Here is a 281,467-nt window from a genome sequence, read left to right on the forward strand (position 1 = left end):
TTCATTTAATATTCATTTATTTTAAAGTCGCTTGGGTCATTTGCAGCGGGAGAAGCCGCAGTTTTGGGACAAGGGAAGGGCCGGGATGCGTGCAGCACCCTCCCGGACCTGTCACCTGGCTCTGGGCCATGCTGCGGGGCTGGGATGTGGTCCCCTCGCCCCAACAACAGCACAGCCCTTGTGAGGGGGACATAAAGAGCGGGACCTGCAGGGCAGCCCCACCTCCAGGCCATCCACCTATTCTCAATTAGCGCTGGCCCAGCTGGTGCCCATCAGTGCCGTGGGCTCTTGTCCCCCCGGCTGCCAGCCCTACAGGATTTGTGGCAGTGCTGGGGGGGAGAAATGCTCTGCCTGAGGCTCCTAAACGTGCAGGTAAGAGCTGGGGGTGAGGGCTGTCCTGGGGAGGGGGGCTCTTGGTTTGCTTGCGTCTGTCTGGGACGTGGAGGTGGGAGCGCTGCCGAGTGTCCCTGGCTGCTGTGGTTTTTCTGCAGGGGGAGCTGGGGGTGCTTTTCTGGAGCTGTCAGGGAGGGCTGTAGGTGGCTGTGGGTGTGCTGTTCGCAAGGTTCCTCTTTCCCTGCGAACCCACATGTGCTGAGCAAGGCCTTTGTGCCCTGGTCCCTCCTGAGCTGAGGTCTGAGCCCTGCAGCCCGTCCCCTGCTGCTGCGCTGCGGCCTCCCGGTACCTCACAGCTCGCGTTGGCACTTCTGCGCTTTATTCCCTACCTCTCCAGGGTTACCCTGAGCCGTGGCGGTGCCTTTGGAGTTCAGGGAGATCTTGGAAGCGCTTCCAGCGCTGCTGGGGCCTGAGGCCGGTGTGCTCGGGATCGCTGCTAACGGGCACCGCAGCGCTCGGGGCCGTGGGGCTCGGCAGCAAGCTCCTCATTTCCCTCTTGTCTCCTCCTGTCAGACAAGATTTGAAGATTCAATTACAGTGGGAGCTGCTGATAGAAGCGGTGCTGGCGTGCTGCTGGCTCCCAGCACCCGCGCTGCATGGGAACCAGATGAAAGGCGAGAGCAACGCGAGGGGGTGGGGAGAGGAGGCACTGGGAACGGCGGCTCTTGATGGCTGACAAAGATCCTGGGAGGAAAAGGCGAGAAATGAGGGCTTGGGGTGGTTGGGGAAGGTTCAGGGGTGTGATACTGAAGCTGCAAACCCACATCTGCTGGGGTCACCATCCCGTGCGTGCCCGGTGGGGCCAGTTTGGGTGTCCCGATGGGCACCACGCTGCAGCCTGCCTGAATGTGGCTGATAGAGGTTTTTTGCCTAAAATCTGGCCTAACAGAACCAGATCTCTGCAGCAGCAGTGACGCACACGTGGCAGGGCCGGACCTCGTCGTGCACAGGGCTCAGTGGTGGCACGGTGCTGCGGGGTGCAGGGCAAGCGCTCCGCAAAGGATTGATGCGCGCACCGTGCGGGGAGCTGTCTCTGGCAAGTGGCACAGCAGAAGGCTGGATTTCAGCCAAGGTTTTTTTTTTCCCCCCTTTCTGAAGACTGCTTCTTCCTTGAAAGCCGTGCTTTGTTTGCGCACTAACACTTCAGAGCGATGTGGGGACAGTCTGGAGCGCCGCGGCTGCCGGTGCGCAGCACCGGGGCTTCTCAGCAGGGCACAGCGACGGGGACAGCCCCGACTGAGTTCACAGTGAATGCTGGAAAATATTCAATAGGGCCAGCATCCAGCATGGTGCTGGGCGTGCTCAGCTCCCGCCCAGGCTCTGCAGTGGGGTCCCTGGGAGAAAAGCACGTGGTCTCGGTGGAGCAGCAGGAATAACCCTCCTGGGTCTGAGCGACCTTTCCAATGGACCCCGTTGTGTTCTGGTGTTCGGGCTCTCAGCCCCAAAGACTGTCCTGGGTGTGAGGATTAGTCCCTGAATCCCATATGAGGGGGCTGTCTTTGTGGGGCTGATGGCCCTCTGATCTTTTTGAGGACCAGAGATGAGATCTGGCCACTAAAATGCCCACCCCACCTCCCCAGGGAGCCTTTACAGAACGATCCCCTCCCTTCCTGGTGTTTCCTGGATGTAATGGCAGTTGTTAAGGAAAATGAGGCTTTTTAAGGATAAGGGAAGGGGGGTGGACTGGAAAGCTGGGTTCCACTCTAAGTTATATTGTGGTCCCATCTGCATCCCAGTGCTGGAAGCTGGACAGAGCTCGGCTCTCGCTGTGCCCAGGCTCTCAGCTGTGTCGGTGCCGCGGCCCCGTGCTTGCAGGTGTAGCAGTTGCCAAACCTCAGCCCTACTCAGGCATGGATTGATGGTGCACCAAACAGTCGAGGTGCAAACATTGATCACGCGGGAAAGTGCTGGTCATCAGCCAAAAATAAGTGGTCCCCAGCTGGAATTATTAATTCTGCTCTGCACACCGAATGTATCGTGCAGGTGGCTTCTGTCCCCCCTGCGCAGCGGTTGTGCTTCGTGCCATAGTATATTTCCCCTCCAAGTACTTGTCTGGCTATTCGGTTAATAAAGATAGAGAGAGACAATAAAGATATTCATTAAAAGAAAAAAAAATAAAAGATGGAGCCCTGCCTGTAGCCTCTAGCAGCCGGGAGAAGCAATTGCTAAATGAAACGGAGACCTCCGGGGTGGCTGCTGGTGCCTGGGGCTGGGATTTGGGAATGCAGGATTTGGGATTTGGGTGCCTGGTGGGGCCGTGGGATGCTCGGGGCGAAGGCCACAGCTGTGGCACTGGAGGGATGGCTGCCGCTGCGGGGCGGAGGGAGGAGGGCAAGGGAGTGGTGATTGAAAAAGGGAATTAGCAATATAAGCTCTGGGAAAAAGCAGCTGTCGGGATGGGGTTATGCGGGGTTAAGCCGTTATCTCGGACTGTATCAAACGTGGGGCTGGGCTCTCGCTCCTCCCAGGTCATTAGGCGCTGTCCTGAGGAGTGAATGTGCTAAAACCCTCAGGCTGGGGGCTCTGGGCATGGGCACTGATGGATGTGAGCACCACGGGGCTGCTGCCATGGATGGAGCCAGGGCTGGGAGGGGATGGGCTCGGTGGGAAGGGTGAAGGGCAGGAGGGGTGGGCAGGATGCTCTGTGCTGTCCCTATGCTGTTGTCACACCAGCTGAGATGCGGCAAGTGGTGTTTCTCGTGAGGTTAACACACTGATGGGACGGCCCCGCAGCGTGTGGTGCGTCGATGCTGGCACAGGGGATTGGGGTCAGCCCCGGCTTGCTGCCATCAAAGCACTTCAATAACGCCCGTCTCTGTGAGTTGGTGGTGGGAGGCCTGCCCTGCCCCAACCCGTGGCATCCGAGCCGAAACGTGTGTTTCCTCCCCGGTCCCGAGGCGTGAGAAGAGCTCTGCGCCTTGTTGCGATTTATCGCCCGGCCCCGAGCCAGCTGCCTGTATGGGTTCAATCTGCAGCTCCCAGAGCTGATAGAAATATCATCCCGTCACATTAACATCACCCACAGCTACCGCAGCTGCGTGTCAGCAGCGAAACAAATGGCGACCCGTTCTCACAGGGCTGGAGCCCCTCGGTTGAGGCCGGCTTCAGCGCGCCTCCTCCTCCTCAAAGGGCTGCAGCGGGGGGCTCTTCCCCTGCAGCTCCCGTGCGGCTGGCTCCAAGCCCCCCCACCGCACCACAGTCGTCTTGGGTGAGCACCCACCCGCCTCCAGCTCCCCCACTGATGCTCGTGACGCGTTTCCTAGAAGTACCAGCGAAATGCAGAGTTTTTTTTTTTTTTCTGAAAAAGCAGGGAAATGGCAGCGGGAGCACAGCGGGAGGGCCGGGCTGATGGTGAGGCTGCCGCCTCCCTTCCCTCCTTGGGCATCGGGGGCAGAGCGGGGTGCTCAGCTCCTGTCCCAGCGGGTGCCCTGTGTAACTTGGGGGGCATCGTGTTAGCTACCAAGCTGTTGGAGGTACGGCTGGTGTTGTGGCGTGATTTGCAGCCCCTCCAGAGCCACCCAGTCCTAAAACTCCTGCTGCCGCCCGCCCTGTCCCTGCCTCACCCCCATCCCTCTCCCCTGTGCTATCTTTGGTCTAATTAGGAGGCCAGGGCTGCGCGTGTGAGGCGAATGTGACCTCATTAGTTTCTTAGGCTGTATTGAAATTCCTTCTCATTTACATCCCAAATCCCTCAGCGCACATCTCTGCTCTCCGGGGTCGCTTACTGCTGCTGCTTTCCAGCCCTCTCACCAGGGCTCTGGGCCGCAGCCGCGTGCCCTCTCCCTGATCGCTCGCTCCACTTCTGCCTCGAAGCCGAACCCCTCGTGGGTTTGTGGAGGGCGAATTCCTGCTTCACAACGGGGGCGGGGAGAAGGGCTCGTGGGGGAGATGCCCTGGGCTGGGCACTGTCCTGTACCCATGGGGACGGGGTGCGGGGAGAGCAGCGAGCACCCCTGCCCTTCGGCGCCTCTATTCGCTGCAGCACGTGGATGCCAAAATCCCTCTGGCTTCATCCTCCTGATGTTCAGAGGCTTCCTTTCAAGCTCCGAGGATGTACAGCTCCGTGGAGCCCTTCTTTTTCCATCCTAGTTGGAAGGAGAGTGCTCTTTGCGACGGGAAAGTTTGCATGCTGTCTCGTGTGTGGCGTTGGATCCCTTTATAGGGCAGGTACCTCCGAAAGCAAGATGTTTCCAGCTCTCGCGACGAGCATAATTCTTGAAAATGTACGCAATAAACAAAACGAGCCAAATGTAATTAAAATGGAGACAGCATATAATCTGGTAACCCACTTAGAGGCTCAAAGCTTCGGCTTTTAAAAAAATGTTTGCTCCCAATCCATTTAAATAAACAGAACGACACACAAAGGCTCTCTGTACATTATCAGGACACAAAGAGAAGCGGATCAAAAGCAGCTGTGGCCGGGCTGTACATATGTAGCGAGGAAATTGCTTGATCTCACATTGCACCTTGCACATGCAAATGTGTCTGCGGCCCTCGCTGTGCGCCGCCGCCGAGCTGCTGCTGCTGCTCCCCCCTGTGCTCTGCGAGGGGTGGCGGCAGGACCACCGCTGGGCTCCCCCCCGCTGTCCCACCCCTTGGAGTGCAGGGAGATGGGTACGGTGAGGTGGGACCCCTGGGTGGCCCCGTGTCACCCCTTGTGCTCGTGTAGGGTGCAGTGGGACCCATGGGTGGCCCCGTGTTACCCCCTGTGCTTGTGTAGGGTGCACTGGGACATCCCTCTGTGTGACCTGGAGGGGTCCTGGGGTGCAGTTGATGTCTCCCCTACACAATGAGCCTGTGCTGGGGGGCTCTGCGGTGTCCGTGTGTCCTGGATGCCGTGGTGGGTGTGGGGAGAGGCCAAAGCTGGCTGAGCTGTGCCCTCCCCGTGGGTGCGCACACCGGTGTCTGGAGGGGTGAATAGCTCAGAAACACGGGAAATCGATGGGAATCCTCTTCCTTAATGCCCGTGCCATGGGTTCTCTGCTTGGCTGGTGTCATGCAGGCCTTGTGCTGCCACGTTGTGTCCCCCTGGGCTTGCTGGGGACCATCCTGGTGCTGCACTGTGGGGTTTGCATCTCCCCTCCCCGAACGCCGTCTCGCGGTTCTGCAGCAGAGCCCGGCTGCCCTTGAAGCTTTGCCAACAAATGCGATTTGTCTCGGGCCGGGCAGCCCGGGCTGTGAATCCAAGATCAAGCACGCTCCTAGGGCAGCAGAAGGCATTTGGGGTCAGACGAGCACCTTGCCATCACTCTTGCGGGCGGTCGGGGGGTGGCGGGGGGAGGCTCGCGGTGGCGGGACGTGGGGCGAGGTGACGGCGGGAAGGGCGGGGAAGCTCTGTTTTAATTTTCCGGATGTCTTCAGCGTTAGGAAACGGAGCCTGGGCTCAGGGTGGGGGGGTGGCTTCTCGCCCCCACCCTTCTTGGCACCGCTCCCCCGGGGGATGCTCGAGGCTCGGTGCCCGCCGTCGGGGCCGGCTCCCGCAGCGGCCGGCGTCGCACCGGCAGGGGGAGCTCCGGCAGCGTGCTCCGCGCGGGGGGAGCGGGGGCGGCGGGGCCGGGACCCCCCCGTTCCGCGGCCGTGGGCCGTGCCCGACGGGGGTGGCTCTGCCCCGGAGCTGGGGGTCCCTGCTCCGCCTGGGGGGGGGGGGGGGGGGGCCGGGTCTGGGTGTGGGGGCGGTGCGGGTGGGGGCACAGCGCCGGCAGCCCCCCCCCCCCGCCCCGCGGCCATCCCGGCGGTGATGGGTGGTGCGGGATAACGGGGGGGGGAGGGACCGATGGAGGGAGGCTCAGGGTTTTGAAGCGGGGGGGGGATGCTCGGCAGGGAGCCCCTGGAGCAGCGCAGGGAGCCCGAGCCGCGGCAGCAGCAGGGCGGTGACCCCCCCCCCCCCCCTCGCCCCCCCAGGGGCTGCAAACCGTGCGCGGCTCGCACCCGGGGGGGGCACCTCCCGCTGCCAGCAGCCCCACTGCGTCTGCAGGCCTCCACCTCGGGGCTCCCGGCCTCCAGCACGGGCATGTCGCCCTCCCACGGCGCGGGGGGGGGCTCCCCGTGCCCCATTCCCCCCCCCCCCCCCCCAGCACGCCGTGTGCGCCCCGTCCAGCCGCGCCGGGGGGGGGGGGGGGGGCGCTGCCCGTCCAGCTGTGCAGCCCTGACTGACGGCCTCGGCGTCCAATGGGGGGGCTCGGAGGGGCCGGGGGGGGGCCCCCATTGGCCGCGGGGGGGAGGAGGAGCCGGGACTTGAAGTTGGAGTGAGGGCTCCAGCGGTGCCCAGCGCTCCGCTCGCCGCCCGCCCGAGCATCCTCGGCGGCTGCACCCCCGGGGGCCGATGGTGGGGCGCGGGGGGGGCCGCCGGAGCCCTTAGGGAGCCTCCCCCGGGGGTCGGCCCCGGCTACTGGAAGGGGAGAAGGGGTTGGGGGGGGGGGAAGCTGGGGGGGGGGGCAAAGCTCGCCGCCTCCCCTCCCGCGGCTCGGGCCCCCCCGGAGGCACGGCGAGGAGGAGCTACGGAGCCCGCAGCCGGCAGGGCAGGGCGAGGGGGGCGGCCCGGGCCCGGCCCCGGCTCCCCCGGCCATGCAGCCCCGCCGCTGAAGCCCCCCGGCCCCGGCATGGGCTCCCCCCTTTAGGCTTCCCCCCCCACCCCCCCCCCCACCCCGGCTTTCCCCGGCTCCCCCCGGGGGTCGCGGCCGGAGGATGGACGAGGCTGGAGAGCGAGCGGCCGACGAGGAGCCGGAGCCGGGCAGAGCCAAGACTTTCATCCGCCTCAACGACCTGTCCGGGGCCGGGGGTCGCCAGGGGCAGGGGGCCGGGGCCGGGGGGGGGGGGCGGCGGCGGCGGCGGCGACTCGGAGGCGGAGGCGCTGCCCTACCCGGCGCTGGCCCCCGTCGTCTTCTTCTACCTGAGCCAGGAGAGCCGGCCGCGGAGCTGGTGCCTCCGCCTGGTCTGTAACCCGTATCCTTTGCAGGTGCCGGCGGCGAGGTAAGCCAGCACCCCCCCCCCCCCCTTTTTTTGCCCGCACCCCCTTTTTGCCTCCCCCCCCCCCCCCCCCGGCTGGGCTTTGGAGTGGGGGGGAAGGACCCGGCTCGCCCCCTCCCCGGTGCCCTCTCGGGAAGTTTTCTGGGTTGTTGCGGGGGGCTCGGCTCGCCCCGTCCCGTTTGGGGGGGTCCCTCCGCCGTGCCCCCCCCCTCCCCGGGCTCCCCCAGGCTCCGCCGGGGATGGGGAACGGGGGCAGGGGCAGCGGGAGCCCTCCCGCTCCTCGTCCTCTCTCCCCGGCACGCCGAGGGACCCCAAACCCCAGCCTCCCCCCCCGTTGCAGAGCCCTCCTTCCTCCCTGACCCCGTTTCTCACCCGTTTTAGGCTACCCGGTCCCTTCCCTGAGGGTTTTAAGGAAGCCGGGGGGGGGAGGCGGTGGTGCAGGGGGGATGGAGGGGGGCTGGTTTGCTGCTTGCCCGCGGGGTCCCTAAATAATTCACAGCGTGTGGGGCCGGCTGGAGGGCCCGCTGTCCCCAAACCCTCCCGGGCTGCTGCGGCCCAGGGGATGCTCCTGGCTTGGAGGGGTCCAGGCAAGGCCAGGGAGTGGGGTCCCATGGGGTGCCCGTCAGCTGAGGGCTGCTCCCCGCCGGGTCCCGGGGTGAGCCGTGACCCCGCAGAAGCTCCTGGTCTCCTCCCAACTCCCCGTCTGCTCTGCACAGGTTCCGCGTCCAAGCCGCTTTAGTCAAGTTTAAGCTCTCAAAAGAGAAGGGGGGGGGGAAAGACAATAGAAAAGCCACTTCTTGCTGCAGTCTTGGTGCCTTTAAAGCCTCCCTTGGAGTTGAGTCGCAACCAGCACACGGTTCCTCGCAGCGCAAGTGGTTTGCCGTCCCCGAACTCCAGCTCCGCGTATTATCTGCAGAAACAAAAAAAAAACCCTACGAGGAATAAAAGCAGGCGATGTGGCTTCCAGCAGGGGACGGTGCCTGCGAGCAGCCTGTGCCCGGGTGAGCGGGACGTTCCCGGGGCCGCGCTCCCTGCGCAAAAGCCAGCCGAGCACGGGCGGGCAGAAACCCCACATCTGGAGTGGGAGAGGCTGTGCGGTAGCAGGGAGGACATGTTACACGGCACGGAGGGCCAGCGTGTGCTGAGCGAGAGCTCCCAGTTCGTGTGAACTGGGAGTAAATCCATCGGGGCTGAGGTCGGTGTGCCCGGGTGAGGGTCTGCGGGAGCCGCGGATATTGTTTTACTTAAGCTTCGGCAATAATTCATCTGATAAACGGTCTGCCTTCTTTCCTAAAATGTCCCCCGGGAGGGGAAAAAAGGCAAGATTTCTCTTCCCAGTCATGAATGCTCCCTGCAGTTCCCCCCCGAATCTCTCTCACACCAGCCAAGCAATCCAAGGCTGCGTTTATTTGAGCATCTTAGGAAATCTCGAAACTTTGTGAAGCGTTCTGCTGTGGGGAGGAATATTAGCTGCAAGTCCGGGTGCTCTCAGTGCCTTCCGTGGATAATGCAATTTACGACAGCTGATTTATAGACTTTTTTTCAAACCCCCACCTCTCCCTGGCGGTGTTGTTTTGAAGCAGGTGTCGACACCTGAACATTTTCGGTTGGTTTGGGTAAAATCCCCTCCACCCCGCTCCCTCCAGCAATGGCTGGAAATGCGTCTTGTCCTCCGTGGCTACGAGCGGGTTCGCTCTCATCCCTGGGAGAGGAGCGTTGTCGTCAAAGCCTCCCCTGGGCACCTGCAAGCCCTGCTGCGTGCAGGGCCGAGCGCTGGGCACAGCCCCAGGGGCTGGCGTTTTCCTCCTCTCTGCTTCCTCACCTGCTTCCAACGGGGAAATCGAAATGCTGGGAGCCTTGGGAACGATGCTGCAGGGCTGCGGGCTGTGAGCAGCTAGTTGTTTTCTGGGTCGCTGACCCACAACTGGGGGAGTTTATTTAGAAAAAGAAAGGAAAAAGTGGCCTTTAACCAGATTAACCAGAGTGGTCTTGCTCGTGGGTTTGTCTCTCTGCAGCCCGAGCCCTTTGCTTTTTTATATGTTGCACTTTTATTTTGCTTATCGTGGTGGGCCAGAAAAGTGAAAAAAGTGACTCTTCCTGCACTGTAATCTCCTAGGAATCGTGCCCTGGTGCCACAAACCTATAATCGCATCCTCGGAAAGTCCTTGCTGCCACCAGCTGCTCGGGGAGGAGTGACAGTGCTCAGCCACGTGGCTGTCAGGAGCCTGCCCTGCCCGCTGCCTTTGGCAGCCGACGGAGGGGCTCTCGAGGGCTTCTTCTGTGCTCTCATCCCGTTTTTACCTCTCCCCGGGTGAGGCTGGCTGTGTGGATATCCATCTCCTCGTCTGCCTGCTCCCTGATGTCCCTCTGCCCTCTGTGGTGGTCCCTGCGGGCAGGATGGGTGCTGCGGGTGTTGGCGGTGGGTGCTGGAGCTGCTGCTGCACCCAGAGCCCTCTCGCTGCCCCGGGAAGGGCAGCTGGTGTCCCCAGGGCTGGCCGTGTCCCTGGGGCTTGTCGCATCCCGGTGCCACTGGGACACTGCTCTCCATCCCTCCGGGCAGGTTGTGTGACCGTGACGGCCGAGGCAGGGCGAAGGTTGATGTGCTGGGTGTCAGCGAGGATGCCCGGTCCTGTCGAGACGATTTGTCAGGCTCTTCTACCCTGTTCCAGCTCAAAGCATCCTCTGCTTTGGGGATGTCTCTGCCTCGGTCTGAAGCGGGGATGGGGGAACCTGTGCTGGGCTCTCGTTCTGCTCCCTTAGGGCTAGAAAGAGGTCGTGGAGTTTGTCCTGATCCAGAAAATGAACGCTCCAGGGCCTGAAACGCTGGGTTTTTAACCTTAAAACTCTCAGTCCTGCAAAGCTCTCCTTCCCCTCCGCCCCACTGTGGTCTTTGAAGGGAAGCCTGGTCGGGGCCAGGCCCCCAAAGGGGAGGGAGGCGATGGGACGTGCCGCGGGGTCACCGCGCGGGGCCCGCGGGCACCGGGGCTGGGGAAGGCTGGGGTGGCGGGCAGGGAGGAACGGGTGTCCCCGGGGGGAAGGAGGAGGGAAGCCGGTTACTTGACTTTCCCTTATAAAATAAAAGCACCACGAAGGCTGGGAGGATGAAAGGCTGCAGCGGGGTCTGTGCCAGGCTGCTCCTCTGATCAGAGGCAAGAAACGAGGCTACGGCTCGAGAGCTGCGCGCTGATTGAAGAGCAGGGATGGAGAAAGCGGGGAGGATGCTACCGCGTGGCGTTCAGGGCTCTGAATAGGAAAATACCGGTGTAACTGGGAGGCCTGTGATCTCTGTGGTGCTCCAACCTGCCTCTTCCCCGCGTGGCGGCTGCGTGCGGAGCCGGAGAGCAGCGCACCGGGAGCGGGTTTGGCTGTACGGAGGTGCTGCTCCGCAGGATGCCTGGCACGGCCCCGGCTCGTCCTCCCGGGGCAGAGCTCACGGCCTCTGGACCCCGGCTTTTAAATCTCTTTTCCGGCTGAGGGTCGTGTGGGGCTGGCTGGCGCTGAGCCCCCCGCTCCATGCCCGCGTCCATGTGTCCAACGTGCCGGAGTGGAGATCCTGCGTGGTGGGACGGGGCGCGAGCCCACCGAGCTCTGCCGTGGTTTGGGCTTCCCCAGCCGGGTGCGCTCTGTGCCACGGGGGCACACGAGGTCCTTGTCCCCTCCTCGGGCTGGGTGCCGCTTGAAGGGCTCAGCTGTAGGATGGTTAAAAATGGTTGTTTTTTTTTTATCAAAAGGGTGTGTTTTGAGGGGGGAGCGTGTTAGTGTTCTTTGAACGCTGGTACGTTTGTGAAGCAAATCACTTCTGGATGTAACGAGCCGAGGTACTTTGTTTTGGGAGGTTGAAACTGAAAGATTTCTTTTTGTTTTGTTTTGTTTAAAAACCCACCAAGGACTAATTCGGTGGCTTCACCTGACCCGTGCTCAGTCCCGGCACTCGCTTCCCTCCCGCAGGCACTGGGTCACCGGCGAGCGCCTCCTGCTCACGGGGGATGCAGAAGCCCCATTCCCTGCAGCTCATGGGGGATCGGGGGCTGGGGGGGTCCCCATGTCCCCTCCCTGCCTGTGGGGACACGGAGAGCTGGGGATGGGGCACGGCTGGCTGGGGATGGGCTGCTCTGCCTCCCATGCAGCGATATCAGGAGAAAAAGCAGGACCCGCTGCCTTCTAGCAAGGGCAGCACGAGTGTGGTGTCTTTCTTTTTTTTTTTTTTTCCTTTTATTCCCCCTTTCCCAAGGGACAAATAACTGCGAAGCCTCTTCCCCGCCACTCAGAGCCCTGCGGGAGCGAATTTGGGCTCAGCGCGGCGGCTGGCATCCCCCTCACTGCTGCCTCCCGAGCGAAACCAGGAGCTGCTTGATCCTAATCTCGGTAACGCACCGATCCCAATCCTAACGCACCGATCCCAATCCTAACGCCCCGCCGCTCGGTGGGGATCTCTGGATCCATCCAGCGCCGGGAGCCGCCGCTCCCTCCGTTCGCTGCTCCATGTGTGTGTCTTTTAAGGGAGATTCTCTTCGGCGAATTCCCTCTCCCAAGGCTGTTGTGTCACATCTGGAAGTTTGTGTAGGAGTTTATCCAAGCGCTGGAGCACGGGGCAGCTTTTTCTCATTTAAAAATCATAGGCTGGCATTTTGAGCCGGGCTGGGGGGGGGAGGGCTGGGGGAGCCGTCTGCCAAAAAGGAGACTGGAGCAGAGGAATTGTAATGACTTCCAGAAGTTTTCTTTTCTTTCTTCCTTTCTTTCTCTCCCTCCCTCTCGGCGCGCAGACAAAGGGCTGAGCCCATGCTGGTTATGTCATCCCAGCCCGGGGACCCGGCTTCCCCCGGGGGACGGGGGCTGCTGCGGCTCCGAGCCCCCCCGGCAGGAAATCCGCAAGGAGGATTCCTGCGAGGAGCAGCGAGGACGCCGCCAGCCTGCCTTTAATTTGGGGAGGGGGCGGCTCGCCCCAGCCGCCTGCGTCTCCTGGGGCTTGGACTGGAGGGGGCCAGACCCCCGGGCACCTCTCATCGCCGGGTCCCCCCCCCCCCCGTGCTGGTGACACCTCTCGGCCGCTCGCTGCCCTCGAGTCCATCGCCTTTTGTGCTCCCCCCCCCCCAGGTTCGGTAGCACTGGGTGGTGTTGGAGTCGCTCTAGAAATGCCCAGGATTTTATGATGCATACAAAATTTTCTGCTTTCTTCTCCCCCCCGCGCACCCCCTGCAGATGTTTTGGCACCGGGCTGAAAAAATGCCTCTCTCCCATTTTTCCTTTAAACTCCGCTTCGCTCTTTTTTTAATTTCCTTGCAGAAAAGATCAGGTTTTTGTTTGCCTGGGCTTCTCAAACCCAGGTCTCTCTTAGCCCTCCGTTTTTACCGTATTTTGCTGGGAGGGAGAGAGAAAAACCTCTGGCCCAAAGGAGCCCCCACGCTGGCTTTGTGTGCGGATCCCGCAAGTCGCTTTCCCTTGCGGGAGGCGCTGGGCAGCCTCAGCCCCCGTCCCGTGCGCGGGGACCCGGGGAAGGAGCATCCGCGGCCGGGCTGGGAGGGCTTTGAAGCCTTGCTGTGGTTTGGAGGGCTTGAAATTTTCTAGTTAATTAGGAGGCCTGAGTGTTTCTGGGTTTGTTCCGGGGCCAGACCGTGGCTTTTTCTTCCCCTGGCGGAGGCTGCGGAGCGCCTTGGCTTTCCGCTGAGCGACCTAGATGGGAAATTTTTTCCCTTCGGTTGGTGATGCACGCGGAGGTTTCCCCCAACCTGGCTTGGCCGCGCTCGCGAGCCTCGGCCTCTCAGCCAGGAATCCGGCCTGGCGCTAAGAAAAAAAAAAAAAAAAAAGAGGAGGAAATTCTCATGGTTTTATATAACCGAGTGAGTAACAATTGATCGTGCTTTGGGATGCTTTCACATCTGCTTCCTACCAAAGCCTCGGCAAAGAGGCTTTGAGCGGATGGAAAAAAAAAAAAAAGCACATTTTTCACCCTGACTATTCTGCCGAGAGAAAGTTTCGGGCTCGCTCTCTGCCCGCGGTGCCGAGGGGTGGCGTGGTGCTGGTCGCTGCCCCGCCGCGAGCGGGGCTGTGGGGACACACACACGGGCACGGCGCGGGGACGCTGCCACCAAACGTCCCAGGGTCACCCGGCAGCCACAAGTGGATGGGGCTCGGCTTGGCCCCGGCGTCTGGAGCGTGGTTGTGTTGGAACTTCTCATGCGCCTCCCAGGAGGAAGGGCTGGAGGTGGTTTGGGGGTCCATGTGTTGCTCTCGCCCTCCTTGTTTCTCCCTCTGCTGGGATGCGCGCCCTGGGCATGAGGGCAGGGATGGGGGCGCCCCCCTGGGGGGCTGTACAAAATCAAACCCAAATGCTGAAGCCCATCGGGCAGGTGATGGGAGAGAGCTGGGAACTTGGCAGGGACGAGCTCAGAAAAAAAAGGGGATTTATGTGCTGTAATCCACACTCCAGCCCCACACTCGCAGGGTTCCAGTAGCAAAGCAGCCTTAGACTTCCCTCTCATTTGGGTCTCTTCCAAGAGATTTTCCCCTCGTGCATCCTCCGAACCCATCTCGGGATGCTGCTGACATGTGTCTGGGGCTGGAGGGGGCTTCACCCATCCGTGCGGCCCCGGGCTTTGTGCCCCCCCCGGGCTTCAGATCTGACACAGGCCGGGTTTGGAGCTTCTCCTGCCTGGCACTGACGGTCTCCGAGGGGCTGGTGGCCACAGCAGCAGCCCAAGGCAGAGCCCTCCCCTGCCCAGATGGCGGATAGGACTTGTTAATGATTTGTTAATTCAATTACGAAGCGATCGTTAACCCCTTGCAAGGATGCAGCTCCCTTCTGCAGGGCAGGGCTCGCCCCCACGCCTGCGGCTCCGGCTCCGTGTGCTGAAACATTTATTTGGCGTTAAGCTGACAGCCACGCTATGCAAGCGGAGATGTTAATCGGGAACTTGTTTTTAGCACTGGGCTGAGACCGGGCTCGGGAGGCTCCTGGGGGGAACGTCTTGGCTCCGTCCCCACCCCAGGGGCCGTAGGAAGCAAATGTTCCCTTTGCTGAGCCCTGAATGAGGCTTTGAAACGCATTCGATGCGCTGTGCTGTAACCAGCCTCCCCTTCAGCCTTATCCACTCTTAGCATGTAAAACCCTCATCTGGTCGGGCTGGCGGCACCCGGCACGGCGGTGCAGGTGTGGGGTGGCTTGGTTTTGGGGGTGTCCTGATTTTTGGGAGCCTTCCTCTCCTGGCAGGCTGGCTGCAGCAACGCTACCTTAACTGGAGAGGAGGGAAAGCCCGGTGAGAATGATGAATAACGGGGCCCTCGTGCTCCGCTGAATTAATGCTTATTTGGGCAGGCAGGGAGGAGAGGAATTAAATTAATATCTGACTTGTAACTGCTACTGTATGTGGTTATTGACTTATCTGGCTTTGGAGGAACATAAATATGTCTCAGGATATGCCCCCGAGACCGTAATCTGTTGGGGTCACGGCGCAGGTCTGTCTCTGATGCTCCTTTGGAGACTCGTCGTGACTTCTGAGGTCACAACTCCTAATTCCTCTGACAGAGGACCCAGCCGCTCGCAGATGGGAACGTGTTTGCGCTGCACCACGAGTGAATGTCATAAATCTGGAAGGCCTGCGCCTCGCATAAATCGCGTTTCTGTCTGACCCCATGGACCGCTCGGGGCTGGGGGCGGCTTGGCCTCGGGGGAGCGAGCGGCGTGGGCGAAGACCTTCGGCCCCGGGGCCGCCCGGATCGCAGCTGCAGCCCCTTTCCTCGTGCTCCCAACCATTCCCTGAGCTTTTACCCGCTTTGAGCAGTTGTTGGTGGGCTGGGGACGCCTCGGTGAGGTAGGCTGGGGGTCTCGGCCAGCCCTGCTGCCCTAGCCAAGGGGGCACGAACCCACGGATCCGTGGAGAGGAGCAAGGGCTTCCCTGTGCGCTGTGGGTGCTCTGGTTCGGATATCCCAGGGGGTGTAACACCAAACCCCGGGGTGCTGTGGGTGCTGGGGTGGGCACTGCTGCCCCCTCCCCGTGTGCACAAGGAAGGGGAAGGGGCATTTCCTTCTCCCAGCTGCTCGCCCCGTCCTGCAGGGACGTGTCGCTTCGGAAGCCTCCCCCTTTGATGGTGTCGCTGCGGTGGTGGCACCTGGGAGGATGCTCCTGCTCTATCCCACCACCCCAGCCTCTATGGAGCAGTGCATCCCGTCCTGTCCCCCTCCCTGTGTCCCCAGGCTCTGCCTCCCCGCGCCACCCCAGCCACCAGCGCAGCTCCCTTGGGAGCCCCATGGCGAGGAGCTGGGGCTGGCCTGGGGAATCCTGCCTGGTACCAGGCTGGAAACCAGCTGAGGAGCCCGGCACCAGCATGGGCACCCATGGCAGGGGTGGGGACGCTGCCCTCCCTTGTCTCAGTAAATGGGATTTGTCTCCTCCAGCAGCGGACGTTCAAATCTCACAGCTGGGCTCAGCGCTTGGCTTTTTGCTCTGTTTTGTTCTCTCCTTTCTTGTAGCCCCATGGAGCTGGGTTGTCTCCTCTCCAGAAGCTCGGGGGGCCAGGCAAGTTGCGGTCAAGCTGCAAATCCGGCGGTGAATCCCCTTAGCGACAAAAGGATGCTCCGAAAACGTGGCTCTGTGCCTCGTCCCCTCCCCAAACGCCTCCTTTTACCTTCCCAACACCTTGACTTCCCACCTCGCAGTTTTACTATTGCCTTGGCTTCCCGTTGGGGGCAGGCTGGAGGTTGGGGTGTGTGTGTGTGTGTGTGTGTGTGTGTGTGAGGAATCTATTCAAGGAGTTGTGATCTCTGCATTTCATTTTGCAGTTCAGCTGGAAAGATCTCGTTTCCAAATACACCCACACACAGGCACGGCGAGAGAAAGCAGGCGAGGGAGCTGCTCAGGGGGATGGGGCGGCCGCGGGGACCGCGCCGAGGAGGGGACCGGGGCGGGCAGGGCTCGGTGCCAGGCAAGGAGCAGCCCCGAGGCTTTCCCTGCTTTCCGTGAATCCTATCTGGAGTGATTTTTAGGCTTTATTTAGGGACTGGAGGTGCTACCCTGCGCCCCGAGGCTGCGTCTCGAGGCGATGCAGGTGCTGGGCTGTGCCTGTGGGTGGCCGGCTGCCCTGCTGCTGAGCGAAGGGGGAGCGGGGGCATCCAGAGAGAGGGGTTCTGGGGACAAAGGTCTTGCTCTGGGCATGGAGAGCCAAAACCGTGCCCAGGATTGGTCTGGGGAGCCAGGGGCGGGTGTGGGACCCTGCGGTGTGCGGGCACGTGAGCGTGTCCGTACGCACTGCACGCTGAGCAGGGCACGGCAGCATGGGAGGAATGCGGAGGTGCAGAGAGGAGTCGTGAAACTCCTCTTCCAGTGACCTTCAGCCCAAGCCACCTTGTTCCCAAAGCTCAGCCGGTGCTGCAGTAACCCGGCTGTAAGTCCCCGTCTGCGCCCTCTGTCCAGCACCATCCTGACCAGCCCAGGTCCTGCCTCTGCCTCTGGGCTGTGCGGGGAGCTGCTGGCGGGGTGGGCGCATCCAAGGAGGGCTGGGATTAGCAGAAAGCACGAGGGTCTTCATGCTGGTGGCACCTCGGTGCGCACAAAATAGGGTGCCTGTGTCCCCCCTACCCCCGGGTCCGTGTCCAGCAGGGCCGGTGGCAGCGGCCACCCCCTGCTCGTGCACCGTGCTCGGCCCCCACGTGCCGTATGCTCCTGCCGAGGCTTCTGCGTGATTTTTTCCATCCGTCCGAAGCGGCTGAGCTCATACAACAATATTCCCCGAGCCAACGCTGCTCCTTTTTGAAGTCCCTTGTTTTGGTATCCCTCAAACTTCGCCTTCCCAGGCACGAAACACAACACCCTCGGCACCGCCGCCTTCCCCTTAGCACCACGGCTCTGGTCGTGCCCCGCGCCTCGCCGGGGCCACCCTGCGAAACCACTGCCCCGTCCCCGCAGGGTCACCCGCACCACAAATTTTAAGTGGTGGGGAAATGGGGATGTTCTGGACACCGCAGCCTGCGGTGTTTGTCTTAGCGGGGCGCCGGGGATGCCGGGGCAGTGAGTTATCCCGCCCTGCGGTCACGGTGGAAGTCGGGGCAGGAGGGAGCGGGGAGGATGTGGCAGCGAGGAGCGATGGCGAGACACTCCCAGACACCGCTCGTGGCCGCGAGTTGGGTTCTGCTGGGGTTTTGCTCTATTATTTGTATTTTTTTTTTTTTTTCCTGTCGCTCGCCGCTGGCTGCACTGGCTGAGAGGTGAAGCCTGTGGGATAAGCAGCGGAGGTTCCGGGAAATATTTTGCCTCGCTCGTGGTGTTGGGTTTTGTGTTGCTCCTCTGGCAGCGGATGAAGGCGGCGGAGCGCAGGCAGCTTGGCGCGGGGCTGTCGTTCCCCAGCTCCGCCTGGCCACGAGCGGCGAGAGAAAACACCAGCGAGCCGCCTGCCTCTCCGGGGCCACTTTGAACTTTTCTCTCTCTTTTTTTCCCCCTTTTTCTTCAAGCCAGGACCTTGCCGAGGGGCCGGCATCCCCAGGCAGAGCCCGCATCCGTGGTGGCGTGCTGCCGGCCCTCTCCGGGCTGGGGCTTTTCTGGGATTTGCCTTTCCCACTGATTTTCTTTCCGTGGCTTTCGCCCCTCAGCTGGCTCCTGTGCCTGCCGCAGGGCACGGGGCAACCACGGCCGAGGGCAGAAACTGGTGAGGCGAGGATGCGAACTGCTGCTCGTGGCCTCCTGTGTCTTCTCGCTGATTAAAACCTTAAATTCTGCCATTTTTGACAAGATTTGGGTTTTCCGCGCTGAGCCGCAGAGTCTCTATGGCAACAGCTAGAGGCAACTTTCCTCCCGAACCCGTTTTATTTCGCAGAGGGGGAGAGGACGGGTGCGGGCACGTGCCCTGAGAACTGTTTGAACCCCCCAGCAGCTGGGGCAGGGAGGGGGAAGAGGGGCAGCCCTTGGTCAGGGGGAAATGCAGAATTGCATCAACCAAGGGACACAGTGAGCTGTCCCCCCCCTGCCCCCCCTGCCCCTCTCCCCTGGCTGTAGGGGAGAGCACTGCCGCGTCCACCCCGCTGTCCGTCCGTCTGTCCCGGGGCCGCTTTGGGGTTTTCTGCTCGGGTTCGCTGTGCCCCGAGGAGCGCAGCGAGGTGGTGGCAGAGTTTGGAGACGTGATTAAAACCCTAACCGTTCAGGAAAAGCCTCGCAGAACGGAATGGAAAGGGAGCCAGCTGGGCTAGATTGAAACTTAATAGGTTTTTGGAGTAATTTTGAGAGTCCTATACTGGAGGTCTTTCTAGAAAGATACTATACAACTTAATAACGTGTTATATTCCTATATATTATATTTAAATCATCCTATAGTATTGTGTAGGAGGAATCTAATTTTCCACTACAGGGTAATATACCTTCCTATAGGTTTTTGCTTGTGGGTTTTTTGTCCAAGGGAGTTAAATAAAAAATTATATCCTTCCTAGAAAACCTAACGAGATGACGAGAAAATAATACCTTTAATTTATTTAATAAAGCATATAAGTATTTTTCCTGGGGGTTTATATGGCCACATTAAAAAAAAAAAAAAACTCACTTTGAGCTTGTCGGGAAGTGGTTTGTGAGCGGATGGAGAGGGGTCCTGGGGCCATCGGGCCGGTCCCCAGGGGTTTATTGCCAGGAATAATGTCCCTGGGAGCAAAGAGCGGGTCCCCCATCGCCTGGGGGGTCCTGCATGGGGCGGCAGGGGTCTCACCACGTTGTGGGTTATATCCTTGGGGTGCAGGAGGTGCTTGTGTTTATCCCGAGGTGCTGTGGGGGATGTGTTTCTGCCTGGTGATGCCGGGTTTGGGGCCGGAGCCCTCTCCAAAGCGGTGCTGCGCTAAGGGGAGGGCTGCATCCATGGGCTCGCCTTGCTCCCTGGGTTTTGGGGTCTCCATCAATTGCACCGTGGCCAACAAACCCCCGTTGCTGTGCGCCCTGCTCGGGTAGGGGGAGGCTCCCCGGGGGCTGCGCTGTGGGGCCGGGCCCCTCCATCCCACCGGGCAGCCGCCCGTCACCGCGGCCTCGGGGGACCTGGGGCCCCGCCGGGCACCCAGCGCCTCGGTGGCTTCCCGCAGAGGGGCTCGGGGGAAGCCGGTGGCCCTGGTCCTTGGAGGTCCCCGGAGGACAAGCGCCTTTTGATAGCCATGGCAACTAATAAGCCCCGCGCGGTGACATCCCGCCGTCACCTTGGTGACGGGCCGCACATCACATAGCAACATGTGCCTCACGTCCCCATGGAAACGGGAGGGTTTTTAGCATCGCCCCGGTACGTCTCCGCTCGGGGAAGGTGCCGGGGTTTATCCCCGGGTGACCCCGCTGCGGGCAGGGCCGGCCCCAGGGGCCGCGTGGCCGAAATCCCGAATGGGAATTGGGATGGCGAGGAGACCCCCAGCGCGGGGAGGGAGCGGGGTTTGGTGGGGACCAGGCAGGAGCACGATGCTCGGGGCTTTGTCGTAAGGGCAGCAGGTCTGGGGGGGAGATTATTAGAGTTAATCATCCGATGGGCTCGCTGAATGGGGGAAAATAATAAAAGGTGCCCTAGGATGGAGGCTGGAAACCTGCCTTGCTGCGGGCAAAGCTGTGTCACAGCGGGATTTTCAGAGGCTGGTTTTCCCCAAGATCACCTCCTCCTCCTCAGGCTCCCACCTTGGGTTTTTCCCGGTGGGATGCAGAGGCAGGGCAGTGCTGCTCCTCCGGGGGCAGCACAAATCCCGGGGGGGTTTGTGGCCCCGACACGTGGCTGCGCGGGATGGGGCTGCGCGACCCCACGGTGGGGCAGGTGCTGGGTGCAGCACTCGCACCGCGGCGCTTCACATTGAGCGTTTTTCCTGAGATTTGCCAGTAACAAGCTGGAAGATTTAGGAGCTGGTTCGTTTGTAGCTGCTGAAGTGCTTCTTGCACGCACATGCAGCCCTTCTTTCCCTGTTTTTACAGACTTGCCATTACACCCACATTGCACGGGCACTTCAGGAGAGCAAAAGAGCCGGTGGCCGTGGCCCAGGGCCGGTGTGCAGGTGGCTCTGCGGGGCGGTTGGGGCTGCCCCTGCAGATTTGTGGGTCCATCTTTCTCAGGAACTTGGTGCTGTCATGGATGGGCTTTAAAAATGTTGGAAATCTGCGCCAAGAGCTCTGCTGGCCCCTGAGGCTGGCAGCAGGGCCACTTCTGCGCTTGCGATGTGCCTCTGCCCACCCGTCAAGGCTCTGGGGGCTGCTGGCCCGTGCCGGTGGGAAATCCCTTCCCTTGCCCCCACATCTCACCGAATATCTCACCCCGTGCCCCAGGGGCGGTTGGACGCCGAACGGGTTTAGTGTTCAGAATAAAATCAGTTGGGAAGCCACGACAAATGGCCAGAGGAAGGAGCGCCACGGTGTCCCGGGGCCGTGCCATCCCCGAGGAACCCCCTTGTGCGGCTGGGCTGCTGGCTCTGGGGTCCACACACCCCATCTCATCTCCCGCAGCAGGAGTGTTGGCATTGCTGGGGCTCGGGGGGGCTGCCTCGGGGGGTGTCCGTGCCGCTGGCCTTGTCCAGGTCTGAGGCCTGGTGGAGAAGCTGCTGCCCGTACCCGCAGCCGTGGGTCTGCCTGCAGGTTCGCTCCTCCCAGCGTGCTGCGGGTGCTGCAGCACGTCGTTTGTGCATTTGACAAATCTTTGCATTTATTCCCCCCCCCGACTTGGGGAGCGCAGCCAGCCTCTCCCCGGCCCTGCCCTAACGAATCAGCTCGCGATTCCCAGTGTGTTTTTGGCACCGGGCTGGAAATCCCAGGGCTCCGTTCAACCAGCAGCCAGCCAGTAAAAATAAATAAAAAAAAAAAAAATAGGGAAGGAGGGGGGTAAAACTCAACCACTGGGCTTCTCGCCATGACTAGGATGTGGTGCTTTGGGGGATGCACCCCAGCCTTGGTCATCAGCGGGGTGTGCAGGACCCTGGAGGAGCAGGGTTGGGGTCCCCATGAGCTCGTCCAGCCCAGCTGCGGGGCTCGGGGGTAACGGAGGCAGCGCTGGCCGCAAAGGAGGGCTGCAGCCAGCTCGGCGAGGCTTAATTAAATGTGAAATCCTGGCCGTTGTCTCCCGGGCTTTGGCTTGGGATGCCGCGAGTAGGAAATCACTAGAAGGAAATAATGAGAATTAGAGCAACTTCAAGGGCTGCTGCGTTCCCGGCTGGCACGAGGCGAGCAAAGCGCGGGGCAGCAGAGCCGCGGTGCAGCAGGACGCGGCCGTGGTTCTCCTTGGGGGTATGTGGGGCATGGATGGGGTCGTGTCCGGGGCTGTGGGGCAGCTTTTTGGGGAGGCTGTGCCACCCCTCATCGCTCCAGCTGTGTGCTGCCCGGAGCTGGGACTCGCTCGGGGTGGGAGCTGGCTGGCCCCGATCCCCCCGACGCTCAGTGACCGAGCCTGGCAGCACGCATCTCCTGCAGTAGGTGTCCTTTATTATTATTATTTTTTTTTTGTGTCTCCTTTTCTTTAGAGGCGTGCTCATTAGGGCTGCAAAGAGCCTTACTGTAAATTGGATACAAATGTACAGTTAACACCGAGTCTCCCCAAGGCTAGTGTAGGTATTCTGGTATTTAACGGAGACGAGGGGAGAGATCCAGGGGAAAAAAAAAAAAAAAAAAAGAAAAAAAAAGGAAAAGTGGCTCTAATTGAGGCCGGTATTTGAACAGTGAAGACCAATTAATGCTCCTGAATCAATAGGGCTGCGTGACTGAACTAATACATCCCTGCTGAGGGTTTGGGAGCACGCAGCTCCTGGGATGCTTTTGCCTGGAGCCCGCCCGGGGCGAGCTGTGGCCCTGCAGGGACTGTGGGGTTTGCAGAGCTCTCGGGGTCTGCAGCCCTGAAGGGCTGTGGAGGCTGCTCGTACAGAGGGCAGATTAGATGATTTGCCCCCAAGACGTGCAGGAAAAGTGATGGGAGGCAGGATTTTTGTGCTGGCAACCCTGGGCATCATCGGGAGACGAGCCCTGCCCCGGGCTGCCCGTGGCTCGCCCCGGTGCCCTTCCCCTCCCTCCCTGCTGCTCCTCCCAGCCCCTCGCTCCCTTTGCAGGTTAGAAATCCAGGACGCTCCCGGCTGCGCTGGAGGAAGGTGGGGGAAAGGGAGCCAAACCTGGCGGGCTCGGGAGGTTATTTCTGGCCGGGCTCGGTGCCGCGCTCGCTACCTTTCGCTGCCTTCTTCCCACCTCCCACGGCCCCGCTGCAGCTGGGGCGGAGGAGCCAGCGCCAGCCCCGCGGCGATGGGGGCAGGAGGGAGAGCTGATGGCAGCTCCTGGGGGCTGCGTGCCAGCACGGGGGGGTTAGTTGGTTGGAAAAATGTGGCCAGGAGCGTCGGTGGGACCTTCCTCCCCCTCGGTGCTTCACCCCACGCCCTGGCCCTTGAGATGGGAGAGGGTCTTGGCGAACCGAGCGCATCCCCATCACCTCCAGGCAGGCTCTGCGGTGTGAACGGAGAGCCTGGGTTCTGCTTTTTACGCTTTTCTCCTGATTTCTGCTGTGTTCCCATGACTCCAGCTGCCGGGACAACCGGGGGAGCGCTAGCTGGCAGCACGCTCAGCCCCAGTGCCACTTGCCCAAGCAAAAGCTGCGAGCGAAGGGAGCCGGCGGTGTGGGGGCTGTTCCAACAAACTATTTCCCGAGTGGGCTGAGGCTCGCTCCCCGAGGGGGAAATCTTGGTGCCGTGCAGGCCGATGCTCTCCTCGCGTCCCCATCACTTCCCAGAGAGGATTTGGGCTCAGCATCCTCCGCGGCGAGGGGCCGGGGGGCTCGGGGGGCCTCCGGTGCGGCGCGGCCGGCGCCGGGCGGGCTGTGGGGCTGGAGGCACGCGTGTTTGCGGCGGGCGGAAAGTAAACGCTGTCACTTCGCATTACAAAGTAAACGCTGTCACTTCGCATTACGGCCCCGCTCGCCCGCGCTCGGGCGCTGGCAGCCGCAGCCCGGCCCCGGCCTCCCTGCAACCCGAGCCCCGGCCGCACGGCCAAGAGTGGCGCCGGCCAAACCGAGCAGCCCAGGCTTGGCTGGGAAGGTTCTTGCACAACCTCCATCCAGGCCCCTCTCCTCGCCGCTTCGCAGCCGATTTTTCCCCTCCGAGGGGGATCCGGAGGGGTTTCTGCTGGGTTTGGCGTCGAACGGGGGCTGCTGAGCAGATAACGGGGCCGGGGCTGCGGTGCGCAGCCTGATTTTTGTTTTCTTTGTTATTTTTTTGGAAAGCTGGGTCGGCATTACAAAATACAGGGCAGCACCTTGCGCACGTGCTGGTGCCCCGGGTGTCACCGCTGCCTTCGGTGGGAGCAGGACGAGGCTGCTGCTGCCCCAGCACTGGGGCAGGATGGTGCCCGAGCTGCTAGCACACGGGTTGCCGAGCGCTGCGAGGAGGAAAGAGCCGAAATATTTATCTTGGAGACACGAGAGAAGCCATGAGGAGGGAGCCAGGAAGGGGAGGGCGGGTGGGGAAGGCTCGCAGCGTGCTGGCTTTCTCCTGCTGCTCCCTCCCCACACGCCCTTCTTCCCCAGCCCCGGCTCTCCTCTTCCTCCTGGGGGGAGCAGCCGGTGCTGGCAGCATCTCCTGGCCCCAAAGCGGGGCAAACATCCCTCGAGCCCCGTGCCCCCATGGGGAGGGGGAGATGTGGGATGGAGACCCCTGTCCAGGAGGCTGCCAGCCTTGCTGCCACCTCCCGGGGGGTGAGCAGGGCTCTGGGGGGGGCACGGAGGGGTGGTGCTGAGCCCCCCGGGGTGCTCCTGCCTGGGGAGGTGGCGGAGGTGGGGGATGTCCCTGGGGGGGTCCCTGTGGGGCTGGCACTAGGGGCTGGGGGTGGCCAGTGGCTCCGTGGATCCATCCCTCCAGCAGCAGCTCCCTGCTGGGCTGGGGGTCCCGGGGGGGTCAGGAAGTCCCCCCAGGTCTGTCCTGCCTCAGCGTCAGCCCCGTGGGTATTGCGGGGAGCGCGTCCTCCCCAGCGGGTGATGTGAGACGAGGATTTGTAATTGGCGGCTCGCTGGCTTCAGTCCCACCGCTCGTGACCTTCCTGCTGCTCCCACTATTTTGTGTTTTGCTTCTTAAAATATTTACGTACGTCTATATAATGTGATCTTGGCAGCTGCCATGCCTCAACACCTGCTATTTCCCCGGGCGGGGGTTTGCTAACGTAACAGCCTCCCCGGTCCCCGGGGCCTCGTAAAACCACGCGGAGCTGGTGGAAAGCCTGGGCCGGGGCTCTGCGGTGCCGCTGTGGGGTGGGGATGGGGATGGAGTCGGTCCCGGCTCGCTCCTGGTGCATCCCATCTGCTTGGCCGGGCACCTGGGAAGCGTGTTCCCACGCACGGGGCTGCCGCTTCGCCTTTTTATTTAAACCTCTCGCTCACTTCTAACAATAACCCCGGGGAATGGGTTCACGCTCTGCACGGATGAGCTGCCAAGGGCACGGCTGGTTTGTAGGAACGGCCGAGCACCCATCTGTTATCCCTCGGTGCCATGGGGTCTGGCTGCGTGGGACAAGCTCCGCATCCATCCCACTCCGGTCCCCAAAGCCGTCCGCGCTCTGCCCCCGGCCCTGGCTGCGGTTTTTATAAGCCTGAGAATGGATCCCAGGGACAGCCGAGGCTCTCCGGGGAGCGGGGTCACGGCAATGCAGAGGAAATCGCTCCCTGGGAGCGACGGCCATCCAGAGGGAAAGAGGCCGGCCGCGCCGCGTTCACACGGGGCCGGGAGCGGGGCCGGGGCGCGGGAAGAGTGCTGGCACGCTGGGCGCGCTGCCCGCGGGGTCACGGCGTGCTCGAGGCTCCCTGCCCCGGTGAGGTGCTTCGGAGGAGGTTTTAGCACACGGAGGTGCCTGGGGGGCAGCATCACTGCTTGTATGGCCCAGGTTTTGGGTCTGCTCCCGTGGGTTGGGGGAGCCCCAGAAGTGACAAAGCCAGGGGGCAGCGGGCACCGCAGCAATTCTCTGCAGCCCTCTCCAAGGGAAGGCCGTGATTTTTGGGGGAAGGAAGGCCTGCCCTCAAGTCCTGCATGCCACAAGTGTTTTCTTTCCCCCCCACCCCCCATTTCAGCTCCGTCTGATGGCATTTCCAGCCCTCGCAGCTGCAAAGGGCAGCTGGCACACCCACACCTGGTGGGCTCTCCATGTTTAAGGGCCCCCGGCCGCCTTCCCGCAGCGCAGGGAGCTGCGCCCGGGGCTGCAGGAGCAGCACCGATACCCAGGGGTGGCGTGGGGCACCCAGGGGCCCCCGTGGCTCTCAGCTGCTGCTTTAGCTGGGGCTGCTTGCTGTGTTTGCTGGAAATAACTCAGCTGGGGCTCTGGGGAGAGGTTGGCCCCCAGTGCCAAGGGTTTGTTGTCTGCATCTCAGTGCGCTCGCTCGGAGCTGCGTGCTGTCGTGTCCCATTGCACCGCGCCCGTCACCTCGCGCCTCGCATGTGGCTAAAATTTGGGTGGTCCCAGGGTTGGGTGTCGGGGTGAGGATGGGGACGGTGTGGGACAGCCTGCAGAGGGTGATGGGGACAGCAGGTGTGGCCTCGGGGCAGGGACAAGGTGGCAGTGCATGTGGGATGCTGTCCCTGGACGTCCCCACTGTGGCACCGTGACCCGGTGGAGCCGTGCCTCCCGCGGGCAGGCGTGGGCCCCGCCAGGGCACGTTTCCCTGCGGGACATCCCCAGCCCCCATTGTTCCTCCCCTGCTCCCTCCCCGGGGCGAGCACGGAGCAAGGCTTCCCGTGAGCATCCCACCCAAAGCCCGGGTTTCCTCGGGGTCTGGAGCCTTCAGCTCCTGCTGAGCCCTCGGCGCTGCTTCCCCTGCATCTCTCCCATGCGTAGAGCGGGGCAAATAATTAGCCATGAATAATTTATCTAATCTATTAGCTTGACGAACGTCACCGCATTCCTTCCCCGGCCTGCCCAGATCACAACCTCCTTACAGCGCAGAGAATTCCTTCCCCCCGCCGCTTCCGCTGGTGATTTTTGGCTCGCTCTGTTTATTTGCAGACAGTCTGCCCGCCTGTGTTACTTGGATGGCTCCGATCGCGGCCGCCTTTGATTCGGACACGTAGCTCGCTCCGCGGGTTTCTGACCCCTCAAGGGGTGAGATGCGGCTCTGAGAACCAGGTTTTTGCCCTGAGCAGCTGCAGCTTTTAATTCCGAGCTTGCTTTCTGCAGCCCAAAGATCCCCAAATTTCTCAGCAGTGCCGTTCCCGTGGGCCCAGAGGCTCCCGTGGGAAGCAGGGCAGGGGGGCACTCGCCCCTTCCTCAGCCCCATCTGCCCGCAGTGCCCTGGGGCTGGGGCTGCTCTCCCGGGGTGAGCACCTCACAAATGTGCAGCGTGGTCAGGGGGTGCTGCGGGGGGACACGAGCTGCCCCTGGGTCCCCCGTCCTTGAGGTCTTTTCCTGGGTTTGGGTCCGGGTGTGTCCTTGCCGGTGCTTGGGGGATTGATTTGGTTGTGAGCCTCCCTGGAGGAAAAACGAGGCCAGCTATAGGGCTCCTTTCCTCAAGGGATGCAAAGCCACGTCAGCGCAGGAGGCTCAGATGTTTTTTTGTGGGGTGTTTTGGTCCTTGCTGCAGTTCTTGGTGCGATGGGGGCTGCAAACCGGGCAAGAACGCAGCAGGAGCACCAATCCAAGAGGATGCCCTGTGCCAAGCCTCGGGCTGGGGCTCACCCCTTAAAACACCCCCCAAAAGCTCAGGTTGTCACAGGGAAGAGCAGGCTCCGAGGTCCCACGGGAGGCGCCCAGCGGTCCCGGCCCCTCCGCAGCCATCCCCAGGCTGGGGACAGGGCAGGGAGAGCGCCTGGTGGAGGCAGGGGGGACCCTGCAGAGGGGAGCAAAAGAGCTGCCCTCCTTGCCCAGCCCTGCAGCTGCGGTAATTAAATATCAAGATCCACCCCCCCCCTTTCTAGCAGCCTGTTTCCACTTATCCTTTATGGGCGATTAATCAGGGACGGGGAGCTGACGGCGCTCAGAGACACGTCTGAGCGATGGGAGGGACGGGGACGGGGATGGTGGTGGTCAAAGGCAGCTGCTGGGGGCTGAATCTCCCCGTGGCGAGGGAGGCTCGGGGGGCAGAGGGGCTCGGGGAGGATCATTTCTCCTGGCTCGGCGGTGCGAGCCTGCCTGGCCCCGGAGGGCTTTGTCCCCTTGCAGGTGCCTCCCCCGTGCCCGGTGGTGTCCCGGTGCCGCCGCGCCGGGTTGGTGAGTGGCAGCCGTGCTAATTGCGTCTGAATCCCAATTAGCCACGAGGGAAATTTGCAGAAGTATGGGAAGTAAACAGCTCGGGGCAGAAATTCCCCCTGCTTTGGGGAACCTTCTGCTAGGACAGGTTTTCTGCCCCCCTGTTCCCTCTACGGGCTGCTCCCCCCGGCACACGGGGCACTTTTTGGGGTGCTGATCCCCCCCCACCTCAGGACGGTGCTGTCACCTCCCGCCCTGCGGGTGCCCCCGCAGCCACAGGGCTCGGAGGATTTAATTCCCTCGGCCTTTCGCCACGGGTCAGCCCTTTCTCTGGCTCCCCTCCAGCTTTTTGGGTCGTCTCTCAGAGAAGTCGAGCCATAAAGCTTGCCCCAGCTGGAGCGCGGACCCACAGCTTCGCAGGCAAGCGTCCTGCCCGGTAGATATTTATAATGCAGCAGAAATGTTAAAAATAACAAAAATATCAGAGCAGGAAGTTAGTTTTGGGGATGAAAAAACTTCTGCTCCGGCGTTGAGCTGCGGCGGCTGGTGCGTGCCAGACGTGCCCGTCCTCTGCCACCTCCGTCCCTGCTCCGGGTCCCCTCCTCTCGGCGGGTCCTTGTCCCATGTGTTTGGGGCACGAAACCTCCCTGAATGCCTGCAGGCACAGTTCTCAGCCCTGACGTCTTATTTGGGCTCAGCTCAGACCTTTTCCCTGTTGACACAGCTTTGCCTGAGCTCGCAGGGCCGGAGCACGGGTGACCTTTCCCGTGTTTGCCGTCCGTGCTCAGGATCGGCCGTGCCGTGGCAGCGCGGCTCTGCGCCAGAACCGGGGGGCAAAGCCCCTGGCGAGGGTGAGCACCTTGCAAAAACGTTTGTGTGCTCACCAAGCTGCTCAGGCTGGCACCCCGTGGCTCTGCTGCTGCCTCCCCCTTTGCCTTTCACTCCCCCTGGCTTTTAGCCCCTTCCCTTGCACCCGATGACATTTCATCCCTCTTAATATGGGGCTGGGCTCTCCCCACTGCCAGCGCAGGACAGCAGCCTGTCCCTGGGCAGCAGGGACCACATTTCCCAGCCGAGGGCAGCTCCATCCCTTCCCCACGTAGCTCCTGGCACCGTAACCCCCGCACCTGGCAAACATTTCCCCCTTTAGGAGGGCTCTCCAAGGGTTAAGCGCGTGCTGCAGCCCTGCCCAGCTTGGCGCTGGCTCCCTCTCCCCAGCGTGCGACCGCGCTCGCCCTTTCCCAGGCAGCGACCGGAGCTGCCCGCGTGGGTGCGGGACCCACAGGAGGGGACTGGGGCCGGGTGCGGGACCCATGGGAGGGGACCGGAGCCGGGTGTGGGACCCACAGGTGGTGACCGGGGCCCCCACACCCGCTGCTGGCCCCGCACCACAACCAGGACCCAGGGCATGGACCCAGCGGTGGCTGCGGGGCTTCCTAGCAGAGCGCAGGGAGGAAGGGGTGGAAATTGGAGAATTGGAGATGATGCTGCGTGGAAATTGGAGACGATGCTGGGAACCCAGCCGTGGGATTTGTGGGGGCTCGCCTGGCTGGGGCTGGATAGCCACAGTGATGGGTAAGCCCTCCAGGGGCTGTCCCGGAGCATCCCCAGCCCGGCTCTTCCCAGGCAGTCTGAGCAGCACACGTCCCCAGACTTTGCCATTTATTATTATTTGTTTGCCATTCTATTACTTATTTTATTACCCGTGACGATGGGAGCTCACTAACGTTACTTCTTGGCCAAGTCTTGCTCGCAAGCACTCGAGGGTGAAACGAATTGGGGTCACAGGAGGGTTTAATTCAGAGCGTTGTCCTTCAAGGGAAGGAGAAGTCAGACAAGAAGTTTTAAACATTTTATAAAAATATCCACATGTGCTCAGCGCAAAACTCACCGTCTTTACCTAATTTAGAAAATGACTTTATATGGGGAAAGATTTAACGCTGCTCTGTGGAGGGGAAGAATAATGAAGACGTCTGCACCAAAGTGCACTGTCACCCGAAGATCTCCAAGTGAAAGGCTGGGAGAGAAATGATTTTTCTTCACTGGTTTTAGAAACTGAGGCATGGGATGAGAAAGCCATAAAAGTGCAACTTCCCGGGCTAATTTTAGCCGTTTAAGTCCATATCTCAGCACCTAAATAAATGGCCTGGTTTTAATAGACCGCAGGTCAGGTCCCTGGGGTAAAACCTGGAAGGAGCCCGGCACCGTCGGCCTGCGGAGGTGGCGTGGGGCGGGAGCTGCCTTCGCTTGGCGCTGCCACGAGTCTCGCTGGGACACCAGGAGATGAAGCTAATGAGAGCAAAGTCATCCGAATTCCTTTGAACTTAAGTGGGGATGAAGGATTTCTGTGCAGGAGCAGCCGTGTTTCGCCCAGGCAAGGTCAGTGCCCTTTGATTTCCCTGGAGTCAGGGCAGCTGGTCGCTCCAGGCTTGGAAGGTGAAAGTTGATCCAATTTTTTAAGCCCCTTTATCACACCCCAACCTTTGAAAGTTATTTAACAAATATATAGTCATTTAGCAGTAAAAATAAAGTTATTTAGCGTGCTCCTTAAAGGAAAATGCAATCTGGCTCGCTCAGCTGAGCAGACGGAAAGGTTTCCAGGGTCAGTCTCAGCAGGAATAAATGCTGACGCGTGCACAAGTCAAGCTTTGCATTTGGTGATCTTCCTGGGAATCCCAAATCTGAACAAGTGTGACCTGGGGACAAGCCTGGGAGGGGGAGCTGTTCCCGAAATGCCGGCTCAGGCCGGGCAGTTGCATCCCTGAGCCCTGCAGCGGGCAGAGCCTGGGGCCCTGCGGGATGCTCTCCTCCTGGGAAATGGTGCTGCTTCGGGCAGGACCTGGTGGGCTGGGGGTGTTTACAGATGTCACCTGCCTGGGATGTCCCCAAGGTCGGGCTGGGCCAAGGCACACTCCCTGCCCACTGCTGCTGTCCTGCCTGCCTCCAGCTTGGCTGTTTTTTTCCCTGCTCACCGTGCCTGGGGAGCACGAAGGCAGTGCCAGCAGGCCCGGGCTCCTTGCAGCCGCAGCGTGATGGGATGTGCAAGGCCAGATCAGGGACAATCAATTAGTGCTCAGAGAAATACCTGTGATCGGGACGGCAACCTTTAATCCGGCCCTGCCCTCCCTGCTTACCGCCGCAGAGAAGGAAGGCAGGAGCGAAGCAGCCTGGCAAGGCGCACAAAGCCGACCTCCTTCCCCCAGCTGCTCTGCTCCCGCTAATGTGTTTGCTGGCAGCGCTCGGCTCCCCGGAGCATTTACACGCAGCCGGAGCGACTGCTCGCAGCCAGAGGCACGGGGTGGGAGCCGTGCGGGGCTGGGAAGGGACGGGGGTGGTGGCAGCCCCCAGCCCCTGTGCTCGGGATGTGCACGGCTGCACCTGCAGCGCTGCGGAGATGGATCCCAGCCTGGATGATCCTAAACCATCTCGTGCGACTGAAAGAAAGGGGGCATGGTATGGACGGTGGCACACCTGGTGGTACACCTGCTGCGGTGGTACACCTGGTGGTACACCCAGTTGTATGCCTGTTGTGGTGCTGGTTGCAGCAGGCACTTGCCTCCTGCGCCCCCATCGCGTCCCGGACCAGCTCTGCCCGTGCTGCGCCCCGGCAGCGGCGCTTGAGGTTGCTGCAGACTGCGATGGTATTTTTAATGAGGGATGCTGCGGTCACTGCACTTGTTACAGGCAAAGGCAATGAGAATTTTATGAGGTGCAAATGGATCGCGAGCGCTCGGAAGCTCCGGGTCCCCCCGCCCCGTGCTCGCACACCCTCCTCTCGGCAGCCGACAGGGCGCGGGGAACAGATGGGTATCAGCGCGGCGAGATGCTCTGAGCCTGGTTTCCATCAGAGGTGCTGCTGTGGGGGTTAAAACCCCCGCTTCTGGCTGTGGGATTCATTCGGGCCCCATCTCCAGGGTTCGGAGGGAAAGCGGAGCAGCTGCTAATGCTGGGGCCGTAACACCTAGGCCTCCTTCAGAGCAGTAATGGAGTTAGGAAGAAGACAAAAACCGAGGAGCCCCATGCATGGTGGCTTTATTTTCTGCTTCCTTCTTGCCTTTCACTTTATTAGAAGGGGAACACACATTTTGCATTAGAGGGCAGGTGATTAAACCACCTGGGACTGGGAGAGGTACCGGTGATCAGCTGGAGTGGAGAGGCTGGAGCTTTCTCAGCTGTTTCTAAGAGCTTCAGCCGCAGATAACAGAAGTGAGAAGTGGATGGGGAGCAGGAGGGGAGGTGAGGCTGTGACAGAGCAGGGGGCAGGACAGCGAAGGGCACGAGCTGGAGCCTGCAGCCGTTTCAGCAGGGCTTGTAATAGGTTATTAATGGAGAAGAAACTGCAGGTCTTTATTTTGTGGAAATTTTCTAGTTCCACGTAGGTTTGTGTGCAGGGAGCAATGAGGTGCTGGACCAAGTGTGCAGGAGGGAGCCTTGCCCTAGCCCCCAGCTGGCTCTTGCAGGCACCCCCTGTGCTGTGTCCACAGGCAGCAAGTTTTGGGAAGCGAGCTTTCTGCACTGCCTCGTCCCGCGTGAGCCCAATCCCAAGCCGGCATTTAGTCATGTTTAGTCACCATGGTATTTTGACATGCCGTCAGGATATTTCAGCTCACGCACGTGGATGTCGCCTGCAGACACCTGGAGGAGTGACTCAGGTACCTGGGCGCTGCTGCTCGCACAGCGGCTGGGGAGCAGTGTGTGGTGTGCTCCTGCCCGCTTGTATGGCCGTGCAAGCACCCGCTGCTTCAAACTCTGCATCCCCTCGGTGCTGGGGAAATTCGGTATGTTGCTGCTGCTGGGGGGGGGACCAGCTCTGCCCCCAGCCGGTGTGAGAGGTGCTCGCCGCCTCTGTCACCACCCGCAGGGCGATGCTCTCAATGCTCACCCGGGTGTGGAAGCTTGCGCTGAGAAGCGCTCTTTATTTTTGGTCTTAGGCTTTAAAATCTGAAGCGTGCAAGATGGTCTCTGTCTAATTAAGTACTTAACCTGCAATGAAATATTGTATTTTGTGTTGGTGTTTTTTTAGAAAGGAAATGTTGGCTCCGTTTCCAAGTGAAACACTGAAGCAGTCCAGTTGGAAACCTGTCGTCATTCAGACTTTGTAAATACCATTTTTTTTTAAAAGCCAGGTCAGAAAACGTAGCCAAAACTTTGTGGGTACCTTGAGTTGCCCCAAAGCTTTTCCATGCAAACACCTTTGCATGGAAAGCCATACCAGCATTAATTGATGCAAGCCGTTAAGTGGGAAGGGCTTGGTAACCGGTGGCTGGATACAGCTCCCATGGGCTCCCGGAGGAGGCTGTCACCTTGGTTATCGTCACTGTTGTGGCAAATGAGGATCCCCAGGGATTGTCCCATGGAGCGTCCCCAAATGGTGTCCCCAGGGCAGGGCACTGGTGACAGTGAAGGGAATGGGGGGGGGGGGGGGGACGGACGACGGGGTCTGCGGCCCCCGCTCTGCTTTGTGTGTCACCTGCGTCCCTTGGAAGCAGCGATGCTGGTTCCTACAGTGTCTGCCCTGCCTCGGTCCGTAGGGTTAAAATGATGCTGGGTTTGTCCTTGGGTTTGTCCTCTGAGCTTTTTGCAGAGCTTGGCTGGGTTTCCCCGGGGGCTTTGAGCTCATGCCCTTCTGCGATTAAAATACCAGGGTGGGGAAGAGGAGGGAGCTGCCGCAGCAGATGTGGCCGGCAGCCGGGCGCTCCCAGCTCGTGCTGGAGCCGGCGCAGCGGGGAAGGTCGCTGTGGCACCGCTGCCATGCCTGCCCTGCCTGGGGCTGTTCCTCTGCTCGTTCCCAAGCTGGTTTTCACCCTGTCTGTGGAGAGCAAATGGACAAAAACCCCAGGGTGTGAGCTCCATCACTTCCAGAAAGGAGGGAGCGCGTGGAGCCTGTCTTTCCGAGGCCTGGAGGATGCTCTTTGGAGGGCAGGTGGTGGTGAGAGGCAAGCCTGAGCCGTGCCCTCTTGGTGGAAGGGGTGAAAATGAATAGAAATGCCCTCTTGGAAATGCCCCGGAGCTGCTCGCCTCTCTGGAGGTCCTGGCAAGGAACTTGCTTATGGGTCTGGCATCTGACAAAGCTGCTGGCTGGGCTCCAGGGGCAGCACCTTCTCCTCCCAGCTGTGCCACTGCAGGAGGCTCAGCCCTGAGCACCCCTCGTGCCCGGTGCCTCTGTTCCCCATCGCATATCCCACCTGCGAGCATCCCTCACCCAGGCGCCTGCAGAGGGATGGTGGCTTGGGAGGGCTGGGAGTAGAAGCCGGTCGTGCGTCCCCGATGGATATGGAGATGATTTGTTCAGCGTGCTCGACTCCCAGCTCCTTGCCTACCAGCTCTTCCCTATGAGGCTTTCCCCAGCCCTCACTCAGCGGAGGGAATTCCCTCTCTGCCGGAGCTGCCTTCCCTGCTCCGGCTGCAGCAGCATTGCCCGGGAGGGTTTGTGGTCCTCGGCCCGATACCTCGCTGTATTGACTTCCTGCTACCCCCTTGTTAGGGCAATTAGGGAATCGCCGCATTAATCAGCGGCTGCTGTTGACCCTGCTGAGCTGTGCAGCTCCTGTGTGCCCTGCTGCAGCTGCCGGCACCTCCTGCCCCGCATGAATCTTTCATGCGCTCGCCTCGTGTATTTTTAATAGGCTGGGGCTTGGTGAGAGTGCGTGCGGGCTGCTGGCAGGGCTTGGGGTGGCGCGGGGCACCCCAGGGATGCAGGGGTGAAGGGAGAGGTGTTTGGGCTCTGGATGGGTCCGCGGGCAGTGAGGGACTCGAGGTGGTGCTGGGCATGGCAGCACCTCGCTTTGGGAGCTTCCTCCTCGGGCACCGCTGGAGGAGGAGGAGGAGGAGAGACATCCCCTCCATCTGTGTGCTGCCCTGGGAAGGGGCGTAAATCACCGGCTGGTGAAAACAGGAAATGTGAAAATAGGAAATGTGCTGGTTTTGCTTAGGCTTTGAAGCCTGCGGGAGCATCCCGTGGCTGTTCCCTGCCTGCTTTCGGGGGCTGCAGGGGTTTCCCTCCTTGCCTGCCGCCCCGAACCCTGCTCTGCCCTCCGCTCCAGCAGCGAAGGGCAGGGGATGCTCTCCAAGCAAATATACTAAACACAAATGTATTTATCCATGCTTTATCCTGTTCTGCCATCCCATGTGTTTGGGATCTCCTCCGCTCTGCCCTGCCCTCTCCTTCCTTCCCACTTCGGTCTGAGCCTGGCTGACCGCTGCGGAGTCCCCGGCACGGGACCGCTCATGCCACACGTGTGGCCGCGCAGAGGCATCGCTGCCACTCCTGTGCTCCACGAAGGTTACATAAAGCCGCCTTTATACCCAACTCGTGGACGTCACTGAAGCTCTGTCCATACCCATAACATCATTGTTTCCATGGGAACCAGCGTACTTCCAAGGGGGAAAAAGTAGAAGGAGACTAAAAAAAGGACAAAGAAGGAACAAAATAAGACAAATATGTGACATATCCCAACGACGTGTCGGTGTAGGATGTTGTAAAGATTTCGCCGCAACTTGTTTAGGAAGCCTTGCATAACGGTTTTGTCTTGGGCAATGCAGCAAGCTGAATCGGGGACGGTGAAAACCTGATAGTATCCCAAATATCCTGAGCATCCTCACGAGGCGGAGGCTGTAGGGTACGGGCACTGCCCACTGCAGCAGGAAGCACGACTGATTTTTGGGCTCCTCGGGGCACCCTTGTCCTGCTGCCAGCCAGTGCCCGGAGCTGTGCGGGAGGCTCTGTGCACGGGAGCTTTGCTTTGCAGAGCACCAGGTTGCTGTGCTTGTTTGCTGGAGCCCGAGGAAAAGCTGTGTTGCAGCAAGCTCTTGGATTTCCTCGGTTTACCCCCCAGACCACGAGCGTGCGTGGCCGGGAGGTGACGGTGCGTTGTGCCGGGAATATTTCCCGGGTGAGCAGCCAGCACCGCTGCTCTGCCATATCCATCACCAGCGAGCTTTAAGGGCGGGCTTTTCTAAGGGACGCTTTGCAGCCAGTGCGTTTAAAAGCTATATATTTGGGGGTTAAGTGTGTATCCACTCCACACTTAAGGCGTGGTGGGAGAAGAAGCCTTAAATATATTATCAAGCACCGGTGATGGCTTCAGCATACTTAGCGAGTTTTAAATTGCGACCCCCAGGTCCCTCCTGCAGCGGGGGAGTCCATTAGGGAGGATTTTGCTGCTCACGACAGCATCTCGTCGAATGTCACGCATGAGCTGCTGGGGAGGGCGCTGCTCCTTGGGGGCTCCCAAATGGGCTGGGCTGGGAGCCACAAGGGACGGGGCGGTGGGGACAGGAGCCTGACCCCATGGCCCCGAAATGTCAGCAGAAGGTGCTGGAACAGCGATGGGAACGGAGAGGGTGAGAGGTCGGGGTTTTGCTGTGAGTGGTGTTAGGGCAGCGTGTTGGGAATGGCGTGGGAAGCCGGACCCAGGGCTCCCTGCGGTTCCTAACGGGTGTCACCAAGCCTCCGCCGTGCCTCTCCCGCACCCCTCCGTGGGACAGGTGTGAGCAGGACAGCAATGGGAATCCGGGCTAAATTCTCACCGAAGTGCTCTGACTTGGGATTTTATTGTGTTATTTAATTTCCTAATTTCCTAACAAAAACAGCTCCCCCCCCCCCCCCAGTGCCGTTCCGCGGCCGGGTGCTGGCGGCCGTGCCAGCCCTCCCAGCTCAGGAGCTAATTGCGAGCGATATGCAGGGCTTCGCTTAAAAGCTCCAGCTCCTGAAGTTTGGGGATTATGCAAGGCACTCAGCTCGCAGGGTTCTTTTTATCTGCATTTTTTTTCTCTTTAAGCAGTAAGATTTTAAACCCTTTTGGTTGCTGGAAAAAAAAAAAAAAAAAGCTTGAAGTATGAATCTAAAAGGCAAAGGGGAAACAATTCTGAAACAGTCAGGCAAACAAGAGCCTTGTCAGGATTTTTTTTTTCTTTTTCTGACAAAACATCTCTTTTATCAAGCTTCAGCCCCTCTAAATACAGCATCCCTTTTCACTCCATCACCTGAGCAGGTGCCACGCTGCCCTGGAGCAGTGGCTGCGTCCCCCAGGCAGGGGGAAGGCTCCCCTGAGCACCTCTGGCAGCACAATTTTGAAATCTTTAGGAGAAAATGAAAAGGCGATTAAGATGAGTAATCCCAGAAGTTCCTATTTTCCTCTATTAAAGAGTTTTGCTTCCCCGCCGAGCGGCGATGAACGCCCCCCTGCGCTCTGATGGGTGCCAGTGGCGTTTTGGGGCACTTTGCGGGATTTTGGCTGCCTTGGGGACTCGGTGTGGCTGTGGTGCAGGGGGTGCCGCGGGTGCAGCACCTGCGACGGCTGCAAGGGAAAATAAATAAAATGAAATTTCAAACCCTGTGGCATGAATAATTGCCCTGTTTGGGTTTCCCAGGTCTAATTGCGAAGCTGCATGAATTAAAACAAGCTCACAGGGCCAGCCGTGCCGCAAGGGAAGTGTCTGAAAGAGCTCCAGAGCAAGGGGGGAGCACGGGAGGCTGGACAATGTCCCCAGAGGCCACCCCTGCCACCACTTCATGTGTCCTTGCCTGTCCCCAGGCCGTGGCCATGCTTTTGGGGTGGCACTGCAGCGTTTGGAGAGCTCCCAGGGGTTGCGGTGTCTCTTGCACGTGCTGGAAGCACGAAGTGGCTGCTGGCCTCAATTTTGAAGGAATATTGTTAAAAAATGAAATAAACCCCAATTAATTGTGCCGGTTGGGGTAGGATTGCGGCAGGAATCCTACAACCTTTCCACCGGGCGTGACATTTGGAGCCTTCTCCTGGTGGCCCGGGTGGTCGGCAGCGGAGCTGGGAAGGGGTTTTTATTTCCATCCTCAGATTAATTCCGAGGGCTTTTCACTTCCCTCGTGAGCGGCCTGAATTAATGTTTTAGGATTTTGGTGGCTGCCGCCTCCCTCTCCCCCAAAGGCCAGACCCTGGAAGTCCCATTATGCTCTTGTCAAAGGGGCTATTTCTGGAATTGATGATAGGAACGTAGCCTAAAACTCCGTTCTCATTAACGTCTGCGGCTTATCCCGGCGTCGCTCCTAAGCTGGTGGGACTCGGTGGCACTGCAGGGGAAGGCTGTCATTTCAACCCAATTTTCGCATACATTTGCACAAAAATTTCCAGGCCTCGCCAGCACTTTCTGCAGGTTTGTCGAACAGCAGCAGCCGTCCCAGAGAGCAAAAACTTTGCAGGGCACGAGGGAAATGCCCAGGAAATGTCCTGGTGTTGCATCCCCGAGCCAAAGAGCGCGCCTGCGGCTGCCGCTGCCCTCCAGCAGCATCGTCCCTTTTAATTCCCTTGCTGGCGAATTTGATCCAAACTTCTGCAACCGAATCATAGCAAGCATAATGCAATATCTTTCTCTTTTGATTATATTAAGCTGGGTAGCGCTGGCTAATTGAATCCCAGGTTCTTGCCTCTTAATTATGGGAGGTCGTGCTCAGCCGTGCGCACGCAGGTGGCGCCGGGGGGAGGCGTTTGAGGGCGTTCGTTCAGGGCGAAGGCTCCTTTCCTAGCTCAGCTTCTGTTTTTTTCTTTTTTTTTTGTCTTGTGCTTTTCATTATTTAAATTTTAAGAGAGAGGTCATAGCGAAAGTCTTGCTGGATCTTTCTGGAAACGGAGCACCTGTGTGCGTTTCAGCTCTGACCAGGCCGGTGGTAAAATTGTGGGGTTTTAAGAATGGCTTGGGGTGAGCAGGCGACCCCGAAAGTGGGGACTCTCCAGGATCCCGTGGCATGGAGAGGGCCATTCTGAGCGTTGGTTGTGCACGTGTGGCACGGGTTCCCTGCACCAGGAGGGCATGGCCACCGCAGGGCCAGCTCGGCACCAGCAGTGCCTTGGGGCAGGATGCGGTGCCACACGGCGTGGCGAGGAGCGGTGGGGTCTGTGCGGGGCTTCCCAAGCCCTGTGCTCCCCGCTCGGCTTTGCCCCTTCGCTGCCAAGGCAGCAGCAGAAAGCAATATTCAATAAAGCACCTTCTGCTGCTGCTAATTGAAGTTCTCCTTTGTCAGCCTCTCCCTCAAACAACAGTAGGTACAAAGCCGTAGCCATCAGCACTTTGTGTGGCTCTGAAAATCCCATTAGCAGAAGAAAGAGCTTGAAGTTTCATTCAGCTGGAAGAAAAAAAAAAAGGAAAAAAATAAAATAACCCCCAACCTTCTGATCTATGAGCTGCACATTAACATATCCCCCTGTGCACCAGCGGGCTCCTGTGCCGGCCCTGCCCCGGGGATATTTAATCAGGGAGAAGCGTTATATTGGACTGAAAACGTGTTTGCCTGAGGGAGCGATGTGCTGATAAGTGGGTCTGCGGTCAGAGCCAGGCAAAGAAAAATGCCAGCAGCGGATCAAATCCCATCCTGCTCCCGGCCCCTCTCTCCCCAGGCTGTTTTTCCACCCGAGGGGTGCTTGTTCCCAGCGCCGGGGCACCCATCGTGGCAGCGAACAAGGGGACCGGGCGCGCACCCAGGTCGTGTTCTCATTTCGGCCACGCGGGGAGAACCGGGCCCATCTTCTGCCGCTGTGAAAGAATTTATTTGCAAGGATTTGCCTGGCTGGGGAAGCTTCCATCTGTCCGTCTGTCTCGTCGGGTTCCCATCCGACCAAGTGGGCTCCTTCTGAGCTTCCTCGCTCCCGCCTTGAATATTTCGCGCAGCCCTTGTCAGACGCACACTCATTCTGTCACCAATTTGGGATCTTACAGGCTTTTTTTTTTTTTTTAATTCCTTATTTTCTCGAGGGCTTTGCAGTTCATCACTGGCAGAGCTGTGGATGCTTTCCAAGCCCCCCCAGGCCGGGGAACGCCCGCGGATCTGGCGCGGCTGCTGCCGGAGCCTCCTGCCCCCTCCTGCAGCGTGCCCTCTGCGCGTGCCCCCGCAGGGCTATATTTGGGATAAATATTCCAGCCCGTAGCCGCGACCTGACAGTCGGAATTTCTATTCCGATATCTTGTAAACACTTCTTCAGATTAAAGGATCCAGATTGCCAGGGACCGGGCGGTGACTCAGCCCTGTGTGATTTTGCAGGAAGCGGAGCGGGGTCGTCCTGCGGCGCCGCGTGCTCCGGCCCCGCGCCCCGGCGGGCAGGCACCTGCTGATTCCCCTGCACCTTTTCCTTCTCCAGCCTGATAAAGCGTCAGCACGGGCTCCAAAACACCGCCCGGCTCCGCGTCGCAGTGAAAGCTCTCGTCTGGCGGGGGCTGCGCTCGTTTGGGTGCAGGCGCCGAGCTGCTGGCGGCTCCCCGAACGCTGCTTGCCTCATGCCAGGGCTGCTCGGCCTTGCAGGACATGTGTCCCAGGGTCACCTCCGGGTCTTTGTGCCCAGCACGGCCACCAGCTGCAGCGTGGCATCCTTGTTACCCCCCAAATGAGACGCAAACCTCTAATTACAAGGTGGAGAAGGTGCAGAGAGGAGCTGCCTAAAGGGCGGCTCGATCCAGCCCAAAGGCAAGCACAGAGCAGGGGCCAGGAGCTTACAGCCCAGCGTTTCCCCTCCGAATTTACTTTTCCAGGCTTCAGCCCTGTAGAAGACCCTGCAGCCACCGGGCAAGGACGTCCCCAACACCGGGCCTGGGTTGGGGCACCTGCTCGAGGTGCTCTGCCTTTCCCCTTGAGGCTGGAGGTCAAGGCTTAAAATATTCCTGAATGCAACCAGACCCAAAGCGTCCTGCCCAAAGCTGGAAGCCCTCGTGCTGGCGGATAACCCCGGTGGTGACAGCTCCTTGGTTTCGTGTCCTTGTGCCCTTGGCAGCCAGGAGTTGGCTGGAAGAAGGATGCGGAGATTCAGTACCAGGCTCGAAGCTTCCCTGGGAGGATTTGCTGCAGCAACGCACTTTGTTCCATCCAAGCAAGTGCTCAAAGCCTGTCCCGGCAGCCCAGCTCTTCAGCGTTGCTCTGAGAGGCAGCGTTTGGGCAGGGGATGGGCTCTGCGGGGTCTCACGGCGGCCCTAAGCCTTTTAGGCGGCCGGTTAATGTTTTTGACAGTCTTAATTTGGAGTGGGAATGAAAAGTTCAATCACTGGCTTCAGGGAAACGCCCCTGGGATAAGCTGTGACATAGTTAATAGAAAATTGTAATGTTGTTAAAGTGCTTTTCTGTGAAATGCCAGGAGAGGAAATTAATGATGTGTTTTTTTCTAAAAGTTTATATCATTCTTTTAATTTAATTTTTTAATCCATCATATCAGCACTCAGCAGTCTCGCCATGCAACTTTAATTTTATAGCGTTTTTCACATTAGCCATGGCCACTGATGTCACCATGGGGAAAACACACCACCTGTTTGCCACTCGGGTACCGAACAGTCGGCAGGGTCTCTGTGCAAAACCCCAAAATCTGACCCATAGGAAGCAGCTCTTGGCGTGCGCCTTGCTGGAAAGACAAGGATTATCTTTTGGGTTCAGTGGTGACTGCCGGTGTACTGCGTTTGGGTGTTTCTTTGTGCTCGGTGCCAAATGAAGGTGAGGGAAGAAGGGTTGAGGAAGGGATATTTAAAAGTTTGAGAGTAATTTTATGGAAAACTTGTGGTATTTAAGTGCACGAACCTGGGGAGCAGCAGGGCGAGGAGAGGCAGCTGTAAGATGACAGCACGTGGGGTGTCCCGGATGGGACAAAGCACCCTGGGGTCCTGCTGGCATCGCCCCCCTCCTTTTCCCTATCCATTAAATTGGGGACACTGGACCGGGGTGCAGAAGCCCTGGGGGTGAGGGGATGCGGGGGGCTTGTGCTTGGCACCGTTGCTTCCTTGACCGCGCTCCTTGCAGCTGGTTTGAGCGGGTGAGCATGCTGGTGATCCTGCTCAACTGCGTGACGCTGGGCATGTTCCACCCCTGCGAGGACATCGCCTGCGACTCGCCGCGCTGCCGCATCCTGCAGGTACGGCCGGGTACACGTGGCTTTGGGGTGGGAGGGCTGCGGGACCCTTCCCTGCCCAGCAACAAACTGCAGTGGCCGGCAGCGGGGGCATGTGCCCTTCGTCCCGCTCCCTTTTCATCCCGCTCCCTTTCCTTTGGCAGAGCTTCGACGATTTCATCTTTGCCTTTTTTGCCGTGGAAATGATAGTCAAGATGATCGCGCTGGGGATTTTCGGGAAGAAATGCTACCTGGGAGACACGTGGAACCGCCTGGACTTCTTCATCGTCATCGCGGGGTGAGTCGGGCGCGCCGGGTGCCCCCTGTCCGCGTGGGCTTCGTGTCTCTTGCGCCTGGGCTGGGGAAGGGGAGCTCTGGGTGGAGAGTGCCGGGGTCCTGCAGGCTCTTGTGCATCAGGGCTGTCAGCGCCACCTATCCTAGAGCCCTACAATCTCTTAGGTTGGACAATACCATTAAAATCACCGAGTCCAACCATTGACCTAACACTACCAAGTCCACTACTAAACCATGTCCCTAAGCCACGTCCACACATCTCAAATACCTCCAGGGATGGCGACACCACCGCTCTCCTGGGCAACCCCTTCCCAACCACCCTCTCCGTGAAGAAATCCTCCCTGATATCCCCTCCAAACCTCCCCCGGTGCAACGTGAGGCCGTTACCCTCTCCTGTAGCAGGGATACCAGCCTGGAGGGGGACCTCTTGGTTATCTCCATCACCCATGACAGAGATTTCCAGTGCCTGGTGGTGGTGATGACGGTGTACTGGTGATGTTTGGCTCACAAGCACTACTGGGGATGCAGCAGGAGCTGCATGCTGCAGTTTTTGGCCAGCCCATGCGTGTCCCGTGCCGCACGGCCACCCCGCCTGGCGCTGGGCTCGGCTCCGCAGCGCCGGGGGCTTGGGTTTCATGCGGGCTGCCCGACAGGGGGGGGTGGTTCAGCAGATCGTTTGAAGCGTGGAGAGCTGCCTTCCAGGGAGGATATTTCAGTGAAATGTGCGTGATTGCCCTCTTTGTTGTTTTTGAGGGAAAGCAACCAAGTTTGCCTTTTTGAGCGTTTTCCTTTCCGAGGCACCTGGTTTGAGTTAAGGCTCCTCCAGCACCCGAGAATCTCCTGGCTGGGGCTGCAAATCCACATGAAAAGTGCCTGGCCCCCGGCCAGGGCGCTGAGTTTCTTTGGCACGGGATTTGCTCACCGGCCCTCGCCTCCCCTCCCTCCTCTGAGAGCCCGGAGACCTTTTGGGAAAACGGCGCTTTTTCTTCCCCCCCCCCCCCCCTCCCGCTTTTGATAGAGCTGCAGATCAAATTTACTGGATTTTCCTGGAAAGGAGCGGGGCCCCTCCAGGCTGGGCCGTTTCCCAGGCGAGGGTGTCAGCGGGGCGCCTGCCGTCTGCCGTACGGGGCGACGTGTCTGCGGGCTTCCCTTACAGCCCCTGGTACGCGCCCCCGCGGGGAGCTGGGGGCACCGCAAAGGTGGCCCAGTACAACCAGTAAGGAGGCGGCAGGTCGCCCAGTGCGCCCCTAGGAACTCGTTGCTGCAGGGGCCGAAAGATCCCAGATTCTTCTTTGTTTCTTTGTTATTTCTTGTAGCAGAATTGAGCGTGATGAGGAAGGGGACCTGAGTGTGATGTGCTTTGGGGGTGGTGTGTTTCGGGGTGCTGGGCTGCCTCCAGCTCTGCTGAGCAGGGGGGGTGCTGCACTGCCCCCCCAGCCTCTCCCATCCTGTTTAGCTTGTCTGGTGTTTGGAGCCAGGGTTATATATCGATGCCCGTGATGGGGCCCCCATCATGGGGGGTGTCTGCTGGTGTTCCTACAGGCTGCCCTAATTCCTACCTAGCTGCAATGTGCTTCAGCAAGTGTCAAACTGCCCACCTGCCTTCTGCACCTGAATGGCTGTCTGGATTTAGCCCCTTTCCCCCATGGAGCCCTGGGTGTGAGTACGGGCACCCGCATCCCCCGGGGTGCGGCGGCTTCATTGGCTCCAGCGGTTGTGCGGCCTCGCAGCCTGCCCGCCTTGGTGCCTCCTGCCAGGTCAGCTTTGCCTCCCGCTAAATGATCGGTCTTTCCTTTGTGTGCTCGAGCTGTTCCCATCTGGGCCCCGTCACAAGCAATTCAGCTGACAAAGGATCGAACTGGCTGTACAGGCGAAGGCAGAGCCTCTCCTCCGGTGGCACGTGTTGTTTTTCTGCGGCCGCTCGTCCCGCTGCTCTCCCCCAGCCTCTCCATTCTTCCTGGCCCCTCTGTCTCCTTCTCCAGCAGCGCTGCTGTCCCGGGGGACCCCTCGCTGTCCGCCTGCGGTGCTGAGTGCCGGGGACGGCCACGGGACCGGGCCACTGCCATAGCAGGGGACATCAGGGGACCAGAGCCCGGACTGAAGGTGTAGGTAGAAAACACCTTAAGGACAAAACCAAAAGGCACGCCGGGGGCAGGTCCCAGCCCAGTAAGGCGAAGGGGAGCACAGTGCAGGTGATGTGCTTGGGGCATCCCAGGATACGGGCTTGGGGGGAAATTGGGGAATTTTTCAGAGCCAAGCTGTGGAGGAGAGCGACTGCCAGGGCAATGCTCCAATCCGCTCTGGATTTGTTAGGTACCCCATAAAGCGAGTGGGGTTTTAACATGGGTCTCATGTCAGGGCTTCACGCAGCCTTTCGCCCCTCGGAGCCTGCCCCAAATCTCCCCCAGCCCCTGAACCTCCTTGCAGAGGAGGAGGCAAAGCGCCGGCAGCACAACAGCTCCGCTTCTGCCTGCCCACTGCCTTCCTCCCTGCGGGCAGACCTCCTGCGGAAACCCTTCATAACCGCGACCAGCCTAGGAGAGGCTTGCTTCCAGAAAAAGGAAAAAAAAAATGGCATTTCAACCATTTCACCCTCCCTCCTCCTCGAGAAATTTCTGGCCCTGCCGGGGGCTGTGGTCGCAGAGGAACCAATTTCTTGCGTATTTGCCCCAAAGGCAGTGCCGCTGGGCGGTGCTGGGCTGGCCACTTGCGCGGTGTGCCGTTAAGTACTTCTCAGCTCTGTTAAACTGTCCAGACCAATCTCATGAGCTCATGGAGAATAAATGACTTCTTTGTGACAATGTAATGCAATTAGCACTAATTGTAGAGAGTGTAATGTCTGCAACACATCTCTGTAATTACAGCAAAACTTGCTGCAGATGAGGGGAGCGCTACACAGACAAAACTCCGCTTGGTGAAGCGTAGCTTTGGCTGTAGGTTACGGAGCTGCGTGGGGAAAAGGAAAAAAAAAAAGTGACGAATAGCATAATTAAGTTCCTTTATTTTGAAGGAGAGGATTTGGGGAGTTTGCTTTTTCAAGGAGCACTTGAAGGTTACCAGGCGCTGCGTGCCGGCTCGCTCCCTCTGAGGGCGGCTCGATGGGATTTCGACCTCTTGCGGCATAAGACGCGGAGGTGCCAAGGACGGATGCTTGTTTACGCCCAGAAATATGCAGGATCTCTTGCAAGCTCAGCTGGCAAAGTGTGGCCGTGGGGTGCTGATGCTCCTGGCCCCCTGGGGACCCACGGCTGTGCTCTGCCCTGAGCAGGGCACCGGGAGCTGAGGAAAGCCGAGGAGCACAAGGCACTGATTGTGCTGCCTGCTCCCTGGCCGGACCCCCAGCCTGCAGGGTTTGGCTTTGGCCAGACAAGGGCTTCCCTGTGCCTCTGCAGCCCCGCAGATCGAGCTGTGCTGTAAGCCAGCCTCATCAAACCAAACAAAAAGCAGCAAAACCCCGCGGGTTGGTCGTTTTCTCAGGAGTGGGGCTTGCATCAGGTGAGGATTTGGTGCCTCCAGGGCTCGTCTCTGCCTTCTCCAGGCAGGGTCGGGCAGGGCTCCTCTGGGGCTCTGGGTCGGCGTCTGCCTTCCTGCCCCCCCGCGAGCAGGGCTGTGCATCATCCTGTGTTTGAGTTGTGCGGCTCTGCTGTTCCTCCGGGCTCAGTCAGTTGTTTGGCCAAGTGTCCCGTTTGTGCCTTGCTCCTTGGAGCGGTGACGGGCCTCCTAGAGGACTTTCTGACAAAGTTAAACACTTCTGGAATATTTTGCTTACAGTTCAGGAGGAGCTGGGGCTGGAGGTGGCTGGCAGCCCGCTTGCTTTTGAAGCAGACATACCATTTCTTTTTCCCTTTGCTTCCTGAACACTTCTTGTAATGTTTGTTGGTTTTTTTTTTTGTTCTCCCTGTGCTGAAGGCAGTATTAAAGGGTTAGCTCCACTGAAGCTTTCATAAACAACTCTTAAGGATGTCTTGCTCCCTCCTGTTTTCCAAGTGCTGAGTTTCAGGGCTGAGATATGCTGCAGAAAGCCTTGGCATGTTCGTGGATAGCAGAGAGCAAGACACACCACCTTCCCTCGCTCCACCTAAAACAAAAGCACAGGACAGTTTCTGAAAAGCTCTTTAGCCAGAAATTGGGCACGGAGACAATTCTGCCAGGTGGGTCGCTGCAGGGAGCATCAATCCCATGTCCATGGTACCCACAGCAGCGCTCTGGCTGCGTGCTGTGGGTGATGTTCCCAGCCCGTGGCCTCCATCTCTCGGTGCCTCTGTGCTTCAGAGGCAGGCAGGGCTTCTCCGAACCGCGCTGCAGCCGCACGAGGCACCCAGGGCTGCGTCAGCAAACAGGCTGGGCACGGGGAGGAAAGGCAAGGCACGGGGTGTGGGATCCCCTGCTGCAGCCTCCCGGTGTGACACTGGGCAAAGGCTCCTCTTTCCCCTTCATCCCTTAAAAAAAAATAATAGAAAGGTGCGGGTGAAATCTACTTTTTCGTGCCCCCTCTGTTTGCTCATAGCGGTCTCCAGCGCCTTGGGGCACCTTGAAGCAGCACCCCGGGACTGTGGCTGCGCATTGCTGGCGGTCGGGTAATTGTGCGTGTGAGCGGTCGGGTAATTGTGCGTGTGAGCGGTCAGGTAATTGTGCGTGTGAGCGGGCGATTTGCACACGCAATTACCCGATGTGCAGCCGCCCTCCCCGCCGACTGCAGCAGAGGCCGTGCCCGGCCCTCAGCAACACCGGTGCTGCTGGCCAGCCGCGGGGAGCCTCCTGCCTCGTCCCCGGGGGGCAGCGGTGACAGAGCCAAGCCAAGCCACCAGCCGTGACCCCAAACCTCCGGCTGTCCCCACGGGGGTCCCAGCTTGGCCATGGGGTGCTTTCGGTGAACGCCTCGGGCACCGCTCCCTGCCAGCCTCCCGCAGCCTCCCAGGCAGAGCAGCCTCGGCGCAGGGAGGCTGCTGTTTGCAGCAAGCCCTCAGCAGCCGCCCTCACAGCCCAGCTGACTCAAACCTACCTGCAAAAAGGGGTATTTTTGGGAAGTTTTAGGACTTTTTTTTTTTTGAGAGAGAAATCTCATTTCTCCCAGTTTTTCAGCTTCAGCTGAACTTGCTGCTGCTCCAAAAGCCCCGTTTTTCAGGTGTCCTGGCTGGGACTCACGGTGCCTCTGCACAGCCGGATCCAGGGGCTCACACTACCTCCACCACTTTTATTTTTATTCCGTCGGGCTGGAATAAAATGGAAATTTTTCAAATTAACAACGCCCACGGATGCGGTGAGACTCGCGAGGCTCAGAAAGCAACGCCTGAGCGAAAAGCAGAGCACGGCGAAGCCTGCGAGGGCCGGGAGGAAATTTCATCCCGGCTTTCTACAGATACGGCACCGCCTAAATAATTCGCCTTTGTCTTTCCCAGCGCTGATGGCTTAATATCATCCACCGATTGCTGCGCTTTGTAGATAAGGGGCGTCTGTGTGCCTGGGGTTGGAGAGCTCCTAGCGCTGCGTAAATCTGCGTGCCGGCAGCTCCATGGCAGGGGGGGCAGCTCTTGGGACATGGCTCCGGTGCAGGTGGGGGCTGTCACCACGCTGCTTTGGTCACTTCGGTCACGTCCCTGCCTGCGTCGCGTCCCCAGGTCCTCGGCTGTCCCCGCGCTGTGGGTGGCGGGGAGGCAGGATGCGGCCACCCAGGGCACTGCGGGCGCTCCCTGCAGAGAGCTCACGGCCGCGGGCACGGCTCCATCTCATTTAGATCAGACACGGCCCAGCGAGCTGCCAGGCCATCCCCAGGCAGGACGGGGACAGGCTCCTGCTGCCTGCTCTGTCCGGAGCCGTCCCTCGTGTGCCCCGTCTGTCTGTCTGTCTGTCTGTCCTGCTGCGAGCCCCAGGACCTTTCCCTCTGGGAGGAGTGCTTGCCAAAGGCTTCATCAGCCCTTTTCATGCATCCCCCCAGCAGCTCGTCGAACGTCTGGCTTTGCAGATGCTCTGCTTGTATTCTTAGAAAGTCCAAAATGTTTCCGAAATGTTTCCTCTTTCTTTCTGAATAACTCCGGCGACCGGCGGCTGCCGAGCGCTCTGATGAGTCTCAGCGTCTGATGCGGATCCACCCTACTTAATGCCGAGCATTTTTCTGAACTTTTAACTTCGCTGGGCACTCGGGACCACAGCAGAGGCTTTGACAGGCGTCGTGCTTTCACATTTGAGCAGAAATGACGTTTGGGCTGAAGCTTTGTCGTGGGCTTTTTACGCCATGGATTCTCAGTGCGCCGATGCGATACGGGCTGGTAAATGCTCCTGTCACCTCCCTGGTGCTCAGCACCCTGACGCTTGCTCTCCCTGGGGAGCTTTGCTGGCCAGGGACTGGATTGATCCCTCCTGCGCATGGGAGGAGACCTCTGAGCTGGTGGGTGCTCGCTGGTGATGCCCTTCAGTGACTGTTCCCCCCGCACCCACCTGCTCCTGGTCCTGGTATTGAGCTCTTTGCTCAAGGTAGTGGGATCCTTTTTTTTTTTTTTAATTTGACATTATAATTGTTTTTTAGTACGTTAAATCAAACCGCGTTCTACAACATGCCCTTTGCAGATTACAAGCACGCTCATCTCTGGGAGTGAGTCTGGAGCTGTCGTTAATCAGAAAACGATTTGTCTTGGTGCAAATAATCATGTGCTGCTCTGAATTTTGCTGTTCGCCTCTGTTTTAATTATGGATGAAAGAAAAGCAGTATGTTCGACATGGGCTTTTTACCAGAATCCTGCAAACCATATGAAAATCTTATTTCCAAACACCGAGGGGTATTTTAGAGCTGTTAGAGACTGGGGAAGCTTTGGTGGCTCTCCCTGGTGGGGACACAGCTCCAGAATAGGGTCAGTGCCGTGCCCTGCAGAGGGGGGCTGACCTTGCATGAGCTCAGACGTGCCCCCGTGGCCCTGCCACTGTCTCGCCTAGCCAGAGGATGAGGACAAACCCGTGGTGGCTGCATGTGGTGCTCCTGGCTAGGACGCAGAAGAATTTATTGAGGCTTTGGTCTTAGCTATGGTTTGGTAGTCATCGTTGTTGGAGCCTACAAAGAGAAATGGGGTTAGGTATCACTGCGTCAGGCGTGGAGCCATAGGGTTTGGGGATCACACCAAGAGCTCATCTCCAGCAGGGAGGGATGGGGCAGCACCACATACCTTTGAGCAAGGCACCAGCAACGCCTCTTCCAGCAGCCGGTGTCTGAGCAGGTGAGGGTAATTCGGGCTGGGACAGGCGTGGAGACGGCTGGGAGCAGAGAGCCTGTCTGTGAGACGGGGCTGGGAGAGCTCGCTTTGTTTGGCTTTGCAGAATCAAGGCTGGGAGATGTGCTTTGTGCTCTGTCAATACGTTGGGTGGGTAAACACCGGCGACACAGAACGGCTCCAGGAGCAACTTAAAAGGCAGCGCTGGCGTAAGAGCAAATGCATGTGAGCTCGCCCTGAATAAATTGAGGCTGGAAATTAGGCTGCTAACCATCAAAGCTGGAGGGAGGGAACCACCCAACTCGCTTCAAGATGGAACTTGATAATTTTCGGAAGAGATTAATATCCTGTGGTTGCCTGCAGCAGCAGGAGCCCGGCTGTGCAGGGAGCCTCGCGGTTCTGTCGTCGCGTTTGCCTGGCTCTGCCTCTTCAGAGATGCTTTTCGGCAGGTCTCTCGTGCTTTCCTCCAGGACGAGGGCCAAATCCCAGCAGTGACATAGCTGGTGGCCCCGCTGTGCTTGAGCAAAGGTGTTGTGAGCAGGATGAGATGGTGCTGGGCAGCCCCAGGGTCTCTCACAGGAGAACTGCAGCCTTGGGCGAAGTCAGGTGAAGGTGGCGCCTCGTTGTGCTGAGCTGTAAAATGGGAGCAATCAGTCATTATAAACAGGGCTGTGTCTGGCAATTTCCCTCCTGCAGTGAGCAGGGACTTTGAGAAGCTTCTGCCCTGGATCCTGTGCAGAAGCAGTAACCAGAGCAGATGAGAGAGAGGTGAGAGATCTGGCTGCGTGCGCTCATTGACTTTATTCTGATCTGCAAACAACCCTTAATGAATTCCTCTGGTAAACCTTTCGGAGGGGAGAGACACAGTCAAATGCCTTCAGTGAGCAGTTGGCATACAGTTTGATTTGCAGCGTTTGATAATCCTGAAGACCCTTGACACTCGTCCCTGTCTGCCTTGCAGGATGCTGGAGTACTCGCTGGACCTGCAGAACGTCAGCTTCTCGGCCGTGCGCACCGTGCGCGTCCTGCGGCCGCTCAGGGCCATTAACAGAGTCCCCAGTAAGTTGGATTTTTGCTCTTCCCTTATAATTTTTTTATATCCGTACCCCAAAGGTGGGAGAACAAACACTGATGCTTCCCATCTTCCATCAAACGTTCGCCCAGGCCCTGGTGGTTCTAGGTCCTACCACCGTTCCTGGGTTTCCAGTGCCTGGCACTTTCCTATTTCAAACAATATTCCTGTCCGTGCCCTTGGGTGCCACCAGACAAGATGTCTGTCCCAGGGCTGTGTTCAGACTCCTTTCTTTCTCATCTGAAGAGGGCCTTAGGAGGCTGCGAAGGTGAAGGGATGCAGGTGGTGGGGAGCCAGCAGCCTTTCCCATGCAGCGTGGGCAGAGGGATCCAAGCCCTCCCTGCACTCCCCAATCCTTCCCTGGAGAAGCTGGGACACAGAAATCGTGTCATGCCTGGAGGCAGCCCCTGGGAGGCACCGAGGAGCCTCCTCGAGCAGCATCTCTTGCTCCACTCCCCACAGCTGGTCTGTGCAGCAAACCTTGCCTGCAGAGCTGCCTGGGTGCCCATCCGAGTACTCCAACCACAGCACAAAAGAGCCCCCCTTTTTGTAAATTTAGCATAGCCCACTCTCAAACTGATGGCCACGTGCAGTTCTGCCTGCTGGTTTCACCCTAGAGAAGATCCCTCACCTGCCCTAAGAATCGAGGTACTGGTTTTAATGCGAAATAATTCATCCAAGCCTTTTTCTCCCTGGGAAGCAAAGTGAGTCCTGCTGCTGGGGGATTCACAGCCTCATGTGAGTGCAGTGATGCTCTGAGGCTTGTGAAGTACCCAGGGAGCACCAGGAAACATTGCAAGATCTTCCTCTCGGAGAGAGAATTGCCAGCTCCAGCATTGCAGCAGGCAGCCCAGCCCGCTGCTCGGAGCTGCCTTGGCCATTGCAAACCCCCAAACCCCGTCCTATTCCCAGATTTCCTGCTGTGCTGTGGGAGAGAGCCAGTGAGCCCTGTCCCCCACCCGAGGCTGCAAGGATGGGGTGTGCTAGGTGTGGGTATGGCTGTTAGAGGTGTCCTCCTCCTGCTCCTGCAGCCCTGGGTGCTGGATGCAGCGTTGTTTTAGCCAAATTGCCTCCCGGCGTGAACCCTTGTGCCTCCATGAGCACGGGTCAGCTCCAGCTCTGTGCTGGGAGTGCCTGGGCTCTGTTTATTTTTCTGGTCCCGACTCTGAACCTGGCTTGCTGCTGCTGGTTCAGACGTTACTGTGCCCTCCGAATCCTCTCTGTGATGGGTTTTTTTCCCCGCTGCTGAACTGACGGATGGCTGAATTTATCTGCCACCATCTGACTGGGGATGTAACTCACTTAATGCGTTTTCAAATCCCGGGTAATTCATCTTGGCTCCTGTGCAACGTAGTTATGATGGGATAGAAATATAAGGTGGGGAAAGAAGGTGGAGAGTTTTGTATGATGATAAATGCAGCAACCACGGAAAGTCACTCCAGTTAATTAGGAGTTGACTCATGGTGGTTGCTCCCCAGCAGAGGAGTAAAAGGAAAAACCTGATGGAGGAGACGACAGCATCAGAAAGCTTCTTGAAGTATCGAAGTAAAGGAAGCAATAGTAAGGGTTCCTTTAAATGAAAATCAATGTAAGCGAGTGAGAGAATGCAGAAGATGGGGAAGGAAGGAGAGAGAGAGAGAGATGAGCAGAATATTACAGAGATGTCAGATAAAATCAATTTTTTTGTGTGTAAATGTCAAGTTGAAGTCACCATCAATTTGTCTTTGTTACAGAACTGGCTGTTCCTGAGCTCGTGAGAATAAACTGCCAGAGAAAATCCAGTGTTTGAAGGAAAAGAGGGGATTTAGGGTTGACGAGAGGAGTTAGGAAGGGAAGGGAATTTTAATACAGCCTGAGTGGGGAAAGCAATAGGGCTGAGCAAGGGAGGTGTCAGAGTCGGATCTTGGGGAAGGAAAGGGGCTGGTAATTGGCAGAAAACTTTGAGAGGAAAAGAGGAATCGGGACGGGGAGTGGAGGAAGGGAGAGGAGAGGGGAAGGTGGGCTGTGTGCCCGGGAGTGGGGCCGGGCTGGGCGGGGGTACCCGGGGTGGGTGGTGGGGCCGGGGGGGGCCTGCAGCATGTGGGGGATGAGGGGAGCAGAGGGGAAGGAAGGGTATAGATGGAGGGGAAAAGGTCAGGAGGCCGTGGATGGAAGGAGAAAACTCAGAGCAGATTTTCCCTCTTCGGTGAGTGCTTCCTCCTCCCCCCAGGTATGCGCATCCTGGTGACGCTGCTCCTGGACACGCTGCCCATGCTGGGGAACGTCCTCCTCCTCTGCTTCTTCGTCTTCTTCATCTTCGGCATCGTGGGAGTCCAGCTCTGGGCGGGTTTGCTCAGGAATCGCTGCTTCCTCCCCGAGAACTTCAGCATGTGAGTCCTGTGGCCGTGTCCATGGCTGGAGCGTGGGGGAGCGTTGGGGCTGTCCAGCAGAAAGCCCCGGTCCTCTGTGCACGGTCCCAGCTCCGAAATGCCACCACGGCTCCTGCCTTGGTGCACGTGGATGGAGCTGGGCCAGCTGCAGCAATTTGCCATTCGCATCCCGCAGTGCTGCCCTTAGCCCTCGGCCGGCGCTGGGAAGCCTCTGTGATTGATAAGAGCCTCCAAGAAAACAACCAGGCTTAAGAGCTGAGGCTTTCTAAATTCAGCATATCGTTAACGTGTGACCTTTTCTGCATTCGTCAGGATGCTGAGACCTGAATCCCGTTTGGCAGCTGGGAGTGCTTACTGGTATGGCATTTGTGGTCCCACCTGAACTGCAGGGGAGGCTGAGGGAGCTGGGCACACACTTCATGATGCTAGACACTTCTTAGTCTCGGAGCAGGAGACAGTCCCTGCCTAAAAGTGCTAATTTTTCACAGATCCCAGCCCCCAGATTTGCGCTCGGTGATTTGGTTGTCTTCACATACAGCAACCGTGCTGCAAATAGTGCCGGGAGCCCAGCACTGCGAGGAGCATCCCAGCCTGGCAGCCTTTGGGGCTGTAATTAGGGCTTCTCAGATGCAAAACAGCTCCAAAAATGTCACCTCTTGGTGCTTCGCCTCCAAACGCAGCCTCCCTGGTGCTGATCCAGCTGGATCCACACTGGGATGCACGAGTGTGTAAAGCAGAGGCTCTCCCTTTGCACACCCGACGATAATGATGGGCTCTCAAGCCCGGAGCTGGCACGAGGCACCTCTTAGCCTCTCCCACATATCCCCCAACCGTCTGCCACCCCCTGCAGGCTGTGCCCCCCAGGGGAAATCAGGGGAGCCATTACCAGGGCAGGACCCCGCTAAGTAAATGGCATTAGGGCAGGGGGACTCCTTCACCCTTGGGTAAATCCAACCGAGCTACAGGTTTGGGTGCCGCTTAATTGAGCCAGAATTCCAGGGGTTTTGATAAGCCCTGAAGGGTATTAGAGGCAATTCTGCAGGATTTAACCGGGCTGAACTAGGCTTAAAAGTATCTTTGTGAGCTTTAGTGGGAGTACTGGCGGCATTAAGGAGGCAGCTTCTTGCTCTGGAAGCAGCCAGTTTCTGGCTGGCCATGGCTTCTTTCATCTCTCTGAGTGTTTTTGCCGTGCTTGCTGTGGTAAGGCCACCCTCAGAGGGAATTTATAGCTTATCTATGGGCTGAACAGGCACTGAATTGTAGATGGAGGCCGCGCCTCTGGTTTTAGGAAGGCCTGGGAGGTCCTTGTTCATAGAGTCTCCCTAAGCCGTGCTCAGCATCACTAGGACAGGAGATACAGGAGCTTAAAGTGGCCAATTTCCGTCTTAGTGCAGCAAAGAGGGTTCAGAGAAGTGCTGCTAGGCTAAACCCTGCTCTTAGTGCCCCAGGTCAAAGCCGTTGGTCTTCCAGATGGAGAGACTCTTCGTAATGCCATCAGAGGGGTCGCTCCAAAGCCACGACACAGCAGTGCTTCACCAGTCTGACCAACCTCTTCCACTTCTTGTCTGATTTCTTTTTCTATTCCTCTATTTCCATCTGTTTCCCCCTCCTTCTATTGATGAAGAGTTTGTACGGGGCAGGGATCAGGGGTCCCAGCCCCGCCAGCGACACACTGAGTGCACTGCCTCAGTTTCCCTAAGCCCCAACAGGGACATCACTACCCCCAGGGGGGCTGCAGGAAGCCCAAGGGGATTTAAGCAAACAATCAATCAAAAATCCCTTTACGATGCAGAATAAAAGATGTCACTTCGTTGTCGCCACGTTTGTTACCACGCCAGACTGCCTGCAGTCCCTGTGCAAACCCCAGCCCTGTCTGGCCCCTTTCAGCCCCTACGCGGTGGATTTGGAGCGGTACTACCAGACAGAGAACGAGGACGAGAACCCCTTCATCTGCTCCCAGCCCCGCGAGAACGGGATGCGCTACTGCCGCAGCATCCCGACGCGCAGGGAGGAGGGCCTCGAGTGCACCCTGGATTACTACTCCTACAACGACACCACCAACACGTCCTGTGTCAACTGGAACCAGTATTACACCAACTGCTCAGCCGGGGAGCACAACCCCTTCAAGGGTGCCATCAACTTCGACAACATCGGCTACGCCTGGATCGCCATCTTTCAGGTGAGCCTGGCGTGCAAACCGTCACGGGGCAGGGGTGGGACGGCTGGTGGTGCCTCCCCAGATGTTGTGGGGCTGTGCAACCCCATTCCCAGGGCTGTGGTGCACCAGCAAGCACTTCTGTAGTAGCACAAGGATGCTCGAAATGGCAGGGAGACAGCTTAATGCCTGCTTTGATGATGGTTCCGTGGACAAAAGCCTGGTCCCAAATGCTGTGTAGGTGCAGGAGGACCGTGCTGATGTAGAGCAGAGCCTAGAGCCTGCTGTTGTCTCTGCAAAGTGTAGAGTTGGCCTTACATCCAGCTGGAAAAGAAGGGCTGGATCCAGCCCTCGCTGTGGGCCACCAGCACTGTGGCTATCAGCATTGGTGGGAGCCGGATTTGCTTCCTCGGTGTCCCGTACTGCACCCAGACCGGCTATGGGGTGTCGGAATTGGCCCAGGCAGGAGAAATGTTGCTTGTTCTCTTGGTGCTGTAACGGAGCCTCGCCGGATTGGTTTTCCCTTCCTGCCTCCGCCAGGTCATCACGCTGGAAGGCTGGGTGGACATCATGTACTTCGTCATGGACGCGCACTCCTTCTACAACTTCATCTACTTCATCCTCCTGATCATCGTGAGTGGCCTCGCGGGGACGGGGGGGTCTCCAGGTGTTGTGGAGGGGTGGAGTGGCCGAGAGGAGCAGGCGGATAGCACGGGGTGTGAGGCTGGTCCCACGTAGCAGAAACCAGCCTGCCGCAGGACATGCAGCTTCGGCACGGCACTGCGTTGTGCTGCAAAGGGGAGGTGCGCGTAAGCTATGGTAGATACACTGCTGTTGCTTCTCCTACTTCTCTCCTTGTCCTCCGAGGTCCTCTCCCTTAGCTGCCTCCTTGAGTTCAGGTTTAAAAGCAGGGAAATTTCCCCGATCAGGTCTTGAGCCGTGGAAGGGAGGAAGCTACCCAGAGGTTCCCCCGTACCGAAGAGCCCAGCTGGCTGGGCCTCGGTGCAGAGGGGACGTTTAGGGAAACAGCCCCAAACTTCAGAGAGCAGAGGAAGAAAGGAGGGAAGGGATGACTGCCCACAGCCCACCCACGCTTTCCAGCGTCAGCCGAGACCACCCACAAAGGAGCCAACAAAGAGTTTCGGAGGGGTGGGCTCCACCATGGGCTTCATCTACGCGAGCGGCGGTGTCTCCCGCGAGTGGAGGAGCTCATTGTCTAGACTCCCTTTATCGTCAAGGGAGAAAAATAGGTGCTTTAAGGGGCTGATTCATCTGCTCCTGAGGTAGACATTCAAAATAAATTAGATGCATTGCAGACTTGATGTGCCTATTCCTCTCCTGACTCTAAAGGATCATTAGGTGCCTCACTCAGATGTAGCTGAGATAAGTGAGATGAATCCCTTTCTTCCTGTCTAATTGGACTCAATCCAGCAAAATAGCTGCACATCCTCCATTAGACCATTGTGGGGATTTCTGGTCCTCATCAAACCAGGACTCAAACCCTGATGAGAAGGTAGGAGGCTGTTTAGCCCATGATGCTTTTTCTGGTTCATCTATTAGCTTTCCCCAAAAAAAGAAGCAGTCCCTTGCTCTCTGCGTCCCCAAAACCGCAGAGAGGAAGGACAAACAGTGCTTTCCCGGGTGCCGTGCGGGCACTGCTAGCGCTTTGTGGCAGCCCATTAGCATATCAGAAATTCCTTGTGATCCAGGCTGGCATCTGCGGAAAGCAGGACCTTGTGAAAACCCTGGTTGGAAATAAAATCTCAAAGCTGTGGATGCAGACTGCTGCTGCCCTTGCGTAACGGTAACCCGCAAATCCCGTTAGCAGGGGAAAGGGATCTGCTCGCAAGCTACCCACACACTGCCAGAAAAATCGCTGCTATCAGGAGGGCTCAGCGCATTCATCGTAATGCCACTAATTGCGATAATTACAACTGCTGTCTGCGGAGAGAGAAAAACACGGTCTTAAAAGAGCAAAAGCTTTTTGTCAAAATAATCTCCTCCTGCCTTTGATCTCTGACGTCCTCTGTGGAGCCCTGGCGTGGGAGTCCCCGGGGTAGGGACATGGGGGGGCTTGTCTTGGAGGATGAGTCAGGCGTGCTGTGGTCCTGGCTGGTGGTCCTTGATGGGGGACGCCAGGGCTGGCTGGTGGACCTCAATGGGTGACACCAGGGCCAGATGGGGTTTGCCCCCTGCTCCTTGCATGGTGGTGTAGGGCGAGGAAGGGCCGTGGGGTGGGCAGAGCTGAGGACATGGGGCTCTGATGGCTCCCGTCCCCTTAGGTGGGCTCCTTCTTCATGATCAACCTCTGCCTCGTGGTGATAGCGACGCAGTTCTCGGAGACGAAGCAGCGCGAGAGCCAGCTGATGAAGGAGCAGCGGGTGCGCTACCTGTCCAACGCCAGCACCCTGGCCAGCTTTTCGGAGCCGGGCAGCTGCTACGACGAGCTCCTCAAGTACCTGGTTTACATTGCCCGTAAAGGCAGCAAGCAGCTCGTGGAGGTCTACAGGGTGGCGGGCGTGAGGATGGGCTTCCTTGCCAGCCCCACCAGCAAGGCGAGGGCTGACCGGCACGCCGGCAAGCGCCGGGCCAGGAAAAGGTCCTCGGTGCACCACCTCATCCACCACCACCACCACCACCACCACCACTACCACCTGGGCAACGGCAACCTGCGGGCGCCCCGTGCCAGCCCGGAGATCAGCGACGTGGACACCAGCTCCCTCCACAACGGCACCAACCGGCTGATGCTGCCCCCGTCGGCACCAAACCCCGGCGCCGCCCCCGGCACCACCGAGTCCGTGCACAGCATCTACCACGCCGACTGCCACGTGGAGCCGCTGCGCTGCCGGCCATCCCTCCCACAGCCGGCTCTTGGCTTGCCGAGCCCAGAAGGTGTCCCCAGGGGCATGGGGGGCGGCAAGGTGTACCCCACGGTGCACCCCAGCACCTCCCATGAGGTGCTGAAGGAGAAGAGCCTGGGGGAGGCGGCGGTGGGGGCCGGCAGCAGCACGCTGACCAGCCTGAACATCCCGCCCGGGCCGTACAGCACCATGCACAAGCTGCTGGAGACGCAGAGCACGGGTGAGTGCTGGGGCTGGGCATTGGCATGGGGCTTCCTTGCACAAACGTGAGCTCTTTTCTGATTGCCTTCTCTTTCGTCCACGTCTTTCCAGGGTTCTTTTCGGTCCACGTTACGGATAAAGGTGATGGATTTGCAGGTGAGGCCAGCAGGAATCTTCCAACCTACCTAAAGCATCTCAGCCACAACAGAGAGAGAGATTTCAAACATCCAGGCTTTGTACTTGGGGGGGGGGGGGGGGGGGGGGGGGAAACAAGGGAAATGAATGGTTTCAATGAACCCATTTTCTTCCCCTTCAAAATCTCCCCCCAAAATACAATTTATTTTGTGATTAGAGGGAGCACTCCCCAGATCCCCGCACTCCCCAAATCATCTCAGGCTTGGCTCAAGGACACTGCACAGAGCTGGAGCCCAGCCTGGCTGCTTCAAAATAGCCAAGTCCTTTCCTCAGTAAAAGTCAAGGGCTGGTGGGGGCTGCTTGCCCCCCGCTCGGTGCCAACCTTGGGTGCAGATGCCTCTGGACCGAGGAGAGCTGAGGCTCAGCACACCCCGCAGCGCCCCAGGGCCCCAGGCTGGGGGCGAGGGGGTGTCTGTGTTTCATGACTTCTCAATGGCATTCGCAGATGCCGAGCATTAAAAATCCGCCCTGAGCGATTTGCTCAGGAAGTCTGCAGCAGCGCCAGGAACTGAACGCAGCTCTCCCCAGGCGAGGGTTTCATACCTTCACCGCAAGGCGCTCTTTCCCCTTCCACATCCTGAGGTTTGGGAGCTCGGGCCAACCTCGTTCAAACCCTCTTGGCCTCCAGGCAGCATTTCCAGGCCAGGCTTTCCCAGGCAGTAGATGGCATCCCCATCCTGCCACGGTGGCCTTCAACACTGCAGGTTTCGACCTTTCCAGGTGGGAACTGCACAGGGAAGAGCCGAAATCCCCCAGCCCCTGGAGCAGGGCTCTGAGCTGTGCGGTGCTGGGCTTGTGCTCGTGGTGCTGTGCAGGAGTCGGGAGCTTTGCAGCTCGCCTCCCCCCTAGCAGCCAGCTGGTGATGGGGGGAATATCCCGCTGCTGCTGTCCCCCGGGGAGCCACCTGGCAGCTGGGAGCTGCCGTGGGGGGAAGCTGGGGATTTTGGAGCATCAGCAAACAGCAGGAGCGGGAAAGGAGGCTGCTGGCGGCGGTGCTCCCGCTAATTGCAGCTCAGAGAGTGCCAGGGCTGGAGGAGCTGCTTGATTTCTCCTGGCCTTCACGGCCAAGGGTGCAAGGAGATGGGTGCTGGGCTGGGGGGGGTGCTGGGGGCAGCGAGGAGGGGAGTGAGCGGGGAGCTGGTGCTCAGGGAGCAGGAGCTTTGCTTGGGGATCTTTAACCCTTTGGGAAATGCTCTGTGAGGAGTGAGAAAAGGGCTGGATGTGCAGGTGACTATGGCTCCTTGCATTAACCGAGGGCTGGGGTGCGCTTCGGCCAGGCAGGTTCATGTTAACACGTGCTGATGGCACCAGAGCTGCCTCTGCTCGGGAGCCCTTTTCCCCTTCACAAATACCTGTCGTGTTGAGGACAATTTTTTGCTGCTATCAGGGACAGGGGACCGCTCTCACCACCTCCCACCCTGCCTAACAGCCCACCCTCCCCTGCCCCGTTGGCGTTTCAGGTCCCTGCCCGAGCTCCTGCAAGATCTCCAGCCCCTGCACCAAGCTGGACAGCGGCTCCTGCAACCCCGAGGGCTGCCCCTACTGCCTGAAGGCGCTGGCGAGCGAGGCCGAGCAGACGGACAACGAGATGGCGGACTCGGACAGCGAGGAGGGGGTCTACGAGTTCACGCAGGACGCCCACTACAGCGACCAGCGGGACCCCCAGCGCGGCAGGGCCCGGGCCAGGAGCGCTGGCAGGGTGCTGGCCTTCTGGCGCGTGGTGTGCGAGACCTTCCGGAAGATCGTGGACAGCAAATATTTCGGGCGCGGGATCATGGTGGCCATCCTCATCAACACGCTCAGCATGGGCATCGAGTACCACGAGCAGGTGAGCCGGCTCGGCGCTTCCAGCTCGCGGGCAGCGACCTCCCGCAGTCCCTGGGGATGGGACGAGGTGATCATCTCTCAAGGTCCCTTCCCATCCCTAATTTTTGTGATCCTGGCCATGCCAGGGCTGCTCGGCTCCATGCCGAGCCCCCCGCCACGTGGCAGCCGCCGGGGTCGGTGCAGCCGCAGGCAGGAGCGTCTGTTGAATGCGCGGTCCCCGGGGAGGATGTAACAAATGCCTTCGCCTCCCTGGTGAACGCTCCAGCAGCAGCATGCTGAATCCAAAATAGACTCAGCGCCAGCTATTCCTCCTCTCTATTATCTCGGTCCTTGCAGGCAAGAGGCTGCCTCTGCTCCAGCCTCTCATCCGCTTGTCAGCTAGGCGAGCTTTTCCCTGTATGTAGTCATTAAGGAAAGAAGTTGCCACCCTGGAAACGTCTCTATAAGGATGACAAGAGCTCTGCTTTCAGAAGCCGCGGTCTGGTCTCTCGCTCGGGTTTTGTGGCTGCATGCCTGGGTGCTGCCCTGCTGCTGCACCGCGTCGTGCCCCGAGCCCCACAGACGCTGCATGGGCACGGGACGGGCTGTTTCCTGGGTTCCTGCAGGTGCATGGTTCGTTGGGGGGAAGAGTTTATTAGCCTGGATGCCGAGATGCTGCAAAACCTTGCTACGTGCCCTCCGGTGCTCGACGGCAGCCGGCACGGTGCTGCTCGCGGGGCGCCGGGGCTCTCCCTCCCAGCCACAGCCAGCCCTGTCCCTGCGCCAGCCTCTTCTGGGAACTCCCTTGCTTCTGGAGTCGTCCTTGTTTACTTCTCCCCCATCCTGGCACGTTTTCTGTTTGCACAGTCACTCGCCGCTGCGTGCGGAGGCGTTCCTCCGCTGCCCGCAGCGCCCCGTGCCAGACCAGCTCCAAGTCCCCGTGTCCTCCCGTGCCGTTAATGCCTCAGTGACTGAGCGGCGGGGGCGCTCGGGTGTGCTAAATGTGTCCCTTCCAACCAGCGCCTTCTCCCTGACGGCCTAATGCAGGCTGGCTGCCAGCCTCGGTTTTCAGCCCGCGTTAAGCGGCAGTGCTCTCTGCGGTGCTGCCGGTGGGATCGCCCGCCCCGCCTCGCCTTCGTGCGCTGCCCCTTGTTGGGAGCTCGTGGAGCCGTGCGAGGAAGTGTCCGTGCGTCTGCCTAATTATAAAGCTCTTCTCCTTTATATTTCTCCTTTGAGTGGCTGGAAGGTGACAGCGGAGCCGCGGTGGCTCTGTTGCCCACCGCCTTGCTGGGGTTGCCCGAGGGTGGTCAAAGCTCCTTGCCATCACCAGGAGCGCCTCCAGGAGATGCTGGTGCAGGCTCCGGCTGTGCGTGCACCAGGGACCATCCCGCCTGGATGGATGGCAGGGCAAGCTCCTGACATCAAACACCACAAAGGCATCAGCTCCTTAATTCTTGGGATCGGGGGAAATCTGGCAGCGGGCTCCTGGCCTCTGCCCCCCCAGCAGGCGGGTGGAAGAAGAGGCGGATTTGGGTGGTGGGTACCAAGGGGAAGGGAGCAGATAGGCATGAGGGGACTCCAGACACTGTGGGTGGTTGCTTCCTCTGATGGTATTTTGAAGCTACTACCGTTCCAGATTCCTTTCTCCCAGGCATGTGGAGTGAACAGCGGAGCTGTTTTTATTAGTTCGTCTGCTTAAAGTGGCAGCGGAGAGCAGAGAGGTGTTTTTCTGTGAACTCGGAAGGCTTACAGTCTGCAGTTTCATAATCTGACAGTTACGAGAGCAGGAATTAGAGTGGAGAGATGGTGGACCAGGCCTTTCTGCGGGGATGATAAACACTGAAACATGTGATTTCTCTTTTACAAGAGCCTTGCCTGGAAGTGCAAGTGATCAGCCTCACCAAATTTATCTTCATTGGCCGATTGTTTGCAAAGAAGTGAGGGGGCTTGAAGAGTACTCGACTCCCTGAATTTCTATATTAAGCTCTCTGCTTATTTAATGAATATTTACCTTGTGGGCTTTTTCACACGAGGCTGGCCGGGGCACACCAGGCTATATTAGGATAAATACTTTCGGGACACGTTTTATGGTGCCACTGCTTACCAGCACCTTGCCAGGGGGAGAGGCCACAGCAGCAGCTCTGGTGCTCCAGGAGGGATGGGATGGTTGGGGTGGGAGGAAAAGGGTGTCCCGTGTCCCCAGCAGGATGGGGTGGGATTCAGCAGTCCTGGGACCACCCTGGGCTTCAGAACAGAGCTGCTCACCGCTGTAGCCAGGGGAGAGTGGTAAAACCATGGCAGGGGCCTCAGGGTTTCCTCTAAGTTCGTTCAGACAGGGAGCTCACTGACTTTTGCTCAGCATCAGGTTGCTTCCACGAGGCTCCTGCGTGCTCTGAGTGCCTGGCCAGGCTCGGCTGTGCACCCTGGGGTGCTGCCTGTCCTCCCCGGGCCCCCCAGCTCTGCCCCTGAGGGGTGCAGAGGGAGGCAAGCAGAGGCACGAGGTGCACGCAGCACTCAGCGCGTGGCCGCTGCCGCTGCTGGGCAGCACTGTGAAATTTTCCATCAGGGAGACGACAACCAGATTGCTGCGGATTATTAATGTGACTGCTAAAGAGCTTGTTTTTCTACGGAGATGAAGCAAAATGCAGGTAGAAACTATTAGCTTTGGGTAGAGAAATATAAAGGTGATTTAAGGGTAGGCTCCGGGGGATTCTAAATACACTGCTGAACCAATTGACTGATTCGCCTTAGGGAAGCTGAGACTCTGCAACGCTGCGGGTTCAAACGGCTAGGGCTTTGCAAAAGCTTGTTCTGCCACAGAGCGGGAGGGAAATGTGCTGCTAAAGCAGAGGGTTTGTGTGCTGCTTTCCCCCCCAGCCCTGGCTGCGAGCCAGGCTGTGCTCCATAATGTGCTGCTTTCTGTTTCTTAAAGTCCTTCCTCGGAGTGAAAAGCGAAGGCTTAGCACAAGGCGTGATGTTGGACTCCTGAGCAGGGGAAAGAATTCGGTGAGGGCTTCCTTAAGGAAGGGCTTGGGGTTTTGTTTTTGTTTTTAAAATCTGGTTCGCATTGAGCTGCCTGGCTGTGCCGATTTTCCTTGTCTGAACTCGCGTGGTATGAACTATACCCTACATATTCGTTTGTTTAAATAGCGCTTGAGTTTCAGCCACCGTCTCTGTGGTGTTGCACCATTGTTAGCGAGACAGAGGCAAGATCCCAGCCAGAGGGTCTTCCAAAGCCACAATGGCTGGAGCTCGTGGGGACTTGGATCTAGGCTGGGCCAAAACTCTGGGGTCTGTAAAGGAAGAGGAAATTGGTTCACGCCTCTAGGACCCTTTTGTTCATTTGGGGAAAGCAACTTGGAGAGGTGACGAGGGCGAATGGCTTTTTGGGACAGCACCCAAGGAGAGAAGCACATAACCCACGGGAGGCTGTTCTGCGTGGGGGAAGGGGCCGTGCTGACGTTCAGGAGCTCACGGTGGTATCTGAGGCTTAATTCCTCGTGGGTCGTGCTGCAGGCGCCACGGTACAGTTGACGTACAGTTGTCACCAGGAACTTCAAGATCTAATAGCTGCTGCGCCATGAAAATACCAGCCATCTGTGCCAGAGGAAAGCCTGCTGGCAAAATGGATTAAAGCACCTATTTATGTAAACAGGAGAGGCTGGAGAACGTGGCAGCCTCCCTAATTGGCGGCGGCGGGCGTTAAATTCTCAGGTCTCCAGGATGATGGGGAGAGGAAGGGGCAGAAAGGTCAGTACCTGCAGCTGCGCTGGAAAACCTGCCAGCGTGGAGGAGCTACGGGTTCAAGCATCTGTAATGGTCACCCAAACAGCATTTACGTGCTTGTGCTTCTGCCTGAATTCGGCGTGAAGGAAAGACGGGAGCTGAAAGTTATTACCTGCCTGGAAGCCTGGGGACCTCAGGATTTGCTTTGGGTCTTAAGCCAAGGCTGAGTGAAGGAATGCATAAAATGCTTGTAGCAGGGCAGAGACTCAAGACTGAGCTTGGCTCAGCCACTGGGGTTATTTTGTAGAGGTCTGAGCAGCCTCAGCAGCATCCTCAGCCCCTGCACGGGGCGGGAGGGCGAGAGCCCCCAGCCTGGGGGTCTGTGCCTCCTGGCATGGCTGGGAGAGATGGAGCTGCCAGCATGGGGACAGTGCTGTGCCTGCTCCCGTCCCCTTTTTATTGCATTCCCTGTGCTCTGCCCCTGCCCCAGACTCATTAACTGCTGCTCCAGATAACCAGTCGGAGATCAGGGATAAAAGTCAGTTCCCGAGTGACTTGCTGGTTCTGTTTTGTGTGTGCTGCCTGGAGGAACGAGGGTGCTCTGGGCATCAGAGGCACTTTTCTCCCAGGGCTGGGTGCTCAGGAGCACCCAAGCCAAGCCAAACATGCTGCAGCTGGACGCGGGAGTGGTGGCAGAGGGCAGCTGCAGATTTGTTGGGCACAGGGAGGCGGCTCCTTGGACATCTGTGCGTGCCGAAATGAGATTTTAACAAGTGCTCGTCCACCTCCTTAGCCCTGTGCTTTGGCTGGTCTGCACCCACTTAATAGCTAGCCTGACTTTCTTACTTTGAAGTTTGTAGTTTGACGATTCCTCCTATAAATCTGATTCGTTAGGCTTTGATGTAGGAAGGCCCGTGTGCATGTGCACGCATCCCTCTAAATCAAGGAGAAATCAAGGAGCCCTTCCCCGGATGGCCTCTGCCTGCTCCAAGGAGCCGAGGGGGTCCCACGTTCAGGCACGTTTTCCTTCCTCGAGATAGCTCCGCTTCCCCTTTGGTGCATATCCCATTTCTCTATTTAACTCCATTACACATCTCTCCAGCCCCGTGCCAGCTCATCTCAGCCAAGCGATCGGCGCCTTGGCAGCGCAGCGAGGCTTTCCCTCCCTCGGAGCCCGCTGTCTCTGCCCAGGGCTGGGCTTGCAGCTAGCCTCAACTCAATTTTTCAGCGCTACAGCTGCACAGGGCACTCAGACTGTAGGAAAACAAGGTGCCCTATAGATTTGCACGTGTTATATTCAATTAGCTCCCGCTTCAGCAGAAATTACTCTTATTAACGGTTTGTCGTTGGAGACTGGGGGAGTCAAATCAATGCTAATGGAAGTCATCAGAGCTGTTAATCACCAGGATCACTGACTTCAAAACCGGCTCTCCGTTTGTTATTGGGGGTAATTCTTTTTGCGGACCTCAGGGGTTCTTCCGCTCCTTGGCATTTTGAAGGGTTTATGAGGTCTTGTAGGAACTTGTGTCTGTTAATTGACTGGCTCACCAAGCTCCTTCAGGGCACCGTGCGAAACGCGGTGGTGCCACAGTCCTCACATCTGCTAAAAACGGGGCCCTGCCCATAAAGCAGGCTTCATCCTGGTTTTGGAGATTGCATCCTTTGAAAATTAAAGGAGCTCTCGTGCAGTGGGAAAATGATTATTATTTTTTTTTATCAGGCAATTCAGCTCTCCGCATGCTTTAGGGATAAACCTATGTGGATTCCTTGACATCCACTGAAGTTTTCTTGAGCTCTGCGGATGGGGAGCTCGAAGTGTCAATCCTCTCCGGTTAATTTTGCTCAGAGGCTGGGAACGCTCGGGCTGCCTTAGATCGTATCGTTACAGCTGTTGTTTCAGCTGCCAGCGGCACCCTCGTCTTATCTCTGCTCCGGCAGCGCTGGGGAGAAGCTGCGGCTCGGCGAAACGGCAAAATGATGTGTGCTCCAGAGACCCGCTTGGTGCCCGTGCCGATGACAAGTCGCTGCTCCCCGCAGATAGTCGGGCCTTTCTCTCTGCTCCGACTTTGATTATTGAGGTTGTTCCCCAAGCCGGAAAAAAAAAAACAGGGGGGGGGGGGTGGAAACAGTGCCCCACGGCTGCCCGTGTCCTCGCAGAGCCCCTCGTGCCCGCTCGGCCCCCGCTCCTGTCTCCCCACCAGGTTTCAGCTCTTTGTTACAGCGGGGTTTCTGCTGATGTTAGGACTCTACCAGCTTTCCCCCGTGGACGCCTGTCAGCATTAGAGATAGCGTTACCGGCACCAGAAACCCGGTTTCAGCAGAACTGGGCAGGAGCTGTACAGACAGCCTTTTCCTTTCTTTTCCTTTATTTTTCTTTTTCCCCCCTCTCCCCTTGGTACCTCTCAAGTACTAATGGGGAGATAAGTTTGGAACTTGGTTTAGATTAACGAGAAATAGAGGGCTTTAAATCTCAAGTACTTACAAGGTGTGACCAAGTGGAAATGCAGCTTTTGTTCAGCTTAAGCTCCTTCGAAACCTGGGCGGAGGGATGAGCCGGTTCATGTTTTTCTTGCATTTTCTGGGATAATATTCATCCGGAAATCTCAAGCTGGGAGAGATAAGGAGTTCAAGCGAGAATATCTGCTGTGTCTCCAGAGAAGGGTGTGGAGAGCACAGCCTGGGGTGTGCAGGGGGAGAGCCGGGTCTGCGGCCCTGTCAGGCTCCTGGGCAGGGCACGGGCTTTGTGGGGTCCCCACCGCACCCCTGTGATGGGTGCAAGGGGACACGGCCCCACGTGGGGACATGGCCATGACACCCAGCCCCTGCTTGCCCTGGGTCGGGTGGGAAGGGGCACTGTGAGCTGCAGGGGAGGGACAAGGAGGAGGTGAGGTGGTGCAGGGGGTCCCTGTGGTGCAGGCAGCTCGGATTTCCTCAGAATGGAAGCTGCCTGCTTCCTTTTCGTACGGTATTCCTTGCTGTGGCGTGAAATATTCAGTCCCCATTCAGCCTCCAACAGAATCCTCCTTTCCCATGCTGTGATGGGATGAAGCTGGGCTTGTTTGATTGCCTGTCAGTCGTCCCCATGTAACAAACATCTCTAAATCCTGGACATCATCCGTTCCCTGGAGCCGGGGGCTGGAGCTGGAAGGGATGGGGACAAGCAGGAGAGGTCCGCGGCCACGAGCAGTGACAAACCCAGGGGCTGAGGCTGTGCTGAGGAGCTGAGCAAAAGCTCTGCCATCCTGCTTTCTGAGTCATTTTCCAGGGGGAACTTTTCCATTTAGACCGGTTTGGCACAGAATGTGTAGCGAAAGCATCGCGGCACAGCGGGCTCTGGTTGAGCGCGGCGCAGGTTGGCGCGGCCGGACCAGGACAACAGCTAAAGCCCAAATCCTTCCAGGGAGCCTCAAAGGCAATGAATGTCATGGCTGAAAATATCCACGGATCCAGCTTCTATTTATAAAATAGCAAGCGGGCCTGCAGCTGAGAGGAGCGGCGCTTACTGGGGGGCCTTGAAGTGGATTTAGGGCGGCCGGAGCTCAGCAGGGGCTGCCAGCTCCAAATGCTGGGGAATCGGGCACGGCAGAGGGCAAGGGAAGGGTGCCTCAGGCTGCTAGTTATCTCTGCTTCTCTTCATCTGAATTCCTTGCATTTTGCCCCAGGAATTAGGGTCTTGCTCCTGCCTGGAAGTGGACTCAGTGTGTAGGTCCGTGCCCGCGCGGAGGGTGGAGAGGATCCTGATGGGAGGCGTCAGGCTGAGAAGCGGGGAGAGTCGCGTGTTTGCGTGACCAGTGTGATTTTTCTTGTGTGTATATATATATATATATTAAAAATCTGCAAGTGATGAGTCAGGAAAATGTTGTCGGTGTTTCCTGGGAAATAGCTGAGGTCGTTATTTTCTTTCTGTGGTATTTTGCTTTAGTTGCCATGGAAATGCTTTCAGAAGGGTTTTATTCTGCAGTCCTTTGAATGGCTTCGAAGTTTTCCTGCTGGTCTGGATCCGCTCACAGCAGCAGAGCCTCGGGCTCAGAGGGGACCTGCCCCCTGCCTGGTCACCCCACGCAGCCCTTTGTGCTGTGGCAGGACAGAAGGCTTTTTGTCTCCTGTTTGTGGTACAGGGGAAAGGCCTCTGTTACCTAGGTGGAAATCCAGCCCATCCCTTCTGCCATTGGAAACCTTGCTCAAGAACTTCTATTTGGTTTAAAAAAGGAAAAAAAAAAAAAAAAAGTAAAACACCAAAGTAATGCATTGTAGCTTATATCTGAGTGCTGAAAAAGGGGAAGGTGCTGGCTGAGCTCTGAGACACCCCTTGAGGTGTGTCATTCAGCACCTGGAAGCATTGTCCCTCGCCTCCCCTTAGCTCAGCCGTGCCCTGCGGAGCCGGGGCACCCTCGAGCCACCGTGAATTACTCACTGGCTCTGCTGCTTGTGGAAAGGGGGGGCTCGGGGGGGGCTCTGGGTGCTCCCCGCAGCCTGCATGGGGGCGGAGAGGTGAACGGGATAAATGCCTTCCGCTGGTGGAGCTGAAATGTGGGTAAGCCCTCCAAGTCCCCAGGTCTCCAGCCCTTCTCGCCCCTCCTGCACCCCAGCCTCCTCCCCGCCGCGCTCGTCTGCTACGCGGCGCTTATGAGAGGTGCCACGCTGTCCTCTCCCACGGTGTGTGCTGCCAGAGCTCGTCAGTGTGCTCTTGGGTACATCAACAAATCGACACTGCACAGGCACAGGGCTAACAGGGGATGATTTATCCAGGGCACCACGTCTGTGTGTCCAGCGGGGTGAGGTGTCCTGGGGATGAAATTCAGTGTTTATGGGGAGGACTCGTGGGAAGAGCTGGTGTTCCGCACCATGCCTGAGGTGTGCTTGGATCTTGTTCTTTCTGGGTGCTGTTCATTTAATCATAGGATGCTTTCCTTTTAATTAGTCACTGCTGCTACTGATGAGGAAATTAGCAGGCTCTTCTCTTAATGGAAAGTGTGACTCCAGCAGATGCGCTGTGATGGAGCGGTGTGCGGGAGGCTTTCTGCGGCACGAAGCTGGGCGATTTGCACCTTGAGTGTGCGGACACACATGGGGCCGTGGTTTCCTGCAACACATAACAAACCCAGACGGGTTCCTTCTTCCAAATACATCACTTAGTGAAAGGATCGATGCTGCTTACCTCCCTGCCTGGTGGATCCTGCAGGGAAGATGCTGCAGGCTGCTTGCTCCAGCCCCCGGAGCTATCCGTGCCGGGTGTCCCTGGCTCGCTCAGGTGTGTTGCATCCAGAGCTGGTCAGTCCTGGTTTGATGAGACAGCTAGTGCCAGAGAAGGGGAAGTTATCAAAACTGAAGCTGGTTGTAGGAGGGGAGCCCTTTCAATGAACTCGCTTCCAAAAAAAAAAAAAATCTATTGAAATATGTTGTCTGAGATATTTGAAACATCCATTTGAACGTTTGGGGAACAAAAAGCTCGTGTTCTTCAAGCTGACTTATTTCTATTTTTTAATTTCAGATGATTTACAGTACAGAGCAAATGGATAAGGGAATAGGGACTGAAACGGGGGGAAGGCTTGCAGAAATTTGGAGACGCAGTGTTTCAGTTCGGAGATGCAGGGTTTCAGTTCCCCACATCTGAAACTCCTCTGTCTTGGTTTGGATCGGGTGACAGTTTTAACTCCCACGGGATGAAGAAGCCACTTCCCTGCAGTATTTTAATGATGTCTAAGGAAAGATGCCTGAGACGCATTTTTGATTTCTCTAAGGCAGAAGCATCTCCTTAACAGCCTTGTTATCTGTGTGTGTCTGCAGCTCCCCGGGAATCCCGCAGCGGGGGCTCTCGGAAGCGCCCCCGGGGCCCGAAGCCCTGCTGCCAGCGGGGACGCGCGTCCCCTGCGGCAGGTCCGCAGCCTCAGCCCGCTTCCATCTGCAGAAATAATTCCCATGCGTGTGAAAGCAGCACTTGCGGCCAGGGCCTGGGCGAGCGCCCCAAGGGCTGGCAGCGGTGACGTGTCCCTGGGAAGGGACCCAGAGCCGAACAGGGACCCGGGAGCTGTGTGCTGGGGACTCCCCTGCTGGGAACCACCACGAAACCCCTCGAGTAACTCATGTCATCCCCGCCCACTGCTCAGGGACCTGCTGCTTCCCAGGAAAAAATAATTCCACGGCCCCAGAGCGCTTGGAGCAGCCGCTCCCCCCTCGCCTCCCTCCATGGCAGCACCGGGCTGCCCTGGGGCTGCGCCTTGTCTCCGGCCCCAGGGGAGAAGTCTTCCCTTCCCGTTCCAACCTCTCTTGGCCATTAATCTCGGATTTTGGCTATTCTCAGCTCTGTTTCAGGAGATCCCACTCCTCGTTTTTGTTGTGTGCACCCAATGTCTCCAGCGTTAATATCCTTTTCCTGCAAGGGCAGTAGGAGCGCATGGAGGAGGAGCAGGGTTCAGGTGTTTTTTTGGGGGAAAATGCAACAGGAGATGGGGCTGACAGGGGGCAGGATGCTGATCAGTAGCGGGGCACTGTGGGGGCCTGTCCCCTCTGTGGATGGCACTGCGGGGACATCCATGACCCCATAGTGGGACTCAGTGCTGCGGGCCTGGCTGTGGCCACCAGCTGATTTTGGCCCCCTCTGGTTTCCAAAACGGTCGGGAGAAACTGTGCTTCCAGCCCTGGCAAGGCGCTGCCTGTGCTTTCCCTGGGCACAAAGGACAACGTCTCCGCTTCTGGGGAAAGCAGAGCCCTCTCTGTCCTCGAGCTGTGCTGGTCCCTGAGGAGACCACGCGATTCCCACCCACGGCTTCCCAGAACTCGTCCCCTTTCACCTCTCCGAGCGGAGGCTGAGGTCCTGACCCTGCTGGGAGGGCGGCAGCCGGCAGCGGTGCCCCCGATGGCTGCGGGCACCGCGATGCCACGAGCTGCAAGCTCCGCGCTCCCTGCTCCGACACTGATGGGTTCGGAGGCCGGGCCAGGAGCTCCGTGGTGCCCCGGGTGGCACCAGCCTCCGTGCCTGGTTAGCGGTGCCAAAGGGTGAGAAGGAAAGCCTCCAGGAACCCGCTGCTTTTCCCAACGGCGTTGCTGCAGTAATGAGAGCAGCACCGGGGCGCTTCTGAATGAGTTGGCTTTTTTTCTGTGTGACTAATGTAGACTTTTAGCTGTTTGGAATTGTCCTGAGGGGCGACTCGACCTACAGGTTCTTGGCCTATTTGTGACTTTGTGTCTGAGTGCTCCCAGAGGTATACGCTGTTAAAGCAGCGCTGTGTTTAATGTCAAGAGCATTTGTGCTTCAGCTCTAGATCACGTCAGGTGTGTGCTTGGAAAGCTCTGGCCAAGGGATCTGCTCCTCCACAAGCGTGTATGAGACACAGGAAGCATTCCAGTTCTCCCCTCACTGTCCCCCCCTTTTTTTTTTCCAGTTACTTTTTCTTTTTGATGCTGCCATTTCCCGCTTTGCTACCTTGGCACCACTGCTTTGTCATCACAGGCTCCCACCGGAATCAGCGCAGGTCCCTGGGGTTACACCGGCGTGCTGAGACAGCAGCAGTCTGGTTTGGGTCTCCATCTTCCATCACACTGGGCTTGGAGGAATTGAGCTAAAAGGGCTTGGCCTCGGTGCTGAGACATTGACGTGCAGAAACAAAGAAAGGGAGTTAAAAGCCCATGTGGGTTTTACTGTCTATTTGCCAGTAAAGCTTTGGTTACTGGGGTTTCTCAGGCCTCCGAACCGTGGCTGATGATGCTGTGAGCAAGGTGGTGACCCTGCCCCCAGCCACCCCCTGCTGCTCCCACGCTGCTGGGTTGGGGTTGGGTTTGGGACAGCTCGTGCCGCCCCGTGGCCAGGTGTTGGCAGCTCCTGGCATGCTGTAGGAAGTTTTTGTTGCTGCTGTTGGCCATAAAAGTGTTTCATGGAAGTGGTGGGTGCAGTCAGCATCCCACCCATGTACATCATGCCTTGGCTTCTGCGCCTGGTGCAGCCGCCCTAAACCCGTGCGTCATGAAATTGGGGCTGTGCATTGGGGTTACACGGGGAGAAGGGCTCTGCTGCTGCTGCAGGTTCTGCTCCGGCCTTTCCTGTCGATGAAGATTCTGATTGTGAACAGACTACACCGTCGGTTTTTGTCTTTTGCCATATGTTTTCCAATAATGCTCGCCCACCCGCCGGGGAAAGCGCAGCGCTCGGTGTCTGCAGGCATTGTTGGGAACCCTCTGCGAAATATGCTAGAAAAACATGAAAGGTATTAATTTAGGTCTAAGATTACGAGAAGCCTGTTTGTTGTGGTTTTTGTTGTTTGTGTTTTTTCATACCTCTATTTTTAGATTGCCATTCTGAAATGCCAGGTTTGTGCCCTTTTTGCAGGAGAGGAATTCAGGGCTTGCTGGTAATGAGGTTTTATTGAGACGTTTCAGGTATAACACCTAAAGTTTCTGCTCTTGAAAATTTGAGCTCAAATCTTTTGATGAGACACTAAATAAAAAGGCAGGCTTGAAATGCTGTTTACGTGAGAACCATCCAAGTTTCCTTTCTGTTTAAGGAGACTTGGAGGATATGAAAACGTTGAGGCTCGGTGCGTGATGCTCTGATGTAAACCTCCCGTGGTGGTGCTAAAGCTGTGCTTAACGTGAAGTCCACGTCTGGATTTACTTCCCCAGCTTACAGCAGACATATAAAACTTAAATACTTGAATGGCATTTTTTTTCTCTCTCCTGGGCTTTCAGCGAGCTGTTGCCACGTCCTCCTTATACTGTTTCCACCAGTGTCCCTACCCCTTCCGTGGGCTGATGTATTTCAGGTGTAAGTGCATGTGCCTAACAAACAGAGCGGTCGGAGCTGCTGATCTTGTCCCTTTCCTCCCCTTCCTTCCCTAGCCGGAGGAGCTTACCAATGCCCTGGAGATCAGCAACATCGTCTTCACGAGCCTCTTTGCCCTGGAGATGCTGCTGAAAGTCCTCGTTTACGGTCCCTTCGGCTACATTAAGAATCCATACAACATCTTTGATGGGATCATCGTGGTGATTAGGTACACAACCAGAGCTTGCTTTATGTGTGTTTCCCCTCGTTTGACTGGTTCATTAAAACAGAAAATAATGAAGAGTGGGCATAAATACCTTCCTATGTCAATTCTGTAAATTACTGCACTAAGATACAATTACTAATATACGTCTTGGGGTTATTTTATGGCCATTTTAGAGAGAAGCCTGCACAGAAAGCTATCCGTCCTGATGTCCTGGGAAGTCTAGCATCCAAGTGGCACAACCAGTGCCCAATTAAGTAGCTGTCTGGCTGTTGGCACGAGCAAAGGCTGTAATTGCACCTGCAGCTGCAGCCGCTGATTTGCAGGCGTGATTTTGACACTCTGGTGGGGCTCTGCTCCTTGCGAGCCTGGACGGCGTCCAGCCCGCAGGAGGCATTGGCAGCTCCTCTCTGCCCAGGGCCAGCTTCCCGCTTCCCATCCTTCTTCCCTCTGAGTTTCTCCCTCTCCTTTGCTTCCTCTCCTCTGTGCCTTTGCGTTGGGCATTGCCTTCTCATCCCACATTGGCCTCTTTTTCCCCTCTCAGCGTGTGGGAGATCGTGGGCCAGCAGGGCGGGGGCCTCTCTGTCCTGCGGACCTTTCGGCTCATGCGAGTGCTGAAGCTGGTCCGCTTCATGCCCGCCCTCCAGCGCCAGCTCGTCGTCCTCATGAAGACCATGGACAACGTGGCCACCTTCTGCATGTTGCTGATGCTCTTCATCTTCATATTTAGGTGGGTGTTGGGTGAGAGACGTGGATCCCTGGTCCTGTGGTTGCTCTCGGTGCTCAGGGGTCCCTACCAGGGCTTGTCTGAGCGAGCGGCCCCATTTCAGTCCAGTGCTGGCAGCGGCTTGCTGGCTGATTCCTCTTAACTCTGGCCAATTGAGACGTCTGTCTTTGCAAGATGATTTGCAAGGAAAAATCTTTGGGCTGGAGGATTCCTTGACATCCCCCCAAGACAGCAGTCCTGTTACTTACAGATGAGCAGAAAGCCAGGTGCTAAAAATACTGCCAAGGAGAAGGGCAGCGTTCCTAAAACACAGCCAGCTGTGCTGGTGCTCGTGCTCTGGCCTGGCCTCTGTGCAGAAGTGAGGATCTGCAGTGGGGATGTTAGAAAAAAAGCTTGGTGTGACCCTGAATTTTTGGGTTTTGGTCTAGATTTCACAAAGAGCCTGGCCCTTGTAGCAGCTGCTTCTCCTGCAACCCGAGGGCTGACAAAAGCCTGTCCTTTCATGGAGCAATGTTCCTTTCCCCAGTGAGACACTTTGCTCGAAACACCGTTTGCCGCCGTGGTGCTGAGCAGAGCTGTGAATAATTTGATTATTCAGGTTACCGGCCGAGAGCAGGGGAAAACAAATCATTCTTTTAGCATCAGTCTGAAATGAAAGGTATTCTGTTTTCTTGTCAAAATCAGGAAAGATGTTGTGGGTCCCTTGATAGGGTTCATTGAGGCATTTCACAGGAACCCTTTTTGTCTTCCTAATTCAATTTAAGCCTGTTTTGCTGAAAATGTGTCATTGCAAAACAGAAAGTCAAAACATTTTGTTTAGAAAATGTTGAAACAGAATGTTTTGACTTACAAAAAAAAAAAAAAAAAACAACAAAGGAGAAGAAAAAGAAGTATCAGGCATGCTTTTTGGCTGAAACCGTGTGACAGGTCTGACCCAAATTCACAGTCCGTTTGCGTGATCTTGAGGTATGTTTTTCAGTGAATGAATGATTCATCTTAAAAAAAAAAAAAAAAAATCAATAAAATGTTGCCTGGCTGAAGTCAGGAGGCACAGTCAGCCCTGCCGTGTGGCTGCTCCTCACCGCCAGCCCCCGTTCAGCCCGTGCGCTCTGCCTTGCAGCATCCTGGGGATGCACCTCTTCGGCTGCAAGTTCGCCTCCGAGCGAGACGGCGACACGCTGCCCGACAGGAAGAACTTCGACTCCCTGCTCTGGGCCATCGTCACCGTTTTCCAGGTACAAACCAGAAAGCACCCAGCTCGTGTGCGTTTTGGGGCTGCGGGGGCCGGGGGTGCTTTCCATGGCATCTGACAGAGCTTAGCGAAACTCCTTGCCACGGGAGGGAGAGGACCTTACACCACGAGGGAGGGGACAGAGGGGGTTCCAGGCCGTATTAGCAAATAAATCAGAAGGCTAAAGAAGAGAAACCCCAGGGCAGGAGTTGCACGGATATGCCCCTTGGTGCAGGGGGGAGCCAAGGAGCGTGGGGGACGGTAGCTCCTCCAGCTCAGGAGATGGCTTGGGGCACGTCTGTCCTCCAGAGGACTTCTGGGCAAGCAGAAGTGTGAGCCCTCTTACTGAAGAAGCACTGAGCTGTGCTGAAATAACGACTGTGGTTATAGCTGTGGGTGGCAGCCCAGAAGTGGGGTGCCTGTCTGTGTCAGCAGACACCCAGCGCGCTGTTCTCTGGTGCCTCCATTTTCCTGATACGTTTTCTCTGCAGATTTTGACCCAGGAAGACTGGAACAAGGTCCTCTACAACGGCATGGCATCTACCTCCTCCTGGGCTGCTCTCTACTTCATTGCTCTCATGACGTTTGGGAATTATGTTCTCTTTAACCTGCTGGTGGCCATCCTGGTAGAGGGTTTCCAGACAGAGGTAATGTCCTCATGCTCGTGCCTTCGCTGTCTTTTTTAAAGTTTTCAGGGCCTCCAGACCAGACCCAGGAATTCTGATTTCTGAAATGGGCAGCAATACATCTACAGCAGTGGCACATGAAAAGAAGTGGGGAAAATATAAGGTCTTTTCTTTTTTTCCCTTCTTTTTCCTTAGTTAGGGTGCAATTTAATACAGCAAGCCCTTTAAGTGAAGGGCTTAAATGAAAGGCATTGTTAGCGTTAATGCGGGAGGGAGAATTCAGCGGTGAGTCAGGCACTGCGGATGGGATAACTGCTATGACAGTGTCTCTGAAATGCTTCTTGCCGTGCTTGTGAGCTAGATTAAAACCCCTCCTGAAAACTTACGCAGGCTGCCGGGAGATTAGTCTGATTGCCTATTTGATGGTCTGCGCTGATGGAGCATCTCATCCCCAGCACTGCAGTGCTCTCCCCAGTTTAACTTGAGTGGGTTTTCATCCCTGCCAGCTGGGAACCTCCACGAGGCAGCTGTGGGCTTCCATGAAGGGCAGGGGGGGTGGTGGCTTTGAGCTGCACATTTTTCCCCCAAACTGTTCAGCTGGGAACGAGCGAGCATGTCGGCCAGTCCCCAGCGTGGGGACCTGCCATGCCCACTGCCCTGCAGGGGTTGTCCGACTGCTGAGATGGTCGGTGGGAGCAAGGAGATTTTGCACCCTACCTGGGGTTTAGGGAGGGATATATACCCTAAAACCATCCACTGGGATCTGCTTGTATGGGCTGTGCTTCTACGCATTATCTTTGCTTTTTATTAAGCGTGCTGGGGTGACTGAATATTATTTAAGGTTTGTTGCTTATCATCCTATCCTACCAGCTTATGAAGGGCTATGCACAGAACCGTATTTATTTTTATTAGTATTAATTTTTTTTTGCAGTGCAGTTTAGAGTTACGTTAATGGGGTCATACCAGGAGAAGATAGCTAGAAGATTTTTTTTCTCTTTTTCTGTATCGTCTCTCTCTGTGTTGGTGCTTTCCTGTTTAATTGTTATTGCTGTAGCTGTTGCTCTCTGTAACTCCCCCCCTCCCATTCAGCCGAAGGGAAAGTCACTGCCAGGTTCTCCTCAATAGCTCGATGTTCCCTTGCCCGAGTGAGAAGAGGTAAAATCTCCTTGTCTGCTTGCGGAGTGGTGACGGCTTTGAAACCCACCCTTTGCTCAGGCTAGCAAATTGATTCTTCAAAGGTCGCCCAAGTGGAGGAGCCCCCTCAGCCCCCACGTCTCGCTGGCCAGGGCTCAGCCTTGCAGTGCGGCATCCCCTTTTCTGCCCCCCAAGTCCTCAAGGGCGGTGACACCCTTGGCCAGCGCCAGCTCTGCAGCCTGGCCCCACGCTACGAGCACCCCGAGCTCGCCCGCAGCACGTTCCCACCCGCACACCCTGCACGCCCGTGGTGCTGGGCAGCAATTTCTCACGCTTGCTTTGCGGCCAGCTGGTCCCGCGGCACGGCTCGCTGTAAGGTCATGCCCTGCCTTAATGCTCTGCGATTTTATTCCTCCAGCCATGTCCTTAAGGTTATGTCTTCCTCACGCTGCTACCAAGAGGCGAGCACAGGTCGCTGGGACCAGGACCCAGCGCAGCCTCCGAAGCCCAGACCCCTCTCTGCCTTTCGGGGCTAATTCTGCCCAACCACGGCAATTTCGATGGGCTCGCACCCGATTTGTGTAATCTGCGACTCTGCTTACAGTGCTGTTTGATGTCTCAGCCTTTAGGATGGCGTTTTAGTAATCACCTTCCTTCCACGTCCTTGTTATCCTGAGCTCTCAGCGCTCCCCCAGTAAATGGAAACGTGATAAAGACAAACCTCGGCCGAAGCCGAGCTCTCCGCAGCAGACGGGGAGCGAGCACATGCCGAGGCCAGGAGCCTGAGGTCACCGCGGTGGGAGCCAGCACTGCCGCAGCAGACGGACCCTTGCCCGCCAGCTCCAGCCTCACAGCTTTGTGTTTATTCAGCTTTGCTCCTCCAACACATCTCATTCTGGTTTTTGCTAGCAAGCGCACAAAGGCTCCTCTCCGAAGCAAAATTAATAGAGAGATCATCACTCGCTGTAAACAAACCCCTGCATCTCTCTCCAGTGGTTGCACTCAGCCCTTCTCCTGAGTTAGGTGTTTTTCCATTCTCCTTCAGCTGTCTGGGCTGAAACTCAATCCCAGGGCTGCTGCCTTTATCTTCCCGGTCCTTGACTGCCTTCCCTCAATCTGCGAGCACCTCGTTAATTTTAGTGCATGGCTTTGCAGCCCCAGTTGCTAGGCAGCAGATGTATATAAGCAGTTGGGAAACAAAAAGGACCTGTTCCAAACTTTGAATATGGAGCAATATATTTTGCAGGGTTGAGTTTCTTTCCCTTTCTTTTCTCTCCTTTTTTTTTTTTTTTTGATAACCTGCTTCTCTCGTGCAAGAGGCACACGCAGCACTTTATGCAACGCGGTTATTTTTGGACGCGCGCTCTCTGATTTAACTTGGGTCTGGCGTTCGTGCGGGGAAGGTGAGCAGGGGACTCCGTCTGATGGAGCTGCTAATTTGAAATCGCTGCCTGAACTCTCAGGTCCCTGCCCTTGGGATTTCTCTCTTCGAAGCAAACAATGACTCCTCTTTGTCAGACATAAAGCTCCTCTCCTGAGGGACTTCCTGACAATATTATCTCCAAAGCGTGTTCTTCCATTGGCGATCCTCCCACTCTCGTGTTCCCTTGTCCTCCCTCACTCCTGGCTCTGGCTCTCCCCCTGCCTTGTGCCCCCCCCGGGGCCACCCCCGGCATGCCCACTGGCCCCTGCCAGGAAAGATGCTGCCTGCACTCCGGGTGTAGCAGCAGGAAACAGGGCTTTGACTTCTGAAGAAGACGACAACTTCTTCATTTTCCCTTTGTAGAGATTTTTGGATGGTGTTTTTGTTGCATCCTTTTGCATTCCTATCAGCTTTGTCGGGATTGTCCTTGTGAAAGAAAAGTGTCTCCGTGTGTTCTTTCGATGGCTAGTCCACACCTGTCTCTTTCTTACAACCACAGACTTTACATTAAGTGTCTGTTGCGTGGCTTGCAAGACACTGTTCTCCCACCCAGACCCCCAAATTGATCAGTCTTAAACTCTTCATCCCGGCCTGGAGCAGGGCAAAATGGCATTGGCACGTAGAGGAGCAGTTAAGGAGGGGGTACCCTGTGCCTCCTGGTGCCCCACACCATGCGCCCAGGGCCATGCCTGCTTCCCCAAGTGCTGCTGGGGCCGACGGCAAGCAGAATGGTGCAAATATCTCCGAGTGGGCCAGGAAATACTGATTTCTGGCACTGTGAAGAGGTGCTGGAGGTATTTTACCTGGCTGTAAGAGGACTGATATTGTGTTAATCAAACATTCATTAAAAGCCTCCACTGCTGCTTAATGACAGCATAATAAATAGAGATCCCATTATGCAGCTGCAAAAAGGAAAAAAAAATCGTGTTTTCAATAATTAGCTGGTGTTTCATTAGCACAATTATCACTTAGGAGCTGAATCAAGCTCTCTGTTTGAAACACTTAATTTAAAGGTAAGGCTGGCCTCTTTGGAGGGCTGTGCTCCACCTGAGGTCTTCCACCCTCTCCCCGCGGAGCTGGCTCTCCATCGTGGCCGCACGCTGCCTTTCTCCTTCCCCGCCTCTCCTTGTTTTTATCCCGATTGATTGATTGATTTTTTTTGACTCCCCGCTCCGTTCTGCTGTTGAAAGTGTGAAAATTGAACCCCCCCTTCCCCTTCCTTCCCCCCCCCCTCCCTGCCCCCGTTTCTCCTTCAGGAGATCTCCAAGCGAGAAGACGCGAGCGGGCAGCTGAGCTGTATTCAGCTGCCTGTCGACCCGGCGGCGGTACGTACGCCCGCGCATGAGCCCACCCGTGCCCCCCGTGGTTGTGTCCCTCGTGGCGCCTGGTCACCCTTCCCATCGTAGTAGCTGTCGTGCTTTTGGGGGTTGTCGGGCTGGTGTCGTTCCTTTCTTTTTGTCGTCCTCATTGTCAAGTCAGCCTTGGTTTTGAGTCCTGTCCTTCTCTGGGGGAGCCGCAGGAACGAAGGTGGGTGCTTTGGGGTGGCTGATGGGGCTCCAGCCCCAGCTCTCGCCGACCCCTTTGTGCAGCCCTAAAATGGGGTAGGCTCTCCCATGGGGCTTGCATCAGCTTGCTCCGAAGTGTGCTCGCAGCCCGGTCACAGCCGTGGAGGTGTGGGTGGTGATGCTGGGAGCAGCTCCTGGCACCCAAGGGACCTGGAATCCATCCCCTGAGTGCACGGCTGTGGGTGCAGGAGCCCCACGCTCTGCAGGATGAGGTGGGACAGAGGCAGGCACCCCTGGAAGATGCTCTGGGGTGTCCAGGGAAGGTCGGCTGTGATGTGGGGTCCCGGCGAGACTCCCCCACACATGGAGCAGGTCAGGATGAGCGGGTGGCAAAGGGCCACAGCAAGCCGCACATCTCCCAAGTGCCGCGTGCCCCGAGCCTGGCTCGTCTGCCGACCTCATCTTTCTCTTCACCACCCCCTTCCCTTTCTGCCCTCTCTAAGACATCTGGCTTTAACTTCAGAACAAAAGCCCTTTTCCATCATACCCAAATGCGCTCTGTCACCGCGGGTACACGCTGCCTTAGCCGCGGTGCCGCGGGGTCCTTCTTGACGTACCCTTGTTTTCCCGAAAGGCTTGTAACTCCCTCTTCTCTCCTAACCCCTTTTCTATCCAGAAAGGCAAACTGGGAGTGCAAGAACAGGTAATGGGCAGCAGCCCCGGGCGCGGTGCTTGCCGCAGCGTGCTGGGGCTGGCGCTTGCTGGTTCGCAGGGGACGCTTCTGCGCCCCCGCTGTGGGGTTTGGTGCTGGGGGGAGTCCCCTGTGGCTCCGCTTCCCCCCCTCGGCGCACATCTCGTTGTGCACCCTAAAACTTTCCTCCGGGCTGTCGAAGAGCACTCCAGGAATATGAATTACGTTGGATTTTTTTCCCATTATTTATTCGTCTTTAATAACCCATTAGGGAGAAGTGAGTAATTCCTGGCAGGCCCCCGGAGCTGCGGAGCCGGCGGCGGGAGCGTCCCTGCAGCCAGCTGGAGCCCGCGCTCGCTGGAGGCAGACAGCCCTGAATCCAGGGAGGTTCGGGCCAGCCTGGCTTCACGGCCCCTTCTCGCAAGGTGCATTCCTGACCTTTCCTGCTTCCTGCAGGGCGGGCTTCCCTGAATAGCACAGAAGTCCTGAGTGCTCAGGAGGGGAAGAGAAGAGCCAGCTCTTCGCATCACACTCTCTTTTGCTTTAAGACTGTGTCTGAGAGTGTCCAGCCTGCCTGGAAAAGAAACAAAAAGAAAACAAAGCAAAAAAAAACACCCTAACTGTTTAGCAAACCATCTGGGGAGCAGCAGAGCTTACCCCTCCGGAGTCTGCCCTAACCAAGAGGTGCACAGCACTGGACCTGGTGTCGGAGGCCATTCCCCCTCCGGCCCCATGCTGCTGTGCTTTCCTCCAGGCTGGAGCCCCTCTGCCTTTCTCTCACCAGGAACCCGAGCACCAAACCTCCACAGGGGCTCCCGGGGTGCAGCTTGGCCTTGGGGTGGGGTTTCTGGGGCTCCTGGTTTCTCCCAGCTGAAGTGAGGGTCTGCTTGGCTTCTCATCCCGGCACCCTGCCTCCCTTCCCTGCCCTCCTCCCTCCTGATGTGCCTCACGCCGGGGTCTGGTGCCCTTTGCCAGAATGTCTGAGCGTTTTCAGCCCCAAATCCCTCTCTGTTGGATGGGCATCATTCTGGCAAGCACCTTTTCCTGCCGGATGGGTCCTGACTATACCACACCCTAAGCACCTTTCTGCAGTGCCAATGGACAGAACCGTGCAGGGAGGTCCCTAAGCGGGTCCGAGCCACGAGACTGAGCAAGAGCCCAGGCACCACGCTGCGAGAAATGGTAAACCTCGTCCCTCCCCTCCTGAGGACGGGCCCGTGTCCTCGGCAGCTCTCAGGATTTGAAAAGAGGCAGTGGAATTTGTGTAAATCCCCCAAACTTCTGCTTCTGCTGTGTTGCAGCTGGAGGGTGCGTGGCCACCCAGGGGCAGCTGTTATCAGGTACCTCTTGGAGCCTCTTCCATCAGCTGCGTGGGACAGTCAGGGTCCCTCGTGTCCCTTCTGAATCTTCACTTGTTTTGTCGAAGCATTGCTAGAAAGAGCCACGTGAATGCCCATGCACAAGGAGCTTTAAGCTACGCTACAGAAACTGAGAGAGATGAGTAGGGTCAATTTTTGTCCCAAAGTTGCTTGTCAGATTCCTTCCCTCATATCCACCCAGTGTATGATTCCAGCAGCACAAAAATAAGCAATGCTTTCTGGAGGTGTTTTTTTATTTTTATTATTTTTTATTTTTTTCCCCTGATCCTTTTCTGGGACTGCGTTTGGAATCAGAGGCAGTCTGTCTTCCTGGTAGGAGGTTAATTAGTCTGTGGTATAAATATGTGCATGCCTCATTTTGTGAAAGGTGGTGTTGCATCGTGGTACAAAATGCGGTGGATCCGTAGGTGTGTTGTTGGCAGTGGGAATCCATTTGTCGGAGGGGTGTCCGTGTGGTGCAGCCCTCCATCCTCCCTGCTGAAGCGCTCTGCTTTGCTCCAGGGTGACGCTTCCAAGTCCGACTCGGAGGGCGATCTCTTCCCCCGCAGCCTGGAAGAGGAGGCCGGACTGAAGAAGAACTTGTCAAACCCAGCCTGTGAGTAGCAGCCCCGGGACACCCGTCCCTGCTGCAGAAACCCCGCTCTGCTGCGAAAACCATGTGTCCTGGATGGGGAAGAGCCCTCCTGGGGAGGATGCGTTCATCCCGGCCCGCAGGAGGCTTGTGCTGTGGGGTTGGAGGGCAAGCTGCAAAGGGAGATGCGATGGCATTCAGGCACATGTTCTCATTGCCGGGCACGAGGTCTGGGTGTTTGGAGCATCCCTGCAGGGGCACAAGTGGAGGAGCCCCCCAGGGGGAGCGAGGAAGGAGGAGGATGGAGAGGAGAGAGGGAGCCCAGCGTGGGCACGGGTCTCCAGGGGAGGAGCTCGCAGGGCTCAGTTGAAGGGTTAAGGGGCAGCAGATAACAGATTTGCTCCCCTTTCTCATCAGTGCCATTCCTAACTTACACCCTGCTCTTTCCCTGCCATGTTGGAGGAAGGCTCTCGGCTCTCCAGATGGCTTTTTGGCCCCCATCCTCCTGACACTTGGAGGAGAAACACCTCCCATGCAGCTGCTCCGCCTGCCCGAGAGGAGGCTGTGAGCATGCCCCAGGATCAGGGGGGCACCTAAACACCACTTGTGTCTTCCAGTGATGGCCCTGAGCGACCACCCGGAGCTGAAGAAGAGCCTCACCCCGCCGCTCATCATCCACACCGCCGCCACGCCGATGCCCATGCCCAAGAGCGCCGTGTTCGGCGAGGCCGCGCAGGGCTACGAGTCGCGCCGGGCCAGCGGCGTCTCCGTGGACCCCGCCGCCTACGAGCTCAAGTCCCCGGTAGGGACCTGAGCACCCTGTGGATGCTCCACGGGCACCCGCCGGGCTCACGGGGCTGTTTCGTGTGCCCGAGCCGTGTGGGGACAGCCCGACACAGGTGGGTGGCATGGTGCTGATGCTGTCCCCGTCCCTCCTGCAGCCCAGCGCCCGCAGCTCCCCGCACAGCCCCTGGAGCGCCGGCAGCAGCTGGACCAGCCGCCGCTCCAGCTGGAACAGCATCGGCCGGGCGCCCAGCCTCAAGCGGCGGGGCCAGAGCGGCGAGCGCAGATCCCTGCTCTCTGGAGAGGGGAAGGAGAGCTCGGAGGACGGGGAGAGCTCGGATGAGGAGCGCTCCAGCCGGGCCGGCAGCTTCAACGGGTCCTTACCTCATCGCATGGAGTCGCTGGAGACAAAAGGCTCCTTCGACCTCCAGGACACCCTGCAGGTGCCTTCCCTGTACCGGACCAGCAGCATGCACAGCAGTCGCACCTCCGCCTCCGAGCACCAGGACTGCAACGGGAAAACCTCTCCAGGCCTGCTGGTACACCAGCTCCACCTGGACGACCCCCGGCAGGACTGCGATGACGGCGATGATGAAGGCAACATGGTAAGGAAGTGCCAAGTGTTTGCTTTTGGCTTTTTTTGCTCGACCGAGTGCTATCTGTACCTGTCTTAAGAGCACGCTGGTGGGTACAAAACTATGGCCACTGCAAGAGCTGGGTGTCACCACCAGCCCAGGCTGAGGGGCACGAGCAGAGCACCAGGAGCAATGCAGGCTGTGAATGGTGCCAGAAGAAGGGCAGGCGTTATGTTCAGTGTTTCAGTCCTGTATCAGATAGCTCTGGATGGAGATATCAGGTTCCAGGAAAAGGTGCGGATCAAAGGCTAGCGTGACAGTACATGCCCCCATCATGGCAGTGTGTGCCCCCGTCCCTGCAGGTATTTAAGAGACATGTGGATGTGGCCCTGAGGGACATGGTTTAGTGACTGCACTCAGCATGCCAGGCTGGTGGCTGGACTTGGTGACCTCGAAGGTCTTTTCCAACCTAGATGATTCTAAAATTTTATTCTAAGATTGTATGCTTTTCTGTTCTTATTTTTTTTTTTATTATATTCAATAAGTAAATTTCCCTGCTCCCCAGCCATTGTTTGGCTTTCAGCTCCCACACACAGGAGCAGACAATTTCTGTTGACATCAACAGGCAATGCAAGGGCAGGGCTTGGCCCACAAGTCCCACGGAGGCATTAGTCCCGTAGAGACAGTGGTAATTTCAAAGGCTTTGCATTAATTTCAATATGAAGAGGCATTAGTCCAATAAGCGTCTCTTTTTCAGCGGCCTGAAAAGTGCCATTTAGGAAACGTTAGCTAAAAGCATGGCAGCGGGAGAAGAAAAATCAGCTGTAATTTTGAGCTGATTAGAGCGCCAGATAGTAGAGAGGCATCTCCAGCTTTGCATATTCTCCGCATCTGCACTTCCAAATCAAGGCACGTAATTTGCCACGTGCTGCTGCTGCCCAAAATCGTGTAAATGCCACCGGGACTGGGGGGTTTCAGAAACTCCAGCAGCGGGAGGGGAAGAGTGGGGCAGCACAGATGGAGGACACCCACAGTCCTGGCCCCAGCACGTGCATGGGGATGTCCTCAGGACAGGGGCATTTTGGGGTGTTTTCAGTTGTTTCCGGGTTCTCTCATTGTTTCAGCTCACCTTGTTGTTGGCTTTAAAGACGTGCTGGTCTGGTGGGTCATTTGGGGGATTGCTCGGTTTGTGCCGGGTGAAGCTGAGGGGTTTTAGGTACAGCCATGAAATGGTAATTGGGGCGGTGCTGAGAACATAAGAGCTGTAGCTTGTGGGCATGATTTTACTATATTTCACTGAGTTTGTTGAATGAAAAAGGGATTTGGAGCATGTGAAGGGATGCGAAAGGCCGCGGTGACTCCAGAGAGCGAACAGGAGAAGAAGGAGAGTTTGTGCTGGCAGAATGGAGTCACTCAGCCGTAAATCGCCTTTAAAACAAGCCATTATCCCATTACATCTCCAGCATGGATCCTCAGCCTGGGATTTTTACTGATTGTCTTAACCTGGTTTTTAACCTCCATAAAATAAATTGAATTTTTAAGAATAGGAGAGGTAATTATTTTCTGAAAAAGCACGACTGGAAGTGATCAGGAGACCGTGCTCTTTATAGCTGGCTAGGGATGGTTTTTATGTCCAACGTGTGCTGCTTTTTCCAGCTCACCTGGCACAAAGATCCTACAGGTACCTTCCTTCCCCTCAGCAGCTCCCCTTGCGTTGGACACCTTGTGACGGGACACGTCCCTCCTGTCCCCCTCCCATCCCACCCGGCCCCGCAGCTCCAGCCAGCACTGACAAGCTGTTGAATAAGATGCGTGCTTTTAATTTTTATTATGGCGACGGTGGCTGCATTTAGGGGAAATTAAATGTCTTCTTTCTGCGTGCTGATGTCTGGCCACGCAGGGTTAGACCAAAGGTCCCTGCCCTTTCCGTGGAGCTCTCAGAAGCAAATGCCTAGGGAAAGAATAGACAAAACAGGGTAAATAAAGCGTGCCCCTGCCAATGATGCTTCCACACTCGGCAGCTGGGACATCCTCAGCTGGCGGTTGCCTTTCCCTGTGCTCCGAAATGTGCACTTACTGCAAATTGCTAAACCAGACGGATCGGAAAATATTGCTTAGATTAGAGAAATGAGTCCCCAGGTTGCGGAGCTTCCCTTTGCGATTGCCTCCTGACGTTCTGGGGGTTTCTTTGCCCCTACGTGAGCTTTGACAAAGTCAGAAAAAATGTCATTATTTTTTAAATGAAAAAAAAATATTCAAAACTCCCCTACCACCAGAAGAAGAAAAGAACTCAACTGTTACTCAGATCAAAGCAATCCTAAATATGCCCTTCTGCAACAAAGCTTAACAAGCTCTCCTTGCTGGATGGTTTTGATTGCCTCTGCACAGAAATAAAAGGCGGTGCAAAGGCTTCGTTTGGATCTCCCAGACTCCCATTATATTAGTGCAGCTCCACTGCCTTCAGAGAGTTTATTCTGAATTTACATTGCTCAGAGGGCCCCGAATTGGGCCCCTCATCTCCCTTCTCCCCAAAAGTACAAAATCAGGGAGGGCAAAATCTGTTCTTCAGAGTGTGAACGTAAATAAGGAGAAGCTTCACCGAGATAGTGATCTGCTGCCTGCTTGGGTTTGTGTGGCTGTACCTGAGGTCGGGGATCTGCTGGGGGACCTTTGCTGGCCGGATCTCTGATCCAGGCTGTGTTACAGGTCGCTGCACATGCCAGCTGCAAAATTTCTGTGCTCTGCAGAGAGAAGAAAAACTCAAACGCTGAGTGCTCAGAGTAGAAAGCGAGGGCAGAGCCAAGTGTCCCCTCCTCCCAGGGGCAAAATCCCCGTTGCATGTTGCAATCACAGCTCGGATTCACTCCAGCTATTGCATTTTTTCCTGTGATGTGCAGTCCAGCTGTTCCCCCAAACCATCCTAGCCTGCCCCTGCTGCATATTTAAAATCAAATAATCAGGTCCCGAGTGCCTCTGTGCAGCTTCGAGCTTGCCTGGAGGTCTGTTGCTGCTCGTAGCGCGTTTTTCAGCGGTTCCCCCCCATCCTTATAATAAATCTTTTATAAATCCAACCCTTTCCCTGACTCGGAGGAGTGCATCAGTCATCTTTTAATGCCAGCTGCCTTTCACCCTCAGAAGTACATTAATATCTAGAAGTCCTAAAAAAAGAAGCTATTTAGCAGCAGCTCTCCTTCACACGGGCCGGGGGGGCCCTGCTTGAAGGTGTGGGGTGAAGACAACATCACAGCTCATCAACAAGCATTGCTGCCCCTGGCCCCGTGGGCCCCCGCATCCGTCCCCATATCAGCAGGGGGGTGGCTGCTGGGAGCGACTGGGTTTTGGTGAAGCCACCAGCACCCAAATTAAGGAGTAGTTTTCTTCTCTTCCCCCCCACGCCCCATCCCAGTCTTTATTCATCCTGCCCAGGTGTGTTTTATGAACAAATAGATGTGATTTAAACAACATAATTGATATATTGCTTCAAACATAATGCGGGCTTAAGCAGCAATCAGGCTGATTGTGCGCGGCTGATGTGTGTCTGGACCTTGCAGAGAAAGCGTTTGATGGGACTTGGGCTGGAAGAGCTCGCTTTTTATTTCACAAAAATCTTACATTTGGCTCAAATTACCCAACTGGGCTGTTTCACTAGTGGAAATCTGGAGTAATTCCTTTGACTTTAGATTTATGCGGATGTACCGGAGGACAGCACTCAGCCCCGGACAAAGCAGCCAAGCTGCAGCCACGGCTGCCCTCGCGTTGACACGCTGAACAGGGACGCGATGGAAGATCGCCTTCTGCCTTTGTTATCTGATTTAGCCTATGAACTCAGAGCTGCAACAATTAGACAAACCCCAAAATATCTTTGGCATTAAAATTGGACAAAAGGAATATAAAGAAGCATTCTGTGCTGCTGACGCATTACCATTCACTACAAATCCCCGTGATAAATACCAGAACTGCTTTGAATAATAGATACTTCTGGAAACCTTCCAGCTCGCAAAATGAACTGGACCGAGCCGCAGCTATTACTCCACGTCCAGAGGCTGGGGTAGCAATCACTGCTTTTGCTGCAACTTTGAACAGACACACGATTTTATCCTTTTATTTTTTATTTTTTTTTCTACCTTTGTTAACTCTTGGATAATTTAACAGTCTAGGCTGCTAGGAAGGATAACACATCCCCAGGATGCATGCTCTATTAAATACAGCTTAGAGTGAAGGGAGCAGTTCTGACTCCTTGCCTGGAGTTGGGAAAGGAATGTGAGAACAGCCAAGATGTGGCCAAAACCTACTGGTGTGCCATGGCCTGGGGCGTTTGCGTAGAAGGGGAGGGAAGGACGGACAACCAAAGGAGAGGGGTAGAAAAACCCAGCTTTTTTGTTAGGCAGGCTTCTCTTGTAATTTTCACAAGGTTGTTTTCATTTTCTGAAGGGTTCAGGTTGTCACCAAGTGCTTTCATTAAGATGGGCACTACACTAGCTATTACCCATCGCTAATGAGACCCCTGGCTGAGTACATGTAGGAGCAGAAAGCATTTCCTCCATTCCACTCAATTACCCTAACAAATCCCATTTTTACAGTCCAGAGTACCTCAAATTGCTAACAGTTTGGCTCAAAATGAGCACAGAATCCCCCCTTCCCCGTTTCGAAGATGAAATGCATACAAGTGCCTGAGCCCTGCGGTTCACCCTGCTCCTTGGGCGCCAGCGGCGGTTCCTGCACTGTGCTTCATGGCGCCGTTTCCAAACACCTGCAAAATAATCTTCCAGGAGCCCTGCAGCCGCGTTCCCACACCTGTGCAGATTCAGGCCCACGTGGCGGTGGGGAAATAAGGGTAATGAGTGAGTGAGAATTCATTTTTATTTGTCTGCAAATGTGAAGCATTGAGGTGATGTTGCACGCACCGGTCTGCGGGTTTGCCTCCCGGTGCTTTGATTTGCAAGGGCTGAGGAAGCCCCGGCGTGGTGGGTGAGGAGTTCGGCTGGGGAGCCGGGTTCTGGGTGGCTTCCGCTGGTGGTGCGTGAGTTCACAGCACTGTCAGGGCAATTTTCTTAAAGATCCCGGCCTCCCTTTGGAGACTCGTGGCTGAGAAGTCGAGAAGACCTAATCCAGAGGCTGTCGTAGCTGGGACAAGGCTTCCCCTTGGCACTGATGTTTTCGTGTCTTTACTTGACCTGTTGGCCATGGCATTACAATCTGCCCTCCTGGCCTCAAATAACCTGGTAGTCTAACATATATGTGTGCATGGCTAAGGATATGCTGTGGTTTCAAGTAGGAATTAATTCGGGGGAGTTGGAAGGCCCGTGCTCATCCAGGAGGTCAGACTGGCCACGATGTTCCCTTCTGGCTTCGTAATCTGCTGTCTAATCTGTTCATGCCGAATGAGAGACAGATGCTTGCCATCGTGTTCCTGGACTGAAACACAGGTCCCAAATGGCTTCTTTGGCTTTCCAGTGGTGCACAGCCACAGGGTTTGACCCAGCAAGCAGCAGGAATCCCTCCCTCTGTTCCTTTTATAGCCTTTGACATAAGCACTATACATAATTTAAAAAACAAACAAACAAAAAACAACTCAGAAGATTCAGGTAAGCATCTCCCGAGAATCTGGAGGGTCTGTGGCTGATCTGAGCAGGTTATCAGTCCTCTGGGACAAGGGATTTACTTACCAAGTCCATCCCCTTGGCTAGCCACGTGCTGAAGGCAGGTACTGTGAGCAAGGTGAGGCCCCGTGAGCTCTCAGCACCAGCACAGCCCTCACCTGGCCTCTGGAGCTCTGTCCCCTGAAGGCCTTTTGGGACAGATCATTTTCCTTTGGCTTTACTGAGCACTTGGGGATATTTGTTTAGTGAAAAATTGCCCTGAATCCTTTGCTTGGGAGCTCTGGGGGTTTTAACTGTTCTCTCTGCTTTTCCCTCCTGGTCCGCCTCCGCTGTACGTTTTCCTCGTAGAGCAAAAGGGACCGTGTGAAGGCTTGGATCCGGGCACGTCTTCCTGCCTGCTGCCGAGAGAGAGACTCCTGGTCCATCTACATCTTTGCTCCTCACTCAAGGTAGGGCCGCTCACGCAGCAGCGGGATGCCTGGCGCGGATGTCCCCTCTGCGATGGCTCACTGCCCGTGTCCCCCCCGTGGTCCCTACACCACAGGGTGCTCTGGTGCAGGCACAGCCCTGGCATGGGAGCATTTTGTGGTGGTCCACAGCCCGGGCATGGCTAGGGCTTCATCGAGGTCATTGTCAGCTTTGTCGCTGATGCCAGTGCTCCGCAAGTTTTCTATTCAATGGAGCAAAGAGACTTGGAAGCAAGGGGGAAAGGAGCTGCATTAAGCAGAAAAATCTAATTTTGCACTTGGTGCACATTTACAACACAGCAAAGGGCCCTACTTCACCTGCTAAACCGCCTCTCAGCCCTGTCTTCTCTGTCCTCCCCCTCCCTTTGTCCCTCTCCCACCAGCCCCAGAAATCTGCCCTCTCCTTACCCCAGCGCTGCCCTTCCCAAAGCCCGGCCATGAGGCAACCGGGCTCCAGGCTCCTGTTCTCCTTCCTCTGGACATTAACCCACGCTTAACGAGGGTTTCCCACCTTTGAGCTGGTGGGCTCTGGACAGCATTTGAGTTCATTCATAGCAAGATTAGAGAGATTTTCAGAAACAGACTTAGGGGAATGTAATACGGCATTATAAATCCCGGGTCAGTGTACAGCCATCTGTCACAATAAATAGCTTCTGTCTCTTTGTTCCGTGTGCACTCAACCCTTACACGCTTGCTGGAGGTATTTCTTCCTTTATTTAAGTTAAACCTGAACTCTGCGGACCAGGCAGGGGTCAGATGCACACCTGGCTGCCTGTCCAAGCTGGGGAAGTAGCTGCTCCACTCCAAGAGAGCCAAAGTGCTTTATGGCTTTAACTGGGTCTTGAAGTTTGTGGCCCAAATTTGACATCGAACTTTGTAGCTCAGGTCCTTTTTTATTCGTAGCCAGATCTGCCTGCAGCATGGGGCTCTGCCAGGGAGGGGGTTGCAAGACTGTGGCTCATCTGCTGTGCAAACAGGGTGCTCGATTCCCCGGCCGTGCTTCGGCTGCTGCGCAGGCGGGAGCGTTTTCGTCCCCAACCAGCCGAGCATTAACAGCTAGTCTGTGTGTTGTCTTTTTTTTTTCTCTCTTCCTTGGCAGATTCCGTCTGATGTGCAATAAAATCATCACGCACAAGATGTTTGATCATATCGTCCTGGTGATCATCTTCCTCAACTGCATTACCATTGCCATGGAACGACCCAAAATTGAGCCTCACAGCGCTGTGAGTTTGAGGTTAATGTTTTCTGTGCTCCAGGCTGTCGTGTTCCTCGTGCAGCCAGCTCATGTGGCTTGCACCCCACCGCCGTGCATTTGGGCTCTCTCTTTTCCTTTTTTAAATGGGAGGCTGCCAGCATATGTGTTGAATTAAGTACAGCGTTTACCGGGGTAATGCTGTCCCAGGAAAGGCTTTTCACCATCTCCTGCTCTGTGCACTGGGGCTGCTGCTCCCAGCTCTCTTGGTCCCTCTCCAGAGTCCCTTCAAAGAACGAGAGCAGAGATCATGGTCTGCCACTTACCGAGGCTCCCCTAATAATATCCCATTTCTGCAAGTATGATCAAGGTCTTAATCCGTGGCATAAGCATGGCATCTGTCTCAGTTTCCTTCTCTGATCAACCTTCAAACACTTTTCCTCTCTCAGCACAATGTTCGTTTCATCCATCTGTTGTTCACGGGCACGTATGTATGGTGCGAAGGGAATGGGGGAAACTGTTCATTTCATACTTTTCTCTCCCTTTTGTCTATGATCTTTGTTGTGACACAAGCAAAACTGAATTGATATGTGCACTGTAATTCCATTTCCCCGAACCATTTTGCTTTAATTGACTGCGTAACGATTTTTCAAACCAGACCCTCACAGCACCAACTTCCATCAATCAGAGGGGCAGAATCATCCGGTTGCTCTTTTATTTTAGCATAGGTTGCGGCTGAGATATATGCTGGGTTCTTGCTGATGTATTGCAAAAGACTGCTCATATCGCAATCGTATAGGATCCTGTTTTGTTGTCGTAGGCGTGTCAGGCTGTTCATTTTCGTGGATCTTCAATGTTAGACCTTAAAACTGGAGTCGTGGCTGCTCTGTGCCTATTTTAAGCTTTCCCTAGTAGTCCTCCTTACTGAATTAGTTTGCCCGGAGGTTCTTCCCCTAAATCCACTTTTTTTTTTTTTTTTCCTCTTTTAATTATTGTGCAGCCATGGAGCACCAACTCACAGCTGTGAGACAAGAGCAGGACTCCCTGCCAGCCAATCTAGCAGGAGGAAATCACCCTGCTGTTCCCCAAATGGGACACCCTTGAGATCCTAAATGCTTCCTTGGAGCCCCTTGCTGTGTCCTTTGAGAGCCACCATTCACCAAGGCTGGCTCTGAAAGGAACGGTAGCTGCATGGAGATGGAGGGAGCGGTATGACATGCAGAGTCAGAGGAGCCCACAGCACGTAGCACAAAACAGCACTGCTGCCAGTATAAGAGAGGGTGGACGAGATGTGGTGTCCCCAGGCACTGGCAGAGTGCACAGAGGAAAGGAGACAGGGACCAGTGTGAGGCTCCTCAGCATCAGGTTGTATCCAAGGGACCCGAACTGGGTCACTCAGGGCAGGAGCTGAGCTGAGCCGTGGTCTAGGAGCAGGGGGATGCTGAGCAGTGGTAGCGAGCAGGGCAGCCAGAAGGAGTGCCCAGCCCCTGCTCGCACTGATGGAGCTTTCATCTGGAAATGGAGAGAGTTAGTTTAGCTTGAGTTGTTTAAAATAATTGTACTTTGCTTCCCCGAGCTGTGGATTTTCTAGCTTGTTCAAGCGAGTTCTCTTTCCCTGCCCCAGTTTCAGCTGGCTTATCGGAACAGAGGATGCAGTTGCTAGCCAACACGCGCTTCCCATTTCAGAGAGCGCGACATGGGCCGTGGAGATTATCCTTCAAAATAGCCACACGCTTGCCAGAGAGGAATGTAATATCCTCAGTCTCCTCCATGCTATTGCTGTTTTATCTCCAGCACCACAAGCAGGTCCCTACCCTCTTCCTCCCGCACGCCGCCTCGCCCTCGCAGCAGTCTTTTGTGTGGCAGTCAGCGGGCGGCCGGAGATGTTCCCTATCACAGCTCGCGCAATCACAGTGCAGGCCTAGGACCTAATTAATTATGGGCCCAGGATGGAAACAAGCTACTCTGTGGTTCCTGAGTCACTTTCAGTAAATCATGATCTGACAAGCGAGAGAGTTGCCAAGGTGTTTTGTCTTGTTTAAATTGCATCTCATTTTGAGTGAGAGATCTGCATCTCTTACAGGACTGCTCTGTAGAGAGCAGCAGAAATAAATCCAAAATCGTTATTAGCAGAACCGGGGCCAGTTCAATTGTATGCACACATGTATACATGCACAATCCCCACCTTTTCTCCAGCTTCCACCTTCTACCATCCATTTCTCAGCACAGGCAATCAGAGATTGCTTAGGGATTAGGGAAAAGTGTAATTTATTTAATGGTCATCATTAAAAAAGAAAGGTTTCTGCTAACTACAGATAGGGAACCGGTCCATGGTCTCATCTGTAATCGCTAGCTGCTGTTGCAGAACAGTGGCAGCGAGGACTGCATGGTCTGGTGGATAGCACAGGGGACGGGGAGATGAGACCGCTGGGCTTCGTGCCCGGGTCTCGCCTGTGGCTTTGGGCGAGTGATTCACCCTTGTGGGGACAGGTCTCAGCTGGCACCAACCCCCGGAGCTTCTCGGCTTCGGTGGAGCTGTGACAGCTCATGCCAGCCGCGCTCTGGCCTCCCATGTGTCCCGCTCACCTGGCAGCACAGCCACTCCAATATTGACTTAATTTACCGGGGAATTGGGAGCTCGGTGATATTTGCGCTGCACGGCGACAGCCGCAGGTGAGGGGTAGGGAGAGATGTGCCAAGTATGCGAGATGGCCAGGTGTCTCCTGGGGGGCAGCCAGGGGCCTGGGGGACATCCAGAGGCCTAGGGGGCATCCAGGGGCCTGGGGGTGGTCAGGGGCCTGGGGGGGCAGCCAGGGGCTTGAGGGCTGCCGCGGTGCTGGCGGAGGGGCCGGTGCTGCGCTGCTGCCCCTCTCCATGGTGCTGACACGGCCCGGCCGCCCGCAGCGAGGTTGTCTAAATATTTGGATTTCCCCACTCCGCGAGCAAACAGTCCGAGGCCTGCTTCAGCACAGAAGCTGCAGAGCAGTCAGCAGCCGCACAAATGTGCGCGGGGAGGTGTAGAGCTGTGGAAAGCGAGCCATAAAATGTTGTCTCTTGTTTTTCTTTCTTTTTTTTTTTAAATAGGAACGGATTTTCCTAACGCTCTCTAACTACATCTTCACGGTTATCTTCCTGACTGAGATGACAGTTAAGGTAAATGAAGCTGGAGGATAAGTGTGTCTGTATTATATCAGTGATGTTTTATTGCATTGGACTTGCAAAACTCCTAGGTCTACCGGTGACGAGCGAGGTGAATATTTTCCCCCTCTTGAATCATATTCGAATACCCACCACACGCCTTATTCTGAGCACGTTTTACATCAGAACAATTTCACTGAAGTTGCTCTTGATTTACACCATTATACGAGCAATGGAATGCTTCAATTCAGCAATCCTTCCCTATTCAGCAAAGCTCTTGAGCATATGCTTAACTTCAGCCATGCATGTTAAGTCCCATTGTCTTCAACAGCCCATTGTCCTCAACAACCTAAGCAGCTATGTGCTTTCCTGAGGAGGAAGATACTTAAGCACATTGAAATTCTTTGCTGGGTTTGAGGCAGGAGGCTCAGAAACCCACTGCTGTAAATCTCTCTTGTGTAATTCATAATGATCTCACAGAACAATTGCTCTTTCTATGGAAAGTTTCTCTAGTTTCTGTATTTGCAAAGCTTGTAACTGATTGCTGTGGGTCAGCCACCCTGAACCTTTCCTCCAGGAGTCTATAGAAATAAAACACAATCAAACTTTTTCTGCCAGATCTAAACATGTTAGAAACACTTCTGTGCAGCTAGGCTTAGTTGCATTAAAAATACATCTGTGAGGGACAATCTGGGATGTATCTGCAGAGTTATTTTACAGTCCTTGCAATATAACACTTTGCTGATTTGTCTCATTAGGCTTCTATACTGGGAAGCAAATGGACTCACAGACTTGTATCTGTAAATAATGCACTCCCAGCAGGTTGCTAACTGGAGAAAACATATTGGATGCAATAGTCCTAATTTGTTGCAACTTGTTGTCCGGGCAGGTGGTGGCACTAGGCTTGTGTTTTGGGGAGAAAGCCTACTTGAAAAGCAGCTGGAACGTGCTGGATGGGGTGCTGGTTCTCATCTCGGTCATTGACATCCTGGTCTCGATGGTGTCAGACAGCGGCACGAAAATCCTGGGGATGCTGAGGGTTCTGAGACTGCTGAGGACGTTGCGGCCCTTAAGGTAAGCAGAGGATGGGGAAGACCTAAAAGCACGTAGGGTGTGCGTGCCGAAGGGGTAGCTGAGCTGCTGCTGCAATGCAGCAGCACTTGTGCAAGGGAAGGGGCAGGCGAGATAAGGGCACGGCGTGTTGTGCCCAGCCTCCTGCTGCTCCCCAGACAATGAGCGGCCGCGGGTCCTGCCGAGCCGCAAGGGGCTCCGGGCACTCGCTGCGTTTTGGGACTGGTCCCAAGTGCAGTAGTAAACTGATCAATGCCTCTTTTGCTCATTAAAACACACATCCCCTGCTATTTGTGTTCTCATTTGCTCTGCGTAAAGTGCAGCTTAACAGCTTCTTCTCCCCCTTTCCTTCAGGCAGTCAATGGCTTTCGTAACAAAGAAGGAAATTAGTAGCAGGTGGCAGATCATTTTTAAGGAAGCAGAGACTAAACTCTTGCTTAACCTAGAATGCGAAGAAGCCTTTTCCCCTCAATTCCCTGTTAATTTTAAGAAGATGTTTATTTTGAATATTGCCCCAACAAACTGCAAGCAGTTGTCCTTCTGACTCACTCCCCCACCCCTGGCAGCAGGCACTATCCCATGCTCCGGGGCAGGCACCCCTCCAACAAGAACTTGCCCCAGGAGCAGCACCCGTTTGGCCCTGTACCCCAAGGCATGAAGGTTTCTCCCCATGCTAAATGCAGTCCCTCTTTAATGCCATTGTTGCTGCTCTTGTTATGCAGCAGCTAATAAACCTTCCTGCTCAAAGCATCTTTGTGTGGCTGTCATATCTTACTGCTGCTTCCTTCATAAAAGGTTCTCTTTGAGTCAGGATTTTCTCTTTCAGGACAACAACAAAAAAAAAAGGACCCTGCTTCTGACAGAAGATGTTGTTTTACTACCCTTGTGTGAATAATAAGTCTAAATAACAATGGCCATGACCATACATTATATATCTTTCAAATATTCTTAACAGCTATGAAAGAGTTTCTGTTAAATTGGGCTATGTGTATGTTGTGCTTGAAGAGTTTTAGGACATGAGCTGCTTTAATCATTTTTATCCGGACAGATGTCCTGTTGGTGTGGTTCGTCTCTCTGGCCACACGACTGGACTGTCTTCCTACGTGACTCCAGTTCAGAATTTTTTCTCTTCAAGTGTCCCCCAGAACCTCCATGTCAACTGTTGTTTCTGGGGGGAATTTCTGCCAGGTTTGTGGTTTGTTGGATCTGTTCTGCTCTTCTGTTTAGACTGATTTTTGACCCACGTTAAGAAAACCTGCAAAATAATCAGGCTATCTCAGGGTAAAAGAAGGATCAGTTTCCTGTCTCTGAGCTGCAGAATGCAAGTTTCTCTCTGGAGGTGGTGTGGTTAAATCAGATGTAGAGTGAGATTTTTGGGTTGTGCTGAGCCCTGCTAGGGTCGCTGTCTGACCCTGCCACCTGTGTGCTTCTTCGTGGATCTGTAGATCTGCCTTGCCAGAACTCGAGGCTTCATTTGCTGGTCTTTCCCTGCAGTCACCTATGTGCATGAGTAGTGTGCAGTTATGGGGAATAATCCATGGAGTAGCTGCAGGGCGGAGGAAGACCTGCCATCTGGAGCATGTGCAGGATTAGGTCCTTCCATTGCTATTCCATTCCTGTTGGCATTCAATATGTTTTCTCAAGAGTGTCTGAATGTTTTCAGCCGACACACTGCTTTATACTACAAAGGAAATGTAAAAAGACAGCAACAGGCCCATTCCCTAAATATGTTCACAATCAGTTCTATTCCCCTGTAATTAGATTTGTAGGAAATGAAAAAGCAGCCATCAAACCGGGGACTTTTCACTAAGTCGTAAATCTCCGCCTGTGGAAACCCATCTGCCTCGGCGACGTGCATCCGGGCTGCCCCGCTCTGCTGCGGGTCTCCGTGTCCCTGCCGCGATCCCCAGCTGGATCAGTGCAGGACGGCAGCAGGATTGTGCATGCCATGGCCCTAGTCCCCATATCCAGGTCGAGTCCCCCATGGAGACCAAACCACTGGTTTTCCTTTCTGAAGTGACAGCTTGTGCCCCCACTGGGGGATGGAGCCGGCCGCCCGCTGCCCTCCCATTGTGCAGGCACCTGGGGACAGGGCAGCAGGGACGGCACCATCAGCAAGCAGCCACAGCTCTCACCCTGAGCTCGAGGGCAGGGACAGCCCTCGTCGCCTCTGTGTTGGCTTTTCTGGTTGATGACTGGAAGGGGTTCTCGCAGAAAGACCTCCCTTGTTCTGTCGCTTGTTTTATCCCGTGCAAACAGCCCCGCTGCTTTATGCAGCACACAGAGCCACACATGCTTGTGCCATTTGCACAGGCATAAAAAAACTCTGGCCTGCGTGCCAATCACTGGCTTTTGATTGCATGATTGATTATCAGCCTCCAAATTGAATCCATGAGGATTCAAGCCCAGCTTTATGACCAAAATTCCAAAAATATATTTACAAAGGAGTGACATTTAAAGATGTTTCCATGACCCTCTGATGTTTCAGCCAGTAGAGGGATTGCTTATACAATAACATTCCTTCCTAATGCGTTCAACCTGCTCTTGTTGGGATCAAGTGTTGTAGCTTAAGATACAAGAGAAATCAAGATTGAAAATGTATTCAGAATTACTTTGGTTGGACTTCAGTGCTGTTTTACTCTTTACAGCGCCTGGGCTTTGCCTTTCAAAACAGATGGATAAATTATTCACTCTTCATACCATTGCAGTATGAAATAGTCATTTCATAGACTCTCTTCTCCCTATCATATTATCACCTTTGCTTTTTTTTTTTTTAATCTGTGGAGGAAGGCCTTCATTAATGTTGATCTGCTACTTCATCTAAGTGCTCCTTCTTCATCTGAGTGCTCTAATCAGACCAGCAGGCTTAACGTTAGGAAATGTGATCCAGCTGGGGTGAGGCTGGCAGTGGTTTCGGAGTGTCTCACACAAGGGGTTTGACAGCATTGTGAACGCTGAGACCAGCAGAACCAGGAGGAGCTCGAGGGATTAGCATTTCTTCACAACGAACAAAAAACAGTCTAACTTCAATTTCCCTATTTGTCATACGCTTAATGCAGATGGGAATTGCCCTGAATGCAACATCAGCGAGTCTCCGGCTCTGGCACGTCTGGAGGGCTCCAAATCAGCTGGATCCTTCAGCAACAAATTGCAGGAGTGGTGGGTCAGACAGTACGAGTCTGCAAGCCTGATACCAGCAGGATCTCGGGCAATATTGATGAGGCACAGGGATGCTGTATGTTGACATATTGGAGCTGACACTAATAATCTGGAAATGCTGAGGATTTCATTGGCACTTCTGAGAGAGTTATCAGACTCTCAAGAGAGACAGCAGGAGTCTTTGCATGGACTTGCCTCGACATTGGATCAGGCCCTCAGTTTGAGGCAGCTCCAAGGTCTGAAGGTTTTCATTAGTAAGAACTATCATTTTTCAAAATCTTTTCAAAGTCTTCTCTCTCCGTAGGGCTGGAAACAGCACTGGCATGGAGCTAGACTGGTGGCAGCTTATACCCTCATGCATCCTCATTTGAGGAATTCCCTGGTTGATCAAATCTCTGAAAGCAGCCAAATGCTGCAGTTCTTCAGCCTTTTTTTCCTCAGTACATGCGACTTTGCTAAGTCAGATGAGAAACCTCCTATTTTCTATCTCTGTTGGATACCAAATAGTATACCACAAGGGAAATCACTTTATTATTTCTAGGATAGGTTTCGTTAATAACCGTTGGAGAAAATTATCAGCTTTAGACACTGGAGGCTAATTTCTTCCTTGTTCTCCCAAATTTAAGGATGCTCCAGTAGTTAGACCACAGGCCTTCAATTTACAAGGCCTGACTTCCGTTCCATCTTGCAATGTGGGCAAAATACCTAAGCCAAGATCCCAATGTACCTAATTTCTATTGAAATCGTTGGACGCGAAGTGCCCACAGAGCTCTGGGAACATAACCATGATCCTCCTGTGCCTCAATTTCCCATCTGTAGTTTGGCAGTTGTGATAGTGCAAGGATAGTGCAAGGGTAATATGTGAAGGACACTGAAAATCCTTAGACCATCTGAGGATCCAGAAGTTTGGGATTCAACCTCAGACTGCCTGGCCCTGTATGCTGACGTGGACTGGGAGGAGTCCTCGACCTGCAGACACTGCCTGCTGGGCTGGATGAGCCACCCCGTTGAATCAGGCACAGCTCTCAGCCTCGGTGCGGGTACGAGTGACAGCAGCAGCCTGCCTGCCCCAGCAGGGACCTCAGCCCGGAGCAGTTCTTGTAGGCAGCGCTGGCAGCGCACACCGACTGGTCTCCGCACTGCCACGGCTGCGTGGGGTCCACACCATCCCCTGGAGCACCTCAGCCTCGAGCTGCTTCTCTCTCTGAGCCTTCTATAAGCCCTCCTCCCCCAGCTCAATTCCTAAAATAGCCCAGGTCTGAGCATCAGGAAAGCTGAGGTGTCCGAAATAAGGAGCCACACCAGCTACCTGGAAGAGACACCCAGCGAGAGTAATAGAAGCATCTGCCTTTTGTGTTTCACCGGTAAGGGAGTGGATAAAAATATCACCATCTGTTTCTTTTTTAAAAGGATAATTGATGATTTACCCTTGACATTTCAAGTAAATATTTAACCAGAAAAAAGGGAAATAATTTTTAGGTTTTCAGGATACTGTTTAAAGCCAAGAGGCTTTGAAAGAACTGGTGCCTGTGCGCTGAGCACCACAGTTTGCTCGAGCTGTGGGCTCTGGGGCAGGAGAGGGCTCGTGCAGGCTTAGCCATGGTCCCAGCCCGGGTCAGGCAAGCACACGCTCAGGCCATGCATGTCAGGCACATGGACGTGTCCATGGGGACCTCTGCTGGGAGCACCAGAGACCAGAAAGGGGGAGAGACGAGAAGAAATTGGATTTTCTCCAGACAACAGAACTCCAAGCTGTGCTTCAGGCGGGGCAGCTGGGTTTGGGGCCAAACGGCAGAGGCGGTGAGAAGACTTGATGGCAAAAGAGAGAACCAGGCAGAAACAAGAAGGTGGGGAAGTTTGTGGCACTTTTGAGTGCCAAGTGTTCGGAGGAGCCACCAGCCTGTACCCAGAAGCACGCGGGCGCTTCCCCCCTTCAGGCTGACGCAGCAGACAGCTATTTCTGCTCTGGGAGAGCACAGCTTCTGTGGCATCAGTACAAGCTGATTTACAGAGCTAGCGAAATGCTTAACTCCAGTTGGCATCAAGAGGGGGGAGGCGTGCAACCTCTTCAGATGCCTTTGTCAGTCCCCCAGCTCTCCACCTTCATGTCTGTGATCCTGAATACGGTGTTCATCCTGCCCAGCATGGTGAGATGGCTTCTCTAACGCTCGCAAGCTTTGTCCTTTCATCATAATATTGTCTTTGAGAGTATAGTACAGTTTCTCCTCTTTTATACATATATTCTAGCAAGCTTCTCTGGTGATGTGCTCATTATTCTCCACCAACCTTTCCATATAAGCTAATCCTCTGTTAAGAAATCCTGTGCAGTACCAGTCAGAGAGGAACTACAGAAATGAGGTTAGATTCCTGCGGTCCCACTGGTGAAGTTCCACCTGGATGGCAGCACTGGTTCTGTAGCTGAGGCTGTACAGCGGGTATAAAGCTGAGACTGGTGGAACCGAGGGGCAGCTCAGGTCTCTGTACACAGCAGCACTGTGGGTGCGTGTACAGACACCTGCAGGCAGCTGTGTAAGAGTGGCTGCTTCATTTCTCCAGGCTGAAGCAGGGAAATCAAGAGCCTTGCCTAAAACCACACAGGAGTGCACTCTGGGAGGACTCTGCAGTCCTGGACATGCTGTAGACATAAAGGTGTGTGTTTGTGGATGAACCAAAACAAGAGGCTGCATCCCAGGGAAGCTGTGATCAAGTATGGAAACTAGAGAGCCTTTTTGGGCCAAACAATAGGAATAGGAAAATGCCAAGCTCTGAATATATTGTAATGTGTGGCAACTAGAAGAAGCTGATCAGGAGGTGGATCAAGGGTAGACAGCGGGTTAGATCAAAGCCATCATTCTGAGTTTAAAAAACATGGGGCTAGCCTATCTATCTTCCTTCCTAGGTCCTCCTCCACTGACCTTTCTGGTCTGGCTCTTCTCACGTGGTTGCTTCCCCTCTCTTCTTCCATGCAAGGCTGTATGCATAGGCAGAGATCCCTTTCCCTCAAATACTTCAACAATCTCTCAGGTTCTCCCATCATGTTTTTTTGAGTTATTTGCCATTGTTAAAAAAATCTCTAATGCTGTCTTTTCCACAGGTCTTCTATTCAGGGAGGAGGCAGAACTGGGCAGATCAGGACTAACATAGGTTTTGTGCTTACTTGCCCTCGCAGAGTCATTAGTCGAGCCCAAGGACTGAAGCTGGTGGTGGAGACTCTCATGTCATCCCTAAAGCCCATTGGGAACATCGTGGTCATCTGCTGCGCCTTTTTCATAATCTTTGGGATCCTGGGAGTTCAGGTGAGTCCCTGTATGCCTCGGCACCAAGACAGAAAGTGTAGCGGGCCCCGAGTGGCTCCACAGCTGGGTATCTGTAGCAGCATGTGCCCTTTCTGAAGCCAAACCCAAGGGGCTGTTCAGTCTTCCTGGGGAATTCTTCCTCCCAGCGAGGAGGAGGCAGATTTCCCATTACTGGTCAGCCATTAAAAACTCTTCTTACAGCCTAACAGCAGTGACCAGCTACGTGCATCACTAGCTGTAGCTGAAGTAGCAGTGGTTACAGCCAGTTAGTGGGGTTGGCTTTGCCTCTTTCTGGCTTTGTCAAGGTCTTGCAGCCAGCTCTAGAAACGTGTGTTGGTTTTGAATGCCTCACTCTGCTGCAGCTAACAGCCCCGAATGACTCAGACCCAAGGGCTTATGCAGCTCTCAGTCCACACCTCAGCAGGACAGCGTGGCCTTTCCAGTGCTCTCAAAACACGATTATTCCTGACTTTCCAGTCTTGGCTATGTGTCACTTGATGTGTTGAACTTTCTTGAAGCTTCCCTATTGCATGCGGTGGTACAAAAGCCGATGTGACGACCCCCTTGGAGGCACAGAATGGGCTTTCTTCATCCTTTCCCCACCACAAGGACTTTTGCTCTGCCTCCAGCAGGACATAAATCAAGCTATTTCGCCACTTTCTTCCCCTGGCCACACCACAGAAGGGTCAGGCCTGAGGCACTGCATGTACTGCCAGAAAAACTCTGCTCGGGAAACTGTTAAATCCCATTCCTGTTCAGTCTGTGAGATAATGTGGGGACGTCTCCCCTCCACCTTTCTTCTAGGTTTAAAGCAATAGGGAGACAGAAACTCTCAAGGCTGAAATTGTAGGTTTGTAAACTCCAGAGAGACCTTGACCTGGAGATTCATTCAAGTTCTGACAGTTTGTATAACTGAAAGCTTGCAGAAATAGAAATTTCTGAGTCTGCTTCCTGCTGGCACTGCTAGCAATATCCTCAGTCCCAGGAGTGCAGGAACCCAGGGGAAAAAGTGGCGGAGTTTCCAATGCAATTGGTTTCTCATTACCTGAGAAGAAGAGATTGTTTCATATAAATATTCTGACATAACACTTATTTCTCTCTGAAGTTTATCTGATCTGTCATGACCAGCTTTGGAAAGCAGTTCTGTTTTGCTTTGTTTTTGGAAGGGTGTCTTATATAATATTTTATACTAATATACAGTTTAAATAATAAATACAGCATTGAAAATAAACAGAGGAGAAAATCGTGCCATCCATAACCATCACAGCAGCTAGATTGGCTGAGTGTTACAGCACAACATCATCCATCCATTATACTAAACAGATTCATAAACCTAAGCATATCCCATGAAACAGTATAAAACTCAGACACAGGAAAATTTATGCCAAACAACAAAACTTGCAGTATGCTCTCTGAATTTCCTCCCTGCTAATTGCGACTGCTTCCCCTAGTGACTTGCAGTCTTCTGTTAAATTGTCGTGACTATCGATGTGCTTAAGTGGTAGACACAAGCAAGACTGAGCCTGCATTCAGGAAGCAAAATTCTCCGTTAATATTTATGTCTAATTAGGTGTAAGATGAAGGATGTAACTATTTCTATAAAAAGACGATCTCTCAAAATTACAGTTGGTTTTCCCATGTAAATATAAGCAGAAGATAAAACTACAGTTAATTTAGTTCTTATGCTACAAAAATCTAGACTTCCAAGCTTCTAATGGTGTTTCCTCTTAGCAAGACTTTGTTGTGCCGCTTGTCCACATGTGGCTAGGCATCATCGGACACAAGTAACAGACTGATAAACAAGCACACTGCAAAAACACTTGGTCTTTCACTTTCAGAAATGCTGGAATCCGTAGCTCCAGCTGAAGCACAGCCAGCAAGCAGCACTTTTACAAATTGGGCTTTCTGTTTCCAAACCCAGTTAGTAGCTGTGTTACTGCTCCCATCTGACGGGCATTACAGTCCAGCTCCAGGAGAAATTGTATTTATAGACAATATATTAAAACAGTTGTTTACCTTCCTGCTTAATTAAAACTTTTTGATCTGTGCAGGCTATATCTCCCTCGCCTGCCTTACAAACAGATAGTGTTTCTCCATGGAAAGATCAGGGAATGCTTCTCTTCTTACATCCAGAGTTTTATGATTGCATTGAGTGGTGATTAACTTTGCATGCCTCGAGAACATCCTTCTGCCGCTGCTGATTTCTGAAGGAAACCCATGGAGTAATGTGTGGGCTTGTCTTGTTCGCTATTATTTCTACTGATACTTGAAATGAACAACAGATCAAAAACCATCAGCGTCTTTTCTCTGTATACCCAAGCAGTGTTTTAAGGAGCCTGGAGAGCAGGTTGCCACTTTCCCCAAAATCAGTGATAGTAATGCCAATAGCTTCTGTCAGCAAATAAAATCAGGTTTGTTGGATGTCTTGCAGGCTCCGAGCCCACCCATTCTGCTAGCATCCATCACCCTGTCTGGAGCAGTCCTCCCCTGCCACTTTCTGTTCTGGCTGTGAGAAGCACCAGCTCTAGAATTAAGTACACGGAGGCTTGTGTTCCTTGTGCGGGTGTACAGCAGGAGTTTACTCCCCAGGAGCTGCATCTCTCCTGGTTTACACCAAAGGAAGCAAGGTCAGGATCAGGTACCCAGCCCCAGCTGGGCTCGACTCTTTGGGCACTGCGTGAGGAATATTTTCAGTCCCCTGCAGGGCTGCAGAGCCCAGTGGTGGCTGGAGAACAGCATTCAAATCAGAGAGAGAGTGCTGCCAGCCCTGCACACAGCAAGAGCCCAACATCAGCTGCAGCAAGTCGGCTTCTCTCCAGCGTGTCCCCTTCCGACCTGTACAAAGCGGAGCAGAGCTCAGCGCTGCGCCTCTTTAGTGCCACCTGCGTGCGGCTGGCAGGGCCCCCGTTACGCCTCATTTCCCGGTGACTTTTGCAGCCAGCATCGCTGGCTGGGCTGAGCCGTCGGAGGCATCCCACGTGTCGCGAGCAGCCGCGGAGTGGTCCCGGCCATTAGCCCGGGCTGTGCCAGAGTTGGCGACCCAGCGGCAACGGGCTTTCGGCTGGTCTCAGACCACTGAACCACACAACCTAACGCACCAGGTGGGTGTCCCAAATGGTGTGAAGTCATGCGTTTGCTCATTAGGTACATATTATACAGGCTGCTCACACTCAACAACCCGCACGAACAAGGCCATTTCCTTTAAATCGTCTGGTCTGCATGGGCTGTACAGAATTCCCCATGAGAAATGCCCATCCTCTGCAGAGAAATCCTGTGGTCCGAGCCATTACCTTTCCTCTCTTCTTTATGTGTTTTGCAGCTTTTCAAAGGCAAGTTTTTTGTCTGCCAGGGGGAGGACACCAGAAACATCACAAATAAATCGGATTGTGCAGAAGCAAGCTACAAATGGGTCCGGCACAAGTATAATTTTGATAATCTCGGCCAGGTATTAATAGAACGGTAATCTGCTTCTTTGCTCCTTTACCTCCTTGACTTAAAACCTGTGCATTATTATCCCATGGGATTTTCTTACAGGGCACTACCAGTCACAGTAAATATTCAGTTCACATACACAGCATTCTGTCTCTGTAAATCCCAAAGGTGGTGTTTCCAAGCAGGCATACACTTCTTTTCAGAACAGAACAAGCACATGTGGCTTCTTGGAGTACTTAATTGCTTCACTGCTACATAAAAAACCAAATATATCTTGCAGAAGGGCTTGTCTAATAGAGCCGGACACTTTCAACCATCTCTGCGACACTGCCTTATTTTAGCTGTGTGGCAGGGACTAATTAGTAGGGAGCAGTAGAAACCTGGAGGGTGGAAGTGAAGGTGCTTTTGTGTTTGGCTTTGTGGTTTCCGAATTAGCGCTCATTGCTGAACCGGGTGCTGACATTGATTGGGTTTTGCTGCCGGGAGAAACCTTGGTCATCAAAGTGTTCCATTATCAGCCAGGTAATGACAATCCCCAGACAGGAAAGGGCAAAGAAGAGTAAAATTTTACAGGTAAAAAAAGCTTTACTGTAACTGCGTGTAACTTTTTTTCTGTGCGTTTCTAGGCCCTGATGTCTCTCTTTGTTCTGGCCTCCAAGGACGGGTGGGTGGATATCATGTACGATGGCCTGGATGCCGTGGGAGTTGACCAGCAGGTACGTGGTTGCCAGAGGTCACAAGCTTCAGCTCTTTTTTTGCAGAATGCTGTGCTCTGGGGGGCTTGCGGGCTGCCAGGAAGGCAGCCAAGTCCTGGGGTGTGCTGTGGAGCCCTGGGAAAAATCTGGATTTGTATCCAGTCTTTTTGCTGCAGATTTTGCCACACTATCGGTGTAGCTAGGCCACTGCAGGAGAACTACACCCGTTGAAGAATGAAGGCTGGCCTTCTAAAGCAATTTGGGCATTTTGGGAGAAAAGAACTGCTTTGTGTAGGTACAAGTTTTCAGTGAGGGAGACGATAGCTGCAAAAGATGCGACTGTCCTGCTGCTGGCAGAACAAACGTGGTTCTGTCCTCTGTGTGCTTTGTGTTTGAGCAATATTCTGTCAAAACATCTCAGAAGGCTCTAGTTTTCACGAGGAGCAGAGCACACTGACCTACCTCAAAGGGGCACCCACTTTCAAGGCTGTGGATGTAGTAGCTGTAGACATTGGCTCCCATTTTTTTGAGGTTCAGTTGATATTTGCCCTCTTCCCGTGCACAGCCAGTCATGAACTACAACCCGTGGATGCTCCTCTACTTCATCTCCTTCCTGCTGATCGTGGCCTTCTTCGTCCTCAACATGTTCGTGGGGGTCGTGGTGGAGAATTTCCACAAGTGTCGGCAGCACCAAGAGGAGGAAGAAGCCAAGAGGCGGGAGGAGAAGAGGCTTCGCCGGCTGGAGAAAAAGAGAAGGAGTAAGGAGAAACAGATGGCTGGTCGGTAGTCTTTCCACATCTTTCTGAGTCCTGCTTGACCTTCCACACAATCCCCTCCTCCCTCCCCTCCCTGCCTCGCGTCTGGTGATCATTCTTCTCCTAAAAGCATGTCCAGCTATGAAATTTGCATGAAGGAAATAGTGCTGTTTTAGGCTGAGCTAGGAGCCACGGAAGCCTTTTTAATAGCTGTGTGATTTGCAATGACCTTTCCATTGGAGGTTATTTAAATTTAAAAAATAATAATAATCAGACCTGGAGCTTCTTGGATAGCAGAGCTCAGTGTTACACAAATAGTGACAACTGCAAAGATCAGCAGTGCTGGATGGCACCGTAAATCTTCTGAATCACGAGCACTGTTGCTGATAACTGGATTCACTATTTGGTTTATTACAGCCTTGTAATGTCACAGTGATGCTACCTGTCCCATTTATCAAACAGGTTTATTTATTGGTAGAGTAGCACCACTGCTATTCAAGAGTGTAATAAAATAATGGAGCCATCTCATTCTAGTAATGCTTAAAAACCCCTTAGAGAAACATATCAATGCATTTGCTTGAGAAATACAGATTAGAAAAAAAAAAAAGCGATTGAGGAGAGTAACTAACTAGGCAAAATGGCATTGATGCAAACTGATCCAAACGCCAAGCTCAGTGTGCAAGCTTGCAGCCCTGCCTAGAGGAGGCTTTAAACGTGAAAGGATGCTCAACCTCCACTCTGTCAAAAGTCTATCTATCTTTGTTGTTTGGTCTTTTTTTTTTTCTTTAAATTTGATTGAAAAAGGAAGGAATATGTCAGCCAGAGGTCAAGGTCAGAGGTACTTTTCTTCTCGCATGCTCTCTTGTGACTGAACTTTCTCCTTTGCCCTCCGTGTCCATGGCCTCACTTTTTCCCTCCCCGGTCCGTCCGCCTGCTGCTCACTCCGTGTCCCCTTTCACATCTCTTCTCTATCTTTGACAGACTTCAGTACTGTTTAAGAGACTGTCTGATCAAGTGCTTGTTCTCAATGCTGGTAATATTAAGTCTGTTTTATTTTATTTTTATTATTTTTTTGAATAACCTAAGGGGTGTTTAATAGCTGTGACAGGCTTAATTGTGCAACCATGAAACACAAGCATGTCTCAGCCTTTCTCGGTTCAGCACTCACGCAGCGCTTTCCCATGTCTTTAAGTCCCATTAGCTTCACAGGTTTTGTAACCGATAGGATTATTCACACCAGCCTCTGGACATCAAACTTTGCTTTATGCCGAGAGCCTGGCTTCCTCGACACTCAGTGGAAAGACGAAGGCTTCCCTCAAGAGCGCTGGAGGACACTTTAGACTGTTCTCAGTTAAGTGGGATCCAGGTAGAAGGAATTGGTTTTCACACCAAGGAAATGCCTAGAAAGCACTTTTGGTTAGTCCAAGTTCCCAAACACGGTTTCAGGCTGATGGTTTAGAAAATGCTTTTAAATGGTGAATAGAAAAATCCCTATTTAAAGTTGCAGTTTTGAAAGGCAGACGTAGAAGAAAAATAGATGTTTAGTTATTATTAATGACCTTATTTATAATGCTAGAGGAACTAGATGAAAAGATGTAAGTCTGGGCAATTTCCCAGCGGGAAGGAATCACAAACTATCCTTTGAGATGTAGTTATTCATTCAGTCCTATGAAATGTCTAATTAAAGAGGCAATAAACAGCTATTTTACTGAGGATCAAATATTGCTGAGTATTCAATCGCCATAAAAACCTTTGAAGAGCAAAGTCTAAAGCCCTCCAAATCGCTTCAGAACAGTTTTCCCAATTCAGGTCCAGCAAAATGCTGTTTTTAATTGACCGTGTCCGGCTTTGCCCTCGAAGACAGCAGATGTCACAGCTTAGCTTCGTTCTGCATGGTGGGAACTTACAGCAGATACCGAGATGAGGCTTTGGTTGTGCCAGCAACTGCATGGGGGCTCCTCCTGGCAGGGCTTCCTGAGTGTCCCCGAATCTACCTACAGATGTCTATTTTTCATGTAGCCAGATGTAGACATCTAACAGTTGTTTTTCTTCATAGACTTTTCAAATGCAGTTACCCAGTCTGAAAAGCAGAGGAGCGTGTGGGATCCTGGTTGGTGAGGTGTAGGCAAGTGCAGGAGTGGTTGCTGTAAGGTGCGCTGGCCCAGCAGGACGCGTGCCCCACCTCAGGTACAAAGTCTGTCCTCCAGGAGCGTCTCCTCCTCCACCACCATCAAGCCAGGGCGTTCTCAGGGATCTCTTGGGCTTCCACCTGTGTACACGGGAAAAGCACAAGAGCCCTTCAGTGTTCATGACGAGCCTGTGTGCCCGAGCCCACCCTCCATGGGACGCGAGGAGAGGATCCGCAAGGAGATGCTCACGGTAGAGGCAGTGGAGAGCACGAGAGCCGTAGGAACCTCTCAAGGGGAAGGGAAGTCTTGCCGCGTGTCCTGCCGGATGATTAATGCCGTTTCGTTCTTTTAGATCTAATGCTGGATGATGTATTAATGGAGAGCACAGCCAGTGCAGTGCAAGGTACTGGGAAGTCGTCACGTCTCGTCCCACTTGAATGGCAGTGCTGTGTAACTAACGGCTGGCCACGCTGCTGTGAGGCATCCCACTAAACTGTGTGTGTGGTGCAAAGCTCGTTTGCTTACTTCATGGCACACGCGTCTCATTCTGACCTGCGGGTCTGCAGACCTGGCTCAGGACTGACACTTGCAAATCCTTAATTTATCCCTTGATCACGTTATGTTTTTCAGTCATTTTTTTTTTCTGGTTTTCGTTAAAGCACTGTCAGACTTTTCATAGCTCTTTTTTTTTTTTAATTTTTGTTTTGTTTTGTTTCGGAGAATAATGTCTGGACTATGAAAGGGGTCCTTTATTGTTTACGCTAGCTTTCCAACCACAGACTGAGGAGTCTCTGAATAACTTGCAGGAGTGTCTCTGGAAGGCGGGCAGTCTCACTTAGGGAGATCATTTCATTATTTCGCCAGCCCTCGCTCCTTGCTCCACAAAAGCTGTGCAGCAGGGAGGCACTGTATTTTTCAGCGGGGTAAAATCCAGGATAGTGCAGATCTGCCCCACACCAGCCCTCAGCAGGGACATGGGTTTATCTGTAGTGCTGCCAAACTGGTAAATTCTTCATCCTGATAGAGAGCTGCTCCACCCATGAGGCTTCTTGTAAGTTAAAAGAAATAAAGATGCCACCTCATATCCTCTCCAGGCCCTGCAGGGATGGGGCAGCTGTGCTGGAATCCGCTCAGGGTCTGTGCTAACCACCCTGACCCGCTGCTCGCTGGCGTCAACCTGTCCCCTTTTATTTTTAGAAGAAGCTTTGATCTGGCAAGCATTTTGTTTAATTCATAACTTAAGAATATTAGCCTGAATAATTAAAGAGGCGCCAACGTAGAAACAAATATAGCTGTAATTTTCGACAAAAATAATACGCTGGGAAAATTGTGCTGTTAAAACTCTCACCTGTGAAAAGTCTCCCACTGCCTGAGCTGGGAGCAGGGCTCCATCCATCTGTCACACGCTGCAGGGAGTTTTGATTAAATAGAAATTGCAGGTGAGGGCGATTGGCTTTGGCTGTGGAGGGTAACTCAGGGGGACAGAGGTTCCCATCCTTATATTTCTGAGCCCTTTGGAAGTTATCACAACATGCTTTCATAAACCCTGAATCTCCTTTCCATTGCCATTTCTGGTACTTTTATTTCTTTGCCTTCATTCTTGCTTTTCTTGTTGGTCTCCTCTCTTCTGCAAAACTGGCCACCAGCCCTCAGGGCAGCACCGGGGGTTGCCCTGGGCTTGGGGGCTTCTTTGTTTGTTCTTTTTGTCTGGTTGTGACTCCTCTTCTGGTTGTACAGAGTTACGTCAAGCATGTTTTATGGTATTTTATTTTATTTTTAAGGCATTGAATTCATTCCAAACCCCTCTGTTATCCTGTGCAGACTCAGAAAGAGTTCTGGAGTCTGCCTTTAAAAAGCGTGCGATTGTCAGGTCTGTGCTTTGTGTTGCCTTTTGTTGCCCTTTCTTTGGATCCCATCTCGGTGAATACGCCACGCTGCTCTTCAGGCGCTGGCGTGAGCGCGCGGAAAGATTTCTTTCTGAACCCAACTGCTGGAGACGTTAGGGAATCGATCCTGGGTGCCGTAGATGAACCTCCTGGGGTTCAGTGGGAAACCTGAAGTTGTGACGCCAGCACTTCCACACATCTCTGCAGTTACAAAGGGCTGCCTTTCTCTTTATGTGAAGATAAGATGGGGAATTGTGTGCGTGCGCTGCTGCCTGGTGCGTAGTGAGAGATTACAGGTTTTTTTTTTTTTTTTCCCAAAGTCTACATTCTATCACAACTGGAAACTTCACGGTGGAAATAATTTATCATTTTCCATTTTTCTTTTCATTTTTTCTTTTTTTTTTTTATAAATCCATTCAGTACAATAAAAGCCAAGTAAAATGCTGTGTTTAAATAAAAAAAAAAGTTCCTTCAGTGCAAACTACTTTTTAACCTAATAATGTTCTTGATACAGTTTGTAAATCCAGCTGCGTCATGGGCTCATTGCTCACGGCCTTGCTGCCGTCCTCCAGATATACTCAGAGCTGCAAAGGAGTTAATTCCCTTATTATAGAAGGAGGAAAAAGCCAGAGGAGACTGTAATGGAATTGTCCCACTCTCGTGAATTCCAATTTCCCGTGCCCACGCAGCTCCGGCTGCAAAGCCACTTCGGGGAAAGTGGCAATTTCTCTCTTGACAGAGCTATATTGGGAGGCAGCCCCGCTCCAGCAGTGGCACCATCCATTTTGGAGCCACGCGCTCAGCTTGGAGAGGGCAGAGCAGGGGTAGGAATGGGGAAGGTTTGTTGTGCAGCAGCAATAGTCACTGCCTTAGCTGACAGGCTAGCGGCAGGGGGCATCAGCCCCGGGTTTTGCTGGGGAGCGAGGGAGCAGCACGGCGAGATGCTCAGGTAGCCCAGGATCCAGGCTGGCGCTGCTGTGGGCTGCTGCCTTCTGCTCGCCAGCCCTCGGCAGGCATCGCCCGCAGTCATAATCCCATGGGATGATGCAAAGAGGAACAGGGAAAGTCTGCTTGGGAAACAAGGCAAGCTGAGAACCCATAAAAACAATTAGCTAACAGTGAGTGCCACCGTGGCAGGCATCTGCCCCGTAGAGCCCATTTCCCAGGACAGAGGGACAGGAAGGGTTCTCTGGACCAAACATCTCTCTGCAAAATCACCTTTCTACCTGGGCTAGGACAAAATTACTTGGGATCCACTCTCTGAGCTGGTTTTCTCCAGTGTAACTCCATCTAAATCCGAGACACTCCTCTCGCCCCCACTCCTGGCCTCCAGCCACAGTGAAGCAGCTTGATTTACATCCTGTTTACCAGCCTGATGTTTCGTAGTGGGCTTTTGCTGCATTTCCCCATCTTCTCACATTCTCATTCTGCCAATTCTTCTTTCTTTTGTTTGTTTGCTCTCCTACTCTTTTCTTTAATGCCATGTGTGCCGGGAAGCCAGTTAACCTTTCCAGTAATAACCGAGACTAACCCAGAGCTCTTGTTGTTCTTGACACAGTGTATTGTAACAGTACAGTAATGTGGTGTTGTGTTAGTTGTGAAGTTCACCACCTGGAGTTTAACAGATGTCTGTATTTCCCAAGATGTTGGTATTGTTTAGATCTTTATTGCAATAATTATAAAGGATACTGTGTGATAGGGGGCAGGGGCTTTGCACCTGGATAATTACAGATGAACAATATCCAGTTTAAGTGCAGAAATGCACAGGTCATCTTAAATAAATGGTGTTTATACAACAGCAAGAAAAGCAGTTCATCTGTCCAGAAAGTTCCCTGCCTACCTAGGCACAGTAGCTGTTTGTCCGCGGTGCTCGGACAGCATGCTCTTTTGTGTGTGCATCATCTCGAGGTAATTTCTGTACTGCACTAATATGCATGGCCAGCATGCGGGGAACAGTGAAGTGAGTGGCGGTATGATTTATAAACAGGGTTGACAAATCCCCTCCTAACAAAGTTAATGGTGAAGGACAAAGCATTTACCGACGGTAATTTTCGAAGGCTGCATCCACCACAGCAGCAGCCAGAGACGTTTGGCTCAGGAAACCTTGGGGATGCGCTGGGAAAGGTGACAAGGAGCTTTGGTGTTTGGGAGAGGGGAGAAGCCTTTGCAGATAGATGAGCAATTAGCAACCCTGCTTATAAGGTCACGCACTAACTAATCCAGGTGCAGGATCCCTGCACAGGAGACATTTTAGAAACTCTCTCTAAATCCTCTCTCTGTTCTAACAGCGTCGGTGCTATTCTGTAGGATTTGGAATTACCTGTCAATCAAAGCTAAGAAAAATCTGAATTCCAGTGTAATTATTCATAAGTAAATCCACTGCAAGAAAAGCCAGAAACATTGACATTTTTCTCTTTGAATGTGAATTATACATAAATGTAGAAGAAGTAAGTGATCCAATTACTATGGTGTTTCTTTCTGCGATGATAAGTTGGTTCATAAAAATAGGTCCTGTTCCTAACTTAATTGTATTCAAACATTTTAGTTAATTTGCTACTCATAATTTAGCATAATGTGATCGAGATATCTTGACTTTATGGAGATTTATGCAGATTCTGAGATATCTGACAAAGTCTTATGAGTGAGTCAGCAGCTACCAGTCTGCTTTTTTGTAAGCACTCAATAGATTCAGCATGAAAATTCATTTTACAGACCTTTTCATCGATATCGTGCTTTAGCACTCCGGTACAGATCACCTAAAGCACAGTGCAGATCAGAAAGTGAATATTAATACTGCCTTTTATGTGATGACACTGAGGCAGAATTTTGGACGTTCCAAACCCCTACAGAATAAAACTGCTAAAGGATTTGTCTCTCTGGTCCCTGGGCTGTAGGGGAAAAGCCTGTCTCTACAGAAGAAAACAAAACTTCTCTGATTCTCAGGATTGTGTTATGAAGCAGGGAGTGCATGAAACCATTAAATCTATGGTTTTGATTGCAATGTTATTGACTATTGACAAAGTAAATTCTATTTCCAGGCAAAACTTAATCTTCTAAAATCAGTTTTCCCTGAGGGCAACCCAAACCTGGGCTTCACGGCTTCCTTTGGCCTGACTTTTTGCTCGGAGTAATGTATCAAACTGTACATTTGCTCAGCAGCACAAAATATCAAGCCGTGTAATTCTTACAGCTCAATAATTTTCATAACCAGTTGATCATCTAATTAGAAGAGTAATATTACACTCTGACATATTCAAGACAGTCCTTTCCACTTCAATCTGCATTATAATGCCTTCTTGAAAATTGTACTGAATTATATACTCAGCCTTGGCATTTCTTCATTAGAGATTAGGTGAGTAAATGAGTTTATCTCTAGGAACATTCGAGGTCTAAAGAGCATGTCATCCCTGCAGCAGCCCAACCTGGGAAATAGTTGAACAGTGAAATCTGTACTTCGATAATCTTGTATAAATGGAGGATCGCTATTATCTAATCACTAAGGCTGACTGATCAGTTTTCCTTGGTATTTTTATGGACCATTTTTCAGCCCTCTGACAGCCAAAGTGTCGAATTTTGTTCTCTCCACAGTTTATTGCAAAGAACATAATAGGACTGAATTACTTCTCTTTCAAAGACCACCGCTGAATGCCCTGTATTTTTAAGCCATTGTTACTAAAATCTTTCCCCAAAATCTGACCGCTAATTGGGCTTTCAGATACTTTGGGGACTTTCTAAGCTCAGTAGCTAGAAAAATGTTGTTTTAATTTAAATTTTGTTGAAATTTCCCTACGGTGAAAGCATTCCTTAGCACCACAGTAATCCCAGCTCACCTCATCCCTGATGCCATAAGGCTGAGTATAGCGCATGTCCCGCTGAAGACATTTAATGGATGTAAGATGATGGGAGCCCTGCTGTGTATTAAAAATGGTAACACGCCAGCAAGGGAGGGCGAAAAAAGGAAAAAGACAGCATGTTGCTGTAATCGGTGTAGAATTTATCATCTTTGGATTCTGGAAAGTGAGGGCGCATTGAATTGAGCAAGACACAGAGAAATGACTTGACGTGCCTCTCCGCTCTCCTCCTCCCGCTGCAGAAGCACAGTGCAAGCCCTACTATTCGGATTACTCCCGCTTCCGCCTCCTGATCCACCAGATGTGCACCAGCCATTATCTGGATCTGTTCATCACAGGCGTCATCGGCCTCAACGTGATCACCATGGCCATGGAGCACTACCAGCAGCCAAAGGTACCGGGCCAGAGGGGGACAAAGCAGGGGGAAACACGCTCAGCCGCCGCGGTGGGATGAGGTCGGTGGGCACAGTTACGGCCACTTTTGCTGTTTGACCTCAGGGCCCCATTCACTAAGCCCAAATCATCCCTTGGCACCACTGCACATACCCATCCTACATCTGGCTTCCAGCTCAGACCATGGCTATCAGTACCAGGAGCCTGTTGCACCTCTTCATTCTAGTTAAGTGCAAGATGACTGCTCTGAAAATGAGGACGGGAGCATGGTTGTATCGTTAGCTAGAAGAGATCATCACTGAAGTCTTCCATTTGACTTAACATTCCCACAAATGAAGGAGAAAAAAAAAATTGTACTTGTGAAATCTTTTTGAAATGTTTCCCCCAAATCCCCAAAGTCCTGTAGGGCCTAATTTTCACAGGCACTCAGTTCCATGCTGGTCCTTAAAATACATTTTAATATATTAGTGTGCTAAGCTCCTGAGTCGGTTATATTCTGAAAATAAAAACAGCCTGTCCTGGGATGTCAAGTCTCTTGTGCGTAAGAATGAAATGGAAATAGATGCCTTTGCCATATAATGTGTACTTATTTTTATTAGCCACTTTCAGAATGAATAAATACAGCATACAATAGGAAGAAATATTCTTTAAGACTAGACAGAGCTTGAATAGTCAATGTGAAAAAAAAAAAAGACCTTCAAGCAAGGGGAAAAATATCCTCCAACCTATCATAAAGAAGCCAAAAAGTGAAAGGGCACAAGCCCAATTTATTTCTTCTGTTCAGGTCACCTTTAAATACCCTGGAAGGCTCATTGCATGATTCAGTCATTTGGTGATGAAAAAGGTTGTTGGCTAAGGAGCTTGTATTGGAATCGCTGGAGGGCGTGCATCTTACCGCAGTAGTTTTGCAGCTACGTTTTCTCTTGTATTATAAAAATGTTGGGCAGGCTTTTGTTTTTAATTTTCTTTAGGAAAATAACATTTTGTCTCTAAGCCTCTGGTATGCAGCATCTGGGTAATAACTCCAAACTTGGTCTGCGCTGAGATGACAGCACGGCTAGGGCCATGCATATGTTTGAGGGCCTTGCTGAATCAGGGCCCCACAGTCGTTCCGGGCTGGGTAACTGGTGGTGGGGATCCCACAGATATTTAAGAGGTTAAGTGTACCAAAGAGCTTTGTACCCAAACTAATGATTTCTTGGCATGTTGGTGATGAGATACTTAAGAGGCCGTGCAGGATGCTGCTACTGCAGTGCTCCTTTGCAGGCGTGGTTTTTGGGATGAAATCAGCTCCGATGGAGCTCCTGGTGGTGCAAGAGCTGCCCCAGCCAGGAGGCACCTGTAGTTATGGGCCAGACTGGGACACCTGCAGAGGGAAGGGTGGCAGAGGAAAACCCAGGCCGCTCAGTCCTGCTGGCTTGCTGTCCCGATGCCCTGCTCCTTGCCAAAAGCGCAAGGTGAGGAGGAAAGGAGAGGCTGTCACCAAGCAGCCATTTGGCCAAGGGCTCATGCAAACCCAGCCAGCCCTCAGCTCCCGCAGCAGCGCACAAACAAGCACGTGGGATGAAATTCAGCTTTCTGCAGAGAGCAAGAGGATTTTGCGCTGCTGACAGCTGCAAATGCAGCAGTTCCTATCACTTACCCAAGTGATCTCAGCCAGGGCTGCGTTCCTGCCAGCAGCAGCCAGGTCCCTGTGGGCTTTGAGTCATGCCTTGGGTTGTTAATGTCACCCCGTCCCGCAAATTGTGTTGGGTGGGCCAGGGCCAGGCAGAAATGCCATCTGTGCACTCCCTGGAGTACTGGGACTTTTCCTTGGGACATTTCTCATCCTGCGAGAGGCCACAGTTGGAGCCTTTTGTCTGTAGTTAGGAATTGAGGAGCTGTGGTGAAAGCAGGAGAGCAGGTTTGAGGGCAGCACAGCCCCTCTGCAGAGCTGGCATCTGACCTCCGTGCTGTGTCCACATCCCAGGTTCTCGATGAAGCCCTGAAGATTTGCAATTACATCTTCACCGTTATCTTTGTCCTGGAGTCTGTCTTCAAGCTTATTGCCTTTGGGTTTCGTCGCTTCTTCCAAGACAGGTAACTAAAGCAGTGTGTTGACCGTGAGGGCAGCTGCAGGTTTTTAGAGTCAGCTGCCCAAATTCAGCATCTTAGACCCCAGCACTCTCCCCGGTGATAGCATCTAACACGTGGGAATGCTTTTTGGTGTGGCTGGTGGAAACTAGGGTAGGCGGACAATTAGGAAGTGAGCTGGAGACAGGAGCGTGCTTGTGAAGGAGAGTGACTTGCACCGATTTGGTGGGTGGACAAAATTGGAGCAAGTCACTCACCGACTGTCTGGTTCCCTTCTCACACTGGCTGCATGTCCACAGAATCGTGAGGACTGAGTGAAGTGGCAGAATTTGTGCCAAGGGAGAGACTCTGCTCCTGAGCAGAAATCAAAGAGCAAAAGGACCTCTTTTTTTGTGCAGATGCTGAGCAGCAGATGAAATGGCTGCTTTCTCTAAATTTCCACTCTCGTATCTCACAAATAAATATTTTATGCCATTGGTAAATCTTTCTCCTCCCATTTTCACCTCCTTCAAGGTCAATACCAAGAGCCCTGGCACTGAGCCGGACGTGACGTGAATCATTCAGCAGCCAGGGGCATGGTTTCACACGTCTCCCCCCATTTCAGCTTTCTGTGCTGGGATTACGTCTCTGTCTGACCCGGCAGGAATCCGTGGTGTCTTTCCTTCACCTGGTGTGATTTTTGTTCCAAGGACTGGGCACGGGTTTCACCTCTTTCTGGGGTAAAGCTCACGCCAAGGTCCACGAGTGCCGTGTCTGGAAGGGGCTGACAGAGGCTGCAGCATCTCCCCCGAGCTCTGCAGCCTCTGGGTAGAAAACTGCCCTGCTTTGTTTCTGTTTCCCTTCAGTCGAGAATAACGTTGGCTGTTAGCTGATTTTATAACAAGCTGCATTAGTTATAATGATTTCATAACATAACTGCTTTTGTATAATACCCTCAGAAAAATGCTGCAGATTCATTTGAGTGCGAGAACCATTGAAATGACTGGAATTCATGTGAAACAAGCTGCCTCCTGTTGCCAGCTTCTTAGTAGATGTTAAACTTCATTTTGTGTTGTCTCCAGATGGAACCAATTAGATCTGGCAATTGTACTGCTGTCTATCATGGGTATCACTTTGGAAGAGATTGAGGTGAATGCTTCGCTACCAATTAACCCCACTATTATCCGAATCATGAGGGTTCTCAGGATTGCTCGAGGTGAGACAAATTAAGCAGAACTGGCTTGTGTTTGAGGTTGCAGGGTCCCCTCCAGGAGAGAGTTAAACATTGGGAAACAGTTCTGGGGCACATCGCCATCGCAGTGTGCATAGCTCTGGCATCAACAGTCTGTAAACAAATAAAAGAACAATGGGGGAAAATACTTGCGAGGAGCCAAAAAGCTGAGCCAACTGACCATGTGTTTCTATCTTAAGAGGACTTGAAGACGGAGAGCTTAGAAATAAAGGACAAATAGCTGTGGTTGTAACTCCCAGAGATGTACCTGGGAAATTATGCCAGTCAAATCAAACTCGTCTCTGACGGGGATTACAGAACACAAGCTTGAGTACATTGGCTTTAAAAGACAAGCATCTAATAAATTTAATTTCCCGTGGGACTTTACATCTCACCACATTGTGACAAAACATGCCTCATCACTCTGCATCCATCTGTCCCCTCAGAACTGTAATGACACGTACCCAAGTTGTGAAGCCAGCTTCCTTAGGGCCGGATTTTTCACAACAGGGACGTCTCTGGTCCAAACGATGGAGATGCAAAATGTGAATGCTCAGGCCCTTAATAAAGTGCTCCCAGGCTTTCCTGAAGGGCAATGTTGTGCTCTGAGGCATAATTGCTATGATTGCAGTCCTCGTCTAAGCAACGAAAGAAGAAATGAAATGCTGTTGTGTCTCAAGGGAGAAAAAAGTATTTTTCCTGAGCATTGGATCCCTTTCAGAATTAAAAATATAAACAGTTTCCAACTGGATATGCAGCCTTCTGGAAAAGATGTGTAAATCAGTTCCTCAGTGAATCATATATGAAAGTGGGTAGCCTATGGAAGTGGGAAAGTAGCCCCAGAGCTGGGAAAGCAATTGCTCACAGTGCAGGGGAAGAAAGAGTTGGGTCCAACAGAGATGACGTGGAGAAAGGATATTCTCTGTCATGTATTTTGTTAGATTCAAAACCCAAGCTGGAAGTACACCTGGTGTGCAAAGTGGTATAAGAGGCCAGCGAAGGATGCAGCTCCCCCCAGCTGTTAGCTTTAAAGCAGAATTGGAAGGGAACATGTGCGTACCTTTTAAACCTCATTATTTCGCTCGGTCGCTGGAGCCACTATCAGGTGAAACGGCTGCTCCTGCCTTCCTGCTTAGGTGTCAAATTGTCCGTCTCAGTGAGAGGGAAAGGAAAAGCCAGGCAGAATGACAGTGCTTTCTCCAGGTCTCAGGATAGGTGATGCTGCTGATCGTGGGAGTTCAATAGTATCCAAGCAACCAGGAGCGATGCCAAAGGGCCAGGAGCTGTAGTGGCTAATGGAGAACACTTGCCATCATTTCACATTTCTCCTCCTATAAACCTGTGGCTCCTGTGAGGGGGGCTGAGTTTGTGCCTCCGTACTAATGCTGCCGTTACCATATTACGACCGTGTTTTCTGCAGTGTTGAAGTTGCTGAAGATGGCTGTAGGGATGAGAGCCCTGCTGGACACCGTGATGCAAGCGCTGCCTCAGGTAACCCACTGCCACAGCACACCAGATCTCCTCTGGCCCACAGCTGATTTCTTATTGCGGAGGAATGCTAATCATTTTATCTCTACTGTCATTAGAGACTCACATTTCCCTTCCGAAGCACAGTCTGAGATACAGTCCTCACATTGAGGTCATTTTTCCCCCGAAGCAATTTAAGTTTTGGATTAAAGAATACAGCAAGAAACAGGTCTGGAACAAAAAAATCAATGAATGTTCTTTTTTGTGTTTTTTTTTCCCCCCCATTTCTTTTTCTCTTTCCAGGTGGGGAATCTGGGTCTTCTCTTCATGTTGTTGTTTTTCATATTTGCAGCTCTTGGAGTGGAGCTCTTTGGAGACCTCGGTGAGTGCTGCCCTGCGCTGCGCTGGCAGAAGCGGGTGGGCGCGGGGGTGAGCGGGGGTCTCACTGCCGCTCTTGGTCCCGCAGAGTGCGACGACACGCACCCCTGCGAGGGGCTGGGGAGGCACGCCACCTTCCGAAACTTCGGGATGGCCTTTCTCACTCTCTTCCGGGTATCCACGGGGGACAACTGGAACGGGATAATGAAGGTAAGAGACCCACGGCAAGCGGCATTGCCTGTTGCTGCTCTCGCGTCCCGCAGCCAGCTGGTCCATTCGGTTCGGCCCTGGGCAAGGTCTCCAATGGTCCTGATCCCTGCTGCCCAGCAGTGCGATGCCTGTGGTTATGCCATGGTTGCAGGCTTCTGAACACTCCATATGTTCCCTTTTTTAACCCTGAGAGAGCACCTTGGAAAGACGAGGAAAAAATAAAGGGACACATCTCTCAAGTAGCATGAGTTCAGTTCAGTAACATGGATTAGTTTTGATTTTTTTTCCTTGAGTCTCCAATTACTATTGCTTTTTTGTGGTTTTTGGTTTTGTGTGTTGGTTTTATTGTTGTTTTCTGAGAAAACCCATGTTTCTGGGAGAGAGTCTGTCTTAGGGGACAGCCCTAAAGTCAAGTCACTGTGAAGAAACCTGCTCTGTGAACACCCGGAGTGCCAGCTGGTCCAAGGGAATTGCTGCTCTGTCTGTCTGTAGCCCATGGTGAATGTAAGCTGGCTAAACTCCACCAGAGAACTGTGAGCTTGAGGAAGGGGTGTCTGCAAGCCCTGCTACTGTGGGGTAGCCAATGGGTTGTAGTGCACCCTGCTTTGCCCTAAGTCTGTGCACCACATTCTTGTATTTGGTCTCCAACCTTGTAAAACCGGCTTTCCAAAGCGAGGCACTGGAACAAGCGAGGCCATTACAGCACCAGCATGTCAGTGTCCATTGCTGAGCTCCCCAGGGACAATTTCCTTTGAGCCTGCTTATGGTGACTAACACAGGAGAAGCGAGGTTTTACTGACAAGTATTTTGCCTCTCTAGACATGAAACTTGTCCAAACTTCTTTGTTTTCTGCATGGAGGGAGAACCCACTGCAGCCAGATGGCAGGCAGAGGTCCGTGCTGGCCAGCTGGAACCTCCTCACACCCCTCAGCCATTCTCCCCTTGTTTCTAGGACACCCTGCGAGACTGTGACCAGGAGTCCACCTGCTACAACACCGTCATTTCGCCCATCTACTTCGTCTCCTTCGTGTTGACAGCCCAGTTCGTCCTGGTGAACGTGGTGATCGCCGTGCTCATGAAGCACTTGGAGGAGAGCAACAAAGAGGCTAAAGAGGAGGCAGAGCTCGAGGCAGAGCTGGAGATGGAGATGAAGACAATCAGCCCTGGCCAGCGCAGCCCCTCGGACATCTTTGCTTGGACAGGCAGTGTCAGTGGCGAGAGACCCGAGAGCCCCCGAGGATGTACCAATCCCATGCAAATCAAGGTGGATTCTCAGCTCTCATTAGTTTACCCTATGGTGAGAATCTCAGTTGGAGGGTGAAGAGGGGTTGGCCTGCATATCTGCTAGGGGAAGACATGCACGAGTCGGTAATGAAGGAGCAGGTGTACCATACGCCAGGGGCTTGGATTCCTCGCTGTCTGCTGAACGGATCGCTGCACGGTGTCGGAGCCAGTGCTCCAGGGAGGAGACCCTGGGCAGGTCTCCAGCCCACCTTGATGCATCTGTTCGGAGGTACAGAGCTTTGCAATTTGTTCTGGAGATGTGCCCAAGCCACCAAGTTCAGAGCTATCTCTAAATTTTCTCTAATCCAAAGTTTGGGCTAGGCTCTTTGCAAGAGCAAAATTATGAGCATAATAGTGCTACCATGAACTGCAACATAAAAGAGGAATAAAACTTGGCTAATCTTTGCTTAAGTATTAAATTTGTTTTATAGAGCCTCAACTTAAAATCCATCCCCACAATTAGGTGTGTAAGAAAAGATTCTATTGTTAAAATAATAATCCGGGGGGATGCAAACCTGAGCTCACCAGTACTGGTGGCAAAACTCCCGTTAGCAGGAGCAGGGCCCCGACGTGGTAGTTGCTACAGCTGCAGCAAGTCTCTGCAAAACAGAGCTTCTGGATGAAGACTCCGTTTGAGGAATGAGTGAGGTGAGGTCAAGACCCAGACAGGTCCTTTGGGAGGGAACTGCACTGGAAGTATACTAGAAAAATGGTCCAGCCTTTTTTTAGTCTTAGCTGATTGCAAATTGGGTTAAACTCTACACAGACCTCATTAGCTTTTATTACATCATGATTTCACAACCGCATATCTTGGCCTCTGCCTGGGGCGGACTAATGAGTATTCTAATGCATGAAAAACTCATTTATGATCTTTAGTCCAAGAGTGAAAAAGAGTAAATCCCTACTTAAGCTTTGTTTCAGTTCCTAAGCTACCGGCGATTTCTGGTTCCATTAGGAGTCACTGATGTCTGAGATGGAGTCCAAAGCTGCTCTTTGGCACAAGAAAAAGGAGTTCAGGGCAATATGGGGAAATCCAGGCTCATTACAGCCTCTAGGAAGAAACAGCGTGTCCCAACTGCTGTTGTACACGTTGAGCGGAGTGCTGGCAAACTGTCCTCAGCTCTATTGCCCTGCATCAGTACTCATATTGGCAAAAAGAGAAGTTGTAGAATTGCAGGAGAAATCAATGAGAAGGACGCTTTCAGCTCTTCAACCTGTTAAACTTGTCCTTTGTGAAGGTGGCTTTGGGAAGGGCTTATTCTAGTCAAAATCTCCAGAGCATCTTTCTTGCTCTTCCACCCAAACAGAGGCTTTGAGAACCTCCAGGAGACTTTATTCCAACTATTTAAGGTCCCAGCCAAAAATCTTCAGGACGAATCTGATGCTTGAGCATGACAGTAGAGGAATACAATTCCCAGGACATGACCCTGCAAGGACATGTGGTTAGCATGCTCTTCTGCTTGCCTCGTCCCCAGAATTTTTGCACTGTGTGCTGTTTGACTGTAACGATGGTCCTCATTTCATTGTACACATTAGGCATTCCCTACATGAAAGGTGCTTAAACTGCTGCCACACTGTGTGTGAGGGGTCCTGCTCTGTACACCCTCCCGCTGTCTGTGCTGTGGCCAGATGTTTTGAAGTTGGCCAGGACAACAGAGGCACCTCAGCCCATGTCTGGCACACGAATGAGAGACCTGACGTGCGGCCGTCCTGGGCTTCTGCAGCTTTCATGGACAGGATGCTCAGCATCTCTTCCAGTCGGGTTATTTTAGTTTATGTGACCAAGGATATGGATTTAGGTGTTAAATATTAGGCCCTCTTCGCTCAAAAGCATGGACTGTGGGCACATGAACCTTACAGCGGTAGCGTCCTGTACAAAAAAGCCCTGTTACACAGCTCAGACACCAGCAGGATCTGGCCATGCGTGCTGAGGGGTCCAGGGCGCAGCAGCCCCTCCGGTCCCATCTCTCGTGATTTTGGAGAAAGCTTTCACTGCTCACTGTGATATTACTGCACTGTTCTCTCTCCTCTCCTGCCTCACCTTGCCTGTCCTGTTTTTTCTGTTACTGCTGTTCTCCATTAATGTTTGTCTTTTTTTTTTCCCCCGTCTATTCTGTTCTTTTTTCCTCTTTTGTTTCTGTTTTGTTTTGTTTTTACACTGTACTTTTTTCTCTCTGTCCCTGTCCCTCGAATTTTCTCTTTCTTTGGCTTGCTCTACCCTTCTGCATGCTACACACCACCCCTCCTAGGAAAGGCACTTGTTTGATACCATATCACTGCTGATCCAGGAATCTCTGGAAGGAGAGCTGAAGCTGATGGACAACCTGTCAGGCTCTGTGTGCCATCATTATGCCCTCCCTGCTCCTGAATATTACAACTCTGAGAACCAGGTTAATATTCCTAATTTCCTGAAAAGTCTCCATCCAAACTTGATTTGACTGGGACCTGTAATAGAGAGTTAAAATTCTTTGCTTTTATGTACTGTAGTCACAGGAATTTTGAAGGATAATCATTTTGGATTTTTCTCTGAGAGTCAGGATAAGATCTGATTTTATGAAGTTGTGTATCAGTGCAAGAGGAAAAGTCAAGGCTTTGAGTTTCCATCTTCAACACAGTAAAAAGGTTTTCATTAGATTTACTGTTCATGAGTGCTGCAGGGAAAATGTGCAAAATCCGATCGTCATCCTCTAGTGGGGTTCTTGTATCTGGCATCTTGCTCTCACGCAGGGCTCCGCGGCAGTGTCAGGACACAACTGCGGAGCCTGGAGGACAGCATGAGTTGTTCCCAGAGGGGAGCCTGAGGTGGCAGGGATCAGAAGTTGATCTCTGCATCTTGTGCCTACTTATGCTACATGAAAATCCAGTTTTGAATGATTTTTCTACAGAGGCTTCTTGCAAGTGGGTCATTGTAAACCTAGATCCTCATCTCTGATCTACACTGAACTCCGAAGGCGAGGCAGCCCTTAACGATGTACTTAAGTAATGGCGTGCTCCAGTACTTTCCTGAATATGGGCTGTAGTGCTTATTTAAAATCACTTCATTTACTTCTTAGAATAAAATTCCTTCTTTTTCAAGCATGTCATTCTTTAGAGCAAATATTTTCCCTAACTCACAGCAGTAACCATAATAATAATTCAAACATACCTTTTTTTTTCCCCTGCAGTTGGAATTCAGCAAATTCCGTATTTCTTCATTTCTTTTCTTTCTGGCTAAAAATAGCCAGAAGTTTTCTTGTTAAATCAGTGTGCTTATTTACGATCTCACTGACACTCTAAATTATCCAACTCAGTGGTTCATTAGAGGAAAGGAACAAGCTTAGGTAAAATGAAATCCTACTGCAGGTCTTTATATAGCAGGAGAACATGTCTCCCTCTGATTGCTGCCTATCGCTCTCCAGATTGAAGTCTATTAAGCTGTAGGAAGCAGCTGCCTCTGAGAGCTGCCAGAGGAACAGAGACGGTAGCTTTGGTGGGGAAGGCTGAGGGTCAGTGTGAATCGCAGCAAGAGCTGGTTGGGAATTTTTTGCCACAGCGTTTTTCACCAGAAAGTGCTGTTGCAGCAAAAAAAAAGGTTTTGTTTTGACATTTTTATGTAATGAAAAAATATAGCATTTCAGTTTGCAGTGGGCTTTTCTCTTCAAATTTAAGCTAGACTTTTTTTTGGTTGCAATTAAAAAACATATAAATCAATTGAATGTTTCCAACAAAATGTTTTGACTGCCTCAAATTCAATTTTGGGAGAGGGGAGGCAGAAGGGAGGGCTTTTTTGTTTACATTTTGGCTTTTCCGTTTACATTTGTCATGTTCTTGGGCAAGTCAGGAATTCAGAGCAGCGCTGGGACCTGCTGAAAGCAACCTGACGAATGGCAGCTCCCGGCGGAGCAGCTCCGCCGGGCAGGAGATGCCGGTGCCCACCACGCTTCAGCACAGCCCAGCTCCAGTCGGCGGGCTGGATGTGTCCCCTGGGCCATCGGCATCCCCATTAGGGATTGCCATCCTCGTGCTGGCAGCCTGCTCAGTGCTGCCTGCCTGGGGGCCCCGGGGGAAGCCAGGAGGTCCCCCAGAGCATCTCTCATCCCTTGCCAGCAGACATTAGTTACCAAACCCGAGGTTAGGTGAGAGGAGCCCGACCCTCTCGCTTTTTGCAGCCAAGGTTTTGAGACTCTCAAGGTTCACTCATCGCTGGATTTATTTCACCCCACCGATATAGTTTCTTCGAGTGAGGTAACTCAGAATCCTTTGACAACTTACCAGCAGCAGATCTGGGCCTCTGTGGTTTCTGCTGGAAGAAATGTTGCTGTTGAAAGACTTTTCAGGCATAGAGGGTAGGGGGGAAAAAATGCACAGGGAGAAATGGGGAATGAAAAGGAAGCACTTGGGACATGTCCAGGCTGCCTGTGACCTGGTGAAATGTCCTCTCCAGCACTGCTTGCCTGCTGCCATGAGCACAGCAGCTGCAGACACAGACTCAGGCTGGGGATTCTCTCTCCAAAACATTTTGTGTTTCTTAGAGAAAGAGCTCTGTGTCTGCAGAGAGATCTTTATCAAGATTTTCCCTGAATGCCTTCGGCAGGGATGCGCTGGTGCAGCGGGAGCGCTGAAGCTACTGGGGGCCTGAGCGGTGGTGGCAGCTGGGGGCTGAGGGACACAGCCGGTGCTTTTGGCAGGGCAGGTTCAGTGCTTCCCCAGGTGCTGAAGGCTCACCAGCAGGCCAAAGCCCAGAGAAGTCCTCAGGAAGGTACTCACTGACCTTCCCAATTTCAATCAAGCCTTAATGATCTCACTATCACTATTGAGTTGTTAGGAAGTTAATGATGGTCCCAGCTGCCTCTCAGGGAGGGGAGAGGCCTCCATGCCCTCCTGGAGCACAGAGAAAAGCATGTGCCATACCCTGCCCTCAAAATGGCTTTGGTGTTGAGGAATCCGTGGGGATCCAACCAGATTACCTTGGAGGCCACAAAAACAGCAGAGGTGTTGGGTAGGAACCGCTCCAGAGAAGACAAAAGGTAATGAAGCCTCTTGTGCTTGGTCCTAGCTGGGAGGATAAATATCTCCAGTAGGAAAGCAATGTTACTTTTGCTGCTCCACCTAGACAGAAGAACAACAAAATACAATGCTAGCATTAGTGCGTGGTTTTAAACTCCCTCACAATTCATTGGTAAGCATTTAAGTATGAACGTCCCACTCTTTTTGTCATTTCTTTGTTATATTCTGTTTCTTTAATGTTCTGTCCCTGGTAACAATGTGCATGATGTAGCTGCTCCCACTGCAGGGATATTGCTTTAGCGTCTAGAAGTGTTTAGATTATGATACTTTTTTTTTTTTCTCTGAAGATTTGTGTCCTGGTTTCTTATGTTTAATCATCTCTCCCTTCAGATCCCTCTAGCTGAGATGGAGGCTCTGTCTCTGACGTCAGATATTCTCTCTGAAAAGTCCTGGTCCTTAGCTCTGATGGATGACTCTTTTCCTGATGATACTTACACACACTTACTTAATGCTCTGGAAAGCAATGTACATACACTGGTCACTGTATAGTCCGATGTTTACAGGGTTCGAAATACTGCTTTTGCCTCCCTACACCTGCCTAATGGCATTCTTAGTTCAAGCACATTTCCAAATAGCACCAACCTTCCCCCCAAACAGGACGTTGTCCTTAATGCCATTAGGACCTGGGCTGGTACCACTCTTTGTCCACAAAGCTGGCTCCCTGCGAGGAATAAGTATTTCTTTTTTTTCCTTTGGCGTCTTACATAAAAACAATGTGTTTTCTACAAGTAAAATAAATAGAGAAAGGAAAAAAAAAAAGGCATTGGAAAGCATCAAGGTTGAAATTTCCTCTCCATCTGAAACAAATCAGTGATGCTGCGTGGAAGAGACACCCATGAGCTAATGACTCATGTGTCCTCTCTAGAGGGGTCATCCACAACCGTTTGGTGTGTAATGGATTTTTGTCTTTATGAACACAGGCACCACAAGGCTCTTTGCATGATTCGGGCCAGACTGTTTATTTTACAAATATCAGATGGGGATCTCTCGGAGATGCTGCTGCTTTTGTGAATTCTTACTAGCAGTCATCTCACTGGAGAAAAAAAAAAATAAAGTCTGGATTATTTTGTGTCTTTCTGAATGAAGTAACCAGTATTTTGAACCCTGCCTTAACCATCTCCTCTTTGAAACATTAGACATTTTTAGCTGTGTAGCAGTCAAGTGCTTTTTTCTGCTGTACAACAGACATAACTCCTCTTCCAACATTTTTGGATCATTCTTGTTTTCTTTGTTGTTGTTCATGTACTTGCCTTTGGATGTTTGTGTTGTTGATAAATTTTCTGCCATTCTAGTCAATCGCCATCCTAATTAATACTTATTTGGGAAACACCTCTTAAACCGTGACAATATTTCCCATCATGCTTCATGGCATCATGTACAAAAGATTTTGTAAACTGCATTGAACGTTTTGTGTGGGATGTTTTGTTTCAAAATGAGTTAGTCTGGAGAGAGGAGATACCTATTTGAGTTTTGAATCAGGTTATAATCAAACCAGTTTGACAGCATAGTAAAGTCTCAAGGATATAGCCAAGAGAGGTTTTTCTCCAAAAAAAAAAAAAGAAAAAAAAAAGTGAATTTGTGTGTCAATACCAACAAAGTGTTTTGGTCAAGATGTCTTCCCAAACTGCTGAAAAAGTGCGAACTTTTGTTGAAATATTTTCTAAATGCATTTTTATACTTCACTTATACACAAAACTAGCTGAAAACTACCTCAGACAGAATGTTTTGTTTGACTCAAAATAGATTTGGTTAGGGATTTATTTTTTTTTTTGGTTCACAGAAAACTGAGATTTGATTTTCAGTCAAGCCAAAACAACATGTTTTTCAAAACTGCCAGTGAACCAAAAAGTCATGTGCTCCCACTGCTCTGCTTGCGAGCTGGACTCAGAGGATCATTTTGCAGCCATTTTAAACGGTTTTCATGAATTTCACTCATGAGATTGCCCCAAGATGATCAGAAGCTGGAAACAAGTCCTCTGTGGTATTGGATCCTGTCAATGAACCTAGAGGCTCATTAAAGGTTGGGTTTGGACAGGATCTTGAATCCAAATTCTCGAGTTCAAACCCAAATGGTTTTCAATTTGAATGCTCAGCTTTCAGGCCGTCTTTTTTGCTTTAGGCTAAATAATATGAAGGCTAAATAATATAAACATACTGCTCTGAAGGGGAAGGCAGGGAGGGAGGAACACAGAAGTTTCCCAACCCAAGTCTCAGCTTTACCAACACAGGTTTTGCTCGATCAAGAGACTGTAGGCTCTGGTATCTGGGCTAGATCATGAGTAGATCCCAGGTAGATCCAAACTGTCAGATTCCCCAGGAGTGAAAGTAACACTGCAGGATAGTGCAGACCTGTTTCCTTCATTGATTTTTCAAGTAGTCTTTGTTTTTTAAAAACATTTCTTTTTTCTTCCTTTTTTTTTTCTTTTTTGTAAATCCTGTTCAATCTCATTATGTGTTTTTGTGCAAACGAAATGCCACAGCGTAATTTTGTTTTTATGACTAGAGGACAAAATTAAACAAGCAAAAAACCACAACCAAACAAAAAAACCACCGGCCTCAGAACGTTGGTTTTGGAAAAACTGCAATAACTGCAGTGCACTGAGTGAATGAAAAACTTGTCCGAAAATAAGGTTTAAAGTTTTCTGAAAATGCTCAGCAATATACTGTATCGAATGACAATGTCACATCTGATTTCTCTGGTTTTCAATAGAGATGTTTTAAAGATGAGATAATTCTTTTGTTAGAAATGTACAGGAAAGTTGACTTTACTTCCATTTTTGCTAACACTGTCACACACAAGAAGACCCAGGAACAGTTCTGGGATGGAGATATATTTCCTTACGAAATCAGACCTGAATTTACCTCATTTGATATTGCATCTGGTGCTGCCCATTCCAAGAGACGCCTTGGCTCTAAAAACCCCACAGTCAACACATATACAATAACCCTTGCTTGCATTAGATCCCTTCTAATTAGAGAATGGCTTTAACCCCAAAGCAGCAGGTTTAGCAGGAGGTTTATCCCTTTCAATAAAATGGGTTTAGTTATTCCTAAGGTGAGAAGAAAACCAATAAAATTGTGCTGGGAGCCAGAGTAGGACATTTTCTGTAAAATAGTTTTGGTAAGTTTTTGGTTTCCGTTGTTTTTTGTTGTCGATGTTGTCATTAGAAAGGGAAACTTTGCAAAAGTCTGACTTGCTGATGAGGGCACATGGAGAAAGCTTTATCGTTATTGCAGAGGATCAAAGTTATGCAAAGCATGTGACTACCGCTGGCCTTGAGGCATGATGCCTTCTTTACGTACCCCTGAAATAGTCATGGTTTATTACTGCAGTGTTGCTTCCTCTGTTTCTGTGGTCCATTCCGTGTGACAGTTTCTTGACAATACCAAACGAGGGGTTTAGCTTCCTGGTAGATCCATTTGTGCCACCCGTGCATACTGACGATGTGCATGCCCATCGTGCCATACTGGTTGCAATGGCTGTCGCTAGCGTTTCTGGGCACTTCTCCTCTTCCCGACCCTGCAGCTTCTCCCTTCCTCACTGCTTCTCTCCCCGTAGGCTGATCTCCGCTCCAAGGATGACACGCTGACGCTGTCCCCCGACAAGGACTTGCTGAGCGTGAGGAAGCCGTCGGTGGGGCGCACCCGCTCCCTGCCCAACGACAGCTACATGTTCCAGCCGCCGCGCTGCCGGCCCTGCGCCGCCGGCCTGGCCGAGAGGACTCCAACCCACCACAAGGCCCAGTCAGGTACATAGCTGCGACCGCCGTGGGCTGGGGGGGGGTCCAAGCGAGTCAGTAGGAGGCAGCAAATTGCCTTCGGTTCCTAAGAAGGTCTTGGGGGGCCTAGACGTGTGGAATGGCTTTGTAAAGCCCCCCCTCAGCTTGCAAAGACCAGGCTGAAGGGATAGCTCCTCTCCGAGCTTGGCGGGGGCACAGGGAGTAGTTGGCCTGGCTGATCGTGTCCTGGCATGGCCACAGTCAGCGTGGCCCAAGCTTCATCTGTCTTACCTGGGATAGTTGTCCAGGAAAAAAAATCCCAGCAGAACAATATTTCCTTGTGCCCATTTTATTTTTTTTGCAGTAGTACCTACTGGAGAGGTTTTGGAAGCGCTGTACGGGAACATCTGTGAAAGAAGGGAAAATGGTGTCTCTAAATGCCTGTAAAATGAACATAAACATGCTGAACTGAGAGAGAGCTCGGTGTGAGATGAATGGAAAAATGAGAGTGTAGGATTGTCCTTCTCAGTGTGCGTGGTTGGGATACATGCCTTAGAGCTAAATTCAGAGATATTCTTAGATGCAGTGAGCTGCAGATACCAAGGGCTCTATGTGCACCTCTGTACCTGTACTTTGAGTTGCCTCCAGTGCTTATCACTATATTTTCATTTACTGTCTCCTAGGGGTTACCTTTGGCTGGTAAGTGAATGTAGCTGTCTTTAATTCCTCTGTACGTGCTCTTAGTAGGCCATCATTTTAGACATTTGTCACAGATAAGACAGAGAAGTTTTTACAAGCATTGTCATTTGAAAGCCTCTAAGCAGAACATAATTTCAGCACTGTTCAGAATGGTAGGAGATTTGAGCAGATTAGAAATAAGATGTTGAAATTTGCATAGTAATAAGAACTTGGATGAATAGTGACTGTTGAACAGCAGAAAGAAAATGCGGACACAACGAAGGAAGATGAATCTGGAGTTGTGAGAAATCTCTTCCACAGTATGAAATTTTCAAGGTCAAGAGCTGTCCTTTGAAGAATCTGTTTTCACATAATGTAAAAGGTGCAGCTGAAATCCTGGTCAAATCCCACTGAAATTAAGAGCAGAACTCCCATTACCTTTGGTGGAGTTGGAATTTATGGGTCTCTGTAATAGCCAAGGAATTCCTTCGAGTTATAATCCCTGACCTTTTAAAAAAATCCTGTTTGCTACAGTGGGAGTTTCCAGTGCTGTATTTTTGACCCTTAATTCAGACACACTCGTCCTGTCTTGAAAAAGCTACATCAGGAACAAAAAGTGTGTAATTTCTGAGTCCTTCCTTTCAAGATTGCACGTTGCAGCTAGTTCCCAGTGTGGAAAACTGTGTAGCCCTGTCTGACAGTCCTGGCTTGTGGGAGCAGGCATTGCACCCTTGTGAATCCACAGGAAAAAAATGGTTCTGCTGAAATGTAGAAGTATTTTGGAAAGGTAAAGCTGATGTCTTATTCATAACTATGCTGAGCAATTAAATCTTTTGTGTTTTTCTCCTGCTGGTGAAATTCCAACCATCTTAACTGGGCCAAAGTGCTCAGAGGTGGGTAAGGTGCCTGTATCTTGGCGTATTCATCATTGTCCTGTTCTACCTGCAATGTCACTGTTTTTCAGGGTGGGGGGAAGTCACCCCTACCTGTTTACAGTCTGTAATATTGTAAAGTGCTGTGAAGATAGGAAAAGGTGCCAGGCACCTCTAATAAATCACCACGACTAAGCCACAATATTTCAAGCTGAGAAAGGTTTTGTTGTCAGAAACACTGGCACTTGCAGGAGGTATTTGTTTGAATACTCCTTCGTAATGGGGCTGTTGTTCTGGGAAAGATTCCAGGACAAATGAGATTCTCTGGGATGCGGTCCAGGTTAAATGAATTGTTTTGAAAAATGTTGAGCCCGTGTGGGGGGAGCACGCAGCGTTTCAAACCTTTTAGAAGAAGTAGCCAGCAACCACAAAGGGTCAGAAAGAGGCTGGAGAGCATGCATTTCCTTCTCCTGGGATACTTTGTAAAGCTAGCCTTGAAAGCTGCCAGGTGCGGTTCTCTTCCACTTGATTCCCAGTGTGCATGCTGGGAATGAGATCTCAGCAGTCGACCTCTGCTTACACTCAGGTATGGGGATATCCTTTTCCAGAACCTTTCAAAAGCAGATCCCCACAGTGCTGAGATGAGTGGTTGCCTGCAAAGTTATTGGCCTTTAAGCAGGGATGTAGAAATTGCTGGTCCAGATGAACTTCTAGTTCATAATCTTCTGTTCTTTACAGGAGCTAGTCCCAGTTGGATCAGGGGAAAATGCCAAGAAAAATGAAATAATAGACCATTTTGAAATAATTTATTAGTAGGTGGACGTTTTTTTTTCCAGTCATGGAGAGCTGTTTGCTGAATTCAGTGTTCTTGCTGTGCCTGTCTGATCCAAAATGCAAAGGAGCAGTTCTCTCTGAAAGGTCACTGAGACAGGGGAGCGATCACCAGAGGAACATGTCACATTCCTTTCTCTTCTTCCTCTTGCAAGGTTCAAAGGCATCAGTGCAGTCGCAGCCAGCAGACACCAGCTCTCTCCTGCAAATTCCAAAAGACCATTTTCACCACATAAGAGCTCACGACCACTTGGTCTGGGAGAGCAAATCCCAGGTTTCCCAGCCAGTGCACTCTCCTTCTGCTGAGAGGCTACTCCGTAGACAGGTAAGCTGAGGTTTTATATTGCCATGCTTTCAGGTTACCCATATTTTAAATTCAAGGAGGGATTCACAGAGAAACCTCTGGAGAAGTGTAATTGTCCTACAGAAATAACAAAAAGGTTGATGGATTTTGATCTGAAAGCCATCCAGGGGTCTCCAAAGAATGTGCGTGATGCATATCATCTCCTTTGGCAATGTGCCTAAATGTTCTCCACGATGTTAGCACTTTATTTTTTCAGGTCTCTTCATAAATGCAGCCAAATGCTCCCCAGGGGCTCATTGGGGTTAAGGAACTAATTCTTAACTGCTGTGATTTTCTCAGTGCTTGAAAGGACACAGTGACTGCAGACTCCAACCCAGGCCACCCTTCCTGTGACTCCTCTCATTTCTTGAAAGGGGAAAAATCTTAAAAGGCAGCTGGATATCTCGTTGTATGCAAAACCATCATGGAAAGCATATTGTTTTTACAGCGAGAATTGAAAATTAAGATCCTTTTAAATTTCCTATGTGCTTTTGAAAAGCTTGAGTATATGCAAAACAGAACATATTTTATTTTGTAACTGGTTTTATCTCTGTTATTTTGCCTGGCATTGATTTAAGCCCCGATTCAACCAAAGATCTAAGAGATCTAATCAAAGATTCCAGTCTGGTTGATTGGAAACATAAGTTTAAATTTATCCTTTTTAGTAGCATACTTGAACTTGTGCTTCACTCTCACATTTTTAAACATATTTCATTGTGCTGTTGGATCAGGACCAGAGGCATATCGGATTCCCAAACTCTGCTTTCTTCACTAGTTTGTGTCTGATTTTATATGCACAGAGTAGATTGGTTTTTTTTTTCAAAAACAATTTCTTTCCTGCATGAAAATATTCCCCTTTCTTTCATCTTTTAATCAACATTGACAAATTAGACAGTTGATTCATTAAGCTCTAAAAATGAATGTGAAGTACCAAGGTTAACAATTACATTAGTCTGTAATACTAAATTGACATAAGAAATTCCTAGCATGTATTCATTTGCAGAGGGATGGCCAGCTACCCCAATCACTGCTAATGGGGAAACTAATTGATGTCATGATTCCAGTTCATAACCACTCTCTCTTGCTTTCTAATGAATAACAGACCCATCTTTTTGAAGTGATCTATCTAGAATAAATTACCGTGTTAGCCATCTTCCTCAACCTAATTTTGTTCGCATTTCTGAAGGCTTCTCTTTCTAAAACCTTTCATACATTTAAATTAATTTATTCCCCTCCCTCCTATCTCTGCTCATGCGGTGACATAAGCATGCTCTTGGAGTGACCTTTCAGGAAGAAAAAGGCTTTGGGATGGTGAGCGGGTATGGTCTGCAGGCCAGTCGCATCCCTCGGAAAGCTAGGGAGGTGTTAGCCTTGGGCTTGCTCAGTAGCAAGCAGCTCCCAGCGCCATTAACAGGAGTTAGAAGTTGTTCCTGGCAACAGGGTATGATTGCTGCTAGAGTTAATTGTAATTTAGATGGCCAGACACTGTGAAACTGGGTCTCTGAAGAGGCAAAATCTCCTTTACACCCCTGGCAGTTCTGCTTGCTCAAGTGCTCTCTGCTTGGCTCCTTTTATTGCCACCACTGATACCACTGATGTGCTACTGGCACATCAATATAGCCCAGGCTAGCAAAGCATTTTGATTTGCAGTACCCATTTTTCTTTACTGTTACATATGTTGCATGCAATTCTGATTTGCTTTCTTTTCTTTTTTTTTTCTTTCTTTCCTTTCCCTTCCCCCCTTTCCCCTCTCTATCCTAAATTTGTGCATAGATAAATCTTGTCCACCACATATCTGGTCCGTGCACTTTCCTCCACCATTGACACCCATGTGTTTAACCTCCTTTTCCCTTCAGAGTGCTATAGAGTGGACACAGTCCCCACAGTAACGTGCTGTTTAGACTCTGGAAAGTTTGGCAATTAGCGATGCACTCACAGATGAAGATGAGTGGATCGGATACTTTGAGAGAAGGTGTAAAGCCAAGCTCCCCACTGAGGAATGTGCTCCTTGGCAATGCGTTGTGCAGATGCTTTTCTCCAGGGGAATTCTACCTGAAACTAAAACCACGTTGATTTTCTGGTTCCAGGACTGTGTGTCCACAGTGTAGCCCACACCAAGTTGTGGCTACTAGAGGTGTACACACCAGTGGGATGGCAGAGGGTCCTTTTGTTTTGAAAGAAACCAGTAGAAGTTTTATACCAGCAGTCACTTCTAACAACTACCAAAGATGCCTGTATCATAGGGAAAGAAAGAATTGGTCTTGACTAACGCTGTTTTTGTATGCAACACAGGTTGGTGCACAAGCAAAAGTAATGACAATAATTACTTTTTGCTGCTGTGTTCTACTTTTTTTTTTCGTGGTCTGTCTCTTCTCAAGATATGAACATGATTTCTGCTCCCCAAACACTCCCTAAAGCAAATGCCATCAAGGAGGCCAGAATTAGCTCCACTCTTGAGTGTGGTTCGTTACCAGTCTGACACTGTAAAATTTTAGCTAGAAAGGATTAGCTAGTGTTGGACAAAATCTTTTGCCATATTAAATATTCTCTCAGTTCTCACAGACGACAAAGGGAGCCCAATGTGCAGATGTAACAATAGTCTCTGGTGTTCGTGCATGCACACATGTGCATATTGCAGCTGATGAGAGCTTTGCCTGAATAGAGATCATTTGGCTCAAAAGATCCTTGTGGGACAATTTTTATAAAAATTCTAAGATCATTTGGGGGGCGATTCATCACAAAAACATTCCTTAGTATGAGGAATATCATCTCCTTACACTTCTCTAAAGGACTGAGACCAGCTGTATGCATCTCCTCCAAATTTCTTTATGAAGTTTTTAATCTTTAAGATCATTTAAGAGTCTTCTCAAACTGAGACACTGCCTTTAAGGGCCAGTTAATGTGGCTGATTTATAAACCTTTTTGGCAAGGGATACAATGCATTGGAAAGACAAAGCCTTCAAACCATGCCATAGGCATTTTTTTGCCAGCAGGCACTGATGCTGCATAGGGCTCAAAACAGCCAAGGCAAAATGTGCCTTAAAAAGCCTGGACCCAAGCATCAGAATAGGTGGAAGTAATTACAGATGGTCCCATCTAGCTTCTGCATCTCCGGCATTTCAAGCTCCCCTGCTGTAAGATGGTGCAGAGCTGTGGCTCCAGCCTGAGACAAAGCTGCCCCAAAGCCAAGGACAGGCTGTTGCCCCACTGTGGGCACAGACTGTGGTTGCTCTGGTGGCAGTGGCCCTGGGGATCCTGCTCCATGCCTCAGCATCACCTGAGCTAGAGAAGGAAGCATGCAGGCTCGCTTGCACATTTCCCCTCTTCCCCTTAAACCTGCACTGCTAAAAATCACAAAGGGGTTTGCCGTAGACCTTCATCGTTTGTATAACGAGTTTGGGTGGGGGCATTCAGTTTTTGCAGCCCTTCATCCTTACAGGAGAAAGCTAAAGGTCAACCATTTATGCAGAATGAAGGGCCAAATTCTGCTGTCGCTTACACAGGGATAAACCCCCAGGTCACCGAAGCGTGGGAACTGCTAGAACACACAGTGCAGGCCGAGTTGTAGGAGCCAGTGGGTCTGTGCTGAGGTATCTCAGAGAGCTGGTGCCCTGTAAATGTTGTGCCTTGCTTGTACTAACCTTTGTTTGGTCTGTCTCTCTCATCTGGCAACTCCCCTCCTCCCCGATTCCTTTGCGCTCCGTACAGATGGCTATAAGGAATGACTCTTTGGATAGCAAGGAGAACCTCCACACCGAGGTGAGTGAACTCTCTGACCCAAATGTCCCCGCTGCGCCCCGGGAGGAGTCATCGGGTGCTCTGGTGCCCTCAGAAGCGAAAGAATTGGCCACATGGAGCCGGGCAAGCGTTCATACGCAGCAGCATTCCCACAATCAGTATAACATTTCAAAGCAGGCACCAGCGTCGTGTGCTTGTGCAGACTCGTATCAGGAGACGCCTGGAGATTCAGTGGACCAAGAAGTATCTGAAACAAACAGCTCCTCGGAGCCTTTCACTTCAGAAACTTGCACAGCCTCGAGTGCCTGTTCAGAGGCTCAGCCTCTCACTCCTAAGAGGAACGTGGGTAATACCGGCAGCGTTACACTGAAGGACCTGAAGAAATACCACAGTGTAGACACCCAGGGTCTTCTAAAAAAACCGCCCTCTTGGTTAGATGATCAAAGGAGACATTCAATAGAAATTTGTTCCATGGAAAACAGCCCTCAGCACCATTCCACATCTAGCTCTTCTGGCTTCATAAGTCAGGTGGTAAGTGAAATGGAAGGCTTGCAAGGAACACGGCAGAAGAAAAAACTGAGCCCTCCGTGTATATCTATAGATCCACCCGATGGACAGAATTTGCTACCTAGAGGACCTCACAGCATCTCACCTGCCAGTGGAGATACTTGCTTGAGACGACGTGCTCCATCTTGTGATTCCAAGGATTCGATGGATATAGGGGATTCGTTGCTTCCAGACAGTATGTCAACGTCTCCTACCCCAAAGAAAGACTTGTTGACACTTCCTAGCTTTTCCTTTGATCAAACGGAAATGGACCCCTGAGTTACTTTTCTGTTGGTGCCAAATGTTTTCTTCCTTTCATGTAATGGGGAAAAAAAAAATCAAAAACTCTGTATTCCAAAATGGCACTGGGTAAAAAATTTCCAAAGAAAGATTAAAGAACCAGCTGGTTAAAAGAGTGGTTAACCTATATCACGCTTACTTAAGCATATGTTCTGCTTAGGTAAAAGCAATACAATGTGCAGAATCTATATGTATATTATATTTTATTAAATTAATTGAATCTAGTATTGCGGGATGTAGTACATTTTGTGACTAAAGACTCGTTTAATTTTTCTCTATTTTATGTATCTCAGAATATTTCTGAGATAAAGTTGGTTTTTATGAATATTTTAACCTAAAAATATATATTTAATCCCTTCTCTTTTTTGTTTTGTTTTGTTTGGGTTTCATTTTGTTTTGCAAAGCACAAAATGTAGCCAATTAGTGCATTACAGAGGAAATGTATCCCACAGTCAGCAGTAAATAAGAATTATTTAATGTAATTTATTTTTCCCCTTGGACTGAAGTCATTTTCTGAAGAAAAAAAAAAAAGAAAAAAAAAAAGGAAAAAAAAAGCTTGCTTGGATAGTATAAAAATGCAGTGGCATTTTTTTAAAACCAAATAATATTCGAATCCTGTGTAAAATTGACATCTAGAGAGAAAAACAGGTGCACGAAACCCGGAATGTAAAACACGCTGATATACACCTGAAGGTTGTGAATGTAGAGCCAATCCAACTGTACGCTGGCACTACACAATATTGACTTATAACAGGATTATTATAGATCATCCACTGGTGGTTTGCAAAATCATGTCAATGGATAATTTTCATGTGTGCCTAGGAAACCGAGGCAACAAAAGCCTGGGGTCACTTCTGAAGTGTTTTCCAGCATCTCGGAGACAGGCTGCTGCTTTTGCTGAGTTCCACACCTGTGGAAGCCTGCTGTTCCCAGGGGAGCCCCCTTTTTGCAGCAGGACACGGGTGAGAACAAGGCCAGCTTTAGGGTTTGAGCTGGGTGACTTCGGTCCCCCAGGACAGCAGTGTGCTTAAGCACCTCTCTCAAGTTTTTGCTTAAACTGCGTTGAAGTTGATCGTATTTAAGTAATTCTTTAAAACTGAAGTCTTATATTTATGCGTTGAACAGAATCGAGGCCTGTTACAGTTTGCAAGTTATTTTACAGAGCGCATGTAAGGAATTCTGTAGGTACTGAAATGGTTGTTGATTTTCAGTAAAAAGCCAGTTTTTTTTGCTATCACTGCTGGAGTAAACTGACACGACCCTGCTGAAATTTTATTTCCAATCTAGCAAAAGCCTTAAGCAGCAACTTCATGATACAAAGGCAACAAAAGTGGAATCCATGTCCTTACTTTGTTAACATGTCCTTAGCATCAGTCATCTAGGAAATGAACTGTTTGCTTCTGTGCTAATGCCCTCTGCAAAAAGCAATCACAGAAGCAGACAGCACAGCCTGAAATCTCTGGGGGCTGGCCCCATTCGACTCATCCTGCTTTTCATAAGACTGATAGAAAGCAGACATTAACTTCACTGAACCTCCCTGAAATCAAATTAAGATGTAGGCTAAATAAGACTTTGAAGGCATGGTTTGAAGTATGGGAACAGTCACAGGTTTAAAATGGCATGCATGGATAAGTCTTTGCTGGATCACGTCGTTAAACCAGCACAAGCACGAGAAGGATTTGTGCTAATTCTACCAGTCGGGAGTTTGTAACTTTTTGAGCACTACTGATCTTTTCAAATCACTTAAAGATGTTGATATACAGCCTTTTATCCGTTGGGAGATTAGACCATTAGGACTACATGTGTCTGCATTAGCTTCAAGTATGTACACCAGGAGAAGATGCTGTTTATACGTAACAGCCTGTGTCAGGTCTTAAGCTCCTTTATTTTCACTCGAGGAAGTTTCGTTCATAAACAATCCCTTTTGATTTACGTGTCCTGTGAAAATGTAAGGGACTTCAGCAGGAAGTCAGGCACTCGGTGTATTTGAAGGACGAAGATTAACACTCTGAACTATTTACTGCAGACAGATTAATTCTTGGCTGGGACATTTTTCCCCTCTTCACCATGGGCCCACACAGAGAAGACTCTCTTTGATATGCCTGGCCAAATCCAGAGCTAAGCCCGTTTAAAGCAATGATTTCAAACAAACCTTTCATCAGTTCTTCCCCCAGATTATATTTAAGGAAATAATAAAATTACAGTGTATTAAGCCTGAGAAATATTCTTAATCCCTTTTTGGTTTTACGCTCATAATGAGCCTTAGCTTTGCCTTTCACATTTACTAAATAATTTGGGAAAATAGCTAGGCCACTGAAATTGCTGACCCTGGTTCCTTAATGATCAGGAGTGTGTTTATATCTCTGGAATGATACAGTCCCTTCCTGATAAAAAAGTTTGCAGCATTTTATCTTGAAACCGTGGCACAAAATGGTGATGTGATGTTAATCCAAATGCTCAACTCCAAATGTAACAAAGTCTAAAGGCTGTTCTATTTTCAAGACTCGGGGTTTCGCCCACTGACAAGGTTTGTGTAAGCAACAAAAAGTTTACATCATACATGAATATTCAATAAGGACTAGCCAATAAAAAATACTGTACAGTGATGCAGTCAGGAAAAGAAATCCATGTAAAATAGTTTGTTTTCTAAACCAGATAAGTTTTTTCTAGACACCCTTTTGAAAAATAAATACAAATGTACTGCAGTGCGTGCAATAATCTTAAAATAATTTTAAATACCTTTGGGGGGGTTTTATAGAATTTGACTTTTTTTAAACAAAATGTACAAAATCCACAGGAATTCTGTAGAATGGTTATGTTGATAGAATTTTTTATATTTTTGTAGAAATCTATAGAGAAATTGTTAAAAGTCTGCATAGCATCTTGGGAACAGAAGCAGCTCTACCTACAATTTTCTTTTCATAAACCTGGAGCCAGACCTACTGTATTACAACATTTATAGCTTAGTTTCAGAGCCTGCATCCAGGTTGTGTTTAGAAGTAAGCAGCTAAACTAAGGTTCTATGATATTGCAGTGCTATTACTGTTCAAGGACTGTACTGATATAAAACATCTACCCCCAGAACTCAGCCCATATTGGTGGCAAAGTAGTCGCATTGCTATCCAGTTCATTCAAGCACACCAGCACTTTAATACTGTGGATTTACTGTATACAGGCAGCAGGAGGATGTTCTGCCATTGCCAGGCTGACACAGGAGGAAGGAGAGAGATTGCAGACGTGTCTGGAAAAATGTAAATTCCATTCTTACAGCCCCTTGCACATAGGACTGACTTTTCATAGCTCGGTTACAGGCCGTTTATACTGTAGATATTTTGGAGGAGGGCAAAGAAAACACTGTTTTTGACTTCTGTGGATTGCACTCAGCACAAGGTGTGTTCAAGGAAATAAAATAAAAATTAAAAAAAAAAAGAAAAAAAAAAGAAGAGAAGAAAAGTGTTACCATTGTAAATTAGGCTATGCCCCAGTCTCCCCTTTTCTGCCCCTTTGGCTATAATAACCCATGTACACTATTACACAAGGTGACTAGAGTAGGCACAGTACCATTGCAATGTCCGTAACAACCTAGTATATATTATAGAACTTTGTATTTAATAGTTAATATATTGTTATACTGTATCAGGTATATAGGCCAAAACAAGGTCTTCTGGTCAGGGCAACAAAAGGTGGTATTCATGGGCAAAACTGGGTTAAAATGTTCCTTTTTACAAAAAGCAAAAAGACAAAAAATGAGTGTAAATCTTTACAAATGACAAAAACAAATGTGTCCTATTAAAAGCTTTTGAAAAGAACATCAATGTGCACTTACCTTTTTTGTTGTTGTTGATGGTAATCTGTATCATTCAGATCAAATCTTGAGGAATGTTTTAATTGTGGACAGTTGGCATAGGTACCGCATAGCAGCAGCAGAAGGGAAGTTTAAAGAAGGCTTGCGAAACGGCGGCCCTTTGTGAAACAATTTGGTTTGGCACCACAAGCAAATCCGGCCCAGCACGCTGCCCAGGGCGTGCTGTTTTACTAACCAAGGAGACTGTCAGTGGTGCTTCTGCAGTTGCACGGGGCTGGCAAAGCAAAAGTTGGCACGCTGCTTACCGCGGAGGAGGCTGCCGGCACTGCAGCTAGGACAGCCGCAGCCGGGGAGGATGGAGTCCGGAGAAGGGGCAGGTTTGATCTGCCCATGTAAAAGGGTGGCTGCACAAAGAGGCCAGGCTCTTCCACACATTTATAACTTCAGGATTTCCAGCCTGAAGCACTGCAGCCTCTCCTCCGTCGCTCCTGCGGCCGTTTGGCTGCTTGCAAAGCAAGAGCAGGTGGTGGTGCTCCCCCAGGAGCTGTGGGGCAGCAGGGGCTCAGCCCCCAGGTGCTGTTTGGGTACTACCAGAAAAATCTGGCCCTAAACTCTTCAGGGGTCTGTGGCAAAGGGATTACGGGCAGCTCCCAACGTGAGTTGTCTCCTTTTCTCCGAGGAGCAGCCACTAGAGGGAGAAACCAAGTGCTTGGCCACTGTGCAGCTGAGAAAATGGCTCTGCAGCCAGAGGGACCCTAAGCCCAAAAGCTGGCACCCAGGGTGGTTACGTTGTCTACAGCGTGTTTTGGTGGAGGCCCTTTCATATCCATCTCCAAGTAGAAAGCAGTAGGAAGAAAATTGGCCCTTCAACAGAGAGAAAATGTGGATCCGTGCAAAATCCCACAGAAAGTCATGCAGAGCAGGACTCCAGAGGTGAGCTCTGCCCTGCATCCGTGTGGTGCAGGCTGTGGGGCCAACCCCACAAGGTTGGAAGGTCCTCAAGACATTGAGGGCAGCTGGGCTGGCCCCGAAAGCAGAGCAGTCTGCAGATGTGGGCACTTCTCACCTCTCTGCACACAGGTGAGTTGAGGGGAAGTCAGATTTTCCTTCTAAAGGAAATCAAATCCTTCTGTTTCCAATGTGGGTTTTCGGAGGAACTTGGGAGGGGATTTTTTTTTTTTTTGCTGTCTTTCGTGAGTATTCCTGTGTGAAGCTGCTTTTGCCAAGTTTTGCTTGTGGTTTTTAGAGGGCTCCCACCCAGGCTGGCTGCTTGTGGGTATGCTCACAACTTGCCAGAGCTTGGGCATGGCATTGTGTTCTGTTCGATGGGTAATCTGGGTGCCACATGGAATTAGACTGTTTTCTACGTAATGGTAGCTGCATCTTGGGGAGTAGCACTTCAGATTGAATTTGTTTCTGGCTTAGTCCAGACAATTTAGTGAGTTTGGCCAGCCATCCTCCTTTTTGGAGAGCAGTGTCCCATCGGAAGGGCTGTGTGCTCAGCACATCCCTGTGCCAGAGCTCTGCAAAGCCCTGCAAGTAGCTGCATGAGAAATACAAGAAGCCTTTCAGCCTTCTGTATTGAGATATTCTGGAGACGCAAACCAAGACACACCAAGTCTTAGACACAACCTGTACTACAACACCCCTACCCCCATATCCAAAAAAAAACAAAAAAAAGGAAAAAAGCGATTTAAAGAAACGTGCTCAGCTCCCTTTATTGCCACCAGCACCGTACAAAGGATGAGCTGCGATCGGTTCCTGGGGGAGGCTCCTGCAGCTGGGGGGGCTCAGACCCGCCGAGGGCAGGGCTCGGCGCGGTGCGCAGCGTTTTGCTACCACCTAGCGAGCTGGGGAGAGCTGCCGGGCTGGGCGAGCTGCTGGCCAAGAGGATAGGGATACAGCTCTTGGGCTACCCGGGGGATTGGTCAGAAAGCCCCTGCCGTGTAGTTCTGCCTGCTGGGGAACTGCTTCGTGTCCTAGCTCGGTGTCACAGAAGCGGCGCAGTGAAAAAGGAAAGGAGGGTTTCTCCTTTCTGCGGGGTTTTCCAGCCGCTGAATGTATAAATATCCCCGCCTACGGTAGGAGGAGAGGAAGGATTTGTCCCAGATTCAGGTGCTCTGTGGCAGCCCACGAAGCCACGCATTGCTCGGTGTTGGCAGGAGCTGCCCAAAGCCAGGCTGATGTGCAGCATCTCCATGTCCGGGCTCAAGCAAAGCCCCAGGAGACAACAGCACAACTAGAGACAATCCCAGGGCTGCCCAGCATCTCAGAGGCCATGGCAGCAGTTAAAAGGCTTCTTTGTCTCTGCACGTGCTTATGCTGCCTTGAAACGTTTTAAAACGTAGAGCCCAGCACATCTCCCTGTGCGTGCCAACCCGTGTCCATGCTGCGTGGGCACTCACACACAGCAGCAGCATCTGCGACCCGTGGGCTTGAACATGGAGTTTAATCTCTGCTTGGCCCAGCATGGGAGGAGGATAATCACCCTCCCCGCCTTGCGTGGCTTGTGCTCGCTGGGCGCTGGCTGAGTGCTTGTCACTAGATGGCAATGCCACGAAGTGCTTTAGCTGGGATGTTTGTGCGCCTTAGATAAGGCTGCACCTGAGGTCCTGCTGTTTCTGTTCGGCTTGGCGTGTTCTCCCGCGCCGCCAGCCACCGCCTCGCTGGCGTTTTCGCATTTGAGGATGATTGGAGTTTAAGGGTGTTTTATGTGCTGTATTCTATGCTTCAGATGTATTTACAGCACTATATAATGTTGCAACACCCTCTGGCATTTTCTATTATTGCTTGAGTCACTGGATGCTTTAACTGGCAAGTTTTCAAGGCCCTGAATAGATTATCTTTCAGTACCTATTTAACAGTGCAACCAAAGACCCCTAAGCTCCAGCTGGAAAATATAAAAAGGACAGTTAAACCACTTAATTACTTATTGTGCTAACAATTACTTTGCGGAAAGAGAAGGTAGGTTCCAGCTGTTCTTGGGAAAATCAAGAAGGAGTTAATGTTGGAGTCATTCTACAAATTAAAAATGCTGCAGAGGACAGCATGTGCTGAGCTGAGACAGGCGAAGGCAGCACAGAGCCTCTCTGCTGGGTGTCACCATCCCAGCGTGGCCGAGGGCCAGCGACAGCTCCCTGTTCATTCAAACAAAGCAGGACCCCGCGTTCGCAGGGGGATTCCTGCAGCCACCATGACTTCTGTGAGCCCGTTTTGTGGTGAAATCCTGAATGGCTCCAGCCCATTAAAACTGGGAGAGGCTTACAGGGTGGCCAAGCTGGCAGGGGGAGAGGATAACCTGCGGCAAGCATGTTGGGGGCTGAAGTAGGGTAGTTTGGCCTCAGTAAGCTCGAGTGTTATGTGCTGCTTGTCTGTGGCTGTTTGTTCATCGCTTCAATCTCCTTCTGCAGCTAAACCACCCACAAACTGAGGTGTGTTACACCTGCCATGGGTTTAATTAACCTCTTTAGGCACTTAGCAGTATGTATGTGAAATCATCTAAAATGGGACAGAGACACCCAGTGCCTTCGGAGTTCAGCTGCTTGCAGCTGGAGCAGCTCGAGGATCACTTTGGGGCGATCTGGATGGTTCTCAGCACGTCTGGGTTCTTCTGCTCATCGCTCACACGGGAAAAATGTGGGAGCACAAAATGTGGGAGCACTCACGGAACAGGGGAGGATGGCATTACACGCAGCGTCCTGGAGGAGTCATGAGTACACCATTTTCTCTTTTAACAGAGCGCTGGGCGGATCCCACCTCACCCCAGAGCTAACAGGAAGACTTTAAAAGGCAGCTGGAGGCCAAATGTGGTGTGGTCCCCCTCCCAGCGCTGGCTCTCCAGGGAAGTGCCACCTCTGTGATTCCAGCCAGGGGAAAGGTCTTGCCTTCTGCTCCTACAAAACCACCCAGCTGATAAATGCCCCAAAGCAAAGGGTGAAGCTGTGAGTAAAAGCTGGGGGCTGCATATTCCCAGCCTGTTCCCTCATCTGTTTTATTATGGGACTTCTAAACTGGCCATCATGCTTTCCAGAAAGAAATTAAAGTCAAATCCTTTACTGCTAGAAGAAAACACTATAAGCAACACCACTGATATTTTCAGGGGGGGAAAAAAAAAAAGACCTTCAGCTACTCATGCAGTGTTGACTTTAAGCAGTTTGTTGCAAGTCCACATCTTACTTGTTAAAACAAGGTGTCATCCTGTTTCTTAACAAGTAAATGTATAGGGCTATGCTGTAAATGTTGCTATAGTGGCCTGTTTTTCCTATCATACATGACACCTCTGAGGGTCTCAGAAAGGGAATTTCTCTGCTGTTCAGCAGAAAATGAAGGTGATATTTGGAGTCAACTAAAACTGTAACTCCCAGAGCTCAAGCCCTCCCCAACCCTCACCCCTAAAAGTCCTTCTTTATGCTGATTTCCTTGAGAGTAGGTCACACTTTGCTTTTAGGGCCTAACAACTCATCATGAGGTGAGGGTTTGAAGAGGTGCCTGCCTTTTACTTGGCACTATGCTTACACAAGTGGCTTTTCTCTCAGGGTACCTCCTTTCTGCCCAGCAATCACTCTAGTTTATAGCTAACCTGCTTCTGTGTGGCCTTGGGTGTGCCTTTTAGGTCTTTCATGATTGCGCTGATTTTGAACACCTGCCCTACAAGTTAGCAGGTGAAAAGTCCTTTTACCATGCAGCTGCCATGGAAAAAAGGATGCAAATACATTAATGAATGAACTCAGATCTGATCTTGCCACTCCCTGGAATAAACGTATGGTGAGAAAAGGTGAGTTCGTGACCTTCCTGACATTCATACAAAAGGTGCCATTGCATTTTGCCTGCGTTTTGGGGAACATCACAGGAGTGATTACATGTTCTAGGTACATCCATCTTCCTTCCCATCATCAAAAGGAAACGGGACCAAAGAGAGCTGCCTGTGATAGTGCTTCAGGCTCTGCTTTGCAGCAGGTTCAGCAAAATATTTCACCAGAGCCCTTCCCAGGAGCTTTTAAGCTTCCCCTCCATCTTATCTGTCTGATTGTTTAATATTTCTTTCATTCCTGATTTTGATTTTTTTTTTCTTCTCTGCCAGTTTTTTTTTTTGCCGGACAGCACCTGGAAGTCAGTAACCACACTGCAAAGTCAATGGAAGGCGGCAGGGTCTGCTGTGAGGTCCAGACTGGACTTTGTCCTCCAGTCCTTGAGCTCTGGAGGGGCACAAGAGGTGAGCTGACACCCCCGTTGCACCCACTCAGCAGAACTATCCCTCTTTAATGGCATGAGCCACTATCAAAGGCAGAAACTGCCCACCACAAACTAGGAAATGAAGCAAAAGGCAGAATCATCCACACCACCTAATTTAGAACCCTGTTAGACCCAAGGAAAAACCTTGATACAGGACCTTTCCCTACAGATCTGGTGGAGCAAATCTTCTGAAGTCAATATCTTAATCAGGGATTAAGGCACATAGCACATATCAATGGAACCGTACAGTACACTGATAAAATAAACCTTTCCCCTCCTGTACACACAGCCTATGGTAACTGTTCTTGAGGTACCCTTTTACCTGCGACATCTCGTAATGTTAAAGCCAATCTTAATTTAGGACAAATTTCTAAACTTCATGAAATTGCAGGGGAGGAGGTTTAAAGAACCACAAAGGAGAACTCCCAGCTATTACTGACTTTCCTTTAAACTTTCACTATGAACAAACACTGAACAGAAGTTTCTATGTAAGATTTGCAAAGAGAACACATGGTGTCCTTCAAGATTTCGCTCACACAGTTGGCTAGGGTTCCTGTAAGTATTCCTTGAGAAGGTTGTAATGTGATTGTGCTGATTAGCCTGGATCAGTCTGAGATTTCAAATCTTGCAGGCAAACACCCAAGAATCTAATCTTGGGTGAGATCTTATCTTGCTACAACAGTAAGTTCAGTCATTTCTACAGTAAAAAATAACTGTGTCCCTTCAGCCAGATTGTAGTAAATGGCTAGAACAAATGCTTAGCACTGTTCGATGAAAGCATTTGGCTTTCTCCAATAATACCACCTCCAGTGGGTATCAAACCTAGTATCAATGGTCCAGGCATAAAAGACTCGCAGATTTTTTTTCTTTAGAAAGGAAATATTTGGGATGCACAGCAATTCTGGGCTTCTCATCTTTCTTCTTCCCTCTTTTGAACATTTTTGGTGACAGCCTTCCGCTTGATGGTTCTTCACCATGGACACTGGAACTCTTAAGATATTTAAGTAGATTTGTGACAACAGGGTGATTTGGGTGAGATGATGATATTGCACCAGATGCTACAGCAAGCAGGTCAACAAACAGCAGGTGCTGGAAGACCAATAATGCTGAAGGACAAGTCCTGTCCAAGAGGAAAACAAACAGTGCTCTTTCATTGTGAGGAAGTAAAAGCGAGGTTGTGTACAAGGTGCACTACAAAATCTATTAGTTACACATATATGTGAAATTTATTGACTGGAAACTTTTAAAATAGAGCCACACCACTGCTTTAGCCTAATGTCTACAGAGGATGCAATTAGCATGAAGGAAGTGGCTGCAGATAGACTATAATTTAGGTACTTGCAGAAGTGGCCAGGCTTAAATGTAGCTTGGAGAACTCTTGATTTCTGTTAGCAGGATACCAGAGAGGCTAGGCTACAGCCAAGCTGGAAAAACAAAACAAACAACAACAACAAAAACTAGGGAACTAAGGACATTTTCCTGAAATTCCAGACATCCATGACTAAGTGTACACCACTGTTTATGAACAGCCATCTGTTCTCTCCTGTCCAGCGCCCTTGGTTTACAGAGCCGTGTAGCAGGGGCTGCGCTAGCGAAGCACAGGTCTCGGGGCTGGGTTTGCTGCTCTCTCATTGCACCTTTGGTCCCGCTGAGGTAACCACACTCCAAGCCTTTCTAGAGAAGAGACACAGAGTGTCTCGAAGATGTAAATGTTGACCTGAGCAGCCTGAATGGTTGGACATGGGCAGCCTCAAACCCATGAGGCCAGTTGACGTTCCTGGGTGACCGGGGACATGAGCAAGCCCTCAGCCCTCTCTCTGCTTGCCATGCGGGAGCTGCCAACATCCCCCTTCAAGAGCAGACCCTATTTATCTCCACAGGTGGCACAGAACAAGGAAAATGTCTTCCTGGGGGTTCGGTCCTTCCACTGGGAGGTCACCCTTGCAGAGCAAGAAGCCCCACACTGGCAGCAGTGCCTGCCTTTCAGTGCCCAGAGCCCCGTGCCCACAAGGGGAGACCTGGCACCTTCTCCCCGACCTGAGTGGGCGCGGGGGGGAGTGCCTGAGGCGGCCTCGCCGAGGTGACAAAGGCCGGGCCGGCGCCTCCCGGCCTGAGGGGGCGAGGCCAGCAGGGCGAGGCCATGGCGCCTCCCGCCGCCGCCAGGGAGGGCGGGCCGGGGCTCGCCGGGCCCGCACCTCCCCGCCCCCGGCCCGCCCAGGAGGGCCGGAGCCGGCTTCTCCCGCTGCCCGGCGTGGGCCTGGAGGAGAGGCTCGGTTCCCCTTGCCGCGGCCATGGAGGTGTTCTGCGGGTCCCGCTTCTGGGTAAGCAGCGCGCCCGGCGCTCCGAGGAGAGGAGCGGGGGCCGGGCTGGCAGCAGGCCCCCGAGGAGAGGGGGGCTCCCGGGGAAGCGGGCGTTGTGCTCCCCGGCCTCGGGGGTCCCTGCTGAGGGTGGGCGGCACTCCCGGCGGGCTCCTAACGGGACTTTCGTGCCCTCTTTGCATCCTCAGCAGCGCCTTTCCGTGGGCTTGCCCTGCCGAGCTTGCCCAGCGCTGGGGCTGGTCACAGCTCTTGTTTGGGCTTCAGAGAAGGGGCGAGACCCTGTCTTGCACCTCTGCCAAAAGCTGAACTTCATATTGATGCCCCTGGTTGTTGCTTTCTCCAAGGGTCCTGTGTTGGTGTTGCTGATGTCCGTCAGAGTGCTGCCTGCCAAGCGCCTCGTTGCTGAAGGGTGGTGGGCTCCTGGCAGCTGAGGGTGGTCGCAAGGCTCGCAGGATTGCGGTGACTTGAGTTAGACACTGGAGCCTTCAGCCTTTTGGAAAAGCTGCTTGGAGCAGGTGCTGGGGCTGCAAGCAGGAAAGTTTGAAAAGTGCTGCCGTAGCCGTGTGTGCATGCCGGCTGTTGCAAGTGCTCGGCGCGGCGTTTCCCCGCGGTACAGTAACAGCGTGCTGTTATTTCTCTCCAGTTCCGTGCAGGCAGACCTTATGAAGTCGTGGGGATTTGAGCATGTGTGGAGAACTTGGAACTGCCTTTCAATAAATCACGTTTTTTACATGTTAGTTTGTCTTACATTGACTTAACTCAAGAGGGATTTTTTCCAACAAAAGACCAGCAGGAATGAGAAGGAGTGGCTGGCAATGAAGCTCTTCTTACTAACTGCTAGGAAGGTATTAAAGAGCAACACAAGAGCAACAAGCAATTGGCTCTGAGGACTTAATGCTGGGCTCTGTCTTCAGATAACTAATTACCTGTTAAAATCTGTCTCAACATTAATTTTTAAAAAGAGGACTTAGGTCCTAAGCCATTGGTTACATTTTTTGTTCAATCTCATATTTCCTTGCCAAGCACTCTGCGCGCTCACTGCTACAGCGCTTGGCGGATAAGCTTGCTCAAACAAGTATTTTCACCTCTTATTTCTACTATAAACACTTATAAAACAGGAACAAGCACAAACAGACCAACACTGCTTGCTAGCTATTGACTGCCAGGAGAAGCTTGTCTTAGCTTCTCAAGGAAGGCTTGCGGTGCAACTCCTGTTGGTGCTGAAAGCTTTTGATAACTATTTATTGATACATTAATGTAAAATGTTCCAGCAGTTATGCAGGTTTTGAGTACTTTGGTTCTGTGCTTTGTGCAGCAGTGTTACATAGTACCCTTTGCTATCTTTTTTGTAATGTTGCCAAGACTTTTCAATACAAAATTTATGGAAAGTAATATAAAAGTAATCCAGATAAGGGGTTTTAATTAATAAACATTTCTGTATAGCCTAAATGATGATGAGATCTGAATAAGTTTAATAAAGCATAAATAGTGATAAAAAATATATACCTTCTGTCTTGCTAGAAGTAATAGCACAAATATGATTAACACCAGTTAATCTGGAACATGGCTGAAACATGGTAGTTCGGATTAGCAGAGGAATGCATTTTCTATCCAAGTCTGTAAAGGAAGGTGTCAGGTGTGTTACAAGGCTCTCTAGAAACTTCTTTGTGTAATTATCACATCCTTATACATAAACATAAATTATTACTAAAGAATAAAGAGAGACTGGTTGAAAAGTGAAGAGCGATGTTCCTCAAAGAAGGAAATGAAATACTTTCCCTTTCTTTGAGGAGTGCTATTCACCTGAATGCGGAACCTGTCCCTTCAGCACTTGCCGTAGGAGCAGGGTCATGAGTTACTAGGTCATGAGCAGTGTCCAGCTTTTCTTTTAGGTCTCAAGGTTGGGCAAGACTTCTGGCTAAATCCACTCAATCACTGCTGCATCAAAGTCCAGTAGTCTCTTGGATTCAACAGGATCTGTTGCCTTCTTTTGATAGAATATTCTGCTGGCTGATGAACACTATTACTATTCAGCTTACTGTGATTTCATACTTCAAAGACATGGTCCTTTATTCCAGTTACTCCAGTAGTAGAAACACGTTTTGTCAAACTTAAATTTTGGTTCCTCATCATCATATTCTACGTACCTGGCTTTCGGACTCTGGGGAAGAGTTTCTATAGAAGGAAGCTTTGACTTCTTGTTGCCCTGCAGTGTCAACATTGGCATTACTTATGAGATGGTAAGCCAGTGATGAATAACGGGCAAAATACTTGGTCTGGAGTTGTTTAGAGTCAGAACAACCTTCCATCTGTCGAATTGTTTTTTAAAAATGCTACCCAATAACTTTGTGGGATGGAACAGGCAACCCAGTGACCAGCAAGCTAGACTCAGTAGCCAGGAGTCTTATACTATATTTTTGGTAGCCAGCGGCATTTTCCCTGTTAACAGGAGGTGTATGCAGTGAACTGATTTTGTGAGAGAGGTTGTAAGTGATGGCCATGAAGATGACCCTGCAGTCACCTTGAAACGATTTGCTTTGCAAATGCACCGTTCAATAAAAAAAAATGCATCCTTTTGAAAGATGTCCACAAAAGTTAGGGTTTTCTGTTCTGTTGTACACTTTAAGAGGGGAGATCAGAGTGAAAGACAGTTGCTGGCCTGTGCACATAAACTAATGGTGTTCAGCCTTGGAGTTCAGATCAAGGCTTTGATAAAATGTGAACTAGATTTAATGTTCACTTTTTCATAGCTGGTGAACTTCGACTCCTTCCCCGTATTTTGTCAAATAAACTGGATATTTTTGGAAGCTGAATGGCATACTGGTGTCAGTTTTAAAACTGTTTCGAGCAAAAGGAAACATGATCTTCCAATTTAAACAGTTCTTCATTTTGGAGTTTAAACCAACTACAATAGTTTCTTGTTAAAAGGAGGTCAGAATCAAAACAAAACAGTTCAGAGTTAGCTCATGAAAATATTTAGTTTGAGCTAAATCAACTTTAAGAGGTGATTGACTTATCTTGGGTTTTTTGGCTTATCAAAAGTGTTAAGGTTTCAACTCTTCACCCTGATGCAGGGTGGGGAATTTTGCTGGAAATGTCGAGGGGCTGGCTTTTTGTGTTTGTACAGAGGTAAAATAATTTCCTGTTCAACCCATTTTAGAAATGAAAAACTAAAGAAAACACTCTCGGTCACATTAGGAATTTATGAAAGCTTCTGGCTTCTAGCTACTGCTTTACCTGTTGAACATGCAATCAATGATTGCATTGATTGAATCAAATATGCAATACAAATACAGATTATATATAAAAGAGAAACAACCAGAACGTTTTATTTTCAAAAGGCAGTATGAGCAATCTCATAATCTGAACACTTAGAAATACACTGTATACTTAACCTGAGAATTAGAAGCTAGTTGTTGATATCGCCTGGCTGTATTCCCATGCTAAATGCCTTTCGGGAAGAGGCAAATGTGAAAGCACACACCTATGGACCGTCTTGTGTGGGTGTGTTATTTATTATTGTTTGCAATTACCTCCTGTTTTGTTGTGTCACATATTTACTGCTGGAATGACGTGCCAGTTAATGTGACCCACAATCTCTGTACCGGAGAAGCAGACACTGCTGAATTATTGCTTTGTTGCTTGTGTCCTCTGCTGCAGTGGGACGCGAGCGCTTCCTCCCAGAAGCGAACGGGGTGGTCTCCCAGGGGGAGTTCAGCTGCAGGAGTGTTTTGGCCAGGCAACGAAACAACGTGAGCTTAGAAAAACAAACTGTGCTCCAGCGTACAGACTTGTCTTTCTGTGGCCAGACTCTCTGGGTGTGAACTGGCTGTTGGAATAACACACTTCATCTCTGCAGTACTCGGGTATTGTTGGGATGATGGGTTGCATTAACACTGTAACCAACAAACAGTCTGTGCATAGGCCTAAGGAGGAGCTTCTTTTTTCTTATTTTTTCAGCACAAAAAGGACAAGTGATATAGTACCTCAAATGAGAGACCACAGCTTCTAGTCAGTTGTCAGTGAGATCCGGGCTTGTTCTTTTTGATGCTGCTTAGCCCGTAGAGCTCGGTTTTCTCAGCTACATGTGTCTTGGTATCCTGGCATCTGTCTCTTTTTTTTCAGTCCCACGTGCAGTGCTGTCTCATTCTGCATCCAGAGGCTCTTGAGTAATTCAACAGGAAGTTGCAGCAACTTTCAAAAGTAAACAATACCTCAGACTTGTCTTTGAGAGAGCCTCGTATATCAGAGCACAAGCACCCCGTTAACCTTTATATTTGCAGATAGTCCTTCACTTTGAATCATTGTGTGAAATTTTGTTGGGTTTGGACTAAATGTCGTGCCGTTCCCTGGAAATGCAGCTTCCTGCTCTGTTAGTTAACAGTGCCACCCTTCTCCCCTCTGCATAATTTCCCTTCTTGCTTCCTCATGTATCATGCTTACGTTTCTTTTTTTCGATTCAAGATGACTTAGAATAGCTGTAGGAGGGGAAAAATGCATCTTTCAAGGGAGATGACAAACAACGTGCTCGTAACACGTGTACAAGTTTATTAAAACAAAAAAACTTACGTTATATGGCCCTGAATTAAATAATAAAGCCTAGCATTTCAATTATTCTGTTGCTGTTTCAACTAAGCTAGTTCCAGCAGAGGAAGAATGAAGCGAAAGGTGGTAGCAGGTCATTTCAAAGGGGAGATTAAGCAGTGGGGTGGCATCATCCGGACTGGCTGTTCTGTATACATCAGCTTCCCCTTCTGCCACGCTGTAATAAACACAAAGTTCAGTGTTTATAGATACTTTAAGATGACACAGACCTGCACATAATCTTTATTAACTGCATTCACTGTCAGATAACAGAGTCCCAATTACATAAATCTCTTCACAAACTATCGTGTCGGGTGTCTGTGTTCTGTCTTGTGTTAGGTCGGCGATCAAAATTGGTGACTTGAGTGGTCTCTTCAGACACCAGGTCTGGGAAGTTATTCTCTCGCAAAGGGTGGCTGTGTTGGTAACATCCTGAACTTAAAAGCAATTGAGTGCGCATGCTTAAATCTTCAAAGGATATTAACATTCTTGAACTGACTTGAATGGAAGCTGTTAATAAATGATATGGGCATCAGATTCTGCAATGTCAAGAGAAGTATAAATATTTGTTATTAGATCTGGAGTATTAGCAGGGACCTGTTACCATTCATCTGTGCATAAACATAGTAATAGACTGCATTCAAATCTGTCTGGAAAAGACAAAGTCTGGATTTGAAACTTGTGAGTAAAACTTAGTGCCAGTGAAAGCTGCCAATATCAAGGATTTGTGGAGTCCCTCAGTGACAGCTGCCAATTAATGAAGCTCATGAAAATGACATTTGTTGCAGTGGAATATGTGAATGTGATTGCTCATGTTTTTAAAGGAAATTGGCGATTGCCATTTCCTTCAAACCAGCATGCCGACAGGGCAGTCCTCAGTGCCCAGGTGCACTGCTGCTTTGTGGGAGATGCTTCCAGAAGGCATTTTGGTCACACAGCCTCGCTTGTCCTTCCCTTCTGTGGGGTTCTGGGGATGGGCCAGTAAAACTTGAGGGCGCCTCAGGGTGGAGCGGGTATGGAACTGGGATCCTGTTGTGAAGAGTCAAGGTCCCGCCTTGCTTTGAATGTGAATTGAAGCCCCACAAGGAGACTCTCTATCTGTAGCAAATACCAAGGTCAGATATGTTCGTCAGCTTTTGACACAGCTGTTTCTCCCTGGTCACAGCTCTGACTTTTTAGTTTAAGTGACGCAGCCAGTACGTACAAGCTGAAGGGGTCGAGACTTAGGAATTCTATAAAGTTTGCCTCCTGAGAAAAACATATTTGAAATTAATTATAGCGCACTTGAGGAGCTCCTTAAAATGGAGTTCATTTAATCACTACAGTTAAGAGCATAAAGCGTTTTAAGATGGGGCTAACCTACCTGGTAGGCAATTTGCTATGCTACTGGAGATATAGTCCTTTCCTTTCTACGCACGTAAATCTGTAATATATTAAAATGAAGAGGCTCTTACTGTTTAAAATTTAATTTAAAAAAATTCCTTTGAGAAACCTATTAAATGGGATCTTTGATTTTTCCAGTGAGCTAATGCTCCATTTGTCTCCTGATACTGCCGCGAATATGATGGGCCATTATCCAGTCACACGTTATTTGGCAGAGCTGAAGGACAGCATAGCAGGCGAGCAGCCAGAGGAACGCATTTATGCTTTTACACAACCAACAGCCTTGCTTCTGTCTTGGGCCTGTGTGAGCTGGCACCTCGTCCCTGTGCTAACGTGACGGCAGCATGAGGGGCAAAGTCAATGCAGTAGAACTTAGATCCTTTGCAGTAATATCACGTGTTGGTGTCATAAAGCTTTGAATCAGAACACAGTAAGGAATGTGGGAAGGGGGAGGAGAAAAAATGTTTCACAAGAGTTGTCCTGAATTTCAAAGTCATTTGGTTTCAGAAATAATGACTTCTTTTTCTTTTCCAAAATTTCTCAGAATACGGAAATACATTTGATGCCTATGCAATTAAAAAATGTATAATCCTCATTTCTTCCTTTCCCCCCAGTTGAATTACACGTATTTTAGAATCTCCCCCTTCTCTTACACACATAGTTTTCTTCCTCTTTCATTTCCCTTTGCTATTATGTATATTTGGAAACATGGGAAAATCAAAGGGAAAAATTCTCCGCATTCTGCATATCATCTTTGTATTACAGACATGGGAGGTGAGAGCAGGCAGTGGAACAAAAAGCATTAAAAAAAAAAAAAGAAAAACTTTAGGCTTTTATTTTTGTTTCCTTTGAAAAAGCAAGATATGTTCTCTGGGGAAATAGTTTACTATCGGAAGTTCTATTGAATAGAAAATTGTGGTCATTAGCAATCTTCATATGTAGCAACACTATATTGTCTGCTTCTTTTTTCCTTTTTTTTCTCTTGCCCCAGTACAGAGTTGGTACCTCTTGCTTAAATGCTGGTGACCTGAAAAAAATCACTTTCCACGTCTAAGCCTCTTCGTGGCAAAGTGTGCAAGTTCTGCCTTGTTTGGGTATTTGGTGTGTCATTATTGTAAGCATTCAGCAATTGGGCCTTCGCTGTCTTACAGAAATTCTTTCACGATGGCACTCCTCTTCATATCAGCGCTTCCTGGGCAGGTTCAGTTGCAGGATGTTTGTATAGATCATAGTTAAACATGATTAATTTAGAAATACAGGTTTTCTGGGTGTTGAAAATCAAGTTTTAAGCTTTATGTTCGTGTTGCTTAGCTGGTGTTGGATAGAAATGTTGCGTGCAATTTGTTTGGGGTAAGACAGCGTACCAGGACAGTTGTGCCTTGGCTCTGATTCTGTGATCAGCATATTCCTTTTCCATAGTCACCTGATTCCATCTTTTCTTTATCTCTGAATTTTTTGACTTCACAACACCGAAGGCCAGCCTTCCGTTTATGAAGAAGGGGAGAGAGTAGTTGAAGAGAGAGAGCATGCATTTCCTGATGGTGATACCTGTAGTGGTGCTTTGCAAGCTTTTTCTCACTGAAATTGCTGTCGTGGTTTTAGGCTTTTGCTCTTTTTCTGATTAAAAATGACTGAAATAAGTAGGTCTGCAGACTGAGAGATGGGTACGGTTCATGCAGATTAACCCCAGAAGGCAGGTAGAGTGCAAGTGCTCATCTGTGTTAGGTGAGCCTAGGGCGTTTCTGGGAGCGATAAGCCAGGCTTCGTTTTGGCATTAAAGCTCATTAGCACCCAGTGTGGCCTTGCCCTCCAGCCTGCTGCTGGGTTTGACTTCTGTCAGGACTTGGTCTCCCCCAGTGACTGTCACCACCAGCCTGTCACCGCAGGCCGCCACCTCTGCGGCCTACCTTGATTTTCGGTCGTTCAGTCCACAACCATAAGCTACCTTGTACAGGCTATAATCTTGTGCAAGGTTTATTTGATCTCTTAAAATAAGCCACTAAATTTACTGTTGGAAAAGAAAGTTCAGTGTCCCACATGCTGTCCTTCGCTAATGTAGATAAGTGTTGCAGTGTGTTTTGTAAACAAAAAACCACTCTGCTTATTGCCATACTATTAAACATGTACTTTCAGTCCCATCTTCTTTCCAAGCAGTGTTGCTCTGGTGTTGCAGTGGAGAATGTCATTGTCTTTTGCCCTGGTTTAAAGGGGGAAAAAAAGTTGTTTGTGTAATCACATAAGGGAATTGAGTTGTGCAGTGGTCACTGTGGATTAATGAAGCGTGTTACTCTTTCTGTGCACAAGGGTGAAACTGTTCCTTTGGAAATGCAGATGAATGATCTTCCTCTGAAAAGGCCGTTTGAAACTGGCAGCCTTCTGGAGAAGTGGAGCCGAGAGCTTGTTTGCAATTGTGCTCTAAGACGATTACTAGAGTTTGCCCTGAAGAGTTTACCAGCAGGGAACAAGCAGAGGAGATGGACAGCAGCTAGAAGTGGGAGGTGAGACAGGCTGAGATGAAGCCTGTGGTGTAGTTAAGACTGAGCCTGGATAATTTTTGGTGTTGTAGTTCAGAGCTGTAACTGCAGAGCAGTCCTTGTGCTTGGGAGGACACCGTGCGATAGAGCTGAGAGAAGCCATCGTTATTTTTTTGCCAAGCTGTGCAAGTGAAACTCACTGGCAGGATACTTAATAAATCTAGGGGCAAGAGGGTAAGAAGTCTTCTCTGCACTGAAGTCCTGACTGTCAGTGTCTTCTACAAGAGATGCTATTTCCATGTTCATTTGCTGCAGGGAAGAGTTGTTACTTTCAGTTATTCACTTCCCTTTTCCTGTGTATCTTTGCAGCCAGCTTTCTTTTTTAATCTGATTTTTAATCTTAAATAGCTTACTGACTAGTGATAACCGGCAGAGAATCAATGGTACGGCACATATTAACCTTGGGACAGTGTGAATGACATCAGCACAGTGGCCTTCACATTCCCAGCAGATAAAGAATGAATTTGTGTTTCCTGCCATTTTTGCAATTCTTCGTGCTGTATAGTATTCTCAGAGAGACACATGTATTAATTTATCCATTCAGTGAAGATAACTGTTTGAGTTTACAAAAGATATGTCTTCCCTAGGGTTTAGAAGCCTTCCTTTGCAGGCTGTATGAGAAGCATTATTGCAGCATCAGCTTTTTCCTGGGTCAAGCCAGTGTAAGGCACTTTTATTTTAAACTTCTGTGGTAGACTAGGAGTTGGTTTAGACTTTAAACCAAGACCAGAACCACAACTGGTCTTTCTCAGCATGCTCTGTTAATACCATCATTGGGGCTTGGGAAAGGGAGAGACAGGAATTTCACTGCTTGTTTTTCAGTGTAGCTTTAGGCTCTCCGTTTGTTCCCCTGTTTCTTTGAAAGCTGTGAGGGTTGATGTGCAAGAAGCCCAAGATATATTGCTTTGTACAGTTGGTTCCCTTATGGCCATTACCAGTTTTTAAAATGGCCTTTTCAATAGTGGTATTCTTTTCCAGAGGGGAAAGTGTAATAGAAAATATTAAGTATTAGAACAGATTTAATGTTGCTCAGGGCTTTCCTTATTGAATATTGTCCTGTAAATCAAGACCGTGTATTTAAAACTGATCACCTAAATGTGAGCCCTGCTGCACAGAGAGGTCATGTTTATCCAAAGATTGTGACTGGGAGGTGGGTATGATGGAAAGATGCTTCAAGGGGCAATGTGCATGACATTCGTAGCTGGCCAGCAGGAAGCCCCACTAATCTGTAGGTTTTATTCTCCAGGAGACCCCTTGTCTGCTGTGAAGCTGTAACAAGCACCTCTAATCTTTTTCCCATGGATGTTGCCATTACATTCAAGTATCGTCACAGGGTTCAGAAAGCTGTGTGTCCAGGGAGTTCAGTACAGCAGGTTGGTACTTCTGTAATGCTTGTCTCACCAGCAGAGCCTCCAACCGGATCCATGGTACTGCATCCAAGGGAATGCTGCTGCTTACAGACAGTTGCCACTGAGCTCTTTAGCTGCATTGAGGAGCCACATGGGAGTCACAGGTTATTGCCCTGAAGACTGTGTTGCCTGTGGGGAAGCAAGCTGGTGGTAGTTAGCTGTGGTGGAAACGCTAGCTGTTATGGTTTCTCTGGGATGACTTTTCGGAGAAAGTGGTGTTTCCCTGCATGTGCCCCATGTGAAATGCTGATTCTTGGGTCACCTTTGCTCAGTGTCACCCTGGCCCTGTGTCATGGAGCTGCTTGAAGTGTTTCCAGTGGGTTTTCACTGAAGGGGCCCTGAGGCAGAGCTGTGAAGCACGGAGGGAGGTGAGCAGCTCCCAGGACAGCACGGAGCTGTGAGCCGAGGAATGTGTATGCTAGCCAATTTCAGCGTGCTGGACCTTTCAGCAGCAAGCTCAAAGAGCTCAAACCCAGACAGCCCAAGGTGAGCATTTTTATTCTCAGTCAGAATGGGATGCAGGCAGCATTTAACTTGCCTTGCTTACCAGGACAGAGTTCAGAACAAGCAAAGGCAAAGCCAGGTTAAGGCAGGAGTGTTAAAGATAGGCGTCAGAGAGCTGGTCCCCTCCAGCCCTTGCTTCTAGTGTTTGTTCTGAGGGGTGGAGTTCCATGACTTGGTTGCTGATTTAAAGGGTATTTAGCAATATTTAACAACGTTGGCTTGGTTGGGATAGATCATCTTGAGCTTTAGTGTCATATTCTGACACAAAATGAGCTGCTTAGGGTTGGAGTGGATGTTGGGATATATGCTTTCCATGGGGTGATTTATAGCACGAAGTGGAACTGCCAGCTCCATATGAACAGATGCAGCCTGGTAAGAAATGCATCTTTTGGATTCCCAGATTAAAGAAAAACATTAAAGAAAAAAATAATCAAATCATTATTTGCATAACGGTGAAAGGCATGGCATTATTGTTCACTACAGTCCAGTCTTAACAAGAGTTTTGGGGGAAGGAAGTAATTGGTGTGGAATTATACTTCTTAAATGTTTTAGGTACTGTCTTCTAACAGAAGCCCCTCTTACTGTATGCAAGAATGGAAAGTCTGCTCTCAGAAAACACCAATTCATTGAAAGAGGATCTTTTTATGGAAACAGATCTCTTTCAGGAAAGCTTACTGATCTGGTTCAGGGTAGAACTGGACCTGGGAAAGCATTACCAAAAGAGTAGGTAGTCAGGTGTGCCACCTTGGTTGCAGGTTTCTCCTTCGGTCCACACCTCCATTTCCCGAGTGCCATGCAAGCACTGAAGCAGCAGACTCCGGTTGGTCGTGGAGTGGGTGCTGGTTGTACCTTCACGTAATTTTGGAGAGGTTCCACTTTCAGTCTTGGGGATAATTCAGCTGAATTTCAAAATCTTAGATGTTTTTCTAGGACATATTTTTTGTTTTGTGGCCAGCTGTATTTATACGTTCAAAAATGCAAGTCTTTTGCCTAGTTTAAATAAGAGTTAATGAAAACCTTTAAATGGCTTGGCAGCCATACAGTCTGTGTCTTGGACACAATAGTCAGCTTGTGTTCAGTCTGAAGTTAATGGACATCTGGGGCAGCTTCTAGGTGGCTGTCAGACAGAAAGCCATTTCTGGACGTCCTGGTCTTATAGGAAAGGTTTAAATTAAGTGTGCCTTTTTTTTTTTTCCTACAAATGTTCCTGTAAATAGAATCTTTGTTTTATTCTGTGCCCAGTTATTGCTGTTCTCCAGTTTTAATTTTCCCAGGATTTTTTCAAGCAAAAAGAGCAGGAATGCGAACATGCTCAAGACACTGCAAAACCGCATTTAATTTAAAGAGGAAATGAGCATTTTATTGAATAAATGCTGGTAGATAAGTACCAGCTTTAGAACTGAAGAGCCCTTCAGCTCCAAACTTCCTGAGGGCATCTCCTGCCCCAGGCAGGGGAGCTGCTTGGGGGGCTTGTCACATTCAGAGTATCTTGATGATGAGCCAAAAGTGGGTCCTCCTTAAATGTCATCTTCCTTTTAGAGACCTCCTCATTGGAGGACAGCACTGAAATAGTTTGAATACGAGGCTGGAGTTTTGTTTGTTTTTGATCTTGTATTTGAATTGCAGTGTAATTGCCTCTGTGTTGTTGATTCAAGACCAAAGTTTCCCCTAGGTCTGGACAAACCCGTTTAGGGAAATTGAAGTGTTTTTATTCCCCTGGCCCACACTGGGTGCTTGTGTGCCTTGAAAGGAGACATTTCTCGTCTGGAGAGATAGTGACCCCGTGGCACTAAAGGGTGCAGTTCGGATGCACAGCCAAGGGATTTGTGCCACCCTCCGCCGCTTCCAGAGGTCTCTGCCATCTGTCTTTCAGTGGTGCCAAAACTGAAGTACTGAGTGACAAAACTGTTAGAGTTCAGCCAAACCGTCCTGCAACCTGCCAAGGCTTTGTAGTTTCATTGTACTTAGGAGCTCCTCTTAAGTGTGTTAAGTGGATGGATGCAGTGATGCATGGCCCTTCTGACAGATCATTGCCAAGATCCAAGGGTTGTAAGCACACTGTGGCTCTTCACTTCTCCTAAAATTAGCCATTGCTTTCAGCATTTGATCTCTTTGGGATTGGTAAACAAAAGCAGGCTCAGAAATACTTCTTCAGAATTTACATTCAGACTAGTCAGCCCTTCATTTGTAAGGGGTGGGGAGAAGTGGCAAGGCTTAACTGAAACATGCCTCTACTGAGAGCTCATACCACAAAATAATTAGGTACAAGTAAGTGATTCTAGCGCAGAGATAAGATATCTGTGGTTCAAGTATGCCTTGGTTTTATCATCTGCTTGTTACTGATACAAGAAAGTAATTTTACATTTCCTGCAAGTAAGTAATTATCTACCACATTGGAGATGACATGTCAGATGGCAAAATGCAAGTTGTGAATTTCCAGTAGATTTGATTAAAAAAAGGCTCCCCTTAACTATACTGAAATTTCTATTTTAGTTTGAACTTTTATAGCTGTGTGTTTGTATGTGGTGCATTCAAATCCTTAGTTAAAAATTGCGTGAGATTTATGGTGTCCTAGGTTGCTGATGGAAAGCATTTCCCGCAATGCTTTCAAGAAACCCATGTTCCTACTTGCATGTAAAATACATTCCTTTCAACTTTGTTTAGAACAGGGAAGTAATTATCGTTAGAGGTATATGAGCAAGAACGATGAGATTTTAGTCAGAAATGCATTTTTTTTTTCTAGATATAAACCTGATTGTTTTCTCCAATGCTGGACAGTCTTACTGGATGAGTCCTGAAGTCTAGGGTTTTGCCTTGAGAGAAAGCTCTTATTTAGAACCTGCAAAGTCCAGGCTGGGAATGTCTGAGAAATGTTGTAATATCATCACCTCTAACTAAGCTTTAGCAAAGAGACAGAAACGATGGATTTGTATGCTACAGAATGTGTGTCCTGCTCTGAGACAGAGGAGGGCAGAAGTCTGTCTTTTTTTTTTTTTAAGCTTTTGCCAGTTTTTATAACTGTACTTAGGCCTTTTACTATAGCAGATTAACCGCAAGCTGTTGGAATAGCTTTTACTAAGGCCATTTGCTAACTCCAGCAGAATCTGGATGCAACTTCCTCAAGCAGATGTTCCAGTTGGCAGTGCTTCTGCCTCTCTGTTAATAACTGTCTCATTTTTTTTCTCCAGGATTCAAATCTTTCGATACACACCGATAATCCAGACCTGACGCCGTGTTTCCAGAATACTATCCTAGCATGGATTCCTAGCATTTATCTGTGGACTGCCTTACCCTTTTATCTTCTCTACCTAAAGCGCTCTAAAAGAGGGTACATCGTGCTTTCCGTGTTGAGCAGGTTCAAGACGGTAAGATGTCTTTGCACTGTTCTGCAAGTACCGTGCAGTTTTTAGTTCATGAGCATTAGTTCAGTGTCAAAGCAAATGCTGCAGGTAGGGTTTAACCAAAATTCTTTCTGGTTTATGGGTGAACTTGCTTATAGGAAACAACAATGTACGTACAGATTTCTGAGGAGGCACACCAAAGGATAGCTCATCTGTTGGGAAATCCTGCGAGCACACCTTTCTGGGTAGAGTGAGGAGTTTATTATTCTGCAGAAAATAATTCACCCTTTTGGTGAGCCAACACCACTTAAAGCTGCAAAACAAAGACCTAAAGGTAACTGTAGTGAAAACTTCATCTCGTTGTGAAAATAAGCACAGGAAAGTATTTTTTCAAGCCACTCTACCCACTTAACAGCTATGTGATTTGTCTGCATCTTGTGCCTAAGAGATGGCTGATGTCAACAGTTCCTCTGGTTTATAAATGGCTAGGTCTAAGGAAAGCAAGCAAGTCACTTCCCATAGACCATAAGAGAATCGGGTTATCCTGGAGAAAAATTCCAGGCATCTGCTTCAGAGCATGTCTGCCTTTAATCTACACGTTGCCTGTGTTTCTAATTAAAACTGACTAGTATGGGAGGGGAGAAAAAAAAGAAAAAACCCAACAGGTAAATACATTAATCTTTCTCCTAGTTGTTTGCACATCCCTTGCAAAACAGTTGAGACTGGATCCTTGATTTGATTGCGGTGGGACAGTTCCATTAGCCTAAATGCAGCTGGTCACTGTAGCAGTGTTTTGTTTTTCTGTCTCGCTGGGAATCTTGGAATCATAGTGGTTTTGCTAGCCCTGTGATTGCCCTTGGAGATGAGTTTACCAAATGCTGTTTCTGTTTGACTACTTTCAGCTGTTTGGTGTCCTGCTGTGGTGTGTGAGCTGGGCAGATCTCTTCTACTCTTTCCATGAGCTCCTGCAAAGCAGAACACCACCGCCAGTCTATTTTGTGACTCCGTTGATTGTTGGCATCACTATGGTTGGTAGCTGTTTCTGTTAATTGTGACTAATAAGAAAACTGTTACTTACATGCATGAAGGAGGAAAGGGGTTCCTTTACATTTATTGTCTAACCCTGTGCTCTCTTAACTGAATGATTAGTATTTGGATTAGTGAAACAAATTTTGCCAACTGAAGAGACCACAGTTACAGACATCTCTCTCATGCAGACTCACCTATGTAAATTGAAATCTTTATAATAGAGAGATTGTTCTGCCTCCCACCTTGCTCTCATCTGTTTCTCCAGGCTTGTGATCCAGGTGTGGAGAGAATTTGGGTATGACTTTGCCTAAACGGGGAGATACGATACAGCTTGGCTTGTGCATTGTTCAGTATTGTACTGGACTTTGTCAGATTGTCTGTCTTATCTGTTGGTTGTTCCTCCATCAAACAGAAACCAAATTTGCTTTACCTAAGATAACAAACAGGCTTGGGGCCGTTGTGTGAAAAATGAAGCTGTAAAATTTGCCCATTAAGTTTTTAATTCCCTTGGTAAGCTTAATTTATTTTTAATGCTGTTTTCTAGACGAGTCATGGTTGTCCATCTGGACAGGAGAAATGACAGGTCTTAAACTTGTTTGATATATTTATAGCTAAAGTTTAATTGTGTGTGGCCCTAGGTACAATGCCTGATTTAAAAATTGGATTATGTAGCAGAGGCTCTGAAAATGATAAAAAACAAATTATTTCATAAAGTTATTCTAGGCTTCCCTTAGGCAGGGGAAGTTTTGTCATTGACTTCTGTAAAATTATGACGGGGCCTTTTTTCAAAGTGGTCCTGCTGCCAATGAGAGTGTGAATAAGGGGAGCAGTGGGACGGGATTGTGTTCACATGTTCCTGTACTTACTTTTCACAGCTGTTAGCTACATTGCTTATTCAATATGAAAGACTGAGAGGAGTTCAGTCCTCTGGGGTGCTCATTATCTTCTGGTTTTTGTCTGTGCTCTGCGCTGTGGGGCCTCTCCGGTCTAAGATCATGACTACAACAGCACAGGTAACATGCCATCCTAGTTAGCACTTGGAGAACAGGAAATGTAGCATTAACATCTCTGTGAAGGGAATGAATCACCAAGTTTGGAGTCAGACCTGAAGCTGGCTTTTGCCAGGAAGAGAAATTTGGTTCCATTGCCTTGACTCAGACTGGTCTAACTTGAAGGGAACTGGGGTTTCTCCTGTAATGTCAAAGATTTTGCTTAGCCTGAGGTTATACTGGAAACCTGATAGACATCTGAGGGCTGTACCAACACTTCGTGTGTGTGTGTGTACATGCACACGCATATACACAACACACATGAACAGGCTCTCACTGTTTGTTTGTTTTCCTTCCCTTCCCTTTCTCTTTTCAAGCCCCCTGCCATGCTTCTATAGGAATGGGCAGTGATCGAAGATAATGAGTTTTAATAAGTAATGTTCCTTCCTTTGTTGTTCCAGCAGCTTGACCGTATTATACAACTCCGTAGGCTTTCTTTTTGTCAGTGCCCAATGTGGTGAGGACAGCATTTTGACTCCAACTGTGGCTGTAAATAGAGACCAGAAAGTTGGAGGGAGAGAAAAGAAACCTGGGCTGCTATGATTCCCATTTGAAAGCATAGCAGGTTCTCCCACAGTAAGAAAGTTGTTTTTCACAGAAACAAATTTCACTAAGTAGGGCAAAGCAGATTGTTTCAGTGATTAGATCATCAAAGACTAGGAATGAAAGAGAGTATTTGGAAAACATTAAGGTGATTGCTTCTCCTCAGCGAAATCAGTGTTGATTCTGTTTGGTGATTTTTTTTTATACACTTTTTTTTTTTAAACTACTAGCAGTGTTATCCTTTTACCAAGGATCTTGCTGTGTCAGACTGTTGTAAATATTCCAGCAGAAACTGAATCAAACCTTAAATGACAATCTGTGTAGAGCTTTTTCAGAAGGTAGCCGCAATCATGGTGAGACCCTCTTGTACACTACCTAAAGTCAATTTTAAAATTGTGGTACTGGTGGATAAGTACAAATATTGGACTATCAATGATTGAATTCTTAATGAACTTAAAATTCTGTGTGCAGAGCCTTAGAACATCTGTGGTAGTATCCCTCCTATTCTTGCAACTGCCAACAACCAAATAAATATTCTTTCTCTTGCACTTAAGGACTAAAAGTTTTAAGTGAACAATAAGAGCATTCACAACTGCACTGGGTTATGAAAGAACCGTGTAAGGGACATACACTCATAGCAAGAAGTTTTAAGTCAACTGCATACTCATATGAGTGGGAAAGGAAATATCTCTAGAGCAGATGGAACTGTTGTTATACAATGCAGTGCTTTTTCTTGTAGCTTCTTCTGAAAGCATTTGACGCTGATTGCTTGTCAGGGAGAAGATACTAAAGAAAATGTATGTTCTCTGATCTGGGTTGACAATTTCTATGCTTACGACATGATCTGGCAAGAGCCCTTGGAGGTAATTTAAAAGGATGTCATGTAGTCCTGATTCCAGAGGGTGTCTGCATGCAGTGAAGATGCATAAGCACTTTGAAGTTGACAGAATTTAATGAAAAGCTTGGAGATAAGCATTTTCTTAGGCACTTTACAGGGTATGTGCATACTTTTGTAAGATAATTCCTGCTAGCAACTACTTCGCAGTATTCAACTGTAGGGGAAGAAAGGAATTGCCAAAAGAAGCTGAAACACAGTGTATCTATGTGTGTTGTGGGTTGAAATACAATAATAACAACCATTTACTGTGTTTCTTTTTCCCTTTAGGGCCATGTAAACGAAAGGTTCAGGTTTGCCACATTTTACATCTACTTTGCTTTGATAATCATTGAGTTGATTCTTTCATGTTTTAAAGAAAAGCCTCCGTTTTTTTCCCCTGTTAATACAGACCCTGTAAGTATTTTTATGTGCATTATTAATACTTTACAGACTATATCATGTTTTGAGAGTCCCACTGAAAATACTTATAACTGAAAAAAAATCTTTGGATTGTCATTGAAATTCCAGCTGTACTTGGTGACCCTCTTAAGAAACAATAGGTATGGAGAGTACTGGTGACACATAATGGAAAAAGGCTTCAAATCCCATTATTAATGACTGAAACCTGTGTGGTGAAAGCAACTCTCCTACTTGCTGCTTCATAAATTGCATTTATGAAAACTAAAGTGTAATATTAATTGTTCCAAGGGCGATTTTTATGAAGATGGTTTTCTACCTGCTTAACATTCATTTAGCTGAAGTCTCTAAGGGTTGACCCAATAAACCAATTTTATATGCATTGAGAATAGATATGGAAAAACTTTAATAATAGAAGGTATCAGTGGTGTCACAGGTTAAATTTCTTCTCCGTTTCATAAAATGGTCTCTATAATTAGATTTATGCTTGAACCAGACACAGAGAGAAGTTGAGTTCCTTTCCTGAATGAACATTTCAGAAACTGTAGAATGACATTTCACTTTACTTAAGTGTTATTTAAAGGCAATATATTAAGCAGTTTTTAAAGATGAAAGGAGTTCTGCATGACATGGGAAAATGAAATAAATCAATTTTTATGTCCTTTTAGGACATAGGTACATACATGTAATATACCATATAATATAGCAAAACTGATCAAAGTAGACTATTTTCTTGTTGAAGTAATAGTAAATATCTTGATTTTTTTCGCCCTATAACTTTACCATAGAATCCATCTCCAGAGTTAACTTCAGGCTTTCTCTCAAGATTGACATTTTGGTGGTTTACAAGGTGAGCCTCTCTTTTCAACGTGTTGGACAGCTGACAGCCCTAAACTCTATTTATGATATGTGTTGTACAGAGTTACCAATATGGAGGTTTTTGTCCCTGCAAGTAATTGATGTTGGATGCTCTTTCATTCACAGCACTGTCAGCACTTTCACCGTTTGCATGTTTACAAACCACTTTTAGAGTGCTCATACTTCCCAAACTTCTTTTCTGAAAAGTAGTGGCAGCAATTTTGACATGACTAATAGGATATGCGGTCTGGTTGTGCTTACCACATGCTGGAGTGTGACCTGAAACAAGTTGTAAGACTGTGTTGCACTTGCAGGTAATAGTGGCAACTTTTCACCCAGCGGAGATGCATTTTGTTTCCTGTTCAGGTTCATGGGTGAATGCTTTTTTATGAGGACATTTCCTGTGCAAGGGGAAACTGGGTTATGTATATAAATGATTATTACCAACTGATGATACTGCTGTAATATGGGATGATATTAAAGATTCAGACGTGAGGTTGGGTTTTCTTTTATTCCATGATAAAGAAGTGGCATAGCTACCAAAGGTCATGTTAAGACTTGTTTTTTCCAAAGTGGTTGAGAGTGTTGAGATCTTCTCTCTTCTATCCATGTAGCTTTATTGTCCTGGCAACAGCGATGTAAAATTCATTTTAGTTAGAGTGAGATCTTTCTAGACTTCTAGAGTTCTGAATTTTCAGCTTTTCTGTAGAGATTTATGGCAGCTAGACGTTTCTGTCCCTTGGCAAAATTTCACTTACAGTTGTAGTTTTCATTTATTTGGAGAGAATAATCTGATTTTCCTTTAATTTATGTGAGCTTTACTTTTGCATTTCTTTCGCTTCTGACAGTTAATTCAGATAGACTCCGTTATTTTTATTTCTAAATCTTCAGTATTTTCATTTAACACCGCAGTTTCATTCAAAGGCTTTTGGATGTTGGTTTTTGTTGTATTTAATTGAAAATATCACTTTAGGAAAAATGTACGTGTAATGAGAACTATGTAGTATGCTCTCCGTAAGTGCAGTCATAGAGATGGGGAAAGGGAAATAAAGGCATAATTATTGCTTTTCTTCTGTGGAGATGTATCTTCTTGCTTTTGTTAGCTAACTAGTCCCAGAGTTGTTGCTAGGAGTTGCTTTTTTTTTTTTTTCCAAACTGAGTTGGACTGTTTTTCTCCATATATGCAGCATGGCAATTCTTGGTTACAAAAGACCCCTTGAAGATAAGGATTTGTGGTCACTGAATGAAGATGATACTTCAAAAAGTATTGTACAACAACTAAGTAAAGAATGGGACAAGGAAAAAGCAGAGTGTAAACAGTAAGTATATGAACAGTTCTGCAAATGGAGATTGATCTGAGTCATTTCAACACTAATGAGCTGTTCATCCCTGGAAGTGAGCCAACTAAACGTGGCACTCGGCTCTTACTCCATCTGTTCCTCATTAATATTAACAGTCAAATTTGCTTATTTTAATATGTCTAGGCAGAGGCAAGCAAGAGCCCTCTGGGGCTTGTGTACCACCTACACACTTTTTAACTAGGTGCTTAAAATCTGCATGGGCAGGTAGTGTCATTTACCATGTGGAGAAGGGCTGAAGATGTATAAGCAGAAGGGAATGAGTTGGTTGGATTGGAGAAAATGAATAACTTTCATTATTGAGTTGGTAGATGTCTTAACCCCATAATTGCATCCCTCCTAGGCATGTTAGAACACAACTTCTGGGCACCATAAAACAAAAGGAATTCTTGATTATCGCCATCATGAGGGTTTGGCCTGACGTTAATTTTAGCCTGAAGGCTCTTAGCAGTAAATAATTCTTCACTTCCTACCAATAAAAATATGAAACTATCCCAACAAGTGAAGTGTATAGTATATATAGGGTGGGGAATAGCACACTTTAAGAGTTGAGACCCTGCTCCTGTTGCCTCAAAAGTTATCAGCAAAATTCCCATGATGTCTGATGGAAATGGAATGAGGGTCAGAATTACTTGCATATAGTTGCATCTATGCTGGAGAGGATATCCTTTTTATTGCATGTTCTGTCCCAGTCTAATCTTAAGAAGTTACCTATTGTGTAACTGTATTTCCTTCTCTGTTCCTAACTCCTTGGTTAGTGTCCAAAACGTCTCCAAACAAATAGATGTGCTAATAGTGTGCTTCAAATGAAAAATGTCAATAAGGAGGATGCCTGGCCTTCCATTTCCTTTCATTGTGGAGATTTCTTCTCCATATGGAAGCTTTCCTCTGTTATTTTCTGTGCATATCCTCGCCAAATTGGAAAGACCCTTTTATGTGATAATATTAGGAAAGTCATAAGCTTCTTGGCAAGGCTAAATATGATGTGGAGAGTTCCACTTCACAGCTAAAATTTGAAAGATTTCCAGCACTAACACCAGCAGCTTGTCCACTAGTGCTCTGTGTGTGTGTGTGTTGTGGTTTTGCTTTGGTTGGTTGGTTGATTGGTTTGTTTTTTTCTTTACTTAATGTCTCTACTTTTACGGTGCGGAATAACGTGCGTTGTCTGGGTTCTGGTCTCTTGCTGCACAGACATGAATCTTAGTGCCCCAGGCTTTCATATAATAAGAGCACAGCCATTTTACAGAAGTGCCTGGGGTCCAGGAAAACTTTTGCTGGAAAACCAGAAACTCTGTCTGGGGTTTTGTCATGGGGTTCATTGCATTTTGGAAATTATTCATACAAACTGGGGCCAGTTGGCAATGAATTCAGCCATAAATTCTGGCTTATATTAAGCTCAGGTAAAATTCTGTGGTGACTACGTTAATGATTCTGAGGTGGGGAAAAGAGCAGAAACAAAGCAAATCACTGTACTCTGGATTGCCGTTTCAAGTAACTCTGAAAGCTGGGTGGCTCTGTTTATACTTCATATATAAGTAGGTATTCTTAATTACTTCATGTCAAATAACATCATTGGTAGTTGCTTGGAAGCCATTGGAAAGGCTTTTCTTTTTTTTTAAAACTCTGCTGATTAGATCTGCTCTCGGTAAGGTTTTATGATATTAAAATGCTGTTTCAGTTCCACATGTGTAGAAAGTGTCACGGAAAATATTTGCAGTGTACATGGTAATGACTTCTTTCTAAAAAATTAATCAGTTGCAATTCTGGCATAGCTAAAGCTTCAGATTTATTTAATTGTAATGATTATCATATTCCTATCTTACCTAAACCTACAAAACTCCTTTTGCATATTGCTTCACAGCTCTCTTTTAAAGCACCCTTGTGAATCACTGTTAAATAATTGCTAATAATTGATTCTCTACTAACGAGTTACAGAATAGATTAGTTTGGATTTAAGTCAGATCAGCATGGATTCAAATCATTATAGATAATAATAATAACAATAATAATAAAGCATGCTAGTGTCTTTTTCCTTTGCTTTTGCTCATTTGACTGTATGGCTGAAGTCTCTGCTTGCTTACTTTACTGGTAAGTGCATTGCTGCTTCTGAGAAAGCTAGAGCTGTGCTGGAAGGATGAGAGCGCACTGGAACCTTTTTTGCCTCATTTTTTAGTTAGCTTCTGATTTTAGAGGCTTTGCTTATGTAGATGAATTAAAGATACAGGGCCTTGTCATTACCACTGAGAAAGCTATGTGTTTCCCATGAGATAATCAGCATGTATTATCTGCTCAGCTGTAAATAATGGAAGCCAAGCACATGCTTTTTGCTTGGAGAAAAAACTGGGTGTGACGAGTCCCACACACTGCTGAAATCCTGGCCTCACCTAGCTACCCGTAGTAAACACTAGATGTGTTTTTTCTCCCTTTGGGATTTTTGCTGCAAGAGAATTATTTCATTGCTGTTAGCTCACTGTAATAAACGTTTTTAATAGCACAAAGCCATGGGCAAGTAGTCCTGTTTCTCCTTCAATGAGTTGTAACAGCCTGGTTGTCAGAAAATAAAGATTTGCTCATAAACTCTCCAGGTTTGATCTGAAAGAACAAAGACAACACTGTTCACGTCTGAAACAAAACAATAAAACAAAAAATTTTGTCTGGTTTAGGTTCCCCTGCCCCACCCTCAAACTTTACTACAAAGAAATTGGGATTTGCACATGCGTTCGTTTGAAAGGATGTGAACAAGTTTCTACCTGTGGGCTGTTAGCCACAGTGATCATTCTGAACGCTCGTAGGCTGTTGGAATCATCAGCCTCTGTAGCCAGCCAGCTCCAAAAAATTCTGCATGCTCTTTATGAAGAATCATAAATCCCACCCCACTTGGTAGTACTTGCAAGTTATTTTTCAAATGCCTTTTTTATAAGTCTCAACTGTTCCTAGGGTCTCTCTTCCATCTGTCCCTTCTTATAAGGCTTATGTGTCCCTGACTCTCATTTCCTTTTCTATGCTCCACCTGGATTTGGGATTTAAACTTCCTGGCTGATGTTCATGGAATTATTCTTTAGGTCCCGTAGCCGTCAAGACTCAACAGCAATTTGGGACATGTTGATAGAAAAGCTGCCAGGCTGCTCTTTGAGAGTAATTCACGAAGGAAGTAATTTTTCAGAGCACCCAATCTTTATTGATAGGCTACAGAAGTCAGGCACCTAAACCCAAGAGGTTCCGCTGTAAAACTCGCCTAGAGCCCTGGAGAGCAGCACAAACTTTTTGGGTGACTTTATCCTTGGTCATTCTTAAAGATCTTTGCAGAAGATCTTGCTTTCATTGGCTTATCTTGCATTCGGAGAGAGTTAACAGGTTTTAACTGCTCGATTTGTCATTTGCGTAAACTTTAGGCAGCTAAATCCAGAGTTTCTCTTCTGGAAGGAACTTGGTCATCTGTGTCCCAGATCTCAGAGATAGCTCAGCTTTGGAGGTTTTTGTTTGGTACTATGGTTTGTACTCTGTTGAAAAAGTCCCGGGAATGCAAAACTCTGAAGTGGGCCGTGCCTGCTTCCTCTCTTAGTTTGGCATGTGGTTCAGTGCCTGTCTCCAGAGGGACTCAGACTTCTCAGAAAACAGCTGTGCTACCAGACAAAGGTAAAGGTTTAGTGCAGCTAGTGATAGAATAAAGAATAGTCTCAGAAGGATTAGGTGAGGGTGCCTATTCGTAGCGTGTAAATACCAACTGTTAGAGGATCTTTTTAGAAGAAACTGGAGATTCAAGGTCAATTTAGTTGGCTGCCAAAGGAAGTCAGCCATTCATCTCCTACTCCTTTGGGCCTCATTCTCATCCCCAGGTGATTGGCTTTCTGGCTTGTGGGGTACACCTCATCCTTTTGAGGGATGTTATGCAGAAAAATCAAGACTCATCACACAAGAGTGGCCTATCCCTGAATGTGTCCGGATCTTGCCAGGAGTCCTGCTGTAGCAGAGCAAAGAAAGGAGCTGGGTTTTTGGATGTCACTGCAGTACTGTACGCATAGGGCAATGACGTTCTCATCATCAGTTGTTTCTAATCAGTTGGTTTGTTCCCCTAGGAAAGAAGATGTGACATATAGGAAGAAGTCTAACCATGTGCTGAATCATGTTGGTGATGGTCCAGAGGAGGCAGAAGTTCTGATTAGAGACAAGAAGCACAACAGAAAGCCTTCCTTCCTCAAAGCTTTGTTGAGGACCTTTGGACCATACTTCTTAATCGGCTCCTTCTTCAAGCTGATACAAGACCTACTTTCTTTTGTCAACCCTCAGCTCTTAAGGTTGGTTTACTGTGTGAGTAGTTTCTATGTGCAATTTCTATGGAGGCTTGGCATTGGCATGCAGTATTTATTTTTGAAATGCATAACTGGTTTCCCTCACAGTGCTGCATATGTAAGTTTCCCCACCTTCCCCCTGAAATACCCTGAGACAGGAGTTCTTTGTTGTGGACTAAGCTGCAAATTGGACAAGCTTCTTTGAAATGAAAGATTCGTAAATCACCCATCTCCAATAGACAGCTTTGGATTACAAATTACCTGTTGTGCTGTGCAACAGTCCAAAGTAATTTCTTCACAGTTCTAAAAGATTATTTGTGAAATCAATGCAGAGCACTTCTTGCTGGATCCAGTAGTCTCTGTATATCTGATACCCATATGGGCTGTTGGTGGTGGCAGCTGTAGTGTGACAATACAAATAAAGTGTGATGCTCAAGTACGTGGTGCTTTGGCAGTGCTGCTATCATCTGGGATAGATTTTGGAGACTTTAGATGAGTTTGTGCATTCTTAGCAGTACGTAGTGACGAGAATGTGCAGTAGATTTCCAAGTAACAGAAAATAATGGTTCAAAAAAAAAAGAGGAACGAAAAAGCAAGAGCTTGACAAAACTGATATGTCCTCAAATTCTCCCTGTATGAGGAACATCCCTACTTTCCATCTTCAGGGACACTGGTCATTCAGATCCATAAGGCTATCTGCACAATCCCCACATTTTTCTCTCTGTTAGTATTATTCCTGAGGTGAAAATGTCGCCAGCTAATCATTAACTAAGAAAAACATAATGATGGGAATACCAGCATTTCAGAGAATGGCAGTTGCTTTCTACCAAACCATTGCTTCTTGTTTCCAAACCTATGGAACGGCACATGGTCCTGTTAATGCATGAAGGGTTTGGATGGGGGCCATAGGTGAATATGTGGATGGGAAAAAAGGAGGGCTCTGTTTCTATACGAGTGCCTTAAAATAATGTGGAGCTGTGTTCAGAGACTGTTGTTTTGTGGGTGGTTTGTGACATACCCAGAAACTTGCTGAAAAGAGGGTCCAGCCCAATATGGTGACATTAATAGCTTGCAGTCTGTCTTCTTCCAGCGTCCCTAGTGAAGAGGAGGCAGCTGGCTTCCTTCTGGGAACACATTAAGTATAGTCTATTCTGGGAATTTCTCAAAATTGCATAAATTCCTGGATATGTTGTCAGTGATATCTCAAGGCATATGATGGGGAATTTCTGCTCAAGTCTAAACTCCTGCAGTCTTGGAAAATGCAATTCTAGTGGCAAAAGAAGATGAAAAAGCCATGGCTGTCTGGCAAGTTGCACGTAAAATAGTTTTCTGTCTCTAAAAAGATTGCGGAATCTTGAGGAAGATTTTTTTTCTTCTGAAGCTGTCCACTTAAGGCATGAATGAACAGTGTTGTGCAAAAGGAAGATCTCAGATCTGAAGCTGTGGCAACCTCATGCTTCTAAAGCAAGGCTTTGGGCCTCCCTAGTAGTTTCCAAGTGTTATTTCCCCCCTGCTGGCTATTTGAATAAGGGATCCAAATCTGTTCCTCTCTTATTTTGAAAATTCATTTCTCTGGTCAGTAGTCTGGGGTCAGAAATGTGATTTTTGAGAATGCTGGACGTTGCAATAAGTTGTTCTGCTTGTTTGTTATATGACAGCTGTTCAGGTCTTGCAGGGAGAGCAGCTGTCTACAGTAAGAAATGGTTATTGATGAAAGATAACCAGTTTAGTAGTATGACAGTTTTACCAAAAAAGTGTGAGTAAAGAACTTTCTGTGCATCCATCCTGAAGGATGTCTTTTAATCTAGCTTTTTTTTTTTTTTTGTGGGAAAGCACCCCAGGCAGAGGTGCTTGGGCTGCTGGAAGAGTATTTGGGTAGGAGGGTAGGAAGCTGGCTTTGCCTGCTTTACTGCAGTGTCCTACAATGTATCATTTACCTCTTGCCCTATGGGTCTGCTTGGCAAAGCCCAGACACTGAGCCGTGTGTTTGAACACCAGATCGCAGGGGAAATCTAGACTTTCTCGTCATATTTCATTTTCTGCAGGCTCATTTACAAATGGACTTTCTCACTGGCAAAGCTCAGGTTTTGCTGTTGTATCTTTGCGATGTTGTTTGGCTGAAGTCATAACTCAGCTTGCATCCTGGAGAGCTGTTTACTTTTTGTGGCTAGAGAGAGGATGTGGCAGGATGCCATAGCTGAGGGAAGCTATGTTATGTCCCATTAAACTTGCTGTATGTTTTCTTTTTTTTTCCTTTTCCTTCGCTAATGTTCTGAAAAACAGTGTATTAATCAGCTTCATTAAGAACAAAGATGCCCCAGCCTGGTGGGGATTTTTGATTGCAGCTTTGATGTTTACCTGTGCCGTGCTGCAGACTCTCATACTTCACCAGCATTTCCAGTACTGCTTTGTTACTGGGATGAGGCTGAGAACTGGGATCACTGGAGTGATATACAGAAAGGTAAGACTGGAAGCACTTTGTGGGCCAAAACACCACAAGCAAACCATGTCATGAAGTCTTTTTCTTTGGAGATTAAGAATTAATGGATGTGAGAATCATTTTATTCTTGTTGGTGAATCACATTCATGGGGAATATTGTGTTTTCTTAATACTTGAGGATTTGTTTTCCATGTTTCTTCATATGTATCAAGGTTGTGAATCCAAAGAATCTCTCTTATTTCTCAGTCCTTAGTCATCACAAACTCAGCAAAGCGCTCATCTACTGTTGGAGAAATTGTCAACTTGATGTCAGTGGATGCCCAGCGTTTCATGGATCTGATGACTTTCCTGAATATGTTGTGGTCTGCGCCACTCCAGATATTTCTAGCTTTATATTTCCTCTGGCAGGTACAGACATTGTCACATTTCTTCAGAATTTTTCTAAATGATGTACAAGCGTAATATTTTTTTGATCTTTTGACCCACCACTGCTTTTTTTTTAAGCTTATTGTTCTGCCTGTTTTGGTAAAATAACTTGCACTGGTGTACAAGATCGATTAGTTTCGTAGTTGTTTTTTTCAGCTGGCAGGCAAGATAACACATTTGAAACCAAAGATAGCCTTTATATTTCCTTTGTCCCTAGGACGCTTTGATAGGTGCAGTTTTGGACTCATCACTGTATTCCCAGTAGTAGATACAAATGAGAACTCGAGGGAAGTGCTTAAAAAAAAATCACACAATCATATTATGCTATAACAAGAAGTTTTGTGTGAGTCAGCATGAAACAAATCTCACCTGGAATAAACATATTTTTTTTCCGTTGCTTCAGTGAAGTTTCTTGTTTATTCCATGTTTGGTTAGAGCACTGGCTTTCATCTTTAAAATGTTTCCTTGTAGTTAATCTGTGTAAAGCAGTAGCACCAACGTAACTATACTGATTTATTCTCCAGAGCCATAAAGTTGCAGTAGGTTTATGAGTTACTGCTCTGCTGGTAAGCAGAGCTCTGGTAGTTAGCAGTTTGTGTGTGCTCTTATCCATATTGAGGGCACTGGGTTAATTCAGTAATTACAGTTCCCTAGGTCAGGGAGAAGTCAGCAGAAAAATCCCTTCTCTGTAGCTTATTTGTTCCTTTCTAGATTTGCTCAATAGCTCTGTATCTGCATTAGTTCAGACTTTTTTCCCTCTCCCACTGGGAACCACTTAGCAGGTAAATCACAAAGCACTCTGCTGTCACCAGTACTGGTGTAACAGTAACTCAGGCTGGATATTGTCTTATTTTTCTGTCTCCTCGTTGTTGTTGTGTGGAATCAGAATACTTCACCAGGAGGAGTTTAGCTGTCTATGCAGAATGCTCACCAGTGAGGCAACACGTTTAAGTTTCTGTAACCTGCTGTTGTTTTAATGCTCTCCATAGGGGATAGCAGCACTTGGGTACAACAACAACTTACCTTTTTTCTTTCAATCAAGGCTTTAGGGCCTTCTGTGCTGGCAGGAGTTGCTGTGATGGTTTTACTTATCCCATTCAACTCTGCAATAGCAATGAAAACCAGAGCATTCCAGGTAAGGTACCAGCAGAGAAGGTGGCATTATCTGAATTTCTAACTGTGCTATGAGAAGTGAAGGCATCAGCAGTGTCTTGGCCATTTCTGAAGTGCCATTTGCACCAATTTACTTAAAAGAAAGATTGTACTGATAAGTTTAATAACTGTATCCTCTCAGATAGTACTTTTTCCGTAGTGAATCGAATGCTATTTAAAGGTGTGGCATTGAGTCAGTGACTCATGCTGCTGGAACAGCTTCTGGGGTTAGCAAGAAATTTTTGTCTCCATATTCCATTCATCTGGCAGCTTCTTCTAGGAATGTCTAGGGAAAGGGCAAATGTAATTCTTTGAGCTATGAATGACTTTTTAGAGATGGAAAACGAAATGTGGCAACTTGTTTCTTATATTAATGGCCAGTGTTGACTTTCATCGCTACTGAGCTGGGGCTAAATTTGAATTATCATCTTGTGGTAAAAATATCTTTTATTCCTTTTTTTTTTTTTCCCTACACTTAGTCTCTAGTCAAGAAAGGTTGAAAAAACAATATAATAGTGCCCTCTGGCTTTGTGCTACAAAACTCTCGTAAGTAGTTTGTGCTGTGTCAGTGGCTGGCTGAAAGGTTTAAAAGAGAAATCAAGCTACTGATGTAAAAAGGGTAAGAGCTGGAAAACAAGTATAAATGATAATATTTAAACACAACCTTAGTAACAGAGTGGCATTATTACATGCCTTAAAGAGACATCCAGACTTTCCATTAAATCTCTTTGATGCTAACATATTAATAGTAGCATTCCTTTTTTCCCTTGCCCTCAATAACGTGCTTGGAGATGCATAACTAGGTGTGTGTGAACACAATTTTTTATTTTGTCTACACTGCTGAGCAGGGATTTGATTTTTGTGAAGTAGCTGAATGAAGCACTGTGTTCTACTGTATAGAACAAAAATAAACTAGGAGTAACCACAAATTTCAAGGGATCCCATGAGAAATAAAACTACATATCAGGAAAAAAAAATCTGAAGCAATCAAAGGAAGTAGGATGGTATTTTTCTGAAATGCCCAAATTTTTCTTAAGGGTGGTTTTCAAAATGTAACTCCTAACACTGAAGATGAGTAGAAAGCTTTCATACTCATCTTTTCAATAATTTTCTTGGATGCCCGGTTTCTTTGGAAGTATAGACTTGCACAGTGAGTTTACTGATAATGGTCTAGCTTTCTTTAATCTCCTTTTGCATCCTCTTTAGAAATAGCCCAAGGACCATCACAGCTATGAGACAACATGTTTAAAGCTCTCATCTAGTCATTCCTGTGACACACTGTCTCCTGTGTTTACCAATAACCTAGGTGGAACAAATGCGGTATAAAGATTCCCGCATTAAATTAATGAATGAGATTCTGGGTGGCATAAAGGTGTTGAAGCTGTATGCTTGGGAGCCATCATTTTCAGAAAAAGTGTTGGAGATACGAAGGAATGAGCTGCGAGTTCTGAAAAAATCTGCCTATCTCAATTCTTTGTCCACCTTTGCATGGATCAGCGCACCATTCCTGGTAAGTTGAATTTGCATGATTTTTTAAATTGTACAAGCATATCGTTGAAGGATGTGTGAAGTTCGTAAATAGGCTCTCTACTTGCCAACTGTAAGTTGGAACAATATATAAATAATTCTAAAAAAAAAAAATAAAAATTATTCATGTGCTTTGAAGCAAGGTTTCTATTTATCTAGAGCCCATTTGTTAATCAGTATCAAAGTATTTATTGGTAAAGCCTGCCAGTGGAAGCTGAGAATAGCTGTCTCAGGAGAATTTCCAACCACTTCAAAGTATTTCCCACAACAAATTGAAACTAGAATTTGAAACATCTGAGATACCTGTGTATAAAACTCCTCACCAAAAAGCTTTGAGTCAGTCGAGTCAGTGTCTTACGCTTTCATTTTTGCCTTTCCTCATACAGTGCTCTGTTTGTTTTAGTGGGAGAAGGAGCTGTTAAATTATGCTGCTACCTTAGGAAAAAAAAAAGTTTTAATGTAAAAATATAAAGCCTGGATGTCACATTGTCAATTCTGAAATGATTTTTTTTCCTTAATTTTTTTTTATTTTGCACCACGATCCCTTTTGCATGAAGAGTTTTGGTTTGCATGCATAAAAACATTTAGATAAGTGCTTTGTCAAAAATGTTCTTAGCCAACAGTTCTTGAGATCAAAGGCCCAAGCCTGTAAAAATGTTCTAACGGCCTCCAGATCATGCCTCTTTCATGTTTCCTTCAAGTTGGGTTCAGTGCACATTCCTCTGCCTGCTCACTGCTGGTGTACTGCACAGGGAGGTACCTTTGCAATGCATGGTCCCTGCCATACAGCGAGCCAGCAAATAACTTGGCTGTTACTGCCTTTCTTATTGATCAGTAAATTTTGTTTGCTTAGCCTGCAGTTTACAATGGGTAAATTTGATTAGGTGGAGCTGGAAACGAAGCCAAACCACAGCTAGATAAACACTTATTTGAATTTACCAGAGTTCTGTAGTTCACCACCTAAAGCTTCTAGTTCAACTAAATGTAGCCATTAGTAATCTGACGGTTACTTTATTCTGCATGCCTTTTTTTGTTGGTAACAAGTATCAACTTATTCATATGACAAGCATGTTGAAAAAGTCAAATATGGAGAATTTTCCTGATATTGTTGTTGATGCATTTATTTCTAATATGCTTCGGGCTTGACCGCTTTTTAAAATGTCAAAATGTTACACACATCTCACAGTAAACTCACCTTCTGGCTTTCAGGTAGCATTGACAACATTTGCTGTATATGTCTCAGTGGATGAGAATAATATCCTGGATGCAGAAAAGGCTTTTGTCTCCCTCTCCTTGTTTAATATCCTGAAGTTTCCCCTCAATATGCTCCCACAAGTCATTAGCAACATTGCACAGGTAAGGAAGGTCTGGTGCATAAGTCGTTTCAAATACAAAAAGAACACCAGATAGCTCTGATTTCTGGAAAGCAGAGATGCCGTGTATCTGCCTGTTAGCTAGTTTTCTTTCTAATATCCTTTCATTAGTGCCGCCGTGTATCAGAAAGCTAGACATCTGAGTAAGCTTGTGTGCGTGGCATTTCACATATGTGAATTTTGCTTCACTCAGATGAATGTAGCTTCGTCTAATAAAGTTCACAGTTAAAAACATGAATTTCAGTGTAAGACTGCTTGCAGGGAAAGAATGAGTCACTGTTCAGGAAGCCCATGGGGTGAAAGCTTAAGCCATTCTGCATGCTTATCTTTTCTGTAGTAAGAGCATTAAGTCCCCATTAAAAGAATGACAAAATAATGCTGCTTTCTTTTCTTAGACAAGTGTTTCCCTAAAAAGAATACAGCAGTTCCTGAGTCATGATGAGCTTGATCCAAATTGTGTGGAAACAAAAGTGATTGCACCAGGTAAAGAGATCAGTATTTTTCTAAACTATGCTAATACAACAAGCATCTTGTATTTGTTTTGGACTGGCTGAGTTAGCAAAAAAGCAAAAAGCAAACGACAACAATATTACTTTTTTTTTTTTAATTTCTTCTCTGAAGAGTGTGTGTTTTGTCATTTAGACTATGTGGAAACTACAAAAGTATCTGGCTATATTTTTGAGCTTTGCACTGCATTGTTGGGCCTGAGTTTGCATCTACAATATAATGGTTGCTAACGGCACTGAATAATGAAGTACATCCACTGACTAGGGTCAACAAGACCTTCTCATACCTTTCACACTGCACACATGCTCAGGAATATTATAAACAGGAGTTTTGTTTTATTCTATTGCAAACACAGTATTCCCAAAAGAATGAGCAAACCACTGAAAAGCTGTGTTTTCTCCTGTAATGGACTTTGGCGATGCTGTGGTTTGAAACCTCTCTTGTGTGTGATGCAGTGGAGGAGGAGAAGGAGGAGGGATGGCTGTGTAGCTGTCATGTGCTTATTGTTATACACCGCTCCAACAGGAGGTGAAGAAAGCCTGCAGATCTGTGACTTGTTATTGTGGCAAGCAAAAAGCTGTGCAGAGGCAAATTTAATCTGAATCATCAAAGTCAACAGCATGCTGTTGGTCTCCTACTGACTTGAAAGTGGTTTCTCAAGTAAAGTTGTGCTAATGATTGCACACGGATTCTGAGAACTACTCTGAGCAGCAAATGTTGGGACCAGCCTCACCTGGACAGAGTGAAGCAGGACTTTTCTGCTCCATAGGTCTGTAAGCTCACTGTCTATAGCTTAAGCTGCAACCAGTTATTTTCACCCTGATGAACATTCCCATCTCGTGACCCAGTGCAATCACAAGACTCTGCTTCCCATACCAATAGAAAAGGGAACTGCAGCGTACATGAAACCTGTAAAGGTTCCTTTGTGTGCAAGTCTCTCAGTCACACTATTCTGTGTAACAGTTTTCCTGCCTTCTCTGTTGTTGCATTTTTGTCATGCAGGCTACACCATCAGTGTTAAAAATGCAACGTTCAGCTGGGGAAAGGACCTTAAGCCGTCTTTGAAAGAGTAAGATTTCTTTATGCAACTGCAATACATCTACTTGCTTCCCTTTTTTCTGGCTCTTGGAAGGTCTGTTTGAAAAATGTCTGCTAATATCTGCAGGCTTATTTCTGGGAAAGGTTGTTACCACATGCCCCGTAGTCCATCTCGTCTGACTTTAAAACATCTAGCTAATACTCATGCCTCATAGTATTCAGACATTATAGAACAGTGCTGTAAAGCTTTAACTCCACAGCAGCCAGCCTAGACTAGTTATCTATTAAGGACAGAAAGGCTAGGTAAATTTCTTAAATAGTTTTTTTTTTTTTTTTTTAACTGAGGCAGTGGACAAATTAAATTGATCTGATGGCTTATGAAGGCAGTTCCGATGTCTGGGTTTGGGTTTAATTCTAGCTCATGGGCATGTGAACAGTAGTCTCTTCTTTTAAGGTTCTTGTAGCAGGTGCATCCCTGTGGCTATACATATGCCATTTCCAGACTATGGAGGTGTACGTTTTACTCTTTTGCCTATTTGTATGAATACAAACAAAATTTGCCTGGAAGCATATACTTCCCTATGTTATGCTTTGTTGTCAGATCAAAATCACAGAAACCTGATAAGTGTCCATAGACTTCTCAGTCCGAGGAGTTCGTGATGCTGTGCTGAGTTTATTACATTAACAGGCTAACATGGATAACCTGCCAGCAAGAGGCTTAGAGTTCAAAGGAGCTGCTTTGGTTCAGGCAACCAAATCTGCAGCCAGGTTGACTTCAGTGTTCTGGGTTTTGTGTCAGAAAGAACCATGCGTCTCCAGCACAAATTGCTAGCTACCTGGGCCTAAAAATTAATTGGTGACTTCCTAAAATAGCAGTAAGGCAAAACTCAGCTAGAGGGAAAGAATAATGGGAAGAAGAAAAAAAAAAAAAAAGTAATGTTTTTGAGTTTTCTTGCTTTGATGTTTTTATTAAAAACAAAACATTCTTGCAGTGTGCAAAATATCAACTACCTCTTGGGGAAGAATTGCAAAAGCATTAAAGCCCTAGTTCTGCATCAGGATCTTTGCAAACAGAAGTTCGGGTTGATTTTGTTAGTGAAAGACACTGTGAAGAGACTGTCCATCAGTCATTTCCACATCACCTTCAGAACTGGGACCCAAAGCAGTACCTTTTAGGACATCATGGGAAAAACAGTAAAGGATTTTTTTTACTGGGAAAGATTAATTTGTCTTTTGTAATTGTGAACCCTGTTTATTAGCACTAGGAATATTTTATTGGACATTTTTAGGTGTGATGTATTCACTCACTGCTTCAGTACAGTTGCTCCTGGTTTTTAAAATCAAACCCAAAATATTTCTGGAAGATTGCTTTCAAAAGGCTTATTAGCCCTGTTTGACTTGCTGATGGACTGACGTGACACAGCAAAGGGTTTCAGAAGGCTTGTTACCAATCCCACTGATTTACAACCAAGAAAATGGATTAATGTTGGGTTTCCACTTACTCCTACAGTTCTGCTTACAGTTGACTGTACATGAGAAAGAGAGGAGAAAACCAAGAGGTGACCAAGCTATGCTTACTATACCCAGTCAGGCTGAGGTCAGGCTGATTTGTCACTGTGTATTTTAGCCCATTTAAAAGACCTCTAATGTCTTTAGTAAACTAATATTTAATTAATTTCCAGCCTGTTTCCTCCACAGTATAAATCTGTTGGTCCCCAATGGTGCTTTGGTTGCTATTGTTGGCCATGTTGGCTGTGGGAAGTCTTCTCTGGTGTCTGCACTCCTGGGTGAAATGGAAAAGCTGGAAGGAGAAGTGGCTGTGAAGGTTGGTATTGTTTCTAATGCCATTTAACAATGGTATAGAAATGTGCTTCTTACGCCTACTGTTGCTTGCAGTGCACATCAGGTTGGAGATGGAGTTGTTTGCTCCTGTGCCAGCTTGTCTGTGTGTTTATTTGGGTTTTGTCCACACCTGTTTACTTGTGTTTTACATGAAATTACTTTCTTGATTCAATCAATTGTGGATCAGCAATTAGTACACATATATGTATAATTTGAATACGTATCAAACAGGATCCATATATGTGTGCTGAAGATCTTAATCAGAGTTGTGAGCGTGAATCGATGCTTATTATAAGTTGGAGTTTCCTTTCTCCTATCTTGTTCTAGGGTTCTGTCGCTTATGTGCCTCAACAAGCCTGGATCCAGAATGCCACACTGAAAGATAATATTTTGTTTGGCCAAGCTCCTAATGAACAAAAATACCAAAATGTCCTGGAGGCCTGTGCTTTAAAAACTGACCTGGAAGTGCTGCCAGGAGGAGATCAGACTGAGATAGGAGAGAAGGTAATTTTTTTCAAGTCAGACCTGCTTGATGATTCCTCGTCTGTCGAGCTAAAGAGAACACTGTAGAGTCAGCACTTGATTTGGTTTGATCTTTACGACAGCATCCCTATTACAATCAGCGCTGAAACATGCAGGCAGTTCTCTGGAAGACAGTTGGACTTAAACATGTTCCTAACTTTAAGTGTTTGTACTGTATCACATAATTGCACGTCTAGCCCTGGTGGATCAGAGCATCTCCATTTGTAGTCCAACTGTAAGCATGCATCTGGCCAGAATACTTGAGGTCCTTCCTATTCCTGTGTGGATAAAAAGGGAGGGAACATATGGTGTGCTTCAAGTAAAAAAAGTAATATGATCATCCCTTAACATCTCCTTTTAATGAGAAACTTTTACGTCAGTGATTGCCAACAAAGCCTTCTTTCATAGGCCACTAAATTTGAGATGGATTTCATGAAGTTGGGTGAATGTATGGATTTATATGTAAGATGAGAGACGTGGAAGATGTTCCAGGTGCTGCAGCCCTGCTTTGAGTGTTTTCATTTTATGTCCTTGTTGACAGTCTTCCTTTTCATTGTTTTGAGTTTTAACAGCTCCCTTTAGGAGCTTATTAAGTGAGAGGCTTATTCTGTCTGCAGATTGCTGGGTGAGTGGAAGTTTGGCAGCGAACAGATTTAGAGGCGTTCTGTTCCTTTCCCTGGCTCTGAGTGCGTTATTCTCTTCAGCATCTCATGTTTCATTTAGCATCCATGTGTCTGGTGGTATATGAGCCATAAAAAAATCATAGCTGTTATTTGAACTCAGTTGTGTGATACATTTTGCTCTCTCCTTCCCTTCAGGGCATCAACCTCTCTGGTGGCCAGAGGCAGCGAGTGAGCCTTGCTCGCGCTGTGTTCAGTAACTCGGACGTTTACCTGTTAGATGATCCTCTTTCTGCTGTGGACTCGCATGTTGCAAAGCACATCTTTGACAAAGTTATTGGTCCAGATGGGGTACTTAAAGGAAAAGTAAGCTGACATTTAGATTCTCTTACAAATGCACATAAGCTCTGAAACACTAATGGGTAACAGGAAAGTTGTTTCACCACCGAGGCTTTAGTGCTGAATCATTCCTGAAATTCTGTGTTTAATTGGCAATGCAGACACCTTTTCTCCACAGCACAGATTCTGCGGTGAGCTGCTATTTAGGTATGTACAAAAGTGATGTGATCTAGTCAGAACATGTAGAGGCAAAAACCTGTTCTGTCTTTTTAAAAACCCAACTATTTGAGATGTCCAAAACCAAGGCATTTGTGGGAACTTGTAAAGGTTGTCAGTTTAGTATTGCTTGTTACTCAGAGGTGGCACAGTGAGGAAGCTGCAACAGCTTACTAATTTTACAGAAGTCTTTGGCAGTATGCAACCAAATTACAACCTCTCTGCTTCCTCTTCTACTCCTGCTACAATCTTCTCAGACTGCCTCAGTGCTTAAAAGGGAAAGAGGGGAGTGATGACTCAGTTGTTTTACTTCCCTTTGTGGCTATATCAGCAGGTAGTAGGAAGCATAGTAAGTTCATGTAGATTTTTTGAAGCTAATTTGACTAACAAGGGCAGGGTATTTCTCTTGGCATTTCACCTAAAGATAATTCACTCCCCGTCTCAAAAATGCAGTATTATTTGACTTGTTGGATAGCATTAGTGCACTGCAGCATTTAGTCTCAACAATGACAACTGAGAGATGTGGGTTTTTTTCTCTTTTTCCCTATCCAGACCCGTATTTTGGTGACCCATGGCATTGGTTTCCTGCCTCAGGTAGACCATATAATTGTCCTGGTAGACGGCAAAATCTCCGAAATGGGATCTTACCAAGACCTTCTGAAACAAAACAAGGCTTTTGCAGAATTCCTTCGAAATTATGCACTTGATGAAGACATCGAAGAGGATGAACTAACAAGTACAGTACTGCTTTTTCTTAAAATATGTCTTTCTCTGTCAACCAGATTACAGGCACTTTCTCCGTATACTGTCCACTGCTCCTTCATGACATCCTGACATTTGTCTTTCTGCACTACCATAAAAAATGCTATCTTTGACCAGTTCTGTTTTATTGATAAATGTTTTCCCAAAGAAATTTAGTTCAAAAATTTCATTTGATTTGTCCTAGAAAAAGCGATTCTTGTGTTTGAAATTATTTCAAAGTTGAGAATTTCTTTTACAATTGGCAAGGTTGAGCTCAGCAGGAAAATGGAATAGGAAAGAACAAACTGGGGTCTGCTATCATAAGGGCTACACAGAATTTGGTTTTCTTCCTTTGTTCACATGTTGTTCTTCAGTTTGTTTGTGTTTTTTTTTCACACAAGTTAAATGATATTTTAATCTTGGGTTACCTTTAAGCTTGGTTTTATGCTGATAAAATCTTGCAAGATTAAAGCATTTAGGTAAAAGTTTCCTTTGTGTGGCAGTGTTCTCAAGCTCTTTGATTGCAGTGCTGTGCTCTCACCAGACAGGCAGAAAGGAACATGCATGGCATCTTTCAGCAATAGCAGAGGCTTGCAGTAGTTCCTGACATGAGACACCATCCCAAGATCATGCCTAGAGCATGTTCTATATGTAAATTTAGCTAGAACTAACTATATCACTTAGCATTTTGGATGCATGATGGCAATGAGATGTAAATGCATTTGGTCACCAATCTGCCTCAGAAGACCTCTGCAATTTAGTAAAGTGATGCACCGAAGGGATGTGACTACTGCCATTGGGGGTGATTAATGATGGGATTATATACTATGATTTTCCTGCTATGATATTGATTTTCATTACTCTTGCTTTGCCTGGCCACTTGTTTCTCTGCTTTATGCTTTACTCAACAGAATCTGAGATGTAATCTTGTCTTGCAGTGGTGGAAGAGGAAGAGGTCCTGCTAGCTGAAGACACCCTCAGCATCCACACTGATCTGGCAGATAACGAACCTGTGACGAACGAGGCCCGCAAACAGTTCCTTAGGTAAACGTGAAGTCCTCTTTTGTTTATAATCTGTGTCTGGGGTAAAACACATCTGAAAGATGTTAATCAAATACTGTCTCATGGTCTATGATTTAGTTTCCTCTGAAAAATAAATTGTTATAGAGTCATTTTGAAAGTAAATGTGAAAGAACATGCAAAAAGAAGATCAAACAGCTGTTCCTGCAATCTTCTTTTTAATCCAAATTGAACCAACTTCTTAAAGCAACTTTTTTCATAACCATACCCTTGGAACACTCTCCAGTTACTGTTGATGTGAAAACGGAGAAGCTCGGGGGCTAGCTTTGAAAAGCCTGTATTGCAATGAGGACTGCCCTGTATCAAAGTGTCCAGCCCTTGCCACAGCCTTTGTTAGGAACTATAGTTCTGGCATTACTGAACATCACTTTACATCCATGGGGATCCTACGTACATCCATATCTGCAAGTGAGGCTGGCATGGGAACAGAGCAAAAGAGCTGGGATGAAGTCCAGTCTGCTGCATCCTATTCTTGCTTTAGCACAGCCACAATATGCCCTTTTTCTCCTAATGACTCTATTGTTTTGACTAGGCAACTTAGTGTAATATCTTCTGAGGGAGGAGAATGTCCCAACAAAATGTCAACGAAACGGAGAGTCTATGAAAAGAAGCCAGCTGAGCCTCCTCTGCCAAGAAAAAATCCTAACGAGAAACTTATTCAGGCAGAAACCACTGAAACGGGAACGGTATAGTGTGATATTCTCCCTTCCTTTTTCTTCATTTTTCCTGCTTGAAAAAATATCATTTTTATTTTTACATTTGATCCAGTTCTGTTAAATGCATTGTATAAATTATGACAGCACGTTTTAGGAATTAATCTGGTGGCCACTGATCCTTCAAATTTGGGCTTTTGGCAGGGAATTCTGCACCTGGCAAAGACTATGTAGTTAGGGAAGAAAAGAATCCCTTCCAGCTCCTGCCACAGTCACCTGATACCGCATAGCACTGCACTCTGTCAGCTCTGTCTTTGCGTTGCAGAGCTTTCAGCACTGTTAGTCTTTAAACCCTTTGGCTGCTGTGCAAGTCCAGCTGCAGCACTAGATATTTGATGACCTGCAGCAGTGGGTTCTACAAGCCAGCTGCCTGCTGCGTGCCAGTGGATCTGTTCTGTCTAAACGATACCTTCCACATCATCTTCAAGAGCAGTTTATGCTCATGGGTACAAAAGGGGCTGCACTCTCTGCGAGCAGGGCCAGGGAGTAAAATAGGAATAGAGAAAAAAAGAGGGGAAAAGGGAAAAAGAAAAGATAGGAATAAAGACATAAAATCCAGGGACAGCAAAGGGGATGGAAAAGGAACAGGGTGATCTTGTCAAAGAAAGCCTCTTCCTACCACTTCAGAAGGTGTCCTACCACTCAACATGTCCTGTTTACTGTCTGATGTACATGCTTCGTAGCACAGACATTTAATTGACTGTTTCTGTGAATTGTTTTAGCTGTTAAAGTCCCTAATCAGCAACACTTGTTCTCTAAATTGTTCTTCCTTATGCCTTTTTAGAGACTGTTGTGTCCCGAGCCTCTGTCTTTTTTGCCTCTCTGCCTTTTTTTGCATTACCTTAGAACTTACTGTGAAGACACTTGAATGGAGGCCTAAAAAAGAACCTGGATAGGCCCTTTAAGTAGTCCTGAGCTGGATATGCCTGGCAAGTTGCTGCTTTTGCCTGAAAGGCTTGGTTGCTGTTCCTGTTACCCATCCTTTGCAGCTGTTTGATAAACCTCTTCCCAGCCTGTCTTGCAGTCTTAAAAACTAAAACCCCACAAAACTAGTACAATACAGTTCATCAAAATGGAGGAGAAGAATATTTCAGATAAGCTTCTGACTTGTTTAGAAAGTTACCGCCCTGACATGGAGCTCAGACAGGTGAACTCTTCTCTGCAGTCTGTTAGATTTTGGGCAGTTCTGAACTTAGTAGTTCCTCTGCTGAAGGATTCTTTTTTCTGTCTAAACTTCTGATTCTGTAAGTTGTACAAACCAGCTTTGGTGTGTGATTTTGCAGGTAAAGCTAACAGTGTTCTGGCAATACATGAAGGCTGTCAGCCCTGTCATCTCTTTAGCTATATGTTTCCTGTACTGCTGTCAAAATGCTGCTTCTATTGGGGCCAATGTGTGGCTCAGTGACTGGACCAACGAGCCAGTGATAAATGGGACTCAGCACAACACATCCATGCGAATCGGAGTCTATGCTGCCTTGGGCCTCTTGCAAGGTGAGACCAGATAAAAATCATGTCTTAGTATTTATCAAAGAGGAATTAGATGGGAAAGCCACTATATTAGTTGCTGGTGGCCCAAAATTGCCATCAAAATGCTATCCTAAACAAGGGAAGTAAAGAAAGCTAGAGCCAACAAAATCTGAGCTCAGTCCCCCACTTTTAATTGTGCTGTGAAGCCTTTGGAGGGGTTTGAATGGGTGACATGGAAGCCTGGGAGGGAGAAATTGGAGTGAGACCATGAAAACTCAGGTGCAGAAAAGACAGAGGTTGGGATGAAGTTGCAGCATTAGGTCTTCATGGAGGCTTGCAGAAAGCAGAGGGAAGATAGTTGTGCATCTGTCCTGTGTGGACAGCACGGTGAAATCCACAGGACGTATTCCTGTGTGTTAGGCAGCAGTGACCACAATGCCATGGTGCTGATGTGCGTGGTAAGAGGGAGGTGGACAGGGAAATAGTAAAGCAAAAAGGCTTCTAGCACAACAGGAGCTGCTTGAGGGTCAAAGAGCTGCAAATCGGTAACATCACGCTTGCTGGTTAACACATCTCTTTACTTGGAAGGCCTCATAGTGCTTGTCTCCTCTTTCACCCTGGCAATGGGAGGCATTAACGCAGCCCGGACGCTTCACGCGGCTCTGCTGGAGAACAAATTTCGCACACCACAGTCCTTCTATGACACCACTCCAACTGGCCGAATCATCAACCGCTTTTCAAAGGACATCTATGTAATCGATGAAGTCATCCCACCAACCATCTTGATGTTCCTTGGAACGTTCTTCACCTCTTTATCGACAATGATTGTGATTATAGCAAGTACTCCGCTCTTTGCTGTGGTTATAGTTCCACTTGCAATTCTGTACTTCTTTGTTCAGGTAATTGGAAAGATATCTCACTACCATTGTAATGGCTGTTATTGCATTATTTATTTTTTTTTTATGGGGTGTTTTTGGTGTTGTTTTTTTTAAGAAAAACAAATCAAAAAAAATTGCAGTATCTGAAGTAACCATGTTTATGTAGACAAAACATTATTTACTTCTCCCAGTAAAGGAAGTGTCTCCTGTGGGACATGGTCATAAAATAAATTGGCATAACTTTTTTGCTTTTAAGTAATAACAAGTAAGCCTACTGCTAGAGATAGAACTGCAGTGCATTTTAATATATTGAAATGTGCATGTATTTGACATACTGACAAGTTGTTAAGGTGGAGAGGATTTAAAATGCTGAAAATAGCATCGATTTTATTGACTTCTGAGCAAAAATGAAGCATATGTTTGTATGTAGAGACCTGATAATGGAGGTACAAATTCATGCTCATTTTCTTGGAAAATGAGGCTCCTACAAATGCATTCATTTTGTTAGGCTATGTTACCTGAATTTAAAGTGACATAGATAAATTCATCTTAGAGTATGTAGAAATGGCAGTCACCCAAAACTCTAGTTTGGAATGAAACAAAGGTAACTTTACTTGAAATACTTCGCAATTATAGGGAATATTTTTAAGGGTTTAAGTGCATCATTAAAAATCTCCTTTAAATCCTTAACCTAATAATCCCTTAACCTAATAATCATTTTGCTGATAATTAAAAGAGTAAGTATTTCATGTACCCTTCAACTTTGTCCAAAAAATGGCAGCGATTCTATGTAGCTACCTCCCGTCAGCTGAAGCGTCTGGAGTCTGTGAGCAGATCTCCCATCTACTCACACTTCTCAGAAACAATATCAGGAGCCAGCGTCATCAGAGCCTACAGGAGAGAGAAATCCTTTGTAGACATCAGTGATCTGAAGGTGGATGAAAATCAGAAGAGTTACTATCCTGGCATTGCATCAAACAGGTAAAAAGGAATATAACTTCTTGTTTCTGCTTAGTTCTTTGTGTTTGCACAACAGGTCCAAGCAAGCATTTACCTCTCTTCTTATGTCTGCCTATTGACCAGGTGGCTGGGCATTCGAGTTGAGTTTGTGGGGAACTGTATTGTCCTTTTTGCTGCCCTCTTTGCTGTGATTGGTAAAAACAGCCTGAATGCTGGCTTGGTAGGACTTTCAGTATCTTATGCACTACAGGTATGTGTTCTAGCTCTCTGTTGATAAATTAGCAGTACTTAAGTACTTGTCAAAGTTGGAGTTAATAAGGAAATAATAAAAACGAGTTGTGGAATATCTGGAAACAGCAGAGATTTACACTGAATGCTGACAGGCCATCAGCAAGTCCACATGCAGTTCAGGGCACTTTGGGAGCACTGAGGGTGTGCTGCACCCCTGTATCTCCAGTGGCAGCGTGCAAGCAGCCCAAGAATGTCAGGTGCACCTGCCAACAGCAGCTCATTTGAGCAGCATGGGCTTGATGTGTCCCAAGTTTTGCCTGCTACATAGAACATCTGCATGTCTGGGTAATCACAGGGAGATCAATAGAATTCGTAAATAGCAAGATAAACTATACTCACCCAAGCTATGAACAGTTGAGCAGATTTAATGGTTTCGCTCTTGTCAGAAGCTTTTTAGATACAATGAGTGTGCAGGACTGCTGTTAGCAGTTTTCAGGTGAGACGCATGACTTTGGGGAATGACTTGAAACCAACTTTTTTGTGGGGCAGTTATTAAAGCACCATGGGAAACATGTCCTTCATCACATGAACACCTGGTTATCTGTGGACATCTTGTCCCAGTATCTGTATTAATGTCGATGCAAAGGTAATTACTCCATTTGTATTATCAGTGTGAATTCATGTCTTAACAGTATCCACTTTTGTTAAATCTGTTGTTGTTCCTCTGTGGGCAATATTTTGTTCCTTGTCTTCACCAGGTGACCTTGTCTCTGAATTGGATGGTCCGAATGACTTCTGATCTTGAAACTAACATTGTGGCTGTTGAAAGAATAAAAGAGTATTCAGAAACTGAAACAGAGGTCAGCTACTGAGAGTCAAGCACGTTCACTAACAAGCATGGCAAAATTTTAACACACAATGTTTACCTGGTCTTTCTTTAGACTCTTGAGAGAGAATTCCTGCTCTGAGAGTATTACCATTTAACCTGAACAAATGTCACACTCTGAACTGTAATTTATGCTACCCCAGCTCCGAATTATTACTGCTATCATGCAGTCTGTGCTTAGCATCTCATTTTCTGCTAGTGTGAGTGGCTATAGCATAACAGATATGATTTTCACCATCAGAATATTGCTCCCATTGGGTTTGAAGTGTTTGATGCGTAGTCCTACCTGCGTAGATGGTGCTATGATCCTGCCTCTGAGCACAGCTGCACTACAATTATCAGTCTACGCACATGTTTTCAAAAGTATTTATATTTAATCAGCTTAATCAGACCTCCTCTCCCTTGAGAGAAGAACATCTCCAGGAACACTGCACTGCCTAATCCAGAAAAAATCATTCGATCATTTTCTTTTGTTGCCAAATACTTTTAAAGGTAGCAGATGGAGCTATGCTGGGAAATCTGCTGCTCTGTGGACATGGTGGGTTTTGTTAGCCCCGTGTATACGAGAAACTAAGAATTAGGAAATGGATGGTGTGAGGAGAGCTGCAGTGTACATTTCTGGAGATAAAGTATTTGATATGGAAGAAAAAAAAAAAAGAAGGTAGACAAGATGTGTGATGTATATTATAAGCCAGAGCTTGAGCTGGCATGGAACAGATAGTGTTCAGCTAAAGCACTTGTCTAATGGAAGCTTGTTTTCTATCCAGGATCCTGTTCTCTTTTCTGGAACACTGAGGATGAACCTGGATCCATTTAATAAGTGAAGTTAATGGGAAAAATGTTAATTTATATCAGTTGAGGATTTGACTTCATATGCTCAGATATATTTTTTCTTGTAAACTTCACAACAATGACCAAAATGGGTGGATGCTTAAGAAACTATTTTTAATTTGTAACTAGAAATTCAATTTATCATTTATATTTCTAGTAACCCATAAATGCTAATGTTTGTATCTGAGTTTGAATTATTAATTTTTTAAACCTGTATGAGGCATTTCTAATTTCTGTGTCCTTCAGGCTCCCTGGGTAATTGAGGATAAGAGTCCCCCAGAAGACTGGCCATCCAAGGGCGAGCTGGAATTTGTGAATTATTCAGTGAGGTACAGGAAGGGCCTGGACCTAGTGCTGAAGGATCTAAACCTCCAAGTGCACGGTGGAGAGAAGGTGAATAACCAGCTGTATGTCTCTGTTGTAACTTTGCTTTGGGCCTTCAGTGACAACCATGGATAAAGGACAAGAGCTATGCGCACAGTTGCCTCAGTAGTGCAGACTACATAAGCTGGCCAGCAGTAACGACTGTGGCAGCAGCCTCCAGGCAGGAAGCAACAGAACCGACTGCGTGGGTCTTTCTGGACTTTAAAAGTTAGGCTGGCATCGAGTTACCGCGTAGGAGGCACCAGTGATTGCAAGTGACAGAATTTCAGTGACAAAAATGCTTCTCTGAGGAGATGTAGATGGGAGAAGGAATTCCAGCTTTTTCCACAATCTGGCTTTGCCTGTGAAATTTTTGGCATGGAAGGAAATGACATTCTTTGCTTTCTTTTCCCAATCGGGAAATTGTCTTTGTTCTGGGAGATTCTCTTCATGCTTCAATTGAAAGTGCTGGGCTTTGTGTGCTGTTAACAGAACAACTAGCATGGGAAAGTCCTCCAGTCAATAGGCTATTAATAGAAGAGGGCATTATCACAGAATCACAGAATGGTTGAGGTTGGAAAGGACCTCTGGATGTCATCTGGTTCAACCCTCTGCTCAAGCAGTGCCACACATTATTATCCTTATACTAAGCAGACAGGATGACAGTTGCCTTCTGGAATTCAGATATGTGTGCTTATGATAAAGTCTGAATTGTAGTCTAAAAATCTATTTTTTGCTCCTTGTCTGTTATGCTAACATAGGTAATCCCTAACATGGGTACTTCAGCTAATCGCCCAAACTCATGTAGGATGATCGTAGGCCTTTGTACATAATTATGGGAATGACAACACATTCATTGTAATGTATGACACAGTTTTCTAGAGAAGGGTGATTAAGTTATTTTTTCAGATTCCTATCTGGTATAAAACCTCTTAGAGACATCTTGATGTTTTGTTTTGTTGGTGGTGGTATTTTTTGTTTTTAATTATATGCGTTGCTGTTAATCCTCTGATTTGTTGTAGATCGGGATTGTTGGCAGAACTGGAGCAGGGAAGTCCTCCATGACACTCTGTCTCTTTAGGATCCTGGAAGCTGCAAAAGGGGAAATTAAAATTGATGGTGTGAGAATTTCAGAGATCGGCCTCCATGACCTTCGATCGAGGCTAACAATTATTCCTCAGGTACAGCTTCCGTGCGTCACAATAAAGGAAGGTTATCAAACCACAAATAGTAGTAGTTAAACCACAGAGGAAAATGCTTTGTTGCATTCATAAAATGGGTTCACACCAACAAGTCATTGTATTTCCTTCTGTGGTCCTGTCCTGCCATCTCACAAGCTGATGGTGGGTGATAAAACAGAGTTTAGAGTAAAATATCTTTAGAGTCTGTGTATAACGTGATGTATTTTCATAGTGGATAGGACTGGAAGGTAGCCCACCTCCAATGCAATAGACACTTAATAACTCGTATATTAATACCTGTACTTAAAACAGCTAAAGCACTTGTCTAATGGAAGCTTGTTTTCTATCCAGGATCCTGTTCTCTTTTCTGGAACACTGAGGATGAACCTGGATCCATTTAATAAGTATTCAGATGAAGAAATATGGAAAGCTCTTGAACTGTCTCATTTGAAGAGGTTTGTCAGCAGTCAGCCATCCATGTTGGAATACGAATGCTCAGAAGGTGGAGAAAATCTTAGGTAAAGAATGTTTGGATTAGAAATATACACTGAGCTTTCATTCAGCCCTAACAGCGAGTAACACTTGAGCACAGGTTTACACTGTAGTTTGTTGTGTCCTGAAGTACTTGGCCAGCTGTTCCAAGAAAACCAGTAAGGCTCAAACATGTTGTTCTTCCGCCTCTTCCAGGAACGATCTGATTCACTTTTGCTGCTGGGAAGAATTTCTCCCAAACCAAAATCTTGTCTTATCAGTATAGAAAGAAATTTCAGGATGGCAGGGTATTATGAATAGGAGATCCCTTAACCATGGTTTGGTAGGAAGGGAAATGCCATGGTAACATGTAACTGTTGTGCTGAGTAAGAGTCCTCTGTCTGTACTGACAATTCATCAATGGTTGTTTGCTGTTATTATTTTGAAAGATCCATGAAGAAAGACATGAATGGTGTGATAAATCATGCTTGGATATGCTGTATTGGCTTCTGTGACCACAGTGTAACCAAATTGTGTGATGGACATTCAGCTCCTTCCTTGTCCCTCAGAGACACTCAAAGGCAGTGTCTGGGGAGCTATAGGGGGGGGTATTGTGAGCTGCCTAGTTATTTTCTTTGATGGTAGAAAGGACTTGCAACCTCAGAACTTTTAATTTTTTTTAAGTTTGTGTATGTCCAATGTTGTTACACCTCTGCGTGTTTCTGAAAACTCAGACAGAAGCATTATAATTATTAATTTCCCTGACTTTTGATGTAATGACTGAAAGGGGACATTTGGTGGCTCTCTAAGTACTGGGTCAGCTAGTTAACAAAGTCAGTTAATGAACAAACACGTGCTGAAAGTAGCTGAGTAATGCTGCAATGTGTATTTATTTCCTTTAGGCCTATCAGGCTGGGCTGTTAGCTAAATAATTTTTTTTCCTGTTCGGTAACTTTGATGAGTAATCTGCTCCAGAACAAGAGATTCTGAACAATGGAGAGCTAAGGAGCAGTGGGGCCTCTGTGAAAGCCTTGTCTCTGCTTGCAGTGTTGGCCAAAGGCAGCTCGTCTGTCTTGCAAGGGCACTACTTCGCAAGACAAGAATCTTGATCCTAGATGAAGCAACGGCAGCTATCGATCTGGAGACAGATGATCTTATCCAGATGACAATTAGGACTCAGTTTGAAGACTGCACGGTGCTGACAATAGCACACAGGCTGAACACAATTATGGATTACACGAGGTAAAACACTTAATGGTGCATGTGTTGGGGCTTGCCAGTGTGCCGGGTATGTGAAGCAGGGTCTGATTTGTCTCCAGATAGTCACACTGGTGCTCTTGTCAGATAGTACATAAGCAATAATGTTTAAGCCATATAATCCTAGAATATCCGGGCTTGATTTTGATACAGTTGGCATAAGTTCTATATCCATTAAGCAAAGCTGTGAAAGAGATACTACCCAGTTGCATGAGTGGCACTGTCAACAAACTTGAAGATCCATTTTTAACCAGCAGCTGCTGTAACCTTTTCACTTGCGTTGTATTAATTATTTCAAAACCTATTACTATACTTAATGAGCTTTTTCAAGTCATTCCCCAAAGCCTCGCCATGGCTTTGCAGTACTATGCTTTACAAAGCTACCAATGGAACCATATTTAGGGTTGTTTTTTTTTTTTTTTTTTTTTCTGGGAGATGGTGATTGCGCTGTACCTTTTTAAGTCAAACAACAGTTCAGGGAGAATGTCTATCATCTGTTGTGCTTCAGCGTGTGAAAATAATTGAGCAAAATAGTCAAGAGAAAGATTAGAGCAGTATTTGCTTTGCGATAGAAATGAGTATCACATTTCCTGTGAGGAATTCTGACATATCTTTTACCGCCACCTTTTGTTTTGCACAGGATTCTTGTTTTAGACAACGGAACCATAGCTGAATTTGATACACCTGCAAACCTTATAGCATCAAAGGGTATTTTCTACAGTATGGCTAAAGATGCTGGACTAGCATGAGAAGACGACCCCTTGTTGAGGGTTTTTTTTTGGTTAATTTTTTTTTTACTGACTTGCCACAAACGTGAGTTGTGAATGTACTGTAATTTACAAAAGTTTTTGTAGTAGACTTGTGATATATTAACAAAGTATTTTACAATTATAAGGACCAGAAAGTGAATTTTATATTTTTAAATATTTTCTATAAAATATTTTATTATATGCTTCTTTCCCAAAGAATGCCAAACACTCTGCCAAGACAATGTATGTATCGCAAGGCAATATGTACTGTATTCTGGTTTATAATTAGTAAATTATATTCATGGTACAAAATACACCTGTTTTGTGTCTTATGTATAAGGGTTCATTGGTTTTGAAGTGGAAAGACAGGCCCAGTGGCTCAGCTTGAAAAAACAGTGAAAGAACGTATAGTTTCTGAGTGGTTCCAACCTGCTCCTTGCAGGGGAAAAGAGATGAATGCGTCAGCTTCAAGGCTGTGAGCTATCCCAGCACCTTTGGTATCCCTACCTAGTGAAACTTGAGGATTGTAAAATTCCTTCTTCAACTTAAGGGTTATGAATAACTTGTATTTAAAACTAAAGCTACAGATATGGCTTAATGTAAATAATTGCACAATTTCTGACAGGTTAGTATAGCCCACTTCAGCCTGCAGGGGCATGATCAGCACGCAAGTATTGCTATTTTGTTCTACCTCTCCTGTATGAAGTTGCCATGAGTAAGTCTCGACTTAAGCTGAACATGCATTCTGCGTAGATGAGTATATTATTTCTCTCTTTTAACACTTATCACCTGAAATAATGTTATTTGTTATACAGAAGTGTCTACCTTACTGTTGATAGCCAAGTCTCTTCAAATTATGGGGAGTACTGTTTTAAGCAACGTGTGCTTCTAGAACCTGATAGAACATCCTTTGCTTTAGTTGTTCACTTCCTACTTGGTGTAGGAAGCACTATGGAAAACTACCTCGCAAGAAGTTCTTATGTTTTTCTGTAAGTAAAGTTCCAAAAAACTTTGAGAAGACAAAAATAATCATTTATTAATTGTTACAAACGATACTTCTTAAATTGAAACAAGAATCTGCAGCCAAGCATTCATTTGAAATTAACATTTCACATAGCAATGCACAAAGTAATGAATTATTTATCATATACAGTAATGTAATGGTTATATACTTATCAGATTAAGTTAGGAGTGTTAATAGTATCTTCTGTGTATAAACTGCATAATGTAAAAAAATATTCTTCTGAATGCATAGTTATCTATCAGCATCTGCACAATATTATTAGTGTAACAATGAAGGCAATCAGCCTAGCAGCTGAGCTTTTCTCCATTACTTTTGACTAGTTAATCCACAACAGCTCGGTACCTTTATGGATTTAGCTGGCATTTAGAGAGCCGGTACATAAACCACAGCTGTTCTGTGTGCCAGGGACAACGCAATAGACAAGGCATGATATAAGGAACAAGAATTTTATTATTCCATTATACAGAAGGTAATATACCACCAGCATTTTAGTATAAGAAATCAATATTGCCGATGACTCAGACCACATTTGACCTCTAACACTTTCACAAGAGGCTATTTTGTTGTGACAAAATGTTTTGCTATTGTCCTTAGGAGACCGAGCTTCAGTCTAGGTAATTGACGCAGGAAATTTGGGTGTTTGCACGGCTTTGTGCTTTCAGGTGAACGCTGGGCATCTGCCTACACAGCAGATAGGGAGAGGGCTCCCCCTTGTGTGCCCGCTCACTCCTGCTGAAGCTGCTTCCCACTGCACAGAGGACTATTCACTGGATGGGAGAGCGTGGGCAAACCCGGGTACCAGTTCCTATTGTCTTAGCTGTAATACGGGCGACAGCTCTGACTGCCAGGGAAGAGCGACGACTTTTCCTGTCCCTGTCTCCGAGAAAGGAGAAAAGGCTGTGGAGGACACCTAACGCCAGTCAGAGGAAGTCATCTTCTGTGAGAAGAGTGGTAAGAGTTAAGAGGGTTTTCACCTCAGCACTTCCTCCAGCTAGTTTGGAGGGTTCCCTTCTCTGCAGGCTACTGCTGTAAGACCCATTTCACAGGTCCATGTGCAACGTACAGCTGACTTGAGCTGTAAATTCTATCAGACAACGTGAAAACAAAGTCCTTTGGTGCTGTAGTTTCCAAAGAAACTGGAGGGGCGAGGAGGGAAGAGGGGAGAAGACAAGCTGTGGCAAATTGAGTCCAGTTTGGTATGTTCTGTCTGCCTGTTTATATCTAGTCCTTTAGTTCTTTTATCTAATTCATAGTACATATTTTACAGTTATGCTACCAGAATAGAACTCTACCTCAAATGCAGATGACTGAGTAAATATTAAAATCCTAAAAAGTTAGATAAAATCCAGCTCACCGTCTTAAATACTTTTCAATTTATTTATATCAGAATTTCATATCACAGCAGTCCAATTTTGGATTTTTATGGAACAGGAATAGTGTTTTTTTTCAGTAAGCAATATGGGTAAACACAAGTCATTGGAGGAAAAACAAGAAAAAAGTACATTGCATAGGAACATCAAGATTTTAATATTAGCTCAGAAAACCCTGGGCATTTCATTAGATTCTTTTTACACAGGCAACTTTAAAGTTTCAATACATGATTTTTTGTCAGGAATGTAGGTGGTAAGAATTCAATAAAATTACAATTCTTGTGCTTCCAAAGGGGAACATAAAAGCAGCATTGGAGAACTGTATTTTCAATACAGTAACAAAAATAGTATTTTAAACTGCACGTGTCAATACTATATATTGACAGACAACAATAAAATGGATCTATGATTTTGGTTGAGAGCATATTTATGATTTGGATAATTACGGTCACTTTTTGTTTCAACCTGAGAAATAGGGAAAGGTGTAAACAGGTATTAAGAAATCACAGGTAATAAGTCACTTGATAGTATTCAAACTAGACATAGTTTTGTGCTTCTTCCACAGATTTAAACCCTCCTGTTTTTTTCCTTCTAAATATGATCTGACTAAAAACAAATGATTTAGAAAGCGTTAATGGTAATGGACTCAGTACAAATATTAAATGGGTTTCGTGGCAGGTTTTTTAGCATGAGTACCTCTGCTATTTTATAGCAAATTATTAGAACGGTTTAAGGTAAGCCTTTCCCTGAGAGCTGCTACCTCTACAGTATTTCAAGATTATCCTTTTTTGTAAGGAAAAGTGTTGCATTAACAGGTATTTTTACCAATACTTCCTTTGCATAACCTACTTTCATATCAGATTAATTACTCTTAGATTAACTAGAGGCTGTAATTGTGCATAACATCTTTAGTTTATTTCAAGGTTAACAAAATAGATTTTTTTCACATCATTAGCCCTTATAGATACTGTATTTCAAATATTATTTTAAAATGAGAGATACAAATATTTTGTTTTATTCTTTAAACAATTAGTATGTCAGTTCTGATGCCTTCTTGTTATAACCACTCCGTTCAGAAAGTGTTGGGACTCTGAAAAGGAAGTTTTTGTCGCTTACTGTTAGAACAAGCTCCAGTTCTTGGAAATCCTGTAGCCTTGCAACATCTTTGTCCTTTAAATAAATACAGTCAGTTGTTAGGTGATAAACTGTATGTTCAATTTAGCAGAGGTAAACTAAATAGTAGGCTTATACTAAAACAAAGTATGTATTTATCCATAAATATGACAGTTCTTTACAGTAAACTGGAAGGCAGACATCCTGCTGCATCTTATATTTGTTCTGGGACCCTATTCAGCTATTTGCCTGTTTTTAGAAGGAATGCAACACTGTGACAGTGAGTGCAAGTGATTAATGGAATTGTGCTTCTAAGATCTACTGCATGCTATATTCCTTGAGTATACTCTTCTGATCTCCACCTCAGCCCCCATTCTTCCCCTTTTTGGTAATTCTTAGAAGCTTATGAATTGATTTCTTGCATCCACTCAAGAAGGTCCTGCACACAGCTTCCTCTAGAGCAGCCCACCAACACCATCCTGGAGCTGGCTTCAGCAGCATCTTTAGAGACTGACGGAAGGCACCCTCCCACAGTACAGCTCAAGTTCTGATCCCCTCTGCAGCAGTACTCTGCTGCTAGACAGCATTCAGTAGAATTAATTTTGTATCACCGCAAGGAACAGTAAGTGTCCTGCATCCTACCAAGACAGTCTGAAGTAACAAGAGCTGGAGATACTCCCTTCAACAACAACCTAAGTTGGCAAGTGATAGAATTGCTAATGTCTCTTTTTTTTCCTTTTCCATTTTTTGACTAGTAAATAGTAATTCATCTTGTACTCAGTGAAGATGCAGTACACTGAAGTCTATTTATTAATCTAGTACTAATCAGATTAGTTCCACAACTGATGCTAACAATGCTGTAGAGGCATTTGAGAGTGAAAGAGAGGTGAACCGTTAATTAGTAAAACAGGTCAGCAGGTTCATTTTCTGTCTGCTGCACAGGTAAACGTCATGGAAGTGAAAAAAGTTACATTCAAAGACCTGCACTCAGAATATTTCTCAAATACTTTTAAAAAGGAACTGTGTACAGTCCTTCTTGAACTAGAAAAACTCAGTTAAGTGCTATAGGCCTATTAAACACTGCTAACAGGTCACAGTAGCATGGTTTTGCACGTGGAGAAATCAGATATAAATAGGGCTCAATACTAAATGTTTATGGAAGGAAATGATAAAGAAACTTGAGAACTTTTTAATAGGAAGAAAAACCACTACTAAGTGCTGAAAGTTGAAGGGAGTTTTTAGTTGCCCAGTTCAAAGTGACCAATCATGAAACACTTAGAATATAAATAGTAATAATAAAAATTGGTGACTGGTTAACACGTACCTTCTGCAAACATTGCAGTTGACTGTTACGGAACTTTGGCCAGAACATTAGGAAGTCTGAAGGAATCTATAAAACACTACAGTGCTGTTTGAGTGCATGGGTCATAGGTGAAAAATGCACTAACAGACACAACTAACCACCTAACTCCTCCTCTTCAGTGTTTTAGTCTCTAAGACAGTGAACATCGCTACAAACTAGTATTGTCATCTTTTTGCAACATGGGCATAATGCAGGTGATAAATGAACTACTACTTTTCCATGGTAACCTAAAAATCTTTCTTATAAGTTACTGCATTCAAAATTAAGAGTTCTTACCTTTCTTAGCATTGTATTTGGTAATTTTCTGATCTTCTGTACATGTTCAGGGTTAACACCCAGCTCACGGCAACTCACTCGGAGCAGTTCCTTATAGGTCAGTTCTTGTCTGTCCAGTTCAATTTCAATGAAGTCATTTTCTTTAAGACTAGGATTTTGTATTCTAACTTTAAGCACCAGTTCTATTCAAAATAAAAAGGTACATTCATAGGCAGATGTGTAAAAGAATTGGAAAAAAATGTACTAAATATTTCTACATTCTATTAGCCATGTTTTTTATCATTTGTAATAATACAAGGATCCCCAAAAAGCAAATAACTGGACAATATCCCTGTTTGGGCAGGCAATATTTACCCACAGAAGTGGTAGATCACGTCAATACTCAAGTCTTTCTCCAGACTGAGCCAGCCGAGATTCTCTCCAGCTGACTGGTTACGTACATTCTTTATTTGAAGGGTATGTCATTTAGAGAAGTGGATTACCCTAGTTTCTGTAAGCTTTTATAGCATTTGAGACAAACAGCAAGTGTTTTCATCAATATTTTAATAACAAGTTCCAGCAAAAACAGCATATCTGCCTCTTAAATTCCCTTCAAATGTTTCCTGGATGCCTCATGCACAAGAACTTGAAAACCTCTAGAAGTACTCTGAGTACACGTAACGCTGACTAGTCCATTTTCACTGTCCAAGGTGAGAGAATTTCTAAGAAAAGGTGAGAAGAAAGGCTTTTACTGTTACCTTGCATATTAAGTGGAAAAGCTCCTGTGAAGAAAACCGGCTGAAACGTTGGAACAGGCCCCGTGCAGGAGCCGTTCCCTAGCTGAGGTCCAGGCTGTTTCGATCCAACTGGCGAAGGAGGACTTCTGTTCCAAGATGCAGGTGTCTGGTAAACGGGGCCGTTCTGCACGGCAGGATTTGAGCACCGTGGTACAGCGCAGCCTCCAGGCAAGGATGGTGCAGCTCCCTTACTGCCTGCTGCCTCAGGAGCAGCATTCTGCTGTGCTGATGCCCGCGTGCACGTCTCCGTGTCGGGTAAAGGAGAAGAGTCAGGATCTTGCGATTCTGTACACGAGATACTCCCATTCACAGAGGGATCTGGAATATTGTTACTCGTGGTATTATAAACGTAAGGGAAAGGTGGGTTAGCCAGGTAATTAGGGATGATTGGCAGTTCTGAATCATTTTTTAGCTCTGGTAGTTCATCATCTTCCACTGTAAAACAAACAAAACAACATTATCCAAGAATCTGATACAAATAATTCTGGGGGCGCTATTTCCTTCTAAATACTGCCTTTTTTAAAACCTTTATTTATTTTTAATCTGCAGCCAGCACATTGTTACATGGTCTCTGGTGGTACAATGCTATCATCTTCATAATGTATAAGGCAATGAAAAACAAAGGGTAATATAATGTTTGATATTAAGTCAGGGGATAAAGGGAAAAGCACACACAGTCCTGGGAGAACTGAAACATTAGCAATTCAACAGCTGGGAGACAATAATGAAAACAAAGACAAAGGAATACAAAGTGGAAGAGAGGTTGCTAATCAACCATATTTCAAATTACTTATCACTTCTTGCAGCAAAGCCTACTCTACTCCAGCAGTTACAAAATGCAACAAAAATGCTCTTGCAATATGTTTTAATGAGCTGTTTCTCCAGGCTGCTAATTTTCAATTTATTGAACAGGGTCTAAATTCCATAGAATAACAGGAAAATTACTTATTGCTCGTACACTGTAAGGGTTTAATACAAATTTGAGATATTTTCCCCTCTTCTCCTTTTGAAAATTGGAATCTGCATCTATCTGTGACTGGTTTAATCATGGCATTTTTCAAAATACAGCTTTTACAGTTTTTCAGTATTTGGGGAAAAAGACTTGGCTAGCTGGGTATGGAATTTGTTGGTAATCCTTTCTTAAACTTTGGTTTCTCACTAAGCAAACACCCTAGAGATCAAGCCACAGTTATTATGAAAACTTAACACAGTATTTGGCAATGCAAAATAAGACTGGAACGTAAGTGCTTTGCACAGCCTCCTCCTATCATCTTTAAAGAGCACGCATCACATAGGCAATAGATTTACCTCCCAGCATCTTCCTAATCTCCCTCTTTGACGTTAATTGGACCGGCCTCTCTCCTTTCTTGGTGAGGATCTCCTTGTCGGCACCAGAGTGCAGCAGGTAAGCCACCACTGGAGCATGGTTCCGTTTGCATGCCCAGTGCAAACAAGTCCTGCACATGGAAGATGTTAATGCTGTTTGAAATACTAAATTACAGCAGACTGATTTCCACGCATTCTTGCTGCATATTAGAACAAGATCTAATGCATGTCTAACATAAAAACAGTTTTAATAGCAATGCCCCTTTCAAATTCACGCTGGTTTTGGAGCCTGCAGTGACACCTGCTGATGCAGTTTTCCCTTGCTCTAATGATCATGATACCAAGTTTCCACAGCAGTATTTTTAAAGTTCAAGACATCATCAGTGATAGTACCATAGACTTAGTAGACTTGCACATTGTAACCTGCTGTACAGTCTTGCCATTTTTCCTTATCTTAGGTTCTAGCAATGTTTGACCTTTCTCTAGTTTTTACCTTTTAATTCTCTAGCTCTAGTTAAAGGAAACTTTTCTGGAAAAAAATGAACACAGTTAACCGTTCTCCAAGGTGCATGTTTGTTTGTTTTAAGAATCAAATAAAATACAGCAGAACTAAATAACATACTTATAATGGAAACAAGTTTCAATTGCAAGTCAAGCTCCAAAAAGCTTTTTCCACTGTGCTTTTTTTTTCTTCATGAAAGAAACACAGTCAATATACTGCAGTTGCATCTTGACCAATAACATCTAACTTGGTATACAAAATTCTGTTCTTTTGAATTTTCATGTATAAAAGAGAATGTATGGAGAAAATAAAGAATCTGATCTATTGGAGGGGTACAAGTTAGACAAAACCATGGAAGGACAAAATAACTTGCAAAACCCTGTTCATTGTTATATATTCTGATTTAAACTTGATTTACCCAAAACAAAAGGCTTATTTCTACAATTTCTTCTTCCTAAAATTAATGCACCTTGATGACAGAAAGTATCTTTGAATTAAAGGTAATGGCACTAGTCACTGCAGCAAGTGTTGTTATTATGTAGAATTAAGTCTAATTGAAGTGTCATAAGTGTCAGTATATGCGTACACATTTTTTTCTTCAGACTATCCTAGGAACTGTGTTGCCAATTCTTTTAAAGAGCTGATACTCCTAACAATATTATAGAATCCTGTACTCCATCTCCATGGTTGGGCTGTGCATTTCAGATAGAAAATACCATTTTAAAATGGGATAATTTTGTTAGCAGAAAGTATTCCTAAATTCCCACAAAATCTGAGACAAGCTTCAAGAAATTCAGACCAGGTTAGGGTAGTTTTGCTGTGCAGTGCTTTCTGGACCTCTCACAAATATCTCCTTAAGTGTGAATAGTTTCCCTAAATTCAGAAGTAGCACGCTGCTGAATCATAAACTAGTTTGGACTGAAGTGGGGGGAGAAAGTGCACAGCATGTGTCAATATTTGCTTTTATTGCTCACGTGATGACCCTCCAGTGAGGATTATTATAAGCTGTTTCTCTGTGTTAAGTCCCCGAGATTTGTGTGGGACCCTGCACGTGTACAACATGTGCGTGTGCAGTTTGTTCAGGAGGCACATAAGCCTCAATAACACTGGCCTGATGTTGGAATCCATCCTGAGCATTTCATGTGGTCTCGTGCAGAGAGGTAATGCCTACCCTCAGCCCCAGCACACATCTAAACGTAATTATGCAGCACCTCTGCATCAGAGATACTGAGAGGCTCACTGGGGAAACTTAAATTCAACAAGCAGACTTCAATAACAGCAAACTTCCATCGGTTGTCATAGTTAAAAATGACCAGATTGTTATTTTTAAAAACTTGTATTTATGTCAGATTTCTTTCTTTCCTATGTGACAGTTTTAGATACAAACTAATTTGGACCACGAGCAGTTGCTTACCCTACATGCCGAGATAATTCAAAGTCTTAAGATTTTTACAAGCTCCAGTTTTAATCGCCACACTTTGAAAGCTGCCAGTGCCCCACATTTCTCAAAGTTACTGGTCAAGCTTTCGCCTGTGAAAGTCCAGCTGCTTTCCTAATTTTATTATTCCTTTTTTTTTTTTTTTTAAATTAGAATTAGAAACAATGTCACATGGTAACTACAGGCTGAATTAACTTCAGGAAAACAGCTTCTGCAAATGCCTGAGCAAATCCTACTTCCCATGCCCAAGGGTCTGGGGTGTAGTCCCGAACCTACAAGTGTTGGGACAGGACATTGCAGGAAAGTTTTGGGTTTAGGGTTGTCAGCTGAAGAGAGGTTGTGTGTCACTGAAACAGCCTGCAACTTACCACGTAAAATGGAAAGTAATCTTCCAATCCAGTTTAGAAGTTAATAAAATAAGCATGGTGATAAGGGAACACATCCTGGCAAGCTGAAGTTTACTTTCTGACGGCTACTTCGCTGTGCTGCCTTACGTTCTCCAAAAAAAAAAACGGACAACAACGACCTGAAGAGGCACAAAGGCATAAAAGGTAGCTGGGCAGAGACCTCGGGTTTTCAGCACCCACAGCCGCCTTACTGACACTTTTCTCTTTTCGGAGCAACGACACCCCCCCAGGGGAGCGCCTGGCGAGAGGGGCTGGCGTTTTAATTTCGCCCTAAATCCTCGCTGCCGGCGCTCTGCCCGCTTCCCAAGGAGGAGCGATCGCCCCGCGGCCTCCCCCGCGCCCCGCCGCCCCTCACCAGCCGTTGACTTCGTTCTGGGAGTTGGGGTCCACGCCGAGCCCCAGCAGCCTCCGCACCTCCTCGGCGTCCCCCAGCGCCGCCGCCTCCCGCAGCCGCTCCTGCAGCTCCTTCGTCTCCATGGCGGCCGGCCCCTCGGCGGCTTCCCCCGGCCGCTACGGCGCCCCCCGAGCTCGGAGAGCCATCCCCCGGCCGGGCCCCTGCTCCCTTCGAGGGGCGTCGCCCCCCCGGCCGGCCTTAGGGCGCCCCGAGCCGCCCCGCTCCCCAAACTCTGCTGGGGGACGCTATTCTCTGTGACAACCCCGGCCTGGAGCTTTGGTTCCTACTCGCAGCCCTGCCCGCTGGGCCGCCAACTCTTGTCCTTTGCTCCTGTGGGCTCCCAAATTGTGAAGTTGGCCTTTTCTAGGGAATTCGCCTCGTCTATGAGAGTCCTTTAACGAATCCCTACAAAAAGTAAATCAACGTGAAAGATTACCTGTAGTTTACGGTATTCGGTTTGAAAAGCCATTTCTGATTGTTGTTGATTTGTCCTAAGGCAAGCTACAGGAGAAAGAACTATTAAAAAAAAAAAAAAATCACAATTCTAAAGAGTCACCGTAATAACTCCAGGCTCCAGGCAGACATCTAGGCAGAATCCTGGCCACTTCTCTGTGCAGGGACACCTGCAGGAGTCATGAGGCCCCCTGTTCGGAGGCTACTCTCTCTCTTTGGTGTCTGAATGCAATTGGAGCAATAAAAATAAATGGACCAATTCTGCCCCCTTTTTTTCTGGAGCAAACACCCACCTCCCATCCTTCCAACAAGCCCAGGCTGGAGAATATTAAGACATAAGATTCATACCAGTTGTGTTGCATTGATTTCAATGAGGTGTTTCCAACTGTTCAAATGGTTGTTATCTCATTACAAAATTGCAAAGTTTAGAAGAACTTGGCAGTGCCTTGTGGTGCTGTGCAATGGTGGGTTTATGGGCGTATTTTGGAAAGGGAACTCCACAGGCAATGCTATGTGTGCAGGAAGCCCCCAGTGATTCTGAGCAAGGCTGCCACGAGTCCTGAGGGCCTTACAGGGTCAGCACTAATACAGACTTATAAGTCTTTAGAAAATACAATTTAATTAAAAAATAATAATTTCACGCAGCTTGGATGATGAAAATGATTCTGAGAAAGTGGGAAATAGTTGAAAATTAGAAAGGTGAAATTCAGTATTGACAATGTAAAAAGTCACATCTGGGAAGGAAAAAAAAAGATGGAGTGTTAATGTGATGAAATATAAATCAGTAATTTGTACCCCTATAGCATTATTGCAACAACAATAGAAGTGTTCCATTTGTGCACTTACAAGGTCCTGCACGGAAGAAACCCCTTCTTTCAGGGTGATACAGACAAAGCAAAGGGAACCCCAAAACAACTAATAAAAATTAGCAATTTTTATTAAAAAGTATGACTCGTGAGGACAAGTTTTAGAGAACCGTGTACATTTATTGTAAACAGCAACACCTCAGGACGCTTGACAGTGTGCCCTGAGGCACATGAAGCATTTCCAGGTGCGAGAAGTGCTCATGCACCCCTCGCCGGCGGGCCCCCCGGGCGCTCACGCACCCCACAGCACCCGGGACGACCCCACAGCCTCTCTCCGAGGGAAACCCCGGAGCCGGGAGCAGCCCCGGGCTCGGTGAAGAGCGCGCCGGCCGCCCCACACGAGGCCGCCCCACACGAGGCCGCCCCGCAGCAGGCCAGGCCGCAGAGGCGGTTGGCAGGCGCGCGGTGCACTGTGGGCAGGGCGAGGAGCCGCGCCGCCATTTTGTCTCTGTCACTCCGGCGGCGGCGCGGGCGCTCGGGGAGGAGAAGGCGGCGCGGAGCCGGCGTTTGGCGGCGAGGATTCGGCCCGGAGGACGCGATGATATCGGCCGCCCAGCTCCTCGATGAGCTTATGGGCCGGGATAGGAACCTGGCCCCGGATGAGAAGCGCAGCAACGTGCGGTGGGACCACGAGAGCGTGAGTGCCGCGGGGCCGCCTCTCCCCTCCCTCCTTCCCTCCCTCGGGGCCCGGCCGGGAGCGCGGAGCGCGGCCCTGGGCCCGCATCGCCCCCGGGGGCGGCAGCGGAGGGGCAGGGCTGAGGTGTACCGGCCGGTGGGGGGGGTTCCCTAAGCTCGGGTCGGGGCTGCGGGGCCCTCGGTGCGGCCCTCCGAGGCTGCGGCCCTCCTGCATGGCGGCCGCGGGGCGGGAAGCTCCGGGAGCCCCGAGGTGAGGAAGAGGAGGAGGAGGAGGAAGGTCCCGCCGTAGGAAGGCTGAGGGCCTGCGCTGTTGTTTGGGCTGACGGCAGGGCAGAGGCCTTGTGTTTGGGTTTCAGCCGGAGGGGGAGAGGTGGTGTGTTGTGCGCGGAGCGGCGGTGTGGGGAAATTGGGAAGTTCGGGGGGGCTGAGGCATCAGGGTGTGTTTGGGGGCGCTGAAATTAGGCTGGTGGGGCAGAAACAAAATTTGCTTGAAGCTTGCTGGCTCGTACAAAGGGAGGCGGGACGGGTTTTAGGGGTTTGAAACACAAGTGTCTCTGGTTCTCTTCCCGAATGTGGTGCTGGGGGAGGAAACGTGCAGGTTGCGGTGCAGGCATCCTGACTGAGCGGCCTGGAGGATAGCGAATAACGACTTTTGAAGCAGCATTTAACAAATAAAAACTTGATTTGTTTTGTACTTTCTCAGTCAGGATAGCACAGTGTCGGGAAAGGGAGAAGGAGATGGGCGTTAGGCTAAATAGCATTATTACTTAGTACTATTTAATGTATTTTTTTCATTAACATAGTGATGTCATTCGTTTTCTGCAATAAACAGCTCAGACAAGACTTCTTTTGTATTATTTGGGACTTTCTTTTTTCTCGGACATAGTTGAGTTTTAGTGAATGACGATTTTTATTGATATCTATCCTAATGGTACCGCAGCCGTCTTCTGAAAAAATCAGCAGTAATTGCAGAGTTCTTTACCTGTTTCTTTGGGAGAGATGAGAACTCTGCTGCAATATTTTTTTTTCATCATTCATGATGTAGCTTTGTGTTACAGTATATGTTGAAAAAAAAAAGTGTCACAATTAGGATAGCTCGTTTATTACGTTTAGTAGGAATTGCTCTAGTTTAAGTTGCAAATAGCATGCAGTTGAACTACCTGGGGCACCTCCCACCTTAGCATTTTCTTGGGATGTTTTTAAATTGAGTCGGAAGGGAGAAATGCTTGCTTTTGGCTGTTCTGTGTTGCATCTGGATCCCAGGGGTTGGAATTTCATGTTTTCGAGCAAAACTTGTGTTATTTTAGAGATGGCTGAAACACGTGTTTCTCAGAGTGCCTGAGATAAGGACAGATGCCTTTCTTGCTTTAGACTGGAAAATCCAAGCATTTTTTTCTAATTTCTGCTTGAAAAATGCTGCTATATGGTTAAGTAGTTTGAGTCAGAAGAAAATTGTGAGTGTAGGAAGTATTCATGAATTTCTTAATGTCCTTCCAGACTTTTTAACCAAAGATCATTATTCAGTTGGGTGTTCAGTTAAATACTTTCTTTTGATTCTGAACTCAAAATAAAATGGATTGTTCAACCCTGGAAATAGGAAGTAAATGGCTTGAGCTGGAATCTGGTTAAGATGACTTCTATCTTTAAAAAAATGATTTTTTTCAAACTGTGTTTAGGCTGAAGATGTTTCCTGTAACCATAAGGATTTCTCTTTAAGATATTTTTCATTTTTTTTATTGTTGTTTATTTTTAGAGATGGGGCCTTGTCTATTCTTCCAAGTCCCCCTTTGACAATTTAGGAAGTGGAAAGCTGTGCTCTCTCTGAGGCCAGTGGCAACTTTACAGGCCGAGGGTTAAACTTCAGCCTTGCAGGAGCTGCTGTTTCATTTCTACCACTCCTGATTCTATTTATGAGATTTATAGGACCATTATTAAACACAACCTCTCTGAAAGGAATGTGTTAATAGATACCTACAGTCAATTGATGAGTTTGTAGCAGAAAAATAAAGATGTGTTTCAGCTTTAACTCCTTGCATCCCATAAAGATTAAATTTGTAATGCTGACATGTTCAGCAAATGCAGATAAGGTTCAAATAGTAACATTCATTCATCTGCTCAACTGCTGTTTTTATTTTTCAGGTTAAATGCATGTTAGTGTCCCCTCTGGTAAAATGATGTATCTGTCAACATGTGGCCTTTTCACTGTAAGCATGTTGTGCTCTCATACCAAAATTTAAGATTTTGTGTCACATTTCCTCAGTTTTTAGATGTGGAAGGTTATCAAAAACAAGCTCATCCCTGTTTTCTTTATCATTTGTAAATTATGGATGGGCTGATACCAAGAGCTATAGAAGATGCAACGTAATACAAGATAGGAATAGGTTGTTTAGGAAGTTGTGAAAGCAGAGTGTGATAGCTGAGCATTTATTTGCAGTATTAGTGAAACGTGTTTTATCATATATTGAAAAGCCTTTAAATTCATATTTTTAAAACTTCTACGTGACTAAAGCCTTTAATCTTAAGACATTGGCATCCCAGGTGCTCTTTATTTCGGTATTCCAGCATCTCTTTGGATGATCAATTCTAGATCTGGCATAAAGGCTTTCTGTTTCGTATGTAGCAGGAAGTTAGTAGTAGCATGTGTTTTAATCTTTCTGCTTACAGTCATATCCGTGACAGAGTATATTTCTGGGACAGTAACTAAAAAACTTTATTGATTCAAGCGTCCTTGTTTGTTGTGCCACCTATGCAAAACAAGTTGATGATTGATGGTGTGGGAGTTCTGAGGCTGTTCTACAGCTCAAGAAAGGCGAGCGTTGGCTACCTGTGCTTCATACAGTGTTTTGAGATTGTGATGGTTCCTACAAGGTAAATACAGCATTTTAGAAAGTAGGGAGAGATGGAGAGCAGTTATAGACAAATGACTGAGCAATTATCTGTGGTAGGCATACAGTTCCTCAGAATGTAGACTCTGTATTTAAAATACGATTTGGTGGTGTTAACTATTTACGATCTGTTACATACTTTTTTTCTTTTAATGCCAGAAGACCTAAATCAGTTTGCATCTACTTAGAAGCTCAGAACTTACTCCTCTTTCTTCTGATTATTTTCTGTTTGTTTTGTTTTTGGAACTTGACTTAATTTGTACTTGTCTGGGGAGAATATTGTTAATGGGAAGGTTATCTTTAAGAGCCGGTTTGGGGGAAGGACTTCGAATGGTGGGGGAGCATTGCTTATAAAACCTGTGATGCTTGAGAACTGTAAGGCTTCAAAGAACTCAGCCACATGAAGCAATTTTCTTTTTTGTTGTGTAGGTTACAACCTGGCTATTATTCTCAGCCTTTTTACTAGGACTTGTGTGCCTAAAGGAATGTGCTTGTAGAATTGTTTACTACAGTTTTACTCTTGTAGAACAGGAGCACGTTAGTGTAGAAGTGTTAATGGTATAGAGCTGTCAGTAGTTTTTGCCTGGGGGAAAGCTTTGAATTGGTTCACAGCTCTTGAGCTATCCGTTTTTGTTGTCAGCTTTCACAATTCGAAGTGAATGCTACTTTCCCATCTCCAAGGGATTTCAAAGATTAGTAAATTTGTGATGAAGTGGAGAGTTCCAAGTGTCCATTTTCATTCCAGTGTATTACTGAAATACGACATCTGAGGGCTTTGAGACACAAGCTACAGCTAATCCTGCTGCAACAAAGTGATGATAACATTCTGCTCAGTCCACCTCCTTGATAGCAGAGTCGTCAGAATAATTTTGGGTAAAAAAGCTTGTTACCTGTGTGGCTAAATAGCCATGCTAATCACCTGTTGCCCTGTTTCTGCAATTGTGGAATATATTTCCATATGACTTCTGTCTTGTGCTAACTGCAGCAGTCTGATAAGCTACGGATGAGTAATGCTATTTGAAGCATATCACCTTTGTTTCAGCCCTTTAATGGCTCTGTGGTTCTTCAGCCATTTCTTGGCCCTTCCTATTCCTGCTCATGATTGACTACGTAAGACCAGCTGTAAAGTGCAGCCGGCTGGTAGCTGTCTCCAGCCTGTCAAGGCAGATGTACCACAAGGTGAAGCTAGTCCTGGATGATAAAGTTTCAAGATAGCTGCAGGATTCTCTCAATTGATGTTTTTCCGTCAAAGCAAAACCAATTGAAGAACATAATGAAATAGGTGCGAGGGAGGCACAGCCCAGGCACAGCCCAAACCACTCTGATACCAATATGTCTCTGCAGGCTGCCTCTGAGGAGAGAATGTCAAGGACTTCACTAGGCACCATAGCATCCAGGGCTAGGAGAAAATTACTGCAACCTTTCAGTGATTTTTTTTTTTTAATAGTTAATATGATGTCTGACATACATTTAAGCTACATATTCTAGTGGTGGTCACTGCAGCTTCTGGTACTTATTCTTACCATCAGCTGGTAAGAAGAGGCTTTTTCTAGAAGTGCTGCTTCATAAGGTCATTTAAATTTTTTGTTTTGCTTTGTCAGACTTCTGCCTCCAATAATTTTCCCTTTGCTCTTTTTGTTTCTAGTTTCAGAACTGTTCCAGGCCAGTTTGCAGAGTTTTTGAGCACGTAGCTATGAAGACTTCCTATAACTCTTTCCCAGCAGAATATGGTCAGGCTGTTATTGTTGTGCTTTTTGTGTCCTAGGAAATTCTCTGATTAATCCCAGCAGTTTTTCTGGGGAAGTGCCTTTTCACTGACCCGGTTCTTGGTTATGAAGTCGAGAAAATGAAATGGAAGGGAAAGAGATCCTAGAAATAGGAAATACTTTTTCTTTTGATTAACAGAGGAGTTCGTCTGGAGTCTGGTTTCTTGAAACAGCTTGATACTAAAGTGAGATTGTCCTATTTATTTTTCCTCGCGGCTTCATGAGAAGAAGAAAAATTGTGATTGTGTGTGGTTATTTTTAATTATTCTCTATAAATTGTTTCAGAGAACAAGCTTAGGTGGTCTTATGACTTACTGCCAAAGCCTCTGCCAATAATTCTGAATGTCTGCAAAGAAGGGCAAGTAAGTCTGTGCATAAGCTGCTTTTAAGAGGTGCTGAATTTAGTCCACCGTTAGCAGGGGCTGAATTTTTTGTCATTCTTTTGAAGAGCTCCGTTACTTGAGATATTGTCTCCAAACAGTAGGCCTTGGGTGTTACACCTGCATGTTTGCTGTGATGCCTGGTTGTAGGGAGAGCCATTCAGCTTTACTCGTGCAGCTTTTCAAGACGCTTCTGTTCTGGACCAGTCAATCTTGCATTGGCAGTGCAACTGATACTGAAAGGTTTGTACAGTGTTGTCTTTTTTTTTTTCCTTCGTTCTCCCCAGGCATTCAGTGTTTCTTCAGACAGCACTTAAAGCAGGTGAAAAGTAAGGCAACTACAAAGCTGTTTTCAGAATGGCTCTGCCACTTTAAATCTGCAGTCACCAGTTTTACTTGGATTAGAGTTAATTCCCAAAGTATAGTCATACTACTCAGACAAATTCATTTTCCACTCATGCTTTGTAAGTATTGTTTTTTATACCCCATATAGCTTTTGTATGACCTGAAGATACTTAAACTTTAATTAGTGGTTGTTGGCATATATACAAAGCCTTAGTTGCTGGGCTTTTTGTTTTGTTTTGGTTTTGCTATGGTGCTGCTTTGTAGAAATGCCACAGTGACATCACAGAAACAGCCACCTAAACTATAGCCCTGTGAGATATATATGTGTGTATAAATAAGACATTTTCCTATCTCTTTGCATTGAAATTCTGGTAAGACACTTTTTGACTGTATTTCACATGAAATATTTGGCAGGGTTCTAATTCAACAGACAAACTCTTAAGTCTAAACTGATTTCTTTTAAACTGTTCTTTTATCGAGAAGCTGTATCGTGTTCTCTTAGGTTTGTCCTGGTTGGGTCCCCTGGGGGTATTCTGGATAAAATTAGGTAGATGTAAGAAAAAGTAAGGAGCAGAGAATTGTTTTAATAACCTTTCTATTTTTATTATCTATTATGATTTTTAAGAAGATATTCCTTTTGAAAATCAAACTTTTCTGGGGGATGTCTTGCTTTACTAAATACTAATTTCAAGTTATTCTGAGAAATTCATCCATGCCATTGGAGCTGTTTCAGAAGAAGAGGTGCAAGCTAGAGGTGGGCGTGGATCATGCGTGCCGAATCCATCTTTGTCTTCTTATTGTTAGAAGTGGGAGATGAGCACAAGTTCCTAGAAAACAGTGGCTAGTTGAGGAAGACTGGTCATAACCCAGGTGAGAGGTGCTTGCTTTCTTAACTTGGAAAAAATGAGGGACACAATGAAGTGACAAAATCTTTCCCCCTTGAGACTGTTGTGTGTTGGATAAGATACTAGCGTACACTTAAATACTGGTCAGTCTGTTGCTGCTTGCACACGTAGCCTGGGTGTTGCTCCTTTCCTGAGGATTCATCAATGAAAAGCTCCAGAGCAAAGCGGAACTTCAAGCTAATATGGCTTGCTCTCTCAGAGGATATGAGTTAAAGCCTGACTGCTTCTGACATTTAAGCCAGTAATGTAACAGTAATAGAGCTACTTCGCTGATTTGGTTGCACTGGGCAGGGTTTTTATTCTTCCGTGTAGCTGCAGTCGCTCAAGCTTGGTTAGTTGAGGAGCTAGCTGAAGTGCCAGTGATTGGAACCAACTCTGGAGTGAAGGCATTGCTTCTGAAATCCTGACGGTGGTGTTGATCTTAAAGTGAGGGAAAACTTAAGATAAAAATACACTACGCTTTTTCCTTCTACACTAAATATATGGGTAGCTTTCTCCCCCCCGTCTTGCTGTAGTTCTCTGCAGATGCTCAGTCTTTGTGAACTTTTGAAAAAGGGAGTGTTATCTGCACGGCCTGGCTGCAGAGAGTAAAAGAGTTTCTTCACCAGCTAGGCCTGAGACTATTTACTGTTGGTGAGTTATCTTCTTTTGTTTTTTGGTTGGCTGGTTAACACCGTTGCTTTTTCCATAGATCGCTAAATAGTTTTTATTTTCAGTGCAAGCATGGGTTGTGGTTATAAAAATTATTACTGTCTGCTGAATTTAGTGCCACAGTGGGCTAACCTGGATCACAGGAGCAGTATTCAAATTATGCAATAAATTACTTTTTTTTTTTTACGCCCATGGGCTGTTGCAGAAAGCTTGGTTGTGTTCCTGTGTAATCTGCAAAGCAGTCAGTCCAATTTTAACCTCCAGATTTGCAGTCTGGCAGTTAGCATGGAAAAATAAATCACTGTAATTTGAACAACTGGTGTCACAGGCACTACGCGAGGTGGTTTTGTGGGGTAGGTCTTGGATCCCTACTCACACCCATTTGTTCAGATGCTTCAAAATGCTTTTTAGGAAATAGTATGCTGCTGCTCTTTGTCCACAGTGTGAGAGTGTTAGGGCTAGGCTGTAATACCCAGTAGCAGTTACTACATTTGCCAAATATTAGGAAGTGGTGTAATGTATAGGAGATGTTAGAGGAATGTACAGGCTAATTTTGCATTGGCAATTCGTTAAAAGTTAATGGTGATCAAGTCCGGGGAAGGTTCTGTTAAAGAAATAATTGTTCAAAATATCTGACCTCAAGGGTGAAAGTATTTCTGATTTTAATCCGTTTGGCTTTTCTGATGGATAAATAGACAGGAGATACTGGTGTGAACTTCAAGAACTGACCAACTCTGCTAATTAAGCCGATGTACATGGATGAGGGTAAATCTATTTAAAAAAAAAAAAAAAGAATGTCTTCTGTGCATGTCTTAAGTATACAACATATTCTTTGCACATCGTTCTTAAAGTAGGAATTTCTAAAAGCATTAGAATGAAATGCAGGGAAGCTCTTGAATAGTTCGTTACCTTGTGTGTTCTTAGGTCTTGTAGCTGACACCAGAATCCCCAGCCCTGAGGCGCAGTGCCTCTCGCTTTGAGTGCTGCTGTCTCATGGTTTCCTAGCCAGTAGTGTTGAAGGGATGAAGGCTGAATGCAAAGTCCTTACGGATGAGCAAAGAACAACTTGCTGTCCTGCTTCCACGGCAGGCGTTTTCACAGTTAAAGAATTGCACGGGAAGGTTTTTTTAATAGTTCAGTCTTTTCAAAATACCACGTTACCTTGCAGTTACAAATAGGTTATGCTTTCCTGTTGTCTTAAATATTCAGCAGTAAAATTAAGAAATATCATTGTGTCAAGGGAGAGTAGGATTTCTTGGTCTTTTGTCATTAAGATGCACCTTGTAGCACTTGCTGACACTGAGTAACACAAAGATAGGGGCGTATGTGGGTAAAATTTTTTGGAAGTCTTGCAGAGTGTACAGAGGGTCTTTTTACACCGCAATTTAGAAAATAGAAATGATCACTAAAAATTGCCAATTCCTGAGGGGGCGGAAAAAAAAAACTTTTTTTCCTCTTCTTTCAGGTTTGTAAATACTACCTTTGTGGCTTTTGCCCAGCTGAATTATTCACAAATACCCGTTCTGATTTAGGTAAGTGTATCTGTCTTGTCATTTTTATTCATGTACGTATAATTACGACTGAATTTCTCTATGTAAATATTTTTACTGTTGAATGCTCTGTCAAAACACTTTGGAATTAGCCTTTTTAAAGGATTGCCAGTGACACAATATATTAAGATTAATATTTTTTCCAAATCCTACTTCTTCTAAGTGGGAAAATTATATTTTTAATGGTGTAAGCTAAATTACTGGGTGTGGAGTAGTTTTCTTCTCCTAACATGTTGTCTCCTAATTTGGTTTATGCTACCTGGGTAGTGTTTTAACTTATTTTAATGTCACTCTATGTTTTTGAGCTTATTAACTTGAGAGAGTTATACTGTAATAATTACTGCTTAAGGCCTTCTCTAAGTTACCTGTAGCTTTCAAGCTATGGTATGTGGACAGCATGTAGTTTAGAGAATGCCACTAGGAAAAACTTGCTTCTTTTTTTTTTAGTGTTAAATTCCAAGTCCACAGAAGAATTTGATAGACTGAGGAGGGTGGGAGAATTTCAGCATGGCTACCCTTCATGATCACAGGATACACACATCTTAATTTTACTCTGAAAATAAATACTTTAATTATCTATTTTTACTATAAAGAACAATGTTTGGAGTTTAAGAAAGTGCTTGGTGAGATTACCTTTAATACGTAATTTTTCCTTTTTTAAAGGCCTCAAAATATTTTTTTTGTGTAGTTTTACTGACAGCTAAGATCTGGAAATGGTTTTATATTACAATTTTACAAGTCACTCAGAATTTCCTTTGTTTTTCTAATTACTATGACATCTTGGCATTCTTTCTTTTAAACTCCAAGCAAAAGAAGCAGAAGGGCAGGCATAAAAGTCCCTGGGAACAGTTAAAAGCTCTGTTCTACCTAGGTGTGCAAACAAATGCCAATGATGTGGGAATACAGCAGTCAGGAATGCAAGCTTAAACTTTGTGTGTGGTCTTTTTAGGTCCTTGTGAAAAAATTCATGATGAAAATCTACGTAAACAGTAAGTATGCTGATCAATATGCTAATGCAAATAGCATTTCTAGTATGTTTGAGATTCATAAAAGTAAGCTAACCACGAGTAACTAATTGCTTATTCATTTACATAAACATTTATTTAAACATATAATATTCAGTTACCTCCAGCAACAATTTAAAACATTGCAATGTGTCATTTGTTTTTTGTGTAGTATGAAGTGATGTGACCTTTCATTTTAAAAACATTTCACCAGGTATGAGAAGAGCTCTCGTTTTATGAAAGTGGGCTATGAAAGAGACTTTTTGCGCTACTTACAAAGCTTACTTGCAGAAGTAGAACGCAGGATTAGAAGAGGTCATGCTCGTTTGGCGCTGTCACAGAATCAGCAGTCTTCTGGGGTGAGTCTGGAAGAATCATTGAGGCAAATAATCTTTCCTCTAGGCAACACCTTCACATTCTCTTTACCTTGGCCTCAAATGTTATGTTCAAGGAGGAAATTTTGTTTGGAGGAATTAGCTTGAATAGTTTACTCTTGCCGAGTGAAGCAAGTTCTGTGTTGAGAGGTGTTTATTATGTTAGAATAGGTGATTATTGGTCTTCATGGGAGAAGACGCAGGAGAAGGCTATTCCTGACGTGTCTGGAATATGAGAAAACACCTTTGAAACATGCAAATTGTCATCTTTTTCTTTAAACTTTAAAAATATATAAATAATTGACACACTTGTACTGCTTGGCAGGCAGCGGGACCTACTGGTAAAAATGAAGAGAAGATTCAGGTGTTAACTGACAAAATTGATGTACTACTACAACAGGTGAGTTTTATACCCTATAACAGATCTCTTGCTTTCATTACTTGCTTAATAGTTACAGTTTTTTTTAAATATCCTTTAGATTGAAGAACTAGGTTCAGAAGGGAAGGTGGAAGAGGCACAAGGAATGATGAAACTTGTTGAACAGCTAAAAGAAGAGAGAGAATTGCTGAGGTCTACAACTTCAGTAAGTAACATGTTCGTAGTTCTGTCAGTTGTACTTGAAAATTTGGTGCAACATTAGATTCCTAATAACATTGTCTTTACACTGAAAGTGTGAAAGTTATGGGCAGAATTAGATGCTTATGTGTGCTGATTTAGTGTGCTGTCTTGAGAGTGGTTTTCATGCACGTAAATTATGAAAGTACTTAAAACAGCAGTCCTAGAGGTGTGTGTTCAGCTTACACTAGTTCAGATCTTAGTTAAATTTTGTAGCGTAGCCTCGTGTTGTGTTTTAACTTGTCAGGCATCTAAACACCACACAGCTATTTGCTCACCCAGCTTTGGTGTCAAAATCTGCTGAGGGTACACTCAAGCCCACTGTCTGCGTCAGCAGAAAAGACGTTAAATAGTGCCAGCCTCCATACAGACCCCCGAGGGATACCTCTTGTCACTGGTCTCCACCTGGACATTGAGTTGGTGACTGCAACTCAAGCTCATCAGTTGGTGTTAGAAATAATTCTAAGAGAAGACTGGGTTTTATTTTCCTTAATCCTGAGATTGCTAGGAAGCTGCAGATAAATAATCCTTCGCAGTGAGGAATAAGGTTTGTTTCAGGTGTTTTCTAGTTGGCTCTTTCTTTGTGGCTTACATGGAATGGGCATTTGTAGCCTGTTCTTGCACTGTTCGTCCTAGCGGGTACGATGCTCCAAATACAAAGTATGCAGTTATGAAATTAAGTTTTTACCAGTGAAAATTATTCAACGATATTAGTAAAGTATTAAAAAGCATTAAAGTATTAGTTCTATTCAACAATAATAGTAAAGTTCTAAAGATCTTTGCTATCACCTGTCCAAAAAAAATAATGTTTCTTTTTTTTCATCTAATATGTTCTTTTGCAGACAATTGAGAGCTTTGCCGCCCAGGAGAAGCAAATGGAAGTTTGTGAAGTTTGTGGAGCCTTCTTAATTGTAGGAGATGCACAGTCCAGGGTAGATGACCACTTGATGGGAAAGCAGCACATGGGTTATGCCAAAATAAAAGCTACTGTCGAAGACCTAAAAGTAAGCATGTCTTAAGTTATTGAGCATAAAAATTGCTCGGAGGATTCCTATGGTAAAGAGAAGGCTGGACACTGGACTTCCTTAAGTGTGTGAAATACTCCGAAGATAGTATATAAAAATGAAATGGAATTCTGCTCTGCACATTTAGCATTGTGTTTGCACTGATACTCTTCGTTTTATGTGATTACACTGTATGTAAGCAAAGAGGTAAACTCCGGAGTTTTATGTGGCCCTTGTTAAGATCTGTAAGGCCTGTGTTCTTGTGATAATGACAAGCAAAAAAAAAAGTGTTCTCCAGGAGAAAGGATGCAAGTTTCAGTGATTTTAGAAAGTGCATCTGTGTAGGCAGTCCTTTGGACAGAATTTAAATCTTTTAAAAGCTTAAACTTCCGCATCCTGAGATTGTTTGAACTAAGTCATCTTGAATAATTTTCATTTCTTCCCATAAACTCTTCTTTAAGGAAAAGTTACGAAAAAGAACAGAAGAACCTGACCGTGATGACAGGTTAAAGAAAGAGAAACAAGAAAGAGAAGAGAGAGAGAAGGAGAGGGAACGGGAAAGAGAAGAGCGGGAAAGGAAGAGGCGACGTGAAGAGGAAGAAAAAGAAAAAGAGAGGGCCCGTGATAGAGAGAGGCGTAAAAGGAGTCGTTCCCGGAGTAGACATTCAAGCAGAACATCTGACAGAAGATGCAGCCGTTCACGAGACCACAAAAGATCAAGAAGCAGAGAAAGAAGGCGGAGCAGGTATGGGAACAAAATATTTTCACGTAATTTTTCTAAATGTTAAAATCTCGTGAGGACCTAATCTGTCAGCCTGGGTCACATCACTAGTTCATAAGCTTCACTGTTCTTATCTCTAATTGTAGACATGCTTTATTGGTTCTAGGGATAAACAGGTTTGGATGCATATTTATTGTTTTCTGTCCGTTTTTGGAAGTAGATGACACCATTGTGGTGAAAGTAGTTGTATGAAGGAGCTTTGAGTACAGAGATATTCCCAGAGGACAGCGTCTGGTTTGGTTTTGTTTTCCTTTTCTCCGTGAGCCCCCCATACCCTCATAATTTTCCTTGGATTTTAATTTATAGTGGTGAATGTTCTTAAGCTCTGTGTGGTTGGATGTTTGAAATGAAGAAGGCAATGTGAAGCCAGGTCTTACTGAGAAATATTTTTGTACAGTATGCTAAGCCTTGTTTTAAATAGCTGTTTTTTACGAATAATCAATGCATTATAAGTGTAAACCAGGAGCAGTATGTGTATTCTGAGTACCCGCTGACATTTGTATTTTTCAAATTTTTTCTAAATGCTAAGGAGTCGTGACCGAAGAAGAAGCAGAAGCCATGATAGATCAGAAAGGAAACACAGGTCTCGCAGTAGGGACAGGAGACGGTCAAAAAGCCGTGATCGGAAATCTTACAAGCACAGAAGCAAAAGCAGAGAGAGAGAACAAGACAGGAAGTCAAAAGAAAAAGGTATGTTTGTGTGAAGACCAAATTAATATTAAGTTCTGTAAATAATATTTTCCTAAAGTCTCAAAAGCTTGTTGTCTTTCTGTCAGGGACTGAAAGTTCTTCTTAGCATCAAATCAGAATTGGTTTTATAAGCTGTATATGTTGCTGTTAACCCATTCGAAGCATTTTATTCTTTCCAGTCATTGTTAATGCACACGCGTGTGTACATACACCCTGGTGTCCTCCTCTCATCTGTTACAGTAGTTTCTAAAAGCTTACAGCTTACTACTTTGTCTGCAAATTAAGTGTGCGAGGATTGTGATGTATTTTAAGACCTGTTGACTGTTTACATTTAGAAAAATATTTGCACTGTAATCAGTTTTTTATGAGTGGGTATTCTTATTGTTAACAGGTATTTCTGTAATTATCCTTTACTGGTATGTGTTTTGTGAGAGATCTGTAGTCGTGTTTCTACCTGTAGCATCTATTACTTCTATACGCTGTCATGTTTCCTTTATTTTTCTTGCTTAACAGTGCTTTTAGTTTTAGTTTGTTTTTTTCTGATCTATGACTGCAGTCCAAGATAAATCTTCGCAGAATTTCTCTGATGCTCTAAATTACAATTCCATGCTCTCTCCCCGCCAGTCTTCTGCTCCTTTCCTCCCTCCTGCTTGCCCCTGCCTCCTTTCCCCCCACTTTTTTTTCCTCAATGAAGTGAGATTTGCCTTGTCAGTATTCAGGTGAGTCTCAAAGGAATGCTGTACTGCTAGTGCTCAGAATGCTTTATAGCAGTACATACATGTACGACAGCAGTGATAGTGACTCACTGCTTCATCAAAGGCTGATATTCTGAAGTTTTACCTTTAAGTAGGGTTTAAAAGAGCTGCAGAGAAAACATGAGAGATTTGCATTTGGTGAAAAAAAACGTTAATTCATTGTCATTGTTAAATTCCCGCTTCAAAAGTCTTTGGAAACTTCTGGAGGAATATAGTACTAACTTCTGGCTTAAACTACAGGCTTTGCTGGGGTACTGACTAATGTCCACTCCGAAACAGCCACCCCACTTCATCATCAGAGCTGACTGTCAATAATGGATGTAACAATTCTGTTATGTTTCTAAGGTACTTTTGAGGTTCTCTGGGATGAAAGGTGCTATGTGCATGTTTCTTGATTGCATAGGCCTGTTTGCTATACCTTTTTTCCATGTTTTTTTCAGCGGATTAGTTCCTGAAATGTAGGTGATGCTTCGTGTGTTTTCATTGCCTGATTTTCTTGGACCGTTTTAATTTTTCTGATTTATACCACAGTGCATCTTTAGTATTGATCCATCTCTGATTTTGCTTTGCCCTTTATTGGCAAGTGTTTTTTGCTGCCTGCTTGCTGGCAGTGGAACTGATGTGTAGTGTTTAAATTCAAACACAGTATCGTAGCCTGTATCTGTCCATTTGTTACTTTCTTCTTACCTGATGCTGTGCCTTTTTTTGCCTATTTTATGAACAGACTTCTGGTACTTGGTCAAGAATGTCCTCTTCAGTACTCTGTGTGTATCTGTCCGTATAAATAACTATATGTATTTATTCAAACTTGGTCTGTTTATTGCACTTAAGGCTTTTCAGTTCTCTCCTGAATCTTTCCATAAATAGAAGAGTTAGTGAACTTTCTTTTCAGCATAACGGTATTTTTAGTTTAAACTTGACCAATTTCCTTGCTGGCCATTTTATTTGCTGCTTGCTACCTTCTTCCTCCAGAAATGAGAACAGTGAGGTGATGCTTGAGCTGTGATGAAATTTCTACCTGTGAAAATCAATAACTTATTTTTTTTAACTATAACATTTGTAGAAATATGAAAAAACCGTAGAGCGGGACTGTAATGGTGTAGAAGTTTGTGTTTCTCCCTCCAGTGAGAGGGAGAAAAAAAGGCAGGGAAGGCGATCAGTATTTAACACACAAGTGTTGAATTTATATGATGAAGTTGTAAACACCATTACATCCTCACATTTGCCATGTGGCTTTGTAGGCAGTTAATTCAGCAGTTGGCTTTAGGGGTTCATACATCTGAAGTGTGTGGCTGGCTACTCTAGTAGTCTACTACATTTACTGCTCCATTGGGAATACGGGCTTCAGAATTTAATTGTCTTTATATACACCATTGATCTGCAATTATAGAAGTAAGCAGCAGCAAAGGCCTGACTGTAACACATGTGGTAGTGCCTTTCATCTTGAAATCTCAAACTGCTTTATAAACATGCAAACATGACTTACAGGGGGAAAAAAAAAAAGCAAGTTATCCAAGACTTCCCCACTGTTACACATTAAATCAGTGCCATACTTTGAAAATTCAGAAGTCCTGGCTTCTTATTCGCTAAAATACTGTGGAATGCTGTGACCTTTCAAGGCTATAAGAAGACAGTATATGTTAAAATGGAGACACAATTTCTGACTTGGGTTTCAGGAGCAGGGAGACATTTGCTAAAGGAGGGGAAACTGCCAATCAGAAACACCAGTTGAGCATTAACGTAACTACTGTTGGTGTAAACTAACCTCAGCATAGGTGGAATAAATAATTGGAGAAAAAGATAATCTGTTTTGCAAGTACCTTCATCTTATGGAGGGTTAACTTGCCACCAGACCACTTTTACTTGGCTCTTTACCTTATGGATTCTTAAACTTATATAAAAATAATTGCATTTGTGATTGTGTTTTCATGTTAGTCATTAAACGTCAGCAAATAATGTCAAAACACTCAAACTGTCAGTACTACAGGATGTTTAACAAAGTGACTTTACATTCTCCGAATAGTAAAACCGTTCACATTATCTTGGTAAGAATTCTTAAAGAAAATTTCAGTTTCCCACATGAGCTCGAACAGAAAAAGGTGCATATGTTGAATTAGGAAGCAAAGTAAATTCGTGATTTTACCTAATAGATCACAGCTAAAATAATATATGCAGATTATCAACAGCAAACTAATTGTATGTGCTTTTAAAGAAAGAAATCTGAATGATTGAAAATGCAGTGAAGGAACTTAACAGTTGCTTGCAGATACTCCAGGATTTGAAAGAAGCTTAGTTTATTGGGCTGTTGAATACACATGATCAGTTCTGCTTGGCAAACAGGAGGTTTGCTATGGTAAAACTATCTTATTATTGAAGGTGTTAGAGTTTCGTCTTTCATACCACAGGTTAATCGTAGTTTTTTTAACCTTAAACAAAATAATCCTTCCTGACCAAATTCAAGAAACAAACAAAAGACAAAACAAAACCCTGCACACTGCACATCCATAGGGCTATTAAGATCTACCATATCTACATAGGACAGAAGATAAGATTATTGGACTGACTACTAGTCCTCTGCGGGGAAACAAGACTACTATTCCTCAGTGGATCTACGTGTGCATCGGAGATACCTATAAGACACAAAAAGAAGACTTTTTAACAAGGTTAGTTAGAGTGCAATCTACCTGCGGAGTTGCAAAACCGAGGGCAGACAGATACAAAATTTGTAGTTCTTCAGGTTGTCTTTTGGACGTCACTGTGTGTTTTCTCCAGGCACCGTGCACTGGATGTGCTGCTTCCGATGAAACCTCAGTAGTAGTGCTTTTAGGCAGTTGCCCTAATTTCTGTATGGGGGTTTCCCCCTCCCTTTGGTGGTGTATTAAAAACAGTGAAGTTGGGACGTTGCTTCTGTTACGAAGCTTAATTTCTGCTTTGCCTTCTGAAGTATAAAAGTGTGTCGTGCCAGTCTAGGTGATAACATTGTTTAAAATAACTTTTTCAGAGTGTTCAATCCGTGTGCTTCTGTTTTGGGGATATATATATATTTATATTTATTTTAATTGCCCATATAGCAAGGAACAATCAGAAAAACAAGCACGAATGTTGTTCTATATGATGACATCTGAGAGGTCGTTTTTTTTGATTTATTTTTTTCTCTGAAGTGTCTTTACTAATGAAAGGTGTAATATTATGGTGTGTAGTAATAGAGGAAAAAATGTTATTTTTATTAAATTTGCAAATAGTGAATTTACAGATTGAGGCATGTAGCTCTACTATTGAATGTTTTTCTTTCCACGGAAATACTTTTACTTCTGGCTTCCTTCCTCCTTTGAAGATTATTGAGGGAAAGATGAGGTTTTCTCAGCAGTGTAGTGACCTCTTCAGTTGCAAGTCAGCTTTCTAATTCATGATGAAATTGTGGGATCCTTTTCATTTTGCTCTTCTTTGTGTTTGGAAAATACTGCTTTTTATGTACCTTCCAAACTGTCTTTCCAGGCCTTTTTTGAGTGAATTAAAAACGCAGTTTTTATAGAATTGAGAATAAATAATGCTGACAAGCGTACAGCTTACGTGATGCGCTGTCCAATACGGTTAATTTTGATTTCTACTGTGAACCCCACCTACAAAGAGCTAACTGTTCTTAAATATTGTTTGTTTCCTGAGTGTTTGATTGTTTGGGGTTGCTAATTTTTTGAACTTGGCAAAGACTGACTTATTTGATAATGCGCTTATGCATTGTCCACACCCATCACAAATTAAACTTGGGGACAAAGAGAGTCCTATAATAAGTAAGGAAGCCGATCGCCGTGCATCATACTTGCCTAACTTCTTGACTGCCTCGCTCCCCCCAGTTTGTGTATTTCAGCAGACAGCTGTGTAGCTGCCTCTGTTAGATCTGTCCTTCTCCCCCTGCCCCCACTGTCCCCTTTGACTTTTTTTTGGTACCCTGTCCATTGCAGGATGGTAGATTGAAGCCTGTTTCTATAACTTTGAGTATTACTGCTATTACTGTAGACTACTGTATTATATAGAAAATAATTGTCCCATTTTGTATGCAATGTATCTCACATGTGCAATGTTTGTTTTTACTTTGAAATCCATGGTCAATGTCTTCTTTCATGGCAGAAAAGAGGGGATCTGATGATAAAAAAAGTAGTGTGAAGTCCAGTAGTCGAGAAAAACAGAGTGAAGACACAAATACAGACTCGAAGGAGAGTGATACTAAGAATGAGGTCAATGGGACCAGTGAAGACATTAAATCTGAAGGTGACACTCAGTCCAATTAAAACTGATCTGATATGACCTCAGATCAGACAGAGGTAAGTGCATTATTTCAAACTTTGATTAGGGCTTTTTGTTACTGTTTAACAGTGCAGCGTAAGTATGCACAGATGAAGATGGAACTAAGCCAAGTAAGAAGACATACTAAAGCACCTTCTGAAGGAAAAGACAGTGTAGTCCTGCAAAACATTTTGAGGTACATTGTTTTGTCTCAGCTATTTCGTAGCAGACTCGTGCCCCCATTAGTGTGCCTCTTTGGGACATATTTGTAATATAGTCACCATAGAAAAAAATTAATTATCCTTTTTTATTTTTAGGGATTTTGTTATCGTTTTTTAAAAAAAAGTTGAACTGTTTTTGTATTTAAGTCCATATTGTGTTGGTACATCAGCAGAAACTTTTGCTTTAATACTTAATATTTGAGGCACATGTTGGACTACTTTGTTTTTATATAAACTGCTAGTATTTCTTTGTCAAGGATGTTTCTAGTTTTTTTGCTTTATTGCCTTGCATTCTAATGCAGTTTGTTCTGTAACTCGAGAGCCAGTAGCATTGGATTGATGGAAGTGTAGGGTTTATGAATTATTGCAGCTGACTACCATACCTCACACAGCGTTGGTGTTGTGAGCGGCCCATGAAAAGCCAAATTAAAAATCAAGGATTCAGTCAAACTAAGCAGGTACTCATGCCAGGTACTCCTTTCTCTACCCACATCCATGTTTGAATGCTGTTGCCTGTAATCTTTAAGCTTACTGTTGTGTTTTTGATTTTCAAGATAGTGAAAAGGACTTTTTGTGTATTGTGTGAATACTGTAAATCTGATGTTAACAGAATGGAATTTTCTTTCAACTGTGTGTAGGGATGCAGTGGTGCCCAGAATTAGATATCTTTAAAGAGTTTAAAATGCAATAAACACTACATAATAATCGCCTTGTTACTTTCAATGCAATTCAAGTCTTTAAGAGGTATGTGTTTAATATTTCCTACTGCGTAGGAGAATTTGCAGTCAGCCATAGTACAGAGAAGTGGAATGGCTGATAACAGACTTCTAAGGCAAATGTAAATAAAAGGCAGATGCCACAAGATGATTACAATGTTCATGGCAAGAATGTATGCTGAAAAAATATTTGTTGGAAATAAAACTGTTAACATTAGGAGATGCAAATACTGTATTAAAAAGAAAAGTTGGAAGTGTTTTCCCCACTCGTGATGTAGCTTTCTTACTTTTGCACAAGGTTTTTTTAGTTCTGTTCCTGATCTAAGGAACTAACAATGATGCAGATGCAGCTGATAAATGAGGTTCTTGCAACATAAGCCATTAGTAGAGCTTCATTGTTTATGCTAGGAACCCTTGAACATGTAATGTTGGTCATTAAACTATTAATGCTACATTATTGCTTCTAAAGCTGATACTGTTCAATGTTGACATTTTTGTAGAGTTAAGATGACAGCTAACAACTGGGCCAGTATATAGGACTTGGTAAACTAAATGCTCTTTACGTTGTCTAATTGTCTGTTTTCCCAAAATTTTGCATTATAGGACTACTACGTGAAGAGTCTGCGAAGACGGCGGAAGACAGCTTAAAATGAAGATCTGCTTTAAAATGAGGTGAAAGAAAGCTGTAGTGGCGTAGAAAAATATAAGTTGAGTTAGAATTTTTTTTATAAAATTTAATTCAGGACTGGTGTTTCCTGCCAGAGTTCAGAAAGATGTGTTGATAGCACATATGCTACTGAGAATATAAGTCCTGTATCCTTTTTTTCTTTAAGACTTTTTAAGATAAGAAACCAACATAACCTGAACACATGGCTTGCTCAGTGTTTAATTGCAAGTTTTCATTCTTGGACTTTAAAACACAAGAATAAATGTTTAGTATTTGTGTGAATCGAACTAAAATGAATCCCATTTTTACAACTAAGCTATTCCTAGCTTCTTGATATACGAGAAATGGAAATAAAGTATCTTTGAATTTCTGTTACAAATTTGATTGTCTCTGTCATTGAACATTTAATACTAAATAAGTTTCTTTCCTAATAAATTTACTCATGTCTTCAAGCTTAGTCCACTAATTTGGATGTTTAGTTATTCTGTGGTGGTTGGGGTGGTTGTTTTTGTTCTTGCTGTGCCATCAGTTAGTATTTCCTTTCACACTTAGTTCCCAGCAGTTACTGTTGTTGGATTCCATGTCCCCTATGCTGTGGCTTATTCTGCAATTGGTTAAGAGGTTATGGAAATTTCACAATAAAAACGTAGGCCTTAAGCGTTTATAGAACAGAAACTTCTGTACTAGTATCAGAAAGATGCCACTGCTGAGACTGACCATCAGCTTGCCTTTATATTTGCATTGTAGTATCAGTTTTGAACATTATTTAACAACTTGATGCAGTTGGTAAGCATGCACGATTTGCATGTTGCCACAGATAAGGTAGAAGAAACATCCTTGGCGCTTTCTTGTAAGGCTATAGCATAAGCAAATGTAGATCTTGTTGGAAAACTCCATGCTATGTGTCCCAGTCAGGAGTGAGACAGTAAAGTGTACTTCAGTGCTGTGTCTGTAAGACATTAAACTCACATTTTAAAAAATACATTATCCTTCGTGTCAATATTCAGGACTTGATTCTGTAGGTAACGGTAGTCATATATGGACAAAACACTTCCGTTGCTTGTGCTGGTGTCGGTGTGCCTTTGTCATCTGTTTGTGGAAGTGCACTTGCAGAGGATCTGCAGGTTGGTCCCTCTGGTGAAATGGAGCACTGCTTTTCTGATAAGCTGGGATACTACTTGCAGACAGCCATGATCCCTTTTTGACTTTATTTTTCCAAAGCAGATGTGGTTATGTAGCCACAGCAGAAAGGAGGCTGTTCTTTTTATTGGAAATACATGAGAATTCGTGTGAGTGAAAGCAGGTAAAATTATAGTTAAGTTCTAATACTGACATTTTACAAACACCTTTTCCTCTCTAAACTTGAGGAAGAGATAGGATTCGCCTACTGCATGAATGAACGTGTCACTTATTGATTTGGCTAAAATGTTTGTCTTGCACCTTACGTTGTATGTAATTACAATTACGTTGTAATTGTTATGGGGACCAGCATTTTCCTTTACTTATTTTGGACAGGTATAAATGGTAAAAATGAGGAACCTTGTAGTAACTTGGGCTGGGATTCCCATTTTGGCACATCTAATAGCAGAGATTTTGGTGCATTGAAGTTGAAGGAGAAATTCCGTATTTCAGAGCATAGGAAACATGTTGCCTTTCCAGTACTTTTATTTGTTGTTCAGAACATACGGCTATGTGATTTTTCAAAGTTGCGTTAAAATTTTAATATCCACCCTAGTTGTTTTGTGTGTCATCCCCCCCCCCCCCCAGCCAACAAGGAAAAGGGAAGACATCTAAATACTTTAAACAACCAGTATTTTAATAGAACTGAAGAGTAGCAATGTCAGTTCAGTATCAGTCTGTAGTGCAAACAAAAGTCATTGGAAGAACAGTAAGTTTTGTAAACTTAGTTTCAGTTGTTATTACCAACAATTTATTGTCCAAAGAAAACCAAACAACAATGAAACTTAACTAGTGTGCCTTAGAGTCTATCAAACTGCATAAAACATATAAAAATATTTCTCTGAAATGCATAGACTTACTGTTGTTATTACAGTCAAATCATAATTAAAGTTTTAGTCTAATCACATTAACAGCTATTCTTTGTGGAAACTAGTGCAAATAAAGCTTTTTTAAACCAGCTGCTCCTATAGCTGAATGTTTATTAATTAGTGGAGGCAGTCTTTACACTCATGTCTTGAATACAGGAACTGAAAAGAAATCAGTTTTATTTTTGAACCATTTAACTATTCCTGTACTGGTTTTCAAACAGTTATTGCACATCTTCTGAACTAGCCTCCAAGCTACATTGAAAAGATAGATAACATAGGTGTTAAGATAAAAGCTCCTTTCCTGTTCTACAAGAAGAACAAAAGGGGAGAAATAGGTGTTTCTACTTCACGTTGTGTCTTACTTGTTAGCTTACCAGCAGCTGAATCGGGCTTTAAAGTAGCCCAGCTCTTGGACAGAGAAGGACTTAGAGTAAGTGAAAAGATGTTAAGTCACTCCTTGTAAGAGGGAGCAGGTGGGAAAAGAATGGTAATTATTTTCAATCCACCAAAACAAGAATTTAAAACAAGTAACTTAGTGGAAAGCCTGAACTCAGACTCAAGCATCTCTTCTGCTGGCAGAAGGGGTTTCTGTATTTTTCTGAAATGCGTGCTTTTACCAGCCTCCCTTCGAGGAGTCGCTTCAATGATAAAGCGGCTGTGCCGCAGGAAGCTAAGAAATTGTGGCAGCCATGCTGCTCCTACCAAAACATGTTGATTGTACTATTTATGGTCTGAATGTCAACACTGCAATCCAGATCAACAACAAACACTGTGCCAGCTGTGCATAAAGAATCTGCTCTAATGCAGCTTAATAAAGCAGAGATTGAAGGAAAATCAGTATCAAATAAAAAAACAAACCCTCAGGTTCAGAAAAAAAGTAACTCTACTCCCCATAACCCTTTTAACAGTTTTGGTGTAAAGGTTGTTGCGTTAGTTTTTTGGTATAGGAGAAAACAAAAAGCTTCTTAGCTTTGCAGAATACTGGCATTAGCTCAAAGTTTCAGGCTGTTAATATTTCAGCATACTGCAAGTTAACTACCTTAATGAAAATTTGGAGTGAAAAGGAGTGACTCTGAAAGGTGTGACTCTGAAAGGTGTGTTTTAATGATGACTTTTGCCATCCATCTGTGGTTTTATGAATATTTTCATTACTGACTTGCTTCAGTGCTAGCTAAAGCAGTCCTCATCTTAGCCAGCCATTTCTCTCCCTCCACCCCAAAATCATGAAAACACTTAGAGGCCTTCAGCCTTTTAGGTACTCGTCTGGCTAACAATTTTGACACTATTTAAAAGTGATGGTAAAGTTGCAGGTTACTTAACAATTGTATATGTTTCCAGTTTAGTATGGCTAATGAGGAGCATAATATGCTCCTTAGAGTTGTGATACCTCAGGACTATACTGTTGTGCTTCTGCTCCTCACACAGCAGAAGCTAACCACGCACCTTGTAACTGGTCTTTGAGGCTGGGCTATACAGAAGCTACTTGACAGTACTGGCTTTTGGTGTGTCTAATGTATAGTCTCCCCAAATGGTTGGGAAAATAAAAACAAAGGCCACAGCTTTATGATGCCCTCTCTATCTGAAACATAAGGGCTTTCTTTTGAAAAATGGGTTAACTTGCTTTGTAACTTAAATACTTCTTAAATTAAAAAATGTTTTTTTTATATTTTGTGGAACTGAAGTGATGCCCTCACTTAAGTTACAATATTCTTATACGGGAAAGAAACAAGTATTTAAATGGGGGCAGTCTTACCTCACTATTCTTATTTTCAGGCTAGTAGCAGTTTTTCTCCTGTCACCTGAGAGCATTAAATATTTCTAGTCTCATAAGATAGATGCAGTGGTGTCATACTATGGAACTGCGTTTAGGTAGAGGAGAGTAAGGCTGTGTCCATGTCACACGCTGCAGTATGGTGTGGCGTTGGAAGCTAGCACTGGCACAGGCTGTATGCAGTACCTTGCATGCGTACCAGCTCGTGTCTAAAAGCAGCATGGCCAGCACCACACTGCTGCAGGAAGCAAAGACTTCTTTAAATAGCATTACACTTGAGGTACAGCTGTGCTTCAAGTGCAGGTGCCTATGGGGTTGGCTTGCACAGGGCAGTTGAGGTAACTGCCTGCTGCACAGTCAGGTCTTACAAATGCAGAATGCTTGTTGTCCTCATTACTATTGCACTGGAGTCCTGGGCCTAAACATGAATGTGAAAAATCCTTCTCAAATTCAAAAAACACTGCTCGGCATTCATTTGGTACTTAAGTGACATTCAATTCGCTTATAATTTTGCAGAGAAGTGGAAAGAAAACAATAGCATCTTGGTAAGACTTTGTGAAGGGGGAAGAGATTAAGGAATCCTACATTTTTAGAGAGCAGCCGTTCACTGTATGCCAAATACCCTCTGAATTGTAACTTAAGCAGGAAGTTCAAAAACATATACATACATATGCTATTTCCTGAACGACCAAGTAAGAGTCAGGGAAAAGACAGAGTGGAAATACTCAACATACTTTTCTATCAACAATTCAGTCTTTGCTGCCCTCTGTTGCCAAATACAATCAATAAACTGAATTGAACAGCACTGGAAGCATGTGATTTTAGTAGACATATGAGGTATCCTTTATCTGAATACAGGATCAAGTAAAAAAATAAAAGCAAAGGGGTTATTAAATATCAAAGATAAATTATTAGTTAAAATATTAACCCTAACAATAACTTAAGGTTCCATAGATGCTTAATTCACTGCCTTCAAAAGGCAGCAGCATATAATTACCGGGTTTTTGTATTCTAGAGTGCATCTAGAAGAGTCAATAAGTCAGCTTTGATGCTCTACTGTTGTAGCATGGTCTCTCAGTCAAGGTCGATGCAGCATTTCTGAAGGGAGAGTTGTCACTTTTCAGAAGAACTAACTCCAGCTCTTGGAAGTCCTGAAGTCTGGCCACGTCCTTGTCCTTTTAAATAGACAGAACAACAACTTCTGAACATATCGAACGTATCTGGTCTTACTTTGTAAATATTTATAATAGCTAAAGAAAGCAAAAATTAAAGTTTAGGGAGTACATACCCAATTATAGGAATAAATAAAGATAAAAACTTCCTACCAGTGTACACTCTTTCAAAGCACGGTTTTGTTGCCTTGAACATCATGATGATTTGACTGTTTATGCACGTCACTTAACTAAGAGTTGTGACCAAACACATTTCATTTACAAAACTCTAATATAGGTATTTTTGGACCATAAGAGTATGTTCATTTGTTAATAGCGTATCTTTAAAGCTACACACGTAGCAATTTGTGGCATTTCTTCCCCTTGTTATTTGTTCTCAAGACAAGCAAATGCTGAAGCAATACACAGCAATTATGCTAAAAGCATACTAATGCACTGTTTCTGATGCATTAAAAAAAAAGTTGATCTAATTGTTCCATACGCATTAGGAGTTGAAATAATCTATTTTGACAAGAATGTTTTAAGCAAGTTATGATGAAGTTACAAGGCAAGTCCAATATCCTTTTGAATTTGTGAGCTTAAATGAGTTTTCAACACAATGCCGTGTTTTGCTGATCTTTTTACAGAAATAACTTCTCTGATGTCTGTACAGTGCAGAGTCAAATTAATCTGATTTCAATTCTTACCTTTCTTACCAGTGTATTAGGTAATTTTCTTATCTTCTCTACTTGTTCAGGATTTACACCCAATTCACAGCAACTCACTCTGAGCAGATCTTGATAAGTCAGTTCTTGTCTGTCTAGCTCAATTTCAATGAAGTCGTTGTCTCTGAGATTCTGGACTCTCACCTTAAGTACAAGTTCTGATTGAAAATAAAAAAAAATCCCCTAAAAAAACAACCAACCAAACAAGACCCCTAACACTAAAGTATTAGGATTATCTTTTGAGCTCAGGTTTTATAATACAATGTCTATTCCCTCATGAAGAAATACCATGCCTTCATTTCACCAGCAACTAGTGGTTAAGAGAGCAGAAATACATTTGGGAAACATGTTTACAATGCTAAAAATCTGACCCATCCAGTCACAAAATCAAGCTGCTACCAAACTACCTGTGATGCATTTTATGCTATATGGTATTTTGCAAAATGGGAGATTTTCTGTTGCTCAGTCACAACCACTGATCTTTCCATGGGTGGAAAACAAAGTTTGGAAACTATTACTGTTTTTAAGATAAAATACAACAGTTATTTTTACTTTGGAATGAAGAAAAAAAAAAATCAATGTATCACTGTGTATTTTTGGTCAAAGAGCTTAACATCTCTATCTCTGTTCAACGTTATTCTGAATGTGGAATGAATCCTTACCTCCACTGATACCAAAAACATGGAACGGAGCATAATAGAAGGATGAAAATTGCACTTCATTACCTTGCATGTTATACGGGAAAGTTCCAGTAAAGAAAAAGGGCTGAAACGTTGGTGCAGGACCAGTAGGCGAACTGTCGGTTTGCTGAGGTACAGCCTCGTTTGATGCTACAGAGGAAAACAAACCTCTGCTGTGAGACAAGGGTGGCTGACAAACGGGGCCGTTCTGTATTTCGGGCGTTACGCATGTTGGTGCTGTGGTAGGTGCTGACGGGCTGGGCAGCTGTTCCGCAGCATCTGGCGCAGGAAAATCATCGTTGCTGTTACATGATGTAGGTGTGCATATGCTTTCAACCTGAGTTGCTGATGAACAAGGACTAGTTTCACTCTGGGAAGCGGAAGAGATGGAAGCACTTTCATTCAGGGATTCTGCCAAGCTGTCTGGAATGCTTGCTTCAGTATAGACATAAGGGAATGGTGGGTTGGCCAAATAGTTTGCAACAACTGGCAAATTTAAATCTTTCGCTCCTTGACATTCATTTTCTTCCTCTATTAATGAAATTCAAAAATGTGGGGGTAGGGGATGAGAGAGAAAAAAGCCACCAAGTTATTGGATGCATCTTTCTCATTTTGAATAGTCAGTTTTCCTGTTGTTTCTTAAAACTACATCGCATTCTGAGGTAAACACAAGGATAATACTGGTTTCTCATAAGCACATAACACCTGGAAGGCAAGTAGCTATGAAATGAAAGAAAAGAAAAAAAAATACAGATTTTTACAAATAACCATTGGAAAATGTCATTTCTAGCAGTGTTATTCTAGTGTTTTCGAAGGAAAGGGCCCATAGTTCTTTGCTAAATCTAATTTTGCAATGCTTTTAATAATACTGCTGCAAATGGTTTGTTATGACCCATGCCAGCATATTAAACCAAATACTTCTTCAGGTAACTGAATATGTGATACAATATCCAAGCCTTCTTTTCTCTTGCTTCAAATTTCTGCAGTAAATTTAATTCTTGTGTGAGTGAGGATTACAAGACACATACTAATGTCAAAGCAGTTCAGAAAGCTGCACTTACAGACTAAAAACCATTTAGGAGAAGTTACGTGATACATGTCTATTCCCCAGGAGCTATCTAATTAGATACAATAGTCCTACCCAAAGTTTTGCCAGTCTACTGATCCGGGTAAAAGCATAAAAAGACCACAAATTCTAGAGTGCTTTTAAGATAGGAACAGTACCTCCCAAAATCTTCCGAATGTCTGGTTTCGAAGTTAACTGTGCAGCCAGCTCTCCGGTGGCCGTGAGGATCTGCTTGTCCGCACCGGCAGCCAGCAGACAAGCCACCACCTGGGCATGGTTCCGCTTGCAGGCCCAGTGTAGGCACGTCCTGTGGGGAAGGAAACAGAGGGGTTGTGCTCTCAGATATACCCCAAATCCTCCTCGCCGCCAGTCAACGATTCACCTGGGTTGCACGCAGAACACCTGGGAATAAAATTTCCTTCATTACATCACGTTTTATCTTTGAAGTTAACAATTGTGTTCCAAGTTCTCTAGGGCAAGGCCCATTCCATTGTGAGCCGTGCTGGTGAAGCCTAAGGAGAGGTCCCAGCACAAACAGGTGGTGACAGGTGGAAAGAGGACAGGCTCCCTTCATTACGATCCTCTTTAGCAGTAAACCCCAAAGCCTTCTGAGGTTAGCATTTCTTTTTCAGTAAACCACAAAACTAACGTGCTGCGTCCTCGAAGCAGCGATGACTGGGTGAAGCGACATTAAACTCAGGGTGCCCAGATTTACGTCGGAAACCCTGGGGCCGACGTTGTCCAAAAGCCCTGCCCGAGGCAAGGGCAGCACCGGCCTCCCCACCGCGGGGCCGAGGGCTGCCGAGCCGCGGCCGCCTCCCTCCCCGCCCGGGGAGCCGGGTCCCCCCACAGCCCCCAGCGCCGCCCGCCCGCACCCCGCGCCCCGCCGCCCCTCACCAGCCGTTGACTTCGTTCTGGGAGTTGGGGTCCACGCCGAGCCCCAGCAGCCTCCGCACCTCCTCGGCGTCCCCCAGCGCCGCCGCCTCCCGCAGCCGCTCCTGCAGCTCCCGCTCCTCCAAGGCGCTGCTCATCACCGACATCCCGGGGGCACGGGGCCGGTACACGGATCCCCGGCCCTCGCTGCCCGCCGCGGGGCCCCGGGAGCCCGGCACAAGGCGCGGAGGGGACGGAGGCCCGGGCGGCCTCCTCAGCGCCGCGCCGCCGGGCCCCCAAAGCGCCCCCGGCCCTCCGCCGCCGCGAGCTCCCTCACGGCCGCCGCCATCTTGTGCCCAGGGGCAGCGGGCGGCGGCGGCTGCCCGGGGCCGGGCTCCCGTTGCCTTTCCTCACGGTTCTCGCCCCGCTTGTTCGGCTCGGAAGGGAACGGAGGAACGCAGCGGCCCCGGTGGGGTGGAAACACCGCGCTGCCTGCGCCGGTTCTCCGGCCTTGTGCCTGCCCTGCAGCCATGGGGCTGGGGCTGGGGCTCGGGCTCAGAAGCCCCCGGTGGAGAGCACAGCCCCGCGCTTCCTGTGGGCGCCCCCTGATAATTCCCAGCCCGGGTGCCTCTGGGCACAATTAAATCACTAATTAAATCACTGCAGCGTGGGCTGGGGCATTCGTCAATTTCAGGGTTTCTATTTTGGCATCAGTGTCTGCCACCAATGAGAAATTTGCACTAAGACGATTTTTTTTTTATTCCATTGCCTCTCTTTTTTCAGCACTTATTAGTCACATTATTTTTAACCCACCACTTAATTTAGGACTTGTGTTGCAGACACATTGGACAGCCGTGTTCCTGCTGTGATAGTTGCAACAACACAGAGAGTGTGCCTGCAGCATTTACCACCCAAACTGTTCCCAAGCGCTTATCACCATAAACGAAGCTTCAAAACACAGAAGCAGAGGAGCAATCTTCTTCACTTTAATCAGTTGGGAGAGGCTGAGGCCTGCTGAGTGTACACCTTTCTACTTCTCTACGTGAACACCATTTTGGGGTCCCTCCTCAGCCAAGGCTGTGGGGTACATGAGTGCTCGGCGTCCCTGCAAACAGCCCCCATGAACGCAGCTGGAGTGTGCAGCAGCAAAGGCGACGTTTTTAAATAGCACGACAAAGGTCGCACCGTGACTCAGAGGCATTTGCTTTAAACCAGATCACATGCCTTTGATCTCATGCAACAGACTGCAACAGGCTTAGCAAAAATTTTGCTCGGCTCGTACAGAAAGACACAACCAACTGCATGAACAGTTTGGCTTAGAGAATGGCTTGCAAACAAGACTTATCCTCTTCTGTTAATGTTTAGTGACAACTGCAAATACGGACCTCAGGGACCTGGAGTCCAGCCTTCACCTGGACACTCTTGTCACCTAGATCTTTTTTGTTGTTGTTGTTGTTAAACTCATTTCCTTTTTCAATAAAAGCTGTCTTAAATGATCCCACTTCTCAACCCAGGTCAGCACCCATGATCACATTTGCCTGTCTTTAGCACCCATGGCATGCAGCTGTAAAAATCAAACATAGCACACACAAATGTGAAGAAGTGGCCGATCTTATAGGAAGCAAGAATACTCTCTACCACACCACGACAGCTTTAAGCAATCCCAACTTATTAAACCTGGAAAAAAAATCCAATAGGATAAAGGGGCAAAATAGCCTGTGGGCCTCTTCCAAAGTGGTGCATGACCTCTCTCAGACCAACGGGGAAAATCTATTCAAGCAAAGAGAGCAAGATGAGGCCTAGAAAAATAAACATACACCCTAGGCCACGGGTAAAACTGCTCTGTGCCACTAGGTGTCATAGCGGAACAGCAAGAAGGGCCCGAAGCGTAGCTTTGCACTTCTTGCTACGGTTGTAAAACGCCTTTAAATTTTCCCCAGCACATCCATAGTGTCTCCATACAGCTTTGATCCTGCAGATTTCAAAACTCTGCACAGTGCAAAGGGGCGTTATGCAATGTTGTAACAAGGGAAGGGAAGCCCTGCTCAATGAGCGGATTTATTTAGGGTTATGGGGCTTTTCTTTTTGCTTGAGCTCCTCTCCCAAGGCCACTGCCAGGGCTTTTAAGGACTCGAAGGCGATGCACGGGGACAGGCTCTCTCACGCTCTCTGGGGATGAGTATCCTACTCTCTAGTGTTTGTGCCAAGCCCTGTTAAATGCAGCTCGGGTTCACCACTGCTTAGTTACACAATGTACTTCTCCCTGGAGTCATAAGATTTCCTCTCGCAAGAAAGACTGTGCGGAGAGGATTAGCAGCAAGTGTGCTTGACTCCAGCCGCCATTGCCCGTCCTGTCTGTGCCTTGCGCCCTGGAGCCTCAGCCCAAACTCGCATGCGTTACCCCATTTATTGGCACTAGCATGCACATACCAGAAACAAGAAAAGCCAAGAGCATGCTCTTTCCTTGTTCCTTCCCTCCCCATTACCATATGGCAGTCGTTTTTGTGCCCATGCCTGGCAAGCCCCCATTCACACCTGTACATGTATTTCCGTAGTGTGGGCAGCAGGGCCTGTGCGGGCTGCAGGGTGCTGGCCATCTCCTTTGGATGCTGCTGGGATCTGCACCCTGTGCTGTGCTGCCAGCCCAAAAGCTAGCAGTCAGTGTGCCTCCTAAATGTGCTTCTTAAAGTCCTTGGCCTTCAGCAGAAACGCTGAGCTACTGCTCTGAGCCACAGCAAGAGTGTGCGTGGGGGGCCCAAACAAGTGATATTTGGGTTTTTGTCTGTGATTTAAAGGTGCTCAGCACTCCCTGTGCATTCACCACCCAAGGGGCATCCGTATCCACCAGCCGTGGTTGAAGTCCGTGCAGACTGTGGGCGACAATGGCAACACTGGAACTTGTAAGGCAGCGCCGAGCAGCACTCGTTGTCCCATGCTTTGACATCCTGCTGCTGCTTGGAGTAACCACAAGGGACGTGTCTGTGTAGAGTCGGGCCATTCTTTGTCCTTGGAACAAGCTTTCCAGATTCTATTGGCTTAGTTTTAATATCTGCCTTTTTGCAGGCTTCTGGGACCGAACTTCTGTATTGGTTCTTTTCTCCTTTTTTGGAGAAACCACGGTCTGTCCGTTAGGCCTGTGCCCCTCTTTTTGTTTTAAGGTTTGAAAAGTTTTTCACTCCCTTTGCATTTCAGGTTTAATTCCCCAGCTCCTTTAACTGACTTCTCAGTCATTTAAGGTTATTATTAAACATCTTTTTAAAGGTTTAATTCCCAGTTACAGTTGATAGATAGAGCTGTACAGTTGCATTTGAAGCACTCAGTCCCCACCCAACCCACCAGAAAAATGTTTCTGACAATTTTAACCAACCTGTACTCACATAAGTGTACTAGAAAAAAGATTTAGGGATAGCCAGAAAACTTGAACATTGTACTTCAAGAACAGGCATACACACACAGATTTAAAGCTTTATAGCACTAAGGCTCAGGCAGATGGCAGGACTGGTGGAGAATGAAGATGTAATAAATTAAAAGTCAAGCCCAATATTTGCCTAGCTCTAAGCTAACTTACCGAGCTCACTTTGGGCCTTTTACTGAGTGTCTGAATGCGGCGGAGAGGGGCACAGAAGAAGTCAAAGTCACACAGGAGAAGCAGTTTGTGTTATAGTGGTTTATTTTGTTGGCCCCATGGAAGTACCTGTGTGAGGGACTGGGGGAGAACTAGGTTAAATTCAAAGCCCCGTGTTGTCAGGTCTGAGTCTGCCTCATCCAGTGCTCGCTGTGTGCCAGAGGGAAGACACATGCACCCCAGAGACTGCTTCATCTCATCCTTGGGTAAGCATCTAAGAATAGCACACACAGATCGTCCTCTGGAGAAGCCTGTTGTGTCCCACCTACTGTCAAAGCAGCCAAAGGTAACGAGCCTGGAACCCAATAATTTCCAGCTGCCTCGTGTCAGACGAGTACCTGAGACAGGGTGGCTGAGGCCCTTCCCTAAGCCCCTCTGTTCTTGCTGAGGTAAATAAAAACTTTCAGCACGCTGTTGAATTGTGAAATTGTAGGGAACACACTGATTGCCTTTCCTTTGACTTAAAATCAACTTTGACCTAGTTGCCAGGCAGGAATTGCTCCTGTGACAGTGGTACGAGGGGCTGGGATTTAGGACAGGCCTCATTTTTTCCAGGGCTGTGCTCTTCCCTTCATGTTTGCTGGTGTTGCACCACATCTCATCCATTCTCCATGAGCATCAGCCAGGTGCTAGATCTTAGATGGTTCCTCTGTATCCCACTGTCTAGTTACATCGACATCCCACCAGAAGACCCCTGAAGAATGGATGTGACACAGGACTCATTAACTGCAGGGTGGCAGGAGGTGTGAGCGCTCACCTGAGCACGCAGATGCTCACGCCTGCAGCGCGTAGTGAAATTTGATGGAGGGTTGGAAAATATCCTTGATTTTGAGGGGAATCGTGATCTGCAGGAGAAGGATCTGCTCAGACAGCTAAACCCCTTTAGAAATCAGGCATGGTGTGTGGCTGTTTTTCTTTTCATTTGTTAATTTAACATTGTTCCTATTTGTAGGACAAATAAATCGTTTCTGAACAAACAAGCCAGAGAACTGGAACCTGAGGGGGGTGGTACATCAGCTCAGGGACTCGTGGTTAAGAAGCCCAGTAGATTTTGATAACAACTGGAAATTGTTCCGTGGATTAGTGTCTAAAGCCAGTTTGGCTTCAAGTAATGGCAAGCCTGAGCTGCAGTGCGTGGAGCCAAACTTCGCCCCTTGAGGGCTGTTGCTGTTCGTGTTGCAGTTGTGGAGCCTTCTGAGCTGAGGGGTGTCCGCACCCAGAAAGCCAAGCCGACAAGGTGCCTTTCTAGCTTTTCTCCAGGCATCTGGATGCATTCCTCTCTGTCCATGTCTGTAGCCCCTTGCTTTGCTCTCCTAAGCCATGAAATTGGCTTGTCCGGGGGACACAGGGCACATGTATGTAGCTGCCTGGCTCCTGCTCAGGGCCGTGTCCTACGTGGGTGTTTGGAGCCCAAAAGCTTCTGTGGATCTGGTCCCAGTTCATCTCCTGCAGCAGACGACTTGTGTAGCAAGTCCACGTGATGTTGACAAGACAGTGGAGATGGTTCACCTGCATTTGTAAGCAAAACATTAAGTGTTTTGCTAAGCCAAGGTCTAAGCTTGTTTCTGAAGGGCTGTGTTTCTTTAGGAGAAGCTGCCCCCATGCAGAAGACCACATCAAGGTCTGAATTCTCCTTCAGTTGCATTTCGGCTGTCAAGGAGAAAACCACGAATGCAAATCATAACCAGACACACTTAGGAGCTATGCCCTGTGCACTCCTCATGGTCGTAAGACATGGCCAGCTGAAGCTACGAGTCAATTAGGAACTCTCCATTGACTTGGATGGGCTTTCAACCAGACGCTATACAATTCAACAGAGTAATTAGCAAAGCTGTAACTAAAGAGGTCTCCATGGAGATTGACAGCATCACCTCCCAGCTGGTACATTCTCTGCCTCCTATTCTAAATTTGTTCTTGCTGTCTTCCTGGCTCTAATCCATAAGGTTAGCTAAATCTTTCAACGTTTGTGATACATCAAGGCAGCGGAGAGAAGGACAAAGGCCATTGGGAGGGGGCCGAGAAAGAAATAACCCAGTGCTTTAAGGAAAGCAACAGAAACTGTTCAGACATATATAGTCAGAGTTTTGAGAATGGGATTAGGCAGAACAGCACCTCTGCCTGCCTGTCACTTGCAAATTCTTGCTAATACTTTAGGAGCTTATTGGAGGTCAGCACCAAACACCCAAACAGACTAATCTGTATTATAGACACATAATCAAAGTCACAAGGTTTTACATAATATATATTGGTGACACAAGAAGTGTTTGTTCAAATAATTTTGTCATCAAGATTAGTGGCCATGAAAGCCCCTACTGTGCGCTAACCTGGTTTTCTATGTCTAACCCATTGGTACGCCAGAGATTCCTCAAGGAAATTGGGAAGGAGCTGAGAGAGTGCAAACCAAGTATATGTTCTGAAACACCAAATTATTTGTTTTTTAGCTATGGCAAAGTTAAAAAAAATATGAAAGAAAAGAAAGAGAAAAAGAAAAAAAAAAAGAAAAGAAGAAAGTACGTGTGTATGAGTTAGAAAGGGCTGTGCTATACTTCCAGCCCTTCCGAATGGCTGGGGCAGTGCTGACCTGCAGTTCTCAGCTGTGAGCTTGCCTTTGTGTGACCAAGAAGTGCTGAGCTCTCGCAGCAAGGCTGTAGCTCCAGACGCACAAACAAATGGCTGCAGATACGGTTTTTGCATACTTCATTTTTTCAGGCAGTTTTGGGGTTGCAGCAAGTCACACATCGCAACCAGAAGTTGCTTCTGAGGTGATGGCAAGCAGAGTGATGGGATTCACAAGACAAACTTGAGAATCCCATGTGAGTTTTATGTCCCCTTTCAGACAGGGGGAAGCCGTGGCACAGAGGGAGTAATAGGTCTCAGCTCACGGAGCGAGTCAGTGGCAGAAGTGGGAATGGGTCCTGTGTAGACAATAATTCCATATTGATTGAGAAATCTGACTGATTTTAGAAATAAGTTAGTTAATTATATGGAAATAAGTGTATGGAAAATTAAGATTTTTTCCACACCAGAGATCTGTAACCACAGTGTCATAGAAACACACAAAAAAAAGCGTAAAATTGAATTTAAGACCATTTCCTCTGGGATGGGAAGAGACACAGTCAGCTCAAGCCACGGGTTGCAGAGATGATGATGATTTTGCAGGCACAGAGGCCAACTTGTTGTCATGCCTGAGGCATACAAAGCCGAAGGTCCTGTGAGGGTACCGCACATCCACCCACGCCAATACAGGCAGTCTGGCCCAAGTTCACCCCACCAGCCTGAAGTAACTAATTAGGAATCCTGTTGCCCTAAATATCAACAAAGAGAGAGCAAAAGCAATGCCATCCAGACAGCTGTGGAAGAGAAACCAGCACTTGGGAGGGCTCGGTCGTCCTCTGGCTTTGCAGCAGTGGCTAAAATCACTCCTGAAAGCTCCTTTGTAGAAGCAGAGCTGACTGAGCTGGCCTTCAGGTCAAGGAAAATCAAGCGCTGGGTGAGATTTCCAGGAGGGTTTGGCTGCAACCTCACCATGCTCCCCTTTGAAGTCAGGAGAACATTTACCATCGCCTTCAACTGGAGAAAAATCAGGCCATTACAGAGCACGTTTGAAACACTTGCCTCTGATGATGCTACGATTCCTTTGTACCTCACTAGGCAGAGAAGGCCTGCTGCGGCTGTCATTAAAACACAATCCCAGCAATTGGTTAGATAACACAATGAGCCCAACACACGGGCCTTAGGAAGGAAAATTTCCTTAGACAGGAAAATTATAACGATTAAACCACATGAATCTCTTAACCATTACCTACAATCGTGCTGCCAGCCACCATCACATCAGGCAATCAAGGGCTGGTTATCTTCAACGCTGCCATCGAAAAGCAAAATGCTGCAGCTCCCTGAACCCCGCTGCGTGCAGGCTGCAGGTGGACGCCTTGTGCCGCAAACAAGAAAAGATTAAAATAAAAATGTACATTGAATTAGCTGAAATTAGAAAGAGCAACAATGAAAAAAGCCATTCAATGCAGACAAACAGCCCATTCCCAGGGCAGGCAGGAGTCTCTCGTGCTAGGAAGATGAAAGGAAACAGAGCTTCGCTGCTTTGCAGACAAACCTTGTGAAATCTCCAGCCCGCATTCGGACCTGCTGCCAGCTGAATGCCAGGGAAGGGCACCCTGCACATACCAGGGCTGCATTTAGTCACATTTGGGCATTTCTAGTAGTGGTGTCAGCGGCCCAGCGGAGATTTATGAGCTCTTCCTGATGGCCTTCATCTGGATTCAGGCTCTGCTGAGCGCACACAACACTCGGAGCTGGCGGTGAAGCAGGGGACTGCAGGCTGAAGCAGAGCACTTCACCTTTTGGTTGGGCTGCCAAAACGCCCAGCTTCCCACGTACAGGGCTGCTCCTGGCTGAGCTTCTACCAGCAGAGCTTGGCGTGTGCTGTGCCACAGCCAGGACCGCAGACAACCAGCAAAACCAAATGAAGGCAATAAGTCCTCAGTTAAAAAGATTTTTGTCCTAATTTAGATTTAAATTCCACGAAGATGGAATTGACGCTAAAAGGCTTTCATGATCTTTGCAGAAATGGAAATAGCTCCATTTTGTGAGAATTAATTATTGTTTATAGCTAAGTTTTGGATACCAAACCCTCGGAGGAGCTCTGGGACTTCCAGGTTGTCCAGCGAAGCCAGCGGCCACTGCCTGATGGCGAGCCCAGTCGCTGGGAGCCGCGCTGCATCTCCTGGAGGGGCTCCCAGCCACAGCGAGGGCTTCCAAACTGCTGCACATTCAGTGGTTTGGTGAAGTCTTTGCTCGGCTGGAGCTGACTTTGCAGCACAAAAACAAGCAAATTTGCAGCAGTTGTCTTTCACCTTAAAAACTCTCAGCTCAGTCTGCTGAAAAGGTTCATAAACTTTCTAAAAGGAGCAGCTCAGAGTGATGGTGAGCTGGTGCCTTCACACTATGGGAATTAACGCTTACAGTGCAAACCAGGAGAAACTCTGGGTTTTCAAGGAGGAAACATGAGAGCTGGGGGAGTTAAATTAAAGTGTAACAGCATTTGCCCAGCAGGTTAAAACCTTACTGTTTGCATAAGTTGACTCACATCACAAACAAAAGCAACATGACATTTCTATATTGAATTAGCCTTTTGAAAAGCAAATGGTGCCCATGGGGCTAGAAGCAGGGTCTCGGACTGCGGCCTTTCATGGCTGCTGCTGTGTGATTCTCAGCAAGTGACTTCCTCCCGGCTTTAAATTCCTTAAAATAAATAAGGGCGGTTGAATTAGGGTCATTGGCAGACTGACGTGAATCTGTGCAATGGGTTTAATAGTATCCATTAGCCTCCTACAGCCATACACATGGTACTAAATTAACTCACGTTCCTGGAGGAACATCACGTGCTTTGGTGAAAGATGTGCTGAGCACCCAGCCTGAGGCCCGTGCCGGCACTTGTATTCTGAATTTTCATTCAAACAGAACAGGAACCAAGAAAAACTGAAGATCAGCAGCAACCACAAATGTACTGGTTCGCCTCCGAGGATAGCACGCCATGGCTTACGCAGGAACAGCAGTGCTGCAAGATGTGGGAATATCTCCATCCATTTGCACACCATGGATTTGGTGCCAATGTTTCCTAACATGCTGTTATTCAAGCTAACCTTCCCGATGGACAGCAGGATGAATTCATTCCCAGCATTTGACATTTGCAATCTTCACAACCCAAAGACACCAATTCCATAGCCTCCCTGAACTGCCTGTGGGGTATCTAAGGCATTGCTTCTGATAGAGCGAGGGAGACAGGCCGGCACAAGGCAGGCCCAGCTTTTCCACATATCTCACTGATAACCAGTTGATTATCTTCCTTTGTACCCTCTTTGCCTCTCACTGTGCTGTTTCAGACAGAATAAACCTAGCAATAATGAACCATCATCAAACTGGCAATTGCTTCCTGCCCAGCTTACTTAGCAGAGAAAGAGAAAGCAAATGATGATTAGTCGAATGTCTGCACTCAAAGATAAAACCCCCGAGCAGAAGCCATCTGCCGAAGCATAAAATAATAATTCTGGCGCTAGCCTCGCCTGAGTGCAATGCCATCAGCTCGTACCGAAACACAAAGTAATGCAGGCCTGATGCTGAGTTCTAGCAGGTGGCCCATAACCCTGTAATAAAGTCCCTAACATTATTGATTTTTCCCCCAAACTAAGCCTTTTTGTCTAACTACATTAACTTCTGCTTACTGAGCATCTGCGCACGAGGCGGGATGCACAGATACAGTGGCTCGTTTCGGTGAGCGATCGCTGCTCTAAATATGCCCTGGTTCCCTAAGCCTGTCCTTACACGTTGTTATCTGCTCAGATGGGTTATTTCAGGAGTCAAAACAGCTCTCGTTAGCTATGGCCGCTTACAGGGAGCGCTGACAAAAATCTTAACTAGGGGGAATCTGAAATATGCTTCCACCAATTACACATACAAATAGCTCTGAAAATAGGACCCAGGCACACCATTGCTTCCCCTCAGCCCAAATCTGCCCCTGCTCATGTGCATGTGCTTCCAGAGCTCGCTGTGTAACTCAGCCTTTGCCTTTGCTTTGATGTTCAGAGGTGCATCACGTGGGGCCGAAAATCCTGCTCGCTCGGCCAGGGCCAGCGCGAGACACGCTCTTCTAAGGCAGGGAAAAACTACTCTGGGGGAGAAGGAGACAGCACAGCGGGCTGTCACTGTGGGGTGGTGGCTGCTTGTTGCTCCCTTTCAAGCTAAGGTGCAATTCAAGCACGCACAGCACGGGGCACATGGAGGCGTTGCGAAGCCTCAAGCCCTGAAGCAGCCGCATGCAGTGGGCAGCCAGGCTGGGCTTCCTGGGCGACTCCAATAGCCCAGGCTCTGAACAGGTCCCGGTGGGGCTAGGGGAGCACTGCGGCACTCGAGAGGGGAGATTCGGCCCTTTACAATCTAAAGCAAGCTAAAGCCGAGGTCCCAGAGTCATCCTCCAGATTTCAATGTGGGTTTGGAAGCAGCGTTACTGCTTGAGGCAAGAGGTTGGCTGCTGTGCTCCAAAGGGGATCTGGCGAGGACGTTCCCGCTAAAATGCCAGGCCATCTGCCTTAAAAACAGTAAGCTTTATATACAGAATGGAACATCGCTACTTTCTAAATGAGACAGCTTTTTAAAAAGAACTTTTCCTCTCCATTACATTTGCATCTGTGCGGTGACAAAGGCCACCTGATGCCTACAACTGGTGATGGTGGGGCTGCAAAAGAGCCTGCCCCGGGGCTCCCTGTGTGCTCAGGGTCACTGCAGGTAGGGCGGGTGTTAGTCGTCTATCTGAAGAAGGGCAGGGACTTGATACCGGCCTTGGACACCATATGTTGGAGTGGTGGACCAAGCTTTGCCTGAAGCAGGTCTCACAGGCGGAGGCACGCGGCTCCAGCCCAGCCAGCTCCCTCCTTTGGGGCAGAGGCAGGAGCCAGCCCAGCGCCCTGCTGCCCTCCAAGGCTGCACCCACAGAGCAGAGGGCTCCATTCCTACGGAACGTGCTCCCGAGGCAGCCAAACCCTCCTGTTGGGGCTCTCAATGGTGCAGCCGTGGCGAGCAAGCTACCAGGCGGCAGCGCTGGATCGCGGCTGTGCCTGGAGAGGGGGTGGTTTGTGTTTGTGTTGGCAGAGCTGGCGCCAAGTGGCGGCCGGCCCAGACAGCACGAGAGGCCGAATTTGCAAGGGCCCCTTTGCCGAGGCAGAGATCAATGGGAGATGGGAGGTTGAACATTGCACGGTGGCAGCTCCTGCCAAGAGCCCTTCCACAATAAAACCAGCAAATCTATCCGCCGTCCGCTTAGTAACTCCAGATGAGGATTGCTCAGTTTGCCTAATAAATATCATCAACAGTTTACTGTTCCTTTAGCAGTGGTTTAAGAAAAAAAAACACAGCAACACCACAATTATACTTGTTTGTGCATCAGAGGATCCCATTTCCCTCCTCAGTTGGAAGGGGCCACGCCAAACATTGGGGCAGCCTTTGGCACAGCAGAGAGGGGCAGGGACGTCCCATCAGAGCTTAGAAACAGTAAGAAAATGGACAAAGAAATTATCATTAATGAAAATAGCCACAGTTAAGGCAAGTCTAGATCAACAGCCTTAACCAGGAGGGTGGGTGTCCTGGGAGGGATTTCAGGGCCGTGGTGTAGGGTCAGATGGGCACCGCGTGTCCCCACCACCAGGAACAGAGCCAGGCCACTGCTTTGTGCCACCAGGACTCAGGCTTGTCCATGGGCGAGCCAAAGGAAGCTCTTCCCAGGTCCCCATCCAACAGCCTCAGATCAACACCTTGATCAGAAAGGGTGATTTTGGGGTAGTAGTGGGGTTTCTTCCAAGGCGTGAACTCATTTGTGAAGAGCTTTTTCACAGCAGTATCTGGCACTGAGTCCATAAGCCAAGATAAACCATAAATTCAATGATCAGAACAGAATTGTTTAGAAAAAATTGAGCATAAGCTTTATTTTATTTCTTATATTAAAGGAAAAAAAATGCATGATACTTTATAAACAAGAAAGAACAGAAAAACCATGCCCAGGCACTTTGACAGTCTCTGATTCACAGCTGTCACAAGCTGGTGTTGTCCTGGAGTACCCAGTCAGATCCACTGTGCAGCTAATCTAATTTAAACCAGGTGAGCAATGAGCCTTCAGTGAAACCCAGAAGATACCAAGGGCATCATTCTCACAACCTGTGCTAGGACAGCCGGGTCCCTGCTGTCCCAGGGCCATCTGCATGCTGGTGTCACCTCCTGGATGTGGCCATGTCACAGCCTGTGATGTCCTGGTTGGGATGGGACAGCTGCCGAGGGTTATTTGGAGCCTCCTCTGACCTCAGGAGCTGCCTGGCGGCATTCACAGAGGGATTTATGGTGCTCTTGTCCTCTCTCTGCTGGCAGGGTTCAAGTGGCCAAGGGACAGATCCTTCCAGGGCTGAGCGCTCCCTGTTCCTGGAGTGGTGGGAGTCGGGGGGGCACAGCGCCTGTCCCATTTCCATTGGATTAAGGCAGGATTTGACTCCCTAAGAAGCTTCCTATGAAAAAGGTTTACTGAAAGCCTGATTTCTTAGTTAACATGAATTTCCTGTGCCTCATGTATAATAGTACAGCGACCCAACAAAACCATCATTATCATTAAGGATAATTTCTTTGTCCTTTTTCTTAGTCATCTAGGCTCCTATGGGATGTCCTTGCTGCCCTCCACTGTGCCAAACGCTGACCCAACATTGGTGTGACAAGACATCAAATCTAGACATTCAGGTGGCCTTTTCTTTAGTGATACCTCTGACCTGCAAGAGGGATACAATTCAGTCAGCTGAGCGCATGTCCCATGCATCTGCTCCTTAAGGTCTCTTCCAACACAACCCATTCTGTGACTCCGTGGTTAACCTGCCCCCGTTAAGCTCCACCAGCCTGGCCAGCACATGCTGAATATGAAAATGAGGTACCAAAAGCAGAAAGCCACAGGGGGCTTACCTGTCCTTGGAGAAGATCCGTCGGGATGGAGGTGGCCATAGCAAAGCAGAAGACTGCTCCATTCATATGCCATGAGCCTGCGTCTGGTTCTTCAGAGCCCTGCTCTGCTCCCCCGTGGCTGAAAAGTGCCTCTGGGCAACCCAGCCTCAGTCTGGGAGGGGAAAAATAAATAAGACAGGGTTATTCCTTCCTCTTTGAAGGGAGTCCCACCTGGGGTGGGCCCCCAGGGTGTTTTGTCAGCATGGCCAAAGCATGCAAGGAGGTGGCTTTGTGGCTCCAGGCCGCGGAGCTCTGCAGACCCACCTCTGGCCCATCATGGCAATGGGGTAAAACAGCCCCAGAGGACCCTAGTGGGGGTGGTAGGGAAAAAAATGATTTCTGCGTGGTGGCAGCCCCACGGACCGAGGGCAAACCCCCCTGCACACCCAGCAGCTGTCAGTGAGACCCCCCCTGGACATCACCACCTCCAGCGCCGGGACAGCCGCGCGCGGCCAGACCCATGTACAGCTGGTTTCAAAGCCTGTCTGTAGTCAGTTGTACAATATAAAGTGTCTTTGTTTAGTCAACAGAACCACTAATACATGTGATTTTGTTGTTAATAGAGCTGTAAGAATTTTAAGTACCTCTTGGGAATGTGTCATTTTGGGTTGGCTTTTTTAGGCATCGCAGGGTGCTGCGCTTGTCTTTGTAAACAAGTACTGAATAAAACATTTTGCGCACAGCCGCACTTTGTACAAGTGTCATGCAGGTTTCTAAAGTTTCAGAGAGAATAAATCAACTGCAAACTGCTGCCTGGCGGTTGACTTCACTCCTTATACATAGCTAATTTGGACAACTGCTCTCCACACATCATACGAAATGCAAATGCTGTGCATATCGTTCATGCGGTCACATAAATCCCAACTGCTTGAGCCTCTGCCATGAACCTGGGGTGCCACAGAAATGCCAGAGCTGGGGGAAGATTCTCTCGGGTTGCTTGTCCTTCCTTTCGGAGGAAGTCCTTAGGACACGCTGGCACGTAAATGTACCGAGGAGGAGCAGGAGCCCGGTTCCTTGGGCATTGCCTGCATTTAGGCCTGTCCACGGCAGCTGCTGGTCACACTGGTTTGCTGCCACCACCACCACTGGGGAGAACTGGGCCCATGCTCAGCCACAAAAAGCAGCCCTACACGAATAAACCCAGCAGAAAACGGGTCGTGCATCCCACACGATCCCTCCTCCTGAAGCAGCGCTGCCGACCCGGCCCTGCTGACCCCCTCCTGGGATGCAAACTCACCTGGTCCTCCCAGGAGGCCCTGGGCACCCAGCAGGATCCGGCCAAGCCAGCCCAGAACTCAGCCTGGAGGCTCTAATCCTGCCAGGTGCTGAGCAGCTCGAGCTTCTGCCATGTGCTTCTACTTTTTGGCAAGTGTTCAGCACAAACAGGATCGGCCCCTTGCTGTAATAATCAGGGAATGACAAACTCAGCTTGACTGAATTTCCAACACCCCCCCCCCAATGCAAAAATGCTGTACATTCCTTTATGCAGGTTTCCATAGAGTTGAACTTCTACTATTTTTTTTTTTGTTGTCGCCGTTAAAGGGGTCAGCAATGCACTGTATGACGGGATCTCGCTGTCGGGAAATGTGGAGGAATTCAGGGACACTTTTAACGTCTTGCTGGTGGGGTTGGTGGGCAACAGTAAAAGCAGCATCCTGGAAATCTCCACACCACAGTGAAAAAAAAGCCCGGAGGAGCCCCGGGCAGGGGGGGGGGGAGTTATGAAGACATTCTGCTTTGCAGATCCTAAGTTTAAATAAGTTATTTCTTCCCTGCTTCCTTTGTTAAAATATGATATTCTAGCTTTAATTGCTTCAATCCTATTACTTGTTCCCTTTAGCAAGTGATTGTGTAGCCCCTTGCCGTGGGGAAATCCCCTGATCGTGGGTCCCTGTTATTTAGACAAGTACCCTTTCAGAAGTAAATGCCATTCTTAGCATAGGGAAGTACTTTAGGTCTAAAGGGGTTAAGAAGGCCTCCCTGCATTCAGAAACATGCAGGGGTCCCACCGTGCCAGTTCCAGCCTTTTAAACTCTTTCCAGCTTTTTTTTTCTTGCAACAAATCTGTCTGACTGCCACCAGGACATAGGAAGCGTGTGCCTGTCAAAGAAATCAAGTTTACTTTTTCTGACTTGTTAACAGAGGCAGGGTATAAATAGAGCTAACTCTGCTCAGACTATTAGCGTTTCTCTTAAAATAAGGGGGTAACTTCCTAGGACCTTTAATCCAATGAGGTCCAGACCAAGCTGCACTATCAGGAGAGGCAGCAAAGGAGCTTGCTGAAGCTTTTACAGAAGTCAGGTGCATTTGGGTTCCACAAAAATTTAAGGCTCACCAAAACAAGCAACCCCAGGCAAACAAGAACTACCTCCAGCTCGGTCACTGCCACTGCCCTGGAGAAGTTCTGAGATGTTGTTGGCGCCGTTCACTCGGTGGATGTGGATCTTGCTGGGGAAGAGCAGTGTTCTGTTGCTTCTGGAGGTCTCTCTGCAAGGGAGAGCTTTACCTCCCATACGGTATTCACATGCGGGGATATGCCCAAATGACATGAACCCCAACCTGTGGGTAGACGCGCAGAGCACTTGCAAGAGGGAGTGCGAAGCTGACCTGGTGAGTGATGCGCATTTCTATATCTCTGCGTTGCGGGCGGTGGGTTTTGTTGGTGAGCTTGCTTGCTTGCACCACGGTCTCTTTCTATTCCATGTAGCAAGGCACCGGCACTGTGCTGGACTTGATCCAGACAATGCACGCATTTAATTGACCCGTGACCTATATAAAATAGAAAAGGTTTGATGAATTATCAGTTAAGCGGGGAGGTGTGTGGCAGCTGTCACTTACGCTGCTGTGGGTATAGCAGCCACTCTGTTTTCATTTTCCTTGCTTTCTTGTCAAAGGAAACATCAGAATTTGATACTCCAGAACTCAGCATGCCTTGGGGCCAATCCACAGTATTTTAGCAGTATCACGATGTTCTTTATTGTTGGTAGCCATCATCAATGCTTTATATTCCCGGGGTGGGGAGGGAATTCTATATGAAATCATTTGATTTAACATGTAAATCATCAGCCTTTTCTGCACTTTGAAACATAAAGCGTGCTTGGAGTGCAGAACAGGGGCATAGTTAAAATGACCAAGCAGATGTTCTCTGTGATGCTCCCAGCTCAAATTGTGCTTAGCTTACCACCGTAAAAAAACATTTTTCAACCTGTCAGCACTGCCAGCTCAAGCTGGCATCTGAAAATACCTGCTCTTCCTGCCTCTTACATCAACAGCAAAGCTCCTGCAGCCCAAAGCAGGCTGACAGCCACACGTACCGTGCAGAAAGAAGTCATTGGGTTCGTGCTCTACAGCCATGTTGTTTCTGCAGTACTAGAAGTAGTGGAGGAAAAAAAAAAAAAAAAAGAGGGGAAAAAGGCTCATCTAGTAAATGAAGAGATTTGCTCCAATGGATCCCATGTGTTATGAACGAAGGTGTTCTTTTTACTTCCGTCAGTCCCGATAAAGCCTTCTTTATTTTAACTACCAGGTGCAGCAATGAATATTAAAAGACTTCTAAAAACCCAGCAGCAGCAGCGAACATTGTTTTAATAATTTACTGGTCAAAACCTGAAAGCCAGAAGCCACTGGATAAAAATACTCACTTTAGCCTTGTCTGAGCAGAGTCCTGGGAACTCACATGCAGGAGTCTGACTTTGCTAAACCATGCTCCTTAACCTCAGCTGAAACCGTTTTGCAACTTTGCTTCTGAAACCTAGTAATGTGCAGCTGGAAATAGGGAAAGAGTTATGTTATTAGGTCATCTTTTTCCCAATAAGGAAAGGATACTGGACTCAGGGGAAACTATTGAGTTTGGTAGCTTAAAAAACATTTTGTTCTCACTTACAGAGAAATCCGCTGGATTTCAGGGGGCTGCAGATGTTTAACACATGGTGGAAGCGTGCCCTGTCATGTACATGGTAGCAACGTTCATGGTCCCTTAAAGTAATCCCTAATGAAAAGGCCACTGTGATTCAGTGGACACATATCAAATACCTTTTCTGTAGAAAAGACAAAAATTCTCCTAAAATTAACCACAATTTAGAGCTGACTGTAGCTAAGATGGGGTGTAATAAATTACTAGAATAGCAATGCTGCATTTGAAAATAGGACTAAAATAGGACAGAGAAGCCATAATGAGCTGTTTTGGGTTTGTTTTTCTAAATACCATAGAAAAATTATTTTTGGAGCAAGAATTTCCTTACTTTTGAGGTATTCTATTATTTCCTCTACAATGTGAACAATTACAAATCCTTGGCAGTTTTACCTCCAAGAGTAGGCTGTTAGTCTCAGGGAATTCAAATAATACTTTACATACTTCTGTGGAAAATAAGAAGGATTACTGCCTACAGCCATATGATAAGTCTTTCCATCCGCTCTTGTTTCTCAGGGCTTGTCCTCAGGCATTTCGGAGTGCTGAAGGGGGGTTGTTAGTTCTGTAGTCAAGCAGTCCATGTGACTCTAGGAAAGACTTATGATGTGGTTAGTGTTTAAGAAATAGCAATACCTTTTCCTTCTCTAGAGGTTTCTCTTGAAGCACTTCAGAACCCCCAACGTGTTCAGCCACCTCCTGGGAGACACTGGAGGGGTTTATACTTGGTGCCAGTGGGGACACTGAGTTTTGGATCGAGTGAAAGACTTCGGTCCACTGAGCTTGAAACCTTAAAAGTTTCTGGGGTCTCTGCTTACTGGGTCTCTAAAGAGGACTTAACTCTGTCCCCAGTAATTGGGTTGTTTTCTTACCCTGCAGGAATGCGAGACCTTTGAGAAGTGCTGTCCCAATGTCTGTGGGACAAAGAGCTGTGTGGCGGCTCGGTACATGGACGTCAAGGGGAAGAAAGGGCCGGTGGGAATGCCCAAAGAGGCAACCTGCGACCGTTTCATGTGCATCCAGCAAGGCTCAGAGTGTGACATCTGGGACGGGCAGCCCGTGTGCAAGTGCAAGGACAGGTGTGAGAAGGAGCCGAGCTTCACCTGTGCCTCTGACGGGCTCACCTATTACAACAAGTGCTACATGGATGCAGAAGCTTGCATCAAGGGCATCACATTGAACGTAGTCACCTGTCGATACCACCTTACCTGGCCGAACACCAGCCCTATCCCCCCAGAAACAACGGCTCGCCCTACTACCGCCTATTCCGAGACAACGATCATCGATATCCTGCCGCCGGCTCTCGTGAACAACCCCGTCCATCAGTCAGTCTATGTGGGAGAGACCGTCAGCTTCCTCTGCGACGTTACAGGGAGGCCCAAGCCAGAAATCACATGGGAGAAGCAGGTCGATGGGAAAGAAAAAGTCATTATGAAGCCAAATCACGTCAGAGGGAATGTTGTGGTCACCAACATTGCCCAGCTGGTCATCTACAACACCCAGCTTCAAGATGCAGGCATCTATACCTGCACGGCCAAAAACAGCGGTGGCCTTCTCAGGGCTGATTTCCCTTTGTCAGTCATCAAAGGAGAACCCACATCCAAAGAAGCTTCTCAGAACAAAACACACTTTCCAACTGATGAGTGCCTGAAGCAACCAGACAGTGAAGACTGTGGAGAAGAGCAGACCAGGTGGTACTACGATGCAAAGAAAAACAACTGCTTTACTTTCATTTACGGGAACTGTAACAGCAACCTCAACCACTTTGAGACCTATGAGAACTGTATGTTAACGTGCATGAACGGCCCAATCAACATTTGCAATCTGCCAGCCCTCCAAGGCCACTGCAAAGCCTACGAGCCCAGGTGGGCCTATAACAGCCTGACAAAGCAGTGCCAGTCTTTCATTTACGGCGGGTGTGGAGGTAACGAGAACAACTTTGAGAGCCGGGAGGCATGTGAAGAGATGTGCCCTTTCCCAAAGAACACGCACTGCAAAGCTTGCAAGCCACGCCAGAAGCTGGTGACCAGCTTCTGCAAAAGCGACTTTGTTATCCTGGGCCGCATAACAGAACTGACCGAAGATCAAGACTCAGGACATGCCCTGGTGACAGTGGAGGAGATTCTCAAAGATGAAAAAATGGGATTAAAATTCCTGGGGAAGGAACCACTAGAAATCACGCTTTTGAACATGGACTGGAGCTGCCCATGTCCCAACATGACCACAGTGGATGGCCAGCTCATCATCATGGGAGACGTCCACAATGGCATGGCTGTCCTACAGCCAGACAGCTTTGTGGGGACCTCCAGCATCCGGCGTGTACGGAAACTCCGCGAAGTCATCCACAAGAAAACCTGTGAGCTTTTGAAAGAGTTCTTAGGATTACATTAACCTCCTGCACACGTGTCAGCCTCCCAGACCTGTGTGTTATGTAGGGCTAACAAGCGCTAGGCTAGTGCACAAACTAAACAAGCTGTTTGAAGATACAGTGTAGGAATTATGCAGAACCCTTATTTTAATCCATTAATGATGCTTAGCAACAATGTAGTATGGTCTTTGGCAAGCACGTAAGACAGCAGCAAAAGGCTACTAATCTTGCATTGAAATCAATTTGTCCATATAGGAATGCCATTTAAGTAGATGACTCACTGCAGTAATTATACAATTTTTATATAGCTTCCATCATAAATGACGGAATTCATAGCATTTGTGTAGCTAATTGGTACACAGCTAAGTAATATATAATGTCAACTTAATCTGTCTCATTTACAGTATGGAAATGTTATGGTAAGTCATTATAAGTAAGTCACACTCTTGTCTCCTCATAGCAGCACTAATATATTTCACGAGAAAAGCCTGTAAATTATTGTCTGTATTTACAATTGCGCACATTTAACCAATCTATGTGTTATGAATTTGCTTATTTTAATTCCTAGCAGTTTCCTTTGGATTGTACCTCGTTTTTTGAATGGCAACTACTACCTGCTGGCAATCCTTACCTGAGAAAACTCCCACTGAAGAACTCCCTTGATCCTAAACCCAGGACAACAGGTCCATGTAAAAGCCCGAGGCACACTCTCACCCCTGAAATTACTTTTCTGTCATAAAAACAATGTCATCAAACAACCTTATTCTATTGCACTTTCCTATTTTTGTTTTAATCAATGTGTTGTCTATCACACAAAGTGCGAGGCAGGAGGATGGTGGTGTGCTGCCAGATGTTTTGCTTTTGAAAATCCTTTACATCTGAGCACATGCAGTGATTTATTGCTTAATTTCATCAGAAAGCCTGTTTTTATAGGCGAGAAAGTAAAATAAAAGCAGTCAAAATGAAATCCAAAATAGAAAAGTGCAATACACAGTCTGCAGACTTTTCACACATGCACAGACACAAAGCCAGTGAAGAACAAATGCACGGACACAGACACAGTGGACAGTTTAAAGATATTTATCAATTTGAGCATTTTAGGGCATGCTTTGAAACGATGGAAAACATCTTGTGCTAGGCCACTGTATATATGTGCATGAATAAAAACCCCAAGAAAGACGGTGTGGGCTGTGGGTGTGAGCACGCATATACACATTTTAACATTTGTGTGTCCAAAAATGTAACATTTGCCTATGTAAAAATCCTTAAATAAAGAAAAGGTTGATCCTGGAAAAATCCTGCCTCTACTGGGGAATGTTCTTGCCTGTCAAAGTGGGACATGAGGGCTACACAGTGAGTCTCATCCATAGCACCTCTTAGTTGGGGTGGGTCACCTCATCCAAGGCACCTCTTGGTTGGGTCACTGCAGTGCCCACCATGGCACAGAAAGCAACCAAGGGCTGGAGCAGCCCCCAACCCCACCTCGGGGAGCTGTGGGAGGTGCAGCGAGCACTGCTCCATGCTGACATCCAACAGGCAGGCTGGGGGCTGTGCCTGCTCCTGCGCACCTATGTACGATAAGGGCTGACAGAAGGAGATGAAGGAGGTAGATATTGTACTTCAGTATGGCATGCAAGCCTCTAAATCCCCAAAGCTTGCACACATTGGGTGTTTTGCAACCGTCAGGGTTTGGGGGAAAGAAATTTAACAGTGGGGAAGGTGAATTGAAAAGTTAAAGGTGGAGCCCAGCTTCAGTTTTCATGGTGGGTTTTGTGCTCAGCAGCCGAGCGATGGGCAGGGACCCCAAGGAGGCAGAGAGCTGGGCTCCTCTCCTGGTGGTCTGGGCTTGGGTTGCATCTGAAATGCTCCGGCAACAGGAACTGATCTAAATCTCTGCTTATCTGTATAATTCTGGAAGAAGCTGGGTGGGAGGGAGAGGAGCCTGGATCAGACTGCTGACCAAGAAAATACCTGCTTGCTTTTTTTTGTTGTACCTTTCCTGAGCATATGTGAGAAAAATTCCAATTAAAGTTTCGTAACATTTACCTATGTTCTCATGACAAATCCTTACTGGGGCCAAGAGGTGCCAGCCCCGCTGCCCTCCCAGACCCCCAGCCCAGGCCATGGCATCTGTCATACAAGCAAGCTGCAGGAAGTGGCATGTTCCTGCCATACTTTCCAACACCGAGGCATTGGAGGATGGAGGTTTAATAAAGACTGGCTTTATATGGTCCTTTCTTCCAAAAGCTAAAGGATTTTGCAAGTGTGGGAGTGTTTGAGTGGCTCTGGAGGTGTACCCGGTTGTTCCAGAAGAGCTGGATGCAAAAGCTGCTGAGAGCAAAAAGCAGCTGATGCATGGATTTTCCAGCAAGCACATTACTGTGCTCAAGTCTAAAACGCAGTCTGAGAACTGCTGTTCCCTGAGGCAGAAGGAACCATACCGTGGGCATCCCCTCTCAGGGGGAAAATCCATCCCTGGCCATCCCAGCAGCACCTCCCCTGGGCACACGGCTGCCATGAGCAGAGCCTCTCCACCTTCTGACCTTGAAGAGCTTAGCTCGCCACTCAAAGCTAATATTTTAGTTCAGCCTCTTATTAAACCCTTAAGAAGCCTAAAATTCAAGTCTGACCAGTCAGCCAGCCCGAGGAAAGCACACGCACAGGACCAAGCACTGAAGGATGTAGTTAAAGCCCTTGCAAGGCTAATAGGTACTTGCACAGAGCTCCTGATCAGAAAATCCCTCTCGCATTGTTCACACACAGTTTTCTGTCCTGTTCTCTAGGGTGCATATTTCAAGGCAACCTTAAGGTTGTCAGAAAGCTGGATGGAAATGCCAGTTTGTATCAAAAGTATGAGAGAAAGGAAAAAGCCTACTCGATTTCACTCCTGGCCTGGAAGCAGGCTGGGAAAGAGCACGGTGGTGGAGCAGGAGGCAGGCGACCCTCTTCAAAGCACATGGCAAAGGCCAGCAGCCGCTGGGGCAATGCTGAGTCAAACGTGTCCAAGCATGGAGAGCAGCAGCATTTCCATGGACACCCACCCGCGTTAGCGGGGCTGGTGCTGAGTTTGGGCAGAGCGGGAGGTCTGAAGGTCCTGGGACCTGTGCCAAACTTGGCAGCGGGTAGAGCCAATGTGTGGGAGGAGAGGGAGCAGGGACAGGGACCTGCAGGGACAGAGACCTGCAGGGACCTCTGCAGGGCTCAGGGATGGAGCGGGAGGTGTGCCGGACCCTCGAGCTGCAGGAGTGCACAGAGAGTGAGTGATCCAGGAGTGCACAGAGCCGCTGGCACCGGCACCACTTGCCCACCTCCCGGTCTGGAGCGACGATGAAAAGTGCAACGCATTGGTCTGCAAACCCTGCAGCTACAGCTGAATGGAAACCATCCAGCATATGGATCTGAAAATGAGTCACAGGTTACTGTGCAAACCATCTGCACAGCGGAGCTCTATTAGCAGAGGGACAAAATACCAGCAAAAAAGTGACGGCGAGCAGCCTCTGACAGAGCACACCCCTGTTACAGGACCTGGCAGTGCAGGGCGTGAGGGCCCTGAGGGAGCAAGCACGGAGAGGTGGCTGCGTAATTCTCAGAGGTAGGGGCCTGCATCAGCACAAACCCCGGAGCAGCTAAGGTCAAAGGAAGGAGGAAATTGAGAAAGAGGAAATATTCACGTTGTGGGAGTCAGAGATGAGGTCAGGCAGAAGCTTTGATGGGCAACCAGCTCCAGAAGTAGGAGCAAACAGAGATGATGACGCCACTGGAAAATGATTCAGATGGCAGAGGTATTTAAGAGCTCAGCTCCCAGTTGTTTCAAAGGGAATTAGGGACCCCTACAAGAATCATTCCCCTTTGTGGGTCTAGGCTCCCGAGGGCGGTGGCTGAAGCAAAGCTCCTGCATGGCTTCCTGCAAAAAGGAGGAATAACGCAGCTGGCACTGAACGAGCACCGTGCAACACAAGCCCTGCTTCCTCTGCCTGAAGCACCTCACGCCTGCTTTGCTGAAATTCACCCCGTGTGCACATAGTGTGAAATTCTCATATAGCCAATTGCCAGGAAAAGATTATGGCCGGGCTGGATATCTACATCAGGGTTGTGCGGAGCCAGGTTTCCAGAGGCCCCGGGTGCTGGGAGCTGCTGGAGTCGGTGAGAGCCCTTTGCTGCTCCCCAGCTGTGAGCACGTCACCCCGAGCCAGAGCTGCAAGCCTGGAGCCTGTGTTTTTATACCAAATATTTAGTGTTTTCCCCTTCGCAGGCTCTGGTTACTGATTGACTACAAGTGACCTCCAACTGCCTTATTGATTTACAGCGGCTGTCAAAGGACAAAAAATGAGCCCCATGCTCAGGATCTGAGAAATACTGTGAATGGAGGTTGCACAACTGAATAAATGTTCTGCCAGCTCTTTAAATCTTGAAAAAAATGCCAGCTTGAGCTCCTGATCTACAATGCAAACACCAGTGGGATATGAAGATAACACTGCAGCATTATTGGACATATCTATTAGCCAAAAAATCAGCACAGCCTGCTTAATTCACAGCTATTTATGGCTGGGCAAATGATATGACATTCAGGCCCGAGAGTTTAGAAACTCAATGGAAGGTCTTTCAAAGGCTGCTCTGCAGTTCAGATTTCAGCCAGAAAGTTCTGATTTTGGTGTTTTACTCTGTGTCTATCAGTCTCTGCTCAGACAACCCTCCGTGGTGCCACCTCTGTGTGGTGGTTACAGGACACAAAGGACCATGGGTCTTGTCCCACCTGGCAATTCCTACCCTCTCATTTGTCACAGTGAAATCAAGAAATGCAGGAGGAAAGGAGGAGGCTGGATAAAGAGAGAATGAGGAAAAGAGGGAGGAGGGAGAGCATTTTTACACCTTAAACTGGCACGATGACATGGTAGTTGGACTGGATTAACTGGCATGAAAAGGAACTACCCCTTAAGGAGTCGGTACCTTCTCTTCCTCCTTTGCTCCACTCCTAGCACACCCAGATCAAAGTGGGTACTGTAACATGTGTAAAGGACATTACTTCCACTACTGCTTGAAATAAACAAAAAACTAGCAGTAATAAATCTCCAGAATCAGATGGTATTCACCCAAGGGTAAAAGTACTCACGTAAGAAATTACTTAACTATTAACTACAGCGGATAACCTTTGCTTCAGTCTGCTGCAGGACCAGAGGGCTGGAAGGTGGCAAACGCGGGGCTACTTTTAGAAAAGGGTTCCCGGGAACTGGACACAAGAACTCAGCAAGTCTGGTAGAAAGTGTAAAAGAGAGCAAAACTCACCAGATGAATGAGTGTGGTGTAAAGAGGAAGAGTCTGCAAACTTCATCGGGGTGAAGCGGTGCTCTGTAACTCTTTGAAGCAGTCACGAGGACAGAGATGGTCCAGCTGATAGAGCTGACTTGGATTTCGGTAAGGCTCCAGGGGAAGCTCTCACCCGAGATCTTTAAAGAAACTTAGCTGTCCTGCAGTGAGACATAAAGCAGTCTCTTGAGCCAAGGGCTGGTTAAACAAAGGAAAGAAGGGGTGAGAATGAAAGGTCAGCTTTCATAATGAAGGGAAGTCATCGGCAGAGTCCCCCAGGGACACGTGCGATGGCCTGGGCTGCTTAATGGAAATGATCTGGAGAAGGGATTGGAGAGGCAGGTTACCAGCTTCGTTGTCAATACCAAGTCACTTAGGACTGCAAAAAGACAAGCCGACAGAGGAGCTGTAGAAGGACACTGTAATACCAAGTGACAGGATGACAAAATAGCAGATGAAATACAATATTGATTAATATACATGGGGGGAAAAACAAGCTGTAACTTCACATTGCAGTGATACCTTCAAACAAGCTATTCTCATTGGAGACCAAGATGATCTGACATCAGATTTGGGACTGAATTCCCCTCAATTTGCTGCTCTCTGAATTCTGGGTCTCTGCCTTGAACCCACCTCGCAGAACTCAGCTCAGGCCATGCAGATGATGGCCAGGCTCAGCTGCAGGTTTCCTCAAGGCTGGAGAGCAGCTCACGGAGAGGGAGCTGCTCTGAAATGCTGTCGTGGTCACCCACAGCAGGACAGGACCCACGGCCCTGGGGAGCAAGGGGCTGCTCTGAGTCGTCGCAGATGGATTTTCAAAGGTAGTTTGATGCATAAGGATAACAGCTGACAGCAGCATTTAGGAACTTGTAAGCAAATTCATTTCTATTACTTTTCATTCACCTGGGTTTATTTGGAAAAGCCAAGCAGACATCTCTATCACCTGCAGGAATATACATGCTAATTGGCAATATCTAGGAAAATAAATGTAAATGTGGCCCCGTTGCTTCCCAAGTGGCATGGGCAGCAGCTGCGCTGCCCTCCGGTCTGAGTCCCTGTCTCTCTGCTCCCTGCTCATGCCTCCAAAACCCCACAGACAGCACAGAAAACTCAACGAGAATAACCGCAATGGGGATTGACCACACTTCTGTGCTCCAGGGAAGGAAAAGTGGGGGCTAAGCCCCCCCAGAAACAAAGCCACAAGCCACACAGGAGCCTCAGATGCCCCATGCTTGCTCATGTCCTCTGTGCCCCAGCCCAGCAAGGACGTCCATGGCTAAAGCAGGGGATGGTCCCGGAGGAGACCTGGGGGAACGTGTGGAGGAGGTTGTTCCTGACGAGCCTTAAGAGCTCACTCTTCCTCCTCAATCCCTCCCCGCTTTTCTGCTCACGGGATGGTGGAGCAGGAGGAATGCTATCGAGTGGTGGAGCCAGCGACACCATGACCGCGGTGGGAAGACGACGCACCCCAGTGAGTACATCGTGTCCCAAGAAACCTTTGAAGGCTGTGGGGCCAGCACAGACCAGAACCTCTGCAACCTACGGCCCTCAGCAGAGCTCTCTATGTCCATTTCCCTGTCCAGCGATGTCCAACCGTACTAACATGGTCACAGGAGACAAACCCAAGCACCAGCGGCTGACCATACGCACACAAAACTGCTGCACCCACCGCGGCCCGAGCACGGAGAACCCCAGGTCCCACACAGCCACAGCTTCCTATTTTTGCAATATTTGGGGTGCAGAGAAAAACAAACAAAACCCCGCTCGTCCCCCAGCACTGAAATGACGTCAGAAGGCTGGAAATTGGGGCAGGAGCATCCAGCTGCTCCCATGGCCTGACACAAGATGGCGTGTGGCATCGCGCTTTGGGGCCTTGCCTCTTGCTGCCTTGTGTCCGCCGGGTTTCTTCCCTTCCTAAAGTGAAATATGCTCACCTACTGTGGTTAGATTTGCCTTGTCCTCGTTAATTTAACCGTTTCACAGACACTCTGCTGTATAATTTAGATTTTCTAAGGGGAAAGCAACCCCTGCGGAGCTGGATGGCTGGGGTCACGCTTTGCTGCCTTTCATCCTTGCCTGGTAAGCGATACAGCAGGAGAAATTCAAGGTTTATTGGAAAAAAATAGATACAGTCAGGAGTGTGATAAGGCAGTCAAATCCATTTGCAGAGCTGCAAGAAAAGGACACAATGTATAATTTATTTGGCGCTTTTTGTCTCCCTGTATGCAGATTGTCTGGTTTCTAAATATATTGGTCCAGTTATTCAAAATTATTCATGAATCTCTTCAATGAATAATACTTGACCTGCAGATAATCCAAAGAGTGAATATTGCAATCAAATTCTCCATTTCTTATGTAATTTATTGTAGCTAACAGATGTATACGACTCAGGTAATTAACTCAGGATGAAACTCAAATTGTATATTTGATTATAATATTTGCAATTCACAATTTGCACTGTGATAGCTAGCTCGAAAAGTCATCTAATCAAGAGACGAGCAAAAGTATCTTATCGCTGGCATAACTAAATTGCTGCTCCTCTCAGTCCGTTTGGCATTTAAGCGAAAGAAGAGCCATTCACGAGTACGTGCAAGCAGAGCTGCAGCACCGCGAGGGCTGTGCACAGACAGGGCAGACCTGCACAGAGTCAACAGCGAACAAACACAGATTAAAAGCGAAATGCTAATAGCTTTCTCAGATCTACAGATGGAACAGGTGTGAAAAGCAGGACTTACATCAAAGGTGTCCTCATCTTTAAGGTCTCTGATAGCTTTTTCCAGGAAAATATCTGAAGGAGGGTTGGGTGGGCATTTTTCTCCTCGACTGTCCAACCTATTTCTGCACTTGGGATGATGTTCACAGGGCCGTGCACTGTGAGCAGTGATGGAGAACTGCTCCTTGCCAACGGAGAGCTTGCAGAGGGGACAAGTTTGCAGATGGGACAGTTTTTTACTTGTCTGGGCTTTCAGCTACAGAAGTATCCAAGTGCACGAGCAGTTCAAAGCATTTAGGAGTCGTGAGTCACGACTTGCAATATCGTGAACTTGGCTTTAAAATCCTGTTATTTCTTTCCACAGAATCATAGAATCACCTAGGCTGGAAAAGACCTTCAAGATCACCAAGTCGAACCATCAACCTGACCTGCCGAGTCCTGTCACCAAACCCTGTCCTTCAGTGCCACATAGAAATGCCACCGCCATGTCTCTTAAACACCCCCAGGGATGGGGCAGCCTGTTCTAGTGCTTGACCGTCCTCCCCATGAAGAAATTATTCCAAATGTCCAATCTACCCCTCCCCTGGTGCAAACTGAGGCCATTTCCTTGCATCCTATGCTTGCCACCTGGCTGGATAAATTCACAGGAGTTTTGGTTGTTCTTTTAATTTGCCATCAGATTGCAGAGCCTTGCAGCAACCAGTTTTCAGCTGTTCTTTGCCCCCACCAGCACTAAACATATACTCCTTTTCTCTTTTTTGTGAGTGGAAGTTTAAGGTCTCGCTTAATCACATAATCTCCAAAGCAGGAGCTTTAGGAGATCTATCGACTACAACAAGGCTCACAACACTATACCAGGGTCAGAAAGAGCAGTGTTGCCATCTAGGGACTTGCTGTGAGCTTTAAAAATTGAGATTTTTTTTTCCAGATGGGATGCTCAAATGTATTTTGAATTGATAGTGGTCATTTGCTTGCTTGCTGTAGGCAGGCTAAGGATGGAAGCAGGTACTGGGGGTGGCCTTTTAGGCTTGGCTTTTGTTTTCCTGCAAAATGACAAACCCTTTCAGTTCAGCCCCATGTGCCAGGCAGAAACTCAGCCCCACAACCAGCAGCAGCTTCGCATTCACTCACAACACCGGGAACGCATCCATCCCAACACGCACCTGCACACCTGCTACTTTTTCATTCAATTTTTCATGTTTAGTGAAAGAAGTTTTTTCAGAGGACAAAGACTGAAGGAGGATTTGCTGCTCCTGCCCTGACAGGAAGATTTACACATGAGCAAATGATTTGTAACAAATACAGAGCAAGATAGATGGAGCTGCTTCTCTTGTTCACAAATTATTTGCAGACTATGGGCTTGAAAAGGAAGAAAATTTTCCTTTGCTTTGTAAAGTACACACATGCATTTTTTTATTATTATTATTTATGACTACGTTCACTGGGAAAAACACTCCTGAGAGCACCTTTTGCAGAATTATTGCAGCTCACAGGTTGTTACATTTGTAATCTGGAGAGAGGACAGGTTTGTCTTCCACCCTCCTTTCTCCTATTTAGTAATTGCCTTGACCAGCGAGACTTTTGTCATGGGTTTGAGCCTCTGGGCACTGCAAGGTCATAAAATTGAAGTCTGAGGCCTCCACCTTTCCCACCAGTGTATTGCAGAAGCTGCTCCTGGGTTTTGCTGGGAGAGCACAGCTCCTTCCATCAAGCTCCAGGGCAAACACATGCACCACACACACACACCTCAGACCCCTCGAAATTTCTGCATGCATTCCTAAGCGTGGTTAAAAAAAAAAAAAAGCACAATTTCTACAAATATTTCTGGCAGAAGGGAAGCTTCTGGAATGTGAGGTGCCACCACACACAGAAGGAACTGGTGGGAGATGGACATGGAAACGGGGACAGCGGACACCCTCAAGGGCTCCACGCCTGCCAGTTTAGGGAAACCTGAAGCACATGGATGGGACCCACGTGTGCAACAACCACCGGAGCCCCAGTTCCATCCCAAGGAGCCCTAGCTCTTACTTTTCTGCAAGGAGCTCCAAGTATAGCTCCCCACCACACAGCACTTTGCAGAGAAGCCCACACATATTTCTGTCGTTGGGGGTGGTTATATCCCATAAGGGACTAACTTGTTTTCTTTTTCTGTATAAAGCTTTCCTTTCCCTAGTTCCACAGCTGGAATCGGAAGGCACGGCCACGTACTTGGCAGTGCTGGGAGCGGGGCAGGTCCTCAGCCAGCTATGCTGCATTCATGTGTGATTTGGAGCTTTCCTCCTTGGCCAGCCGGGTACCTGAAGCAGCTCCAAGCCCAGTTCTTGTGGTAGCTGCATCCTGCAGGAGTCACGCAGCCTCATGAAACATGCATTGGTACAGTGTGCCTAATAAAATCTAGCAGTTCATTAAAAAGAAGAAAAATATTATATTTTTGCCCTGACAATCCAGGCACTGCTAGGTGCTAACTAGGTCACTGTTCAAATCCCTGCCTTCGTTGCTTGTGTTCCAGATGTGGGCATGTGTGTCTACATTACCTATCGATTTGTGCAAATCATGTAACATACACAAAACTCATTGGCCTGTGAGCTGAGCAAATACCCAATTGGTCTATGCATCCATTATTGGTAGTAGCAGATGGGTTGCTTGCTTAAATAAATGCATTTGCAAACTCCTCTAGGTCTGCTTTCAAAACCAGCAGTTTGTTTGCACAGCGTGGTGCAGCCAGCTCCTCCCCACCCCGCTCCCCAAACCTCCCCGGCCTGGAGCTCAGGTGCTTTCAGCTTTGCATAAAGAAATTCTGAACACGAATGTGTTTTTGCAAACACACAAAAAAAAACTTTCGATTTGTAATATATGAGTAAAGCATTGTTTATGCTCATGCACTGTTAATTGGAGTCATTCATAATATGTCAGTCTAAGCGCAAAGTAGAGACAGAATAAAAACATCTACAATGGCCTGGTGCTGCAAATGCTGAGTAACTTTATGCTCTGGAGCAGAGACTGCCTGAACAGAATCATTTTGTTCACTCCTGGAGCTGAACATAGGGGATGCCTGTAGTTAGCAATTGCAAAGGAGGAAAATAAACGTTTTCCTGCATTCTGCTATTGCATCCTCAGCTGACAAAAAAAAAAGAAAAAAAAAGTCAAGGGGCGGAGGAAAAGCCCATTTGTTTGCTTTGTGGCTGCTTGGAGGGGTGTGCTCTCATTTTGGGGCCCAGGGGAGCAAAACTGAAGCGTCTGATCTTTGTGGATTGTTTCCTGTTAGCATCGGAGGTGAAGGCTGACACAGAAAGGAGCAGCAGTGCCAGGTCTCTGCAGGGCAGCTGGAGTGCTATGGGATATGAATGAAAGACATCGTGCAGTACAGCAGGGCTGCTAGGGATTTTTGCTCATGCTTTTTAATTCAGCATTTCTACACACAAAAACAGCATCTGCCCTTGCAGGACTGTAGATAACGTTTGGGGGACGTATCAGTTCTCCTGCTTCAGGCCAGCTCAGACTGCCTGCCTGAAAAAAAGTGATCAGGAGGCAAAAGCTCCCTGAGGCGGGGCTGTCGTGCTCTGCCTGGGCCCCACCAGTATGGCATAAGGTCTGCGGGTGCTGCTGCTGTGATCCTCTCCAAACCTCATGCCTCTAGCCCTGCCCTCGGACCAGCCCTGCTAACATGAAGTATCTTTGCTTGCTCCAGGCCTGGAGGCCTATGGGTCACAGCTCAGGATCCCCTTTTAGGGGTGCGAGGCTCCAACCCCACCCTCAGTGAACTGCAGGCCCCTCCTTGGGACCCATGTTGGTCCCAAGAACCAGCTCCCTGCTCCAGCCAAACACAGCTGCTCCTCTGTCTGTCATCTGCCCAGAACAGCCTCCGGCATCAGGGAATTTTCAGTGGCAAAGCGAGACCCAAGCTCCTCTCTACCTCAAGCCATCAAAATATTTCCTTTGACTTTAATGGCCTTGTGCATCCAAATTTTTCACATGCAGCATATAGGGCACGCTAAGCGAAGGGCTCACAGCCCCTTGCACCCTCTCTGGTAGCCGCAACAAGAAGAGCAGCTGAGGATGGAGCATCCCAAGGCTTGATGGTCCTCTGCTGTGTCAGACCCAGCACCCCAATGAAGCAAGCGTTGCTTGCTCACCCAGACAGCCCATATGCACCCACCGCTGGCCCCCACCTGCCTGGCATACCACAGCCTCAGCCGTCCCACACAGCGCCCTGCAGACCTTCTGGTGGGAAGCTGGAGGGAAGGGAAGCGCCGAGCAGGCTCATGTGCCCGATCAGCTGCCTGCACAGAGCCCGGCTGGCCCTTTCAGCCCCGTTCCCACAGCACAACTGCTCGGAGCAGGCACTGCAGCCCCTCAATGGCCACCTTTGTCGGCAGTCACAGGGCAGGAGCACGCAGGCTGCTGACGTGGCACCGCGGTCACCGGCCCCGGTCCCCTGTTCCCAGAGCACCGGGACCCAGAGCCTGCCTCTGGCCACAAGCAGGGGTCGGACAAGCTCCTTCCTAATCCTTATGTTCGCTTTCATGTCTAAAAAACCCCAAGCAAACAATCAGCAGAGGAGGGAGGAAGCAGAGGCATTTCCCTCTTCTGCAGTTCCTTCCTCTTTCTTCAGTTCTTATTTTCCCCCCTTCTTTCTTTCTTCCCCTACCTGTTGAAATGTGGTTACCACAACACCATCAGCAAACAGCTGCAATTTTAATGTGTGAAGCTGTTGAAATTTTAAATACTTGCTTTAAAAAACAAAACAAAACAAAACAAAAACACCAGAGGAAGAAAGTGTCCTCCCTGTTACCCTGCCAGCCCGGAGCACCTTTTCCTCCCAGCGCCACGACTGCCAGGCTCACAGAGCCAATGCTTCTTGGCAGGCACGCTGCCACCCTGGTAAAGTCAATGTTTACATTTGTCACATATATTTTTAGTGCATCCTATATCCAGCCGTGCCTCATGGGCCAATTGCCATGTCAAAGCAAATGTTGCTTCATTTTCGGAAGGACTGAGAGAAGAGAAATCCCCGAGGGAGTCCTGGCAGCAGCTGGCTGCAGGGTCCCCGTTTCGCCAGTCCTTCAGGTTCCTCCAGTTCACAAACGTGAGCAGAGAAGGAATTTGCTCTGCGAGAGGCCTGCTAGTGCCCGACCTCCATAAAAGCAAGCACCTCTCATAGCAGCAAAGCTTAGCCTGGGCTGACCGTGCTGCTGGAGGGACCATTGAATTAATCTGTTAGGTTTTGTTGGGCTGGGGTGGTCTTCTGGGGCCTGCTTGGCACCTGAGAACTTCTGAGGGTTTTAACAACATTGACTGGATCTCAGTTTTCCTTCTTTTTACCTTAACTCGCTTGCCCTTGTATTGCTAAGACGCAGTTCAGCCTTGCACATGGGTTAACCGCTCGGCTTTGGACACCCCCGGCAAAAAGGGTTTGTGCTGCGGCCTTCGGTAACCAACAGTTGCTGCTGTGCACTCCCACTCAACATCAGTTCCCTTGAAAACATCCCCATAAAGCAGCCGTCTCCAGTTTAGGCCTATCCCAATCAAGTAGAGGACATCGTGCAGATGAAGTGAACAGTGAGTAATCCTCTCCTTTCCCAGATGGTAGAAAGGGTCACACACACCACAGGAGGACAAGGGCGGCCTTCATGGTGCCAGGGCCTGTGGCTCACCCGATCCCTGGCTCCACAGGTGGCTGCTCCTCCAGCTCTCGTCTGCCCCCATCCCACAGCTCTAGGACAAGGCTGGGAGGTGTAAGGCCGGTGGAGGTGTTGTACCCGAGTCACCCGGAGCTCTGGAGCAAGAGGCAAACCTCACCACACCTCTGCCAGGCACAGAAATACGGTTCTGCCTTGTGCTGATGGGGAATGGAGACCCAGAGAAGCCAAAGCAGCTGCTCGAAGCAAGAAGCTGGCGAGCATGATTAGCAGCTCATATCCTTTCATTCACAGCTCTCCACAGCATGATTTATCATGTGGTTGAGAAAAAACAAGTAAAGGAAGAAATAACTGGCTAAAGGTTGTGCAGCCTTGGCTCTCCTTTGTCTTTCAGTCTGCCCAGATAAACGTCATTATGGAAAGGCTGGGGACCCTGCAGCTCAGCAGCTCTAACAGGGAGTGAAAGCAGCAGCTCTGGATGAAGCTAACTGCAGCAGTTATATGACTAATCCCGACATCTACGGATGTTTTCCACTCTGCCTGCAAGAGTTATGTGATCCTAAGCATCCTTAAGGAAAACAACTCCATTCTGGCTAGCAGATGACTAACTGCTAGCAGATAATACAGATATCTTTTCACATCTGAAAAGAGACCGACATATCCAAGACGACAGTGCCCCACAGAAATATTTGCCGAAGTGACTCAAAGCCAGGCACTGGAGCACAGCTAGCTGTTCCCAAAAAGCAACTGGGAATCAGACAAAGGGGGAGCCCGTCTGCAGCGCTGCCAGCCAGAAGGAGCCTTTTGTTCAAGGCAGTGTAAACGCCAGGACAGGGAAGGGGCCAGGCTGCCACCCTCAGCAATGCTCCTGCAGTATTAAACAGCCTCAGGTCTCTCCAAATAATAATAATAATAATAAAAAAAAAAAAAACAAAGTCAAACCACCAGCTCTAAGTGCTTGGGCTTTGGAGAAAATCATATCAAAGGCAGCCTCACAGCCTCCATCTCCCCTTACATATCACTCGTTTTCTGGATTCATCAGGCAGACATTTGAGTACGTGGAGGCCATTTGTGCAGGCATCAAAACGCCAAACTCACTGGAGAACTGACCAGACCACGTTGCACGTACACATAGCGCATCACCCACAGCACACACGCAGGGAGGAAAAGCTTCAGTGGCCGTTAAAGGCATATGTAAGGTTTCCCTCCCTGAAGTCACCTCTGTGGCAGGTGGCCGTGGCCATCCTCCCCCTGAGCTAAGCCGTGGCAGGGGGCAAGCAAGACAGGCCGTGGCAGCAGTGGTGGCACCAGCGGTGGCACTGGTCACGGTGGGTTGCCGGGGGTCCTGCAGAGCGGGAGAGGGACAAAGCACACAACGTTGTCACAGCGGGATTGTTGTGTGACTGAAGTGTGCAGCATTGCCATTGACGATTAGCCATAGATCAGCAATGGAACATTGTTCTCCGCCATAAGTATGGGTATTTTTAGTCTAATGTGTTCCACAAATGTTTTGCAAAGGAGTTTTCTTTGCCTGAAGCATCTACTTCTTCTCAACCTTCCTGTGATGCAGTGTAAACCATGTTACTAATAAAATTCATTCTTTAATTTGCTTCCCGAACACAGTTCACAAAATACACAGTATATTTGGGAGTGTCTGTATACTCTGCTATTTCTGTCCTTCTTATTCAACCTCAGAGAGCAGCGAAGGGAACTGTGAGTACAGAGAGAGACGGCCCTGCCCTGAAGAGATTACAGTCTCAATCAGATAATACGCTGCAAATTACACATGGTGAAGCACAGACCTCAGACAAGCTGAATGGGGAAAAGGCTTGGTTTGGGAAGGAAACAAGGAAAAGTAAGTTTTAAGGAAGACTTTGAAGGAAAACAGAGAGTAAAATTGACGGGAAAAACTGGGAATTTCAGAGAATAAGATATGAGAATGAAACTGAGAGCCTAAATTTCACTGACTTCGGGCAAATAAGCTGTTCCAAATACTGAATTCTTAAATCTAGAGAGAGACCAAGAAATGGTGGGCCCCAGTGCCACCAGCAGCCTCACTTACCTCCCCCAGCTGCTGCCAGGAGACATGCTCAGAGCCAGCAGTGCAGCCTCGGATAAGCTGGGATGGATGCCTGTAAGGGCCAAGCAGCTCTACCACACAATGCTCACACTTCTGTTCTGTTAATTGGGCTAACAGACTACCTCCCATAGCTCATCAAGGCTCTGCCTTCGTTTGTAGACTCAGCTGAGCAGGAGTAAGGGCAGCAGGTGCAGTACTGCGTCGTAGCGAGGATGGTGTTGGATGGAAGTGAGGCAAGGGCAGGGAGAGGGGACATCGTTTATTAGGTCAGCTGACATACTTGGAAAACTAGACATGCTTTCAGGCACATAAGGCTTCCTTAGGTCTGAAATAGAAGCAATAACCTTAGAGCTAAATACAGGTTGAGAATAATTGTTCTGAGTTAGACTTCATTATATTAATGAATTAGGCAATTTGAGGGAAAGGATGATTGGTTCTTGTTGATCAAAGGGAGGATACTAGCCAGAGGACAGCTGATAATGTCATTTATGGCACAAAGAGAGGGCGAGAGAGACAGGAATAATTACTGCCTAGTGATGGCTGGTGCTAGCAAAAATTATAATGTGATATGCAATCAATATCTGTGTGATTTTTATATCCTAGAGTAAGGAATTTTAGTACTCAGATTGTCTTTTGAAGAAATTTTGGAGAGCTTCCTTAAAGGTCAGGAGTGAGAGGTCAGAGATGGTGTGGCTGATCTCTGAGCGTTTCTGTCTTTTGTCAGTTTGTATGAGTTAAATTGAGTTGGTTGCCGTTGGTTGTTGCCAGTGCCAACTGTTAAATCTGAAATGCAAACTGCACGTCAGCACCAGAGAGGCAGCAAACAGGAGGGCAGTGGTGGTCTCAGTCATTCTGTATCGCTTAGAAATCTGATTCAATTCAGCAGCTGTGGTTAAATGCCAACACTCGTGAGTTCACATCTATCCCTGTTTCCTGCAAAGTACCAGTCCTTAGGAACCTGTGATTTCCTATGGATCTAAATTTTCACCTAAAAATTAAGTTCTCAGTAGTCTTGTAGAGAAAAGCTAGAAAGTTCAGAAACTGATTTAAATTTATACCCAGAAAATAAATTAATACGATGCAAGGTTGATTATTATTTATAGCTATCTCATAATTTCTAAAATATTCTTGTAGGCCTGAATCACAGTTTCTCAAGTGATTTGGTTTGACAATACTGAAGCAAGGACAGCACTGTAACAGTCTAGAAGACATAAATAGTGAACATCATTATGTGTTACTAAAAAATGAAAAATCAATCATTCCTAAGTAAAATATGCCCTGTGTCTCAAAGCAGTTAATAAATATAACATGAGATTCACATATTATCTGCAAATTAGGTAACTGCCCCAGGTGTTAACATTTTTCACTGTAGTTAGGAATTCTGCACTCTTCCCACTAAATTGCCAAACAGAGGTGCTATATATACCTGGCCAAACTTGAGAGATACAGACAGACTGGGAACCTGTTGGCTTCAGAAATAAGGTGCAGTTATCTACAGCATCCAAGACTCAGCAGGGAGTTAAAGGCTCAAGTATAGGCTCAAAAATAGAGAAACCACTTCTGGAAAGGCTGAAACTATCTGTTGAAAACTGCACAGCCAGTTCATAGCACAGCCAGAGGCAAAACCTTGTAGCCCTGCCTCTGTGATCATACACAGGATGCTTAATATTATGGTCTAATGAAAATCAAAGGGGAATTTGTTTTAGTTTGTAAAGTCTGTATGCAAGTCTAATTTTGACCAGCAGCAACTTCAGTGAGTAGGCTGGTGTAAAATTTTCACATGATTTGTACTGGAGGAATATATACTTCTATATCTATAGAAACACCCACAGAAATTCTTTTAAAGAATCACAATAGTCGGTATGTGAGATCTCACTGTTCTGGAGGCTTTCTGCTCCATTGGTGGATGAATCAGACTCTATAGCATGGACAATGAGAATCAAGTGCTTTACTTTTATATGCATGCCTTATTTTATTATTATAAAATGTAAAGGTCATGTAATATACATTAACTGAACTGTACTATGGAGAAGAGTCAGAGGCCACAGCAGCTGAAGGCAGTAAAAGGAGGGAACGATAGGTCAACCTCAGGAGATGTTCCTATGGCAGACAAATTGGATGAAGTTCCTTATTGACAGCAATAGCCAGCTAACGTCTAACACTTGAATTTCAGCGGAGCTAGAGGAAGAACCCAACACAGAAAAGGGCAGTGACTTGCGCAGGGTCAGAGCTGAAACACGGGGTGCCTGAGTTGTTATCTATTGTCCCATGTTCTTCGCTAAGCTGCCACCTCTTGTTTCTGTCAACATGACTAAAAACTCCCAGGCTGTTGCATTGCTGGGTGAGGCTGCCCAAGCAGCAAATTCACCCCGTTTCATAAGACTGTGAGCATCTACTGTAATTCTTAGCTGTATTCTTTACGCTGTCTGTCGAGATAAAGTGAAGTCAAGTAAGGCCCAGCCTACACGGGGCGGAGGGCTAGGGAACCTTTGGGTGGCCAGGGCCTCATGTGCTGATGTCTGCCATCGCACAGCAGTTCCTGGCATTGCTATGTGACAGAGCACAGAGTAATTTAAGAGATGAGATCAGAGAGAAGTGGAGTCTGGGTGAAAAGAGTAACGACATGAAAGCCTGGCGCAGCAAAGCAGCGAGAGGCAGTGAGCAAAGGGAGCGGTGCGCCAGCCAGTCCTTCTGAGGGTGCTGTGGGAGAGGCAGAAAAGACAAAGGAAGGAGTTATGGGTACAGCAGGGAATTAATATATTCTGCCAAGGAAAAAAGGTGGATTTCCAGGGTTGTTTTTAATTGCATTTAGCCAGTCCTGGTGAAATAACCATCTCAAAGAAGCTCACCAAGGCACTAAACAGTAATTAAGGCACTACATTCCCAGAGTCCTCTTTTGTTTTATGCTGTGGGTAATCTTTAAGCTAAGGGGAAAAGGGAAAGCAGCTCAACGAGCTCCAAGAGGGCACAGAGCTGACAGACTGTTTAAATGTAATGGTGTCTCGGCTCTCAGAGGAGGAGAGGATCTCCAATTTCAGGCCTCTGAAGTGCTAAATTATCAAATGAGAACTACAGTGAGTTCCACCAAACTTGCATCCATCAATATTACAAATTGTTTTTAACAAACAAAAGCTGACAGAATAAAGGATGGGGGTTGAGGGATGTCTGCATTGTATGCCAAGGTTTTTCTAAAAATATTTTACACCTGCTATTCGTTCCGCACACTGATCATATTTTGTCTGTGAGGTAAAGAACGCGCAGTGCCAAAGGGAATGTGGTTTATGTTCCCAAGTCTTAATGCTTTTTCCCTTCTGCAAGGCAAAACTCCTTACTACCTCCACTAAAATCAAGCCAAGAGGACAAAAGTCATACACACACTGCCACGGTAACAGTTTAACCATTCCTCTCACTGATCTTTGGAAACAATCCGTTCAGCAGGATTTTACAGCTCTGGCACTTCGATTTAGCAAACTTTTTATGCAGCTCATGAGAGGAATGCAGCCAACTCTGTACACTCAATTTAAATCAACTTGCTGATGATATAAAAAAGAATGCTGAACCGTCGGTTTGCTTCATCTGCTCCAAAACTACCAACACAAACTGAGGTATTTTTTAGTGAAACGTTAATAGAACAGTCTGGGGCATCAGATCAGTAAATGAACTCTGTTTTGATCCCATGCTGGTTGAAACAGCTGATTTAACAGCTAGTTGTTTGGTTACTTACGTTTCAGAAATGCAATGGGACTGTTTGCCAGTACCGGGCTGTTGCACATTGCAGTACAGGGGGAGCACGGAGTGATGCCAGCTGGGCATGTGGTTGTGCTGGAGCTGGGCGATCAGCTGCCACGTTTGGCTGTAGCAAGATGGTATAAGTGGTGTTTCAGAGCTTCCTGATTTTGCATGGTGAGGAGCAGAGATGGGTCTTTCTGTGGCTTGAGCCTAGTCCTCAATTTGTGTAAGTCATGGTAGCTTAGTTGATGCTGAAAGAACTACAAAAACTTGTACTCACCAAGATTGCGATGCCAGGCCAGCCTGCGTCCGCTGGGTTCACAGCCGCAGCACGGACCTTTGAGAACACGACGTGGCAATGAAGCACAAAGTGTTGGAAACTCTACCCATTAGCTGTCTCCCCTTTGAGAAAATAATCAGATCAATTTAATTTTGGCTCCTAGATTCCTGGGGTCAAGAGTAAGGCCTGCCATTTATCCACAGAACAAACGCAGCCCATACTGCTGCTGTTGAAACCTCCCTGCCCTGCTGTGCCAAGAAGCCTCTGAACTCAATTTCACAGATCCCAGATTACAATTTTCAAAAGTAATCAACTCGTACTGAATTGAGTCTGCCTCACAGATTAAAGTGCTACCACCCCGTATCAATTTCTAAACCAATGACTGAACACTAACCTTGTTTTAATGTAGCATGATCATTTAAACAATCTTACATTTAAAAGCAAATTAATGTAACCTTCAGTATAGCCATAACATTCATTGCCTTCCTAGGTAGGCATGGCTTAGCTCTGTCAAATTTTATAGATCTGGCAAACAATCATTATTTTTTTAGGTTTTATGCTCATTTTGTTTAATCCTCACTGTAGAAAAAGCGAATGGGTACTTTTTTTAATAAACTAACCATGCAGTGGAAAACTGATGAGTATTGATTGACATTTTGTAAAAGCAGAAGAAATACCTCAAAAAATGTAACTTTGTATCTTTTAAAAGATCTATATAAAAATATAGGTTTAAGCAAGAAATACTGGAGGAGATGGATATGCTACAGTAGATTTGGACCTCAGAGACTACCACTAGTTTGTCAACAGCAATTCTAATTTCTCTAAGACTCTACAAATTTATGCTAACATGACTCTGAATTTGGTTATGGTTCAGAAGTTAAGCATTAACACCAATCCATTGCTACTTCAGACATTTAAGGATTTTTTTTAAAATTTGTGTTTGGTTGGGGGCCTTGAATGAAGAGACAGGATGCACTTAGCATCATGGAAGGGGACGCATAGTTAGGGTTTTACCCTTTTCTTCACTGTAAATAAAAGATGTCTTCTGAGGTTTAACTTACACCAGCAATTTTAAGGAAGTAAATTGCATGTTCACAACAGAAAACACAAAAGAACTTGCACAACTGAGCAAATGCTTCCTTTTTTCACCTTTGCTCCATTTAGGTCCTTTGTCTCAAAGCAAATGTATTTACCTGAGAGCATGGCTGCAAGAACAGAAAGCTGGGCGCGTGCACATTAAATGAGATTGACTTGGCACTCATTTAAAACAGAATATTGCAACATCAATGTTAGATCAAACAAATTCAGCACTAAGCTTTAGTAAAAGATAAAAAAATGGATGTAGTAGACTGAACAGAAAACAATAAAATCTTTAATTTCTAATGAGTAAGAGAACAGATTAAAAATCTTCTCATTTGTATTCTTCAACTGCAAGCTTTCTCTCCAGATTGTCGCCTTGCAAAGCACCATAAAGAACCTATGAATGACAGAAACCTGCTTACTAAAATTTTTATATTAAAAGGTGCTGCTGCATGTAGGCACACACCAAAAAAAAATAAAAATAAAAATAAAATAAAATAAAATAATAAAATAAATAATAAAAAAATAAAATAATAAAATAAAAATAAAATAAAAACCACCTTTGTTTCCAGACTGCCTTTCAAGGCAATGACCGACTTTTACTGTAGAGCTGGTTATGGTGAAAGTGAACAAATCAGAATGGAAAGAAGGTAGTACTGCTGGATGACCTTTAAAACAAATGATCTTAGCTCGGATCACAGGAACACTGGAAACGGTCTCTGCTATCAAAGCTATTCAACCTCCTAGGCAGTTATTATATTGTAAATACTAATTATAGTAAGTCTTAAAGTCTAGACATACAAATAGAAATAATACACAAATCATTCTCCATGTTTCAGTAATTATGACTTCAATATATATATATGTATGTATTTTAGACACCGTTCAGTGGCCTATCCCTTTTAGAAGCAAAATCACCCACTCAAAACTAGTGATACACTCCTAAGCATGGTTCTGTCCACTGATGTGCTGTTAGTGGAAAGATAAACCAGATGGCAAACTCAATAAAAAGCAGCCAGTTAAACACAAACAGATGAATGCCTAAAAAAAAATCACTCCATTATTGCTTTTGAATTGGTTGTCATGGCATTAGAAATTGATAGCATTGTCAGCCTCCCATCTCCAACCCACCCCTTTGCTAGAGCAATGCTTCTTCACAGCTGCACCCTGTCCAAAGACCTCACAGCAGCGCTGCAAACCATGCTTGTCCTTGCTTACAGCACAAGCTATTTCCAACAAGTTGCTGCTCTTGCACCAGACTGGGCTTGTAAGCGTGGCATGGTGCTGCTGGTGGGCAAGTTTACACCTTTTATAAAACCAAGTGCATCAGGCAGGCCAAGACTGATTTGTCTCAAATGCCTGTTTCAGAACAGTAACGTTCAGATCATTTTAATACTGTACTCCTTTAGCAGCTTAGCATTCACCATTATGAGCCAAAGGACAATCCACCTAGCATGCATCTCCTCTTTGTACAACCAGAGCTAGGAAGGAAAATAAATTGCTGTTTTAGAGTTAGGGATTAAATAAGCAAGTTTCTCTTCCCCATGACAACGTCCATTAGCAAGGAACACTATTTGTCAAAAGAACAGAAAAAAGTAAGGGATGCGACTTCAAAATAGCCATGGAAAAGCTGAGTTATTTTGTCAGCTTCTGGAATCTGTCCTCCCACTCACATTCATGTTTTGAAAATCTATTAAGCTAAAATTGGTGAAATCCACTAGAATAAACACCTTAGATTGTCACATTGTAGTTGCATTACATTTCTCTCTTTAATAGAGCATATAAAATGAAAGTTTACAATGAGTTTAGTAAACTGTACATCAGCACTTTTATTCAGCCTAGCTTCTGAGCTATTAATCCCTAATACAGAAACAAACGCTGATGCATTGGTCTAGGACCTCCCGAGATAATAGTTCCAATGCACTCTGATTACATGGACAGGGAATTTCACTGAATCACCTGAGTACCTTCTCGATAAATCACATCACACAACAAGTCAACATTCGCACCGCTTGTAGTCTGAATTCTCAAGGGAAAAATAGCGAAGCACCTTCTTACTTCAGTAAGCTGCAGTTATGGAAAACAAGCGAACATTTGCTCAAGTAATTGTAGGCAAGCACTTAATCAGGTTACATGCTTTGTCAGAAGTATTTTAGGTAAGCAACCCATTGTTGTGGTGCATCAATACAGCAACCCTTTCCATCGCTCCTTTGTGATGCACTGAGTCAGACTTTTTTGCATCATTAGCACTGACAACACAAGAAGCGCAGCACTCTGATCTTCAGCAGAACAGTAAAAACAGACCACAACAGTCAATTAATTTTAAAGAATTTTAATACAAACTTAATATAAACTATTTCAGTCCCTCTTAACATGTAAGACACTGACTCAAAATACTTTTATACCTTTTTTCAAGTATTGCACAATGTAGGTACAAAATTAATATTTACGATTACATTTTCTTCCATAATATATAGCAAAAATCTTTAAACTTTTAACAGAAAATACAATTTGTGTTTCTTTTGAAAAAAGCAAATATTTCGTACATTTTAATTCCACCACTAAGGAATATTCTGTACACAACTTTTTTTAGAATTGATGTCTTTAAGATGGATATCTTACAATTTCAGTAAAAAAAATACAACATGAAGCTGCTGCAGCTGTCACAGATCACTGTAGTAAAAAGATATAAATGCAATACCATGTTGTAGAAACAATATATATACTCTGATATTTTACAAACTTTGTACTAAATTAAATTATACAATTAGAAAAAGACCAATAAACCCACTTATTAGTGCCAATTTTTTGAAATATATATATACATATGTTTGTGCACATATATATATATACATGAAAAAAATCAGCCATGTCCTTGCTATATCTTAAATACTGTAAGAGGCCATATTTTGAGAGTATATTTTCGTAATGTACATTTCAGTATAAAATAATTTTGTGCTTGGTTGGCAAATGAAAAAATGATGCATGTTGTATTTATCTAACCAAGCTTGAATGTATTCATACTACAAGCCTTAAAAAAAATCTCAAGAGGTGGAAAAAAAGATACACCCTTGGGTACGTGCATTTTAACTTGTACAATAGTATTTACTTGTATGTCACTTCTGTTTTATTTTTAGTTAGCCATAACTGGCTGGAATTGCTGGTTAGAATACTGCATGTTGTTTAAACTAAAATTCAAGCCATCCACAAAAGACTTCTCATTTAGACCTCCATAGGCTGCAAACATATCAAAGGCATTACTGTACTGGAGAGGACTGAGGTTAAGGGGGCTGTCACCAGGAAATATGCTACTGGTACTACCTTGACCCTGCATGTTGGGGAAAATGAACTCCTTTGCGTTAGGAGAAAGGGCAGAAGTCTTCTGCTGTTGCTGTTGCTGCTGCTGCTGACTGCCTAAGCCAAGCCCGTAGAGAGAGTGCATGGAGGAGGAAAGGGCTTTCTGCTTCAACAGGTCATTGACATTCAAGCCAAGGTTGGTGGGAGAAGTGCGGGCGACCTTGTTGCTACGGCCGCTATTCTTCATTTTGGTCGAGCCAAACTTGGTGGCAGCAAATGTGGCAGTGGTGAAGGTTAAAGGCTGAGTGGAGCGGGGCATGAAAGTTGGGCTCACAGCAGCAGAGTGACCAAAGGGAGGAGAAGGAGAACTAGACACTGAAGATGCTGGGTCACTAATTGGCATGAACACCTGGGCCTCTGGGTTAAAGCTGTTCTTGATTTCCTTATCCAACTCACATCCATTTTCATTATCATCCACATAAAGCACTTTCACTGGTCCCTTTTCACCGATTTGGTATGAAACCTCAAATGGGTCAATCCAAACACTAAGATCCTGAGGCAAGTTGCCACGAACATCATCAATGTCCAAACCACTCTCTTTGGATGCTTGTTCTATGACTGGGTCCACTTTCTCCCCTATATGTATACATCTAAACCCTGATCCTTTGTATGGCTTTTCTGGATACCAGTGCCCTTCATACTTCTTCTTGAGAAGTCTTTCAAGCTCTTCACCAAAAATGTTGACACGTCGTCTGGGAAGCTTATTGTACAAATATGAAATAATAAAATTGAGTGCTACTTGGATTTCAAGCTGCATAGCTGCTATGCCACAAAGGTTTAAGTCTGTTTCAAAACACGAAGAAAGTGTTCAAGATGCCACAGGGAAACAAAATTTCATTCAAAGTGCTGATTCTAGTAGATTATTATCCTTCACCTTGAGTGTTCTTGTTCCTTTAAGAAAAAACAAAAGCAAACACATCCAAATAAGGACAGCATACGCTCAAGCTCCAAGGCCTATTCTTTTAGCTTCATTTTCTGCATAAAATAGGTTCCTTTTTAAATGAAAAAGAATAAATTGCTAACTATTTATGTTCATGCCTGCAAAAGGTGAGGGTGTCAACTACATTTGGTATACCTTACAAGCGGTACTGCAGAAGATGCACTAGGCATGTGTTTACATATACAGCATGGGGTATTTCAGAATCACATGAGCTTGCACTTTAGTTATTCACAAAGCAGCAAGTATAATTTTTAAGACATCACAGAACTGCCAGGCCTGTCAAGGGTTCAATTACCAACCCATATTTGGATGATTTATGGTACTCAGCTGCAAAATTTAGCACTGGACTATTAGTTTAGCTTGAAAGGTCTTAAGTTCGAGGCTCATTTATCATTTTAAAGTTTGCAAACACATTGGTCACGCTGTAAGCTGCAGAAATATAAAAATATTCTCAGTTGCTTTAGAGGACTTCACACAAATAACTAAAATTACGCTGCACTTATTTTAAGTCCAAGCCAACCATTCACATCAACTGGTGAAATTATGTTGCGAATTATGCTGCGCTGGCGAAATTATACTACGTGAAGAGAAAATGTCCGCTGTACATATATAACAATTCTGCCTTTCCTCGGAACAGCTAAAACAATAATGCAGTCAATGCATACAAAACAGATGCATGAACTTGCTGTCACAAGGGTGGCAATGACTGCGAAAATGATTACAATAAATCAATTCCCATTTTTTTCTCTTTCTACTAATTATGCTATGGGTCAAATGTAATATATTAGCTAAATACACATTTTGCGTTGTCCATAGTCCAGATTTCAAAAAGTTACTTGAGCCAAGAAGGCTTTTCATAGCCTCAGCAAAAAATATTGCTTTTCTCCTTCTCTAGGACTCCATTTTATATTTAATACAAAATATGGTTGTCGGTCCTTCAAAGGACAAAAGGGAAATTAGCTATCTAAAGTTAAAGAAGGGACTAGAATCAAGTATTAGCACACACCCTGCTAATCAAAACCCTGCAATACCCTAATATAAGGTATTCATCCACAGGAGACACCTTTATACAAAAAGTTCCGGTGAAACAAAAAATACATATTTTTGGCTCAAGTGAAACGCTCAACAAGAATTTCAATTAAGGGTGTGCTTTT

General features: G+C 47.9%; 7 protein-coding genes and 1 long non-coding RNA gene across 28 annotated transcripts in view; 4 read left to right on the forward strand and 4 right to left on the reverse strand.

Annotated features, from left to right (window-relative positions):
• Positions 1–7,062: 7,062 nt before the first annotated feature.
• Positions 7,063–140,005, forward strand: CACNA1G (calcium voltage-gated channel subunit alpha1 G). The gene is given in 40 exon segments (XM_066980267.1): positions 7,063–7,176; positions 7,178–7,335; positions 41,215–41,326; positions 41,467–41,600; positions 49,757–49,854; positions 52,077–52,236; positions 54,124–54,415; positions 54,932–55,024; positions 56,674–57,472; positions 57,565–57,609; positions 59,109–59,476; positions 72,013–72,164; positions 72,703–72,888; positions 74,006–74,120; positions 74,608–74,763; positions 78,556–78,624; positions 81,376–81,469; positions 82,063–82,247; positions 82,387–82,833; positions 88,752–88,852; positions 89,970–90,093; positions 93,147–93,215; positions 94,090–94,274; positions 100,600–100,726; positions 104,046–104,171; positions 104,785–104,874; positions 105,419–105,632; positions 108,090–108,140; positions 113,717–113,868; positions 115,837–115,946; positions 117,002–117,135; positions 118,571–118,641; positions 118,921–118,999; positions 119,084–119,205; positions 120,158–120,502; positions 122,739–122,879; positions 125,866–126,000; positions 129,095–129,284; positions 131,791–131,960; positions 135,687–140,005. Coding segments are annotated over 40 exon segments (7,353 nt in total). The 5' UTR covers positions 7,063–7,077; the 3' UTR covers positions 136,542–140,005.
• A 7,759-nt stretch (positions 140,006–147,764) lies between these two features.
• Positions 147,765–196,216, forward strand: ABCC3 (ATP binding cassette subfamily C member 3). Of its 5 annotated transcripts, none has more exons than XM_048064326.2 (31): positions 147,765–147,920; positions 161,520–161,696; positions 162,575–162,700; positions 163,577–163,714; positions 165,459–165,584; positions 166,376–166,437; positions 167,633–167,764; positions 171,880–172,098; positions 174,376–174,553; positions 174,779–174,940; positions 176,001–176,093; positions 177,417–177,620; positions 178,847–178,993; positions 179,406–179,493; positions 180,520–180,586; positions 182,254–182,380; positions 182,725–182,901; positions 183,738–183,905; positions 184,647–184,830; positions 185,774–185,879; positions 186,448–186,601; positions 187,912–188,119; positions 188,684–188,994; positions 189,755–189,954; positions 190,057–190,183; positions 190,923–191,024; positions 192,128–192,274; positions 193,267–193,425; positions 193,777–193,943; positions 194,944–195,138; positions 195,794–196,216. In XM_048064326.2, exons 1-31 carry the CDS (start codon positions 147,891–147,893, stop codon positions 195,900–195,902), a joined length of 4,590 nt encoding a protein of 1,529 aa, XP_047920283.2. In that variant the 5' UTR covers positions 147,765–147,890; the 3' UTR covers positions 195,903–196,216. The 5 variants fall into 5 exon arrangements, with proteins under 5 accessions (XP_047920283.2, XP_066836371.1, XP_066836372.1 ...); XM_066980270.1 differs by having other exon boundaries at positions 188,726–188,994; XM_066980271.1 differs by lacking the exon at positions 163,577–163,714.
• A 696-nt stretch (positions 196,217–196,912) lies between these two features.
• ANKRD40 (ankyrin repeat domain 40) lies at positions 196,913–206,148 on the reverse strand. 6 transcript variants are annotated; one of them, XM_013179205.3, is made up of 6 exons: positions 205,853–206,148; positions 203,133–203,281; positions 201,786–202,259; positions 201,049–201,230; positions 199,413–199,466; positions 196,913–197,863 (listed from the first exon to the last, which is right to left on the reverse strand). In XM_013179205.3, the coding sequence occupies exons 1-6, from the start codon at positions 205,972–205,974 to the stop codon at positions 197,837–197,839; spliced, it is 1,008 nt and encodes a 335-aa protein (XP_013034659.3). In that variant the 5' UTR covers positions 205,975–206,148; the 3' UTR covers positions 196,913–197,836. The 6 variants fall into 6 exon arrangements, with proteins under 6 accessions (XP_013034659.3, XP_013034661.3, XP_013034660.3 ...); XM_013179207.3 differs by adding an exon at positions 205,459–205,616 and having other exon boundaries at positions 196,913–199,466; positions 205,912–206,146; XM_013179206.3 differs by adding an exon at positions 205,459–205,616 and having other exon boundaries at positions 196,913–199,466; positions 205,853–206,146.
• A 1,478-nt stretch (positions 206,149–207,626) lies between these two features.
• LUC7L3 (LUC7 like 3 pre-mRNA splicing factor) lies at positions 207,627–227,816 on the forward strand. Of its 8 annotated transcripts, XM_066980275.1 has the most exons (13): positions 207,627–207,847; positions 216,244–216,310; positions 217,278–217,317; positions 217,547–217,691; positions 218,032–218,106; positions 218,186–218,290; positions 219,165–219,326; positions 219,788–220,071; positions 220,637–220,797; positions 225,678–225,818; positions 225,924–226,029; positions 226,447–226,512; positions 227,374–227,816. In XM_066980275.1, the coding sequence occupies exons 1-12, from the start codon at positions 207,749–207,751 to the stop codon at positions 226,469–226,471; spliced, it is 1,410 nt and encodes a 469-aa protein (XP_066836376.1). In that variant the 5' UTR covers positions 207,627–207,748; the 3' UTR covers positions 226,472–226,512; positions 227,374–227,816. The 8 variants fall into 8 exon arrangements, 5 of the variants coding, with proteins under 5 accessions (XP_066836376.1, XP_066836375.1, XP_066836377.1 ...); XR_010825936.1 differs by having other exon boundaries at positions 225,924–226,512; XM_066980274.1 differs by having other exon boundaries at positions 226,447–227,816.
• Positions 227,817–229,232: 1,416 nt separating this feature from the next.
• Positions 229,233–236,538, reverse strand: LOC106034613 (ankyrin repeat domain-containing protein 40-like). Its single transcript, XM_048064385.2, has 5 exons — positions 235,776–236,538; positions 235,037–235,185; positions 233,858–234,343; positions 233,115–233,290; positions 229,233–232,431 (listed from the first exon to the last, which is right to left on the reverse strand). The coding sequence occupies exons 1-5, from the start codon at positions 235,916–235,918 to the stop codon at positions 232,288–232,290; spliced, it is 1,098 nt and encodes a 365-aa protein (XP_047920342.1). The 5' UTR covers positions 235,919–236,538; the 3' UTR covers positions 229,233–232,287.
• Positions 236,539–243,644: 7,106 nt separating this feature from the next.
• Positions 243,645–276,498, reverse strand: LOC106034799 (uncharacterized). Of its 5 annotated transcripts, XR_010825940.1 has the most exons (7): positions 270,910–276,498; positions 260,475–260,656; positions 251,524–251,685; positions 251,285–251,403; positions 250,154–250,315; positions 248,878–249,028; positions 243,645–248,690 (listed from the first exon to the last, which is right to left on the reverse strand). It is a non-coding gene; the product is annotated as an uncharacterized lncRNA (long non-coding RNA). The 5 variants fall into 5 exon arrangements; XR_007163469.2 differs by having other exon boundaries at positions 251,285–251,685; XR_010825939.1 differs by lacking the exons at positions 260,475–260,656; positions 270,910–276,498 and adding exons at positions 252,558–252,681; positions 252,800–253,714 and having other exon boundaries at positions 251,285–251,685.
• Positions 251,326–256,641, forward strand: WFIKKN2 (WAP, follistatin/kazal, immunoglobulin, kunitz and netrin domain containing 2). The gene is made up of 2 exons (XM_048064374.2): positions 251,326–251,526; positions 253,703–256,641. Exons 1-2 carry the CDS (start codon positions 251,326–251,328, stop codon positions 255,212–255,214), a joined length of 1,713 nt encoding a protein of 570 aa, XP_047920331.1. The 3' UTR covers positions 255,215–256,641.
• A 1,834-nt stretch (positions 276,499–278,332) lies between the features above and the next one.
• Positions 278,333–281,467, reverse strand: part of TOB1 (transducer of ERBB2, 1) — a 4,336-nt gene continuing 1,201 nt past the window's right edge. Inside the window, exon 2 of the mRNA XM_066980356.1 lies at positions 278,333–280,264. Coding sequence (XP_066836457.1) covers positions 279,150–280,130 — 981 coding nt within the window. The 5' untranslated portion in view covers positions 280,131–280,264 and the 3' untranslated portion in view covers positions 278,333–279,149. The remainder of the gene's footprint in view (positions 280,265–281,467) is intronic.

The sequence above is a fragment of the Anser cygnoides genome, chromosome 19 (assembly GCF_040182565.1).
Source record: "Anser cygnoides isolate HZ-2024a breed goose chromosome 19, Taihu_goose_T2T_genome, whole genome shotgun sequence".
Lineage (NCBI taxonomy): Eukaryota > Metazoa > Chordata > Aves > Anseriformes > Anatidae > Anser > Anser cygnoides.

What these genes read in the sequence shown, in the direction of transcription:
- ANKRD40 (XM_013179204.3), bottom strand. Translation starts at nt 205,974, where the DNA reads ATGGAGACGAAGGAGCTGCAGGAGCGGCTGCGGGAGGCGGCGGCGCTG. An exon ending in CAGAACGAAGTCAACGGCTG is followed by an intron (nt 203,282 to 205,852) that starts GTGAGGGGCGGC and finishes TTCCATGTGCAG; the next exon opens with GACTTGTTTGCACTGGGCAT. An exon ending in CAAATACAATGCTAAGAAAG is followed by an intron (nt 199,467 to 201,048) that starts GTAAGAACTCTT and finishes ATTTATTTAAAG; the next exon opens with GACAAAGATGTTGCAAGGCT.
- WFIKKN2 (XM_048064374.2), top strand. Translation starts at nt 251,326, where the DNA reads ATGTTGTTGGCGCCGTTCACTCGGTGGATGTGGATCTTGCTGGGGAAG. An exon ending in GGGAGTGCGAAGCTGACCTG is followed by an intron (nt 251,527 to 253,702) that starts GTGAGTGATGCG and finishes CTTACCCTGCAG; the next exon opens with GAATGCGAGACCTTTGAGAA.
- ABCC3 (XM_048064326.2), top strand. Translation starts at nt 147,891, where the DNA reads ATGGAGGTGTTCTGCGGGTCCCGCTTCTGG. An exon ending in AAGGAGAAGTGGCTGTGAAG is followed by an intron (nt 182,381 to 182,724) that starts GTTGGTATTGTT and finishes ATCTTGTTCTAG; the next exon opens with GGTTCTGTCGCTTATGTGCC. An exon ending in CAGTATCTTATGCACTACAG is followed by an intron (nt 190,184 to 190,922) that starts GTATGTGTTCTA and finishes TGTCTTCACCAG; the next exon opens with GTGACCTTGTCTCTGAATTG.
- LOC106034613 (XM_048064385.2), bottom strand. Translation starts at nt 235,918, where the DNA reads ATGTCGGTGATGAGCAGCGCCTTGGAGGAGCGGGAGCTGCAGGAGCGG. An exon ending in CAGAACGAAGTCAACGGCTG is followed by an intron (nt 235,186 to 235,775) that starts GTGAGGGGCGGC and finishes CCTTCCCCACAG; the next exon opens with GACGTGCCTACACTGGGCCT. An exon ending in TTTCCCGTATAACATGCAAG is followed by an intron (nt 233,291 to 233,857) that starts GTAATGAAGTGC and finishes ATTTTCAATCAG; the next exon opens with AACTTGTACTTAAGGTGAGA.
- LUC7L3 (XM_048064376.2), top strand. Translation starts at nt 207,749, where the DNA reads ATGATATCGGCCGCCCAGCTCCTCGATGAGCTTATGGGCCGGGATAGG. An exon ending in TGCGGTGGGACCACGAGAGC is followed by an intron (nt 207,848 to 216,243) that starts GTGAGTGCCGCG and finishes CTCTTCTTTCAG; the next exon opens with GTTTGTAAATACTACCTTTG. An exon ending in GATGAAAATCTACGTAAACA is followed by an intron (nt 217,318 to 217,546) that starts GTAAGTATGCTG and finishes ACATTTCACCAG; the next exon opens with GTATGAGAAGAGCTCTCGTT.